Genomic DNA, 241696 nt, shown 5'->3' on the forward strand with positions numbered 1-241696 from the left:
CTGGGCATGGGTGAGAGAACACAGGTCAGGGTATTTTTAGCTTTCTTAAGGGGTACAGGGGTTTAATAGGATATGATGGATAAACAGAAATAGGGTACTAGGATGGGGAGGATAAAGTGTAGGTTAGGGTATGTGTATGTGTGCGATTGGGTGAAGGGATTTAGAATGTGAGTCCATCGCACACTCCAGAGCAGAAGGTGATGGTAATGCACCATTAAGCTGGCTGCCAACCGCTGTAAAACAAGACGGAGAGAGAGACCCTTCCTCAGTCTCCAGGATGTCGTGTGTTGGTCACTTGCTGCTTGTGCTGTGCTTTCTTTCAGCCAATAAAAGCCTACCTTAACCCACGTCTCAGAGTTATTGATGGTACATCAGTGACCATTGTTGAAAATTAATGAAACATCTGTCTGAAGTTGTGCTTTTCTCTCACACAAACACTGCCTGGCCTGTTAAGTGTTTCTAGCAATTTATTATTTCATAATAATTAATGGGCTGCTCCTTGTTTTTTTTCCTATCCAAAGTGTGGTAAACTATGTGTATACCTGTCTGGACATGCCCCTCTGCTGACTGCTCCTGTGGCTCCTCCCACAGACCCCTGTATAAAGGCGATTGGAGGCACTGCTCCTCCCTCAGTCTCCAAGATGTTGTGGTCACGTTTACAGCTAATAAAAGCCTATTGTTTGCCTCTTGTCTCTGAGAGTTTTTGATGGTGCATCACAAAGTATACTCAAAACACACAAAATAGTATTAGCATTGCTTTTTTTATTGTAATAAATATAGGACTTTATCCTCTGATGCCTTGTCCATTGAAGTATTTGTTTAAATATCTCTTAATATTGATTATATCTTACTCCACCACCTGATCTGGCATCAAGATCTTGATATCATCTAGTCTCTGCACATAAGAAGTATAACCTTTAGTTCCCCTCTAAAAATCCTTCTTTACACCTGGACCCTACACCTCCTGTTTTTGATAGCCCTATCCTGGGAAAATTATTCTGACTACCTATCCTATCAATGTTTAACAATTTTATATATTTCTATCAATGTTCAAGGTACATTTATTATCAAAGTATGTATACATTATACAATTTTGAGATTTGTTTCCTTACAGGCAGCCACAAAACAAAGAGACCCCAAAAGAACCCATTGAAAAGAATTGTCAAACACCTAATGCACAGAGAGAGAAAAAAAAGATAGTGCATTCAACAAAAGTAAGTAAATAGCATTTAGAACTGATGTTTTATGAAAGGCACAAAGCCATCATTACTATCAGGTCACTCTTCAGCCTCCTTCCTCCAGAGATACCCCAGCTTATCTAATTTCTCTGCACAACTGAAGTCCTCCAATCCAGGCACTATCTTCAATCTCTTCTACACTCTCTCCAGTGCAAATACAACCTTACTATAATACAGCAACCAGAACTACACACAATACTCCAAGCGAATAGCCGGTTTTGTAAAGTTGCAATGTAATTTGCCAACTATTGTATTCTATGTCCTGGCTTGTGAAAGCATTTCTTCACCATTACATATACCCTTGTTTCCACTTTTGGGGATCTATAGACTTGAAACCCAAGATCTCTTTGTTCGCCAACATTTCTTAGAGCCCTACAATTTACTGTGTATTCTACCCATATTTGACTTGCCAAAATGCATCATGCCAGGATTAAAGTCAATCTAAGATATTTAAACAGGTGCATTTTACAGTATAAAGAGGTTAAAGGGGAGCCAAAGTGATAGAAAGATAGAGGAGGGAGATGGGGGAAATGGGTGAAGATGAGAAAACAGCCCAGGTGTGGGCTGCCTGAAGTAGAAAACTTCAGTGTTCATACCAATGGGTTTTATCCTGCCCAGCCAAAAGTGTTCATTCATCTTCACCCACCTACCCCTTCCCATCTCCTGGCACTCTCTCCTGAAACCCTAGAAGATGCAATGCTTCCTGTACTTCCTCGCTACCTTCTACAGACCCAAACAGACAAAATGTTGCATGTACCTCCTCCAACCTCACCTTCTGAACTAGGTGTTCTCAATTGGCCTCCTCTGCATCAGCAAGGCCAAGCATGCACTGGGCTACCATTTTACACTCTATCAACATGACTGTCCTAAACTTTCCTGCTGCATGCCATTTCAGTTCCCCTTCTCAGTCCTGACCAACCTGTTCTTCCTTGCCCTTCTCACCTGGCAAGATGAGGTCAAATGTAAACTGGAAAAATAGATTCTGCCAGGGTAACCTATAATCTAATGAAATGAACATTGAAATTGTCCAACTTCAGGAAACCCAGACTCCTTGTGCTCCTTTCTCACTCCTCTGCCTCTTCTGCAGCTTCCTTTCCCCATACTTGGCTCCATCTGCACCTGATTTTTCTCTTTCTTGACCTTTCTCTACCTTTCACCACCAGCCCCCGTTTCCTGATGTGATGGTTCCTCTGCCACCAGCTCCACCTGCCCATCATCTTCCTCCACGTAATTCCAACTTCTGCCTGTCAGCCTCTTCCTCACTCTGTCCCCCCTCCACCCTCCATTATGTCATGATGCAGGGTTTCAGGGTTTCCACAATTCCTTCCCTCCCCTCCCCACAGTTATTGCTCATTCCCTGAGTTCCCCCAGCAGTTTGTTTTTCTTGTTCCAGATTCCAGCATCTGCAGTTTCTTGTATCTCCATGCAAAAGCACTCACAACACAGAAATAAGTCATTCAACCAATAGTTTCTGCAGTTTCTCCTTGACAGAGTGCTCCAGTTAGTTTGTGACAAAGGTTTTGCCTCATTGCCTTGTAATTTTTGTTTCATTGTGTGTATTTCTATTTTGCAAGTTATTTTTGAATCTACTTTCAGCATCATTCTTGTGCATTGTAAGTCAAACAATTCACTAGATAAAAATGTTTTCCTTCCCTTCCTTTAGTTCTTTTGCAAATAAATTATTGGAGAAAGTCCTTAGGGTTAGGATCTGCTTGCATCTGGAAAAACATAGACTCATGTGGGATAATCAGCATTACTTTGTGTGGATAAGGTCATGTCTTCAAAGATCAATGTAAATTTATTATCGAAGTATCAATGTGTCATCATATAGAACCAGGAGATTCAGTTTCTTGCAGGCTTCACAGTAGAACTAAGAGATACAGAAGAATCAATGAAAAACCACTCATAAACAAAGGCTGATAAACAATCAATAAACAAATAAATAATATTGAGACCATGAGTTGTAGAGTCTTTGAAAGTGAGTCCATAGGTTGTGGGATCAGTTCAGTTTTGAGGTGAGTGAGGTTATCCTTGCCAATCCAGGAGCCTGATGGTTGAAGGGTAATAACTGTACCTGAACCTGGTGGTGTGGGACCCAAGGCTTCAGTAACTTATTTCCAATGATAGCAACAAGAAGAGAGCATAGCCTGGATGGTCGGGGTCTTTAATGATGCATACTGTTTCTTGTGGCACTGCTCATTGTCGATGTACTCAGTTGTTGGGACAGATTTTCCTGTGATGAACTAGGCTGTATCCAACATTTTTTGTGGACTGTTAAATTTTCCACACCAGATGCTCCATACAGAGTGATCCAATTAGCCTTGTCTTGTTGCCCTGTTTTTTTTTGTTTATTTAAGTACTGTTTCATTTTTGAATCTCATTTTACCAGCAGCTTGTGCATTCTAGATCCAAGCAATTCATTCCATAAACACATTTTCCTTCCCATCCTCCTATTCCATTGCCAATAAGTTATTGGACGTTTGCAGGGTAGGACCTACTTATATCTGGAAAAACATAGACCTATGAGGATAGTCAGTATGGTTTTGTGTGGGTAAGATCATGTCTTACCATAGACTGAGCTTTTCAAGAAAGTGGGAAAGAGGAATGATGAGGGTAGGGCGGTCGATATTATATACATGGACTTTGGTAAAGCATTTGTCAAGGTAGCTCATGACAAGCCTGATCCAGAAGAATAAGGCACATGAGATCCATGGAGACTTGGCAGGCTGGATTCAAAATTGGCTTGGCTCCAGAAGACAGTAGTAGTGAAAGGGTGTTACTTTGACACTTTGACCAATGGTGTTCTGCAAGAATCAGAATTGTTGTTTCTGATATTGAGGGTGTGTGTGTGTGTGTGTGTGTGTGTGTGTGTGTGTGTGTGTGTGTGTGTGTGTGTGTGTGTGTGTGTGTGTGTGTGTGTGTGTGTGTGTGTGTGTGTGTGTGACTTTAACAAAAATTTTGGTGGGTCAGGAAGGAGATGGAGAGTTTAGTAACATGGGATCTTAGCAACAACCATTCCTTCAATGTCAGCAAAACAAAAGAGCTGGTCCTTGACTTCAGGAAGGGGGGGTGGGGGGGGGGGACATTGCACATGCTCCTGTCTTCATCAATGGCATTGAGGTTGAGAGTTTCCAGTTACCAGAAGTAAACACTATCAGTAACTTCTCCTTGTACAACCACGTAGACACCACACACAGCCAAGAAAGCTCACCAATGCCTCTGCTTCTTCAGGAGGCTGAAGAAATTTGGCGTGTCCCTGTCGACTCCTACCAAGTTTTATCAAAGCAGCTATCTGGATGCATAACAGCTTGGTATGGTAACTGCTCTGTCCGTGACCACAAGGGAGTTGTGGGCATAACTCAGCACATTATGGAGACATTATGGAAGCCTCTTCTCCATGGATTCTAACTACACTTCTTGCTGCCTCGGTAAAGCAGCCAGTGTAAAGACCCCTGGACATTCTCTCTCCCCTCCCTCCCATTTGGCAGAAGGTACAAAAGCCTAGATGTACATACCGCTCAGCCCAAAGACAGTTTCTACTCTGCTGTTGAATTGAATTGAATTGACTTTATTACTTACATCCTTCATATACATGAGGAATAAAAATCTTTATGTTATGTCTCTGTCTAAATGTACAATATACAATTTATAGTAATTTATAATAAATAGTATGTATAACAGAACAGTCAATATAACATAGAAATACAGTTGTGTCAGCATGAATTAATCAGTCTGATGGCCTGGTGGAAGAAGCTGTCCTGGAACCTGTTGGTCCTGGCTTTTACGCTGTGGTACCATTTCCCGGATGGTAGCAGCTGGAACAGTTTGTGGCTGGGGTGACTCGGGTCTCCAATGATCCTTCAGGCCCTTTTTACACACCTGTTTTTGTAAATGTCCTGAATAGTGGGAAGTTCACATCTACAGATGTGCTAGGCTGCAGAGTCCTGCGATGGAGGGAGGTACAGTTCCCATACCAGGCGGTGATGCAGCCAGTCAGCATGGTCTCAATTGTGCCCCTGTAGAAAGTTCTTAGGATTTGGGGACCCATACCAAACTTCCTCAACCGTCTGAGGTGAAACAAGCACTGTTGTGCTTTTTTCACCACACAGCCGATATGTACAGACCACAAGAGATACTCAGGGATGTGTATGCCGAGGAACTTAAAACTGTTCACCCTCTCAACCCCATATCTCACAATCTACTAGGATTTGTTCTTGTACCTTATTGTTTATATCAGAGGTTCCCAACCTGTGGTCCATAGACTCCTTGCTCGTTGGTATTGGTTCATGGCATGAGAAAGGTTGGGAACCCTTGTACTATGTGCATTGTACTTTCTCTGTAGCTGTTACACTTTATTCTGCATTCTGCTATTGCTTTATTTTGTACTACCTTGGTGTACTGTGGAAAGATGTGATCCACATGAAGTGTGCAAGACAAGCTTCTCACTGTACCTCAGTACATGTGACAATAGCTAACCAATCCCAATTCTAATAGTAAGTTAGTAGGTGACACAGAAACTGGAATAGTTGTGAATAGTGAAGCAGTTTGGCAGTTTGATAATTTTTTTCCAGAGTGGAAATGTCAAACACTAGAGGGCATAGTTTGACATTGAGAGGAAATAGGTTATAGTGAATGGTGGGTGCCCAGAACCTAGTGGTACAAGCAGATACCACAGCAGCATTTAAGAGGCACTTGAACAGGTAGTGAAGTAACAAGAAACTTAGACCATGTGGAGATAGTTGAGATTAATACAGATTGGCATTGTAACCGGCACAGACATCCTATGCCACACTATGCTATGTTGCGTGTTCTAATAATCACCAGGTTTTGTCTTCTGATGATTGATGCTCCCAGCAAAATCAAAGAAAAAATTATTATCAAAGTATATATACTATATGTTACCATATACTGCCTTGAAATTTATTTTCTTTGATTTACAGGAAAATGAAGAAAAACTACACATGAACAAAGATTGACAAATAATCAATGAGTAAAAGAAGATAAATTATGCAAATAAAAAATGATAATAATACTGAGCATATAAATTGTAAAGAGTCATTGAAAATGAGTCTGTAGTTTGGTAGAATCAGTTCAGCGATGTGGCGAGTGTGGTTATCCACACCACTTGAAACAGCAACAGAAATTCTGGTGTATTTTGTTAACATCAGTTGAACTAGCAAACAAAAAAATTATTTATCCAAAGGAAAATATTTCCAGCTTTGATTTTCTGCAATTTACTAAATTTTATTTATTTTATAATGTATAATGGCACAGAATGATAGTAAACCACTTTTGCCAGTTATTTTATTTCTGTTAGCACTATATGAATGATCAAAGTGATATTATTCTTCCAGCAGCCTGCAAGTCATGCTGAACAGAACAGCAAAACTACAAGTGTTCAAATTGCGTTAAAACATACAAACTTCTGTCTTAGAGGTAAGGATAATGTTAACACAATTAGCTGATAAGGATACATGACACCTAAAGTATTAATTTGAGTGTGTTATGTTTATTTTAATGAGTAATAGCTTTTCGCAATTGAAGCAATCATTTTTTTCTGGAGTGTAACCACTAAGCTGACATGCACATGCATGCACATGATACAATACTCATCATTCCCGTGTAATACCCGTTACAAAGGATGTAATCATTACGTTACATCAAGTCAATTAGACCATCTGAAATTAGTTGCATCCCTGTTGTTTTCTACTTGTGTTATAAGCCAGACATCTGCTGCAAGTTAAAACTGATGTAAGTTAATTCAAAATTAATTTCAAATCAAATCACAAGAGTTTAAAATGATTCAAAGCTAGCAAGGTGTATGTACTTTAATTTCATATGGGGAGAATATGAGTTATCCTAGTTTTTTCGAGTAGAAATTTGCAGTGGATTTGAATCTCTAAATGTTCAATTGCTATGGTACTTGTCGTCATTATATGCCATGTTGTATGATGTAGGCGATCATGGTCTTTAACTAGATAGATAGATAGTTAGTTAGATAGATAGATACTTTATTCATCCCCAAGGGGAAATTCAACATTTTTCCAGTGTCCCATACACTTATTGTAGCAAAACTAATTACATACAGTATTTAACTCACTATAAATATGATATGCATATAAAATCACCCTCCCAAAAAGCATTAATAAATAGCTTTTAAAAAGTTCTTAGATAGTTTACTAAAGTGCATTGAGTGGTAACTTAAGCTCAGTCCTAACCCCGGCACTTTAACATGTTTTGCCCCTGGTGGTTGAATTGTAGAGCCGAATGGCGTTGGGGAGTAATGATCTCTTCATCCTGTCTGAGGAGCATTGCATTGACAGCAACCTGCCGCTGAAGCTGCTTCTCTGTCTCTGGATGGTGCTGTGCAGAGGATGTTCAGGGTTTTCCATGATTGACCATAGCCTACTCAGCGCCCTCCGCTCTGCCACCGATGTCATACTCTCCAGTTCTGTGCCCACGACAGAGCCCGCCTTCCTTACCAGCTTATTAAGACGTGAGGCATCCTTCTTCTTAATGCTGCCTCCCCAGCACGCCACCACAAAGAAGAGGGCGCTCTCCACAACTGACCGATAGAACATCTTCAGCATCTCACTACAAACATTGAATGACGCCAGCCTTCTGAGGAAATACAGTCGACTCTGTGCTTTCCTTCACAGGGCATCTGTATTGGCAGTCCAGTCTAGCTTCTCGTCTAACTGCACTCCCAGATACTTGTAGGTCTTAACCTGCTCCACACATTCTCCATTAATGATCACTGGCTCCATATGAGGCCTAGATCTCCTAAAGTCCACCACCATCTCCTTGGTCTATGATTGTTCGGCTAATTTTTCACAGAATTGGCTTGCCATTGACTTCTTCTGGGCAGTGTCTTTACAAGACGGTTGACCCCAGCCTACTCTTCAGAGATTGTCTGCCTGGCATCAGTGGTTGCATAACCAGGACTTGTGATTTGCACTGGCTGCTCATACGACCATCCACCACCTGCCCCCATGGCTTCACATGACCCTGACTGAGGGGCAAAGAAGGTGATACACCTTGCCCATGAGTGACCTGCAGGCTAGTGGAGAGAAGGAGCACCTTACACCTCCTTTGGTAGAGATCAATCTCCATTCCTTCACCCAACAACTATAATTACATTTTCTATGTATGTAGTTAGAGAGAATACAAGTTTAACCCCTTGAAAATGATCTCCTTTGTTGAAAATGATTTGTATGTAATGCAAACACTCGAGTTGAGAATGATGTTCTCCTTTATTCCCTTAATGGAGAATGCCAGTGCGTGACTTTGTTTAACGTGGGGAGGATAATGCACGGGCAGCCACCACACAGCCCAGGAGCATAGAATGCAAGACAACTAGGGACCCTTCACTGCTCCAGACTTCCTCTGCCTTCACTCCTGTTATGATGTGTCTTCATCTTTGCCAGCTCCATTTTTGCGGCCTTGGTTGAATCTCTCTTTAACTGGAACCTTCCCGCCATGGGTGACCCAGACGGTCCAGATGGCATTGCACTTGAGATCTCAGGAACTCACAAGCCTCTCCACCACAACAAGCTGACCATCCTCGGAAATGAAGGTACATAGTGAATTTCAGACCAAATAAATTTGTGTACTTAGTTAGCTGCATGTCTGTGCTTTGACCCACAATGTTATGCCAAACTAATTAAAGTAGTAATTAAATGGCTAACTAAACGAACTTCTTTTATCTACGTAACATCCATATCCATCCATTCTCTGCACATTTATGTGCCTACCTAAGAGTCCTTTGAACTTGTCTTTTGTATTTGCCTCCACAACCAGCCTTGGCAGTACATTCTATGCGCCCACCACTCTCTGTGTTAAAAATCTTGCCCACTCAACTCTTTTGAACTTACCCCCCCCTCACCTTCAATGAGATTAGATATTAGATATTAGATATTAGATATATTAGATATTTCACCTGTGGGGATAAGATACTGGCTGTCCATCTATGCTTCTCACAATCTTTTAAATCAACAATCAGATCTCCCTCGGTTTCCTCCACTCCAGAGAAACCAACCTAATTTTTTCCACTCTCTCTAATCCAACATGCCATCTAAACAGGCAGCATCCTGTTAACTCTCTTCTACGCCCTCTCCGAAACATCCACGTCCTTCCTACAATGGGGCAACTACAGCCGAATGCAGTATTAAAAATGCGGCTCTCTCCAGAGTCAAGGAAACCCGAGGGTGCCAGTCAGTGGCCAGGATGATGGGAGTATGCAGGGGTAGTGGGTGAGTTGGGGTGGGGGGTGGTGAACAATTGGGTTGGCTGCTGACTTCACACAACCACCCACTACTTGTCTGCTTGTTCAGGATCACACCTCAGTGTCCGGCCAGCAGCTGGGATATGGCAGGTCCTCGCTTTGCAGCTCCTTGTCACTCTGATGCACCATCAATAACTCTGAGACGTGAGGCGAGATATAGGCTTTTATTGGCTGGAAGAAAGAACAAGCAGCAATTGACCACCACACTACATCCTGGAGACTGAGGCCGGGGCGGAGTCTCCAATTGCCTTTATACCGGGGTCCGGGGGGGGGGGGGGGGCTTGTCCAGACAGTTATATGTAGTTCACCAGAACTGTTGTTCTGTATCCCATGCCATGTACTCACTTGCGTCTCCTGTCACAAAAGGCCATTGTCGTCAGACTGTTCCTCTTCACCCATCCTACAGATCCTCTTTGTGAACCTCGGGTACACGTGTTGTCGTGTGACCCACAGTTAAAATGGTTCAATGGCCCAATTTTATATCAGAGAATGTATACAGTATACAACCTGAAACTCTTTCTCTTCGCAGACATCCACGAAACAAAAGACCCCAAAGAATGAATGGCAGAAACATCAGAACCCTAAAGCCCCACTACCCATCCCACGCAGAAGCAACAGCGAAAGCATCAACCCTCCCCCCACTTGCACCAGCAAAAGCACCAATTCCCCTGCTAATGTCACCCCCCCCCCCACCATACAAGCAATGGCAAAAGCCCCCAAGGAGACCTTGGCCTAGAGTCCATCAAAAGCTATAGTCCATAGCCCAGCACTTTGATATTTCAGATGGGCTCTTTCTCAGCAGTGAGGGGGAGAGGGGTCGCTCCAATAACAACGAGAGCAGAGACCAGCAACTTGCTGTTCCGATGTTACAATCTTCTGCGTCATTTCTCTCAGACCCCGCTCCCTGACTCGAGGGCTGGCAGGTTCTCACTCACCATCAAAGGAGAGAGAATGCAGGGTACAGGGGCCTTCTTCTGACAGCAGCACACACCGCCTGCTGTTTCAACGTTTCAGTCCCCCACGATGCTTCTGTCAGTATCCACTGAGTCACACCACGAAGGAACACATCTTCCAGGCCGCTCCTGGAGATATCGATACGCCAGGCCACAAGGCCAGTGCAAAACACCCACCGCTCACAGATAGCCATAGGTTGAGCTACAGCTATAGATCATGGACTCAATAGGACCCCAGCCACCTTGAAAGGAAAAGAAAGACATGAGAAAGAAGAATAAGCTGTTTCGAGGATGAAGTGGAAAAAGTCACCCAGGTCCACAAAAACCTCTGGTGCCATCTTTTCTAGTGCTGCATTTCTCACCTCAATTATGTCACCTGAGTAGCCATTCTGCAGACTTGGTGAAGAACGAGCAGAACTGAGCAACGACTGGTCTCCAAACTAAGCAAGGTCCTTGGCGCAGGGATTATGCAGTGAGCACACTGTGTAACCAGGGTCACAAGATAGCTACTGTTTTGGTAACATTGAGCGAATTTCCTTTTGTGTTCTTGAAACAATAATTTCGAGGGGTTTCTGCCACTTGTAATAACATGTTTATGCATTAAAGATGGAGCATACACACAGTGGATAAATTTAGCATTCAATTTTAATCAAAGGTTAAGCAAATTAAACTGATATTAATCAGAATTCACAAATTTACCAGAGGATATCTTTTAAAGTGAGTGAAGTAAAGTTTAGGTGTAGGGAAAATGCCAGAGGCGTTTTTTTTTAACTCAGAAAGTGCCTGGAATACACTACTGCAGGTACTGGTGGAGGTTGATACAATAGAGACTTTTCAGAGGCTGTTGGATAGGCAGAAAGACATAAGAACATTGAAGGGTTATGGGCTCTGTAGGAAGGAAGGGTTAGATTGATTGTGGAGTATGTTCGTGGGCTGAAGGACCCATACTGTGCTTTACTGTTCTATGTTTTAAAAACTGAAAAGGGAGGTTCTTATCTACCTACTTGGAACTACTGTATATTTGGATACCAAAACTGCTGTTTTACCCACTTAATTTTGCTACTTGACTTCAGTCTTGGTCTTATCATTCCTGAAAAGTCATTTTTTTAAAAAGCCAATGCCTTTAGTTTATAATGCTTGATTTGTAGATTGTGACTTACAATAGAATATTTAGAAATACACGTCTAATTGTTCAAAATCCACTCAGGAGCAAGACTGTTTTGGATTTTGAACAATGAAAAAGCAGAGTTTGAGAAAATTGTTTTTTTTTTCATTTTTACCATATGTGCTTCCCTTCAATCACTTCCAACATGACGACAACAGCACTGGGAACAAAATCAGTACACCAGCATAAACAAATTGGCAAAGCAAGACCAGAGAAGAGAGGACTGTAGTTATAAGGAGAGACTGCATGGGTTGTATTTATCCTCACTGCTACCCAGGGGCCCAGGGTAGATCTTTAAAGAGACTTATAAATCTATGAGGGATATCAACAGGATATCCCTTATATCAGATTAGAGGGAGATTAGTGTAAATATGAGTTTAATAGTCATATGGACTTGGTCTGAAGAACTTATTTTCACTCTATATTGAATTAACACCCATAAATCCTGAATTTATCAGCATTTGGAAAGACTGATGAACAGATTTCACAAGGCTATAAAGAGATTTGTAGAATGAATTCAGATTTCATGACATCACAATTTCTGCTTTCTGTTAATTTGTTATTCTTAGACCATAAGACAAAAAAGGAATAGAACCAGGCCATTCAGCCCAAAGAGTCTGCTCCACCATTCCATCATGGTTGACTTATTATCTCTCTCAACCCCCTTCTCCAGCTTTCTCCCCATAACTCTTGACACCTTCACTAATTAAGAAGCAATCATCCACCACTTCAAATATACCCAACTACTTGGCCCCCACAGCTGTTGGAAGCAATGAATTCCACAGATTCACCATCCTCTCGCTGAAGAATCCATGTGGTCTTCTAGACACTAGGGTGCAGAGAAGGAAAGAGAGAGTTAAATCCCAATGAACTAGTGTCAGCATTCAAGATTCAAGATTATTTGGCACGTACATATAGAAACATGCAGTGAAATGCATTGTTTGCATTTAAGAATATTCAGTGATTCAACCTTTCGACTCATTCCCTTGAGTCAGGGTGAAGCGCTTCCTGTTTTTGTTTACATGAATAACCCCTTTCCCATTGCGTACTGCTCACAGTTGGTTTTCAAAGGTAATTTAAGAATGCCATGGTGCCTCTCAGCATCCTGGGCTATACCCCTTAGTCATTTTTTGTTTGGAATCCACTAAACTGCCTTTACAATATGATATTCAATGTTGATTTTTTTCTAATTACATGCATCCTTGCTGAAGTTCTGGCTACATTAGCTTAGTAAAGAATATATTGTCAATACTGCAGTTTTTAGGATATTTAAACTAAGGTCCTGTTTAATTCATAGAAGTTGATTTAAACTAGGTGTTCCCAATGTTGTTTATGTCATGGACCCCTGCCATTAACTGAGACCCCAGGTTGGGAACCCCTGCTTTAAAAGATCCCTTGACATTCCTTTAAAGACATAAAAAAATTGACGCTGGTGTTTTGGCTATTATTTGTTTTTACACAACATCACTGAAAAAAGTGAGACTGCAGATGCTGGAAACCTGAAGCAACACACAAGATGCTAGATGTACTCAACAGATCAGGCAGCATCTATGGAGCTGATATTTTCTTTTTATTTACTTACTTAGAGACACAGCGTGTGGAACAGGCCCTTCCAGCCCAACAAACCGCACCACCCAGCAACCCACCCATTTAACATTAGCCTAATCACTGGAAAATTTACAATGTCAATTAACCTACCAACTAGTATGTCTTTGGACTGTGGGAGGAAACTGAAGCACACGCAGGAACCCCACGTGCACACAGGAAGAATGTGCAAACGTTCTTGTAGAGATTGGAATTGAACTCTGAACTCTGATGCTCCGAGCTATAACAACATTATCCTAACCGCTACACTACCATGGAGCCAAAGACCCTTTAACAGGACTGGGAAGAAAGAGGAGAACTAGCTAGCATAAAAAGAGGATGGGGCAAGAGCTGGCAGCTGATAGGTGGAACCTTTCACAAACAAGAGAAAATCTGCAGGTGCTGACTTGAAGCAACACACACAAAATACCGGAGGAACTTAGCAGGCCAGGCAGCATCCATGGAAAAGAGTCAACAGTCATTATTTCGGGCCGAGACCCTACATCATGACCAGAGTAAAAAAAAAGATGAGGAGTCAGAGTAAAAAGATGAGGGGGAGGGGAGGAAGAAATACAAGTTTTGCTGAAGTAGCATAACTGCACCTTAAGTTTAGTTTTTAGACAGTACATCCAATTACATATTAACATGCAACCCTTACATCAGCCTTCCTAGTAATCTCTAAAGTGGTACTGAGATTGCATATCTGTTGATATGCAAAGGGTACTATTGAGGTTATCTTTCTGGTCTATGAATGTAAAAGCTTGATCTTATTAGGAATACAGGGAGAAGGCAGGAGATTGGGGCAAAGATGAAAAATGGACAAACTTCTAGTGTTGGTATGCAGGGCACATCTTTATGAAAAATCGATCAACCATGATGAAATGCTGGAGCAGACTCAATGGACCAAATGGCCTAATTCTGCACCTATATCTTATGTTTTATGGTTAAAGAGTGGGGAAGTTGATTGGTGAGAGAAATGAAGGGCTGGAGAAGGGGGAATCTGATAGGAGAGGACAGAAGACCATGGAAGAAAGAAAAGGGGGAAGGAGCATCAGAGGGAGGTGATGGGCAGCTAAGGAAATAAGGTGGGAGAGGGAAAGGGGAATACGGAATGGTGAAGGAGTGGGAGGGGGGTTCATTACTGGAAGTTTGATAAATTGATATTCATGCCATCAGGTTGAAGACTACCCTTCCCCTTTTTTCTTTCCAGCCCCGATGAAGGGTCTCGACCCGAAATGTTGACTGTCTGTTTCCCTCCATAAAAGCAGCATAGCCCACAGAGTGCTTCTTCAGTTCCTTTGTATGTTGTTGCAGGGCGTTCAGAATCAGGTTTAATACCACCCCCATATGTCGTGAAACTTTCTGTTTTACAGCAGCTCTGCATTGCAATGTGTGATAAAAACAACAGAAAATATGTAAAAACTAAGTAGTGGAAAAAGAGAAAACGAAAGAGTGAGGTAGTGGTCACAGGTTCATTGTCCATTCTGATGATGGAGGGGAAGCAGCTGTTCCTGAAACATCGGGTGTGTGCCTTCAGGCTCCTGTACCTCCTTCTTGATGGTAGCAATGAGAAGAGGACAAGTCTTGGATGATGGGGATGCTTAACGGTGGATGATGTCTTTTTGAAGCATTGCTCCTCAAAGCTGTCCTTCAAAAGATGGTTCCTTCATCACTTCTGCTTAACTATAAGAGCAAAGACTGAGACCCCAAAGAAGCAACCAGCTACACAGAGGCTACAAGATGTAATTTCCACAGTTTACGAAGAGTGGCTAATGGGTTGATCAGAAATTCTGTTGGGGTTACTTTCATTTCAGGGTGGGTGCTCAGCATTTGTTGTGTCACAACAGAGTAGAAGTGGGGATATTGTAATCAAACTCTCTGAGGGCAAGAATTGCTGGAACCTTCTGAAGTTCCAAATGGTGATCTTATTGAAAACTCTTGTGGAAATGGAATCTGTTACAGTCTGTCCATGTGTGTTCTGGCTTGAGAGTCTCTGCAGAAGCAGCAGTTCTAAATAAAACACAAGAACTTCTGCAGATGCTGGAAATCCGGGATAGCACACACACACATAATGCTGGAGGAACTCTGTAGCTCAGGCAGCATCAATGGAAAGGAATATTTTAGGTCAAAATTTTAGGTTGAGAACCTTCATCAGGACTAAATAAAACCAAGGAGGACAATGCTATAAGGATCAAGAATCAACTTTATATGCCATATGCACATTTACTGTATATGTATTAGGGATTTGCTGTGGTGTGTAGGTCAGGGTGTGACATGCAACAAAAGATAACAACATTCAACAATTATAAAGAAGGGAGAATTAGATATAAAAATAAAGTTAGAGGTTAAAGTACAGGTATGGAATAAAATGTGCATAAATACATAAATACCAGCATGTATTTACAATGTAATCAGCATTATAAAAGTGGCTTAAAGTGTCTGCCATGCAGTGGTAGGTTAATAGATGGAGTGGATAGGTGGAGGACTAACTAGAATGGTTAATCAGATTAAATGCCGGGAAGTGAAGGGAAAACTTTTAAGATTGTGTGAAGTTTTTATTTTAATAGCCCTCTATTTTTTCCTAAAGGTTGCTTTTGGAAGAGGCATTCTGCTGGAGGGGTAGTGTCTGCAATGATTTTCCTTGTCCGCTTCTTTGTCCTGCAGTGATGTAGACTGCAGCCAGTGACCTTTTCTGCCATCCTGAGGATGCTCACAATGTACAATGATTACAGTTTACAAGCAGTAAAATTGAAAACTGGTTTGCATGGAGTACAGTCAAAAGAATTCCAAAGGTACATTCTAACTCTCCATGCTGAATCATTTTGACAAGCCGCATACTTGTCAGGAATATCTGAATATACTCCAAGTAACCCAGATTGACTTGAAAATGGACAAACTTCCAGTGTTGTTTATATCCAGGGCACATCTTTATGAAAATGGAGCCTATTGCCTCTATTCATTGACCTTAAAAAAAGAGAGGAGAATATCCTGCCTATAACCTCCTCCTGCTGTCCATTTTCCTTCCCTTTCTCCCATTGTCCACTCTCCTCTCCTATCAGATTCCTTCTTCTTCAGACCACCTATCACCTCCCAGCTTCATCCTCCCCCACCCCACCCGGCTTCACCTATCACATTCCAGCTTTTAGTCCTTCCCCTCCTCCCACTTTCTTATTCTGGCTTCTTCTACCTTCCTTTCCAATCCAATCCTGAAGATGGGACTAAGCCAGAAACGTCGGCTGTTTAGGTGTATGTACAAGCTGCCTGACCTGCTGAGTTCCTTCATTACTTTGTGTGTGTTACTCTGGATTTGCAGCATCTGCTGCATCTCTTATGTGTAGGAGTGTATCCAAATTTGTCTTCCAATATTTCTGATATATGCTCAGAGGCCTCTTTATTAGGTAAGTCCTACTAAGGTGGCCACTCACTGACTGTATATTCTTAGTCTTCTGCTGCTTAGCCCATCAACTTCAAGGTTCGACATACTGTGCAAACAGAGATGGTTTTCAACATACCACTGTTGTAATGCGTGGTTATTTGAGTTACTGTCAACTTGAACCACTCTATTTTCCTCTGACGTCCCTCATTCACAAAGCATTTTTGTTCACAGAACTTTTGTTTTTGACACCATTCTCTGTAAGATCTAGCAACTGTGAACATTATTCTTTGTGAAACCCCCAGGAGATCAGCAGTTTTTGAGTTATTCTAATCACCCGCCAGGCACCAACAATCATTGCACAGTTAAAGTCACTTAAATCACATTTCTTCCCTACCCTAATGTTGGATCTGAACGACTTGACCATGTCTGCACACATTACTCCCACATAATTGGCTGATTACCGGTAGATATTTGCGTTAACCAGCAGGTGTACCTAATAAAGTGGCTACCGAATGTATGCTGTTCATATTTAATCACTGTTGGCTCTGCCTTGCTAGTATGTCCTGTGAACACGATCAAGGTCAGCATGCTCCCAAAGAATTACAAACAAGACTGTGAGCCATTGATTACAAAGTAAATAATCACCAAACGGACATTCACATGTGATAGAAGATCATCAAAAATATGCACAGTCATTGTACAGTAGCAGATTTGACGAGGACTGGTTTTTGCACATTCTTATGCCTGCTTCTTTCCCCTTCCTTTCCAGTCTTGACAAAGGGTCTCGGCCCAAATCGTCGAATGTTTATTCCTCTTCATAAATGCTGTCTGACTTGCCAAGTCCCTCTGGCATTTTGTGTGCGTTTCTCAAGATTTTCAGTATTTGCAGAATCTCTTGTGTCAGTAATAAATATAGGCAGGTACATCTCCTAAAACCAGATGATGGAAATTATGATTGCATTTGAAGTAAAAAAGTGAAAAAGCAACATCGATTGTTTCATTGAATCTAAATGCTCAAGATTCAGATTCTGATTTATTTATCATATCAACATCAAAATGAATCATAGATTCACAAAGCACTATAGCAGAGAAACAGGTCCTTTGGCCCATCTAGTTTACGGCGAACTATTATTCTGCCTAGTCCCTGGATCATAGCCCTCTATACCCCTCCTAAACTTAACCAATCTTCTCTTAAATGCTGAAATCATTTTGCATTGTTTACATTAACAACCAACACACCCAAGGATGTACTGGGGGCAGTTTGAAGGTGCCCATTCCAAGCACTCACCACTCTCTGCGTAAAATCTTACATTCTGGCACCAATATAGCATGTTCAACACAACAACACAGCACAACGCACAACACAGAACAACAAAAGCAGCAACAACAAAAACAACAGAATGAAGCAAGCCCTTTTCCCACCTTCCCACCCCACTGTCCTGGCCTCCAACCGCAGGACAGACCACCATTGGGCATCTAGTCCTTGGCCCCAGACTTCAAACTCACAGACATCTGGACATGATGGTGCTCTTGCCTAATCTTAATTTTAAATGCTAAAGATTCCTAACAACTTAATGTCCTTGAATTAGTTTTCAATGTAAAAAGAAAACAAATTGGCCTTTAATGAGCAACACAGAGTAAATACTGGAGGAACTCAGCAGGTCAAGCAGCATCTATGGAGAGTGTTACGTACCCCATAACTGGGTAACTTACCAGCGAAGATAGAGAGGTCCGTTGAAGTCTGATGGTACTATTTTAACAGTATTTATTGGTAAAAATACACAAAAATAATATCAATGCAAACATACAGATACTGTACGTCATCAATACTAGATCAAAAGGTGCGGGTATAATAATAATCAATAAGCAATAGCTCTATCGTTGTCTAGGGGATAATGTATTGTCCGATGGAAATATAAAAGTCACTCAAGTTCATTCAGGCTGCAGCTTTTGGTTGGAGAGAGAGAGATGGATTTTTAGAACTTGCCAGTTTTCACTTTTTATGATGTCGATCCTTTGAAATGTCGTTGGTGGTGGTTTCTCCTTTTAGCTAAAGCCGTTCTTCCACGGTAAGGCCCACCAATTCCGAGGCAAATGGAAAAGGATGCACGCGGGTCCCCCACCAGCTGATGCTATTAAACGCCGTCACGGGATTTCTAGCGTTTCTCCTGGTGCGTCTACAGGGGTTGCTCCCCAGAACCTCTTTTATCCTTACTCACGGGGTCTCAGATGTCAATCAGGTTGGGATGATGTAATTCCTCAACCAGCCCACTCTGGTCATCTCCTGAGGGCTTCAATGAATAGTACAGTACTCAATACACAATTCCGTCTCCAAGAGACAATGGCCGTTATCCGTGGCTTTGTCTTTCAGAGGCCCAGGACACTTTCCAAACATTGAGGATTCTGCATGTCTCGCTCTCATTTCCTGGGTCCCAGACCCGAATTAATAGTGATCTTGCGATTCTCAAAAAGGAGGGGGCTACTTTGTACCCTTCGGCCCCTCAGAGTTGTGGCACATTCGTAACACCCTCTTTCTTCAAAGCATTTTTACCATCGGTAAAATTGAAGTAATACAGAGTCTTACAGGATTTTTGAATCTAACACAATACAAAAGTTTTTTTTTCTACAGAGTAATACAGTTATACATTCAATTCAGCATCTAAACAGTTAACGATTACATTGTCACTTCCTTTAATATCTTAACATCTTGTACCTTACTGAAGTTTTGTAGCATCAGACTCCAATTTAGTAACCACCTATTTTTTTTTATTTCTTTCCTTCAGCAAACAAAAACTAAAGAGTTGTGATCTTAGCTTACGTGTATACTACAGAAGTTCATGCAAATACTAATCTTTATGTTACTTTCAAACTTAACAGTCAGTCTTCCATTGGGGTTGTCTTTATTATTCACATGCTTTGTCGAAGTCCCTTAAAACCGGCTTCTGCTATTTAAAAATGGCGTCCCATTAACCCTCGCCTCTTTTCCAGTTAACTCCCGCGTGGTGAGCTTGTGCACCATGGCGAAATAGGCTTTCGCCTGCTCCTTTCATAGGAGTTATTTTATCAACAATGTGTTCCAAACTTAGACCATTTTCTGAATTTCCACACAATTCTTTAATTTTAAACAAGTTGCTAGTTTTCTCTTCAGGACCCTTCAGGCTATTAGTTCTCAATGCCAGCGATCCCTCTTTGTTCAAACAGCATTTTGCATTCTGCTTTTTCACACCACACTCTTGAGTAACAATAGCGTGTGGGGTATCTTTACATTCCAACTCAACCTGTAATTGATTCACAGGCACCAAGCCATTATCTCTGTAGCCTGGTTGCTGCTTCTGACATCAGTCCAGACTTTAAATTTTCTTCATTCAATTTGGGAACTACACTTTTCCCTTTTCCTTCAAAAATAATATTCACCTCACCACCTTTTATCTCCTCACTAACTTTTAACGCACCTTCGAGCACAAACAACTGGGAATTCTCACTTCCCACTATTACCAAGGTTAACCCTTTCTTCACTGAACCAAGTCCATCTGACCCACAAGGACTGCATTCCTTTTCAACTGAATCAAATACCTCAGACTTTTTCTGAGCTCCATTACTAGGTTCAGTACCACATGCACCCACATCTTGGACACACTCAAATGGGACATTGGCCTCTTCCAGGCTTTCAATACCCATACCCTTTTCAAATTATAAATTCCCCTGATCCTCCCAGCTACTCTCTGGGCAACTCCCTTCCGGAGTAAACTCAACCCCGCGGGCTGAAACAACCTCATCTGCCAACCCAGCAGACTTCTTCAAGGTAATGGCATCCTTTTCATCTAGTACTGCCCTCATTTCATTATCGGGAACACCTTTAGAATTTTCAACTTCTTCAAACAGTTCTGCCAAACCAGACAGATCATCCATGTCAAACTCTGGACCTTTTAACAGCTTTATCTGTTTCTCATCTTTATTTCGTGCCTCTATAACTTTTCTCCTCGCTAAGGGCAGGTTTACTTCCCCTCCCTTACTCTCTTCCACTTTACTACTCTTCGTTTTACCACCCTCTAAACCCTTGTGGTACAGGGTCGGTAAAAACGTCTCGGCCAAATTGATACTGGCTGGATTTAAACTGCTCCCTTTCTCAGCTGCCTTTCTTGACATGCTGCGAGTGATGCTCATGCGGGATAGATCTTGGAATCTAGGGGCGGGACCGCAATACTCACCGGCTGTCTCGTCAGCTTCATTGCTGACCAAACCTTACCACCGGCTAAATCATTGCCCAGAAGGACGTCCGCGTCAGTTCTCGGGAATTCTGATCGCACCCCTATTTCAACTGGTCCAGATACCAGCTCACAATTCATAATGATCCTATGCAAGGGCACCGTTTCTGTCCCTTTTCCTATTCCTTTCAAAGCTACCATTCCCGTCTTGCGACTGAAATCCAGTACCTTACTGCTGATCAATGATAGTTCTGCTCCCGTGTCTCTCCAGATCCGCACGGGAACTGGTGTGTCTCCCGCCCTCACAGACACGGTTCCGTTTGACATACAAGTCTCAGATCCTTCTCGTACTCTGTCTACCCGGGGCTCTCTTGTCGATTTACTGATCACCACGGCACATCCTTTAGGGACTGCGGCTTTCCATTTTCCTGTCTCCTTCCTCGGAGCAAAGCACCTAGATGCAATATGTCCCCCCCTTTCCACAATTAAAACAGGTCAAGCCCGGAAATCTCTGGCCGTCTTGCCTCTCCTCCTCAATCTTACCAGTAGCTCCCGGCAGGACCTCTGCCTCAGCCGGCGGGCTTTCTCTATCGTTCCCACAGTCTCTCTGGTAACTTTTATTCGAGGAAAACTTTGTCTTGTGGGTTAGGGCATATTCATCTGCGAACCTAGCAAATTCTGAGATGGACTTATTCCGCTTCTCATTCAAATACATCCAGATATCCTCCGAAACACCACCTTTAAATTCCTCAATCAGAATTAACTCCCTGAGATGCCAAAAATCCTCTTCTACTATTTCTGCTGCACACCAATGATCCAAGAGCACACCCTTCTCATAGGCGAACTCGGTATACGTCTGATTCCACCCTTTCTTTAAATTTCTGAACTTTTGTCTATACTCTTCAGGTACCAATTTGTAGGTCTGGAGAATGGCCTCCTTTACTTTGTCATAATTCTCCGCCTCTTCCTCCTCCATGGACAACGCTGCATATACCCGTTGTGCCTTCCCTTTTAACACACTTTGTAATAACACCACCCACTGATCTCTGGGCCACTTCTGACTCACTGCCACCTTTTCAAAAAGCAAGAAATAACTATCAACATCCATCTCCTCGAATGGAGGTACTAACCTCAACTCCCGACTAACATTAAACTGCTCCTCTCGGTCTGACCCTCGAGCTCTTCGCTCTTGCCTTAACTTCTCCATACCCAAGTCATGTTGCCTCTGTTTCTCTGCCTCCTCATACTCTCCCTCCTTCTCGGTTCTCTCCCTTTCTTTTTCAGCTGCTTCCAGCTGTTTTAACTGAATTTCATGTTCTCTTTGTTTCTCATCTCTTTCCTGCTCCCTTTTCACTTCTAACTCCTTTAGCTGGAGCTCATGCTCCCATTGCTTCTCGGCCCTTTCTTTTTCCTTCTCAGCTGCTTCAATTTAATTGCATGTTCCAACTTTAATTTCTCCAACTCTAACTGAGTCGTCCCACTAGCTGGTACCTTTTCAGGGATATTTTCCAATACCTCAGCTGAAAACACATTCTTCACATATAATACTGAGTTATGGCCCTCCACACCTCCCGCTTTTTCATCGACAACTTCACCTCTGCGAGGCTTAGTCCTTTCGCAATATTTATTAATTCCGACTTGGTGGCCACCTCTAGCGCCTCCAGAGTCGGGTTTTCTATAAATTCATCCACGTCCATCTTTGCTGGTTTCCCATCTGGCTACCCGCGTAACTAGATCCAAGTTTGGACTTACAAACCCGATTCACTGGCCCCCCAATTTGGTATCAAATCCCGAGATGAGAACCCAAAGTTGTTACGTACCCCATAACTGGGTAACTTACCAGCAAAGATAGAGAGGTCCATTGAAGTCTGATGGTACTATTTTAATAGTATTTATTGGTAAAAATACACAAAAATAATATCAATGCAAACATACAGATACTATACGTCGTCAATACTAGATCAAAAGGTGCGGGTATAATAATAATCAATAAGAAATAGCTCTATAGTTGTCTAGGGACTAATGTATTGTCCGATGGAAATATAAAAGTCACTCAAGTTCATTCAGGCTGCAGCTTTTGGTTGGAGAGAGAGAGATGGATTTTTAGAACTTGCCAGTTTTCACTTTTTATGATGTCGATCCTTCGAAATGTCGTTGGTGGTGGTTTCTCCTTTTAGCTAAAGCCATTCTTCCACGGTAAGGCCCACCAATTCTGAGGCAAATGGAAAAGGATGCACGCGGGTCCCCCACCGGCTGTTGCTATTAAACGCCGTCACGGGATTTCTAGCGTTTCTCCTGGTGCGTCTACAGGGGTTGCACCCCAGACCCTCTTTTATCCTTACTCACGGGGTCTCAGATGTCAATCAGGTTGGGATGATGCAATCCCTCAACCAGATCACTCTGGTCATCCCCTGAGGGCTTCAATGAATAGTACAGTACTCAATACACAATTCCGTCTCCAAGAGACAATGGCCGTTATCCGTGGCTTTGTCTTTCGGAGGCCCAGGACACATTCCAAACCTTGAAGATTCTGCGTGTCTCTCTCTCATTTCCTGTGTCCCAGACCCGAATTAATAGCGATCTTGCGATTCTCAAAAAGGCGGGGGCTACTTTGTACCCTTCGACCCCTCAGAGTTGTGGCACATTTGTAACAAGAGAAACAAACAGCCAACAGTTTGTCCAAGACATTCCATCAGGACTTCCTGTTTATCAATACATTGTGCTTATGATTAGTCTTTAATGGGCCTAGATTTACAATTTCCAATACATTAAATAAATCTCAATTCTGAATCACAGTTTATTTTCATTCAGGTTGATGGTTAAATATGTGTTATCAGTATAATTAAGTGCCAAAATAATTTTAACATTAAATTAGAATTTTTCTCTGTATAGATATCAGAATAGTGTTATAACTCCACTGAAAGGGGAATCAGTTATGTCATAATTCTAAACAAAGTTGTTGAGGATCTATCCTGGGCCCAACATATCGATGCAGTTACAAAGAAGGCACGACAGCAGCTATATTTCATTAGAGGTTTGAGGAGGTTTGATTTGTCATCAAAGACACTCAGAAATTTCTACAGATGTACCATGGAGAGCATTCTAACTGGGTGAATCACCATTGAATCACCATTTCGTATGGTGGGAGGGGATGGGGGAGTGAGGCACTGCAGGGGATTGAAAGAAGCTGTAGTCAGCACCATCATGGACACCAGCCTTGCCAAAATCCAGGACATCTTCAAGGAGTGATGCCTCAAAAACATAGATACACAGAAAACCTACAGCACAATACAGACCCTTCAGCCCACAAAGCTGTGCCGAACATGTCCTTAACTTAGAAATTACCTAGGCTTACCCATAGCAATCTATTTTTCTGAGGTCCATTTATCTGTCCAGAAGTCTCTTAAAAGATCCTATTGTATCCACCTCCACCACTGTCGCCGGCAGCCCATTCCATGCACTCACCACTCTCTGTGTAAAAAATTTACCCCTGACATCTCCTCTGTCCCTACTTCCAAGCACCTTAAAACTATGTCCTCTTGTGCTAGCCATTTCAGTCCTGGGAAAAAGTCTCTGACTACCCACATGATCAATGCCTCTCATCATCTTATACACCTCTATCAGGTCACCTCTTATCCTCCATCACTCCAAGGTGAAAAGGCCAAGTTCACTCAACCTATTCTCATAAGGCATGCTCCCCAATCCAGGCAACATCCTTGTAAATCTCCTCTGCACCCTTTGTATGGTTTCCACAACTTTCCTGTAGTGAGGCAACCAGAACTGAGCACAGTACTCCAAGTGGGGTCTGACCAGGGTCCTATATAGCTGCAACATTACCTCTCAGCTCCTAAACTCAATCCCATGATTGATGAAGGCCAATGCACTGTATGCTTTCTTAACTACAAAGTCAACCTGCGCAGCAGCTTTGAGTGTCCTATGGACTTGGACCCCAAGATCCCTCTGATCCTCCACACTGCCAAGAGTCTTACCATTAATACTATATTCTGCAATCATATTTAATCTACCAAAGTGAACCACCTCACAGTTATCTGAGTTGAACTCCATCTGCCAAAAAGGTGGCATCCATTATTAAGGACCCTATCAACTAGGACATGCCCTCTTCTCATTCTCATTGCTACCATCAGGAAGGAGGGACAGGAGTGTGAAGGCATACACTCAACAATTCAGGAACAGCTTCTTCCATTCTGCCATCAAATTTCTGAATGGATGTTGAACTCATGAATACTTCCTCACTACTTCTTTTTTCTCTTTTTGGACTACAGTACTAATTTAATTTAATTTATAAAAGATACATATACTTACAATAATTTACAGTTTTTATTTGAATGTATTGCTGTCGCAAAAACAACAAACTTCATGACATATGCCAGTGATATTAAACCTGATTCTGATTCTAAGAGCCTTCATCCTGGGTCTGAGCCTGAAGTTTTTAGATAATTTAGTTATAAATATCCTTCAAGTTAAAGCTTGTAAAGGGGGTGGTTCATAGGAAATTATTATCAGCCACCTAGGGAAGCAATCAATAAGCAAGGCAAATACTCTGATGGCCTTTATTGCACAGATTTGAGAACAAGATTAAAGATGTCTGAGTGAAATTATATAGGACCCTGATGAATATTCTTATTTGATATTGTGTACTTGAGCATAAAGAAGCAAGCTACCAGGGTCAAGCAGCATCTTTGGGGGAGAAGGAATCATAGGTATTTTTGGTCGAGATTGCATTGGGTTTGAGATTGGAGAGAGAGGATAGCCACTACAATGAGAAGAGGGAGCGGATGAGATAAAGGCCAGTAAGGTCTTGACCCAAAATGTCTGTGATTCCTTCTCCCCTGAGTTCCTCCGGTAGCTTGTTTTCTTTTCAGTCTAAGTACGTAATATCAAATGTGAATTCTTAACAGGATCCTATATGTGAATGAGGTGAAGGATGAAGGGCAGGTGGAGTCAGCTGTGGATTGGGGAGGGATGGAGTTGGGAGACAGAGGCAGTTGGTGAGAGGTTGGAAGCAAACAGGGAAGGAAAAGCAGGTGAAGCCAGAGGGGGAAGGCAAGAGTGAAGGTGGAGACACTTGCTGGAGGGTGATACCAGAGTACACAAAGATTATTACTCCTCATTACTCTGAGTAAGGAGTTACATATGGGCTAATTTACGCAGCAGCTGACTTCCTTTCCAAACACTCATCAGCAGCAAACGCAAGTTAAAAAAAATGCAGATGCTGTAAATCTGAGGGAAAGGAATAGAAAACGTTTGGAAAGCCTCAGTTGGTCAGGCAGCATCTGTGGAAAGAAAAACAGTCAGCATTTGTGAATGCACCCCTTCATGAGGGAGGGATTTGCAGTTCTGATGATCGAAATGTTGACATTCCTCTTTCCACAGATGCTGCCTGTGCTGAGTTCTTCCAGCATTTTTTGTTTCATTTTCAGTTTACCAGATGTATTTTTAAACACTCCAATAACTTTACAGTCATCTTTAATTTTATCCGGCTTTGTAAAATTCTAAACTATTTATAAATTAATTTAAAATCAGTTGTTGCCCTGATGGCATTTGAATGCCTGTCTCGATTATAAGGCAGGATTTAAGAATTATTTTTAGAGTCTGGCTGCTTTACCACTATGCTACCATTTACCAAATAAAGCCTATCGAAGATAGCTAATGTGGAAATGTGAATTCTAGTTTATTCCTAATTACAGTGCAAAATTTTCAGAAGGATTTAGTTTAGCAGATATTCCATTTCCTAATTAGCTCCAATTGCTGGTTTCAGTTTTTGATTCCTCTTAGTGCAATGTCATGAAGAATTTCCTTTTAAAGTTAATATCTTGAAAAGGAGAACCTACAGTGCTGTGCAAAAGTCTTAGGCACATACATATAGCTTGGGGGCCCCAGACCTTTGCACAGCTCTGTACTAGTCAATATGGAGTGGAGAGCGAGGTTATAAATCTAGCAGAAGCAAGTGATGTTGCGAGGGTGGAACATCTCAGGAGGGTTGCGAGATAAGTAGCAGAGAAGGAGTGCTGGGGCAGGGGTGGGGAGTGGTCGGGTGCAGATACACTCAACCCTGAGACACCAAACAAGACTATTTGGTTCCAAACAATTGATTTATTGATCATTACAGAATGTCTCTCTGGTGCTTCCCATTCCCTCCCCATCTCCCTTCCCCTTTTCTCAACCATGAGACCTACAGAATCAAGTTTATCATCACCCACGTATGTCACATGAAATTTGTTTTTTGCTGCAGTAGTACAGTACAATACATAAAATTACTACAGTACTGTGCAAAAGTCTTAGCCACCCTAGATATATATAATATATTTGCACAGAACTGTATTTTCTAATTTAAACCACAATAAATAAGTTTCAAACAAATTATTTTTAACTGGTGGTGGGCTATTCAATAACAGCTAATTGTGTGACATTTAAAGGGTAATGTAATTAGCAGTGTTGCCATCTTGCATATGAAATAGCAGTCTGCAGCCAATTCAGATTTTTTCAAACCCCCTAATGAACAATAACTAATTTACAGGGTGCTTGATCACATTCACCTGCTGAGAGCCAACTTTTGTTTTACCTACAACGAGGGAAAGACAAAGGTTCTGCTGGGAATGTTACTTTGAACATTCTGCTGAACTGCAGTCATTAATGAGGTTAATTTTATTCAGTGTCAGAATGAGGTGGCCCTATTTTGTGTGACAAATCTACTTTGCCTAATGAGGCTGCAACTCTGTTGAAGGTCCCCTCATCACCTCCTGTATTTTTCAGTTCCCTGGTCATTTTTTTTCTGAACGCTGGAGTTAACTTGCTAAACTGCCTTTCTTCCTCTTCTTTAGGAACGTCCTTAAAACGTTAGCAAGCTGCTGGCTCTCGAGCCTTCTCATATACTCAGAGGCCACTTTATTAGGTACTTCCTGTTTCTGTGACTCTGTGACCCTAATTTTGGTTAAGCTCAAGTTTACAGAAGTCGGAATGTGGGAGGCCACCAGGAGAACATGGGAATAGTTGAGCCTGGAGCTAACAAAGGTCAGTACATGCTGAGAGTTACTGATTGGTATACCAGTGATACATCAATATGAGTAATAGGTCACCTTAAGCCCAGTTTTGTAATGAGGCTCTTTATCATTCCATTATCACATGACCTTGTCTTTATGCTGGCTTTAGCATGTTAGATATTGTTTTCAAAGGGTATTTGAATGTTCAATCTCACGAACAAGTTTTAAACACCAATCAGAAACAACATGTTTTGAACAATTTACGAAAAAAATAGTAGTATTGCTTCTTTTTATTTTTTACAAAGGTGATGTGGAATATTTGATGTTTAATGAAAACTTGTTATTGCTCTGTAGAGGGGTATCATTCTGTAACTCATTAAGAGAAATGCAAATATTATTATGCATAAATCAAATATCAGATAGCTGATGGTACATCTGCTGCATTAAAGCAGGTAAGCCAACTGTAATTTGTATAGCCCAATAGCAGTCTGAATGTAGTAAATTATATTAAATCATATTGTTAATGGGTCTCTCTGGTGCACACCTTTGCAGAGGGTCCAAATTAAACACTTACAGTACAGTATGTAGTATATGCTCAATGGCTGCTTTATTAGATACACCCGTACACCTGCTCGTTAATGCAAATATCTAATCAGCCAATCATGTGGCAGCAACTCGATGAATAAAAGCATGCAGACGTGGTCAAGAGGTTCAGTTCTTGTTCAGACCAAACATCAGAATGGGGAAAAATGTGATCTAAGTGAATTTGACTGTGGAATGATTGTTGGTGCCTGATGGGATGGTTTGAGTACCTCAGATACCACTGATCTCCTGGGATTTTCATACATAATAGTCTCTAGAGTTTATAGAGAACAGTGTGAAAAAACAAAATATATCCTGTGAGCAGCAGTTCTGTGGGTGAAAATGCCTTGTTAATGAGAGAGGTCAGAGGAAACAACAGTAACTCAAATAATCACGTGTTACAACAGTGGTGTGCAGAAGAGCATCTCTGAATGTACAAAATGTTGAAACTTGGAGTTTACGGGCTACAAACATACACTCAATGGCCACTTTATCAGGTACAGGAGGTACCCCACGAAGTGGCCACTGAGTGTATTTACATGGTACCTCTTCATATCATTTGGAAATATCTCAAAGAACTTCCCATATTAAGAACTGTTTTGAAATCAGGTAACTATTTTGAAGCAATTGTCACCACATGATTATTTTCAGTTGAATGTTTGTAATTTCCCAGGAGGAGCTCCCTTCTCATTATATTAATGCTGTCAGATTATTTAAGAACGGAGAAAAAATGAAATTAGAGGAAGAATGATTAGTTTATCAAAAAAGTAATTACATGGTTTCCCTTATCTGTATTTATTTAAAACACATTAATAAATTTATTTTAAATCCATTAATGGCTCTATTGAAATAGAGAAAATTTCACAGGAATTTCATTAATTAAAATCACATGACTTTACATTAATAGAAAATACTGACAAACAAAGTTTAAAATCAATTTTTTGCTTGCCTGCAGTCATTCATTTTATGCTATCACACACAAATTAGTATCAGCCAATCACAGAAACAGCCAGGCAAAGAAAGACAAACACCTCCATCAATCACACTAATGATAAGAGTGCTGTAGTTATTCACTAGGTCTATTAAATCTGCTTTTGTTTGTTCTGAAACATGATACTGCCAATCATCAGCCCCTTCAAATGTCCACCTGTCACCTGATGATTTCTTAAATGATTCCCATTCTTCCCATCCCTTACCTGCCTATCACCTCCTTCACCTGGACCTACCTATTATCTTCCACCACTTCACCCCTTCCCCCCAACCTTTTTATACTGACCATCTCCCCTCTTTCTCCCCAGTCCTGATGAAGAATCTCAGCCGAAAATGTTAGCTGTCCATTTCCCATCATAGCTGCTGCCTAACCTGCAGAATTCCTCCAATTTTTGTGTGGTGCTCCAGATTTATAGCATCTGCAACCTTCTGTTTCCTTGGATATCAGTTGCCTGAACTGCAGATGTATTTTACTGAAGCAAAGTTATTCGATTACATTGAGTCCATGCCTATTTAATCCCTTCAATCCATTTCCCTGCTAATTTTCCCTCTAGTATTTTCACACCACATTCTCATTGATTCCTCCAATTGCACTTGAATCCAAGGGGGACCAATATCCTGGCAGGGAGGTTTGCTAAGGCTTTTGAGGAGAGCTTAAACTATAATTGCCGGGTGTCAGGAGCAGAACTGATGCAGGAAGAGGCGGTTGACTCACAAATAGAGAAAGCCTGGAGACAGTGTGAGAGGGAGGACAGGCAGGTGAAAGAGAAGGGATACGCTCAGACTGATGGATTGAGATGTGTCTATTTTAATGCCAGAAGCATCATGAACAAAGTGGAAGAGCTTAGAGCCTGGATCAATACTTGGAGATATGATGTTGTGGCCATTACAGACACTTGGATGGCTCAGGGGCAGGAATGGTTACTTAGAGTGCCAGGCTTTAGATGTTACAGAGAGGTTGGCGCGTGCCCTAGTGGGCAAGGCATCAGACTAGTAACCTGAAGGTCACTGGTTCGAGCTTCAGCTGAGGCAGTGTGTTTGTGTCCTTGAGCAAGGCACTTAACAACACATTGCTCTGCGACGACACCGGTGCCAAGCTGCATGGGTCCTAGTGTCCTTCCCTTGGACAACATCGGTGGCGTGGAGAGGGGAAGGCCTGCAGCTTGGGCAACTGCCGGCCTCCCATACAACCCTGCCCAGGCCTGCGCACTGGAAAAACCTTCCAAGGCGCAAATCCATGGTCTCATGAGACTGACGGATGCCTATATATTTCAAAAATATGGACAAATGGTGAAATTTAAACATTTAAAATTTAGAGAGGACAGGGAGGGAGGCAAAAGAGGTGGGGGCATGGCACTGTTGATCAGAGTTAGTGTCAAGGCTGTAGAAAAGGAGGAAGACATGGAGGGATTGTCTACAGAGACTCTGTGGGTGGAAGATAGAAACAGGAAGGGATCAATAAATCTACTGGGTGTTTTTTTAATAGATCACCCAATAGTAACAGGGACATTGAGCAGCAGAAAGGGAGACAGATTCTGGAAAGGTGTCATAACAAGGTTGTCGTGGTGGGAGATTTTAATTTCCCAAATATATATCGGTATCTTCTGAGAGCGAGGAGTTTAGATGGGGTGGAGCTTGTTAGGTGTGTTCAGGAAGGTTTCCTGACACAGTATGTAGATAAGCCTACAAGAGGAGAGGCTGTACTTGATCTGGTATTGGGAAATGGACCTGGTCAGGTGTCAGATCTCTCAGTGGGAGAGCATTTTGGAGATAGTGATCACAATTCTATCTCCTTTACCATAGCATTGGAGAGGGATAGGAACAGACAAGTTAGGAAAGCGTTTAATTGGAGTAAGGGGAACTACGAAGCTATCAGGCAGGAACTTGGAAGGATAGATTGGAAATGCACGGCAGAAATGTGCCAAATATTCAGGGGATATTTGTGTGGTGTTCTGCATAGGTACTTTCCAATGAGACAGGGAAAGGATGGTAGGGTATAGGAACTATGGTGTGCAAAGGCTGTTGAAAATCTAGTCAAGAAGAAAAGAAGAGCTTACGAAAGGTTCAAAAAACTAGGTGATGATAGATCACCAACTAAGGTCTAAAGATTATAAGGCTAGCAAGAAGGAGTTTAAGAACTGAAATTAGGAGAGCCAGAAGGGGCCATGAGAAGAGCTTGGCAGACAGGATTAAGGAAAACCCCAAGGCCTTCTACAAGTATCTGAAGAGCAAGAGGATAAGATGTGAGAGAATTCAACCTATCAAGTGTGTCAGCGGAAAAGTGTGTATGGAACTAGAAGAGATAGAAGAGGTACTTAATGAATACTTTGCCTCAATATTGACTACAGAAAAGGATCTTGGCGATTGTAGGGATGACTTACAGCAGATTGAAAAGCTTGAGCATGTGGATATTAAGAAAGAGGATGTGCTGGAGCTTTTGGAAAGCATCAAGTTGGATAAGTCTCCGGGACTAGACGGGATGTACCCCAGGCTACTGTGGGAGGTGAAGGAGGAGATTGCCGAGCCTCTGGCAATGATCTTTGCATCATCAATTGGGACGGGAGAGGTTCCAGAGGATTGGAGGTTTGCAGATGTTGTTTCCTTATTCAAGAAAGGGAGTAGAGATAGCCCAGGAAATTATAGACCAGTGAGTCTTTCTTCAGTGGTTGGTAAGTTGATGGAAAAGATTATGAGAGGCAGGATTTATGAACATTTGGAGAGGCATAATATGATTAGAAATAGTCAGCATGGCTTTGTCAAAGGCAAGTTGTGCCTTACAAGCCTGATGGAATTTTTTGATGATGCGACTAAACACGTTGATGAAGGTAGAGTAGTAGATGTAGTGTATATAGATTTCAGAAAGGCATTTGATAAGGTACCCCATGCAAGGTTTATTGAGAAAGTAAGGAGGCATGGGATCCAAGGGGACACTGCTTTGTGGATCCAGAACTGGCTTTCCTACAGAAGGCAAAGAGTGGTTGTAGAGACGTCATATTCTGCATGGAGGTCAGTCACCAGTGGTGTGCCTCAGGGATCTGTTCAGGGACCCCTACTCTTTGTGATCTTTATAAATGACCTGGATGAGGAAGTGGAGGGATGGGTTAGTAAATTTGCTGATGACAATATTGGGGGTGCTGTGGATAGTGTAGAGGGCTGTCAGAGGTTACAGTGGGACATTGATAGGTTGCAAAACTGGGTTGAGAAGTGGCAGATGGAGTTCAACCCAGACAAGCGTGAGGTGGTTCATTTTGGTAGATCAAATATGAGGGCAAAATATAGTATTAATGGTAAGACTCTTGGCAGTGTGGAGGATCAGAGGGATCTTGGGGTCTGAGTCCGTAGGACACTCAAAGCTGCTGCGCAGGTTGACTGTGGTTAAGAAGGCATACAGTGCATTGGCCTTCATCAACCGTGGATTGAGTTTAAGAGCTGAGAATTAATGTTACAGCTATATAGGAGCTTGGTCAGACCCCACTTGGCGTACTGTGCTCAGTTCTGGTCACCACACTACAGGAAGGATGTGGAAACTATAGATAGGGTGCAGAGGAGATTTACAAGGATATTGCCTGGATTGGGGGGATGTTTTAAGAGAATAGGTTGAGTGAACTCGGCCTTTTCTCCTTGACGTTGCGGAGGATGAGAGATGACCTGATAGAGGTGTATATGATAATGAGGGGCATTGATTGTGTAGATAGTCAGAGGCTTTTTCCCAGGGCTGAAATGGTTAACACAAGAAGGCACAGTTTTAAGGTGCTTGGAAGCAGGTACAGAGGAAATGTCAGGGCAAAGTTTTTTACACAGAGAGTGTTGAGTGCATGGAATGGGCTGCCGTCAATGACGGTGGAGGTGGATACGATAGGGTCGATTTTAAGGTCTCCGGTATAGGTACATGGAGTTTAGAAAAAGAGAGCTATGGGTAACTCCAGGTAATTTCTAAAGTAAGTACATGTTCGGCACAGCATTGTGGGCCGAAGGGCCTGTATTGTGCCATAGGTTTTCTATGTTTCTAAATTTCTACCACACATCTACCCACTAGGAGGAATTTACAGGACCCTATAAACAGTATCAACTGGAAATTCTTTGAAATGTGGGAGGAAACCAAACCACCGAGAGGAAACGGAGATTATACAGACATCACATAGAAAGCACCAAAGGTCAAGTTTGAACCCAGGTCACTGGACCTCTCAGGCAATTCCCATGCCACTGTTGTGACAAAAGTTCATTAGCCAGAAATATTAGTTCTGAATTTCTTAACCAAAAATTTTCAGGATAAGGGATTGAATTAGAAATAATTCAGTTGCTCCAATTAGTCCATTCTGGTATTTATGCACCAATCAAGCCTCATCTTTCTCAATGTAAATCTATCAGCACAATCCTCTATTCCATTTCCCTCACGTACTCCCTGTGAGTTCCACATTCTCACCATTGTTTGGTAAATCCATTTTTCTGAATTCCTGTTAATTGTGTTATACTGATGACATCCTGCTCTTTCCCATAGTGATAACCCATTCTCTGTCTCTACTCTACCAAGCCCTTCATAATCTTAAAGACTGCCATTACATTCAGTCTGTTGGGGAAACATTGCTTAGGTTGCAATATACAGATTATATTAAAAACAAATATGATTGCAATGCAACCATAGAACCATAGAACATTACAGCACAGGCCCTTCGGCCCTTCTTGGCTGTGCCAAACCATTTTTCTGCCTAGTTCCACTGACCTGCACCTGGACCATATCCCTCCATACACCTCTCATCCATGTACCTATCCAAGTTTTTCTTAATTGTTAAAAGTAAGCCCGCATTTACCACTTCATCTGACAGCTCATTCCACACTCCCACCATTCTCTGTGTGAAGAAGCCCCACCCTAAAGTTCCCTTTAAACTTTTCCCTCTTCACCCTTAACCCATGTCCTCTGGTTTTTTTTCTCCCCTAGGCTCAGTGGAAAAAGCCTGCTTGCATTCACTCTATCTATACCCATCATAATTTTATACACCTCTATCAGATCTCCCCTCATTCTTCTACGCTCCAGGGAATAAAGTCCTAACCTATTCAACCTTTCTCTGTAACTCAGTTTCTCAGGTCCCAGCAACATCCTTGTAAACCTTCTCTGCACTCTTTCAACCTTATTAATATCCTTCCTGTAATTTGGTGACCAAAACTGCACACAATACTCCAAATTCGGCCTCACCAATGCCTTATACAACCTCACTGTAACATTTCAACTCTTATAGTCAATACTTTGATTTATGAAGGGCAATGCTTTATAAAGGTCAAAGGCCAAAAGCTCTCTTTACAACCCTATCTGCCTGTGACTCCACTTCTAGTGAATTTTGTATCTGTATTCCCAGATCCTGTCAGGTCCTGGGGATTTATCTACTCTGATTTGCCTCAAGATAGCAAGCACCTCCTCCTTTTCAATCTGTATTGATTCCATGACCTCACTATTTGTTTGCCTTATTTCCATTGACTCCATGCCAGTTTCCTTAGTAAATACAGATGCAAAAAAACCCATTTAAGATCTCCCCCTTTTCTTTTGGTTCCATACATGGTCAACCACTTCAAGATCTTCAAGAGGACCAATTTTATCCCTTACTATCCTTTTGCTCTTAATATATCTGTAGAAGTTCTTTGAATTATCCTTAACCTTGACTGCCAAAGCAACCTCATGTTTTCTTTTAGTCCTCCTGATTTCTTTCTTGTATTTTTTTGCACTTTTTATACTCCTCAAGCACCTTATTTGCTCCCTGTTTCCTATACATGTCATACATCTCTCTCTTCTTCTTTATCAGAGTTCCAATATCCCTTAAAAACCAAGTTTCCTTATTCTTATTTACTTTGCCTTTAATCTTGACAGGAACGTACAAACTTTGCACTCTCAAAGTTTTTTCTTTGAAGGCCTCCCACTTATCAACCACATCCTTGTCAGAGAACAACCTGTCCCAATCCACACTTTTTAGATCCTTTCTCATTTCTTCAAATTTGGCCTTTTTCCAATTTAGAACTCAATCCAGTGACCAGATCTATCTTTATCTATGATCAAGTTGAAACTAATGGTGCTATGATCACTGGAACCGAAGTGTTCCCCTACACACACTTCCGTCACCTGTCCTAACTCTTTGCCAAAGAGGAGATCTAATATTGCATCCTCTCTAGTTGGTACTTCTGTATATTGATTTAGAAAACTTTCCTGCAGCACATTTTACAAACTCTAACCCATCTAGACCTTTAACAGTATGGGAGTCCCAATCAATATGTGGAAAATTAAAATCCCCTACTATCACAACTTTGTTTCCTGCAGTTGTGTGTTATCACTCTGCAGATTTGCTGCTCCAATTCTCACTGACTATTGGGTGGTCTATAATACAACCCCATTAATGTGGACATACCTTTCCTGTTTCTCAGCTCCACCCACATGGTCTCGGTAGACAAGCCCTCTAATCTGTCCTGCCTGAGCACTGCTGTAACATTTTCCTTGACTAGCAATGCCACACCCCACCCTTCATCCCTCTGCCTCTATCACATCTGAAACATTGGAACCCTGGAACATTGAGCTGCCAGTCCTGCCCCTCCTGTAGCCAAGTTTCACTAATGGCTATAATGTCGTAATTCCACGCCCTCAGCTCGTCTGCCTTCCCCACAATATTCCTCGCATTGAAATAGACACACCTCAGAAGATTATTACCACCACACACAACCCTTCTATTTGTGACTTCGCATGAACTTTTAACATCATTTATTTTCACCTCTGCTCCACTATCTACTCTGGCACTCTGGTTCCCATCCCCCTAAAAATCTAGTTTAAACCCTCCACAAGTTTAAACCCTACTGCTGCACATTCATCTTTAATGTGACTGGAGTTGAATATTCTGCATCTGTGACAAACAAACCAGTTCTAGTTTCAACTCTGACTTTGGTACCTAGTGAATCTATAACACAGCCAGTGTACTCAGGCCGGCTGAACCCGGCCAGTGATTCTGTTCCTTGACAGTCCTTTTAAATCCTCCCCTATTACTCACTTCTCGCTCTCCCTGTGGGATGGGTTCCAGTCACCACTCTGTGGGTGAAGAGGTTTCCCTTGAATTTTCTGCAGACTGAAGAAGTCGCACTGACTACAGTTCTGTGTGAGATGTTCTTCACCCCTCCAATCTTTGGGCTGAGGAAGAATGACATTGGGAGTTAATGTCCAAATTCAGGGCTTATTTCCACATTATGGGTCATTTTCCCTGCTTCTAAAGGGTTGTTAGAAAACACCACTGTCCTCTAAAGACGGAAAGCAGAATGGGAAACCATTAGTTGGATGTTCAATGGAGCAGGGTCAGAAACCAGAGGCAGGTCTGCACAGGGCACAGTTTGGGGCTCTGGACGATGGTTGGGGTAAGAATGTATGATGAGGAGAAGGGAATCAGCAGTGGGGTGTGGCAACGAATGACAGAGTAGCAACATTTGGAAGCTAATTGGCAGAGAAAATAATTTTGTTGTCTGACTGATGACACAAGCAATGCCTGTGGTGGGGTGCCCCATTGGTCGAGGCACATGTGTGTATTAGATATGGTTATATCTATTGAGGGAGTTGTTCCTTCTTGTTTATTGTGTTTTATTATATCCAGGTGGTTATTTTTGATTATCCTATCTGTAATAATGTAATGATTGTCATATAAAATGTGAGATTCTGTTCCTAACTGGATCAGGCTTGAATCTATGGTGCCTTAATGAAGTTATGGTGATCATTTATGTATTATAAATCAAGATATTGGTGAATTAGATTTGCCACTTGATTGTACCTTTTTAAGTACTCAGATTGAGTTAAGCTGCTGCAGGATCCTGGAATATGTTTGATGTGTAGGGTTTCAGACACAACCAGCAGAAGAATTCTTCCTCCATGTTGTCAGAAACTACATTCAAGAGTGTGAAACAACTAAAGATAAATGGAAAGACAGCAGGTCATCACAAGGAAGAATCATTGAGTTATGACTCCTATTGTCGTAATCCTCTGTATTTTCACTGAAAGGTTATAAGACCATAAGGTATGAATGAAGAAGGTAAGGATGAGGAAGTAGAAAGGTGGGTTAGTAAGTTTGCTGATGACACAAAGGTTGGGGGTGTTGTGGATAGTCTGGAGGGTTGTCAAAGGTTACAGCGGGACATTGATAGGATGCAAATCTGGGTTAAGAAGTAGCAGATGGACTTCAACCCAGATAAGAGTGAAGTGATTCATTTTGGTAGGTCAAATTTGAAGACAGAATATAATATTAATGGTAAGACTCTTGACAGTGTGCAGGACCTGCGAGATCTTGGGGTCTGTGTGCATAGGACACTCAAAGCTGCTGCGCAGGTTGACAGTGTTGTTAAGAAGGGGTATGGTGCGTTGCCATTCATCAACTGTGGGATTGAGTTCAAGAGCCGTGGAGTAATGTTACAACTATATAAGACCTTGGTCAGACCTCACTTGGAGTACTGTGCTCAGTTCTGGTCACCTCACTACAGGAAGGATGTGGATACTATAGAGAGAGTGCAGAGGAGATTTACAAGGCTCTCGCCTGGATTGGAGGGCCTACCTTATGAGAGTAGGTTGAGTGAACTCGGCCTTTTCTCCTTGGGTACAGAAGATGAGAGGTGACCTGATAGAGGTGTATAAGATGATGACAGTCATTGATTGTGTGGATAGGCAGAGGCTTTTTCCTAGGGCTGATATGGCTAACATGAGGGGGCACAGTTTTAAGGTGCTTGGAAGTAGGTACAGAGGGGATGTCAGGGGTAAGTTTTTCACACAGAGTGGTGGGTGCATGGAATGGACTGCTGGCGGCAGTGGGAGTGGATACAATAGGGTCTTTTAAGAGCCTTTTAGAATCAGAATCAGAATCAGGTTTATTATCACTGGCATGTGATGTGAAATCTGTTAACTTAGCAGCAACAGTTCAATGCAATACATGATCTAGCAGAGAGAGGAAAAAAAATAAAATAAAACAATAATAAATAAACAAGTAAATCAATTACGTATATTGAATAGATTTTTAAAAATGTGCAAAAACAGAAATACTGCATATGACAAAAAGTGAGGTAGTGTTCAAAGCTTCAATGTCCATTTAGGAATTGGATGGCAGAGGGGAAGAAGCTGTTCCTGAATCGCTGAGTGTGTGCCTTCAGGCTTCCGTACCTCCTTCCGGATGGTAACAGTGAAAAAATGGCATGTCCTGGGTGCTGGAGGTCCTTAATAATGGATGCTGTGTTTCTGAGGCATCACTCCCTAAAGATGTCCTGGGTACTTTGTAAGCTAGTGCCCAAGGTGGAGCCGACTAGATTTACAACCTTCTGCAGCTCCTTTCAGTCCTGTGTAGTAGCCCCCCACCCCAGACCAGACAGTGATGCAGTCTGTCAGAATGCTCTCCATGGTACAACTATAGAGGTTTTTGAGTGTATTTGTTGACATGCCAAATCTCTTCAAGCTCCTAATAAAGTATAGCCACTGTCTTGCCTTCTTTATGACTACATCAATATGTTGGGACCAGGTTAAATCCTCAGAGATCTTGACACCCAGGAACTTGAAGCTGCTCACTCTCTCCACTTCTGATCTCTCTGTGAGCATTGGTATGTGTTCCTTCATCTTACCCTTCCTGAAGTCCACAGTCTTTCATCTTACTGATGTTGAGTGCCAGTTTGTTGCTGCAGCACCACTCCACTAGTTGGCATATCTCACTCCTGTACAGCCTCTCGTCACCAACTGAGATTCTACCAACAATGGTTGTATCGTCAGCAAATTTGTAAATGGTACCTGAGCTATGCCTAGCCACACAGTCATGTGTCTACAGAGAGTAGAGCAGTGGGCTAAGCACACACCCCTGAGGTGCATCAGTGCTGATCGTCAGTGAAGAGGATATGTTATCACCAATCCGCACAGATTGTGGTCTTCTGGTTAGGAAGTCAAGGATCCAATTACAGAGGGAGGTACAGAGGCCCAGGTTCTGTAACTTCTTAATCAGGATTGTGGGAATGATGGTATTAAATGCTGAGCTATAGTCAACAAACAGCATCTTGACATAGGTGTTTGTGTTGTCCAGGTGGTCTAATGCCGTGTGGAGAGCCATTGAGATTGTGTCTGCCGTTGACCTATTGTGGTGATAGGTAAATTGCAATGGGTCCAGGTCCTTGCTGAGGCAGAGTTCAGTCTAGTTATGACCAACCTCCCAAAGCATTTCATCACTGTCGATGTGAGTATTACTGGGCCATAGTCATTAAAACAGCCCACATTATTCTTCTTAGGCACTGGTATACAGTAATTGTTGCCTATTTGAAGCATGTAAGAACTTCAGCCACTAGCAGTGAAAGGTTGAAAATGTCCTTGAAAACTCCGGCTGGTTGGTTTGCACAGGTTTTCAGAGCCTTACCAGGTACTCCATCAGGATCTGCTGCCTTGCGAGGATTCACTCACTTTAAAGACAGCCTAACATCAGCCTCTGAGACAGAGATCACAGGGTCATCAGGGATCTTCACAGCTGTTGTTGTGTTCTCCCTTTCAAATCGTGCATAGAAGGCGTTGAGTTCATCTGGTAGTGAAGCATTGTTGCCATTCATGCTATTGGGTTTCGCTTTGTAGGAAGTAATGTCTTGCAGTCTATGCCAGGGTTGCCATGCATGGTACATGGAGCTTAGAAAAATAGAGGGCTATGTGCTAGTGAAATTCTAGACAGTCTCTCAAGTAGGTTGCATGGTTGGCACAACATTGTGGGCTGAAGGACCTGTAATGTGCTGTAGATTTCTATGTTCAATGCATAGGAATACAATTAGGCCATTTGGCTCATCAAGTCTGCTCCACCATTTCATCATGGCTGATCCATTTTTCCTCTCAGCCCCAAGCTCCTGCCTTCCACCCCGTATCCCTTCAAGCCCTGACCAGTCAAGAATCTATCAGCCTCTGCCTTAAATATACATAAAGACTTGGCTTCCTTACAGCAACCTGTAGCAATGAATTCCACAGATTCACCACTCTCCTCATCTCTGTTCTAAAAGGACACCCCTCTATTCTGAGGCTGTGTATTCTCCTCTTAGACTCTCCCACCATAGGAAACATCCTCTCCACGTCCACTCTATCAATCCCTTTCACAATTCAATAGGTTTCAATGAGGTCACCCCTCATTCTTCTGAATTCCAGTGAATACAGGCCTCAACCCATCAAACAATCTTCATATTACAAGCCATTCAATACCGGAAGCATTTTCATGAACCTCCCTTGAATCTTCTCCAGTTTCAGCACATCCTTTCTGAGACAAGGCTGCTCACAAAACTCCAAGTAAGGTCTCACCTTTGAAGTCTCAACATTACATCCTTGCTTTTATGTTCTAGTCCTCTTGAAATGAATGCTAACATTGCATTTGCCTTCCTCACCACTGACTCAATCTGCAAATTAACCTTCAGGGAATCCTGCACAAGGACTTTCAAGTCCTTTGACACCTCAGATTTTTGTATTTTCTCTTCATTTAGAAAATAGTCAACGCTTTCATTTCTTAACCCAAAGTCCATGATACACTTCCATCTACTATATTCCATCATACTATATTCCATCATACTATATTCCATCTACCACTTCTTTTCCCAGTCTCCTAATCTGTCTAAGTCCATCTGTAGCCTCCCTACTTCTTCAAAATTACCTGCCCCTCCATCACTTTTCATATTGTCTGCAAACTTTGCAACAAAGCCATCAATTCCTTCATCCAAGTTATTATCATATAACGTAAATAGAATCAATCCCAACACAGACCCTTGTGGAACACCACTAGTCACTAGCAATCAAGCAGGGAAGTCTTCCTTTTTCCCACACTTTGTATCCTGCCAATCAGTCACTACTTCATCCATGCTAGAATCTTCCCTGTAATACCATTGGCTTGTAGCTTTGTTAAGCACGACCAGACTTTGTAACAGTTTCTTCCCCCAAGCCATCAGACTCCTCAATACCCAAAGTCTGGACTGATATCAACTTACTGCCCTCTACTGTGCCTATTGTCTTGTTTATTATTTATTGTAATGCCTGCACTGTTCTGTGCACTTTATACAGTCCTGGGTAGGTCTGTAGTCTAGTGTTGTTTTTTGTGTTGTTTTACGTAGTTCAGTGTAGTTTTTGTATTGTTTCATGTAGCACCATGGTCCTGAAAAACGATATCTCATTTTTACTGTGTACTGTACCAGCAGTTATGGTCAAAATGTCAATAAAAAGCGACGACTTGACTTGATGGCACCTTGTCAAAGACCTTTTGAAAATCCAAGTGCACAACATCAACTGATACTCCTTTGTCTATCCTGCTTGTTATTTCTTCAAAGAATTGCAACAGAGTAGTTTAGTAAGATTTTCCCATGAGGAAACCATGCTGACTGTGGCCTATTTTATCATGTGCCTGCAGGTCCCCCAAAACCACATCCTTAATAATTAACTCCAATATCTTCCCAACCAATGAGGTCAGATTAACTGGCCTATAATTTCCTCTTTGCTGCCTCTCTCCCTTCTTGGAGTGGCATTTGCAATTTTTCAGGCTTCCGGAACCATTCTAGAATCTAGTGATTCCTAAAAGATCATTACTAATGCCTCCACAATCTCTTCAGTCACCTCTTTTTGAACCCTGGGGTGTACACCATCTGACCCAGGTGACTTATCTAACTTAAGACGTTTCATTTTCCCAAGAGCTGTGTCCCTAGTCTTGATAACTTCACGTACTTCATGACTCTTGACACCTGGAGCTTCCAGCATAGTGCTGATGACTTCCACAATGAAAGTTTATGCAAAATACTTGTCTACCATTTTCTTGTCCCCCATTACTACATCCCCAGCATTATTGACCAGCGATCCGATGTCCACTCTCCCTTCTCTTTATATCTACTGTTTCTGAAAAACCTTTTGGTATCCTCTTTAATATTATTGGCTAGCCTACTTTCATTTATTATCTTTACCTTCTTAATGACTTTTTAGTTGCTTTCTGTTTGCATTTAAAAGCTTCCCAATCCTCTAATTTCCTACCACTTTTTGCTCTATTTATGCACTCTGTTTGGCTTTTATGTTGGGTTTGACTTCTCTTGTCAGCCACAGTTGTGTTATCTTGCCTTTAGAATACTTCTTCCTCTTTGGGATGTATATATCCTGTGACTATGAATTGCTTCCAGACATTCCAGCCATTGCTACTCTGCTTTCATTACTGCCTGTGTTGTTTTCCAATCAATTTTGGCCACGTCCTCTTTCATGCCTCTGTAATTCCCTTTACTCCACTCTAATAGTGATACATCTGGCTTTATCTTCTCCTTCTCAAATTTCAGGGTGAAATTTATCATATTATAATTACACTCCCCTCTGGGTTCTTTTACCTTAAGCTCTCTAATCAATTCCTGTTCACTGCATAACACTCGATCCAGAATAGCTGATCCCCTATTGGTCTCAACCACAAGCTGCTCTAAAAAGCCATCCTTTAGGCATTCTAGAAATTCACCCTCCTGTAATCCAACATCAAACTGATTTTCCCAGCCATCTGCATATTGATATCCCCATGATTATTGTAACATTGCCCTTTTGGCATGTATTTTCCATCTCCTGTTATAACTTGTAGACCACATCCTTACTACTGTTTGGGGGTCTGTATATAACTCCCATTAGGGTCTTTTTTCCCTTGCAGTTCCTTAGCTCTATCCACAATGATTCAACACCTTCCCACCCTATGTCACCTCTTTCTAATGATTTTATTTTATTTTTTACCAACAGAGCAATACCACCCCCTCTGCCTTCCTGCTTGTCCTTTTGCATTCTTGGGCATTAAGCTCCCAGCTATAACTCCTTTTAACTATGGTTCAGTGATGCCTACAACATCATACATTCCACTCTGTAAATGTGTTACAAGTTCATCAACCTTAATCCATATACAAGTGCATATTTATCACCTTCAGTCCCATATTTACCCTTTTCAGTTTTGTCCTCCCCTTATGTTGCAATTCATCCTGTTGACTACAATTTTGCCCTATCATCAGCCTCTCCTTGGAAATCTACACATTGCCTCTGTTTGTAAACCAACTACCTCATCATCAGCACTATCACTCCGGTTCCCATCCCTCTATCAAAACCCACCCGAACAACTCTAGTCAACCTGCCTACAAGGCTATTGGACCCCCTCAGGTTCTCGAGCAACCCATCCCTTTTGTACAGGTTATACCTTCCCCAGAAGTGATCCCAATGATCCATAAATCTTAACCCCTGGCCCCTGCACCAGTTCCTCAGCCACACATTCATCTGCCAAATCATTTTATTTTTACCCTCACTGGCATGTGGCACAGGCAGTAATCCAGAGATTACTACTCTGGAGGTCCTGCTTATCAGCTTTCTACCTACAGTACCCGTAAAAAGTACTCACCCCCCCAGGATGTTTTCATATTTTATTGTTTTACAACATTTAATCACAGCGGATTTAATTTGTTTTTTTTCACTGATCGACAAAAATAGACTCTTTCATGTCAAAGTGAAAGCAGATCTCTACAAAGTGATCTAAGTTAATTACAAATATAAAACACAAAATAATTGATTGCATGAGCATTCACCCCCTTTTATGACACACCAAATCATCACTGGTGCAGCCAATTGATTTTAGAAGTCACAAAATCAGTTAAACGGAGATCTGTTCTTGGAGCCCTATGTGTAGTCAAGGTGTTTCAATTGATTGTAGTAAAAGTACACTTGTATTTGGAAGATCCAACTGCTGGTGAGTCAGTATCCTGGTAAAAACTACATCATGAAGACAAAAGATCACTCCAAGCAACTCCACAAATGGGTTATTGAAAAGCACAAGTCAGGAGATGGATACAAGAAAATTTCCAAGTCACTGAATACCACTTGGAGTACAGTTAAGTCAATCATCAAGAATTGGAAAGAATATGGCACAGCTGTAAATCTGCAGGACATCCTCGAAAACTGAGTGACCATGCAAGAAGGGGACGAGTAAGGGAGGCCACCTAGAGACGTATGACAACTCTAGAGGAGTTACAAGCTTCAGTGGCTGAGATAGGAGAGACTGCACATACAACTGTTGCCCGGGTGCTTCATCAGTCACAGCTTTATGAAAGAGTGGCAAAGAGAAAGCTGCTGTTGAAAAAACTCACATAAAATCACAGCTGGAGTTTGCCAGAATGCATGTGGGAGAATCTGAAGCCAGCTGGAAGGTTCTATGGTCTGATGAAACCAGAATTGAGCTTTTTGGCCATCAAACTAAGTGCTGTGTTTGGGGTAAACCAAACACCACACATCATCAAAATCACACCATCCCCACGTGAAGCATGGTGGTGACCACATCATTCTGTGGGGATGCTTCACTGAAGCAGGCCCTGGAAGGCTTGTGAAGGTAGAGGGTAAAATGAATGCAACAAAATACAGGGAAATCCTAGAGGAAAACCTGATGCAGTCTGCAAGAGACCTGCGACTTGGGAGAAGATTTGCTTTCTAGCTAGATAATGACCCCAAGCATAAAGCTAAAGCTACACAGAAATGGCTTAAAAACAACAAAGTTAATGTCCTGCAGTTGCCAAGTCAGACTCCAGGCATTAGTCCAATTGAGAATTTGTGGCTAGACTTGAAAAGAGCTGTTCACTTATGATCCCCATGCAATCTTACAGAGCTTGAGCAGTTTTGTAAAGAAGAATGGGGAAAAATTGCAGTCCAGATGTGCAAAGCTGATAGAGACCTATCCACACAGACTCAAGACTGTAATTGCAGCCATAGGTGCATCTACTAAATACTGACTTGAAGGGGGTGAGTAATTATGTAATCAGTTATTTTGTGTTTCATATTTGTAATTAATTTAGATCTCTTTGTAGTGATCTGTTTTCACTTTGACATGAAGGAGTCTTTTTCTGTTGATCAGTGTCAAAAAAGCCAAATTAAATCCACTTTGATTCAATGTTGTAAAACAATAAAACATGAAAACTTCCGGGGGGGGGGAGGGGGGTGAATACTTTGATAGGCACAGTAGCTCCCAAAAATCTCTCTTCAGGATCTCTTCACCTTGTCTACCTACATCATAGGTGCCGATATTTACCAAGACTTCAGGCTGCTCACCCTTATCCTTGAGAATCCCATGGATGTGATCTGAGATATCCCTGATCCTGGCATCAGGGAGGCAACAAACCATCTGTGTGTCTCTATTACACACACAGAACCTTGTCTTTGTTCCTTGTACTAAGGAAGTTCCTATCAACACTGCAGTCCTCTTCACCTCTCTGTTCTTCTGAGCCACAGCAGCAGACTCAGTGCCAGATACTGGTAGGCTGTCCCCCTCAATTGTATCTAAAGTTGTATACTTATTATTGAGGGGAATGACACAGGCTGTTATTATATGTTCTGCATGAGCATCAAAACAAAACTAGTTAGTTACTGCAATGACACCTCAGGACTTGCTAGTCTGCTGCTCTTAAGTTTCCTAGTCTTGGCAAGGATTTATTAGGATTTTTGGAAACCTTTTCTTTGGTCCCTGGAGGGTTCCATAAAAGACTGCAAAGATTCAGGTTCAAAGAATAGGGAGGGTCAGCAAATTCCCTGTACTAAACCATTCCTGGTTGCATTCCTAACTTCTCTCACCACTACCCTGGTCAGATTCTATGTGCTCCTCTGACTCCACTTATCCTTAAAAAGTCTTAACCAAAATTTCTTGTGCAATCTCCCATCTCCTTAGTCACCCAATTTGCATTTCTGTCTGATTTTCAGAGCTCATTTGTTATCCATTTGCTCTCTTCTTCAGCAACACACAGAATACTGGAGGAACTCAGCAGGCCGGGCAGCGTCTATGGAGATAAATAAATGCTGCTTGACCTGCTGACTTCCTCCTGCATTTTGTGTGGCTTACTCTGGATTTCCAGCGTCTGTAGAATCACTTGTGTTAATAAACCTCTTGTCGTTTTTTTTTTGTTAGAAATAGGATCGGGAATCTGAGCAAATATAGTGGAAAGAACTATCAGTTTCAGATTCTTATTTTGTTTATGTTAACGTGGTGACACAGTAGCAAAGTGGTCAACGCAATGCTTTACAACGCCAGCTGTAAGATAGGGGTTTGATTCCTGCTGCTGACCCCAGGACATCTCAGTGTCTGTTGGTCTTGTTGCAAATGGCACATTTCACTGTATATTTTGATGTACATGTGACATAGAAAACTTATCTGTAATCTCTATAAATTTTTCTTACGGCCATGAGAAGATAGAACTACCTCAGTTCTCCATTCATGCAATAGAGCTGTTGTTGAACATAGGAGTGAGAACATATTCAGATTCAGCAGTATTTTTGAAAGAAGACAGTGATTTGCAGATGGCTTTGCCATCTCTTGTCAGTCAAATCTAATAGATGCTCGGGTCACTGGGAAGTCAGGAATTGAATTTTCCATGACCTGGATGATTAATTACAACTTCTGACAATCTGTCTAGACCAGTGGGAAGCAGAAGAATAAATGATTGAAGATAGTCACCTACTATACCTGACAGCCTGCATCAAATCATCAGTCCATTTAATAAAGAGATTTTTTTGGTGAAATACCAGCTTTCTGTCTGTCTTTCATCAATTTCCAATTAGTGAATGAAAAGTAAAAGTGGATTTGATTAAAAACATTGATTTCAGGAGAAAAGTGGATTTCACCATCAGTCGAGGTGCAATTTGAGGTTCAGTTCCATTGCTGTTAATGAGTTCGCTCTGCTGGGAAGCTATTGAAGGAGGGTAGGACAAAGGTAAATGACTATGGAGTCACTGTAATGCAGCAGTTAGTGGAATCACTTTAGATTGCCAGCTTTCACTGATGGGGATTCAATTATACCAATAATAATAGTACTGAGAATATGAGTTGCAGAGAATCCTTGAAAGCAAGTCTGCATATCGTAAAATCAGTTCAGGGTATTGGTGAATGAAGTTATCCACGCCAGTTCAGGAGCCTGATGCTTGTACGACAATAACGGTTCCTGAATCTGGTGATATTGGACCTGGTAGCACCTGTACCTCCTGCCCAATGGCAGTAGCAAGACGAGAGAATGGCCCGGATAGTGGGGGTCTTTGATAACAGATGCAGCTTTCTTCTGGCAGTGCTCCCACCAATTGCCTGTGATGGACTGAAAAACCAGTGCCTTTTTCCCAGGGTGGCAGTCACAAAGATGAGAAAACATACCTTTAAGGTGAATGCGAGGTCATCCACTTTGGAAGGAAAACTGCAAGAGAGATTAGTATTTAAATGGTAAAAATTCGCAGCATGCTGCTGTGCAAAGACCTGGAGGTGCTTCTGCACGAATCACAAGAGGTTGGTTTGCAGGTGCAGCAGGGTATCGAGACGGCAAATGGAATGTTGGCCTTCATTGCCGGAGGGATGAAATTTGAGAGCAGGAAAGTTATGCAGCAACTGTACAGGGTACTGGTGAGGCCGCACCTGGAGTATGCATGTGTTTCTGCTCTCCTTACTTGAGGAAGGATATACTGGCTTTGGAGGCAGTGCAGAGGAGGTTCACCAGGTTGAATCCAGGGATGAGGGGGGTTAGACTGTGAGGAGAGATTGAGTCTCTTGGGACTGTACTCACTGGAATTCAGAAGAATGAGAGGAGATCTTATAGAAACATATAAAATTATGAAAGGGGTAGATAAGATAGAGGCAGGTGAGCCTAGAACTAGGGGATATAGCCTCAAGATTCCCTAAGGGGAAGTAGATTTAGGACTGAGACGAGGAGGAACTACTTTTCCCAGCGGTAGTGAATCTGTAGAATTCTCTGCCCAATGAAGCAGTGGAGGCTACCTCAGTAAATATGTTTAAGACAAGGTTAGATAGATTTTTGCATAGTAGGTGTATTAAGGGTTATAGGGAAAAGGCAGGTAGTTGGAAGTGAGTCCATGGCCAGATCAGCCATGATCTTATTGAATGGCGGAGCAGGCTCGACGGGCCAGATGGCCTACTCTTGCTACTATTTTTCATGTTCTTATGAATGGAGGGAAGTATAGGGGAGACATCAAAGATAGGTAGAATGTTAAGTGCATGGAACACGCTGCCAGGGGTGGTGGTGGAGACAGATATGTTAGTGACACTTAAGAAACTCTTAGACAAGCAAATGGATGAGGAAAAAAACAGAGGGCTATGTGGGAGGGAAGGGGTAGATTGATCTTGAGTAGGTTAAAAGGTCAGCACAACATGAGCCGAAGGATCTGTACAGTGCTATACTGTTCTATGTCCCATGTTCTAACCACACTTTCCTATACTATTCCAATGAAACTTCTCATAAATTCCAGGAACAGCAATTTCCAACAACTGGATCTTCAGGACTCAACAATGATTTCAACATAGAAGGTTGTGGAGGCCAAGTCATTGGAGATATTTAAAGCAGAAGTTGATAGCTTTTTGATTAGTAAAGGTGACAGAAGTTATGAGGAGAAAGCAGGAGAATTGGGTTGAGAGGAATAATAAATCAGCCATGATGGAATGGTGAAGCAAACTTGATGGGCCAAATGGCCTAATTCCACTCCTATGACTTTTGGTCTTATGGACCTGGTGATACTGTGTTTGGAAAATGGTGACAATAGAGATTCTGCAGATGCTGGAAATCCGGAGCAACGCACACAAAGTGCTGGAGGAACTCGAGTCCCGATGAAGCGTCTCAGGTCGACTAATAATTTCCCCCGTTAGGTGCTGAATCCCTCCGGCATTTTATGTGTGTTGACATGGAAAATTGTGTCCCTTACATAAGTAAGAATAGGTAAATCCGCAGAGAGGAGAAGTACAACGGATGTTCGCTGGATCAATTTCCAGAAAGCAGAAGTATTGATATTGGTATACCGGTACTGGAGGTGGTCTGTCTGAGTGTGTGAGTGGGTGGGAGAGGGCCATGCTTAATGCTGTGTGTTTGCTTTGGTGGTGATGCTGCTTGCTTATGTTGTTCTGTTGAACATTCTAGGCATGCAATGTTGGTGTCGAATGTGTGGCCACACTTGAGGGCTGCCCCCAGTATCTCCTTAGACTGTAACACACACAAAATGCTGGTGGAACACAGCAGGCCAGGCAGCATCTATAGGACTATCACTTCCCAGCTCTCTACTACATCCCTCCCCCCACTTCTTATCCCCCCTCGACCGTCCCATGTTACTTCACGCCTGATGAAGGGTTTCGGCCCGAAACGTCGACAGTGCTTCTCCTATAGATGCTGCCTGTGTTCCACCAGCATTTTGTGTGTTGTTGTTTGAATTTCCAGCATCTGCAGATTTCCTCGTGTTTTCTCCTCAGACTGTGTTGGGTTTTTAACACAAAACGACACATCTCAATGTATGTTTCGGTACACGTGTGATAAATAAATTAGTCTGCACAGTGAAAAGCCTGCTTGCATACTATTCATACAGATTTCATTGCACGGTACATTAAGATAATGTAAAGTGCGATAATAGAATGCAGAATAAAGTTCAACGCTGACAGAGAGAGAAGCAGTGCTAGTCCTCCGGGAGAGGGGGCGCTGTCCGCGGACGCGGGCCGTATCTCGGAGCCAGACACGTTCCCGTGGCGGACGCGCGCCCGCGCATAGCTGACAGGAGCCCAGTGCTAAGATGGCGGAGGAGGCGGTGGAGAGCTTAGTGGGGTCCGGAGTGTTGCAGGAGATCTTCACCAGCCCCCTCAACATCAGCCTGCTGTTCCTCTGCCTCTTCCTCCTCTACAAGATCGTGCGGGGTGACCGGCCCTCGGCGGTCGAGCAGGACGAAAGCGAGAAGCTGCCCCGGCTCCGGAGGGACTTCACCCCGGCCGAGATGCGGCAGTTCGACGGCAAGCAGAACCCGCGGATCCTCATCGCCGTCAGGGGCAAGGTCTTCGATGTGACCAACGGCAAGAAGTTCTACGGAGAAGGTACGGACACAGGGCTCTTGGCTCCCGTTAAACTAACTCTCCCCCCCCCCCCCATACACACCCTGATCCTCTTCTACATGCCCCCGATCCCCGTCTCCTTCTCCCCGGTCCCCTCCTGTCCCACCGAACCCTTCTCCCGATCCCCTCCTGTCCCACCGATCCCCTCCTTCCCTCGATCCCTTCCTGTTCCCCCGATCCCCACTTTTTCTTCCTCCCCATTCCCTCCTTCCGACCGATTACCTCCTGTCCCCTCATCCCCTCCTTTCCTTCCTCCCTGATCCCCACCTTTCTTCCCCCGATCTCCTCCTTTCCTTTCACTTGATCTCCTCCTTCTCCCCCAGTCCCCTGTCTCTCGATCCCTTCCCGTCTCCCCGAACCCCTCCTGTATCCCTGATCTTCTCCTGTCCACCAAGCCCATCCTTCCTCCAATATTCTCTTTCCCCTGATCCCCTCCTTCCCCAAATCCGTCATTTCTCCTGATCTCCTTCCGTCCCCCATCCCCTCCTGTCCCCTGAGACCCTCCTTTCCGCTGATCCTCTCCCTTTTTCCCTCCAAACCACTGCTTCCCCTCCATTCCCTCCTTTCTACCGATTTCCTCCTGTCCCGACCCCCTCCTTCCTCCCTGATCCACTCCTTCCCCCACAGATACCCTCCTTTCCCTAATTCCCTCTTGTCCCCTCAGTCCCCCCTTCCTCAGTTCCCTCCCTGATCCCCTCCTGTCCCCGATCCCCCTCCTTCCCCCAATCCCCTCCTGTCCCTCTGATCCCCTCCTTTGTTTCCCCGATCCTCTCCTTTCTTCCTCCCTGATTCCCTCCTTCCCCCATCCCCACCTTTCCTTCCCATCTGATTCCCTCTTTTCTTTGCGATCCAATCCCCTCTTTTCCCTGACGTCCGATTCCATTCCTTTCTTTCCTGTCTGATTCTCATCCTGTACTCCCAGTTCCACAGCTTTGCTCATTATCTACCCTCTAACTTTGCTGCCACTAATACCACCTTTCCTTCCCTCCCACTTTGCTCCCCCATAAACCCTCTCCTTTGTTCCACTGACTCTATTCGACTTCTGCTGTCTCACTTTTAAGTGTAGTGTGGGTTGACTGTATTTAAAATACAAGTGGTAGTGCTCCAAAGTAATTCTGCTGCGTTTCAGTTTCTTTTGTCTTATTACAACCCCCCCTGTGGCCTTGGAAGTTTTTATAGTTTTATCTTTTTTTGACCAGTTCCAAATATTGCTTTCATGACCTTCTGTTTGTTAGATAACTACAGAGAGATAAAAATGAATTCTGCCTTGAACATTGCATTGAAAAAAAAATTGGTTGTAGCATAGAGTCTTCTGCTGTGGAATTGTTTGGTATTTTATGGTAATGAAATATTTTGGACTAATTATCTGAAATAACTTCATACTGGAATCTTCCTGCTCTAAGTATGGTTGACTGATAAGCCAAAACTTGTCCAATCTACTGAGATCAGTAATCTGTTTGTCTTCAAGCTAGGCGAACAATAATGTGAGACATCCATTGTACTAACTTCAGATTCAGATTCAGTTTATTGTCATTTAAAAACCACAAATGCAATGCAGTTAAAAAATGAGACAACGTTTCTCCAGAATGATATCACAAAAACACACGACAAAACAGACTACACCAGAAAATCCACATAACGTTTGGCAATCCCCAATCCAGAGTCCGGAGAGGCTGCTGCTTATTAATATCGCGCTACCATCTTAGCGCGTACCCTGGAAAGGAGCTCCAAATCCCACCAGACAAAACAAGACCAAAAACTAAAGCTACAAGACCTGCACAAAACCACATATTTACAACATATAGTTACAACAGTGCAAACAATAGCATAATTGATTAAAAAAAACAGACCATGGGCACAGTAAAAATAGTCCAAAGATGTTAAAACACTATAAGTTCGAAAGAAACCACCACACAGTTTACACAAGTACTCAGGGTCCCGATTGACTCATCATCCCACACCGGTGGCAGAAGGGAATACCCCCGCTATGGACTTCCACGGCGCCGCCTGATTCAGCCTCGCAGACGCAGCACACACTGAAAGCGACCTGACTGCAGCGGACTCAGAGTCTGTTGAACCTCCGAGCCTCCGGCACAGCTTCTCCGAGCATATTAAGACGGCCCCGCCAACAGCCATCAGCAACGCGACCCCGAGGACTGGGGGCCTGTTCTTCCCAGCAGAGACCCGGACCTCACAGCAACAGCAGCAATGAAGAAGGTCTTCCTGGAGATTTTCAGATATTCCTCCATGCTCCCATGTCCGTTTTCATCCAATTATGATTGCGCATGGTACCCTGCTTCACAAATAACAGATAATCAGCTCTGGAGTGTCCACTGCAAGCTGCGTCGCGTCGCCATCTTGGATGTTGGATGATAAGGTCTCAGAATAGAACAATTATAACATTCATAGTGGAATAATGAAAACTTCTCTTTATGATCACACATGTCATATGACACAGCGTATAATGAAAATGAATCTTCCTCGGACAGCAAAAGATGGGTTAATACATTGAGGTATATGAACCTATCCATGTTAATCCTGATACTGAACCCGAAAGCAAAAATACATTTAGTAAATAAAACTTATTGCAGAAAAATAATGTGAAGTTCAGAACTTACTAAGTAAAAATCAATCATCAATTTTACATAGCTACATCTAAAAGATTAATTGTAAGTTTTCTTTTTCTGCAATGATATTTGTGTTGAGTATAATTTGTACATTTTGTTTGTATGAAAAGCACAAAAAGTCTCATCACTTTGGACAGGGTTTTCCCAACTGGCTCTCATTCCTTTGATATCTTCAAACATGAACCGACACATGCTGATAAATGGAACCGCTATCACTTTAGGTCTAATAGTCTCATTCTCAAAGCAAAACAAAACTGAATAGACAGAAATGCCTGGAGTATTCAGCAAATTGTTTTTGGAAAGGGAAACAGCTAGTGTTTTAGGTCAATGGCCTTTCATGAGGTGATTTATCTCAAGTAGAGACCTTGAATATAAAAGACAATTTTTATTGCAAATGTAATGATAGGAATAAACTGCTCAAATCTGTTAACCTGCTCTATCGTTATGTTTTCAACCAGAGCAGTTTGTTGAGTCAGGATTGGTAAATATTGGAGTGGGGGTTGGAATTTTCTGAAGAGGAAGGATTAAACATATTGGCCCTGCGTGTTTAGAAGAATGAGAATGCAAAATTCTTACCCCTTGTATAATAAGATGGTCTCTTGGCCTCGCAATCTACCCCGTTATGACTGTGTACTTTAATATTTACCTGCACTGTACTTTCTCTTGCTGTTGCACTTTATTCTGCATTCTATTACTGTTTTACTTTGTTCTACCTCAATGCACTGTGCAATGATTTGATCTGTATGAGCAGTATACTGCCAAGTTTTTCACTGTGCCTCTACGTGTGATAATACTAAACCAATTCCACTTCCAATTATTCTTACGGATTTTGGATTTGAACGGAATCAAATGTTGCAGAGTTACTGTAAGTAAGTGGCATTGAGAGTCATGGTCTTAGGTGAATGAATGTCTTCTCCAGTTTCTGTTTTTTTATGCTCTTAAAACATCACTTTCTTCATCTACCTTTCCTCCTCATCCTCTTTATAACAACTCCAGATCTCAAAAAGCAAATAAAATACATTATGATGCAGCATCTGCAGATAAATTATTTCTTACTCTGCAGATCCAGAAATACTGAAGAATAATGATCCTTGGAAGTGGCAGATATATCCTACTTGGTTCTCAGTTCTACATCTTAGCTGATTTCACAAAACAATCCTCTTAAACTAGCAAAAGAACTTGACCCTCCTTCCCTTTCTCCCATGGTCCACTCTCCTTTCCTATGAGATTCCTTCTTCTCTAGCCCTTTGCCTTTTCCATCCACCTGGCTTCACTCATCAGCTTCTCTCCCTCTCCATCCCTCCCCTCTTTTTATTCTGGCATCTACTCCTTTCCTTTCCAATTCTGAAGAAGGGTCTCAGCCTGAAACATTGACAGTTTATTCATTTCAGTAGATGCTGTCTGACCTGCCGAGTTCCTCTGGCATTTTGTGTGTGTTTTAAAAGAACTTGTTGTTTCCATTTAGCGTATTGCACTCATTTATTGCTATTACATTGTTATTTTATTTGCTGCTTTAGTTTTATAGAATGTTGAAGGGAAGGATTGCACTAATGAGTAACAATTGTTTTGTTTAGGTGGTCCTTACGGTGTGTTTGCTGGAAGAGATGCATCAAGGGGCCTGGCTACATTTTGTTTGGATAAAGAGGCACTGAGCGAAGAATATGATGACTTGTCTGATCTCGATGCTATGCAGTTGGAAAGTCTTCAGGAGTGGGAAACGCAGTTCAGTCGTAAGTCATGTGGATTGATGGGATTCGGACTTCCCAGTGTTGAATCATCCACTTTCTCTGGCAGTTTGTTCCACACTCTCACCACTCTCAGAGTGAAGATGTTCCCCAAGGAGAGCTTGAAGATCAGAAAAATAAAACTCATCATACTAATCATGCTCCGTTTTGTGATTTACCAATCACATCCTGTTTTTTCTTTGGGACCTCTTGTTGGTTTACCAACAATATGTTGATGCGTGTACGTAGTAATTTAGCAGATAATTCATAGACAGGGAGATTCTCCCCCTCTTTCAATGGTTCCATGTAATATGTGAATGTACACAGTATACAACCTGAAATTCTTATACTTCGCAGACATCCATGAAACAGAAGAAAACCCCAAAGAATAAATGAGAGAAAGAAGTTAGAACCCCAAAGTCCCCCTCACCCCACCCACAACTAGCAGCAGCACAGCATCAACCCTCCCCCCACTTGTTCCAGAGGGAAGCATCAGTGCCCACCGTGAGTTCGAGCCCCAGCCGAGGCAGCATATTGTGCCTTGGGCAAGGCACTTAACAGTGCTCCAGTCACCCAGCTGAAAATGGGTACCAGCAAACTGCTGGGGGTTAACCTCGTGATAGACTGGTGTCCTGTCCGGGGGGAGGGGGGGGTAGTCTTGTACTCTCAGTCGCTTCACGCCACAGAAACCGACGGCTTGGGACAGACTTTGACTATATTTAGATTGCATCTCATTTGGCACTAGCAATGGGATTGTTAGTTAATTCCACCAAAGGCTTCTTCGCAGTCATATATTTATTAAAGTTGTTTTCTTTTCAGAGCGGTACAACTATGTTGGAAAACTCCTGAAGCCAGGAGAAGAGCCCACGGAATACACAGATGAAGAAGATACTAAAGAAGCTAAAGAATTGAAGAAGGAGTGAAGTTCTGCAGTTTGGAGAGATCTATTTTTGTAGGATCGATCACACAACAAGAACATTGAATTTTTGGAGTAAATTTCTTTGGGCCAGGGAGGCACAATTTTCACAACACTTAAGAATTTATTATAGCAACAGACATGTATTGTTAGGAGCATCAAGTGACAACTTGAAAGCAAATGTTAGTTTGTATGTAGGTGGTTTGTCTTTCAAAATAACATTGAACTAGAAATATTGTAAAACTATTAAAACACTATTCATCCCAGTCAAAATAGGGTAGTCAGGTTTGATAATCAAACACTCAGTTCATTCAGGTTTATCTGAATTGTCTATGAAATATTTGCCTCATTTCTTTAACATTACAGGATTCAAAGCTTTTGCTACATTTTGGTAATTAACTTCATAGAAGTTACTACATGGAAATGGACCACTGAGTCAATCCATTTGATAACAGCGATTACCTTTCACAAGAGCTTTTTGTATTAATCACATTCCTGCAGAGCTAATTTTTATCTGTGTGAAGTTGAGCCTCTGCCTGTTTTGCCAGTGAAGTGAGCAACATAAAGCCAATTTACATTGTGTAGAGTTACTGTAAAATTGGCTGTTAATTTTGTTCCGAGGTGTAATTTTTCTTTTCATGTAACATGGCCCTTCTAGTTAGGGTGTAATGCCTCGGTGGCAGTTTGTAACACAAGACGGCAAATAATTTTTAAGAGTTGATTTTGCAAGAGCAGTCACATTGAGTCCATTGGTTTAAACCATATTCCTTTTAAAATATCAAGCTTATGAACCAAATCATTTTAATATGCATGTTTAGATACAGTATCTTTTATCTTTTTTTGTAACTGATGGAATAACATGAGTTTTTAATTTGTATTTTTATCTCAACTCATACATTATAGTCATGATCTGTTAAATGTGATTTCTTTACTATTTTTTTAAAAGGTCAATCTTTTAAAAACCCATGTATCTACTAACAACATACCATTGAATCTGTTTAAAAGGATACAGGTACTGGAAGCCTGTTTTTTTTTTGTTGAAATAAATGATGTCAGTATTTGGAATTCAATAGTAATCAGATTTAATTATGTAAAAATTTACAGTTTTCTACATAAAGGCTGATCTTTATGGATTCTCCCTTGGCACAGTTAGTAAAGTTAATAATGTAGAAGCTACACTACCTAACCAGGAACCCAGTGGTAGAGAGTTCATATTCCACTAAGGCAACTGAAGAAATTCAATTCTGTGTATCAGCAATAACTTATGACAATATATAATTAATATCTCACAGAGAAGGACCCCTTCTCACCCACTCACGTCTCCCCATCTACATGACCTTGCAAGCAACGGTTAAGGATGTTCAAATGGACCTTATTATTGATCGCAAATCTTTGTCTTAATGTGTTTTAGTTATTTTTACTGAAAATAATGGTGTGCTTAAATCAGTAAATTTTATTTTGGAAAATTTATTTTTAACGTTGCCTATCCTTAACACACTGTTGGAAAATTCTAACAATGCAGTTGCAAGATATTGCCAGACCATTAGTTGTTATATACATTAACAGTCTTGAATGGATATGTGTTGACTACCAATCTAAACTGGTGCATTTCATTTTGCAATATTTTTAACATCACTCAGAATTGCTGACTTCATTTCATTTTGGAATATACAGTTAAAATTACATTAGGATTGTTGAATCAACATATTCATTTTGTTAACAGCTTTAATTATTGAGAATTTTCATGGTAAATACATGATGAAACTGAAACCTCTTCACAATTTTATTCATCACTAATAAGCCCTAAGTACCCTTATGTTGTTTATGTGGACACTGATCTGTTGTGATGTTTAATTACTTAACCATTACCCCTGCTGGTTTATAATCCACCAACGGCAGCTTGTCAGAGTCCTTTTTCCTGAGCCCGTCTTTCAAGTTATCCCCAGGTGTAACTCATCTTCAAAGATCCTTTCTCTCCCAGCAATGAGGTCTTTGGAGCTTCCATTGGCTTTGGGTTTTTACTGGATGGGGTTGCTAGGCCCATGCCCAACTCTCCTCCTTTGAATGGCTTGGAACCATCCATGGTGGAGTTACGGTGATGTTTGGATGCCCCGTAATCAGTATTCTGTTAAGTGTGCAAACTCAATGGAGCATTGACTCTGAATACCACTCCATTTTTCTGTTGTCAACACAGGTCAGATATGAAAAGCTTACAACAGCCCTTAATCTCAAAGTTGTAGTTAAAGAGCATAGCCTGAATAACTCAATTACAGATGGTGGTCTGCAATGTTATTATGCAGATTAGTGTGTTAGCAAAGAACACACTTTGGATCCACTTAGCCCACGGAGAACATTGCTTGAAGATCAGAACTAGGTAAAAATTATTTATCTCCAATTTTAACCTCATTATTTTGACAGTCCACTAATTTATTTGGAAATTAAAGCCACAATGATGGATTCTAGTGCTCTGTGATGACTTAGTAAGTCACTGAGTATTTGGAGAGCTGGTGCATTTTGCCTTTAGCTTTCAGGCAGCCTTGAAGGACAAGTGCAGGGTAGTGGCAAGTTTCTGAAATTCTGTACACTTTGGAGTGTGAAAGTTGAGCAAGGAGAATTTCGGTGTCAAAATATTTGAGAGTTTTGAGTTAATGGCTTTCACAATGGGTATTGAAATTTTAAAATCCAAAGATTTTACATGAGATGGGGTAGAAGTACAGGAGTGGAGGTAGAAAGTGTGCTAGAAGCACTATGTGGGATTTGATGTCAAAGAATCTACATTAAAACAAGAACATACATTACAAAATCTGGTTCAACCCTGAAAAAAAAATTTATATTGGGATTTCCCAAGCAGAGATATTCAGTCAAGGCGTGATGTTCATTAAACAATTTGAAAATACAATTATGCCTAATGAGATAAAGCTGTTCAGTGGTACAAGTGTAAAAGCTGACTTGATCCTCACGGTAAAGAAAAGGATTGGTATTAGAGGGAAATTTTAAGCTTGAAAAATGTGAGGAGAAGCTAAATCTAAAGATGTTACATTTTGTTAACATCAACTCTTCACCTTTCTGAGCCCCACACTTTCCAAATAAAACTATGATTTATCATATTTTCAGTTTATTGTACCAGTCTGCTCCTAGAACAATGGAGTGAGCAAATGCAGATTGAGTGACTATCTTATACCTATTCACTCTTAGTTTTTTGTCCCAAAATCACTCTGAATTCTTAATCTTCCGCCTTCTATTCCGATGAACATGAACTTGAAAAATTACACCTAATTTTGCCAACTCAGTGCTGAGTTCAACAATTTTCAGTGGTTCACTGCTCCCGTTTACTCCTCTTATCCCCTCTTTTATTTCTTGTCCCTATTACCACTGCTTTTTTTTGTGTAACTTCTGCATTACATCTACTTCTTTTCTATCCCTTCCCTGTATTTTAAAACTGGATTACCTTTATTGTCCCAATAATGTAAACTTTTCTCTGTTCATTAATAACTGCCTGATTGAATCTTTACATTTCTATTTTAATTTGAATAAATAATACTGAAACCATCTCATTGAACTAGACAGCTACAATCAATTATGTTGGAGAACTTATGAGTTCACATTAATAAACAAAATTAATCATATGGCCACTACCCACCCAGCAAACTGCCTTTTCCAAAAGCTCTCTTCTGGAAAGCACTGTAGGGCTATTAAAAGTTTCTTCCCACAGGCCATTAATCTGTTTAACCATCTGGTTAGCCCCTCCCCTCTCTATTAATCCAGTCACTGTACTGCACTTCAAACCACCTTTAATAATAATGCTGTTTACATTGTAAATAGTTGATGGTACATATGTATTTATGCACATTTTATTTCATATCTGTACTTTAACCTCAATTTTATTTTTATATAATTCTTTATTATAATTGTTGAATGTTACTTTTTGTTGCATGTTACACCAACACACCACAGCAATTTTCTCATACATGTAAATGTATATAGCAAATAAAGTGGATCTTTGATCCTTGAAATAACAGCAGATGCTGGAAACATTAACAGCATCAATGAAGAGAGAAATAGATAATGTTTCAGGTGAAGGACTGCTCATCAGAACACTAAATAGTGTTAATAGTTTTGTACACAGTGATCAATGTTTCTGATTTGTGCTTCAATGCTCAACGAACTCCCAAACTTGGCTGAATAGTGTGAAGTTGGATGAGTGAATCTACTGCTCTCGGAGATGCAGAACAAGGGAAGTATTTACCAACAGCATTGCTTTTTTAAAAAAAAATGATGGAAAATTACATTACAAATTGCAGTATACAACCCTGGGGAGTCTGCAAAATGCATACATACTTCAATAATAAATGTACTTTGATTTGTACTTTGAAGAAATAGAAACCCTTCCCAAATTCAATTTGAAATAGCAGGTACATTTTTGAAGTTAAAAATAAATCAATAAACCACTTTGAAGGAAACAGTTCTTTAAAAAATATCCTGAGTAACACACAAAATGCTGGATGAACTCAGCAGGTCAGGCAGTATCTATAGAAGGGAATAAAGAACCGAAGTTTCAAGCTGAGATCCTGATGAAAGGTCTTGGCCTGAAAAGTGGACTCTTTATTCCTCTTCATAGACGCTGCCTGACCTACTGAGATCCTCCAGCTTTGGAGTGTGTTACTCTGGGTTTCGAGCATCTGCAGAAGCTCTTGTACTTGAACAAATCCCGATGCCCTGAGCTGTAATAGTGTCGCGCTAACTGTTATGTCAAGGGCTTATTGGCCAATTACCATTCAAACCATAATTATCCAATGTGCATATTGTCAAAATATCCAATGCAATTTAAGGACAGAAAACACTCCTGAATGACTCTCAGTGTTTCTGTTTAAGATATTTACGTCAGGGGTGCTTATAAACATGAGGCACACTCAATTAACTAGGATCAAAGATCAGGGATCAATTTTTGCATTGAACCCGTGACATGCCAGTGCCGAATTACTGCAGCTACTGATTATAAAAGACTATACCAAGATTGGAGAACTGTGACACAGAAAATTCAAAAATACAGCTCTCCATGGGCAGGTTTTATTTCAGATATCAACAAAACTGGAACCAAAGGTGATGAGCATACATTGAGCTTCACTGGGAAAGCTGAAGCCAGGGAGCTCAGCGTGGAAGAGGGAAGGCCGGTGAAAGTGACAGACAACAGAAAGCTCAGAGTCACCCTTGCAGATTGAACAAGATGCCCAATCAGTGTTTGATTTCTCCAGTGTAGAGAGGTTATTTTTGAGCAATAAATACTCTCCACTAGACCGGAGGAAGTACAGATCACCCAATCTGTTCCTCCAGATGAAGTAGTAATTAAAAACCATGTTCAAGTGGCCCTGCATTTCCACAGGGCCTTTCAGCCATCTTCCGAATGCCTCATAGGACTCTGAAACCATAAAGACTATTAGATCATAAGATAGGGTCCAACCCTCAGTTAATGGCAGGAGTCCATGGCATAAAAATGGTTGGAACCCCTACAATAAAACATTGGAGTAGAACAAGGCCATTCACCCCATCAAATCTGCCCTGCTGTTCCATCACAGCTGATCATTTTTCTTCTCAACCTGTTAAGTACTTCTGAAAAGTAATCTAAGAATATTCATAACAAGCTTCCGAAAGCAATAATGGAAGGGCTAGAAATTCTATTTAGGGAGGTTGATCCAGTGGAAGGAATTCCACAAGAGAATGGCCAGTCTTAAATAATAATTTAACAATAAGCTGTCTTTAATTAGAATTCGGTAGGAACTACTCTCACGTAATCAATCCTTGGAGTTTTGTCACCAAGGTCATTATCAGCAGTACAATGTTACATACAGAATGAATGGATAAAAGATTTTACAGGAAATAAGCACAATACCCCTTTCTTTTTACACTCATGGAACAAAACAGGAGATATTGCAAATCATTTGCAATATACCTATGAGTCTGGCAAAGATAGCTTAGCTGAAATGTAATGGTCAAAATCAGATAAATTTCAAGGTACTTTCATCTTACATTATTTGTGGTACAACATTTTCTTAAGTTCCCAAATATTATGTTTTAACATTTTATTAGAAAACATTACCAACCAGCAACTAGGCCTTCAAGTATTAAGTAGAATTCCACCTGAACTTTGCAGGCCTGCATCATGTTTGGCCTTTCCTGATACCAACACAATTTAAGTATTTATCTGTATATAATCACAGTGAAAGAAATCCACTTTGGGAAAATATTCTGAATTTGAATTTTAACCTCCCAAATGAATCAGAGTCTGAAAATGAAATGCAATACTCCAAAACAGATTTCTTCTTTGGATTGTAGTATACGATCTATATAATTATTAACATTACTATAAATCCTCGTTATACCACAGCAACTGGATTGAATTTAGTGCTACTTTCAATTGCTTGGTGATGTGGGGGAGGGACGTCAATATTCAGTGTAAAACCTATGTGCACACTTGATCTGATGTTCATTGGCAGATTTAAAAAGAAGAACCTTCAGCATGACCAGCGACAGTCTACCACCATCCAGGACATAAGGTATGTAGAGAAGGTGCAAGAAAAAGGCCAGCAATATCAAGAAGGGTCCCACACACCCATCAGAGACATTTATCCAGAGCACTGAATACGCAGGGCCCTTAGCATTGTCAATGATCCCTCTCATCCACACAACAAGCTCTTTGACTGCCTACCATCAGGCAGGAGGTACTGTAGAACTAGGACAAGAACTGTAATAACAGAAAACAGCTTCTTTCCCCAAGCTGTGAGATTACAGAACTCCCTGCCACCATCACATACAAAGCACCAGCAGCACTTCATTGTGTCGTAAATGCACCTTATTATTTATATGTATTGTGTTGTGCACTTTGGTCCGGAGGAACATCGTTTCATCTGGCAGCATACACGTGTAGGGTGGCAATATGCTAAATTTGAACTAACTACAGGAAAAACATTGGTGAGATTGAAGGCCTACCAGAAATTTACAGGATGTTTGGGAACTTGGGAGCATAAGTTATAGAGAAAGGTTGAAAAGGTTAGTACTTTATTCCCTGGCGCACAGAACAATAAGGGGAGATTCACAAATCACGAGGGGTAAAGATAGATGAGGATGAACTGCTTTTCCCAGAGAGTGGTGAATCTGTGGAATTCTCTGCCCAATGAAGCAGTGGAGACTACCTCAGTAAATATATTTAAGACAAGGTTGGATAGATTTTTGCATAGTAGGGGCATTAAGGGTTACGGGGAAAAGGCAGGTAAGTGGAGATGAATCCATGGACAGATCAGCCATGAGCTTTTTGAATGGCAGAGCAGGCTCGATGGGCCAGAAGGCCGACTCCTGCTCCTATTTCTTATGTTCTTAATGGTGAAATGTTTAAGGAAGACATGAGGCAGAAATTCTTCATTCAGTGGATGGTGCAAATGTGGAACAAGCAGCCAGCAGAAATGGTAGATGCAGGTTCAATTTCAATACAAGAGAAGTTTGGATAAATACATGGATGGGAAGGTATGGAGCTCTATGATCCAGCTGCAGGTTGATAGGATTAGGCAGAATAATTGTTCGGCATGGACCAGATGGGCTGAAAGGTCTGTCTTTATGCTGCAGTTCCCTATGACCCTTACAAACTAGATTGTCAAGATAAATTAACAGGATATATATATTTATTTATTTAGAGATACAGCTCAGTAACAGGCCCTTATGGCCCAACGAGCCAGCACCCCTCAACTACACCCATGTGACCAACTAATCTACTAAATGGTATGTCTTTAGCATATGGGAGGAGACCAGAGCACCCAGAGGAAACCCACGTAAACACAGGGAGAACATACAAGCTTCTTACAGGCAGCGGCGGGAATTGAACCTGGGTCGCCGGTGCTGTAAGGCGTTACGCTAACAGCTGTGCTATCATGCCGCCCCATTATATTAACTGAGTGGAAAAATTTACCTGCAAAGTAAAATACAAGACTGGGAAAGTGTGTTGCCCGGAGTCAGAATTAAGAAATCCTCAGAGATTACGTGGGAGACAAGAACATAATTGTAATTTTTGTTCTCAGTTCCGTTACAGCTTGCAGCATCTTTGACTTGGCTGCAGAAGGAATGGAACCAAGTGTCTGTAGCTCTTTCCATGTCCTCGTACTGCTTGACACAATGAATTACCTTGTCACTAATGTCATTCACACAAGCACCGCACAGTCCCTCAACCTGAAGTGAGATGGTGAGGCAAGCCTAGTTTCCTCCAGTCACACAGACTGGGGGATGTGGCAGCAGAAGGCAGTTTACCATTTAATTTGTGGAAACACACACTCAGTGGCCACTTTATTAGGTACACCTGCTCATTAATGCAAGTATCTAATCAGCCAATCATGTGGAAGCAAGTCAATGCATAAAAGCAAGCAGACGTGGTCAAGAGGTTCAGCTGTTGTTCAGACCAAACATCAGAATGGGGAAGAAATGTGATCTAAGTGACTTTGACTGTGGAATGGTTGTTGGTGCCAGACAGGGTGGTTTGAGTATCTCTAGCAACTGCTGATCTCCTGGGATTTTCATGCATAACAGTGTCTAGAGTTTGCAGAGAATGGTGCGATAGGCAAATAAAAACATCCAGTGAGCGGCTGTTCTCTGCCTTGTCAGAGGAGAATGGCCAGACTGCTTCAAGGTGACAATCACTCAAATAATCATGCATTACAACAACGGTGTGCAAAAGTGCATCTCTGAACCTTGACAGATGGGCTACAGCAGAAGAAAACCACAAGCACACACTCCATAGGCACTTTTACTTGACACAGGAAGTATCTAATAAAGTGGCCACTGAGTGGACATAAAGTATTTCCTTTTTCTTCAGTTGCAAAATATCTAGGAAGAACTTCTCACTCGTGTGTTGATTCTAAATTATAGATTAGGCCATTTAAGTCAGTTCAGCAAGAAAGGGGCATTGTTAATCTACTGGACAGGTGAGACTTTAGAATTTACTCAGCTAATATTCATACCTAAGGTACATTTAATTTTCAAATCAAAAATATTTGGCTTAGAAAGACACCATAGTATTTAACTGCATTTTCTTACAAGATCAGATGGAAATGTTTACAAAGTATTTAGATAAAGGAGGCTGATTGTGTTATTACACTAAGGAGGATATAAATGCTGAGTGATGTTTGTTGCTCTCAGAGACACCAAATTATTTTGATTTGCACTCATCCCCCTTTGGCCACCTGCAGTGATCAAATTTGCTCATATCAGCTTCATACTTTTTCATCTTTTGCTCGTGTACGTTAACATCGAAAAGCCTGTGGTCATTAGCAAAATGTGTGTGAAAGTACGTCTGGGTTCCATTGACTCCCAAATCAAGCCCACAGTCTGTCTCACAAGATGAGCGATCTCCAGGCAAAGCAGGGTGATTAGCAAAGCATCTCTCAGAACTGCAGTCTTCATCTAAACGTTCACTTTTCACGTGTTTCCAGTGAGTTTTCAAATCCCTGTTAGAATCCAGAGGATTCTGTATATCTTTATTGTTCCTGGCTTCAGAAATAACCTTGGTCTTTGAGTCTGTTCTTGGCTTTTTATGCTTCATTTCCTCACTGAAGACCTTACAAAGTTGATTAGTCAAGACCAACTCTTTTCCAGGAATCTCTCCTGCAATCTTCCCTTTCCATAAGTCGTTCCTCTGGTGCCCAAAGCAAAGTTTGCCGGAATTATTAGGTTCTTCTATTAACTTGCTTTTACCTTCTTTCCAAGAGTACTTGAGGTCACTCCTGTGCCTGGCTTGAACATTGTTGTTTTCTTCAGACGCTTTATTAAACTCCTGGTTTGAGGAATTGTGATGAAAACCTGACTTGCAATTTAACCAATCAACGTCAGCACCAAACTCACAAATATTTTCTTCATGTAAGCGCTCCATTTTTCTTTTTGCCCTACTCTGTTCATTCGTGCTTTCTTTCTTGGTACAGCATGGTTCAGCTTGGTACTGGGAGTTCAAAAGGCTGTTGTGCTGGTTAATTACATCCTTGTATTGATCACCCTCCTTTCGTCTTTGTTGAACCAGGTTATTCTGAGAGTTTGTAATTGAAACTTTCCAGTTGTTAAGGGGGTTCCTCCATGGTTCCTTGGAAGGTCTCCTTGAGTTCTTTACTTCTACTCTTGGATGTTCAGGATGGCTGATTGACCTCCCCTCTTTGCAACCCAAGACAACACTATCTTTTAAAAGAACCTGGTAGGCACTAGCAAGATCTTCCTCAAAATCTATTTGATTCCTGGCATCCTTCCAGTGTACCTGGAACTGCATCTTGCATTCCTTCTGCTGAGGGCTGGTGCTACCACTGAAGGCTCTCCGTTGCACCCCAGCCTCATTCACCGAGATTGTCCATCTGTAGTTCCAGTCACAATCATTATCTGGCCACCTGTTCTGCCTTTTGCTGCTGGTGTCAATACAAGGAGGACTCGACGTATTCCTCAGATGCACTTGAAAGCTTTCCCCGTTCTCAGAGACCGTCCTACACCAGCCTGGGTGGTCCCCAGCCTTGCCAGCACCATAGCAGATACTCGCACAGTTGGGATCTGACGGCCTAACATGCTGATGGTAATTCTGCAAGCAGCTGAGAAAATCCCCGTGCTCATAAAGACGACGGTGGTCGACAGTAGTAACCTTCCGTGAATATCCGTTGCACAAGCAGTTTTCATGGCCAGGTGCGTGCAAGCTCTGTGGGTGTGCGTTGCAGTCTTGTGTCACCGTAATTTGCAGTGACGCGGATTCATATGGCATTGATATTTCTTCCCCAGCTGCGATCTGACTGGAAAAACCACACTCTTCCAGCGGTGGGGAGCTGGCTGCAAAGTTGGGGCCTTGGGGAAACAAAGGCTCTTCTTTTCCACTCAGCGATATCTGCACCTTTCCATCAAAATCTTCAACATGCGCCTTAACCCCCCTCCATGCTTCTGACTTCACCCTTTGTGAGCCCATATTCCCTGTTGTATCTCCTTCAGGTGTCTTCAGTACACTGCCTCCTGCACGCTCACACCCCTCGCTCTTCTGGTCACACTTCACAGTCTGTCTCTCAGGAAGCTGGCTCTTCTGGATAATCATTTCCTTTTGCAAAGAAACAGAAACAGTGAGATCATGGTGAGTTGTCCACCCACTGTGTCAACATCCCTGAAGATCTATCCTGGGCCCATTACAATTACAAAGGTACAATAACAGCTATATTTCATTAGGGGTTTGTGTCACTAAAGGCTCTTGCAGATTTCCACAAATGTACTGGGGCCACTGCTCAGCATCAGAAATAGCTGCAGCAAGTTGCAAACTCAGTCATCTTCATCAAGGGCGATAGCCTCCCCAGTATCAAGGACACCTTCAAAAGGGGATGCCTCTAAAAGGCGGCATCTGACATTAAGGACCCCCATCATCCAGGACATGCCTCTTCATACTGCTACCATCAAGGATGTCCAGGAGCCTGAAGACACACATTTTAGGAACAGCTTCTTCCCATCCATCATCAGATTTCTGAACGGACAACGAACCCATGAATACCACATCACTATTTTTTTTCTTTTTCACTCTCTTTTTGCCTACCGACAGTATTTAATTAATTTTTAAATGTATATATTTCTTATGGTAATTTATAGTCTGGCTTTCACGACCAGACTATGTAACAGTTTCTTCCCACAAGCTAACAGACTCCTCAATGCCCAGAGTCTGGACTGACACCTTACTGCCCTCTGGTCCTGTTTATTATTTATTGTAATGCCTGCACTGTTTTGTGCACTTTATGCAGTACTGGGTAGATCTGTAGTCTAGTGTAGTTGTTTTTTTCTCTGTGTTGTTTTTTAAGTAGTTCAGTCTAGTTTTTGTACTGTGTCATGTAATACCATGCTCCTGAAAAACATTGTCTCATTCTTACTGTGTACTGTACCAGCAGTTAGGGTCGAAATGACAATAAAAGTGATTTGACTTGACTTTACTTGAGTTTATTTATGATGTATTGCAATGCACTGCTGCCATAAAACAATACATTTCGTAACATATGCCAGTGATATTAAACCTGATTCTGTCAAATTCCCAACCTCAGAACGTCAGCAACCCTGGCAAAGTCAACTGAAGAGCTCCTGGTTTTTCTTAAGGAGTGCCCCCCAAACCCACTGCAGAATCAGAATCAGGTTTATTATCTCCAAATATGTCATGGAGGTTGTTAACTTAGCAGCAGCAGTACAATGCAATACACGATAAATATAGAAAAAATATAAATAAGTGAATTAGTTAGTATATATGTGCATATTAAATAGTTAAATTAGAAAGAGTAGCGCAAATAAAAACAGAAATACTAAAAAAGTGAGTTAGTGTTCATGGGTTCAAAGTCCATTTTGAAATCAGATGGCAGAGAGGAAGAAGCTGTTCCTGAATCGCTGAGTGTGTGCCTTCAGACTTCTGTGTACGTGATGAAAGTACTTCCAACAATAGAAAGGATTTTGGCTGTGACAAAAAAGGAAACCCATCATACGGAACTGTGCAAAAGTCTTAGGCACGTATACAGTATATAGCCAGAGAGCCTAAGACTTTTGCACAGTATTACATTTGTCAACAAGGTGCAAGGAGTGAGTTTGTAGATCTGCTGGGAGCAAAGGATGTTGGGAATGTGAAAGGTGGAGCACCGAGGGAAGGGTGGGTGCAATGGGTGCAAACACACCCAGCTCTGAGACATCAAGCCAGCTCATTTGATTCCAAACAGTTGGTTTACTGATCATTATAGAATGCCTGTCTGAGGCTTCCTGCTCTCTCCCCTCTCCTTGCCCCCTTCCCATTCTCAGTCCACAATAGAGACCCATATCAGAATCAGGTTTATCATCACTCATGTATGTCATGAAATTTGTTTTTTTGTTGTGACAGCATTTCAGTGCAAAACATAAAATTGCAACAGTACTGTGCAAAGGTCTTAGGCACCCTAGCTTCTGTATATACTGTATGTGTGCCTAAGACTGTGGGACCTCATGTGTCTATCGAAGATCCTCTATCACAATTACTGTCGGTGCGTTCCAGGCACCCACGGATCTCAGTGTAAAAACTTGCCCCACACATCCCCTTTCAACTTTGGGGTTAACATAGCAGTTAGCGCAGTCACTTTGCAGTGATTACTAATCGCCGTTCGACTCCCATTGCTCTCTGTAAGGAGTTTGTACTTCTCGTCACGGTGCAGGTTTCCTAACAGTGCTCTGATTTCCACTCACATTCCATCATGTACGGAGAGGGTTAGTGAGTTTTGGACCTGCTATGGTGTTGTCCAAGACAGGACTGCATGTCAAAATCAGAATGGCTTGTAGATACAAGAGGCTGAAGATGCTGGGATCCAGACCAACACACAAACTGCTGGAGGAACTCAATGGGTCAGGCAGCATCTACGAAGGGAAATGGATAGTTGACATTTCGAGACGAGGCCCTCCATCAGGACTGAAAGATAGAGGGAGGTGGCTAGTATAAAACGTGGAGGGAAGGGGGAAGGCAGACCACAAGACACAGAACCAGAACTAGCCAACACGAGGAAATCTGCAGATGCTGGAAATTCAAACCACACACACAAAATGATGGTGGAACACAGCAGGCCAGGCAGCATCTATAAGGAGAAGCGCTGTCGACGTTTCAGGCCGAGACCCTTCATCAGGATGAAGTTACCAGAACTAGCCATTCAGCCCATCAAGTGTTCCGCCATTCCATCACGGCTAATTCTGGATCCCACTCAACCCCATACACCTGCCTTCTCGCCGTATCCTTTGATGCCCTGGCTGCTCGGGAAACGATCAAATTCCACCTTTAATAAACCTACAGACTTGGCATTCCACAGACTTACTACTCTCTGGCTAAAAAAAATTATTCCTTACCTCCGTTCTATGTTGCCTCTCAGTTTCTAGTCTGTGCCCTCTAGTTCTGGATACCCCCACCATAGGAAACATCCTCTCCACATCCACCCTATCTAGTCCTTTCAACATTCGGTAGGTTTCAATGAGATCTCCTGCATTCTCCTAAATTCCAGTGAGTACAGGCCCAAAGCTGCCAAACATGCCTCATATGTTAACCCCTTCATTCACAGAATCAACCTCATGAACCTCCTCTGGAATTTCTCCAATGGCAACACAGAGTTTTTGGTCTTGTTTTCATCTGGAGGATTTGGAGCTCCTTTCTGGGGAACGCGCTAAGACGGTAGCGCGATATTAATACACAGCAGCCTCTCCGGACTCTGGATTGGGGATTGCCAAATGTTATGTGGATTTTCTGGTGTTGTCTGTTTTGTCATATGCTTTTGTGCTATCATTCTGGAGGAACGTTGTCTCATTTTTTAACTGCATTGCATTTGTGGTTTCTAAATGACAATAAACTGAATCTGAATCTGAGGGGGGAAATAGTGTCAGAAACTGGGGGGCGATAGGTAGAAGCAACAATGGGCTGAAGATGGTGGAATCTGATAGGACAGGAAGGTGGAGTGTGGAACCAAGTGAGGTCCATCCCTTGAAATGGGTTCCCATGTCAGTCAGACTAATGCTTATGGATTACAGTACCACCTCCAATACTATTACCAAGAAAACTCATCTCCAAACTCCAGAGCCTCCCTCTGCAACAAGACCCTTGATTTTGTTTTTTCTAATTTAGTGATACCGCGCAGTCCTTCGAGCCACGCTGCCCAGCAACCACACACCAATTTAACCCTAATCTAATCGCAGCACAATTCACGATGACCGATGAACCCAGCCAGTGCGTTACCCCGTGGGGGGGAAACCAGAGCACCCAGAGAGAGCCCACGCGTTCCGCGGGGAGGATGTATAGAGTCTCCCTACAGAACGGCATCGGAATTGAACTCCGGAATGTCCCAAGCTGTAAGAGCATTCCGCTAGCCGTGATGCTACTGTGGCGCCCATGACTTTCTGACTATCAGACTGCAATCAGTAAAAATCAGTAACTCCAGCGTGATTGTTCTAAACACTGGCACTCCACGAGGTTGCTTCCTCAGCCCCCTACTCTACTCCCTGTACACTCATGACTGCACGGTCTGATTCTACTCGAATTCCATGTTCAAGTTTGCAGATGATAACACTGTAGTAGGCTGCATCTCACAGAACGATGGGTCAGAGAGCTCAGTGACATGGTGTCATTGCAGCAACCTTTCACTCAATGTCAACAAACGAGCTGGCCATTGACCTCTGAAAAGTGGGGGGGGGGGGGGGCGGTGCACATTCTCCTGTCTACAGCAACAGTGTGGAGGTTGAGAATTTACAAGTCCCCTGGTGTCAATATCACCAATAGCCTGTCCCGGTCCAAACACAGTAGCATAGTGACACTATTATAGCTTGGAGTGTTAGAGGTCGTAGTTCAATCCCAGCATCCTCTGTAAGGAATCTGTACGTCCTCCCCATGGAGCGTGTGGGTTTTTCCCGGGCACTCCGGTTTCCTCCCACAGTCCAAAGACGTAGGTAAACTGGTAATTGTAAATTGACCTGTGATTAGGTTAGGGTTAAATCAGGGTTGTCAGGGGTTGCTGGGGGCAGTGCCGTTCAAAGGGCCAGAAGGGTCTATTCCACACTGTAGAGCTAAATAAACAAACAAACAGATAAATGGATAAAAGATAAATAGATAATGAATGAATCCAGGAAAGCTCACCAATGCCTCAACTTCCTTAGGAGGCTAAGGAAATCTGGGGTGTCTCTGTCAACTCCTACCCATTTTTACTGATGCACCACAGTAAGGATTCTGTCTGAATCCATCACAGCTTGGCTTGGCAACTGCTCTACACATGAACACAAGAAACTGCAGAGAGTTGCGGACACAGCTCAGCACATCGCAGGAGCCAGCCTCCCCTCTGCAGACTGTCTATACCTCTCGCTGCCAGTGTAACCAAGGACCCCATCCTCCTCGGCCATTCTCTCTTCTCCCTACAGCAGGGGATACAAAAGCCTGAAAAGAGGTATTGAATTGACTTTATTTCTTACATCCTTTACATACATGAGTTAAAATATTTACATCTCCATCTAAATGTGCAATGTGCAATCTTAGTAGCTAATAATAATTGGTAATAAATAGAACAGTCAACGTAACATAGAAATACACTCTAATCAGCGTGAGTTAATCAGTCTGATGGCCTGGTGGAAGAAGTTGTCCTGACTGCGGTACCACTTCCCGGATGGTAGCAGCTGGAATAGATTATGGTTGGGGTGACTTGGGTCTTCAATGATCCTTTGGGCCCTTTTCACACTCCTGTCCTTGTAAATGTCCTGAATCATAGGAAGTTCACATCTAAAGATGTGCTGGGCTGTCCGCGCCACTCTCTACAGAGCCCTGCAATTAAGGGAGGTACAGTTCCCATACCAGGCAGTGATGCAACCAGTCAAGATTATCTCAATGGTGCCCCTGTAGGAAGTTCTTAGGATTTGGGGGCCCATACCAAACTTCTTCAACTGTCTGAGGTGAAAGGAGCACTATTGTGCCTTTATCACACACAGCTGGTGTGTACAGACCACGTGAGGTCCTCGATGATGTGGACGCCGAGGAACTTGAAGCTGTTCAGGTATACAGGACTGCTTCTATCCTGTTGTTATCGGACTCTTGAATGGACCTCTTTTATGAGGAGATGGGCGCTTGGTTTCATAATCTACCTCGTTATGATCTTATTGTTTAACTGCTCTATAACCTTCACACCTTATTCCAGTTCAATGCACTGTGTGGTGCTTTGATCTGCATGAACAGTGAGCAAGACAAGCTTCTCACTGTATTTGGTACAAGTGACAATACTAACCCAACACTACACAACAGCCATTCTGATGGGGTGGGGTGGGGGTTGTTCAAGAAGCCTCGGTGAGTCGTTTCAGGGAACTCCAGAGACAAAGAATTGGAGGTGAAGAACCAAATGATCAGATTCCCAGAATGAAGATATCAAATGGGCTTCTTTTCAATAAATATTTCAGCCTAATTATCTCCATGTTTTATCTCAGTGTCCCCTCTTGCTCCACAGCTTGCAGGTTACACCACTTGTAGACTTTCCTCCCTCCTCCTCTCTATTTTCATTCCCCAGTTGGCCTCTCCTCTCACCCCTTCTCTTCTCCTTCCCTAATGATCACCTCCTCCTTCCTTTTCCCCATGGTTCACTCTCCTCTCCAATCAGATTCCTTCTTCTTCAGCCCTTTGCCTCTTGCACCTATCACCTCTCAGCTTTTTACTTCATCCCCTCTCATCCGGTTTCAATTACCTTCTACTCCTGCCAGTTTGCACTTGTTCCCCCTCCCCACCTTTTTATTGGAGCCTCTTCCCCCTTCCCCCTCCCTTTCCAGTCCTGATGAAGGGTCTCAGCCCGAAACGTCAACCATCTATTCCTCTCCACAGATGCTGCCTGACCTGCTGCGTCCCTCCGGCACTTTCTGTCAGAATAAGTCCTTGAGGCATAAACGTGGAACCATAAAATGGGGACAGCTGTGGAAAATGGTTCCCGCAGAAGCTACATCTGACACGCTGACACATTTCGACTGCAGGTTATGGGGAAATAATCTTTTCAGGGACGGAGAGTCAGCTTACAGGAGCATCATGTTTTACAGAAACAATGAGAATGAAATGATTTTAGATCAGTTCTGCCAGAGAAAAGTACATAATTAAGGTACAAATACATCTTATTAACAGCTAAGAGCCAAGCAAAAACCTAAGCTGAGAGACATCCTTGCAAGCTGGGATCTAGCCTTACTTTTTATTTAAAGATACAGCATGGTAACAAGCCTTTCTGACCCAATGAACCTCTGTGAGCCAATTACATCATGTGATAAAGAGGCATGAACATTGACTTCTTGAAGTTCCAGTAACTGCCCCACTCTTCTTCACCATTACCCATTTCCCTCTCTCACCTGCCCATCATCTCCCTCTGGTCTCCTCCTCCTTCCCATTCTTCCATGTCCCTCTGTCCCCTCCTACCAGATTCCTCATTCTGCAACCCTGTATCTCTTCCACCAATTCCCAGCTCTTTGCTGCACCTCACTCCGCCTCTCCCGGTTTCACTCATCACCTGCCACCTTGTACTTATTCCTCCCCTCCTGCCCACCTTCTCATTCCTGCCCTGTCCTGATGAAGGGTCTCGGGCCCGAAACATCGACTATTTACTCTTCCATTGATGCTGCCTGGCCTGCTGAGTTCCTCCAGCATTTTGTGTGTGTGTGTTGCTTAAGATGAAGATTACTTTATTTGTCACACGTGCATCAAAACATACAGTCAAATTCATTGTCGGTGTCAAATCAAATTAACAAAGTTTGTGCTGGGCACAAATGTTGTGTTTCCGGCAGCAACATCGCACGCCCGCAACTTACTAACCCGAACCCTTACTTCACTGGAACCAGAGCACCTGGAGGAATGCCACGCAGCCACGGGGGGAACGAACAAACTCCTTACGGACAGCGGTAGAATGAAACCCGAGTCACTGGCGCTGTAACAGTGCCACTAGACTGAAAAACAAATTGAGCCAGACACATGGGAAATCTCAATTCTGATAAATACTGTCACCAGATAAAATGTCACACAAATTGCTGGAGGAACTCAGCAAGCCAGGCAGCGTCTATGGAAAAGAGTACAGTCGACATTTCTGGCCGAGACCCTTCAGTAGGACTCTTGTTTATTATCAGATAAAGTGTGTTGGATTAGGGTCCAGATTGTTGTTTTTATTGCGTTTTTTCCTTGTAGTTTCAGCTTTCTTTATGCTTACTTATGTTTCTAGTCACCCGTTTTTAAATTTTTTGTAATTTGTACTGTATGTGGTTCTATACTTCTGCAGTTTCTTTGTAAAGCTGAAGTGTGAACCAGGAGTTTTGTATGCTGAACAGGTCCCTTATCGAAGACTGTCCCAATTCATTTGCAACATAAAAGCACATGGTCACATTATAAACACAGGAGATTCTGCAGATGTGGGAAATCCATACCAACACACTCAAAATGCTGGAGGAACTCAGCAGATCAGGCGGCATCTCCGGAGAGGAGTAAACAGTCAATGTTCTTAGCCGTGACCTTTCATTAGGAAAGGTTCCTTGGTTACACTCCGCTCTAATTACTGTTCTTTCTCTGCCTTGCATGCTGGCACAGGCTGCTCCTGTCTGATCTGTACTATGATCAATATCTAATTAAATGTGCGTAAACAGTAGATTTGGGCTTCATTTTTAACATCCAAGATACCTTCTAGAGAACATCAACTCCAGATCAACACTTTCCAAATACTGGAGGAACTCAGGAGGATGAGCAACATCTATAGAAATGAATACACAGTTGACATTTTGACATCTCCAGAGTTTAAGATACCGCTCAGTGATCATATCTGTGCCGTTAGCAATGATGTGGACAAATAAACTTAATTACTCTGCCATTGAATGTCACATGAAGTTCAAATCTAACAATATCCAACAGCTTTTTAAATACAGTGAGGGTTTCTGCCTTAAATACTCGTTTAGTGCCTCAATCCCAGATCCTTTTTTCTGGATCGACAAATTTCTACAAAACCCCTTCACTGTTCTACAAAATATGTTCAAAGTAAAGTTTATCAAAGTACATATATGTCACCTTACACAGTCCTGAGATTCACTTTCCTGTGGGAATACTCACCAAATGTATAGAACAGTAACTATAACGGGATCAAAGAAAAATCAACTAAAGTACAGAAGGCAACAACCCGTGCAAATGTAAATATAAATAAATAATGAGATAGCAAGATAAAAGGTCCTTACGAGTGAGAGTGTTGGTTGTGGGAACATCTCAATGGATGGGAACGTGAGAGTCGTTATCCCCTTTTGGTCATGAGCCTGTTGCTCATAGTTACTAACTGTCCTTGAACCGGGTAGTGAGAGTCCTGAGGCTCTTGTAGCTTCTGATGGCAGCAGTGAGGGAAGAGCACGGCCTGGGTGCTGGGGAACTCTGACGATGGATGCTGCTTTCCTACAACAGCACTTCATGGAGATGTGCTCCATGGTTAGGAGGGCTTTACCGGTGCTGGACTGGGCCAAATCCACTACTTTTGTAGGATCTTCTGCTCAAAGGTATTGGTGTTTCCATACCAGTCCGTTAATAGACTCTCCACTTCACATCTATAGAAGTTTGTCAAAGTTTAACTGTCATGCCAAATTTTCACAAACTCCTAAGAAAGTTGAGATGCAGCCGGGCTTTCTTCGCAATTGCACTTACGTGCTGGGTCTAGCAAAGATCCTCTGAAATACTAGCACCGAGGAATTTAAAGTTGCCAATCCTCTCCACTTCTGATCCTCCGATGAGAACCGGCTCTTGGACCTCTGGTTTCTTTCACTAATCAGTTCCTTGGTCTTGCTGACATTGTGTAAGATACTGTTGCTGTGACACCACCCAACCAGGTTTTCAATCTCCCTCCTGCATGCTGATCAATCACCACCTCTGATTTGGTCCACAACATTGGTGTCATCAGCAAATTTATGTACGGTGTTGGAGCTGTGCTTAGCCACACAGTCATAAGAACATAAGAAACAGGAGCAGGAGTCGGCCATCTGCCCCGTCGAGCCTGCTCCGCCATTCAATAAGATCGTGGCTGATCTGGCCATGGACTCATCTCCACCTACCCGCCTTTTCCCCATAACCCCTAATTCCCCTATTATGCAAAAATCTATCCAACCTTGTCTTAAATATATTTACACTACTCCACTGCTTCATTGGGCAGAGAAGTAAAGCGACTAGAGCAGGGGATAAGCACACAAGTGGTACCCCTGTGCTGATGGAGATCATGAAGGAGATGTTGCCAATCTGAACTGACTGGGGTCTGCAAGTGATCGATCAGTTCCATCACGATACTGACTCCTGGCTAAGGGAAACCAATCTTATGTGTTTACTTTGAACCCATTATAAATCTGTACATCTCAATTAAAGCTTCAATGTTCAAATGAAGACCCAACCACCCCTTTTGTTTTCCCCCACTCTCATGGTCACCTCACACCTTTTCTTTTCCTTAGCCCTCATGACCTGACCATGGTTCCCCTGCTCCTTCCCTTCCTCCCATGGTCCACTGTCCCATCAAATCCCTATCAAGTTCCTTCTTCAGCACTTTACCTCTTCCAACAATGACCTTATTCTGGCCTGTCCCCTTCTGTTTCAGTCCTGACGAAGGGTCTTGGCCTGAAATGTCATCTGTTTATTCCTCTCCACAGATGCTGCCTGACCTGCTGGGTTCCTCCAGTATTTGCATGTGTTGCTCAAGATTTCCAGCATCTGCAGAATTTCATGTCAACCTCCTAGCTCTGGTAACTTCCATATGAAATGGCTCTGCACCCTCTCTGGTGACATCACATCCATCCAGGACTGAAGTAACCAAAACTGGATACAATACTCTAACTAGAGTTTGTGCTTAACCCCCCCACCCCCATATTTGCCCCATGTCAGCATTTTCAGAGTTGGACCCAACACGGCAAATGTCACAATCCACTCACATTCTAGGACTTAGAACATCACAAATTAACTGCAGCTTGTTCAAAATGCAGTAGAGCAAGAACCTCAACCAAAAAATAAATAAGCACATTTCACCAGTTTTAGTATCTTTACACTGGCTGCCTCTATCCTTTAGGATCAATTTCAAAAGACTAAATTGTATTTGAGGCTCTGAATAATCTAGCTCCTCTGAATGTTTTGGAGAGTCTATCCCCTTACATCCCTAACTGTAATCTTAGATCTACGAATACTGGTTTGCTTAGTGTTCCTAGAGCCAAGCATGATGCTGCCTTTCTGCTCTGACGCATGTAAAATCTGGAATATTCTACCAACCGAGATACACCAGGCTCATACTGCGGAATGTTTCAAAAACTTCTAAAAACCTACTTTTCTAATTTGGCCGAATTATAGGATTACTTTATTCCTGCTACATTTACATTTATATAATTCAGTACGTTCAACTATTTCTTCAGCCAATGACCTATTTCTTCACCGGTTTGATTGGGGCAAGCTCGTGGACATCAGCCAGTGAGAACAACGAGAAGAGTTTAAAAGGAGACAGCTTTAAAGAGCGGGATCAGAAGAGCGGGCGACACAGTAGAGGGAGACAGAGCAGCAAGGCTTTTGCTCAACAGGGCTCAGGCGATAATGGGTCGAGGTGAGGTAGGTTGTCTGTGTAGAACACAGACAGGAAGTATGTGTGAGAGGTCAGTGTTCTGTGCTTGGAGACAGATGTGGGAAGTCTAGGAGACTCCCAGCCTTCCCCCCACCCCCCCGCACCCCCCAATGGCCACATCTGCACCCGGTGCGTCGAGCTGCAGCTCCTGAGGGACCGTGTTAGGGAACTGGAGGTGCAGCTCGATGACCTTCCACTGGTCAGGGAGAGTGAGGAGGTGATAGAGAGGAGCTATGGACAGGTAGTCACACCGAGGCCTCAGGAGACTGATGTGGGTAACAGTCAGGAGAGGTAAGGGAAAGAGTGAGAGGCTAGAGAGTACCTCTTGACAATAAGTACCCCCGTTTGAGTACGGTTGGAGGGGACAGCCTACCTGGGGGAAGTAACAGTGGCCGTGCCTCTGGTACAGAGTCTGGCCCTGTGGCTCAGAAGGGTAGGGAAAGGAAGACGAAGGCAGTAGTGATAGGGGGCTCTATAGTCAGGGGGTCAGATAGGCGATTCTGTGGATGCAGGAAAGAAACACAGATGGTAGTTTGCCTCCCAGCTGCCAGGGTCCGGGATGTTTCAGATCACGTCCATGATATCCTGTGGTGGGAGGGAGAACAGCCAGAGGTCGTGGTACATATTGGTACCAATTACATAGGTAGGAAAATGGAGGAGGTCCTGAAAGCAGACTACGGGGAGTTAGGAAGAAGGACCTCAAAGGTAGTCACCTTGGGATTACTGCCTGTGTCACATGACAGTGAGTATAGGAATAGAGTGAGGTGGAGGATAAATATGTGGCTGAGAGTTTGGAGCAGGGGGCAGGGATTCAGATTTTTGGATCATTGGGACCTCTCTTAGGGCAGGAGTGACCTGTACGAAAAGGACGGGTTGCACTTGAATCCCAGGGGGACCAGTATCCTGGCAGGGAGGTTTGCTAAGGCTATTGAGGGGAGTTTAAACTAGGATTGCTGGGGGGAGGGAACCAAAGTGAAGAGACTGGGGAAGAGGAGGTTGGCTCACAAATAGAGAAAGCTTGGAGAGAGTGCGAGAGGGAGGATAGGCAGGTGATAGAGAAGGGACACGCTCAGACTGATGGTTTGAGATGTGTCTATTTTAATGCAAGGAGTATTATGAACAAAGTGGATGAGCTTAGAGCATCGATCAGTACTTAGAGCTATGATGTAGTGGCCATTACAGAGACTTGGATGGCTCTGGGACAGGAATGGTTCCTTTAAGTACCAGGTTTTAGATGTTTCAGAAAGGACAGGGAGGGAGGCAAAAGAGGTGGGGGCGTGGCACCTTTGATCAGAGACAGACTGCAGAAAAGGAGACACGGAGGGGTTGTCTATGGAGTCTCTGTGGGTGGAGGTTAGAAACAGGAAGGGGTCAATAACTCTACTGGGTGTTTTTTATAGACCACCCAATAGTAACAGGGACATCGAGGAGCAGATAGGGAGACAGACTCTGGAAAGGTGTAATAATAACAGGATTGTCATGGTGGGAGATTTTAATTTCCCAAATATTGATTTGCATGTCCCTACAGCGAGGTGTTTAGATGGGGTGGAGTTTGTTAGGTGTGCTCGAGAAGGTTTCTTGACACAATATGTAGATAAGCCCACAAGAGGAGAGGCTGTACTTGATCTGGTATTGGGAAATGAACCTGGTCAGGTGTCAGATCTCTCAGTGGGAGAGCATTTTGGAGATAGTGATCATAATTCTATATCCTTTACCATAGCATTAGAGAGGGATAGGAACAGATAAGTTAGGAAAGCATTTAATTGGAGTAAGGGGAAATATGAGGCTGTAACATAAATTGGGAACAGATGTTCTCAGGGAAATGTACGGAAGGCAAAGGTTCAGGGGATATTTGCGTGGTGTTCTGCATAGGTACATTCCAATGAGACAAGGAAAGGATGGTAGGGTACAGGAACTGTGGTGTACAAAGGCTGTAGTAAATCTAGCCAAGAAGAAGAGCTTAACAAAAGGTTCAAAAAACTAGGTAATGACAGAGATCTAGAAGAGTGTAAGGCTAGGAGGAAGGAGCTTAAGAAAGAAATTAGGAGAGCCAGAAGGGGCCATGAGAAGGCCTTGGTGGACAGGATTAAGGAAAACCCCAAGGCATTCTACAAGTATGTGAAGAGCAAGAGGGTAAGATGTGAGAGAATAGAACCAATCAAGTGTGACAGTGGGGAAGTGTGTATGGAACCGGAGGAGACAGCAGAGGTACTTAATGAATACTTTGCTTCAGTATTCACTATGGAAAAGGATCTTGGTGATTGTAGGGATAACTTACAGCAGACTGAAAAGTTTGAGCATGTAGATATTTAGAAAGAGGATATGCTGGAGCTTTTGGAAAGCATCAAGTTGGATAAGTCACTGGGACCAGATGAGATGTACCCCAGGCTACTGTGAGAGGCAAGGGAGAAGATTGCTGAGCCTCTGGCGATGATCTTTGCATCATCAGTGGGAACGGGTGAGGTTCCAGAGGATTGGAGGGTTGTGGATGTTGTTTGTTTATTCAAGAAAGGGAGTAGAGATAGCCCACAAAATTATAAACCAGTGAGTCTTACTTCAGTGGTTGGTAAGTTGATAAGGAAGATCCTGAGGCAGGATTTAAGAACATTTGGAGAGGTATGATATGATTAGGAATAGTCAGCATGGCTTTGTCAAGGGCAGGTCGTGCCTTATGAGCCTGATTGAATTTTTTGAGGATGTGACTAAACACATTGATGAAGGAAGAGCAGTAGATGTGGTGTATATGGATTTCAGGAAGGCATTTGATAAGGTATCCCGTGCAAGGCTTATTGAGAAAGTAAGGAAGCATGAAATCCAAGGGGACATTGCTTTGTGGATCCGGAACTGGCTTGGTCACAGAAGGCAAAGAGTGGTTGTAGGTGGGTCATATTCTGCATGGGGGTCAGTCACCAGTGGGGTGCCTCAGGGATCTGTTCTGGGACCCCTACTCTTTGTGATTTTTATAAATGACCTGGATGAGGAAGTGGAAGGATGGGTTAGTAAATTTGCTGATGACACAAAGGTTGGAGGTGTTGTGGATAGTGTGGAGGGCTGTTAGAGGTTACTGTGGGACACCGATAGGATGCAAAACTGGGCTGAGAAGTGGCAGATGGAGTTCAACCCAGATAAGTGTGAGGTGGTTCATTTTAGTAGGTCAAATATTATGACAGAATATAGTAGTAATGGTAAGACTCTTGGCAGTGTGGATCTAGGGGTCCAAGTCAATAGGACGCTCAAAGCAGCTGCTCAGGTTGTCTTTGTGGTTAAGAAGGCATACAGAGCATTGGCCTTCATCAATCATGAGACTGAGTTTAGGAGCCGAGAGGTAATGTTGCAGCTGTATAGGACCCTGGTCAGACCCCACGGAGTACTGTGCTCAGTTCTGGTCGCCTCACTACAGGAAGGATGTGGAAACCATAGAAAGGGTGCAGAGGAGACTTACAAGGAAGTTGCCTGGATTGGGGAGCATGCCTCATGAGAATAGGTTGAGTGAACTCAGCCTTTTCTCCTTGGCATGGCGAAAGATGTGATAGAGGTGTATAAGATGATGAGGCATTGATCGTGTGGATAGTCAGAGGCTTTTCGCCAAGGCTGAAATGGCTAGCATGAGAGGGTGTTTTAAGGTGCTTGGAAGTAGGTACAGAGGAGATGTCAGGAGTAAGTTTTTTTTTTGTTTTTTTTTGTTTACGCAGAGAGTGGCGAGTGTGTGGAATGGGCTGCCGGCAATGGTGGTGGAGGCAGATACAATAGGGTCTTTTAAGAGACTCCTGGACAGGTACATGGAGCTCAGAAAAACAGAGGGCTATGGGTAACCCTAGGTAACTTCTAAGATAAGGACATGTTTAGCACAGCTTAGTGGGTAGAAGGGCCTGTATTGTGCTGTAGGTTTTCTATGTTTCTATATTTTATTCCATGCTTGTCTTTACATATGATTTTTAATTTTGTCTTGGTTTTTCATGATTATATTGATTTATCTTTACAGTCCACATAAAGCACTTTGAGCCTGCATTTTGGTGAATGTAGGTACCGTGTCAATGAAGTCATTGTTGTTGTTATTATTATTATTATTATTATTATTATTAAATAAACTACCTTGACAATGAACATTTTTGCCCTGACCTGCTTCAGCAGTCATGCCACTACATGCTTGGGCTTGTCCAGTCATTTCTAGAAAGTTGATAGCTGGGTGACTTGGCAGCGGTGATACATGATACTGCCTGAACACAACACATACAAAATACTGGTGGAACTCAGCCAGTCAGGTAGCATCTCTGGAGAGGAGTAAACCATCAGCATTTCAGGATGAGACCTACTCCCAATGTAGGAACTCAACCCAAAACGTTTATTCTTCTCCATTATCACTGCCTGACTTGCTGAGTACTTCCAGCATTTTGTGAATGTTGCTCAGGACTTTCCAATATCTGCAGAATCTCTAGTGTTTATGCTGCGCAAGATAAACTATTTCACGTTATTTTGGGGGATCTGGATTTTGGAAGGCCAGTATTTATTGAATCCATTAACCCTCCCCACTACCACTACTTAAAATTGAGTCCTAATGAAGGGTCTCAGCCTGAAGCCTCAGATCTTTAATCCCTTCCATTGATTTGTGGGAGCTGCGGAGTTCCTCCAGCACTTTGTGTGTGTCATTTTATTATTTACAGTCAGTCTCCTTATGTACTGACACTCCCGTACCTAGAGTCACTTTATGTACATACAATCAGAAGCTAATCTTATGCATTTATATTTATTGTGCGGTTTTTTTAACTGTGTTCTTCATGCTTGTTATATTTTTTGTGCTTTATTGGATCCAGGATAAGAATCATTCTGTTCTCCTTCACTGATGAATGACAACAAATAATCTTCAGCCTTGATGGCCAAACTCCTGAGTATGTTTAGGGATACAGCAGGCCCGAAAGGTATCAAATGGAATAGGAACAGAGACAGGGGATTCACCACGAACATACCGAAAGGCAGGGCAACCTTGAGGGGTGAAATAGCTTAACCACGCAGTAAAAACACAAAATGCTGGAGGAACTCAGTAGACCAGGCAACATCTAGGGAAGGGACTAAACAGTTGATGTTTTGAGCGGAGACCCTTCATCAGAGCTGGAAAGGAAGGGGGAAGAAGCCAGAATAAGGTGAGGGAGAGGGGAAGGAGTACAAGCCAGCAGGTGATTGATGAAACCCGGTGAGGGGGAAGGTGGCAAAGACAAAGGCTGAAGGAGGAATCTGATAGGAGAGTGGCTCATGAGAGAAAGGAAGAGAGGAGGCACATCAGAGTGAGGTGAGATGGAAGCCAGAATGAAGAACTGAAGAAGAGAGCGGGGGGGGGGGGGGGGGCGGGTGGAGCTACCAGAAATATTGTGTTTATAACTCCTGTTTTTGACTTACTCCTACTTTCTATACATCTTCCTATCAAAATGCTAGAAATACTTTGTATGTCAGGTGGCCTTTAGAACCAGAGGCCACCAGTATGAACAATTCTCTTCACAGAGACGCAGCATATGCCAAGTTCCTCCAGCACTTTCTACTTCCACTTCAGAACTTCCAGAATCTGTGGTACTTTGCTTTTAGATTTAAGTAGCTTTGTTTTTTTTTGTTCAAGTTGCTATGGTGACATCCTAGGACATTATTAGTGCAGAAATCAGTAATGCCACAGAACATCAAGGTAGGGTGGGTGGGGACGGGGAGATAAAGTGAGAAACTGGGAGGTGATAGGTGGAAGGAGTAAAGAGTTGAAGGAAGAGGAATCTGATAGGACAGTGGACCATGTTAGGGTGGATGGGGTAAGAAGATGGGAGGTGATAGGTGGAAGGAGTAAAGAGTCGAAGAAGGAGGAATCTGATAGAAGAGGAGAGAGGATCATTTTATTTCAATTTTTTTTAAATTTAGAGATACAGCACGAAACAGTCCCTACCGGCCCTACTCCGCCCAGCAACCCACCTCTTTAAGCCTAGGCTAATCATAGGACAATGTAAAATGACTGAATAACCTACCAGAGTGCCTTTGGACTGTGGGAGGAAACCGGAGCACCCGGAGGAAACCCTCGCGTTCACAGAAAGGATGTACTTCATTTTTAAACAGAGTACACTGAACATGAACACTGACACCTCGAGATGTGAAGGCGTTCCCCTAATGCCACGCGAGTGCGGCACCCCTATGGCGACCATGGGAGAAAGGGAAGGAGTACAAGGTGACAGGTGATAGGTCTCTTATCTGCACCCTTTACAGAGGAGCTGCAAACAGAACTGAATATTGTCCAGAGATTTTGTTTAAGAACAATTATTTTTAAAAAAGCAATGTACTTTAGCAGGTTAGGCTGGCAGAATGAGGAGCCAGAATATTCTCAGTGACTTTGTCTGAAACAGAATGTGATACAGGAGGGAAAGCTCTAGATTGGAAGCTAGTTGTTCAAAGCTTTCAAAACTTGGCTACAATTCAACATTCCCTATGGATGAATCATATGTTATGTACTCTCATGGTAACACACACTTCCCTCTCTCAAAGTGGATCTGCACAAGAACTGAATAAAGGAAAGGGAGACTCTAGTAATAATTGATAAACACAAGAGATTCTGCAGATTAACACGCTCACACACAACACCCTAAATGCTGGAGGAACAGCAGGTCTGGCAGCATCTATGAAAATGAGTAAATGGTCCACGTTTGGGCCAAGACCCGTCATCAGGAATAAGAAAGGAAGAGCGAAGAAGCCCGAATAAGATGGGGGGGGGGGGGGGGGAAGGAGGACAAAGCTGGAAGGTGAGGTGGAGTGCAGCAGAGATCACAGAGGGGAAGCAGCAAGAGAGAGGTTCTCACTGAACTTCCACCAAAGAGATTTGAACTTCTTCATGGCGGACAGACCGTACCTCAAAGACATTTCGTGGGGGAACAGCAAATCAGAAACACAAGGGATTCTGCAGACGCTGGAAATCCAGAGCAACACACACAAAATGCTGGAGGAACTCAGCCAGTCAGGAAGGGAATGAACAGTCAATGCTTTGAGCTGAGACCCTCTATCAGGACTGGAGAGAGAGGGGGAAGACGCCAGAATGAGAATGTATGGGGAAGGGAAGATGTACGGGTGAAGCCAGGCGGGTGAACTGGAGAACAGGGGATGAAGTGGGAAGCTGGGAGGTGATGGGTGAAAAGACTGAAAAAGGAGGAACCTAATAGGAGAGGAGAGTGGACCATGGGTGAAACAGAAGGAGGAGGGGCAACAGAAGGCGATGACAGACATGTGATGAGAAGCTGGTAAGAGAGGAACCACAGTTCTCTTTGAACTTTGAATAAAGCAAAAAAAAACTCATCACAGATTGTTCCAGATACTCGATGGCTATCTAACTTGTTTTATTCCATTTATGCTTACTTAACAAGCTTCACCGAGAATTTTAACAAACTTCAAGCAATCAGCTACCGTATTTGCAAGGCCAATCAGACACACAAGAGACTGCAGATGCTGCAACAACAAACTGCTGGAGAAACTCCGAGAGTCAGGCAGCATCTGCGGAAGAAAACGAAGCAGTCAGTGTTTCAGAGCAACACGCACATTTCCAGCATCGGCAGTATCTCGTGTGTTTACACACAATGTTTCAGATCGAGACCCTGAACCTGGCCCATAGTCTTGATCTGAGGCATTGACCATCCCCCTGCCTTCACACATGCTGCTTGACTCTCTGAGTTCCTCCGGCAGTCTGCTGTTTGCCATTTCTGGCGATCACACGAGCCCTGTATAATGGTCATGTCAAACTGGGCAAACAGACAAATCATGGTTAAATATTACCTCTGACTCAAAGTTAAAATATTGCAAGGTTTTTTCATGAATGTGACAAACAGGAAGAATCTTTGATGCTAATTCCAGAGCCCAAGGACAATGCAAGAACGAGATACGCTGCCCTGCCAACTTCAAATTAATTCCCGAGCAGAGAAAGCTGGCTCAGGGAGAGGTGTGAAAGGGCGCATTCCTGATCATACACTCCTCCCCACAGTTGCACAACACTACTGTGTTCCAGTGAGGGAGACTGCTGAAACTGGCTGTGGGAGGAGACAGACAAGCAGACATACTTCATTGATCCCGAGGGAAATTGGGTTTCATTACAGCCGCAATGGTTGTGCAATGTTTATGGGCCAAGTTGCAGAGTGCTGATGTTCCATTACACAGCACCTTCGGGTGCCTTCTACTCACACGACACTCGCTCTCTACCCGAGGCTTCCCTGTTTTAGCAGAAGCATTTCACCTTTACTGGGGGGAAAACAACCAGAAGGTTTTCCTCTCCTGCAGTTGTACTATAGCTCTGACTATCTCTCTTTAGAACATAGAACAATAGAGGCCCTTCAGCCCACGGTGTTGTGCCCATCTTTTAACCTACTCCAGGATTCGTTCCAAGGTTGCCAAGCCAAGGAGTGGTAGTGGGGATAAGCTCCCACTGCTTAAAAACTGCTCCTCACGGCATGCGCCTCAAATAGCCTCTGGCAACCAAGTCCAACTCCTGGCCTTCTCGTGTGGCTTCGCCTCCAAGCCCGGCTGAACTGTTTCTACTGACAGGAGAAGGGGAGAGGGCGGGTCTTGGCGCCTGAAAACCAATGCTTCGGGTAGACCGAGCTCGTCAGCCTGGGAAGGCAGTCCATCTAAGAGAGGGAAAACTCTGATTTCAAACCTCCGCTGCTTTGCGGCCAGACCCACTCATGGGAAAGGCTTCGGGAGTAAACCCTGAGGATAAACCCGGAGCCGGAGTCCCTCAGGCAGTCCGATGTTCCCTTCAACCTCGTTCTGGCAACTCCTGCGACGACGCCGGTGTCAAGCTGCATCGGCCCCTGCCCCTCCCTTGGACAGCATCGGTGGCGTGGAGAGGGGAGACGTGCTGCACGGGCAACTGCCGATCTCTCATAAAACTTGCTCAGAGGACACTCCAGCGTCGCCTCATCGCGACGGCAAAACACGGAAAGCAGCAGTCTACCGGATATAAGCCTGCGCTCGATTGGCGTAGAGCAAGGCGCCAGGGGTTGCTTTCGATGGAGGGAGAGGCCATCGTGCCTCACTGGACAGCTACCGCTCGCCTCAAGCTGGGCAGCCCCCAGCCAATAAGGTGCTGTCCCGCCACAGTCCGCCCGTTTCACTGGGTGCGTGGGGCTCAGGGATACAAGTATCCTGAATCGCGGTCTGTAAACACTGCACCAAGCAAAACAACAAGGAAACAAGGCAAGAAGCCAGCATTCAGACTCGGACGTTGGAACGTACGGACTATGACAACCGGTCTATCAGACGACCTTCGCGAGATCACTGACACCCGCAAAACAGCAGTGATTAACAACCAACTGCTTCGTCTTCAAGTGGACACTGCAGCGCTCCAAGAGACACGGCTTCCAGACTCGGGGACCCTTCGTGAGAGAGAGTACACCTTCGTCTGGCAGGGGAAAGGCAAGGATGAGACCAGAGAGCATGGTGTCAGCTTTGCTGTGAAAAACCCACTGCTGAAGATGGTGGATGGATCGGAGCGGATCTACTTACTGCGCCTGCACACCCACGATGGGCCTGTCAGCCTTATTAGCGCTTACGCCCCAACCCTATATTCCACACAAGATGCGAAAGACGAGTTCTATCATCAACTTTCAAGGCAGATGCAGGCGATCCCGAAACAGGAACAGTTGCTGCTATTTGGCGACTTCAACGCAAGAGTGGGTGCCGACCACGACTCCTGGCCAAGCTATCTGGGACAAGCAGGTATGGGATCGGTAACTTGAATGACAATGGACAACGACTGCTTGAGCTTTGCGTGCTCCACGGACTATGTGTCACCAACACCTACTTCCAGGCCAAAGCTCAACACAAAGTTTCCTGGCGACATCCCTGCTCCAAACACTGGCATCAGCTAGACCTGATCCTCACAAGACGCAACCACCTGAAAAACGTGCTGATGACTCGGTCCTTTCAAAGTGCTGACTGTGACACGGATCACTCCCTGGTTTGCTGCCAACTCAGACTCCACTGCGCCAAGCCTCTAGGCAAACAGCGTATCAATGCTACTACGATCCAAAACTTAACCAAAGCGGAGGTATTCGTCAAGTCACTGGAGGATGCCCTCCTTGCAGACCCACCAGGAGGAGCTATTCAGCAGAGATGGGATTCTCTCAGGGACACCATCCACAGTACTGCATTGAAGACCTTCGGGAGGAAGCGGAGCAAGACACAGGACTGGTTCGAGGCAAGCGCGAATGTGCTCAATGCGACCATCGAGGAGAAGCGTGTTGCACTGTTGAAGCACAAACACCAACCCGCTCAGGCAGCGTTGCAAGCGTTGAGGACAGCTAGGAACAACGCACAGAAGACAGCCAGACGCTGTGCAAATGGCTACTGGCTACAACTATGTGAAAACATCCAGTTATCAGTCAACACAGGCAACATTCGCGGAATGTATGAGGGGATCAAGAAAGCCATCGGTCCAACCCAGAGCAAGACAGCTCCACTAAAATCCAGGACAGGCAAGGTCATCAAAGATGAAAGAAAGCAGATGGAGAGATGGGTGGAGCACTACTCCGAACTCTACTCCAGGGAAAATGATATCACGGACAACGCGTTAGCCACCGTGGAATGCCTACCGGTTGTGGAGGAGCTGGACGTACTGCCGACTGCTGAAGAGCTGAGCAGAGCCATCGACAGATTACCCGCTGGAAAGGCACCAGGGTTGGATGGCATCCCACCAGAGGTCATCAAGTGTGCAAAGGGAGTTCTGCTCAACCACCAGCCGGAACTACTCTGTCAGTGCTGGGAGGAGGGAACGGTGCCGCAAGACATGAGAGACCGCAACATTGTCACCCTCTATAAGAACAGGGGGGACAGAAGCGATTGTAACAACTACAGAGGAATCTCGCTGCTGAACATCATCGGGAAGGTCTTTGCCCGCGTGGTTCTGGGCAGACTACAGAAAATCGCCAAAAGGGTATACCCCGAATCTCAGTGCGGTTTCAGGTCAGAACGTTCCACAATCGACATGATCTTCTCTCTTCGACAGCTGTGAGAGAAATGCCGAGAGCAAAGACAAGCCACTCTACGTCGCTTTCATCGACCTCACAAAGGCATTCGACCTTGTCAGCAGAGACGGCTTGTTTAAAATCGCCAGGATTGGTTGTCCTCCGAGGCTCCTCAAGCTAGTCCAATCTTTTCATGCGGATATGAAAGGCGTCGTTCAATTTGTCGGCTCTTCTTCAGAGGCTTTCAACACCTGCAGCGGTGCGAAGCAGGGTGTGTGCTTGCTCCCACCCTATTTGGCATCTTCTTCGCAGTCATGCTGAAACATGCGTTTGGAACTTCAACCGATGGAGTTTACCTTCACACCAGATCGGACGGAAGGCTGTTCAGTCTGTCCCGGCTGAGGGCAAAATCCAAGGTCGGTGAAGTACTCATCAGAGACATGCTGTCTGCAGACGACGCAGTGTTGACGACACACTCTGAAGAGCAACTGCAGCAACTTACGGACAACCTCTCACGAGCCTGCCAGGAATTCAGCCTAACCATCAGTCTGAAGAAGACCAACGTGATGGGCCAAGGCGTTGAACAAACCCCCCGTTATCAACATCAACAATTACGAGCTGGAGGTAGTCCACGAATTCACATACCTCGGCTCCACCATCACTGACAGCCTCTCCCTGGACTCCGAGATCAACAGGCGGATCGGACGAGCAGCCACCACATTCGCCAGGCTGACCAAGAGAGTCTGGGAGAACAGAAAGCTAATTACGAACACCAAAATTGCAGTCTACAGGGCATGTGTCCTCAGCACAGTGCTCTACGGCAGCGAGACCCGGAGCCTCTACTCCAGGCAGGAGCGACGTCTCAACGCCTTCCACCTTCACAGCCTGAGACGCGTTCTGGGCATCAAATGGACCGACCGAGTCAGCAACACCGAAGTCCTTACCCGCGCCCAGTTACCCAGCCTCTTCACCCTCCTCCAACAATGCCGCCTCCGCTGGCTGGGACATGTACTTCGCGTGCCGGATGGGAGGATTCCGAAAGACCTACTGTACAGGGAACCGACCACCGCAAGAGAGCACGAGGACGTCCTCATCTTCGTTTCAAAGACGTCTGCAAAAGGGACATGAAGTCAATGGACCTGGATGTCGCGAACGATCGCTCACGCTGGAGACGAGAACTACACAGAGGGCTGGAGCGAGGAGAAGAGAAACTGAGGCTTGCCGCCGAGGAAAAGCGCGCTCGCCGAAAAGACAACACGGCAACATTGGAGGGGAGCGTCTTCAGATGCAATCGCTGCAACTCCCGTGTGGGCCCGTACAGCCACAACAGACGCGGCACCACCATCAGCAGCTGAATCAAAACTCTCCAGGCGCAGATCCATGGTCTCTCGAGACCAACAGATGCCACACACTCCAGGATCAATCTAACCCTCCCCTCCCTTCCCTACCAGCCCTCCACTTTTCTTTCACCAACACGCCTATCTAAAAGTCTCTTAAACGTCCGTTATGAACCTGCATTTACCACCACCCCTGGCAGCGCATTCCACACATCCACCACACTTAGTATAAACCTCTCTCATCACCCACTTATACTTTCTTCCAATCACCTACAAAAGCAAGCTCCCTCCTGAATGTCCGACTGTCCATTCCATCACCTCTCCTCTCGCCACTCCAAAGAGAAAACCCTACGTTGGTCAACCTATCTTCATAAAATATGCCCTCTTGTCCAGGCAGCATCCTAGGAAATCTCCTCTGCACTACCTCTAACGCTTCCACATTCGATAATGAGGTGACCAGAACTGAAGGCAATTTTCAGGGTTTTATAGAGCTGCAACATTTATGACTTTTCAATGCAATCCCTGACTAATGAAGGCCAGACACCATGCACCTTCTTTACCATCATACCAACTTGCACGGCAACTTTCAAGAATCCATGGATGTGGACCCACATTCTCTACACCCTCTGAGTGAAGAAGTCCCCCTCAGATTCCACTTAAATATTTCACCTTTCACCCTAAATCTGTGACCTCTAGTTCCAGCCTCACCCAACCAGAGTGGAAAATTCACTCTACCTATACCCCTCATAATTTTATATGCCTCTATAAGATCCCCCCTCATTCTTCTGCGCTCCAGGAAATAAAGTTCTAACATATAGCAACCCCTCCCTATAACTCAGATCTTTAAGCCCTGGAAACATCCTTGTAAATTTTCTCTGCATTCATTCAAGCTTATTGATACCTTTCCTGTAGATTGGTGACCAGAACTGCAGACAGCACTCCAAAGTTGGCCTTAACAGCACCTTACACAACTTCAGCAACACCACGTTCGCAACACGTGGCTCACCTGCACTTAGCTGGGTATCTGCTGAAGCCAGTGTCAAGGAACTCTTGCAACAACTGGGACGGCCGACCACTGGCATAGGGGCACACTTCCCCTCTCGAGTCCCATCAGCACTGCCGTCCGACAGCCCGCGTCACCAAGCTCCTCACACAGGGAAGCTGGTGGCACTGACCTTGTCCCGGCTAGATGAGTGTTTGTCTGACACTGGTTTAACTATGGTCTGAGGGAGACACACACCCAGTGAAGGGTGGATGTTTCTCTTAGAGTTCCCCGCCGGCGAGCAAACACGGACTCTGAGGGCCGAAGGGCCTACTTTCATATGCTCTCATTTATTAGTTTGATTACTCATGGTGCTTGCACTATTGTTCTGTAAATTGCCGGTTGCTGTTGCGTTGCCTGTTATGGTATTATCCTGTGCTACGCTTGGCACTGAATTACAATCAACTCTAGCACACTTCAATATGGCAATGAAGTGATTCTGAAGCAAATGGGCAGGAACTCGGAATATATCGTGGGCAAGTGTGAAGTATTTAGTAAGTCAAAACTGTCCAAATCATCAATGGCACCAGCCCACCCACCATCACGGACATACCTACAGAAAGGTGCCAGAAAAACAGCAGTGATACCCTCCCACCTGCTCACGGACTGTCTGTCCCACTCCCCTCAGGGAGGAGGCGACACAGCTTCCACACCAGGACCACCAGACTCAAAAACTCACTTTTTCCAAGCAGCAAGGCTGACCAACACCTCCACCCACTAGCACACCCCTCCGCCACTGCTTTATCATCTCCTGTCAGCCACTTTATGCACAGACACTCCTGTACCTAGTGCCAATGTATGTACCAATAATCAACCTCATCTATGTATTTATATTTATTGCTTTTTAATTCTATGTTCTTTACCTTTGTGCTACATCAGACCCGGAATAACAATTATTTTGTTCTCCTTTATGCTTGTGTACTGGAAATGACATTAAGCAACCTTGATCTAACTTGGGAAATCGTGGAGACTGCAAAATGCTACAGAGCGTCTGGGTGTCTTTATATATGAAACTCCTTTAAATATACCCAGTGACTTGACCTCCACAGCCGTCTGTGGCAATGAATTCCACAGATTCACCAGCCTCTGGCTAAAGGAATTCTTCTTCACCTCTGTTCTAAAGGGATATCCTTGTATTCTGAGGCTGTGCCCTGTGGTCCTAGACTCAGCCACCCCCTCCCCCATAGGAAGCATACTCTCCACATCCACTCCATCTAGCCTTTCAGAAGTTAGTAGGGATGCAATTAAATTCTACTCCTCCCCCCCACCACACTCTTCTAAACTCCAGTGCGTATAGCCCGAGCCATCAAATTCTCCTCATACATTAACCCTTTCATTCCCGGGATCACTCTCGTGAACTCCGCTGGGTCCTCTCCAATGCCAGCACATCCACTGTTAGATATGAAGCCCAAAACTGCTCACAGTACGCATTCAGCTGGATCTTACGGAACAGCAAGCAGGCTGCAAGGGTGAATTACCTACTCTGTTCCGGCTTCCTTTAGTGCGAGATCCTGCTCCCAACAGATCGATTCAGTTATAAGGAAGGCAAGACAGCAACTATACTTCATTAGGAACTTGAAGAGATTTGGTATGTCAACAAATACACTCAAAAGCTTCTCTAGATGTACCGTGGAGAGCATTCTGACAGGCTGCATCTCTGTCTGGTATGAAGGGCTTCTGCACAGGACCGAAAGAAGCTGCAGAAGGTTGTAAATCTAGTCAGCTCCATCTTGGGTACTAACCTACAAAGTACCCAGGACATCTTCGCGGAGTGGTGTCTCAGAAAGGCAGCGTCCGTAATTAAGGACCTCCAGCACCCAGGGCATGCCCTTTTCTCACTGTTACCATCAGGTAGGGGATACAGAAGCCCGAAGGCACACACTCAGCGATTCAGGTACAGCTTCTTCCCCTATGCCATCCGATTCCTAAATGGGCATAGAACCCTTGAACACTACCTCACTTTTTTAATATATATTATTTGTCTTTTACACAATTTTTAATCTATTCAATATATGTATACAGTAACTGGTTTACTAATTTATTTATTATTATTATCTTACTTTATTTTTTTTCTTCTAGATTATGTACTGCATTGAACTGCTGCTGCTAAGTTAACAAACTTCATGACACATGCTGGTGATAATAAACCTGACTTTGACTCTGAACTCCAAAGGTTAGCAACTGCAGCTGAACTGCTCCTCCATCTGGCCTAGCAGAGAACTGCAGCAAAAAGTTTTCAAGTTTAGAGGGGGTGAAGGGCAGACTTACATTTATATAGCACCTTTCACTTGCAATTCAGAACTAAACAGGCCACTTTGCAGTCAAAAAGACATTATTTCAGAAGGCATTGCAATGTAGGAAACACATCACCTGATTTGAACATAGGAAGCTGTTGCAAACAGCAAAATGGGATAGTGACCAGTTAATGTCATTAATGATAATTACAGGGGAAATAATGGCAGGGATAATAGTCAAGACTTCACTGTTACCTTTTGTTACAGCTCTGACCAAGGGTGTTTGATGTTTCATTTTTAAAATATTACAACACACTGTCAATAGAAGAATGGCGGGGGGGGGGGGGGGGGAACTCACTGACACCTACTGAACATTGAAAGGCCTAGATAGAATCGACATGGAGAGGAGGTTTCCTGTAGTGGGGGAGTTCCAGACCAGAGGACACAGCCTTAGAATGCAAGGACGTTCCTTTAGAACAGAGAAGTCAAGTGGAATCTCTTTATCTAGAGGGTGGTGAATATGTGGAATTCATTGCCACAGACGGCTGAGAAGACCAAGTCATTGCGTATATTTAAAGCGGAGTTTCTTGACTAGTAAGGGTGTCAAAAGTTATTGGGAGGAGGCAGGAGAACAGAGTTGAGAGGGGAAATAATCAGATAGTAGAGTAGACTCAATGGGGTGAATGGCCTCGTTCTACCCCAATGGTCCTAATATCTCACTTATTCGGTTTCAGATTAATTTATTTATCACATGTACGTCGATGCGGAATGCATTGCCGACGTCAACAACCAACACAAACCAGGGATACACCCAGGTTAGCCCGGAAGTGGAACCGCACACTCTGGCGCAACATACCTTGTCCACAATGCTCCACCAAACAACACCTTCCCTCTCTCCCCCACAACCCAGGACGGGAATCCGGGCCTGCAGCTTGGATTTTTGTGTCCCAGGACCCTGAAGCAGGTGGCCACGGTTGAACTGGCAGCACCTGGGGAATTTCGGATTGAGAAGACGTTTGAGCGTAGGAAAACCAAGTACCAGGAGCTGGGCAGAGCAGTGCCAGAGACGGGGGAGGGAGGGTAAGATGCGAGTCGGTAGAGGTGGAGTGTCGGCTGTGCAGAACCTACTCTCTCCTTGGTATGGTGGGTGGGGGTGGGGGGGGAACGCAAAGAAAAGAGCCCCCAGACGAATGTGGAACTAGTGGTGTGACCAGTGCACCAAAGCTGCCAGGGCCTGATCAATCCTGGCTGGGTCGCCCATGTGAGAGTGTCTGACGTCGAGAGACCTGAAACACCAGATCAGTCCAGGCTACATCACTGACCACGTGTCCCAGCGCACCCTAGGATGCACCCACCACACCGACTGAAAACCGAGAGTGAGACTGACTGCCCCACCAGGGGCAAGGCCGCAGAATACTTGGTTCTGCTACTGTGCGCCTCTCCCGCTCACTCCACTGGAGCAGCGACAGGCGCATTCCCTCCGGAAGGTTAATAGTACCATCGTGGATACCTGCCCCCAGGCCATTCCCTCTCCTTCCTTCTGGGAGGAGGTGCACAGACTCAGAAACCCAGACGTTCAGACTCATGGGAAGCTCCTTCCTCCGGTGCGATCAGACTTCACACCGCGCCCACGATCTCAGACTCCGCCTCTCGCAGTTGTTCGGCTCATCGCTCTAGCGTTCCCTTTGGCTCTCCTTTACTGCACCGGGTCAGGTCGACTGTGAGAATGCAGTGATTCGCAGGCGGCGCATCTACTCGCCACTGAACAGCCGCGTGTGCGCCCCCACCCCCGGCACTCCCTTTCGGGCACCGGCTGCCGAGTGCATGCGTTGTTCGCCTCGGTGGGCTCGGTCCCTGGCTCCCACACTGAGAGCTGCTCAACACACGCCTTACTAACATGACTCAGTGAAAACGTTTAATCACGTTACTCCACTGCCGTCCTCGCCCGCACACACGCAACACCAGAGATTCTGCAGCCGCTGGAAATCCAGAGGAACTCGCACAAAATGCTGGAAGAACTCAACAGGTCAGGCGGCATCTACGGACGGACATAGACAGGCAACAATTTGGGCCCAGATCTTTCATCAAGAGTGGAACGGAAAGGGGAAGAAGCCAGAAGCAGGTTGGGGGAGGAGGAGTACAAGCTGGAAGGTGATAGGTAGGTGGAGGAGCAGGGATGAAGTAAGAAGCTGGGAGGTGATAGGTGGGGAAGGTCAAGGGCTGAAGAAGTAGTAATCTGATTGGAGAGGGCAGTGTAACACGGGAGACAGGGGAGGAGGAGGAGAAGCATAATGAGGAGGTGATGGGCAGATGAGGAGAAAAGTTAAGAGGGGAGCCAGAATGGAGAATAGAAGAGGAGGCAAGGGGGCGGGGGGAAGTTGGAGAAATTAATGGTTATGCCGTGAGGTTCAATTTATATTGCACTACAATCTTTGCATCATTCTCCTGTTTTTATGCTCACTGATCTATTATTATGGTGTATGTTGTTCACTGTGAGCCTCGTTTGACTGTTACACCCTGGTATACATGACAATTGAAAATCTGCTCTCTGTTACTTCACACCGAGAGCTCCGTTGGACAGGTTGCATTCATTACGTGCCCCACACAGAGCTCCTGAAACTCGCACTGTATTCTGAACGCACACACAGAACGCTGGAGGGCCCCAGCTGATCGGGCAGCATCTATGGAGGGGACCGGAAAGAGGGCAGAAGCCAGAATGTAAAGGGCAGGGGGAGGGGGTGAAAGGTGAATTCAAGTGGGAGGGGGAAGGTGGGAGTGATGTGAGAATCTGGGAGGCGATAGGTGGGAAGAGGATTTTACCACAAGAGCTCTCATGGGAGGAGATAGCCAGGTGGTCAGAGGAAAATGGACGAATCCGATTCCAAATCGGAGCTTCCCAGCAGTCAGCTGGGAACATCCGGCTCACGACCACTGGAAGTTGGGAAGAAACAAATTGGGGTGATATTGGGGACCACACGTCCTTGTATCAGGAGCACACGGAAGCTGTTAGGAAGCAGTTACGGGTGTAGAACACCTCACGAGCACTCCAAAAACCTGTCCCGTTACCACAAATGTGTCTCTCATTCCCACGCTCCCAGCCCACAGAACCAGAACGGAAGAGAGTCACCCTGGACACCAGAACGCCCGAGGAGAAGTCGTGATTCTGAGCTGTACGTTCTGGGATGTTCACCAAACCAGTCATGGGACAGGACGCATCCTCGGCACCTCAGTGCGGGGGGTGGTGGGAGAAGGGAGCAACAGACCACCTTGGGCCTGTACCTACAGGAGAACGAAAGGGAAGGAAAATGAATGCAGGAGGGTGGTGCGATTCACTTAAAGGAATACTTACTCTTACACCATTTAAAAGGACGGTGAGGAGCCTGTAGGAATCCAGCTTCCTCTGGGCCAGCACCAGTTTCCTCTCCTCCCAGGCACTGGCCTCGCTCTCCACCTCTATCTTCCACAGCTTACGCTGACGACGTCTCTCTCCACTCTCTTTCTGCCTATGCTCCCTCCTCCTCAGCTTCTCTTTCCGCCTCCTCTCCCTGACCCGCTCTTCTTCCCTGTGTTTTCTAAAGACAACAGTTCGGGGAAATGGACATGAAATTGCAATGTTTCTGGCCATTTCGATTTTATCTAAAACACATTCAATTACCAAGCTACAATTCATACGGCTCCCTCTCATTGAAAGCGGAATCACAATTACACACAGCTCTTTTAGTTTGCTGCCAAACACATATGAGATAACACAGCAATTACATTTGTGATTTAATTAGCAGTGCTGACTCTAAAAACATGGCAAGCTCAAGTTTGCTAGAGTACTCAGTAAATTTAGAGAAAAGTTCAATGTACTATCAAGGTAAAGTACATAACAACTACCCCAGGAAAAACACACAAAATGCTAGAGGAACTCAGCAGATCAGGCAGCATCTGTGGAAATGAATAAACAGTCGATGTTTCAGGCCGAGACCCATCTTCAGGACTTGGACAACCCTCAGATCCATTTTCTTTCAGGCATTCACAGAAGATACAAAGAAATAGAATACAGTCAATTGAAAACTACAAGGACAAAGAAACAATCAAGGTACAAAAGACAAACTGCACAATTAAAAAATGGTTAATGAATAAATAATATTATCATGATTTAGAGTCCTTGAAAGTGAGTTTAGAAGGTCAATAAACACTTGAGCTACTGTCTCTTTCCAATGAAAAAGCCTCTTCCTCGTACACTAGAGAAGTAATTTCAGATTCAGGACAAGTCACACTGCCCTTTCTTGCCCACGATCCTCCTTATAACACATCGCTTTGAACTAGTTATCAGTAACCTCTCTCTGTACCTCCTAACTCAGGCACCATTTTGTCTGATTTTGTGAAATCTCAAATGCATGACGTTTGTGCCAACAAATTGGTCAATGTGCACGATGGTGTCCAGAAACTTTCCCCAGAGGAAAGGGAAGCTAAAAGTAGAGGGCACAGGTTTCAGGCAAGAGGAGAAAGATTTAAAAAAGGGGCCTGAGGAACAACTTCAGATAGTCATTTGTTCATGGAACATCTGCCAGAGGAACTGAGTCATAGACAGTACAGCTCAGAAATGGGCCTTTCAGTCTGTGCTGAACTATTAATAACCCTACTCCCATTGACCTGCACCCAGACCATAGCCCCCATACCCCTCCCATCCATGTAGCTCTCCAAATTTCTCTTAAATGTTGAACTTGAACCCACATCCACCACTTCTGCTGGCAGCTTGTTCCACACTCACCACCTTCACTGAAGAGGCTCCCCCTAGTGGTTGAGGCAGGTACATCACCATCATCATTATGTGCCCTGTCGTATAACGTGGGTGATCGTGGGTCCGTGACTATGATTGTTCTAGGCAAATCTGTCTACAGAAGTGGTTTGCCATTACCTTCTTCTGGCAGTGTCTTTACAAGAGGGGTCACCCCAGCAACAGGTACATTAGTGGCATTTAAAGGACAGTCAGATAGGTTTATCCATAGGAAAGGTTAGAGGGATATGGGGCAAACAGGATTAACGTTTGGGTGAATGAATTGGGCCGCAGAGACTGTTTCATGTTGATACGCATAACTCACAATTAAGCTCCTGGTCAAAGTTTACTGAACAAAGGGAAGGAATTTAAAACTAGCACATCAGTTGGGAAAATGATGGAGTTAGCAATAATTCTACTTCTGTCTGTGTCATTTTAACTGGGAAAAATATTGGGCGAGTCAGCATAACTGGCTAAATCAGATTTAAGTTATCCACCCCTCTCCACCCCAGGCATCTCAGCGATACTGGAACACAATATACCATGGAAATGAAACTTCCCATTATAAGAGTTGCTGAGGCGGTTCTATTTATTACTTTTGGACAGGGTTATAAAAGCAATGAGTTATCCTGAACACTTGCAACGTGAAACTCATTCTACGTATTGCTGCACTCCTCCACCGGGCACAGTAGGAACCGTTTCTGTACAGAGAATTTCTGCGGCATTCTTCACATCTCATTGTGAAGAGAGCATCTCATTATGTCAGGGGACACAAAATCCACAAGGATTCCACAGACAGCAGATGAGGTGGTGAATGAATACTATGACCCCCAGTCAAGCACTCAAATGATATCCCGTTTTCAGTTAACAGATAATCTTCTGTTAAAACTTGGCAGAAAATGTTTCACATGGAATTCCCTTTTTAATCATTACTGAGGTACTAATCTCGATTCAGAATGTTAAATGGCTGTTGTTGTGTGAATGAAGTCACTGGAGAAAAGTACTGGTAGAAATGAAGTAGCCTCTTTATTTGACAAAACGAGATACAGCAGGCACAGTATTGAGGCCCTTTCAGTGGAGAAGTCTGCCTGCTCCCAGCGCTATGCACATTTTATGTGCTAAAGATCAAAGAAAATTCAGGACTTTTCAAATCTATATTTACAATGCTTCCTTCGAATTACATGCAACAGTTTCAAAGACCTGTATCTTCCCACCAGCAGACCCAAAGTAAGTGTTAACTCCTGTCGTATCCATGCAATGTGACGTTGACTGGATTCATACATATTTATATGATCAGTAAAGTGCCCGTTTCCTGGTCTGTCAGGTCTGCATTTTAAATTTAATCTGCAATGCATATTTGAAACTGATGGCTAGTGGCTGAATTCAGATAAGTTACCTTTAGCTACCTGTGCTAACCCCAAAAGTCGCTCTAACAATGGCTCAGAATTTCCTGCTGGAAACGACCGCCTGTTCTACCTAGCAAGGGAAAACTTGCACAAGGACACATGGAAATGTTCACCTTACAGCTCTCTAATCAGAAACAGACCTTCCTGTTTAATACAGAGTCACAGAGCACCACAGTCCAGAAACAGGCCCTTCGGCCCATCTAGTCCATGCCAAACTGTTATTCTGCCTCATCCTGGACCACAGTCCCCCATATATCCTTCCACCCATGTACTTATCCAAACTTCTCATTGAAGTTTGCAATTGAACCTGCACCCACCACTTCCACCGGCAGCTCAATCCACACTCTCACCACCCTGAGTGAAGATTGCCCCCTCATGTTCCACTTAAATATTTCACCAATTTCATTCAATGAGATCATAATCCCACATCCTTTGGTTCCCTTACAGGTAAAACTTTTTCCCTGAACATGCCTGAGTCTCCTTCAAGGGAATGAATTTCAAAATCTCCACACCCTTCTGAGTGTAGAAATCTCTTATCCTTTCTGTCCTGAATATTGAACCCAGCGAGAAGACATCAACCCACATCCACTTCACTGAGATCATGTCTCATTAGACGAGTTCAGCTAGTCTACTTATATATGTCTCACATGGAATCAATCTGATAAACTTTCACTGCATTCCCTCTGCTGTGTGTACAGTACATCCTTCATTAGGTAGGGAAGTGAGATCGGTACACAATGTTCCAGATGAAAATTCCCCAGGACTCGACATAATTACAGCAACAATGATCTAATCACGTACATCAATCCCTCTGCAATAAAAGACAACAAACTGTTTATCTTCCTGATTGCTGAACTTGCATATTCGAGGACGGAGGGAGCTGAATCATTTTCAGACCGTGTGCCAAGCTGGCAATAAAATTCTCTCACGTGCCATGATAATTTTGGGCGGAGATTATCACCAAATAATGAATTAGTAACGATAATATGGACTTAAAGAAAAAAGGATAATTCATGCTACTTACCTATAGCTATTCATCGTTTAATAAAAATTTAATAGAAATAAATGAATCACTTTAGAAAACTTGTTCAAAGATCTCACCCTGTAGTAAATCAAGAGAACTGGACTTGCTGTGTTGTGTAGAAGACGTTTCACCCCTCAGCCGAAAGGCTTCGTCAATTTTAATCCACGGTGGGGAGTTTCCATTTTCGGTATCACCTACTTACAATGCGGACCTAACATCCCTACCACAGCGCCCCCACAACATTTCACACCTCCACACGTGCAAAGATAAGATTAATTACCCTCTCATTGCCTCTACAATTCTAAACGATCCTCATGTGATTGCTACACCTTTAAACAACTCGAGAGTTTATGAACTTGAAAACCACCCACCATGGATTAGAACTGAAGGAGCCTCTCAGATGAGTAGCAAAATGACTTCCAGACAACACAGCAAGTCCAGTTGCCTTGATTTACAACTACCTGAGATAATGACCTGGATGACTGAGAACGTTCATAGACCACTTGTTCAAAAATCAATCTTTTACAAAGGCAACTGAAAAGTGACATTACTTCTATACAGTTTTGTGATTGTAACTGTAACCATTTATAATCCAAATACTGATGTGTAGCCAGGTCTATGAGGATTTCAAGAGGAATCTGCTCTAATCTTCAAAAAAAAATTGTTGTTTCACTTGGCAGTAAGGATAATCATTATATTTTATATATACACTATGGATGGGGTTTACTGAATTGAGGGGTGGCACTACGTGCTGTGTGCCAAAAAATTTCTTTGCCTGTGCCATCTTGGGCACCCGTGCCATAGGTTCACCACCCTTTGCTGACCCAGCTTTGTTAACCCGCATTCTCAAGACAGCAAAGTCCCCAGTGGCAAGGCTCTGATCCCACTAACATGGAGAGATGAGCCCATCAAGACCTGCACTGTGACAGCCAACTCATGTCCACTGCAAAAAACATTCCATGTTTCTGGATAGACTCGATAACCTGCAAAAACTACTGTACTTGTCAATGAGGAGCGGGGAGCAAGTTTGTAAGTCTGACAGAAGCAAAGGATGTCGGGAATGGCGAGGGTGGAACGCCATGGGGGTGGCACAAATGTAGACACACCCAGCCCTAAGACACCGGGCATTGTCATTTGATTCCAAACAACTGGTTTATTGATTATTACAAAATGTCTCTCTGGTGCTTCCAGCTCCCTCCCTTCTCCTTTCCCCTTTTCCCAGCCATGATTCCCCCCTCCCTGCCCCCTTCCCACTCTCAGTCCACAACAGAGACCCAGATCAGAATCCGGTTTATCACTCACATATGTCATGAAATTTTTCTGAGGCAATACAGTGCAGTACATAAATTACTACCCAGAAGTCAGAAGTCAAAGGCACCCTAGCTGTGTACATGTGCCTGAGATTTCCACACAGTACAGTACGTTAAAATAAATCTTCAAAAGTTTTTAAAACACTTCAGAATACTTTTAAACAATTAAAAATATTTAGCAGCCTAGTTAATTTAATTCGTCCCCGTGGCCTCTCCTCTCCTTACGTGGCTCCTCTACATTCAAGTAAGCAGAGAAGCTTTTGGGTCCTGGGTCTACACAAGTGACCGGTACGCTTCAGACAGACTCCTCACTCCAACCACTCGTGTGGGAAAGCACTCTAGAATCCTGGAACAAGCCTGATGATCAAACAATGAACTGGTGACGAACACGCACACCCTCAACGATAACAAACACTACAACAAGTGCCAAGCACCACCCTCGCCCTGCAGTTTTCAGCAGCTGTGTTGCCTCAGCACCCCCGAGACCCCCAATGTTACAGGAGCCAATCTTCAACCAAATGAGTTCACTCCAAGTGATATACCCCAACCAATCTGCTCCTGTCCTCCTAAAAGCAAGCGAGTGCATTGAACCTCCTCCAAGTATCCTAATTGGATGCCTCTTGGCATAGAAAGACCAACTCAGGACTAGAGAGAGTGGTGGGTATGGCCCAGTCCATCACAGGCAAAGTCCTCCCAACTACTGAGCACGTATACATGGAGTGCTACCTCAAAAAGCATCATCAACGATCAGTACTCAGGCCATGCTCTCTCTTCACTACCACAAGTAGTACAGCAATCTCAGTTCCCACACCACCAGGTTCAGCAACAGTTACTCACAAACACGAGAAGATCAGCAGTGGCTGGAAATGCAAACCAACACGCACAAAACGCTGGAGGAACTCAGCGGGTCAGGAAGCATCTGTGGAAATGAGTAAACAGTCAACGTTTCGAGGCCAGATCCTTCCTCGGACATTCACTCTTTTTCACAGACCTGCTGAGTTCCTCCATCATTTTGTGCCTGTTGCTCAGGAACAGTTATTTCCCTGCGACCGTCAGACTCCCGATAAGGTGCGAGTAACTTCATTCACCACAGCTCTGAACTGGTTCTCTGACCAACAGACTCACTTTCAAGGACGCTCCAAAAAACTCAGCTTCTCAGTATTTTAATTTGCACAGTTTGTCTCCTTTTGCACATTGGTGGTTTGTCAGTGTTCATAGTTTTTCATAAATTCTATTGTATTTCCCTTGACTCCCCCCTAATAATGCCTTCAAGAAAATGAATATCAAGGAATGGTAACATACGTAGTTTGATAATAGATACACTTTGAACTGTAATTAGAAAGCTACGTATCAGCCCACCAGAGAGAGACAACACTAGGGATCAGTCTGACGTTGTACAGCTACCTCATATTTCCCTGAAGTTCAAATGCTACAGGATTTAAACTCTAAGCATTATACTGCAGCAAGCAAGATCACTCTGCACTAGAACCTATCACTGTTGAGTTAGATTCCTGAAGCTGAGGAAATAAATGTTTGTCTTAATCTTCTACTTTGAATCACGCACAAGCTAAGGTTCTCTGTCATTTACTTTACGTGTTTTTTTAAAAATTCTTTTTTAAGCTCTAACATACGAAATTAAGAGGGATTCATTGTGAATCTCTATTGGCTGCCTGAACTCCACCAGCAAATTGGGTGTATTTAAAGTGGAGGTTGTTAGAAGGTGGCAAAAGTAGCGAGGAGAAGGCAGGACACTGGGGTTGAAAGGAAAATAAAGCAGCCATGATTGAGTGGCAGAGCAGACTTGATGGGCTGAATAGCCTGTTCTGCTCCTTTGTCTAATTGTTTTACAGGCTTGGAGAAATCTCAGCAGCCCTTCATTACTGGGTCTACAAATCATAAACAAGGGATTCTGCCGATGCTGGAAATCCAGAGCAACACACACAAAATGCTGGAGGAACTCAGCAGATCAGGCAGCATCTATGGAAATGAATAAACAATTGATGTTTCGGGCTGAGACCCTTCATCGAGACTGGAAAGGAAGGGGTGGGGGAGATGAGGCCTAAATAAGGAGGCGAGGGAGGGAAAGAAGTACAAGCTGGAAGGTGAGAGGTTAAAACAGGTAAGAGAGGTGGGTGGGTGGGATGAAGTGAGAAGCTGGGATGTGATAGGTGGAAAAGGTAAGGGGCTGAAGAAGAAGAAAGAATCTGATAGGACAGGGAGTGAACCATGGGAGAAAGGGAAGGAGGAGGGGTACTTTTCACCCGCCATCTTGTACAGCATCCCTTCCCCTCACCTTTTTTATTCTGACTTCTGCCCCCTTCCTTTCCAGTCCCAATTAAGGGTCTCAGTTCATTCCTCTCAGGTGCTGCCTGACCTGCAGAGTTCCTCGAACATTTTGAGTGGATCACTAGGTTTAACTGGTATCCCCAGCAGCACCGTGGGGGGTACCTTCACCAGAATGGACGATGGCCGGAATCACCGCCAGGCTCAGTATTACCGTTCGGCCTCCTTCAACTGCTCCTCCTCTTTGTCCCTCCGCTTCTGCTCTTCTCGCTGCCTCTCCAGCTCCTGCAGCTTCAGCCGTTCCAGCTGCCGCTTTTCGATGGCCGAGTCACTCAGGTGCTTGGTTGTGTCAAAGGTCACCTGGAAGTCAAGGACAGACAGGAAGACGACATGCAAGAGCTGCAGCAGAGGCTCAGCGGGAACACCGCAGTACAGTCCGCTTTGTTTACAGCTTCACCGGAGAACACTCCGAAATCTCCGCTGTCTCCCCAAATGACTCTCCACTCAGCTGCATTTCCTTTCCTTCGTTAGCTAGCACGAAAATGCTCTTGCTAGTAAGGTTGGCTCTCCTGCCTGTACCCCAGATTGGCACCATGAGTAATATTGTTACAGTGCCAGTGACCTGGGTTCAATTCCACTGTCTGTAAGGAGTTTGTCCCATTTCCCCGTGACCACATAATGTTCCTCCAGATCGCTCCCACATTCCAAAGACCAGCAGGATAACCGATAATGGGTGTTACTGGGTGACACAGGCTTACAGTGCTGGAAGGGTCTGTTATATTGTTGTATCTCAAAAACAAATTTCAAAAAATATATCTGTCAACTAACATGGACTCAAACTTGATAGTGTCCCTTCATATCCAGAGCACAGAGAGAAACAGGTCCACGTACACTACCGTGCAAACACATTTATCAATGTGGAGCAGAGAGTGAGTTTGTAAATCCAATGGGAGCAAAGGATGCTGGGAATAGTGAGGGTGGAGTGCCAAGGGAGGGGTGTGGGACAGGTGGCAAAGGAGTGCTGGGGTGGGAGATAGCATGGGTGCAGAGACCCGGCCCCGAGACACCAGGCAAGGTCGTTTGATTCAAAACAATTGGCTTATTGATCATTACAGGATGTCTGTTTGGCACTTCCAGCTCCCTCCCACTTTTCCCAACCATGATTCCCCTCTCCCTGCCCCCTTCCCTCTCCATCTACAATAGAGACCCATATCAGAATCAGGTCTATCATCACTCACACGTGTTATGAAATCTTTGGGGTTTTTTTTAGCAGCAGTACCATGTAATACATAAATAATTGTGCAAATTATGGTACTGTGCAAAAGTCTTAGGCACATATATACGACTAGAGCGCCTAAGACTTTTGCACCGTACTGTGAGTAAAGGAAATCTGTAGCCTTTTGTAGGGAATGTGAAGCTTTCGATTCTTTCCTTTAGCTAAATATTAATCAGCTTCCACCCTGCCAATGAGAGAATGTTAGGAAATAAAAACACAAGTTGCTGGAAGAACTCAGCAGGTCAAGCAGCATCTAACTTGAGGTGGATATCTCTCCAGGGCCTGTGGGGGGCAAGTGCAGAAACTGCCGGGGCCCTAGCAGAGAGATTTAACTCGTCCTTAACGACAATTGAGGTACCAAAGGATCAGAGGATAGCTAACATTGTTCCACTGTTTAAGAGAGGCTCTAAAAATAAACCGGGAAATTACAGGCCAGTGAGCATAACATCAGTGGTGGGACAGTTAACGGAAGGTATTCTAAGGGGCCAGATATAGGAGTACTTGGACAGACATGGACTGATTAGGTACAGACAGCATGGCTTTGTGCGTGATAGGTCGTATCTAAGCAATCTGATAATGTTTTTCCGAGGATGTTATCAGGACAGTTGTTGAAGCCAAGGCAATGGATGTTGTCTACATGGACTTTAGCAAAGCAACTGACAAAGTCCCACGTGGGATGTTGGGCAAGAAGGTTCAGTTGCTGGACATTCAAGATGAGGTAGTAAATTGGATTGGACATTGGCTTTGTGGGAGAAGCCAGGGAGTGGGAGTAGATGGCTGCCTCTCTGACGGGAGGCCGTGACTAGTGGAGTGCCACAGGGATCGGTACTGGGTCCGTTGCTGTCATCTGTATCAATAACCTGGATGACAATGTGGTTAACTGGATCATATTTGCAGATGAAATCAAGATTGAGGGTGTACTGGACAGCGAGGAAGACTATCAGAGCTTGCAGCAGGATCTGGACCAGCAGGAAAAATGGGCTGAAAAACAGCAGGTAGAATTTAATGCAGACGAGTGCGAGGTTTTTTGTAGGACCAACCAGGGTAGGTCCTGCAAGGTGTTCCGTAGGGCACTGAGGAGTGTGGTAGATCAAAGGAATCCGGGAATACACGTCCATCATTCACTGAAAGTAGTTTCAGGTATATAGGGTCATAAAGAAAGCTTTTGGCACATTAGCCTTCATAAATGAAAATACTGAGTACACGAGAAGGGATATTATGTTGAAGCTGTATTCGACATTGGTAAGGCCTTGTACAGACATTGTGTGCAGTTTTGGTCACCTAGCTGCAAAAAAATGTAAATAAGGTTGAAAGTGTACAGAGAAAATTTGCAAGGTGTTGCTGGGTCCAGAGGACCCAAGTTTCAAGGAAAAATTGAATATGTTAGGATTGTATTCTTTAGAATGTAGAAGATTGATGGGAGATTTGACAGAGGTATACAAAATTCTGAGGGGAATAAATAGGGTAAATCAAGTAAGCTTATTCCACTGAGATTGGGTGGGACTACAACTACCACCACAAATGGCGCATGCGAGCTCGATTTCAACGTTTAAGAGAAGTTTGGCTAGGTACACGGATGGGAGGGGTACGGAGGTCTATGGTCCAGGGCAGGTCGATGGGAGTAGGCAGGTTAAATGGTTCAGCATGGACTAGATGGGCAGAAGGGCCTGTTTCTGTGCTGCACTTTTCTATATCTATCAGTGGAGGGAAGGACAGAGAGGGAGGGCCAGTGTGCTGTGGGAGGAGGGGAGGCCTAGCTCATCATGGATGGGAGGGAGGTGGGGAGGGCTGGTGGCACACTGCGCTGTCCAACCTGCTGAGTTCCTTCATCATTTTGTCTTTTTTTAAAACTCTGTTCCCACATCTGTAGTCTCATGTTTGGGAGGGCTGTTACGTACTGATGCTGGCTATTTACTCAAGAGCAAGTTAGTGAAACAGGAGGACACACACTGACGATCTGCAACAGTTTACAATCTACTTGCCTCGCTGCAGAGCCTCTCGCTTCCCTTCCTGCATACCGCCTGTTACAGACCCGGCTCTACACGTGACCGCAAGAAACTGCAGAGCTGGAGACGCGGTTCAGCACATCACGTCCTGTCCACCGACTCTGTCTATACTTCTCACTGCCTCTGTGAAGCAGCCAGCATCGTCCAGCAGCCCACCCACCCCAGACAGTCTCTCTTCTCCCCTCTCCCATCGAGCAGAAGATGCAACAGCCTGACAGCACGTCCCAGCAGGCTCAAGGACAGCTTCTACCCCATTGTTTTAAGACAATTGAATAGTTCCCTAGTACGAGAAGACAGACTCGTGACCACAGTCTACCGTCATTGTAACCTTGTACTTTACTGTAAACACAAGATTCTGCACATGTTGGAAATCCAGAATACTTTACTTTTACATCACTGCCTAACTGCACTGCACTTTCTCCTGCTCTCTATTGTTTCATCTTGTATCACTCAATGTACCATTGTAATGACTGATCTGTATTGCTGATGTGCACAAGTTTTGGTACTGTACCTCGGTACAGGTGCCAATAATACTCTGATTTACCCCAAAGTACTCTGCAGTCAGTGAGACACAGTGAACCTCCAATAATCTGACACCCCTGCTGGTGCTGGACTGGTAGATTCTCTGTCGTTAATACCACAACATGCTTTTCCCAGGGTTGTTACATAGATTCTCCAGTAAACCAGGCAAGTTTAAAAAGGGAGCTCAGGAAACAGAACGCAGGGAGTTTAAAAGGCCCCTGGAGAAAAAAAAACATGAGCTTTATTTATCATGTGTACATGGAAACACACAGTGAAATGCTTCATTTGTGTCAAATCAAGTCAGAAAGTATTGTGCTGGGCAGCCTGCAAGAGTTGTCAAAGGCTTTGATGCCAATCTAGCTTGTGCACAAATCACTAACCCTCACAAACACCTTTGGAGCAGCACACCTGGAGGAAACCCAGATGTTCATGGCGACACCGTACAAACCCCTCACTGGACTGAACCCCAATCTTACAGCGGAAGGAAAGAATCGAGGGTTTTTTCCTCTGCATGGGAGACAGAGGTCTGGTGAGGGTTTAAAGAGAGTGAAACAGGACTTTGGTGAACCTAAATGAGATGCAGGATACGAGGCCTCTGTGAGTCCAAAGCAATCTGCTCCGAGTGTGAGGGGAGTTTGGATTGAGACCCCCAGAACTTTAAAAGGGGTGCAGGCTAGAGTCACAGAGTATTACAGCACAGAAACAGGCCCTTCAGCCCATCTACTGTGATCCATGCCAAACTATTATTCTGCCTAGTCCCATTGACCCAGAGTCACACAGCACTACAGCAAAGAAACAGCCAGAGGTCAAGGCTCCTCACAGAAATGAGGCCATGACAGACTTTACAGGAATGAGGGACGGGAGGCTCCCAGGGAATTTATAGGAGTTCAGGAAACAGAGCTCCCTTGAGTTTTAAAGGAAGTGGGGGTGGGGGGGGGGTGGAAGAGAAACTGGCGACCCAGATCTCAAGGCTTCGGGGTTTCAAACATACAGGCTGTTAAGATTGTTGAATTTACTGAAGCATTTCAAAGTTTGGTCAGTGTGCAACATAGGGAAATGGCAACCAATTTACACAGAGTGAGCGCCACAAGCATTAATATTAATAAGCAAATCTATGTGAATAGGTTGTGTGAGCTGGGGCTTTTCTCTTTGGAGCGAAGGAGGTTGAGAGGTGACTTGATAGAGGTGTACAAGATGATAAGAGGCAGACAGTGGTGTTAGAAAGTTTGTGAACCCTGTAGAATTTTCTCTATTTCTGCTAAGTACCCTGTCCGACCCACACCTGCAATCTCATCTCATTGACTGGAACACTGGACTCCCCAGAGGTTCACACACTTCTTTCCAACAAATACATGTAATATTGGATCATTTTTCTCAATAAATAAATGCAGAAGTACAATGGCTTTTGTGTTATTTATTGAATTAGGTTCTCTAACTAGTTTTAGGATTTACATGAAGATCTGATCACATTTAAGGTCATATTTATGCAGAAATGGAGAAAACCCTACAGGGTTCACAAATTTCCTAACACCACTGTCTGCCTCTTATCATCTTGTACACCTCTATCAAGTCACTCTCAACCTCCTTCGCTCCAAAGAGAAAAGCCCCAGCTCACACAACCTATTCACATAGATTTGCTTACTAATATTAATGCTTGTGGCGCTCACTCTGTGTAAATTGGTTGCCGTTTCCCTATGTTGCACACTGACCAAACTTTGAAATGCTTCAGTAAATTCAACAATAGGATTTAGGATTTACGTGAAGATCTGATCACATTTAAGGTCATATTTATGCAGAAATGGAGAAAACCCTACAGGGTTCACAAATTTCCTAATACCACCGTAGATAGAGTGGATAACCACAGACCTTCTCCCAGGGCAGAAATGGCTTATCTCAGGGGTCATATTCTTAAAGTGACTGGAGGAAGTTATTGGGGTTATCAAAGGTAGAGTTTTTTTTAAATATAAACAGAGTGCATGGAATGCCCTGCCAGGGGTGGTGGTAGAGGCAGATACATTAGGAACATTTGAGAAACTCTTAGATAGGCACACAGATGGTAGAAAACTGGAGGGCTACACAGCAGTGATTGTTCTTAGAGTAGGTAAAAGGCTAGCACAACATTGTGGGCCGAAGAGCCCGTTCGGTGTTGTACTGTTGCGTGTTCTATGTTCAAATAATCTATTTGCAAACCGTCGGGTGAGAGGCCAGGAGACTGATATTCTTCTTCAAAGCAGTGTAATGGGGCGCTTCACGTCCTGACGAGACCGTCAGTACTACACACAGAGCGCTGGAGGAACTTAGCAACTCAGGCAGCATCCGTGGAAAGGAATGAGGCCAGTTGACACTTTAGGGGCAAGACTCTGTATCTGGGCTGGAAAGAAAGGTGGAAGATGTCAGAATAAGGAGGAGTACAAGCTAGAAGGTGATAAGTGAAGCTGGGTGGGGGGGGTATGTGGATGGGGGAGGAGGGGCTGGAGTGAGCTGGGTGGTGATAGGAGAAGGGGAACCAGAGGGAGTTGATAGGCAGGTGAGCAGAACAGGGGCAAGAGGGGACTCAGAGTAGGAAATATAAAAGCAGAGGATTCCTGAGATTTGTTTTTATCTAGAGTGAGAGTTGAATTTGAGGATCTCTGGCTCGGAAACACAGCTGCTGCCCACAGCCGAGGGTGCAAGCAGCCATATCCCTACACAGCAGACGCCAGTGTGTTAACATACCTTTATGTTACACGCCAGAGCTTTTCCGTCTTCACCTTTGTACACCAGCTTCATTCCCCGCAGCGATGCCATCGCCCGCTCAAAGCCGGCACACTCCTGGTACTGGACGTAAGCCTCAAAGGTAGGGAGGCCACCAGTGCTAAAGGTATTGAACTTCTTCCCCGTCATCTCCTCCCTATACGGATCCAACATGGGAATGTCTATGTTTCGAATCTCTCCGAATCTTCTGAACACCCTCTGCAGGATCTCCTCCACTGGCTTTTCCTTGTTCAGCTGCTTTGAAGACAGCCACTTGCAAGGCAGCCCTTCCATATGAATGGTGTCTGGCCTCTCCCCGGGCAGAGCCTCGTTCATGGTCTCAGCCGTCTTGAAAAAGGACTCCCAGTCCGACGGGCTCGGAAAGTTGACTTGGCTCACGACCGCCACAACCCTCGCCATCTCATCGATTCCATTCACCCTGATGCTTTTGTTGTTAATCTTCTCCCACACGGTCTGCAGCAGCTTCTTGTTCTCAAGCTCCGCCTCAAAGCGGATGAATTCCATTGTGCTGCGTGAGACTCTGAACGACGTGAGCTGCTCCGGGTACACCATCTTCTTCAGGGTCTCCATGAGCTCCCAGTTCGAAATGAGCTTTGGGGAGACCTTGGACTTGGGGAACATCACACTGATGGTCAGCCTCGCGATCGGCTTCAGGTAGAGACTCTGCGGAGCAAAGAGCTCCACTGCATCAGATGTGTCAAAGAGCCTTGTGACAGCCATGGCAGCCTGGATGGGAAGAAAAGTGTGAGAAATAACATTTTAAATCCCAGAGACAACTTTCTATCGTATTTCTTAGCTTCTTTTGCATTTGTTTATTCTGCAGTGAATGTCTGCAACAATGTGAGTGTCTGGGTAGTATATGGTGACACATACAGGACTGAGTAAAAGTCCTGGGCACCCATAGTTTTAAGGTGCTTGGAAGCAGGTACAGAGATGTTGGGGTAAGTAGCTGTTGTTGTTTTTTATGCAGAGAGTGGTGAATGTATGGAATGAGCTGCCGGCAGGTACAGCAGGGCCTTTCAAGATCTTATCGTCTTTCAATAGAGTCTTTCCTGTCCATGTTCCTGTACCTGGACAGGTACATGGAGCTCAGAAAAATAGAGGGCTACAGGTAACCCTAGGTAATTTCTAAGCTAAGGACATGTTCGGCACAGCTTTGCGGGCCGAAGGCCTGTATTGTGCTGTAGGTTTTCTATGTTTCTACCTACGTATATATAACCAGGGTGCCTTAGACTTTAGCACAGTACTGTATTTGTTGACGTGGAGCTGAGAATGAGTTTGTAAATTAGGTGAGAGCAGTGAATGTTGGGAATAGCAATGGTGGAGCGCCACAGGAGGGGTTTAGGACAGGTGGCAGAGAAGGAGTGACAGAGGCAGGGGGGGGGGGGGGGGGGAAGATGGTGTGGCACGGCTGCAGATACACCCAGCCCTGGGACACCAGGCCAGGTCACTTGATTCCAAACAATTGGTTGACTGGTGTTTCCCGCTCCTTCCCCTTTCCCCAACCGTGATTCCCCTCTCCCTGCCCCCTCCTACTCTCAGTCCACAATAGAGACCTGTATCAGAAACAGGTTTATCGTCACTCACTCGTGGTATGAAACTTGTGTCTTTTTGCTGCAGCATTTCAGTGCAATACATAAAATTACTATGGTACTGTGCGAAAGTCTTAGGCGCCCTAGCTACTGTATGCATGCCTAAGACTTTTGCACAGTACTGTATGCACTTTGATAGTAAATTTAGTTTGAACCTTAAAAGTGGACATTTGCCCAGAACGGTGCTTTTCCCCATGTTCAAAGCAATGAAAGAATGAAAAGTCAGCACAGCGGTTAGAGGAACTCTACTACACTGACAGCGATACAGGTTCCATTCTCACACTGTCTGTACATTCTCCCCATGGGCTTCCTCCACAGACTCCAGTTTCCTCCCACGTACAAAGACATATGAGTTAGGGTCAGTAAGCTGCGGGTATGCTACGTTGGTGCTGGAAGCGTGGTGCCTCTCCCATCTGGCGAGATGTCGGATTTCAGTAAAGAGAGGGCATAGGATATAACAAGGTAGAGGACTGGGAAGCTTTTATGAAAAGCCCGGGTTAATATTTCTACTGCTATGCTGTGAGGTATTTTATTTTAGCAGTCTTCTGTAAAGTAGGGTGTCCCCCGGCTAAGAGTGTTTTGGCCTCGGCTGAAGATGAGGAGCCACATCGTCCAACTTGGGAATGTTGTGTCAGCCAATCAGGAGTGGGATGGCATGGAACATCCTCAAGAGCTGGGCGGGAAGAGTTTTCTGAAGGGCAGTAGTCTGGTTTGGCGGTTGGAGAGGAGTGAAGAGCACCAGGGAAGATGCCTAGAGGATCGCAGGAAGGGAAGTTCTACCTGTGGTTGGTGGGGGAAATTAAATTAAGTAAAGCTACTCCCAGCTGCTACAGAAATTAGCTCCTGTTATCTTCCTTTTACTTTCTCTTAACTGTTTGATACAGTTGAAAATTGGTAAACAGACCTTATCATTTTATGCTGTTGTACCATCTGTCATTTCCGGGCTACTGATAACTGTATTTACACAGCATTCGCTCAAATTGAGGTTTCTTTTAATTGAAACGTCGCAATATTTCTGTTTGGTTGAACTCCAAATCATACTGACCCTAGACGAATATTGTTTATGAAAAGTGGCCTTCTCACCGATGAGTCACGTGGCTGTTGGCAGAGACAGCTAACGAGCTAAGTTGGTGTATCAGCCCTGGTGACAGGGCTGCTTTTAAAAGCCAACAGAAGGCAACTAAAAAAAACCATAAAGGACAGAAAAGATTAAATATAAAGGTAAGTTAGCCAAAAATATCAAATAGGATACCAGAAGTTTTCTCAGATATATAAGGAATAAAAGAGAGATCAGATTGGATATTGGACCACTGGAAAATGACACTGGAGAGGGAGTACTGGGGAAAAAAGAAATGGCAAACTTAAGTATTTTGCATCAGTCTTCACTGTGGAAGAGACTAGCAATTTGTCAGAAATTTGAGAGTCAGGAAGCAGAAGTGAGTGTAGCTGCTATTGCGAAGGAGAAGGTACAATACTTGGGAAGCTGAAAAGCCTGAAGGTAGACAAGTCACCTGGACTGGATGGACTACGTCCCAGAGTTCTGAAGCAGGTAGCTGAAGAGATCATGGAGGCATTACTAACAATCTATCAAGAATCACTAGGTCCAGGAATGGTTCCAGAGAACTGGAAAATTGCATGTCACTTCACTCTTTAAGGGAGAGAAGCAGAAGAAAGAAAATTATAGGCCATTTAGCCTAACCTTAGTGATTGGGAAGATGCTGGTGTCCATTATCAAGGATGAGGTTTTGGGGTACTTGGAGGCACGGGATAAAGTAAGCCAAAGTCAGCATGGTTTCCTGAAGAGGAAATCTTGCCTGACAAATCTGTTGGAATTCTTTGAGGATATAACAAACAGGATAGACGAAGGAGAGTGAGTGGATGTTGTTTGCTGGATTCCCAAAAGCCCTTTGACAGGGTGCTGCACATGAGGCTGCTGAGCAAGGTAAAAACCCATATTACAGGAAAGATAACAGTATGGTTAGATGATTGGCAGGAGGCAAATAGAGTAAACGGGGCTTATTCTGGGTGACTGCTGGTGACCAGTGGTGATCTGCAGGGGTTGATATTGGGACTGCTTCGTTTTACCTTGTACGTCAATAATTTGGAGCATGGAATTATGTTCCACCTGGGCAGCCTCCAACCTGACGGCATGAATATCAATTACTCCTTCCGGTAATTTTCCCCTCTTCTTTCTATTTCTCACTCTGGCATCTTAACTCTTCTCCTCATCTGTCCTGGTTCCCTCCTCCTTCCCTTTCTCCCCGGTCCACTCTTCTCTCCTATCAGATTCCTTCTTCTCCAGCCCTTAATCTTTCCCACCCACCTGGCTTCACCTATCACCTTCCAGCTGTCCTCCTTCCCCTCCCTCGACCTTTTAATTCCGGCTTCTTCCCGCTTCCTTTCCAATCCTGAGGAAAGGGTCTGGGCCCAAAACGTCGTCTATTTATTCATTTCCATGGATGCTGCCTGACCTGTTTGAATTCCTCCAGCGTTTTGTGTGCGTTCCTCTGGATTTTCAGCATCCGCAGAATCTCTTGCTGTTGTGGACAAAAACACAGCTTGCATTTACCCTATCTATACCCCTCATAATTTTGTACATTTCTTTAAAAGCTCCTCTCATTTTCTTACGGTCCAGGGAATAAATTCCAAGCCAATTCAACTTTTCCCTATCACTCAGGTCCTCAATTCCCAGTGATATCCATTAAAATTTCTCTGCATTTTTTCTAGTTTTTTGATAACTTTCCAGGAGATAGGTGACCAGAACTGCACACAGTACTCCAAATTAGGTCTCTCCAACATCAACATAACACCCCAACCTCTCTACTCAATACTTTGATTTTTGAAGGCCAATATCCTAAAAGCTCTCTTTACAACCCCATCTACCTGTGATGCCATTTTTCAATGAATTATGGACATGTACTCCCAGATCCCTCTGTTCTAGTGCACAGCTCAGTGCCCTACCACACACCCTGCAAATCCTACCCTGGTCTGTTGTGCCAAAGTGCAACAGCTCAAACTTGGGCATGTTCATAGCTCCCTTAGCCCACAAGACCATAAGATACAAGTACAGAATTTGGCCATTTGGCCCTTGAAACCTGCTCCGTATTTCATCACAGCAGATTCATTTTCCCTCTCAGCCCCAATCTCCCACCTTCTCCTCATATCCCTTCATTCCCTGACTAATCAAGAATCTATCGATCTTTGTCTTATATATATCCAAAGACTGGGCTTCCACAGCTGCCTGTGGCAATGAATTACACAGATTCACAACTCTCTGGAAAAAGAAATTCCTCATCTCCATTCTAAAAGGATGTCCCTCTAATCTGAGGTTTCGTCCTCTGGTTTTAGACTCCTCCACCATAGGAATCATCCTCTCCACATCCACTCTGTCTAGGCCTTTCAACATTCTTAAGGTTTCAATGAGATTCCCCCTCACTCTTCTAAATTCCAGTGAGTATGGAAACGTTCATCAGACGTTCCTCGTATGGTAACCCTTCCATTCCTGCAATCACCCTTGTGAACCTCCGCTGAACACTCCCCAATGCCAGCACATCTTTCCTTACGTTGAGCCCAAACTGTTCACAATTCTCAAGGTGAGGCCTCACCAGTGCCTCATAAAGCCTCAGCATCACATCCCTGCTCTTGTATTCAAGACCTCTTGAAATGAATGCTAACATTGCATTTGCCTTCCTCACCACCGACTCAACCTGCAAGTTAATCTTTAGGAAGTTCTGCACAAGAACTCCCAAGTCCCTTTGCATCTCAGATTCCTGGATTTTCTCCCTGTATAGAAAATAGTCTGCACATTTATTTCTTCTATCAAACAACATGACCATGCATTTTTCAACATTGTATTTCATTTGCCACTTTCTTGCTCATTCTCCTAATCATTCCAAGTCCTTCTGCATCCTACCTGTTTCCTCAACACTCCACCTATCTTTGTAATATCTGCAAACCTAGAAATAAAGCCATCTATTCCATCATCTTAATCATTGATATGCAGCATAAAAATAAGCGGTCCCAACACCGACTCCTGCAGAACACTGCTAGTCACTGACAGCCAACAAGAAAAGAATCCTTTTATTCCCACTTGTTGCCTCCTACCAATCAGCCACTGCTATAACCATGCCAGTAGCTTTCCTGTAATACCAAGCTCTTAACTTGGTAAGCAGCCTCATGTGTGGCACCTTGTCAAAGACCTTCCAAAAGTCCAAATATACAACATCCACTGCATCCCTCTCATCTATCCTACTTGTAATCTCCTCATAGAATTCCAACAGGTTCTTCAGGCAAGTTTTCCCTTAAGGAAACCATGCTGACTTTGTCCTATCTTGTTCTGTGTCACCAAGTACTCCATAACCTCATCCTTAACAATTGACTCCAACATTTTCCCAACCATTGAGGTCAGGCTAACTGGTCTACAATTTCCTTTCTGCTGCCTTCCTCCTTTCTTAAAAAGAGTGGAGTAACGTTTGCAATGTTCCAGTCCTCTAGCACCATGCCAGTTCCAATGATTTTTGAAAAATCATTTCTAATGCCTCCACAATCTCTAATGCTACCTCTTTCAGAATCCTAAGGTGCAGTTCCTCTGGCCCAGGTGACTTATGTACCCTTAGGTCTTTGAGCATCTTCTCCCTTGTAATAGTAACTGCACCAGCTTCTCCTCCCTCACATCCTTCAATATCTGGCACACTGCTGGTGTCTGCCACTGTGAAGACTGATGCAAAATACTCATTTAGTTCATCTGTCATCTCCTTGTCCCCATTATTTCTCTTGCCTCATTTTCTAGCGGTCCTATATCCACTCACAACTTTGATTTTTTTTACATACTTGAAAAAGTTTTTACTATCTACTTTGATATTGTTTGCTAGCTTGCTTTCATATTTCATCTTTTCCCTCCTAATGATTCTTTTAGTTGCTCTCAGTAGGTTTTTAAAAGGTCCTCAATCCTCTCTCTTTTCCACTAATTTTTGTTTTGTTGTATGCTCTCCCTTTTGCTTTCGCATTAGCTGGACTTCCCTTGTCAGCCATAGTTGTACCTTTTTACCATTGGAGTATTTTTGTGTTTTTTTGGGAATGCATCTATCCTGCACCTTCCTCATTTTTCCCAGAAACTCACACCGTTGCCTCTCTGGTGTCATTCCCTGCCAACATCTCCTCCCAGTTTACTTTGGCAAACTCCTCTCATACCACTAATTTCCTTCAGTCCACTGAAATACTGCTATGTCAGACTTTACTTTCTCCCCCATCAAATTTCAGGTTGAACTCAATCATACTGTGATCAAAATGGGTTCTTTTACCTTAAGCTCTCTAATGGTCTCACACTTATTACACAACACCCAATTCAGTATAGCTGATCCCCTAGTAGGCTCAAAGACAAATTGCTCTAAAAGGCCATCGTGTAGGCATTCAACAAACCCACTCTCTTTGGATCTATTACCAACCTGATTTTCCCAATCAAACTGCATGTTGAAATCTCTTATGACTATTATAACATTGCCCTTTTGACACAACTTTTCTATTTCCCATTGTAATCTGTGGTCCACATCTCAGCTACTGTTAGGAGCCTGTATATAACCGCCATCAGGGTCAATAGACAATCGGTGCAGGAGCTCATTCGAGCCAACACCGCCATTCAATGTGATCATGGCTGACCATCCACAATCAGTACCCGTTCCTGCCTTCTCCCCATATCCCTTGATTCCACTATCTTTAAGAGCTCTATCTAACTCATCCAGAGAAACGGCCTCCACTGCCTTCTGAGGCAGAGCATTCCATAGATCCACAACTCTCTGACTGAAAAAGTTTTTCCTGAACTCTGTTCTAAATGGCCTACCCCTTATTCTTAAACTGTGGCCTCTGGTTCTGGACTCTCCCAAAATCGGGAACATGTTTCCTGCCTCCAGTATGTCCAATCCCTTAATAATCTTGTATGTTTCAATCAGATCCCCTCTCATCCTTCTAAATTCCAGTGTATACAAGCCCAGTCGCTCCAATCTTTCAACACTTGACAGTCAAGCCATTCCGGGAATTAATCTTGTGAACCTACGCTGCACTCCCTCAATAGCAAGAATGTCCTTCCTCAAATTTGGAGACCAAAACTGAACACAATACTCCAGGTGTGGTCTCACCAGGTCCCTGTACAGCTGCAGAAGGACCTCTTTGCTCCTATACTCAACTCAAGGGTAAAAGGACCCTTTTACCCTTGCAGTTTCTTAATTCAACCCACAAGAATTCAAGATCTTCCAATCCTATGTCACACCTTTCTAATGATTCGATGACAATCTTTACCAGAGCTATGCCAACCCCTCTGCCTACCTTCATTTTCCTCCGATGGCACATGTAACCTTGGACATTCAGCTCCCAACTACAACCATCCTTCAGCCACGATTCAGTGATGGCCACAACATCATACCTGTCAATCTGTAATCGTGCAACAAGATTATCCACCTTATTTCTTATACTCTGTGCATTGAGATATAACACTATGAGTACTGTATTTGCTACCCTTTTTGATTCTACATCCCTAATGCATTGATAATCACCCTGCTGGCTGCAGTTTTGTCATATCATCTGCCTGCCCTTCCTGACAGTCTGACTGCATGCTTTCTTTGCTTTTTTACCATCTGTCCTATCCTGAGTCCCTTCACTCCATTTTCCACCCCCCCTGCCTAATTAGTTTAAACCCTCCCCAACATCTGTAACACACCTGCCCACGAGAATATTGGTCCCCCTCAGGTTCAGGTGCAACCCGTCACTTTTGAACAGGTCATACCTCATCCAGAAGAGATCCCAATGATCCAAGAATCTGAAGCCCTGCCCCCTTCTGCAGCTTAACAATGTTTTCCCTTTAACAGGGTGGCCAAACTGTACACAATCACGTTGTCTTGCCTTCTTCACACTGTTCCTTTCCGTGATCCATCTCAAATGCTTACCTTGAATAAAATTTTACCATGTGTTGAACATTTTACATTTAATTTCAAGTGTGGTACTATGCAAATTCAGGTGGAGTTCTGGGCACACATATGGTGCCCAAGACCCATGCACCATGCTGTAGTAATTTAACGTTTTGCACCATACTGCTACCACAAAAAAAAACAAATTTCATGAAATGTGAGTGATGATAAACCCAGTTCTGATATGGTTCTCTATTATGGACCGAGAGTGGAATAGGAGGGGGGATCATGGGTTCGGAAAAAGGGAAGGGAGCCGTAAACACCAGAGAGACATTCTGTAATGGTCAATAAACCAACTGATTGGAATCAAGTGACCTCGCCTAGTGTCTCAGGGCTGGGCGTGTCTGCATCCACACCACTCCCAACCCAACACTCCAGTCCCACAGCATTCCAACCTCGCCATTCCCGGCACTGCTCCCACCAGATTTACAAACTTGCTCTTCACTCCACGTTGACAAACACAGTCGTATGCAAAAGTCACAGGCAGCCAAGCTAAATGTATATGGCCAAGACTTTTACACAGTCCTGTACATCTCAATGCAAAATACATCTCCTTTTCTGAGTCCAGGTTCTCCGTCTGAGGAAAACTATTCAGCAGGAAAACTTCAGCTAATTTTCTGAAGTCCAAGGCCAATCAGCAGATAGTCAATTCAGTGAATTCAACAGATGCGTTATACTCAAGTTTATTTGTGACTTGTACTTCAAAACAAACAGCAAAATATATCTGGAGGGTGTGCTGGGGCAGCTCACAAGTGGCATCGTTCATTCCATTGCCAACATAGCATGCCTAAAATGTTCGGTAGGACAACACAGAACCCAAGCAACAAAAACAACAACAAAACAAGCCCCTTTCTCCCTCCCACCCAAACACTACGTGGTCCTTTAACCCAAGAACAGGCTAAGCCTACAGCAGACTCCGAGCTTCTTCCTCCGCGGGGGACTCGCGGAGATTTGCGGACTCGGCTCCAACCAACAGGCCTCGGCTTCCAGACTTCCAGTTTGACCCTCGACATCGGTGTGTCCTGTAATCAATCACCAAACACTAGGCCTCCACCATATTGTGAACCCAGGAGGCCATTGGGACTTGCTCCTCCTGCCCGCACACATCACCGACTCTGGCACCCACCTACATCTCACTGACCTGGGAGGGGGCGGCCTTGCCTGTCTGACATCTGGCCACAGGTGCCTCACGTCCACACAGCTCGTCTCTGAATGTGGAACAGAGGCTTAGTCTGACCTCTAGATCCCCCACAACCCTACCCCTAGATTATCCCACAATCTGTACATTGTAACTAACCTTTCACTCCAGATTAGAAATGGCTAATACCAGGGGCATAATGTTAAGGTTAATGGAGGCAAGTACAGGAGGTAATTTCTCTCTACCACGCAGAATGAATTTGGTGCAGGGAATGACCTGCCAGGGCTGATGGTAGAGGCAAATACATTAGGGGCATCTAAAAGCCTTGTAGATGGGCACATGGATTGAAGGAAAATGAAGCAATGTGGGAAGGAAAGGTTCAAGTCAATTCACTTTTATTGTCATTTCGACCATGACTGCTGGTACAATACATAGTAAAAATGAGACAACGTTTTTCGGGACCATGGTGTTGCATGACACAGTACAAAAACTAGACTGAACTACGTAAAAAAAACAACACAGAGAAAGCTACACTAGACTACAGACCTAATATTGATCTTAGAGTAGGTTAAAGGTTAGCACAACATTGTGGGCCGAAGGGCTTGTCCTGTGTTGCAACTGCGAACTCAGAATTACAATGTAGGCAAATCACAGGGGAATCGGGTCTCTGGGGAACAGATAGCACAAGGAATGCTCTTCTGAACAATACAAAAACAAAATGCACAAGGTAACAATATTTTAAAGGGATATTCTGGGTTAAGATTCAGATCAAAATAGGATCAACTCAGAAGTCTGGAACTCCCAGTAATGACAAAACAATAAATTACAAAGATTTTATCTTCTGCAAGGAAGCAAGTTATCAAAAATCACAGAATGTACTGGAGGAAGTGTTAAGAGGATGTTAGTCTCATTTGTTGCACTTTTGAAAATGCTAAGCATTTCAAAACTCCGTACAACATACAGGGAATTAAACATGTGGGAATAACGAGGGCTAAAGCAGATCTCCTATTTCATAAGCCTTGCAACTCGACTGGCCTTGACAAGTTTCCCTAGGCTGGAAAGTAAATGTACCGATATCTTCAATGGATCAGCTGGACTACACGGTACGCCACCGGCCTTTATAAAAATCATTTGCTTTCATTCTAATTTCGGTAAGTTGAGCAGTGAATCAATAGCCAATTTAAGATTTGATTAAGATTCAAGATTACTTAATGTCATTTTCAGTACACCAGTGTAAAAGAGAATAAAATAATTATTACTCTGGATCTGATGCAACACAAACAAATACAATATATATTATTACATACGGTTTTATACATAGGTTTATTGTATGTCCATAAAGTGACACCAAGTACAGTTGTGTATTAGGGGTCTCTGACAGGAAATTATAAAGTAGTGGTGGTTGGGGGTGTGGAGGGGTGGGTTAGTGGGTGGAGGTGTTGATCAGCCTTACTGTTTGGGGAAAGTTAACCAAATAGCATTTAGCAATTCGTACCCTGTTACAAAAGATTCATTATGATGCCTTTCAATAAGTAAATATTTTGCGCATATTTCAACTTTAAAGATCTATTTTCCCAGGCAATGCCAATGGCTTTTGACAAAACTACTTCATCTGTTATTCCTGGAAACAGGAGCCTGAAAACCAACACTCAGATCAAGAAACAAGTTTTATCCCCCATGCTACATCCTAACCCAGGGGTGGACAAACTTTTTGACTTGTGGGCCACAAAGGGTTCTAAAATTTGACAGGGGGGCCGGACCAGGAGCAGATGAACGGAGTGTTTTGGTAATACACCTCATAAGAGAAAATAAAAATCATGGGATATGTAGAAAACATGTGCTTTAATTTCAATTGAAAATGAACAAATGCATTACAACAAAATATCTGACTTTGAAGTCCCATGGTATTTAGCTATTTATTGAAATGACTTTTAAAACACTGAAAATTAAATGAATAAAATACAGCTTTTTAATAGTAACAGTTATTATTTTAAAGCACTGAAAATACTGTTATCCTTCAAGATATTATCATCATCACTCTCCTCCTGACTGTCTTTATTTCAAAAACGTAGGAGATGCAGGTCTACTTGTCCTGCTCCTTCTTATTCAATTGTCCCCTGTGCCAAAACTCAACAACGACCAGCACAAAGACAGAACAGTGACAGTGCACCAGTATGCGGAGCGCGTTATTTGATCTGGAGCGCATTTTTTATTTTGAGAACGTACGTGCACCTGCGCACTACTCATGTCCATCACTTAACAGAAATGACATGTAACATGAAAGGCTTATTGAAAAAAATATTTTCAAATGCATTTTTTACATAACACAACGAAGAAACTTATTTTTAATTTCAGTGGGAACAGTGTTGTTGGTCTCCCTTTTTAGCCAGCGCATCAAAGTCTGGATTTAGTTTTGTTGTGGCGATTCTCAGGATGGATCTGAGGTGTTGGTCAGTTAACTTGGATCTGCGGCTGGCTTTGTTGATGTTCATGACGCTGAACGCCTGTTCACACAAATAGGTCGAGCCGAATAAAGAGTAAAGCACAAATGTGGAGTAATACGCTGCACCTCAACAAAGGTCAATGTATATAGAGTGCGTCATCTATTGGGAAAACGCCAGAATTGTGGGGAAAAAACGTTAACAAGGTTTATTAACATAATTTCATCAAGTTCTGCGGGCCGGATTAAAAAGCTTAACTGGCCGCATATGGCCCGCGGGCCGTAGTTTGCCCATGCCTGGTCTAACCTCTGCCATCAAGTTCGCAAATGACTCATGAACACCATCTGTGTTCCTTTTTTTGTTGCACTGTTATCGTAATTTTTTAGTAATTTTATGAGTTTTTTACAATAATGCTTCTGCAAAATTATATATTTCATGTCATATAAGTCAACAATAATAAATCTGATACTGAAACATGGAGGCATTTGCCCACTCTGTTGCAGAGCCCCACATTCTTGACAAAAACTGCTCTCGCACCTATTGCAGTGTCAGCGCCTAACCTGAATACTTTACCCACTCCTTCAGGTCATCAATGGGAAGAGACAACAACATGGAATGCCAAACATAATGCTTTCACAGCTGTGAAGTAACATTTTTCCTCCATTATGTCGATCTACCACGCTCGAGTCAGCAGCTAACAGATGTCACTCTGCCACTCAATAGGGTGACCATGCACAGCGATGAAAGCGTCCTGCTACACAACACCTGGGGAGAACTGTGTTGCCAAGTAGGGCTCAGTCACTCACTAAACCGGCTCGGTTTCCCTAGGCAGCTCTGGGAGCATCTCGGCCCAAAACCTCGACTGCTTGTTTATTCTTTTCCCCAGACGCTGCCCGGCCTTCCGAGTTCCTCCAGCATTTCGTGATTTCCAGAATCAGCAGAATTCCTTGTGCTATCTGTTCCCCAGAGACCCAATTCCCCGGTGATTTGCCTACATTGTAATTCTGAGTTCGCAGTTGCAAGCAAGAAATTCAGAGTCATCTTTTCTTTAGCCGTCTACCCATGCCCACTTACCAAGTATAGGTCCTGCCCGGGTCAGCAATAGGGAGCAGGAACCCAGCTCATCTATACAGGACCCTGGTCAGACCCCACTTAGAGTACTGTGCTCAGTTCTTGTCGCCTCACTACAGGAAGGATGTGGAAACCATAGAAAGGGTGCGGAGGAGATTTACAAGGATGTTGTCTGGATTGGGGAGCGTGCCTTATGAGAATAGGTTGAGTGAACTCGGCCTTTTCTCCTTGGAGTGACGGAGGATGAGAGATGACCTGACGGAGGTGTATAAGATGATGAGAGGCATTGATCGTGTGGATAGTCAGAGGCTTTTAACCAGGGCTGAAGTGGCTAACATGAGAGGGCACAGTTTTAAGGTGCTTGGAAGCAGGTACAGAGATGTCAGGGGTAGAGAGTGGTGAGAGCGTGGAATGGGCTGCCAGCAACGGTGGAGGAGGCGGATACAATAGGGTCTTTTAAGAGACTCTTGGACAGGTACATAGAGCTTAGAAAAATAGAGGGCTATGGGTAACCCTAGGTAATTTCTAAAGTAAGTACATGTTCGGCACAGTATTGTGGGCTGAAGGGCCTGTATTGGGCTGTCGGTTTTCTATGTTTCTATCTGTACCGCTTGCCCTCCATGGCGAGTGACTCCACAATAGAACAGCACAAGACACAACCAGGCTTTTCAGAACGGTTCCACCATCCAATGCACCAGCCCCCGACACACTCAACGGGATCAGTGCACCCACACACGGAGTCACGGCACGTACGCGCGGAAAACTTGCCTGAACCCCGCGGGCGTGGCGACGACACCCAGGAGAACTACTGCCCCCGTCTACTTTTGCTCCGAAGCCTCGGGGCCACTCGACATGTCCCCGCTCGCTGCCGGGGCTTGTGTATAAAAGGGGGTGGAACACTGAGTCGGTTAAAGGGCAGGCGGCTCCCACTTGCTGCGCCTCGCCCGGCCTCTCGGTTGCTTGCTCCGTCCCCTCCCCTGCGAGTGACTTGGCGGTGCCCTCTGGCACAGTGACACCCTCGCAGCGGCGAGCAGGAAGCGACCGGCCGCTGCTCCCGGACTGAGCAGGCGCGGGGCGGCTCCTCTTCCTGCTCCACCGCGGCCGGGACGGGCATCTACACGCCCACCCCTGCCCGAGCCGGACCCAGCGCTCCTGCAATTACTACAGGACCGAAAAAAAAACCCCAACTATTTTAATTTGCGAAGCTCTGTAATAAATAAGAAACGCAAACGTGTGTACAGATGAAGTCAATTACATCTGGACTCTCAACGTTCTCAAATGTCATAGATTTGATCCACACTTATAATAAGAATCAGGTTTAATATCACGATACATGTCGTGAAATTTAAAACGAGAAAATCTGCCGATGCTGGATATCCAGAGCAACACACAGAATGCTGGAGGAACTCAGCAGGCCAGGCAGCATCAATGGAACAGAGTACAGTCGAGGTTTCGGGCCGAGACCCTTGCGTGAAATTTGTTACTTTTTGTGGCAGCACTACTGCGCAAGGAATAAAAAATTAAATAAGTTACAAATAAATTTTGCTATTGTGGAGCAGCGGCTCATAGACGCAGATGCTGATAATACAGAAAATGCTTGAGGAATTCAGCAGATCAGGCCGAATCTATGGAAAGGAATAGAGGCGAGACCCTGCATTAGGACTGGAGGGGAGGAGGCAGGAATAGCGAGGTGGTGTGCATGTGCTAATTCTAACCAGCGTTCTCTTTGGACGTAGAAAGCAGGTGGGAGCCTTTCGATTTGCAGAATTAATTAATCTAATGACACCTAATCCTGGCTGTTCTGCAAGTAATCCTGCATTCTCTGCGTACTGAAACCCACCAAAAACGGATAGACCAGGAAAGGGTGGGTAGGGAGGATGTCTCTGCTGGTAGGAGAGTTTAAGATGCAAGGGCACTGCCTCAGAATAAAGGAACACCCTTTAGAACAGTGAAAAGGAAGAATTCCTGCACCAGGGTGGTGAATCTGTGGAATTCATTGCCACAGGCAGCTGTGAAGGCCGGGTCATTGGGTATATTTAAAGCAGAGGCTCTTGATTGGTGGGGGGTGTGGCTGAGGGTTATGTGGAGAAGGCGGGCAAATGGGGTCAGCGATGATTGAACGGCAGAGCAGACCCAAAGGGCAAAATGAGCTAATTCTGCTCCTTTAGTTTACGGTCTTGCATTGATGGACCTGAGGGCCTCTTATACACCTCTGTGATTTGTGCCTCCACCAGCACCACAGGCTGCACACCCACCTCTCCGTGTAAAAGAGTTTTATGTACAACTTACAGAAGATTGTTGGACAGGTATATGTTCAAGAACATTCTGGAGAGATACGGGCTATTCACAGACTGGCTTAGATGGGAATGTTGATCAGCATGAACCGGATGGGCTGAAGGGTGGGTTCAATGCTGTATGACTCTGCCACTCTATGACACACATCAGTAGAGCACACAAACAGGCCCTTCAGCCCACAATGTCTGTGCTGAGCACGATGCCAAAGTAAACTAAATCTCCTCTGCCTGCACGTGATCCCCATCTGTCCGTTCCCTGCGTGTTCGCGAGTCTGCCCAGCAGCCTCGTCAACATCGTACGTACTTCCATCACTGCCCCGGCAGCAAGCACCTCCCAGTGTTTGTGTGGAAAATCGGCTGCACACATCTGTAAACCCTCCCCTCTCACCTTAAATACAGCACATGCCCCTTTAGTACTGGGCATGCCTACCCAGGGAGAAACTATTCTGGCTCACCATACCCACATTTCTCGTCATTTTTAAATCACCTATCAGTTCTCCCCTCAGTTTCCCTTCAAACTGCTTTCAAGTTCATTGTTGTTGTTGTTCAGTCGTTAAGTCCAGTCTGACTTGTCGTGATCTCACGGACCATAGGGTCCATAGGGTTTTCATTGCCAGGTCTTTCTTCCGCACAGACACTGCTGCCACTCCGACTGGGAACCTGGCTGGGTTTGAACTCACCACCATCTGCCTTGGAAGTCCAGTGCTGATGCCACTACACGACCAGCCATTTATTGTCACATGTGCACAGTGATATGAAACAACGTTCCTCCGAGACTAAGGTGCGAAACGCGGTACATATATCACATACAGTGCAGAAAATAATATTAAGAGATTATTTAAAAATTTTGTACATGTAGAACCATAGAACATTACAGCGCAGCAACAGGCCCTTCGGCCCTTCTTGGCTGTACTGAACCATTTTTCTGCCTAGTCCCACTGACCTGCACCTGGACCATATCCCTCCAAACACCTCTCATCCATATACCTGTCCAAGTTTTTCTTAAATGTTAAAAGTGAGCCCGCATTCACCACTTCATCTGGCAGCTCATTCCACACTCATAAATTGCATGTATGACATATACTTAACTATACAACTGTATAATGTGGCTGGCACTGTCATAAATAATGTGTACTGAGTAGTAACAGGGTGTTCAGAAGTCTCACGGCCTGAGGCAAGAAGTTGCCACCCAGCCCTACATTCCTTGTTACTGTTCTTTATACAGCACCTGGTTCCTTCTTGCTTCCAGTCCTGTGAGATCTTAAGATGGTCAATGAGGCCAATGTGGGTCTCAGAAAGTCTATCACAGGGGAAATTGGAGAAAGAGACACCCAGGACTGTAGAGGCTGGAACCGAAACCAACAAATGATCTGCTGGAAAAACTCCGCAGATCAGCATTCTGCCTTCGTCTCCCTTCCTTTGCAGTCCTGTTGCAGTCGACTATTTATTCCTCCCCATAGAAGCTGCCCGACCTGTTGAGTTGCTCTAGCATTTTTGACCATAAGAGTTAGGAGCAGAATTAAGCCATTCAGCCCATCAAGTCTGCTCTACCATTCCATCATGGCTGATCCCAGATCCCACTCAACCCCCATACACCTGCCTTTTTGCCATATCCTTTGATGACCTGACTGATTACGAAACTATCAAGTTTGGCCTTAAGTATGCCCACAGACTTGGCTTCCACCACAGTCTGTGGCAGAGCATTCCACAGATTCATGACTCTCTATCTATAAAAATTCCTCCTTACCTCTGTTCTAAAAGGTCTCCCCTCAATATTGAGGCTGTGCCCTCTGGTTCTAGATACCATAGGAAATATCATTTCACATCCACCTTATCTAGTTCTTTCAACATTCAGTAGGTTTCAGTGAGATCCCTTGCATTCTTCTAAATTCCAGTGAGTACAGACCCAAAGCTGCCAAACACTTCTCATATGTTAACCCCTTCATTCCTGGAATCATCCTCGTGAACCTCCTCATGTCTCTTTCTGAAATATCTGTGGACAATACTCCAAGTGCAGCCTGATTAGTGCCTTATAAAGCCTCAGTATTATCTCCTTGCTTTTATATTCTATTCCCCTTAAAATAAATGCCAACATTGCATTTGCCTTCTTTACCACAGACTCAACCTGTAAGTTAACCTTCTGAGATCTTGCACAAGGACTCATAAGTCCCTCTGCACCTCTGATGTTTGAATCTTCTCTCCATTTAGATAATAGTCTGCACTATTGTTCCTTTTACCAAATACATTACCATACATTTCCCAACACTGTGTTCTATTGGCCACTTTTTTGCCCATTCTTCCAGTTTGTCTAAGTCCTGCTGCAATTGCATTGCTTCCTCAGCACCACCTACCCCTCCACCTATCTTCATATCATCCGCAAACTTTGCCACAAAGCCATCAATTCCATTATCTAAGTCATTGACAAACAATATGAAAAGTAGCGGTCCCAATACTGACCCCCAAGGAACACCACCAGTCACGGGCAGCCAAACAGAAAAGGCCCCTTTTATTCCCACTCACTGCCTCCTGCCTGTCAACCATTCTGCTATCTATGCCAGTACCTTTCCTGTAATGCCGTAGGATTTTATCTTGTTAAGCAGCCTCATGTGTGGCACCTTAACAAATGCCTTGTAAATAATATCCACTGCCTCTCCTTTGTCCACTCTGCTTGTTACTTCCTCAAAGAACTCCAACAGATTTGTCAGGCAAGATTTCCCTTGACAGAAACCATGCTGGCTTTGACTTATTTTATCATTAGTCTCCAAGTACCCCAAAACCTCATCCTTAATAATGGACTCCAACACTTTCCCAAACACTAAAATTAGGCTAATTTCCTTTCTTTTGCCTTCCTCCCTTCTTAAAGACTGGAATGACATTTGGAATCTTCCAGTCCTCTGGGTCTATGCCATAATCAAGTGATTCTTGAAAGATCGTAAACAATGCATCTGTTATCTCTTCAGCAACCTCTCAGGACTCTGGGACGTAGTCCATCTGGTTCAGGTGACTTATCCACCTTAAGACCTTTCAGCTTGCTAGTGCTTTTTCCTTTGTAATAGCAATGGCTCTCTCTCCTGCTCCCTGACACTCACAGACCTCTGGCACACTGCTAGTGGCTTCCACCGTGAAGACTGATGCAAAGTTCCCGTTAAGTTCATCTGCCAATCCTCTGTCCCCCATTACTACCTCACCAGCATCATTTTCCAGTAGTCCAATATCAACTCTCTTTCACTCTTTATTTAAATGAAAAAAACTTTTAGTATCCTGCTTTTTATTATCAGCTAGTTTTCCCTCATTTTTCATCTTTTCCTTTCTTATGGCTTTTTAGTTGCCTTTTGCATTTTAAAATCTTCCCAATTATTCAACTTCCCACTCACTTTTGCTACCTTATTTGCCCTTTTCTTGGCTTTTATGCAGTCCTTAATTTCCCTTGTCAGCCACAGTTGCCCACCACTGCCATTTGAGAACATCTTCCTCTGTGGGACGTATCGCTCCTACGCTTTGTGAACTATTCCCTGAAACTTCAACCATCTCTGCTCTGCCATCTCCCCACCAGTATCCTCCTCCAATACCAGCTGGGCAAGCTCCTCTCTCACACCTCTATAAGTCCCCTTTAATCCACTACGATACTGATACATGTGACTTGTGTTTCTCCCTCTCAAATTGCAGTATGAATTCAATCATATTATGATCATTGCCTCCTAAGGGTTCCTTTACATTAAGCTCCCTAATAAGATCCGGGTTATTACACAACACCCAATCTAAGGTGGCCTTTCCCTGAGTAGGCTCAAGCACAAGCTGCCCTAAAAAGCCATTTTGTAGGCATTCAACGAATTCCCCCTCTTGCAATCCAGCACCAACCTGATTTTCCCAATCCCCTTGCTTATTCGTTCTCCATTACAATTGTGTCATAACCCTTATTACATGTATTTTCCAGCTCCCTTTGCAATCTCAACCCCACATCTTTACTATTATTTGGAGGCCTATCTATGATATCCATAATTTTTTTTACTCTTGCAGTTTTTTTAAGAGTCAACATTCTCTGACCCTAAGTCACCTCTTTCTAAAGATCTAATTCCATCTCTTACCGACAGAACCACACCACTGCCTGTGCCTTTCTGCCTGTCTGTCCTTCTGAGACAAAGTAAATCCCTTGATGTTAAGTTCCCAACTATGACCTTCTTTCAGCCACGACTCAATGATGCCCACAACGTCACACCAACGAATCTCTAATTGTGCCATGAGTTCATCCATCTAATTCTGAATGCTACGCACATTTAAATACAACACCTTCGGTCCTGCATTCTTCGCCCTTTTGAATTCTGCCTCTGGGGTACAATTTAACTCCTTGCTCTGTCTACATTTGTATCCAATCATTCCCTTGTCCTTCCTTACATTCATATCACACCCATTATCTACTTGTAAACTTGCTGACTCATCTTTAGCCTACCATACTGGTTCCCATCCTCCTCCCATATTAGTTTAAACCATGCACAATGGCTCTAGTAAACCTGCCCACAAGAAAATTGGTCCCCCTTGGATTCAAGTGCAACTTGTCACATTTATACTGGTCCCACCTGCCCTGGAAGAGGTCCCAATTATCCAGAAATCTGAATCCCACCTTTACTACCCTTAAGGTCCTGCTTCTCAGCTTCCATCCTAACTCCCTGTATTCTTTTTTCGGGACCTGCTTCCTTTTTCTACTTATGTCGTTGATACCAATCTGTAATACAACTTCTGGCTGCTCACTCTCCCTTTTCAGGATATTGTGGATGCGTTCAGAAATATCACAGACCCTGGCACCTGGGAGGCAAACTATCATCTGTGTTTCCATTTTGTGTCTATCGCCTATCTGTCCCCCTAACTATAGAGTCCTCTATGACTGCTGCCATCCTCTTCAGTTTCCAGCTAGAGGGCCAGACTCAATGCCAGAGGCACAGCCGCTGTTGCTTCCCCCTGGTAGGTAACCCCCCCCCCCCCCAACAATCAAAATGGAGTAATTATTGTTGAGAGGGTTGGCCACAGGGGTGTTCTCCACTAGCTGATGTTCTCTCTTCCTTCCCTGACAGTCCCATTTATCTGTCTCCTGTAGCCTTGAAGTGACTATCTCCCTGTAGCTCCTGTCTATCACTGCTTCACTTTCCCTAACAATCTGAAGGTCATCAAGCTGTAGCTCCAGTTCTTTAACACGGTCTCGAAGAAGCTGCATCTCGATGCACCTGGTGCAGATGTGGCCATCGGGGAGGCTGGGAGTCTCCTGGAAATCTGACACCCAGACCAGAACACTGTCTCTGTAGACACACCCCTGATTCTCTCCAGAGTTAATTCAGAATAAGAAATCAGGAATGAACTTACCTACTTACCTGGCCTCCACCTGTTCTCACCGAAGCCCTGTTGAGCCAAAGCCTTACTACTCTGCCTCACACTACTCTGATGACAACTGCTCCATGATGACCACTCCACTAGGCACCTCTCTTTTATAGAGACTGGGTTCTTAAAGTTCTTTGCTGGACCTGTGCGGGAACGTGTGTGTGTTGTGCCGACCTTGATGCCAGCTTATACTAAATGTCCTCTTCTTGTGTATCATCTATATCCCTCCATTATCTTCATAATCATATGTCTATTTAAAAGTCCATTAAACTTCACCAAACTTCCTGTTATATTAGTAAGCCTATGAACTCCATTAGTTCAGATTGGGAACAACATCTCCTCCACAATCTCCATTAGCACAGATGCACCACAAGGCTGTGTGCTTAGCCATCTGTTCTAATTGCTTTACACTTATGACTGTGAGGCTAAGCACAGCTCCAATGCCATATTCAAGTTTGCTGACAACACCACTATCATAGAGGAATAACGATGATGAAGCGTCTCACCTGGCTGAGTGGAGCCATAACAAAACCCTCTTACCCAATGTCAGCAAGACCAAGAGATTGATTATTGACTTCAGGAGAAGGAAATCAGAGGTCCACAGCCAGTCCTCATCAGAGGTGGAGACGGTGAGCAACGTTCAGTTCCTTGGTGTTATTATTTTGGGTGACCTGTCCTGGGCCCAGCACATTAGTGCAAAAATGAAGAAAGCTCAGCAGCACCTCTACTTACGTGAAAGTTTGTGGAGATTTGGCATGACATCTAAAACTTTGACAAACTTCTATAGATACTTGGTGGAGAGTATATTGACTGGCTGCATCACAGACTGGTATGGAAACGCCATTGCCCTTGAATGGAAAATCCTACGAAAGGAAGTGATTACAGCTCAGTCCGTCATGGGTAAAGCCCTCACCAGCACTGAGCACATCTACATGAAGTGTTATCGCAGGAAAGCAGCACCCATCATCAGGGACCCTCACCCATCCTCAGCAGGCCGTGCTCTCCTCTCACTGTTATCATTAGGACAAAGGTACAGGAGGCTCAGGACCACACCACCAGGTTCAGGAACAGTTATTACCCCTCAGCCATCAGCCCGTTGAACCAAAGGGGATAACTTCACTCAACTTCACATGCCCATCATTGAAATGTTCCCACAACCCATGGACTCACTTTCAATGACTCTTCATCTCAGGTTCTCAATATTCATTGCTTATTTATTTATTGTTTCTTTAATTTTATATTTGCACAGTTTGTTGTTTTTCCACACTGGTTGAACACCTAAGTTGATGCGGTCTTTCGTTAATTCTATAATGGATTTATTGAGTATGACTGCAAGGAAACAAATCTCAGGGTAGTACTTGGTGACATTTATGTACTTTGATCATACATTTACTTTGAACTAACTTAAGTAACCCATTACAGACAACTCCCTTTCTGAGTTAAATATAAATTTCTCCCCTCTAACTTATAAACACAAGAGATTCTGCAGATGTCAGAATCAGGTTTTATTATCACTGGCATTTGTTATGAAACTTGTCAACTTAGCTGCAGCAGTTCAATGCAATACATAATACAGAAGAAAAGAATAACAATAAATAAATCTTGTCAGTATACTTTATACAGTATACCTATATTGAATAGATTAAAAATTGCAATTTATAATCCCCCCCACATTAAACGCATGCCCCCTGGTCTTAGATACTTCAACCCTGGGGAGAAAAGTACTGGCTGCCTGGATTATCCTGGATATCTACGTCAGGGGCATTGTATAGGAATTGGTCAGGTGCAAAAAAAACAGAAATGGTATATATTTTAAAAAACTGAGGTAGTGTCCAAGGGTTCAATGTCCATTTAGGAATCGGATTGCAGAGGGGAAGAAGCTGTTCCTGAATCGCTGAGTGTGTGCCTTCAGGCTTCTGTACCTCCTACCTGACGGTAACCGTGAGAAAAGGGCATGCCCTGGGTGTTGGAGGTCCTTAATAATGGACGCTGCCTTTCTGAGACACTGCTTCCTTAAGATGGCCTGGGTACTTTGTAGGCTGGTACCCAAGATGGAGCTGACTAAATTTACAACCCTCTGCAGCTTCTTTCGGTCCTGTACAGTAGCCACCACCAACCCCCCCACCCCCCCATTCCCATACCAGAGAGTGATGCAGCCTGTCGGAATGCTCTGCATGGTACATCTATAGAAGTTTTTGAGTGTATTTGCAGACATACTAAATCTCTTCAAACTCCTAATGAAGTATAGCCACTGACTTGCCTTCTTTATAACTGCATCGATACGTTGGGACCAGGTTAGATCTTCAGAGATCCTGACACCCAGGAAATTGAAACTGCTCGCTCTCTCCACTTCTGATCCCTCTACGAGGATTGGCATGTGTTCCTTCGTCTTACCTTTCCTGAAGTCCACAATCAGCTCTTTCGTCTTACTGACATAGAGTGCCAGGTTGTTACTGCAACACCACTCCACTAGTTGGCATATCTCACTCCTGTACGCCCTCTCGTCACCACCTGAGATTCTACCAACGATGGTTGTATCGTCAGCAAATTTACAGATGGTATTTGAGTGATGCCTAGCCACACAGTCATGTGTATAGAGAGAGTAGAGCAGTGGGCTAAGCACACACCCCTGAGGTGCGACAGTGTTGATTTTCAGCGAGGAGGAGACGTTATCACCAATCCACACAGACTGTGGTCTTCTGATTAGGAAGTCAATGATCTAATTACAGAGAGAGGTACAGAGGCCCAGGTTCTGCAACTTATTGATCAGTATTGTGGGAGTGATGGTGTTAAATGCTGAGCTCTAGCCGATACGGGAGGAACTCAACATATATGGAGAGAAACAAACAACGTTTCAGGTGAGACCCTTCGTCATTGTTATTCCTCTCTACTGAGAGGACCTTCAGCCTGACCTGCTGACGTTTCTCCAGCACTTTGTGTGTGTTTTCCTCTAACTTAAAAGCATGTCCTCATTCTTCTGGGTGTGGAGCCATACCCCCGTCCTCTCAGAACTTGGATCAGAATCAGGATCACTGGAACATGTCATGAAATGTGTGGTTTTGTGGCAGCAGTACATTGCAATACATAATAATACAACTATAAATTACAATAATAAATGTTTTTATTAAATTAAACATAATTTTAAATTTACCTGATCTAATTAAACATATTCACTAAGTAAGTGAGAGCAAAAGTATTGAGATGGGAACGCGATCACCCGACAACCAGCCCATGTAATCACAGGTCAATTGATTGTCTCTGCACATTGTTGTGCAGTTTGTTTAAAATAGTTATTTGCTTGTTTATCTCTACAACGGTAACTCCGCTTCAGCAAACTTCATTGGCTGCGAAGCACTTTCAAAAGTCACGACAAGCACGCGGAAGTCACACGGAGCCTGATACTAAGTAAAGGCCTGTTGGTAACTGATCAGGACTGGCCGATGAGCTGATCCGGTTGTACAGCCAGCATTCGGTCCACGAACCAGCCTTGAATCGCCGTCTGCATTGGGCTCGGTCTAAAGGTACCGCTGTGGTGTGATGACACACACAAGCAACATTCAGCCTCGGAGTTTCAAAGCTGTTCCGGGCTCCTAGTCCAACCCCCCTCCAGCCCGCGGCATCTCGTCACCGGTCGTTGGAAGTCGCCGTCAGCTTTGCCCGCAGTCCAGCCGGGCAGCTGCCGGGAGAAGTGGAGGATGGCGGTGGGCAAGCGAGACCCCCGGATCACCTACTGCCAAAGTCTCGGCTGCGGGGCAGTGGCCGGCGTCCTCAGCCGTTCGCTCACGTGTCCGCTGGATGTGGTGAAGGTGCTCAGCCAAGTGGGGACCTTCCACAGCAAGAAAGGCTTCCTCAGAACTTTCCAGCTGCTTTGCGAGGCCGAGGGACTGCGGGCTCTGTGGAAGGGGAATTTCATCGCCTGCCTGCGCCTTTTCCCCTACAACGCCATTCAACTGTCGTCTTACAACAAGTAAGAGAATCATTGGGAGCTTATTTTACCGGGTGATATCCTGTACATAGCTACAGCCGAAACTGAGAGAGATCCCCGCGGATATGAAGGACCTATCAGTATCAGATTAACACAGATACATTTGTGCCAGTGTTTTTTTTTTGCAACAATGTATTTCTTTAACGGAATATTTTCAGTACGTGATGGGTTGGGTTTTAGGAGAAGATTGTCCGGCCGTTCCCGGACTAGGGGTCGGGTGAGTGGCGGTCATGTTACCGAGCCTTCCCCGTGTAGCCAATCCCGGACCGGCCGCCGGTCAGCACACCCCGACGCGCTGTAATCGGAGAGTTTCCGGGTCCTGGGTCGGGTTATTGCTGTGTCAATGTGCGCTGGACTGGATTGGGAGGGTGTTCCGTTTTCTAACGCCAGAACATTAACCCAATCAAAGGAAGATGCGCGTCTAACTTTGAGTTGTACTTTCGGCGAGGCGTGTCCGTATGACGTAGCAATCACAAATTTATACACACAATCCATAATGACTTATTTAAACGAGCAAGAATGCTGAATATATATTGTATAACGTTTTTGTTTTGTATATCTCGCTTTAACCTTCCACAACGTTTCTATCTGCTCTTTCAAGCCCTGGTATTTATCCAGCTTCTCGTTCTTTTTTCCCGATGTTACTGTCATTCGGGATTGTCACAACTATGACTCTCGCTCTCTTCTGTTCCTTGTCCATTTGGTTGACCAGTAACCAGATAACCATTACAGCAAAGAAACAGGCCATCTCGGCCCTTCTAGTCTGTGTCGAACACTTACTGTCACCTAGTCCCACCTACCTGCACTCAGCCCATAACCCTCCATTCCTTTCCTGCCCATATACCTATACAATTTTACTTTAAATGACAATACCGAACCTGCCTCTACCACTTCTACTGGAAGCTCGTTCCACACAGCTACCACTCTCTGAGTAAAGAAGTTCCTAAACTTTTGCCCCCAACTCTCAACTCATGTCCTCTTGTTTGAATCTCCCCTACTCTCAATGGAAAAAGTATATCCACATCAACTCTATCAATCCCCCTCATAATTTTTAATACCTCTATCAAGTCCCCCTCAACCTTCTATGCTCTAATGAATAAAGACCTAACTTGTTCAATCTTTCTCTGTAAATTGGGTACTGAAACCCAGGTACCATTCTTGTAAATCTCCTCTGTACTCTCTCTATTTTGTTGACATCTTTCCTATAATTCGGTGACCAGAACTGTACACAATACTCCAAATTTGGCCTCACCAATGTCTTGTAGAATTTTAACATTACATCCCAACTCCTATACTCAATGCTCTGATTTATAAAGGCCAGCATACCAAAAGCTTTCTTCACCACCCTATCCACATGAGATTCCACCTTCAGGGAACTATGCACCATTATTCCTAGATCACTCTGTCCTACTGCATTCTTCAATGCCCTACCATTTACCATGTATGTCCTATTTTGATTATTCCTACCAAAATGTAGCACCTCACACTTATCAGCATTAAACTCCATCTGCCATCTTTCAGCCCACTCTTCTAACTGGCCTAAATCTCTCTGCAAGCTTTGAAAAACTACTTCATTATCCACAACATCACCTATCTTAGTATCATCTGCATACTTACCACCCAATTTACCACCCCATCATCCAGATCATTAATGTATATGACAAACAACATTGGACCCAATACAGATCCCTGAGGCACACCACTAGTCACCGAACTCCAACCTGATAAACAGTTATCCACCATTACTCTCTGGCATCTCCCATCCAGTCACTGTTGAATCCATTTTACTACTTCAATATTAATACCTAACGATTGAACCTTCCTAACTAACCTTCTGTGTGGAACCTTGTCAAAGGCCTTACTGAAGTCCATATAGACAACATCCACTGCTTTACCCTCATCAATTTTCCTAGTAACCTTTTCAAAAAATTCAGTAAGATTTGTCAAACATGACCTTCCATGCACAAATCCATGTTGACTGTTCCTAATCAAACCCTGTCTATCCAGATAATTATATATACCATCTCTAAGAATACTTTCCATTAATCTACCCACTACTGACGTCAAACTTACAGGCCAATAATTGCTAGGTTTACTCTTAGAACCCTTTTTAAACAATGGAACCACATGAGCAATACGCCAATCCTCTGGCACCATCCCCGTTTCTAATGACATTTGTACCTGCTTATCAGTCTGTATTTGGAAGTCCCACAGGACCTTAGCTGTTTCCCATTTGGACTGGGGAGTGTCCAATCCATACTCAGCACAGATGTTCCTGGACACTATTCCTGCAACTTGGTTGTGCCATTCAGTGTACGCTGTCCCTGCCTGCATCTCGCACCCTGTTCCTGTGTGCTGGATGGTTTCAGTGGATTCCCTGCATAGTCTGCATCTTGGATCTTGTCTGGTGTGAGAGATTCCTGCTTCTATTGCTCCTGTGCTCAGCGACTGTTCTCGTGCAGCCATGAGCAGTGCCTCCATGCTGTCCCTCAGCCCTGCCATTTCCAGCCACTAATAGGGCTTTCTTATGTCAGCCACCTCTGATATCTGGTGATGGTATATCTCCTGCAGTGACTTGTCCTGCCATGGCCTCTGGTCCTCTGGCTCTGCTTCACTCACTTCCATTTCCATGTCCCCTGCCTGAGGTATTCTCCTAACAGATTGTCCTCATGGGCCATCTTCCTGATGTACTCATGGAAGTTTTGCATTTCCTCCAGAACTATGGTCTTGTCACTTCCAAGTCCCCATCCTCCTTTTTTCTGGTGGGTTTACAGTTGCTCGATGTTGGACTTTGGATGGAATCCTCCATGTATTGTTAGTAGTTTCTGGTTCTTGATGTCAGTGGCTTCCAGTTAATCTTAGCCAGCACACTGTTGCGGCTGGGTATCTGATGACTAGTAGGGCGAACGTGTTGATGGCTTTGAGCTTGTTCTTCCCATTCCACCGGCTTTTTAAGACCCGCCTCACTCTTTGGAAGGAATTGGATGTTGCGGCCTTCCAACCAAGTTGCAGGATGAGTGTCCTCATCGTGGCTTCCATGCACCTGCAGGATCCCCAGTTTTTGTAGCTGTCCTGTACATCTGGTATGTGGCCTTCAGGTAACTCCTTCAGCTTTGTTGAGTTTGCCTCTTTCATGACCAACCGGCTGCAATTTTCCCGTCCAAATGACATCCCGATGTCTCTGCTGTACACCCTTGTCAGGTCGGATTAGTGAGTCAATGTCTCTTTCATTTCTGGCATGTCGCTTGATGTCATCCATGTACAGGAGGTGACTGATGGTCTCTCCACTCCTGAGCCTCTACCCACATCCACTCTCTGAGATGATCTGGCTGAAGGGGTTCAAGCCTATGTGGAACAGCTTTGGGGATAGTGCATCACTCTGGTATATTCCACATATGATGATCACTTGTGCTATTGGCTTTGAGTTAACTTTTTGCATTGTTCTCCAACAGCCCATTGAATTCTTGATGAAGGTCCTTAATGTCTTGATGTGTGGGGCATTGATTCATATGCTTTCTGGTAATCAACCCAGGCTGTGCTTAGGTTGGTTTGTCTGATCTTGGAGTCTCGCCTGACTGTTTTATCCACCGGTAGTTGGTGCTTAGAACCTCTGATTCCATTACCAATCCCCCTCTGAGCAGAGTTCAGGAATTCACACTCGTTCCTTCAGCTTGGTGGCTACGATGCCTGACTGGAGCCTCCGTGTTGTTGACAGGCAGGTTATAGGCCAGTAGTTTGATGGTGTTGCTCCTGTGTGAGGATCCTTCATTATGAGTACTATCCTTCCTTGAGTTAGCCAGTCAGTGTGAGAGCCTGCTTCAAGCAGCTGATTCATTTGAGCTGCCAGCCGTGTATGTAATGCTGTTAGTTTCTTCAGCCGGGTCATGTCTGGCCCTGGTGATGTCCAGGGCTTCATATTTGCTACCTGTTGCTGGACATCTGCTGCTGTGACGGTGACTGGTTCTTCCTCTGGGAGATTGCAGAGGCTTGCTTGAGGGTCTCTCAGCCACTGGACACTGGTGTTATGTGATGCTTCTCTCTCCCACACACTCTTCCAGTGCTCCTCAGTTGCAGTCTTTGTTGGTTCAGGTACTGGTATGCTGTTGCTCTGGAAATGTGCGAATACTTTTCCTAATGCATTTATTCGCTTGGCCTCTTGTGTCCTTAGTGTACCTCTGTAGTCTGGCAGCCAGAGCTGTTAACCATTGCTTGGCCGTTTCCAGAGCTTCAGCTGTGGACATGCCTCTTACTTGCTTAGTGGCCGAGATGAGTCTTTGGTCTCCCCCCCCCCCCCCCCTTTTTGTGGCTCGGCTAGTCAGCTGACGTCCGCCCTTGTGGTTTTCAATCTTCATCGCTGGGGGGAGGGGAGGGGGGTTATGACAGTACTCTCCACTCTCCACTGTGTTTCATTTCGTAGCCCAGCACCTGTAGGGCTCTTGCTGCCGATGCATGTATCAGGTTGTTGGTCCCAGTTGTGATGGAGATTGCAATTATCGGTAGAGTTTCATTGGCAGCTTCCAGCACGCTGTCTGATGGAGTTTTATCTCCAAGTCTGCGGAGTTCATTGATTGACCTGTTTAGCAATGATCTCCTCTCTCTGATTGCAGCAGCCAGCGCTGATATGCCCCGAGGTGAGGTTCGAACTTGTGCAACGTGATACTACCACCTTTGCACCGCCTGTGAGTTGTGGAGGTGGGATTTGAACTCTTATTTCCTGATTGGCTGGGTTCTGCAGTGATGTTGCTGGGGTGTGTCGTGATTGTATGTCTTCCAATGCAAGGTGTGACGGCAATCCTCTGTTGGCAGCGTTTGATCGCTGGGGAACCATCTGCTTTTCCGTGAATGTGACCGACGGTCTTCGAGTCTCCGCATGCGCTTGATGTATCGTCTTTCGTGTGGGTTACTGTTGAAGTGGCATCCCATTAATTCCACGTTGTCCAGTCTCGTCCATTTATGGTTTGTTCCAGTGGCCAATTTCTCACCAGGTGGTCCCAGTTCCCCAACCATTGGCACAGACCTTGTTAATCTGGGTGACGTTCGAGCTTGTTCCTGTCGCTCTCATCTGGAGGTTTTTGTGGGCAGATGTAGAGTAAGCGCGAGGGGTCCAGCCCAAGACCCCGTCTGGACCGCCACCACCGGGACCTGAACCCCAGACCCCACGCCGTGCAGCCCAGGCTGTTCCTGGTGTTGGCCTCAAGTTCTCGGTACATTCCATTTATTTAAATATTACTGAAATATTAAATATACAACAGAAGGAATGAGTTAAAGCAAGAAGAAATGACTGAAAAATGGGAAAAAAAATTGCAGATGTTGGGAATTAATCTAAAAACAGAAAATGCTGGAAACAGTATTTATGAAAAGGGAAGCAGTTAATGTAAACACAAGGCTCTGCAGATGGTTGAAAATCTTGAACAACATACACAAAATACTGGAGGAACTCAGCAGGTTAGGCAGAATCTATGGAAATGAATGAACAGTTGACGGCCGAGACTTCTTCTGGACCGGAAAGGAAGGGGGAAGAACAGCAGAATAAAAAGGTGGAGGGAGGGTAGGAGGGCAGCCAGAAGGTGGAGGGAGGGTAGGAGGGCAGCCAGAAGGTGAAGAGTGGAGCCAGTTTGGTAGGAAAGGTAAAGGACTGTAGGGGAAAAATCTGATAGGAGAGGGGAGTGGAGCCGAAGAAGGGGGAGGTGTTCCAGAGGAAGGTGATAGGCAGGTGAGAAGAAGTTGGAGTGAGGAACAGGAGAAGAGGGGAGGGGTCGGAAAAATATTCTTGTGGAAGGAGAAATTGATATCCAAACCATCAGATTTGAGGCTACCCAGATGGAATATAAGTTGTTGCTCCTCCACTCTGAGGGTAGCCTCAGAGGACATATGGGGATGGGAATTGGATTTGAAATATTTGGTCACTGGGAAGATGGGGTGAGCGCAGATGGCCGGGTAATAGAGGAGTTGCAGGTGAGGGCAGCTTCAATCAACCTCATCCTGGGAACAGATGTGGCAGAGATGAAAGAAATAAGGAAAAGGGAGTTTCAGTTTTACAGAAGGCAGGGTGGGAAGAGGTAGAGTCAAGATAACCATGGGAATCGGTAGGTTTATAAAAGAGGTCGGGATGACAGTTTGTCTCTTTGGAGACAGAGTTTGGGAGGGGGGGAGAGGTGACAGAACTGAACCAAGAAGAAATGACTGAAAAACAAAAAAAATGTCTGTGGCAGGATGGAAGTTGGAAGCAAAGTTAATGAACTCAGCACGGGTGCATGAAACAGCCCCAATGCCGCGGAGGAAGAGTTGGGGTGTAATACGAGGAAGGATTGGAACCTGGACTTTTCTACCTACCCAATGAAAAAGCAAACGTAGCTGGGGCCCATGCAGGTGCCCATGGATGCCCCTCGAGTCTGGAGAAAATAGTGTTACAATGAGAGAGGAAGTGCAGTATAGGTAGACTAAAGGGCAAAGGTCTTGATGAGGTAGACTAAGAGAACAAGAGTACATATTTATCGTATGGCAGGTCCATTCGAGTGTCCTGCAATAATAGAAGCTGACCTTGAACCTGGCGGTTCGTTTTCTCGGGCTTTTTAATCTTCTGCCGATATATGGGGGGGGGGGGGGCTGGGATGTGGGTGTTGCTGAGTGCGGATCAGGCTGGCATGACCTCCACCCAAGGTGAGACGAAGAGAGAACACAAACAAGCTGAGCCGGGGTCACAGATGGATAATCTTCGGAAACGGAGAAATTAAGTAATCAAGTTCAAGTTCAATTGTCGTCGAACGTGTGTGTAGCTAAACAAAGCGGTGTTCCTCTGTAGTCGAGGTAGAAAGCAGAATACACAGGGCCACACAGAACACATCTCGTTAGGATGGCACATACAGTCACAAGATATAATATTAACACGTCCTTGAGTGGCATGGCCTGAAGATTGACAGTGCGTGAGATATTGTCCTGGAGCCACGTTTCTGCATGAACGAGTACGCAGCAGTTCCTCATATCACACTGGTTGAGGAAATGAAGGCTCATCAGATTGTCTTGTTCTGGATCAGCCACAAACAAATCAGCTTGTCTTCCTGAGAGCAAACACAAGACTTAACTAAAGTTGTAGCATTTGATGTTGAGTCCAAAAGACTGCAACATGCTCAAACAGATGATGAGGTAGTGTGGGGTGTCATTGTAACAGAGCAAGATGCCCCAGACTGATAGGTGAGGCTGGGAGTGGATCGGAGACTTAGAGTGGCAGGTTACAAGAAGCTCAAGGTAGTCCCGGCACACCGAACAGCCATGGGACCAAACTGTGCCTGTCTTTTGCAACCGACAATCTGGTGGAACTCAGCAGGCCGATCAGCATCTATGGGAGGAAAGGATTCATCAACATTTTGGGTCAGAAACCTGCATCACAAATGAGAGAGGAGAGGTGAGAGGGCCGGTACAAAGAGGAGAAGGCTGTTCAGGAGAAAGAGGAGGGGAAGGGAAATTGCTGGTGAGTCAGTTAGTTGCCTCAAGTATATTGCAGTTAAAAACAGGGACAGTAAGGGTGGGGAGAGCCAGCCTTGGATAACTAAGGAAATAAAAGACAGCATCAAACTAAAAGCTCGTGCATACAAGTCGCCAAGCGTAGTGGGAAACTGGAAGACTGGGAAATCTTTAAAGAGCAACAAAGAACCAATAAGTGAGCAATAAAGAAAGGGAAGATGGACTAGGAAAATAAACTAGCACAAAATATAAAGACAGATAGTAAAAGTTTTAATAATTATATAAAGCAGAAAAGGATGGCTAAAGGGAACATTGAAGGATGAGAAGGGGGAATTGATATTGGGTAATGAGGAAACGACAGAGACTTAGAAAGAATATTTTGCGTCGGTCTTCATGGTGGCGGACACATCTAACATGCCAAAGAGAGATGTTATGGATGTGATGGGAGGTGAGGACCTCGATACAATAGCTATCACTAAAGAGGTATTACTGAGCAAACTTGTGGGCTTAAAGATAGATAAGTCCCCAGGTCCTGATGGAATGCATCCCAGGGTACAGAAAGAAATGGCAGAAGTTATAGTAGAAGCTTTGTTGATAATTTACCAAAACTCTCTGGACTTTGGCCAGAGCTTGTGCATGCTGCTGTGCAGAGGGACTTGGGAGAGCTTGTGCATGAATCACAGAAGGTTGGCTTCCAGGTGCAGCAGGGTATCGAGAAGGCAAATGCAACGTTGGCCTTCATTGCTAGAGGGATTGAATTTAAGTGCGAGGAGATTATGCTGCAACTGTACAGGGTACTGGTGAGTACTGCGTGCAGTTCTGGTCTCCTTGAGGAAGGATCTACTGGCTTTGGAGGTGATGCGGAGGAGATTCACCAGGTTGATTCCAGAGATAATGGGGGTTAGACAATGAGGGGAGTTTGACCCACCTGGGACTGTAATCACTGGAATTCAGAAGACTGAAAGGAGATCATGCAGAAACATATAAAATTGTGAAAGGGACAAATAAGATAGCGGTAGGTAAATTGTTTCCGCTGGTAGGTGAAACCAGAATTAGGGGACATAGCCTTGAGATTCGGGGGAGTGGATTTAGGACGGAGATGAGGAACTGCTTTTCCTAGAGAGTGGTGAATCTGTGGAATTCTCTGTCCAATGAAGAAGTGGAGGTTACCTCAGTGGATGTATTTAAGACAAGGTCAGATAGATTTTTGCATAGTAGGAGAATTAAGGGTTATGGGGAAAATGCAGGTAGGTGGAGATGAGCCCATGGCCGGATCAGCCACAATCTTACTGAATGGCGGAGCAGGCTCGACAGGCCAAATGGCCGATTCCTGCTCCTGTTTTTTATGTTCTTAAAATGCCATACAAATAAAGAAAATAAGAACTAGGAAAAATTAGTGGAAAAACAAGTGTGAAGGGGCAGAGTAAGATTGAAGGGGAGCGAGGAATTGTCCTGCAGACCTGTCCTTTCAGATTTTGTTTTCAGCCCTTTACCTTTGCCCCTATCACCTTCCAGCTTCTGACTCCATCCCCCTCACCTACTCTCTCCTATCTTGTACTCCTTCCCTCCCCATCACCCCCTTATTCTGGCTTCTCCCCCCTCCCTTTCCATTCCCAATAAAGGGTCTCGGCAAAACATCGACTGTCCATAGCTGCTGCCTGAAGTGCTGAGTTGCTCCTGCATCTGGTGTGTGTTACTCCGACCAGGCTCTCTGCTCTTCCCACTTTTCCCCACATTTTAAAGCCTAGTGCTCTGACTTTTCCGACTTCTGATGAACTTTGTGTTAGATTTATCCACATGTCCGTTTACCGGCCTACAAAACAACACGTTGATTCCAGGACCAATGAGACATTGTCTGTTTATTTCCCAGATTTATAAACCTGTTCATGGACGAATTAGGCCACGTCTCGCATCGTGGTGTCATTGTAGCAGGGAGCCTGGCAGGAATCGTGGCTGCGGTCCTGACTTACCCCGCGGAACTGATCGAGACGCGTCTGATTGTTCAGAACAGCAGGGCCCCCACCTACAGAGGAGTCACCCACACTCTGCTGACTGTCTACACCAGGGAGGGATTCTCAGCACTATACCGAGGAGCTACACTGTCAATCCTGGGTAGGTATGCACGGCCGGCCGTGGGGGGAGTGTAAAGCCCCGTATCTATCGCTGAATATGTTCGTCATCTGACAACTCCTAAATGTTTGTGTAGACAAGGATAGCGCTGTCCACTCTGAGTTAGAGATGGTTGCAGCATTTAATGTTCTCTGTCAGGGCCTATTGTCAGAGAGCGTAGAGTTTGGTCGCAGAGGGATGGTCTTTAAAAGGTTCTACTGAACTAACTGTGCTCTTTCTAAAATCATTCTTTATGAAGTACTCACCCACTTTTTATGTTATTCGTCTTTATCCCTTGTAAATAAAAAAAATTTCCTTGATCTTGTCGAATTCAATTTTAAGTTTATTGTCATCCATGTACAGTGCTGTGCAAAAGTATAGGAACATATGTATAACAGAGTGCCTAAAACTGTTTGCATAGTGCTGTGTTTGTCAATGTGGAGGTGAGAGCGGGTTTGTAAGTCTGGCGGGAGCAAAGGGTGTTGGGAATGGCGAGAGTGGAGTGCTGCGGGGCAGGTGGCAGAGGAGGGGTGGAGTGGAGAGTGGCTGGCTTCCATCATCAAGGACCCTCACTACCCAGGGTAGGCCGTCTTCTCATTGTTACCATCAGGGAAGAGGTACAGAAGCCTGAAGGCACAAACTCTGCAAATCAAGGACAGCTTCTTCCTCTCTGCCATCTGATTTCAAAATAGGCATTGAACCCATGAATACTACTTTTCTAAAGATTTACATTTTTTGCACTATTTATCTTAATTTAGCTATTTAATATACTTGTATTTACTCACTGTAATTCTTTTTTAAAATTTATTATCTATTGCATTGTACTGCTGCCACAAAGTTAACAAATTTCACAATGTATGCTGGTGATTTTAAGCTTGATTCTGATTCCAATGATACTGACGTCCCTCTGGTGCTTAACCTCGCCCTCCCCCCTTCCTTCCCCTTTTCCACCATGATTCCCCCCCCCACCGCCCCCTTCCCACTCAATCCAAGATGGAGAATCGGGTTGATCAAAGATTCAAAGTACATTTATTATCAAAGCATGTATAAATTTTACAACCTTGAGATTTGTTTGCTTACAGGCAGTAAAAAACAGGGAACCCGAAAGAACCCAAATTTTAAAAAAAGTGACCAACCCCCAATGTGCCAGAGAAAGAGGGGAAAAAAACAGGGAAAATCATGCAAACAATGGTATTGAGCAACAACAACAACAGCATTCTGAACCAGGTTGGATCCTTCGATCCAAATCCCCGGAGCAGCTCGGAGTAGAGACAAAGTCTCGCTGTCCTGTTCATCAGGTCACTGCAAAATTCGCAGACGCAAAGCACAGCAGCCGGGGTGAATCTCACACCCTTAGTGTCTCAGAGGGGGCCAGTGTTTAAATTGTCCGAACAGCGGTTATACCTTGCATTAGATTTCGCTGCCGGAGAAGTCCGTTCTCAACTTCTCCAAAGCCGGCTCAGTGCCCAGAGTGATCCACCTTCACCCGACTCTCAGCGTCCTGCCTTTCCTGTCTATCTGGACTGGCGTTTAAATTCTCCAAACAGTGGATTGTACCTCACATTAGGGCCCGGGCTCCGCCTCGCGAATCACTCCAGGCCTAGAATGCTAGTTAGTAACTCTTTTTCCACAGTGGAATAATTTTTCTGGTGTACATTAAATTTCTTGGAGAAATAAGCCACTGGGTGTTCAATGTCATCCGCACCCTTTTGCAACAACACTGCCCCAGCAGCCTCGTCACTAGCATCTGTTGCTATAGAGAATGGTTTTGAAAAAATCAGGTGCTTTGAGCACAGGATGATAATACAGGATGGTTTTGAGTTATTCAAACGCCTCCTGGCAAAGGTCAGTCCATACAAATCTCTCATTCTTCCCCAGGAGTTTTGTAAGGGGGAGAGCGATATCTGCAAAGTTTTTACAGAACTTTTGGTAATACCCCACCATTCCTAAAAACCTTCTCAAAGCTTTCTTGTCGGTCAGAATGGGAACCTCAGCAATAGCCCGTACCTTGGCTTGTACAGGAGCCAGTTGCCCCGACCTACTACATACCCCAGATACGTGACAGTGCGAGAATTCACACTGTCCAACAATTCACTTTGGAGCTGCATTTTGCTGCCAAAGAGTCCATTCTCAACCTCTCCAAATCGGCTCAGCACTCATCACTCACGTACGTAATCAAATCTGTTCTTTTTTTTTTGCGGCAGCAGTACAGCGCAATACATAAAATTACTATGTTCGGTGCAGGAGTCTTGGGCACCTTAGATGTATAACGTGCTGAAGACTTTACACAGTGCTCTATACCACCTAACGGGACAATGTTCCTCTGGACCAAGGTGCACAACACAATACATATAACTCGCGCACATAATGTAATATTACCACAAGTAAATTAACAAATAATAAGTTACACTTACTTTAAAAACTAAACAGTAAACTCAGCTGGCACTTCGCACCTGGGAAGACCCGGGTGGTGGCAGGGAGTTCAGTGGACTTACGGCTTGGGGGAAGGTGTTTTCCATCCTGTCAGTCTTTGTCCTCATGCTCAGGTACCTCCTGTCTGACAGCAGGCATGAACGTCACTTGTCCCATCACTGAACTGTTCCCACAACCTGTGGACTCACTTTTAGGACTTTTCAACTCATGTTCTCGATATTTATTGCTCTTTTTAAATTATTTTTTTCTGTTTTATATTTGCACCGTTGGTTGTGTTTTGCTTGTCCGTCTGGTTGGGTTCAGCTTCCGCTGATTCTGTTGTGTTTCTTGGATTTATTGTGAATGCCTGCAAGAAAATGGATCTCGGGGTTGTATATGGTGTCATATATGTACTTTGATAATAAAGTTACTTTGAACTTTGAAACACAAGGGATTCTGCAGATGCTAGAAATCCAGAACAACTCACACGGAGGTCAGGCAGCAATTATGAACGGGAATTTACATTTGATGGTTCAGGCCGAGACTCCTCATCAGGACTGGGAAGACAGGGGGAAGAGGCCAGGCTAGGAAGGGAGAGAAGGGGAAGGAAGAGAAGTTTGCAGATGAATTATGCGGCTGGGTGAGAGTCAGAGAGCAGCAGAAGTCACAAAGGGGGATCAGTGGGAGGGTCTCACCGAGTTCCCATTGAAGAGAAGTTTCAAGCTTCTGAATGGTAGACACATCTCGTAAAGAAATTACATTAGAGCAGCAAATCATACACACAAGTGATTCTCCACAGTCTGGGGAAAAGGACTGTGCACGTTGACCCTGCCTATGCCCCTTGTGTTTTATACACCTCTATAAGATTATCAGTCCGTCTCCAGCACCCGAGTGATAAAGCTCCAACACGTCTCCATACCTGGTACATTCTGAATCTCCTCTTGTCTGGAAAGTAAACGTGCCAGCTCACCCCTTGCATGATTACATTGACCTGCTGTGTTACCTGTGATGTTAATGCCCCGAAACAGGAAGCTGCTGAGTATCTCCACTGCACACGAGAAGCAGACACTTCATACAGAATACCTCATCAACTCCAGAACCTTCATCTCACGGCAACTATTGCATCTAGCCCACGCCAGACTGTTATTCTGCCAAGTCGCGTCAACCGGCACCTGGACCATCGCCCTCCACACCCCTCCCATCCACGAACTTATCCAAACTTCTCTTAACTGTTGAAAACCAACCCACATGCACCAATTCTGCTGGCAGCTCGTTCCGACCTCTGAGTGAAGAGGTCCCTCCTCAGGATCCCTTTCTTCTTTCACCCTTAACCTATGACCTCTAGTTCTAGTCTCACCCCAACTTCTGGAAGAGCGAGTTAAGTGTGTGCAATTTACACCAGCAACATCTTTTCCCAAAACATTCTGGCTTCCTCAGTGTTTCCTAGTGCAGGAAGTGTGTCAAACGTTATGGAGAAAAGGCAGGAGAATGGGATTGAGAGGATTAATAAATCAGCCAACCAGACCAGCAGGGGATCAGCGTGGACCAATTGGACTGAACTCTGCTCCTCTGTCCTGTGATCTTTCCTGATCCCTTTATTTCACCATTGTGAGCTGCGTCATTGGCTGCCTGAACCCTAACTTCACTCCCTAAAGCTCTATGCCCATCTCTCCAGAATGCCTTCCCTTCTCACTCAGTATTAGCCAACCTAGCTGAATATCTCCTCCATTGGCTCAGTGTTGCTGCATCTGATTCCGTGGGCCACTGTGCCACATAATCCACATTTCTGTTTTGCCTGTCGCACCAGACGGTCAGTCATTCTTGTCTGGTGCGTGGTGTCAGGACTGCTTTCGGACTAAACGGGTCACGGTATGAACATTCCTGACTCGGCCCTTTTTTTTTTAAACGAGGCCGAGTGGCTAGCTTGACGCTCGACCCGGCACGGATGGGAAGCGTGCTCGGGGGGTGGCCCGACTTGGATTCGAACTCGGGAACCCTTCGCTCCGGAGTCTGGCGCTGTGCCACCAGCTGGCCATAATCCACATGCAAGTTGTGCAGAGTTCCCTAAGAACTAGAGCAGCTTTGGCCCCAGTTACCAAGTGAGGTGGCAAATATTGTGCGGGGCAGTCTGTAATGTGGAGGGGAAAAAAACCTTAATCTTAAAGAGTTTAAAAAAGTAATGCAGGCCAGTGGCGTTTACCTGTGTTCGCCACTAGGTGGTGCCACAACACAAGTTTTGCTTTCTCTATCCTTTCACAATCCAGTCAGGTATTGAAAGTCTCTGCCAGAGATGTCAACTGTTTGTTTCCCTCCATACATCGAACAGACCCTTCAGTCCACAATGTTGTGCCAAATTAATTACATCTGTAAACAAGTTCCCAACTAAACTAATCCCTTCTGCCTACACAATGTCCAATGCTTCCATTTACTGCACATTCAGACACCTGTCTTGAACACCTCTTATCATACAGATGAGGCCTTTCTAGAGTTTTATAAAGCTGAAACATAACTTTCTGAATATTAAACTCAGCTCCTTGACTAACAAAGGAAAGCATTCCATATGCCGCCTTTACCAGCCTATAAATCTATGAAGCCATGTACGTAACTGGGACTCTGCCTGACCTGCTGAGTTCCTCCAGCATTTCCTTTTCCTGGGTGTTGTTACAAATGCCTGGAAACTGATTTCTTGCATTCTGCCAAGCTGCTTTAAAGTTCAACGTACATTTATTATCTATATACAACCTTGAGGTTTGTCTCCTTACAGACAGCCACAAAACAAAGAAACCCAATAGAACCCATTGAAAAAGAAGGCCGTCAAGTACCCAAAGAGCAGATAAAAAAAACAAATGGGGCAAGCAATAAAAGTAAGCAGCTAGCAGTCAGAACTGAAGTTGATGAAAGTGAGTTGACAGTCACAGGTGATCCGGGAGCCTGTCACGGCCTCAGTTCGGCACAGAGACGAGTAAACCTCACCGACCACCGTCCCTCTCCTCTGGCCCCGACACCCTGAGGTTTTCACCTGGCCGGGCGCTGAAATTGGCCAAACCGTGGGCCATTTCTTTCTCTCAGACCTGGAACCCGTGCCTCAGCTCGGCCTGAACCTGACCCAGGGAACGTAGGGGATCCGTCGCAAGTGGCAGGTCGAAGCCCTGTTCTGGAGGTAGGTGTCTGAGGGAAAGCTGAAGGTGAGAAATCCTGCAGATGCTGCAAACCCAAAGCAAACACACAAAACGCTGGCGGAGCTCAGCGGGTCTGGCAGCTTCCCGGCTGGGTTGTTTGTTCATTCAGGAGATTGGGAGGCTTTAGCGAAAACGTTTTGACCATTGAATGATTCTTTTAAAATTCAAAGGTTCAATTTAATGTCAGGGAAATGTATGCAATGTACACCCCGAAATGCTTTTTCTTCGCAAAACATCCATGAAAACAGAGAAGTGCCCTAAAGAATGAACGACAGTTAAACATGAGAACCCCAAAGCCCCCCCCACAGTTACTCCCTCACACGTGTAAGCGGTGGTAAGCAACAATCCCCCCTCCCCTCACCGCAAAGCAAAAAGCGCACCCGTTACTGAGCACAAGCGCGAGCTAGGCCGTAGCAAAGACACAGACCTTGCAGTCAGCCCAAAGGCTATCGCGTTTCATCCAGCCTTCAGCAACCCACAGGTTCTCTCTCTCCCTAATGAGGAAGAAGGGGGGGTGTCCCCCACATTTTCACAGCGAGCGGGAGACGTGACAACAGCCCGCTGGTTTATGATGTTAAAAAATCTGTTTCGTCACTTTTTATGAGCTCTGTGCCTACTTAAGCAGCATTGTCAAAATAAATTGGTAGTCATTTTCACAATGATGTTCATGCGGGCATACAGTACGCAGGCTGCTGTCTTCCCAGGATTTGAACAGTTTACTCTAAATAACTTCAGTTATTCAAATCCAAGTAATCTCCTTTCTTCAGAAAGTTGCATGAAACTTGTCATGCAAAACCCCACAACTATATTCTAATTTGTCCTACTTATTACTTCCCCAGCCAGCGTTGGGTATATGTTCACTTGTGTCAATAACTGACTGACTCCTTCCATTAAAAATTCCGGAATAAAGTGATTGGAACAGGTGGGCTCATCCGATAAGACATCCCTCAAGACTGTTTCAAGGAAGAACAAGGGAATTATCTCAGTCTCCTGTCTGTTATTTATCTCTTACCCAGCCGTTTACAAATAGATTATTTGAACATAGAACACTGCAGCACGGTTCAGGCCCTTTGGCCCACAATGTTGTGCCAACCTTTTAATTTACTCTTAAGATCAATCTAACCCTTCCCTCCCCAATAACTCTCCATTTATCTATCATCCATTAGTCTAACGAAGAGTCTTTTCAGTGCCTGTAATGCATTTGCCCCCACCACCACCCCTGGCAGTGAGTCCCATGCACTCACCTCTCTCCGTGTGTGAAAAGAAACAAACACTACCTCCGAGATTCACATCTCTGCCATACTCCCCTCCAGTCACCTTAAAATTATGGCCTCTCGTATTAGCCATTTCTGCCTGGTGGGGGAAATCTGTGGTTGTCAATTTTATCTATGCGTCTGATCATCTTGCACACTCTGTAAAGTTACCTTCAGTGATACTTCAGCCGATATAAATGAGGCACACTCAGGGGTCCTGAGCTTGGAGTTCAATTCCGACGTCGTCTGTAAGGAGTTTGTACGCTCTCCCAGTGACTGCGTGGGTTTCCTCCGGGTGTTCCAGTTTCCAAAGGCGTACTAGTTGGGAGGTGAACTGGTCATTGTGAATTGTCCTGTGACAATCCACAGTTACTAGGGTTCGAGTTGCTGGACAGTGAAGCTTGTTGGGCTGGATGGGCCTTTTCTGCATTGTATCTATAAATGAAAATAAAATGAATCCCATTTCAATTTAAATAGAAGGTTTAAGGATCTTCACTGGGAGTTAATTCCTGCCTTTTCTTTCTCAGGAGCAGTACCTTTCTCGGCAGGCTCGTTTCTGGTCTACAGTAACCTGGATACGCTGTGGAATAGGCCCAGTGTGAAATTCACACCGCTCCAGAACTTTGTCAACGGTTGCCTGGCAGCCTCTGTGGCCCAGACTCTTTCCTTCCCTTTTGAGACTGTGAAAAGGAAGATGCAGGTGAGAAACCATAAGACATAAGATGTTGCAGCGGAATTGGGCCATTTGGCCCATCGAGTTTTCTCCACCATTCCACCATGGCTGACTTATTATCCCTCTCAACCCCACTCTCCTGCTTTCTCCCTGTAACATTTGACCACCTTACTAATCAAGAACCTGTCAACCTCTGCAATAACTTGGCCCTCACAGCTGTCTGCGATAGTGAATTCCATAGATGCACTACTCTCCGGCTAAACAAACCCCCTTTTCATCTCGGTTGTAAATGGATATTCTGCTGTTCTGAAGCTGTGCTCTCTGGTCCTGTACTCCCCCACTATAGGAACCATCTTCTCCACATCCATTCTGTGTCCTCTGGTCCTGTACTCCCCCACTATAGGAACCATCCTTTCCACATCCACTCTATGTAGGCTTTTCAATATTTGGTAGTTTTCAATGAGTTTCTCCCCTTATTTTTCTAAACTCCAGCAACCACACACTTCATACGTTAACCCTTTCATTCCCGGGATCATTTTCGTGAATCTCCTGTGGAGGCTGTGTCCAATGCCAGCGCATCCAGTCTAAGGTAAGGGGCCCAGAACTGAAGTGCGATCTGACCAGTGCCTCATAAAGCCTCAACGTTACATGCTTGCTTTTATATTCTAGTTCTCTCGATGAACACTAACGTTACTTTTCCTTTCCTTACCATAATCTCAACCCTTTAGGAAATCATTCACGAGAACTCCCTTTGCACCTCAGAATTCTGAAATCACTTCAAATTTAGAAAATAGTCTCCATCTTTATTCCTTCTACCAAAGTGCATGAGCCATGAGCCATGCGCCATGCGATTTCTTTGCCCATTCTCCTAATCAGTCCGAGTCCTTCTACAGACTCCCCGGTTACTCAACACGATCTGTCCCTCCACCTATTGTTACTCTGAGCCCTGCGAATATCTCACCTCACCAGGGTCCGCACTTACTCTGCCCTGTACCTGCAGCCATCTCTCCAGACTCCATGGCAAGTTCTGTGTGGACGAGGTTACCAAGAAAGTTCTGGACATCCTCTTTACACGAATCCTTCACCCGTTTACAGCGTTAATTATTAACTTCTCTAGAATCTCACTGGTTGTGTTTTTCCCCCAGCTGGTTGCTTACTGATTTACCAGAAACACTCAGCTGTTTTGTATTCTGTTTTTTTTAAATTTGGAGATATGTTGTCGAACAGGCTCTTTGAGCCTCCCTGCCCAGCAACCCACGGGCTTATTCCTGGCCTAATCACAGGACGGTTTTCAATGACCAATTAGCCAGCTAAATGGTACATCTTTGGACAGTGGGAGGAAACCCACAGATTGATGGGAAGTATGTTCAAACTCCTTACAGAGGGCACTGAGGCTGAACTCCAAACTCCAAAGCCCAACCTATAATAACTTTGTGCAAACTGCTACTTGACCACGTTATCACAGCCCAGTAACACTTCAGGAATTAATCACTTCCTAAGTTTGAGAAAATGAGAGTTCCACGTGCTTAAGCATTTTACGACTGGCTTCTAACCGAGAGAATCTGATTGCAAGCTGGAGGCACATCCTACAGTCAGCTGGCCTAATGACAGGGTGTGCTGAAGGTCAAATTGTACCCGTCACACAGCAGCCCGACTGCGCCTCCAGAGCCTGTTTTAGTAGATTGTGTCTCACCTCATTGGTGACTGTAATGCTGTCACTGAGTTAACTATATTCTAAGTACATACTGAACACAGACATTACTGCACAGAGTAACACACACACAAAATGCGGGAGGAACTCAGCAAGTCAGGCAGCATCTATGGAGAGGAATAAAGAGTCAACGTTTCAGGCCGAGTCCTGTCTTTAGGACTGGAATGGGAGGGGGTGGGGTGGGGGAAGGTTGAAAGCTAGAGAGTGATAGGTGAAGGAGGGACACCAGGGGAAGGAGATAGGCAGGTGAGGAAAAGAGGCAGGAGCCCAAAGAGGAGAATAGAAGAAGGGGAGGGAAAAGAATCACCGGAAGGAGAAATCGATGTTCATGCCATCAGGTTAGAGGCTACCCAGATGGAATATAAGGTGTTGCTCCTCCAACCTGAGAGTGTCCTCATCGTGGCTCAAAGAGGAGGTCACGGACATGTCAGAATCAGGTTTATTATCGCCGGCATGTGACATGAAATTTGTCAACTTAGCAGCAGCAGTTCAATGCAATACCTAATATAGAAGAAAAACATCAATAAATAAATAAATCTTATTCTGTATACTTTATACAGAATACGTATATCGAATAGATTAAAAATCTTGCAAAAAACTGAAATGCTATATATTAAAAAAGTGAGGTAGTGTCCAAAGATTCAATGTCCATTTAGGAATCGAATGGAAGAGGGGAAGAAGCTGTTCCTGAATCACTGAGTGTGTACCTTCAGGCTTCTGTACCTCCTACCTGATGGTAACAGTGAGAAAAGGGCATGCCCTGGGTGCTGGAAGTCCTTAATAATGGACGCTGCCTTTCCCTGAAGATGTCCTGGGTACTCAGCAGGCTAGTACCCAAGATGGAGCTGACTAAATTTACAACCCTCTGCAGCTTCTTTCGGTCCTGTGCAGTAGCCCCCCAATACCAGACACTGATGCAGTCTGTCAGAATGCTCTTCACGGTACATCTATAGAAGTTTTTGAGTGTATTTGTTGACGTGCCAAAACTCTTCAAACTCTTAGTAAAGTATAGCCACTGTCTTGCCTTCTTTATAACTACATCGATATGCTGGGACCAGGTTAGATCCTCAGAGATCTTGACACCTAGGAACTTGAAGCTGCTCACTCTCTCACTTCTGATCTCTCTGTGAGCATTGGTATGTGTTCCTTCATCTTACCCTTCCTGAAGTCCACAATCAGCTCTTTCGTCTTACTGACGTTGAATGCCAGTTTGTTGCTGCAGCACCATTCCACTAGTTGGCATATCTCACTCCTGTACACCCTCTCGTCACCACCTGAAGTTCTACCAACAATGGTTGTATCGTCAGCAAATTTATAAACGGTATTTGAGCTACGCCTAGCCACACAGTCATGGGTATACAGAGAGTAGAGCAGTGGGCTAAGCACACACCCCTGAGGTGCACCAGTGTTGATCGTCAGCGAGGAGGATATGTTATCACCAATCCGCACAGATTGTGGTCTTCTGGTTAGGAAGTCGAGGATCGAATTGCAGAGGGAGGTACAGAGGCCCAGGTTCTGCAACTTCTCCATCAGGATTGTGGGAATGATGGTATTAAATGCTACACTATAGTCGATGAACAGCATCCTGACGTAGGTGTTTGTGTTGTCCAAGTGGTCTAAAGCTGTGTGGAGAGCCATTGAGATTGTGTCTGCTGTTGACCTATTGTGGCGAAAGGCAAATTGCAATGGGTCCAGGTCCTTGCTGAGGCAGGAGTTCAGTCTAGTCATGACCAACCTCCCAAAGCATTTCATCACTGTCTTTTTCAATCTTCTTATTAATATCAATATGATAAGATTGATACATAATTATTGAGATTACAAAATTAAAATGAGCATAAAAGGATAAGTAAGCAATAAGTACGATATAGTTAAGTCTTCCCAAACCATAGGTGATACAAATATAATATAGGCAAGACAAAAAAACTAGGTATATCAATATATTAAAAAAACAGAAGAGAAAAAGAAAGAAAAAAAATTATTACCCCAAAAAACAAGAACTAATCTAACAAACTAACCACTAACTAATAGAGAAAAAAAAAATGGGCTGTTTATAGTGTCTTAAGAAAAGACAAAAAAAATCATCAGTGTCACCAACTCCGATCCTCTCTGCATATATATATATATAATCAGAACCAGAAAAAAGTAGGATTGGAACAGGATCGAATTACATCATGTGAAAATATTGAATGAATGGCCTCCAAGTCTTTTCAAATTTAGTAGAAGGGTCATATACGACACTTCTAATTTTTTCCAAACTTAAACATAACATAGTTTGAGAAAACCAATGAAATGTGGCAGGGGGATTAATTTCTTTTCAATTCAACAAAATAGATCTTTTAGCCATTAATGTAAGGAATGCAATCATCCGACAAGCAAAGGGAGTTAAACGAATTGACTCCATCATTGGTAGACCAAAGATTGTAGTAATAGGATGAGGTTGTAAATCAATATTCAATATTGTAGAGATAATATCAAAAATGTCTTTCCAATATTTTTCCAAGGATGGACATGACCAAAGCATATGAGTTAGAGAAGCTATCTCAGAATGACATCTGTCACACATAGGATTTATGTGGGAATAAAAACGAGCCAATTTATCCTTGGACATGTGAGCCCTGTGCACAACGTTAAACTGTATCAATGAATGTTTAGAACATATAGAGGATGAATTAACTAGTTGAAGAATTTTATCCCAATTCTCAATAAGGATAGTAAAGTTAAGTTCTCTTTCCCAATCATTTTTAATCTTATAAAAGGCCTCTGAACATATTTTCATAATTATATTGTAAACATTTGATATTACACCTTTCTGAAAACAATTTTAGTTCTAACAATTTCTCCAGAATACCCATAGAATCTAAATTTGGAAAGGTAGGAAGTACAGTGTTTAAAAAGTTCCTAATCTGTAAATATCTAAAAAAAAAGAGATCTGGGCAAATTATATTTATTAGATAATTGTTCAAAAGACATGAAACAATTATCCAAAAATAAATCAGAAAATTGTAGTATACCTTTAGTCTTCCAAGCTAAATAAGCTTGGTCCATAATAGAGGGATGATAAAAGAAATTGGATACAACAGGAATTGCTAAAACAAATTGATTCAACTCAAAAAATTTACGAAATTGAAAACATATACGTAAAGTGTGTTTAACTATTGGATTGTCAATTCGTTTATGTAATTTAGAAAGAGCAAAAGGAAGAGAATTCCCTAAGATAGAACCCAATGAAAATCCTTGTACAGATTTAGTTTCCAGATTTACCCAGTGAGGGCTAGGAGATAAATCCAATTCCCTTAACCAACATTTCAAATAGCGAATATTAATTGCCCAGTAGTAAAATCTAAAATTAGGCAATGCCAATCCACCTTCCTTCCTTGCCTTCTGTAAATATTTTTTACCTAATCTAGGATTTTTATTCTGCCATATATATGAGGAAATTTTGGAATCAGCATTGTCAAAAAAGGATTTCGGAATAAAAATTGGTACCGCTTGAAATATATATAAAAACTTAGTCAACTTAATAGCATTAATCTGACCTATCAATGATAAAGACAATGGTGACCATTTAGTAAACAAACATTTAATCTGATCAATTAAGGGGAAAAAATTAATTGTCTCTTTCATTGTCTGTTGTAGGCACAAAGTCCGCTGCTCCCACACTGCGGTGGCGTTGATGTTCATTTTACCAGTATCATCGACTGTTTCAAGCAAATTGTGAAGATAAAGGGTTTTCTGAGTCTGTGGAACGGCCTGCCTGCCAATCTACTAAAGGTAATCCGAGCCCCTATAAAGCCAGTAGTTGTCAGGTGGACACAGCACTGAAGAGATGTGTTGATTCTGCTGTGCATTCAAACACTGGAGATGATTCAAGAATCAGCTTTATTCACCATATACATTTATACATTTGCATGGATTAGGAATTTGCTGTGGTGTGTTGGTCAGGGCACGACATGCAGCAAAACCAACATCATTCAACAATTATAGCGAATAAAGAATTATATAAAATTAAAGTTAGATGTACATATTTGAAATAAAATGTGCTTAAATACATAAATATCATAACAGATTCCACCCTCCCTGCTCATGGACTGTTTGCCCCACCCCCATTAGGGAGGAGGCTACATAGCATCCGTTTCAGGACCACCAGACTCAAAAACAGTTACTTTCCCCAAGCAGTAATGCTGATCGACACCTCCACCCACTAACACAGCTCACCACCACTACCTTATCCCTTCCTGTCGGGGTCACCATATGTACAGACACTTCTGTGCCTGGTGCCACTTCATGGACATACAATCAATCTAGGTATATAAGCTTTCTTACATATTTTTATTTACTGTGTTTTTATTATTGTGCTCTTTTATTATTGCGACACACACAAAATGCTGGTGGGACACAGCAGGCCAGGCAGCATCTATAGGGAGAAGCGCTGTCGACGTTTCGGGCTGAGACCCTTCGTCAGGACTAACTGAAAGGAAAGATAGTAAGATTTGAAAGTAGTGTGGGAGGGGGAAATGAGAAATGATGGGAGAAGACCGGAGGGGGTGGGATGAAGCTGAGAGCTGGAAAGGTGATTGGCGAAAGTGATACAGAGCTGGAGAAGGGAAAGGATCATGGGACGGGAGGCCTCGGGAGAAAGAAAGGAAGTGGGGGGAAGCACCAGAGGGAGATGGAGATCAGGCAAACAACTAAATATGTCAGGGATGGGGTAAGAAGGGGAGGAGGGGCATTAACGGAAGTTAGAGAAGTCAATGTTCACGCCATCAGGTTGGAGGCTACCCAGCCGGTATATAAGGTGTTGTTCCTCCAACCTGAGTTTGGATTCATTCTGACAGTAGAGGAGGCCATGGATAGACATATCAGAATGGGAATGGGACGTGGAATTAAAATGTGTGGCCCCTGGGAGATCCTGCTTTCTCTGGCGCACTGAGCGTAGGTGTTCAGCGAAACGGTCTCCCAGTCTGCGTCGGGTCTCACCAATATATAAAAGGCCACACCGGGAGCACTGGACGCAGTATACCACACCAGCCGACTCACAGGTGAAGTGTCGCCTCACCTGGAAGGACTCTCTGGGGCCCTGAATGGTGGTGAGGGAGGAAGTGTAAGGGCAGGTGTAGCACTTGTTCCGCTTGCAAGGATAAGTGCCAGGAGGGAGATCGGTGGGAAGGGATGGGGGGGATGAATGGACAAGTGGAGTTGCGTAGGGAGCGATCCCAGTGAAAAGCAGAAGGGGGGGAGGGAAAGATGTGCTTGGTAGTGGGATCCCGTTGGAGGTGGCAGAAGTTACGGAGAATTATATGTTGGACCTGGAGGCTGGTGGGGTGGTAGGTAAGGACAAGGGGAACCCTACCCCAAGTGGGGTGGCAGGTGGATGGGGTGAGGGCAGATGTGCGGGAAATGGGAGAGATGCGTTTGAGAGCAGAGTTGAGCCAGCTCTGTATCACTTTCGCCAATCACCTTTCCAGCTCTTAGCTTCACCCCACCTCCTCCGGTCTTCTCCTGTCATTTTGCATTTCCCCCTCCCCACACGACTTTCAAATCTCTTACTATCTTTCCTTTCGGTAGTCCTGACGAAGGGTCTCAGCCCGAAATGTCGACAGCGCTTCTCCCTATCGATGCTGCCTGGCCTGCTGTGTTCCACCAGCATTTTGTGTGTGTTGTTTGAATTTCCAGCATCTGCAGCTTTCCTCGTGTTTGCTTTTATTAACGGGGTTGTTTTGTGCTACATCAGATCTGGAGTAACAATGATTTCGTTCCCCTTTACATTTGTGTAATCTTGAATCACCAGCATGAATTTACAAGCATTATGGAAAGTGGTTTGAAGTGTTTACAGAGCAGTGAATGAGCTAATAGATAGAAGGGGTGGGATGGGGCTATCTTGAATGGTTGATCAGATTAATTGCCGGGGGGGGGGGGTGTCCAGGGGAGAAGCTTTTGAAGGAACAACTGATCAATAGACAGAAAAGCGATTTGATATTGTTCAGTTTGTCAGGAAACTATAGGATGGTAGTCAAGCTAATCCTGTCCACATCACCTACAAACATAAGTACAAGTCCAACCACTATCAGACAGGAAAGATTAGTTCTGTTAATCAACTAGACCTACTAATTAGCTATCTAATTAAAGGTTAATTAATTGTGAAGGTTATAGATAGGGTCAATACTAGCAGTTTTTTTCCTCTAAGGTTGGATGAGACTAGAGATCATAGGTTAAGGGTGAAAGGTGAAATATTTAAGGAGAACTTCTTCACTACTGGTGGTATGAGTGTGGGTGAGCTGCCAGAGGAAGTAATGGATGCGGCTTCTGTTGTAACAGTTAAGAGGAGTTTGGAAAAGTATATGGGTGGGAGGTGTGTGGAGGGCTATGGTCCAGGTGCAGATCGATGGGGGTAGGCAGGATAACAGTTTGGCATGGACTAGATGGGCTGAAGGGCCTGCTGTGCTGTAGAGATCCATGACTCTGATCCAGAATAAAAACACTCATGTGGGTAACGGAGATGATGGAAGCTTCAGATTGTTGTAAAATACCAACGAATATCTGACAGGGAAAAATGTCTGAAAGCCTTGTCCAATTTGGCCTCTGACTCCAGATCTACACAATGTGGTTGGTTTGAACTGCTCTGTGAAGCAGCCCAGTAAACCACAAAGCCACTCTGTTGAATCACAGTTACACAGACAGTACATAGACTGCATTAGCTCAAGAAGATGGTTCTTCTTCACAAAGAGGCTGTAAGTGCTGTACAGTAGTGCCATTGTCAGCAGAGATAAGATTGGGCTGTTAGCTACTACCTCCTGGCGTCACACAGATTGGCTCTTGCCTTTAAATCTTCGCAATTCATCCACCTCTTTCTTCCTTAACAACTGTTTAAAACCTACCACACGCCTGAGTTTTTCATCGCCTGCCTTAACATCTCACTGTTGTGTTTCATAACACCCCTCTCAGCGCCTTCTGATGTTCTCCAACACATGTAGCAGTTAGAGTAAGGGTATTACAGCAGAGAGACTGAAGTTCTGTCTGTTGGGAGTTTGTACGTTCTCCCCGTGACCGCGTGGGTTTCCTCTGGGTGCTCCGGGTTCCTCCCACAGTCCGATGTACGGGTTGGTAGGTTAATTGGCCACGTGGGTGTAATTGGCCAGTGTGGGTGTAATTGGCCAGTGTGGGTGTAATTGGCCAGTGTGGGTGTAACTGGCCAGTGTGGGTGTGACTGGCCATGTGGGTGAAAGTTGGTATTTATTGTGCTTTTTCATTCTTGTGTTCTTTATCTTGTGCTATATTGGATCTGGAGCAACAATTATTTCATTCTTGTGTACTGGAAATGGCATTAAGCAATCTCGAATCGCCTATCAAGTTCCCGATGACTGTGCCCAACCCCATTTCCCCCTTTACTCCTTCCATTAAGGTGCACAGCCTCATCGAGGGGCAAGGGGGCTGTGAGCTGCACAAACAACTTCATAGCAAAAGCCCCAGAATAGGATAATTCGATTTATCATCCTGATGTCCTAACCATTATTATCTTTTATCAAAGTTCTAATCTTAGCTGGAGGTTCTGTCTGTTTCTGGCAACCAGAAGAATTGGGCCATTCAACCCATTATGTCTGCTCTGCCATTCAATCATGGCTAATTTATTTTCCCTTTCAACCCCATTCTCCTGTTTCTTCCTGTAATCTTTGACGCCCTGACTAATTAAGTACCTATCCAGCTCCACTTTAAATATACCCAATGACTTGTTCTCCACAGTCGTCCGTGACAATGAATTCCGCAGATTCACCACCCTCTGGCTGAAGAAATCCCTCCTCATCTTTGTAGATGTCCTACTATTCTGAGTCTGTGGCCCCTCTGGTCGTAGACTCTCCTGTTATTGGAAATATCCTCCCCAATTCCACTCTATACAAGTCTTTCAATATCCATTGGGTTTTAATGAGCTTCCCTTCCCCCCATTCTTGTGAATGTCAGTGAGTACAGGTCCAGAGACATCAAATGCTCCTCATACGTTAATCTTTACATTCCAGGATCGTTCCTGTAAACTTCCTCTGGACCCTCTCCAATGCCAGGACATTTTTACATAGATAAGGGTCCCAAAGTGGCTCACAATGCTCCAAATGTGGTCTAACCAATGCCTCTTCTGTTGTTGTTACTCGAGATTTCCAGCATCTGCAGGATCTCTGGAGTCTGTGTTGTGCTCTACCATGGTTAGTTCAGCCTGAGCAGCACCTAGGGTAACCCACAGGGCCGTGCCCAGGAATCAGCTGAAAGTTGTGCTGGCTGTTTTGATGATAATATTCACAAAATCACACCGGGGCAACAGCAGTTGGGATCAAAGACTTTGTTTGTATTATCTCTGCGTGATACCTCTCTATCATCCCAATGTTGTTCTGAGAACAGCAACTCCCCTCTCTCATCTCTCAGTGCAGGTTGACTTTTCTTTATTTTTTAGTTCGAGAGACGTGCACTGCTCAGTTGCACCCGTGTGACCAATTAACCAACTAGTCCGTACGTCTTTGGAATGTGGGGGTAGACAGACCAGCTGAAGGAAACCCACGCGGTCACGGGGAGAACTGACAGTCGCGGAACTCAACCTAGGTCACTAGCGCTGTAATACTGTTGCATTAACTGCTAAGCTACCATGCCACTCCCATTTCTTTATATTCTTCCTGGACAGAGTGTATATAATATTTGAGTCTCAAATACACTTGTTGGAAGAAGCTCTCATGTTCATCTTTAATGATTTGCCTTTTTGTCTGCCTGATGTAACCACTGCTCTGACTTAACTTTCAGATTGTCCCATACTATGGCTTGATGTTTAGCACGTTTGAATTCTGTAAGCGGGCTTGCCTGTACAAGAATGGCTACATCGTGTCACCTCTAAGCTATCGGCTCAGCCCTGGAGTGGACCAGAGCTTGAGGGCTGATGAGCTCCAGGAACTGAAGAGGTTGATCAGGGGGAAGAGCTTCGAGACTGACCGATCCAGACTCGGCAACAAGTGGTGGGGATGAGACACCAGAACGAAGGGATCCATATTACAGGAGCCTTGTAATCCTCAAGCACAGACTGCGACTGGCTGGTCAGAAAGAACCTTCCTCTCCAGACAGCTGGTCCTGCTCATGCTGCACTGAACATTGATGAATTCAAAGCAGAGGTGAAAGTGATAATGCTGACTGAGGTGAATTGCCTATTGAGGTGAACTCTCCCTGTAGTTACATTAGGGCATAGAACATTGCAGCACAGTACAGGCCCTTCGGCCCACAATGTTGTGCTGACCACTTAACCTACTCTAAGATCAATCTAACCCTTCCCCTCCTACATAGCCTCCATCCTTCTATCACACATGTGCCTTTCTAAAATTTCTAAAATGCCCCTAAACACCAACCCAAGATCCCTCTGTTCCTCCACACTGCCAAAAATGCCCCCATTACTCCTGTATTCTAACTTCAAATTCGACTTTCCAAAATGATTTGCTCCACACTTGTCTGGGCTGAACTCCATCTGCCACTTCTCAGCCGAACTCTGCATTTTGTTAATGTCCCATTGCACCCCACAACAACCCTCCACACTATACAGAGCTCCTTCATGTTATCTGAAAACTTACTAACCCATTCTTTCACTTCCTCATCCAAGACGCTCATTTAGGTTCCATTTAATATCGGAGAATGTTTACAGTGTAAAACCTGAAATTTGTACTTTACACAGACATCCACGAAACAAGAGGCCCCATAGAATGAATGATAGAACATTGAAGCCCCAAAACACCCTCTCCCCCACCCTTTGCAGTAGCAGCACCAAAAGTATCAACCCTCCCCACCCCTACTCACACCTACTCACTGATCTCCCCAACCCCCACCATGCAAGCAATGGCAAAGCCCCCAAAAGAGATCTTAATCCAGAGTCCGTCGAAACTACCCAGCACTGGGGCATCTCAGACGAGCTCCCTCTCACCATCGAGGGAAAGAGAGAGGTGGCTCCTGCAACAATGAGAGCGGGAGAACAGCAACTGGCTGTTCCTATGTTACAATCTTCCACGTCGTAAAAAAATCTGAAAGAGCAGGGGCATAAAACATCCTAAAGTCTGAAACTTTGAAAGCTCTTCCTACAATGAACTGGATTCCCAACGCACAAGTGATATGCTGCTCGTTTTCATGATGAGTTCAGTGACATCAGCCTCCCCTGTTAATATGTCCGGGCAATGTGGAGCAATGGCATTGTGGCAGTGGCATCTGGGGCAAGATAACAGGGAAATTATTTTTAAAGCTTTGATTAAAAACTTACATTTTATATTGAGCCTTTTTCTTAACAAAAAGAACCAAAGATCTAAGGGGAAGATGAATGCCTTCACCAAAGAGAGTGATGAGGAATGGGCATGATGAATCTCAACATATAGTGTAGAACGTTATCGACTGTGTTCTGAATTCTGTGAGAAAAACAAGAAGTTAGAATTATAGTTAGAATTAGCAAAGCTGTATGGTGACACAATGACGTCAACATCTGAGGTGATTATATTTTAGTAGTTAATTGCATATCAGAATCCACCTTATGACTCTACATAAAAATAAACCTGATTTCTAACACGTTTATTAAAATCACAGCCACATACTTATTAGCAGCCTTTTTCTCTTGGTAGCAAAACTGCCCAGGATACTTCATGGGAATGTTATCAGAATAAATCTCAACGTAAGGCTCTTCGGGTAATATTTAGGCAGCTAGTCAAAGAGAGCGTTTTAACAGTGGCAGATGGAGAAAAGGTTCTTGGGTGGGGGTGCAGGGTTTGGAGGAAACTGCTGCTCGTGCAGCACTAAATATCAGCAAGGACTTAGTCACTGAAGGGATGAGAGGGTTGGTGTCTTTAGAGCTGAAAGCTATCGACATATTTAACGTATGGAAGCTGCTGTGTTTTGAGATGCTGTTGGTGAAGGGTAATGAGTAAAGTGCAAAAAAAAACATAATGAACGGGAGCAAATCCTGGTGTGGATACTTATCAAGTTACAGATCATTTACTTCTTTGCATGAATTAGAAAGGTTAACTTTGGCCTTTCTTCCTTGTCTTGTTTTACTATTCAAACAAAACTCCCAGCACAGGAAGGAAGGACTAGTAAAACCGAAGTTACAAATGATTTGCTGGTATACACTGATTTCCTTTCAGTAGTTCACCTTTTCCAAGACGTAGTACTGTAACAGACGCTGAAATGGGTAACAAATTTATTCAGTTTTACACTTGAACTCTATACAATCTTTATGCCCGATGTGGCTAAAGATAGAAATTCTTCTGATCATCTCATGTTTTTATGATTGTTTAAATTATTATGTATAATAAACTTTTAAAGATGACTAAAATACTTGTTGCTATATCTAATAAGTGCTTCAACAACACATCTATAAATTGACCAGACTGTGACATCCCAGAACAGTTACTGATATATTTGTGATCTTTCTCCACCACCCCTACTTGTGTGATTGCCTAAGCATCAGGGTTACAAGTGTCAGTCCGAGTGTGAACGTAAGCTGGCATTCCGAATGTGACTCTGACGGGATTGTTGGATTTCTTCCACTGGTGATCACATGGTGGGTGAATCCAGCCAACAAAATGCCGTTGTGTGAAACTTTAGTTTTCCTTCTATGGTCCTTGCAGTTTACTTCAGACTGACCTGCCCGAGTGCCAGCATTTTTCCTCCTGCTTTGGTTATTGGGGAATGGCAGCTTTCTGCGGAGTGCAAAAGCTGTCTTGGGAGTTTACCTATTTGCCAAAGGGTCAAGGATATTTTATTTTTAATTTGTAAAAATTGTTGTAATAGCAGACACTCACTCATTTACTGCCAATGATGCCGCTGGCATTGAGGGCAGCAATGATGGTCTTCGACCTCTGGCGGTGCTCAGGGCTTCCTTCATTGTTATGTATTTATTGTGATACCCTGCGGAACGGGCCTTCCAGTCCTTCGAGCCTCACAGCCCAGCAATCCCCCAATTTAACCCTGGTCCAATCACAGGACAATTTACAAGGACCGATTAACCTACCAAACAGCATGTCTTTGGACTGTGGGAGGAAACCGGAGCACCAGGGGAAATCCACATGGTATGTGGAGAGCATACCAACTCCTTTCAGGCAGCGCTGGGAGTGTCAGTAGCTTCCTCACGGTTTTCACTGCTGTCGGTCATGCAAATCCTGGGTGGAGAAACAGGAATATTGTCACACTCAGTTGTAGGAGGATTCTTCATTGCTGTTTTTGTAACACTTATGTTGGCCCTGAGCTGAACCCCTAAACCCAGAGGGCCGGTGGACCACTCTTAGTCTGGCTTCTACCCTGTGACATGTTTGGTATAGGTGACCCTACCAAGAGCCAAAACATAAAGCCAACATAGCTCTCCGGGTCACTGAGACACACAAGCCTCTAAACCACGACAAGGAACATACACTTGGTGGCCTCTTTATTTAATACATCTCTATACCTGCTTGTTAATGCAAATATCTAACCAGCCAATCATGGTGTCTGCAACTCGATGCAGAAAAGCATGCAAACCTGGTCAAGAGGTTCAGACCAAACATCAGAATGGGGAAGAAATGTGATCCAAGTGACTTTGATTGTGGAATGATTGTTGGTGCCAGACGGGGTGGTTTGAGTATCTCAGAAACTGCTGATCCCCTGGGATTTTCACACACAGCACGCTCTAGAGTTTACAGAGAATGGTGCGGAAAACATCCAGTGAGTGGCAGATCTGTGGGCAAAGATGCCTTGTTCACAAGAAAGGTCAGACTGGTTCAAGCTGACGGGAAGGTGACAGTAACTCAAATAACCACGCATTACAACAGTGTTGTGCAGAAGAGCATCTCTGAATGTACAACAGGCCAGACTTTGAAGTGGATGGGCCACTGCAACAGAAGACCATTCAGTGAGTATATATCCAAGAAGTTTATTTTGATTTTTCATATTAAAGCAATGACTGAAGTGGTTAACAATATTACTTTCTGTAAAACATCTTTGCGACCATTTCCCGCTGTTTCTCCTTCAGCGCCAACTCTTGCTTGCTATTCAAAATGGCCATTTAATACTGTTGCTTCTTATCTTGGTCCTTCTTTTCAAACTTGCTATTTAAATCGAATTAAAAAGTGAAGTGAAGCCAAAACAAGCATTAAAAATTTGAAATTTGAACTTCTCTACGAGTCACTAGAAAAGTTTTTTTTTCTTCAACTTCAGTCCAAAATCTAATTCTGTTTACTCCTTCAGAAGCTATAATCTGACTTTCTATGTTTATGCAAAATTGACAATTGACAGTTAAAGTATTTGTACATATAAGGGATAATAATTCAGCCATAATGGAAAGACAGAGCAGACTCGATGAGCCGAATGGCTGAATAACAACCAATTAGCATCGTGAAGAGTTATCCAGAAAGCTACTTAAAATTAGCTGCAGGAAACTAACAGCGAAGGGTTAATCTGAAAATGAGAGGACCCCTCGGAATCTGAGACGCACGATATAAGCATCAGAATCTGAATTAGAATCTGTCCTGACGAAGGGTCTCGGCCCAAAACGTCGACAGTGCTTCTCCTATAGATGCTGCCTGTGTTCCACCAGCATTTTGTGTGTGTTGTTGTTTGAATTTCCAGCAGCTGCAGATTTCCTTGTGTTAGAATCTGAATTAGATCAGGTTTATTACTACTGACGTATGTGGTGAAATCTGTTCTTTTGTGGCAGCAGTACAGTGCAATGTATAAAATATATTACAATCAACATATACATATATAATATTTCAAAATTAATTAAAAGTGTTTTTAAAAAAAAAAGCAAAAATAGTTCACGGACCATTCAGAAATATCTGATGTCAGAGAGGGAGAAGTTCTGGAAACGCTCAGTGTGTGTCTTCCATCTCCCGTACCTCCTCTCTGATGGTAGTAATGAGAAGAGGACGTGGTTTGGACGGTGAGGTTTCTAAACGGCAGATGCCACCTTCTTGAGGCACTGCCTTTTGAAGATGTCCTGATGGTGCTGAGATTAGTGTCATGATGGAGTGGCTAAGTTTACAACCTACTACAGCTTTTTCCATTCCTGTGCACTTACCATTTCAATAGTTTGGCTGCCATTGCATGCAGTGTTTCTCCTTCTCCTTGCGCTTTTTTACCTTCGTCTGTAGTCCACACTTTGGAATGTGTGGGCGGGAGGGTGGACCCAGAGCAGCCGGAGAAAGCTTACACAGTCATGGGGAGAATGTACTAACTCCTTTCAGACAGCAGCGGCAATCGAACCCTAACCTTATAGCTGGCCCTGTAATAACATTATGTTAGCCAATATGCTACTGTGTCGCCCCCACTTTTAACACTTCACTTCACTTTTGCAGCTTTCTTTTACTTCACAGGGCTTTTCTTTCTTCTCATCAAAACTCGAACAGTTTGTGGTAAGGGATTATGTACATTTCCATAAGGTATAGGAGTAGAATTGGGCCATTTGGCCCATCAAGTCTGCTCCAGAATTCCATCAGGGCTGATTTATTATCCCTCTCAACCTCTGCTTTAAATATACCAAATCATTTGGCCTCCACAACCATATATGAATTCCACAGTGTCACCACCTCCAGCTAAAGAAATTCCTCCTCATCTCTGTTCTAAAGGGATGCCCCTCTACTCTGAGGCTGTGCCCTCTTGTCCAAGACTCCCCCACTGCAGGAAACATCTTCTTCATAATCCACTCTATCTCGGCCTTTCAATATTCGACAGGTTTCAATCAGATCTGCCCTCTTTCTTCTAAACTCCTGTGATTATATAAGGAGCTGAGGGACCTTTCTTAGTCACTAACAGAATGCAGGCCTCGCAGACAAGAACATAGAACATAGACCACTACAGCACAGGACAGGACCTTTGGCCCATGATGTTGTGCCAACCTTTTAACCTACTCTAATATCAATCTAACCCCTCCCTCCTGCATAGATTGCCATTTTTTTTATCATCAAGCACAGTATTTAATGCCCACCTTGAATGGAAGAGGACAAGTCACCTTGAACAGCTGCAGTATTTCTGGTGAAGAAAATCTGACAGCACTATTAGGAATGGAGTTACCAGCTGGTGGTGTGGTGAAATCAGCGCTGGACTTCGGGGCAGAATCCAGCCGGCTCCCATGCACGCTTCCCATCCGTGCTGGGTTGAGCGTTGAGCTAGCAACTCGACCTCGTAAAAAAAAGAAATTGCCACCTACAGAAACATCAACAACAAATAGTTGACGGCCTATGCTCTCTCGCGAGTTGAAAGTCAATTTCTCTCTCTCACTCACTCTCTTAGGGTTTCACCTCAGCAGCAATACAAACTAGAACAACACGGCACAGGAACAACCCCTTTGGCCTAGGATGTTGTCCCAAACCAGTTAAGCTAATGGAGCCAAATTAAACTAAAGCCTTCTGCCTGCCCATGATCCAATTTGTCCATTCTCTGCACATTCATGTCCTTGTCCACCAGCCTCAACCACCACATTCCTTTTTGTTGTCATTTATTTTTTTTATTAAAGTTTATCATCAAACAAACATTTCCATAAGATGTATTTCAGATGTAACCCCCTTGGTTGCCTCAGGCTCGCTCAGCTCATTTCGTCTAGGGGGAGCAGCCTTCGGCCCCGCCAAACTGGGTAATCAGCTGGTGTGGATGCTGTGTGATGTCCCCGCCTCGCCCAAAAACAGACAGTACACCATATGCGATTAAATGAGTACAATTTATAAAGGTTACTATAACTAAGTGATCAATAACAATACAGTATATATGAAGAGAAAATTAAAGAAAAGGCGCCAAACTTATCAAAGTCCAAACCACTTCGTGCACAACCGTTGGAGCTCAATTTCTGAAGTCTTCTGGCCACCATTCGATCCCCTCCGAACTCCTCGACTCGCAGCTCAGGACCCTCCGAACTCCTCGGACTCTCCAAACAGCTCAGGACCCTCCGAGTGGTCAACCGAGCACATCTAGCTTCATCCCCCCCCCCTCGGAGAATCTCCCGGCCTCAGACCCCCCTTTGGGGTCCGATCCTCGCCCAGCTTAGAGCATTGCGTCCTCTCTCTCGACCCCCTCGCGCCGATCTGCCCAAAAGCCCGTCAACAAAAGCTTACAGACTCAGAAGAAAGAACATTAATCCCCATTTGGTTTACAAAGGAATACCATTCTCGTTATCAGTAAATTAGCATTCCTGCTAGTTAACAAAAAAGAAGAAACCCTCTTTACACAGACATTGTACATATATATCATATATATCACAAATCTCCACAAAGTATTTATCTGAGGTATACACTTATAGAAAAGAGTGGAAAGAAAAAAAAGAAAAGTAAAAAAATATGTACCCACTACTCTCTGTATGTGGGGAAAAAACTACCCTTCCCATTCCCTTTAAACCTTTCCCTCTCTCCTTAAATAAATGCCCTCTACAATGAAAGAGTGGCGAGGTGGAAATGAGTCCCACCCGAAGAAGGAGTCTAGGTGAGTATATCGACAGGTTGCATCACAGCCGGATATGAAAACACCATTGACCTTGAATGAAAAATCCTACAAAATGTAGTAGAAAGGGTCTCAGTCCAAAATGTCAAATGTACTTTTCTCTTCCACAGATGCTGCCTGGCCTGCTGAGTTCCTCCAGCATTTTGTGTGTGTTGCTTGGATTTCCAGCATCTGCAGATTTTCTCTTGTTTGGATACAGCCCAGTCCATCACGGGTAAATTCCTCCCCATCACTGAGCACATCTACACAATACGCTGTTACAGGTAAGCAGTATCCATCGGCAGGGACCTTTACCACCCAGGACATGCTCCCTCCTCGCTGCTGCCTCCAGACTTACACCACCAAGTTCAGGAACAGTAACTACCTCTCAACCATCAGGCTCTTGAACCAAAGGAGATAACTTCATTCACCCCAACACTGAACAGTTCCCACAAACTAGAGACTTACTTTCAAGGACTCTTCATCTCATGTTCTCAATATTTATTGCTTATGTATTTATAATTATTATTTCTTTCTTTTTGTATTTACACAGTATATAGTGTATATATATAGTGTATATATATATATAGTATATATATATAGTGTATATGGATTTCAGCAAGGCATTTGATAAGGTACTCCATACAAGGCTTATTAAGAAAGTAAGGAGGCATGGGATCCAAGGGGACCTTGCTTTGTGGATCCAGAACTGGCTTGCCCACAGAAGGCAAAGAGTGATTGTAGACGGGTCATATTCTGCATGGAGGCCAGTGAGTAGTAATGCGCTTCAGGGAACTGTTCTGGGACCCTTCTCATCGTGATTTTTATAAATGACCTGGATGAGGAAGTGGAGAGATGGTTTAGTAAATTTACTGATGACACAAAGGTTGGGCGTGTTGTGGGTAGTGTGGAGGGCTGTCAGAGGTTACAGCGGGACATTGATAGGATGCAAAACTGGGCTGAGAAGTGGCAGATGGAGTTCAACCTAGATAAGCGTGAGGTGGTTCATTTTGGTAGGTTAAATATAATGGCAGAATATAGCATTAATGGTAAGACTCTTGGCGGTGTGGAGGATCAGAGGGATCTTGGGGTCCAAGTCCGTAGGACGCCCAAAGCTGCTACGCAGGTTGACTGTGGTTAAGAAGGCATACGGTGCATTGGCCTTCATCAATTGTGGATTGAGTTTAAGAGCCGAGAGGTAATGCTGCAGCTATATAGGACCCTGATCAGACCTCACTTGGAGTACTGTGCTCAGTTCTGGTCGCTTCACTATAGGAAGGACATGGAAAACATAGAAAGGGTGCAGAAGAGGTTTACAAGGATGTTGCCTGGATTGGGGAGCATGCCTTATGAGAATAGGTTGAGGAACTTGGCCTTTTCTTCTTGGAGCGATGGAGGATGAGAGGTGACCTGATAGAGGTGTACAAGGTAATGCGAAGCATTGATCATGTGGATAGTCAGAGGCTTTTTTCCAGGGCTGAAATGGCTAGCACGAGAGAGCACAGTTTTAAGGTGCTTGGAAGTAGGTACAGAGGAGACGTCAGGGGTAAGTTTTTACACAGAGAGTAGAGAGTGCGTGGAATGGGCGCTGGTGACAGTGGTGGAGGCAGATATGATAGGGTTTTTTAAGAGGCTCCTGGATAGGTTACATGGAGCTTAGTAAAATAGAAGGCTATGGGTAAGCCTAGGTAGTTCTAAGGTAAGTACATGTTCGGCACAACATTCTGGGCTGAAGGACCTGTATTGTGCTGTAGGTTTTCTATTTTTCTATTGTCTTTTGCACATTGGTTGGACGCCCAAGTTGGGTGCTCTTTCATTGATTCTGTTATGGTCATTATTCTACAGATTTATTGAGTATGCCTGCAAGAAAATGAATCTCAGGGTTGTATATGGTGACATATTAAAACTTAAAGTACATTTATGTCACGATATATGTCACCTGAGATTTATTTTCTTGTGGGCATTCACAGTAAGTACAAAGAAAATGATAGGATCAGTGAAAACCCGCATACAAAGACAGACAGACAACTAATGTGCCGAAAGCCGACAAATTGTGCAAATATCAAAAAGGAAAAAGAACAAAATAATTAATTAATATACATATATATCAAGGACATGAGTTGTAGAGTCCTTGAAAGTGAGTCCATAGGTAGCGGAATCGATTCAGTGTTGAGGTGAGTGAAGTTATCCAGGCTGGCTCAGGAGCCTGATGGTTGAGGGGTAATGAGTGTTTCTGAGCCTGGTGGTGTGGGTCTTGATTAGTAAGGACATTCAAAGTTACACAGAGGGCAGGAGAATGGGACAGAGATGAACAATAAACCAGCCATGAAGGAATGGTGGAGCCGAATCAACAGTCTGCTCCTACGCCTTGTGGTCGTATAATTGGACTGATGGATTATGGGATGTTGCAGATCTATCATGGTTTAATTAAACTGGGGCCCAGACGTGAAGAACTGGAACTGAGCATAGGATAGAGATGCTGACTCATATAACTGGATCAATGCCTCCATCTCTTTGCCTCAAGTCATGAGTTTCTTCCAGCATGGAAGTGGATTCTAGGGATATTATCAGCAGTCAGTTTCTCTGCACTTGAGTTCAATCCTCATTTCCACCAAAATGGAACGTATTTTGGGCATCAGAAATGAAAGGAAATGGTACTGAACTCAAGATGTTCCCAAGTAGAATGGTTTATAGTGGCCATTCTGTCTGGCTACTAAGCAAACTAATCAAGGAATGCAATTTGCTTTAATGTGGTAGAGCAAAGTATTAAGATCAACTATGTGAATTTGATGATGATGATGATGATGGTTCTGATCCATGAGGATTGAAGTCCACAACATTTTATCTAGTATTTCATGTCCATGGTCATGCTGCTACTGAAACCAAAGGTGAATCTATTAGAATCTATCACACAATTTTACAGCCAGGCCATTCAGCCCACCAGGAATATGTTGGAGTTGATGCTGAACAAAGATCCCCTCTCTGATTGATTCATTTCACCTTCTCAATGTATCCTGTCATTCATTTCTTACTTTACCTATCCGGCAGCTCCTTAAAAAGGGTCTCTTTGAAATGTAACAAATATTGAAAGTAGAGGTGATGTTTCCATAATGTTTGGGGGTTCTAACTTTAACTGTCATTCTTTCTTTTGGGCACTCCTCTGTTTTCATGGATGTTTGTGAAGAAAAAGAATTCAGGACGTATACTGTATATATTCCTCTGACGATGAATGTACCTATCAACCTATTGAATTGGGAGAGTCTAGGAATAGAGAACATGGCCTCAGAATAAAAGGACGTCTATTTAGAACAGAGAAGAGGACAAATTTTTTTAGCCAGAAGTTGGTGAATTGATGGAATTCATTGCCAGATATTGGCTGTGGAAGCCAAGTCATTGGGTATACTTAAAGCCAAGGTTGATTAATTAGTAAGGGCATCAAAGGTTAAGTGGAGAAGGCAGGAGAGTGGCCTTGAGAGGGAAGGTAAATCAGCCATGAACAAATGGTGGAGCAGACTCGATGGTTCAAATGACCCATTCTGTCCTGTGTCTTATGGGCTTATGATATAAGTGCATTGTGGCTGATTGCCTCAGCCCTGGGTGCCCCATGTTTGGACCATTCTGACTGAATCCTCCTTTGGATTTTATAGTTACTAAATGTTACGACCACTAATTTTCTTCCTGGATGTTGAAACATCTTCTTATCCTATCATAAAGACTTCCATCAAGCCATCTCTTGGTCCATCCTTTTCTAGAGAAAAAGGCTACCAACTTGTTTCATATTTCTTTATAGTCAGATTGTTACATCATTAATCATTATGTGCCAGGGCTGTATGATGTAGGTGATCATTTGCCTCATGACCATGGTTGTTCCTGACAAATTTTTCTACAGAAGTGGTTTGCCACTGCCTTCTTCTGGACCGTGTCTATACAAGACCGATCACCCCAGCCGTTATCAATACTCTTTAGAGATTGTCTGCTTGGAATCAGTGGTGGCATAACCAGGGCCTGAGATATGCACCGACTGCTCATACGACCATCCACCACCTGCTCCCACGGTTTCATGTGACCCTGACCGGGTGGCTAAGCAGATGTTATACCATGCCCAAGGGTGAACTCCAGGCTAGTGCAGGGAAGGAGTACCCTACCCCTGCTTTGGTAAGAGACATTTCTCCACTGCACCACCCAAGATTAGTTACAAATCTTGAATTAAATATGGCTAGAAGACCCAGTCAAATATGACACCCCCTGAATACAGAATAGCAAGGCCCTTCAGCCCACAATATCTGTACCAGGCAGAATACCAAATTATATTAAATCTTTCTGAATTTATATGATCCATATCCCTCCCTTTTCTGCATATTCATAGGCCTATCTAAAAGCTTCTTAAAAGCACAATCTAATCTGCTTCTACCTCTATCGCTGACTCAGCAGCCTACCACTCTCTGTATGAAAGACGTCACGATGGTGCCGGAGAACCATGGAAATGTTTAGAGAATACTTCTAAATATACTTTTAAGTATATCTCTATTGAATTGCTCTCACTACAATCTGCAGCATTAAATTGCCCTCTAAGAAATGTACTTTTAAACCGCAACTTTCAATTCCTTGCTGAACCAAAGGGGATAACTTTACTCAATTTCACCTGCCCCATCATTGAAATATTCCTACAATCTGTGGACTCACTCTTAAAGACCCTTCATTTCATGCTCTCGATATTTATTGCTTATTTATTTATTATTATATTTCTTTCTTTCTGTATTTTCACAGTTTGTTGTGTTCTGCACTCTGGTTAAACACCGAAGTTTCATTGCTTCTGTTATGCTTATTAGCCTATCGATTTATTGAGTGTACCCACAGGAAAATGAATCTCTGTGTTGTACACGGTGACATATATGTACTTTGATAATAAATTTACTTTGAACTTTGAATGGAACTTACCCCCCTATCTCCTTCAAATTTTCTGCCACTCACCTTAAATGCATGTTCTCTAGCATTTGACATTTTTATCCTGGGGAAAAAATATTCTTACTGTCTACCCTGTCTACACCTCTCATAATTGTATAAACTTCTATGAGGTCTCTTCCCAGTCTCTGAAACCCTAGAAGAAATTATCCAATTTTGTCCAACCTCCCTAATCACTCATACCCTCTAATCCTTTCAGCATCCTGAAATGTAACAATTTCAGGACCTTTCCCCTGTTAGTTTAGTGTAGAACATAGAACAGTATGGCACAGTACAGATTATTCATCCCACGATGTTGAGCCGAACTCTTAACTCACTCTAAGATCAATCTAACCCTTCCCTCCCACAGAGCCCTGCATTCTTCTGTTATCATGTTCCTACCTAAGAGTTTCTTAAATGCCCTTAATAAGGTACCACCCCTGGCAGGGAGTTTTACACATCCACCACTCTCTGTGTAAATACTTCACCTCTGATATCCCCCCCCCACCATACTTTCCTCCAAGCATCTTAAAGTTATGCTCCTTTTATTGGCCATTTCTGCCCTAGAATAAAGTCTCTAGCTGTCCACTCTATCTATGCTTATAAAGCCTCTTTCAAGTCACCTTTGCTCCAAAGAGAAGAGCCCTACCTTGCTCAACCTATCCTTGTACAACATGCTGTCCTATCTGGAATATTAGAGTAATGGACCACCAGTTTAAAAATGAAATTAATAGGAATTTTCTTGCTGAGTATTACAGATCTGTGTAATTATCTGCCCTGATAATCTGTACGTGCTGAGTTACTGAGACTATTGGAATTGAAGGTTGCTGCAATCGGATGGGCAGGTTGTGAGCAAAGATTCAGATATGGATCACTTCTCCTACTACTTGCATTCAGCAGAGATTCCCAACCTTCCTTATGCAATGGACCCCTAACGTTAACCAAGGGGTCAGCAGCTTTCATTGATGATATCCCCGACATCCAGATATTGGAAGTTGATGATACTACAGAAAATTCAGATTGCTTCCAAACCCCTGGAAGTGATCTGAGTTGAAAATGAAAGTATGTAAGAAATATATTACCTTAAGTCACCTGACTAACACTGTCCTTGATTCTTACAACTGTCATTACACCCCAGCTACTGGAAGGTGAAATTTCAAAGTTCTGGTCTCTTAAGTGTTTTATTGGTGTTGTCCTTTGTACCTTAAGCTATTTGATAAGAAAAAAATGTTCAAGGACATTGTGAATAGACAGAACAGTGGATTGCCCAATTAGGCTAAAAGACACATAAACTTGATTAGGCAGGTCAAATGTTTCTGTCCTACAAAACTGCACAATTATGTTTAATATTCCTATGAACATATTCTGCTTGGACTCAAACAGAATACACTCGGTGGCCGGTTTATTAAGTGGAACGCAGTGAGGTTTTCTGCCGCTATAGCCTATCCATTTCATGACATTTTGTGCATTCAGAGATGCTCTTTTTCACACCACTGTTTTTAACGCAGGGTTATTTGAGTTGCAGTCAGCTTGAACCAGTTCTCCTCTGACCTCTCTCATTAACAAGGCATTTTCACCCACAGACCTGTCACTCACTGGATTTTTTTTGTTTTTCACACCATTTCCTGTAAACTCTAGAGACTGGTGTCTGTGAACACTATCGATCATTCCACGGTCAAAGTCACTTGGATCACATTTCTTCCCGATTCTGACGTTTGAGCTGAAACTTGATCATGTCTGCATGTTTTTATGCATCAGGTTGCTGCCATGCGATTGGCTGATGAGATATTTGCATTGACGAGCAGGTGTAGCTAATAAAGTGGCCACTGAGTGTCTGTTCACTCAGTCAGGATGAAGAGTTTGGCCAAAATGCTGTTCCAAGCTCCTGACAATTTCATTCGTTCCTGTTGTATATAATTCTGACCTGGCTTAAGCATCATGAGATTTTGCAAAACGTTACAAAAACATTGCAGTAGAGTTAAGAAGGGTATAGGTGCTCCCCAGAGACGTCACTTTAACCCCTTCCTTGGTAGCCACTGACCAAATACTCACATCACCTGCACCGAAATGTAGCTTCAGATATTGTACTGTAACTGTCCACCAGGAGGCATATGACATTAACTTGTCAATCATTCCAAATCTGGAATTATTAAGATATTGGAGGATCTTCCATTCAACTATTCCAGCACATTTTCCTATACTTTTTTGCTCCATTCTATCCATCGGTAATCTGTCATGCCCCTGAGGTAAACCTTTCCTCGAGTTACCTTTTGCATTGGGCTTGGCCAATGCTGAACCAATTTCTCAGTCACATGCGGACAGGATCAGAGTCGGGTTTACTATCACCGATAGAGTCGTGAAATTTGTTGTTTTGAAGTAGCAGTATAGTGCAAGACATAAAAACTACTATAAGTTACAGAAGTAAATATACAGTGCAAAAGAGGAATAATGAGGCCATAGTAGAGTCATAGAACATTATAGCACAGGAACAGGCCCTTTGGCTCTTCTAGTCCACACTGAACTAGTCCCATCAACTTGAACTCCATACCCCTCCCATCCATGTACCTAACCAGATTTCTCTTAAATGTTGAAATTGAATCTGCATCTGTCACTTGTGCTGCCAGCTATCCACACTCCCACCGTCCTCTGAATGAAGAAGTTCCCCCTAAACATTTTACCTATCACCCTTAACCCTTGACCTCTAAATCCTGTCTCACCCACACTTAGTGGGAAACGCCTGCTGACATTTACCCAATTTGTACTCTTCATTAATTTTGTATACCACTATCAAATCTCCCCTCATTTGCCTCCACTCTGGAGAACAAATTTCTGACCTATTTAAACTTTCCCTGTAATTCAGGTCCTCCCAGCAACATCCTCGTGACTGTTCTCTGCAATAGGCAGTGTTCATGGTTTCATGGACCATTTAGGAATATGATAGCAGAGGGGAAGAAATCGTTATTAAAATGTTGAGTGTGGGTCTTCAGGTTCCTGTATCTCTTCTCCAAATGTAGCAACCCAAAGAGGGCATGTCCCAGATGCTGCCTTCTCTTTAGGCACTTCTTCCTGTAGGTGTCCTCAAAGCTGGGAAGAGCTGCGGCAAAAGATCCAGAGGTGACTGACACAAGAACCTGATAATAAAATAGTTGCCATTTGCAGCCCACTTCCTGAAAGGCCACAAGGAGCCAATTTAATAACACCTTTCAAAACAGGTAAATGAAATAAGTTGCAGTGCTGTGGAGAAAGAGCTTAAATATTTCTTACAGGAAGGTCATCAACCTGAAACGTTCTCAGTTTAGGCAGCATCTGCGTGGAAATGGCTGACTGTTTGCAGCCTCCTCTTTACCTTCCTGCCTTCTCTGCATCCCTTAGACACCAGCGTAGACCAGGTGACCGGTTTGTGAAGCATCCGAACTGCCAACAGTGGTCAGCATGAGCTTCCAGCTGGTGGCCATTTCAAAGCCGATTCCCATTCCCACACCAACCTGTCCATCCTTGGCCTTTTCCACTGACAAACACATACATTCCAGCTGCCCAGTCTACAACCCAAGTATAGGATTTCAGGTAATCCATGCCTGTGGGATCTGTCTGAGTCCGTGACCCTCCGCAGTCTCTTGCAGTCGTAGTGTGCCTTGGAGGTTCCATGCCAGGCTGTGTTGCAACCAGTGAGAATGATCTCTGCTGTACTCCTGTAGAACTCTGCAGGAGTCAATACGATGCCTGATGGGGTGTTGGCTTTATTAGTTGGAGGACTGAGATCAGGAACCACATAGTAATGTTAGACTACACCTGGAGTATTGTGTTCAGATCAGGGATGATGTCAGAGGTAGTTTCTTTACACAGAGAGTGGGAAGTGTCTGATACGCTCCGCCAGGGAAATAGTAGATGTTGATACATTAGGCTTCTGTACCAATCTGATGTGGTAATACGAAGTGGGCACATCCCAGATGATGAGGGTGATGCTGCCTTTTTAGACATCACATTTTGAAGCTGCATGGTGGTGAGGGTTTGGCCTGTGATAGAGCTGGCAGAACCTATAGCCTCCTGCAGCCTCTATACCAGCCTGTGATGCACCCAGTCAGCACATCTATAGAGACTGGCAAGAGGTCGAGGCCCTACCTCAGCAGTCAAGTCCCTTGAAGTCTCCTCACAACTCATGACCCCACCCAGTTTCATGTCATTGACAGTGTTAGGAATGTCATACGTAGCTCCCATAGAAGGCAGCTCAGCACAGGAAGAGACAGTCCGGTTCACGATGTTGGTGCCAACCATGATGCTAAATGGATGGTGAGGATTGCTGAGAGAATCATCAGGATCTCTCTCCCCTCCTCCCACACCCACTATCTAGGACATATAGCAGAAGTACTGATTTTGCAGAGCCCCTCTGCATTGTCAAAGACCGCCCCCCCCCCACTTTCTGTCCCACGATTCCCTTCTACCATCAGTCTGAAGGTACCACAGTATAAGACTGTTAGGCTGGGAAACAGTTTCTTCTCCCAGGCCAGGGGTTCTAAACCTCTAGTCCACAGACCCCTTGCTTAATGGTATTGGTCTGTGGCATAAAAAAGGTTGGGAACCCCATCCCCAGGCTGTGGGACTTCTGAACACACTGCTGCCACCCAGTACACGTTACTCATGACAGCGCCAGTAGTTGAAATACCGTTGTATATTTAACTACATGTCATATATGAACTTTGTGTCAACTTGTATACAGAATACTTTTAAATTTTCTCTTAATATTATTACGTTAATATTATTTTATGTGCTGTATTTGATATATGTACTGTGCTTTGCACTTTGGTCCCAGAGGAATGTTTAAATTAACTGTATACATGTGTGGAGCTGAATGACAATGAACTTGAACTTGAAATGAAACCAATCCCACAAACATGGATGACAAGCACTGGGTTTTTTGGTTCCTCACTAGTCAGTGCCTCCTAACCAGAAAAGATCCATTTATTCCTATTTTCCCTTTCTTGTCTGTAAATGTCAATGTTTAATGCATTCCAGCTTGCCACGTTATTTTTCACATTAACCTCTTTCCTACGATTTTATCAAAGCCTTCTGAAAATCCATATACACGTAAGAGAGGCTGCTTGGCGGTGGAGGGGGGGTCACGAGGACTGTTGTTTCTTCTCTCTGAGTCTGGAGAGAAATTCTAGTGCCTGATTAACCTTTGAGAACAAGGAACTCTCTTAGAACACAGAACATGGAACAGAACAGCACAGTACAGGCCCTTTGGTGCAGATGTTGTGCCAATCTTTTAACCTATTCCGAGAACAAGCCAATGCTTCACTCCCACATAGCCCACCATTTTAATTTCATCCTAACTCTCCCTAAGGTGTCTGCCACTACCACCACCCCTGGCCGCACGTTCCATGCACACATCTCTCTGTGTAAAAAGCTGTCTCTGACATTGCCAGGGGACTTGGGAGCCCTTGTACAGGATTCCCTGAAGGTTAATTTGCAGGTTGAGTCTGTGGTGAGGAAGGCAAATGCAATGTTAGCATTCATTTCAAGAGGACTAGAAATATAAGCAATGATGGAATTTGAAACTTTATAAGGCACTGGTGAGGCCCCACTTGGAGTATTGTGAGCAGTTTTGGGCCCCTTAGCTTAGAAAGGATGGGTTGAAACTGGAGAGAGTTTAAAGGAGGTTCATGAAAATGATTCTAGGATTGAATGACTTGTCATATGAAGAATGTCTGATGGCCCTGGGACTGTATTCACTGGAATTCAGCAGAATGAAGGGTGACCTCATTGAAACCTGTCGAATGGTGGAAGGCCTTGATAGAATGGATGTGGAGAGGATGTTTCCTATGGTGGGAGAGTCTAGGACCAGAGGACACAGCCTCACAATAGAGGGGCATTCTTTTGGAATGGAGATGAGGAGGAATTTCTTTAACCAGAGAGTGGTGAATCTGTGAAATTCTTTGCCACAGGCAGCTGTGGAGGCCAAATCTTTATGTATATTTAAGGCAGAAGGTGATAGATACTTGATTAGTCAGGGCATGAAGGGATACGAGAGGAAGACAGGAGATCGGGACCAAGAGGAAAAATGGATCAGCCATGATGAAATGGCGGAGCAAATTCAATGGCCCAAAAGGCCTAATTCTGCTCCTATATCTTTATGGTCTGTGGTCTTCCAGGAGTGTAATTGGACCTGCTACAGACTGGAATCTTTCCATGCAGGAAACAATCTGCTAATGCAGGGTTTGGTCCCAAAACATCAGGAATTCCCTTCCACCTACAGATGCTGCTGTTCTTCCAGTGGATTATTTATTTATTGAGTACAACACAGAATAGGCCCTTCTGGCATTTTAACGCCACACCGTCCAGCAAACCCCCGATTTAGGATTTAGCCCGAAACGGGAACACCCGGTGTAAGTTTTTGCGGGGTGATTGTACAACACCTTGCAGACAGTGGTGGGAATCGAACCCGGGTTGCTGGTACTGTAAACCGTTGTGCTAATCACTACGCTATCAGATTGTCAGTTGCTCCAGATTCTAGTATCACAGTTTCCAAATTGCTTTTCCTGAAATGGGGTAAAAATCAGTTTTTCTTTCAGAATGAGATACATATTTGGTGAGGGGGGGGGAATAGAAAACAAAATTCTGACTTCTCCCCTTCCTTCCTTCCTTTCCAGTCCTGACGAAGGGTCTCGGCCTGAAACGTCAACTGTTTACTCTTTCCCATCGATGCTGCCTGGCCTGCTGAGTCCCTCGGATTTTGCAAAGTGTGTTGCTTTGCATTTCCAGCATATGCAGATTTCCTCACGTTTAAACAAAAATATCCACTGATGCTGGAAATCAGAACACTCTAGCCAAAGATCATCAAACCAAACCATTAGCTGTTCGTCCCTCCATACACGCTGCCTGACCTACAGAACACTTGCAGCATTTTCTGTTTCAGGAACACTTCTACTGACTGGCCTCTCCGTCCGAGTCGAAGCTCAATCCACAACAGAGTGAATCTCAGTGCACACATATCAGACAAGGAGTCTGTTCTCAGTTTCCTCGTTACGGTGCTGCCCCCTCACCTCCGACTGGACTGGAGGTAATAGGGCCAGCTGCTTGGTGTCCTCTCCGGAATCTAGATGACTCAACTTCAGTTAGATCTCCTTGTTGATTTGTTTCGTTTTGTCTTATTTGGGAAGCAACGCCTTAATTTAACATCACAGCTAAAGCACAAGAGATTCTACAGATGCTGGAAATGCAGAGCGACTGAGCCGGTCGGGCAGGATCCTTCACCAGCAGCTCTTCCCCTTCCTTTCCAGTCCGGAGGAAGGACTCTCCAGAGGCTGCCTGAACTACCGAGTTCCTTCCGTATTTTGCGTGTGTTGATCTGAAAGTCTGCATTTGACTCTTTAGAAATCCTAGAGTACAGCATTGACTCTCTTACGTTATGCGATCGAAACGCCCAGCGTTCAGTTTAAACTCACTTCAATCTTCTTACTCACAACTAATACCCAGGATTTTTTAAAGGGGAATGAGTCTTCAGAACAGGATAAAACGGCATCTTCTGCGTGCCAATATATTTTAAGTCTGTTTAAAATCTTATTTTGGATCTAAATCGTACAAATTTGCCGCTGAAAAGCAAGATTATGTTCAACTGAGTCGTAAAAGATGGAAAATCAGATAAGACTCGCATATTTCTCAGAAATAAAACGCCGTGATTGTCCGGAAGCAAGAAAGGGCAGCAAGGAACGGTAAAGAATAATGGACTGAAAAGGGTGATACAGTCTTGGTCACTAACTCGAATTGACCCTTAACAGAGTAAATCCGCAGTAAAACTTTAAAAATGCATCAGTTGTATGTTGCAAGGACTCAAAGCTGTTCTCACTCTAACTCACATAACCCGTGAGTCGGTTACTATCAGTAAATCAGCAATGAGTTGACTTTAAATTTGAAATCAGCGGTTCCACGGAACCGGTATCATGTGAAAGAGTCTGAGAAAAATGCAACCAAGCGACAATGTGACCTTCAAGGAGTTGGATGTGTTACTGGCTCCGTCTCCACCCAAACGAGGTGGTAATTGATGTGGGTGAGGAGGCTGGAGCAGTAACAATGGTTTGTTACAGTTACAAAGTGCGGACCCCGGGTTACGCTCGGCCGCGCAGCAGCACCCCCCCCCCCCCCCCCCCACCCGTGTCCGCCCGGGACAATGGGCCGGCGCGCGAGCCTCCCGGGGGCTTCGTCAGCCCGGCCAATCACACAGCGAGGAGTGCCGCGGCCGACCAATCAGACGCGCGGCTGCCGCGCCCCGGAGCCGCTCGCGCGCTCTCGCGGTAGCTTTGCCGCCTTAAAGCTTCACTTCCGCTGCAAAGTCGGCCATTTCATCGGCGCCGGCAAGAGTGCGGGGTGCTGTGTGGTCAGTCAGTGCGTGTGTATATATATTTTAAAAAAAGACACTTGTATTCAATATTTAACACAAAGGTCGCGAAGGTAAATTGAAGAAGCTCGAAATGGCAACAGACAAGATCATAAGTTTCAGTAAGGATTTCCTGGCTGGTGGCGTAGCTGCTGCCATCTCCAAGACGGCTGTAGCCCCAATCGAGAGAGTGAAGCTTCTACTGCAGGTAATCGAGGCCTTTTAATGCAATTTCGGCGTCTCCAACAGTTGATTATCTTTTCTTTCCTCTGTACTAAAGCAGACTGCTGGCGGGCGAAATGACGGCATTGCATCCAGTCTTGGTGGTTATCCGTAGGAAAAATTGGCTGTAATGAAACTATTTTTCCTCCACTCCAGTAGAAGTAGAATGTAAAATGGAGCTTCCTCCTTCGATCACCCAGTACCTTACTGAAAATGTGTGTCTTCCCCTATTCGGCTAATAAGCATCTACTTAGCATTTACGTTAAAGCGTTTTGCATTCATGTGGCCGCCATCCGTAGTGTCTTTATTTTTTTTAAAAATGTCAATTTTTAAACGTGACTTACAAGACAATCAAGGTCGTAGCAAGGAGAAGGAGCGCGGCCTATTGGACAAGGCCAGTTAACATTGATGGAGGAGGCGCCAAGAGAGGGAGGTCTAGTCTGCAGTCATCTCGGCCTCGCTTCCTACTGTGGATCCGGAGGCGAACCGGGTGGGGGAATTAACCCGATGGGAGAGGTTTTTAAACATTTTTTAGTAAAAGTTGTTCAGTGATGGTTAGAGGAACAAGAGCTTCTCGTGAGGAAGCAACGCCGGGCCTGGCTCCGACCTGCTCATTGTTCCCAAGGCACGTGTATTGTAAGGGGGGAGGGGGAATCTGTCGGTAAAATCACCAGGATCTCTCTTGTTCAGTCTAGTGAGGTTGTCGTCGTGACAAGAATTTGGATAGTTTCAGCTGTTCTGCCCCTCCCAGAAGGTGTTTCCCCGCTTGCTGCGATGACTAATCTGTCGCGGAATCCCGCAGTCGCTGTGCAGAGGGAAGGGATGCGCCAGTGACTGCGGAATTCGCATGCCGGTGGGTCGGAGCTGCAATACAGCGCACCCGCCATCGCTCTAGGGGCTTTTGCAGTCTGCCCGGTGCAGCAGGCGCCCAATGTCGTGGCATCTAGTGCTACCGGAAACGCAAGCCGGTAGCTAAGGAAACGGTGTGCAGGCAATGCAGTTGGAAGGTCAAACCTGCCCTTGCCACTTAGAAGTCGAGACAGGGTCACCTTAGTGCTTGGGGGCGGGATTAGTTTCCCAGCGTGGCTGCTTTGTACAGATCAGCTTCACCAGTGCGGAGTCCAAAGGATGTTTAGATACCGTTCCTGGCCATTTTGATACCCCCAACTAATTTGAGTGTATCTATTACAGGTGCAACATGCGAGCAAGCAGATAGCAGCAGAAAAGCAATACAAAGGGATAATTGACTGTGTTGTACGCATCCCAAGAGAGCAAGGTTTCATCTCCTTCTGGCGTGGGAATTTGGCCAATGTGATCAGATACTTCCCCACCCAGGCACTCAACTTTGCTTTCAAAGATGTGTACAAGCAGATCTTCCTCGGTGGTGTTGACAAGAAACAGTTCTGGCGCTACTTTGCTGGTAACCTGGCGTCTGGCGGTGCTGCCGGGGCCACGTCTCTCTGCTTTGTCTACCCACTCGACTTTGCCCGGACGCGCCTGGCCGCGGATGTTGGGAAGTCTGCCTCAGAGAGGGAGTTCTCTGGTCTGGGCAACTGCCTTGCCAAGATCTTCAAATCAGACGGCCTGAAGGGACTTTACCAGGGCTTCAACGTGTCTGTACAGGGCATCATCATCTACAGAGCTGCATACTTCGGGATCTATGACACTGCCAAAGGTGAGCCTGCGACGCCTCGTCCATGCGCTCATGTTCGCAAAGTTGCTTCCTGCAGGTGCTAAGCGCTACTGTTCTCTTTTCTCCTCCAGGAATGCTCCCAGACCCCAAGAACACCCACATCGTGGTCAGCTGGATGATTGCTCAGACTGTGACAGCTGTTGCTGGTGTGACTTCCTATCCATTTGATACTGTGCGTCGTCGTATGATGATGCAGTCTGGGCGGAAAGGAGGTAGGTTCTGGGCACAGGAGCCAGTCGGTATCTTGTAGCTGTTGAGTTCGTATCTTTATTGCATGCTTAAGACAGAACTGGGCTTGTTCCCTGACCTGCAGCACCTACACAGTAAATAATTACCATCACAGTAAGAAATATTTTAAAAAGTACTGCAGAAGGAGCTTACTGGAGTTCCTGTGGCTGTAATTGTCCTGAGCCGGAATATTTACTGATTCCTTTTGGAGCTGGACATAGTCCTCACTCCCTGCCAGCATTGTTTATGGGAGGGGTGAGAGAAGCTGACAACTACCTACTATTCGTGGTTGCTTGACACTCCAGTGGAGAGTCGTGCTGGGTAGATGCATTGTGTGGGATCTCACAAGCCTCACTATTCCGGGTAGAGCAGAGTGACCTTTCATTTCACCAATCACTTGCCCCCTTGTATTCCTTCCCCTCTACACTTCTGCCTCCTTTCTTTCCAGTCCTGGTGAAGGGTTTCGGCCCAAAACGTCAACTGTTTATTCCACTCTGACTGACCAGCCGAGTGACATTTTGTGTTACTTTTGATGATTGGTTGAGGTTTTCTTTGATAGAGGTTGAGCTAACTTTTCTTTTTAATTCTTTCTATTTCCAGCTGACATCATGTACAAAGGAACAATTGACTGCTGGAAGAAAATCTTGCAGGATGAGGGTGGCAAAGCTTTCTTCAAAGGTGCTTGGTCCAATGTCCTGCGAGGCATGGGTGGTGCTTTTGTGCTGGTCTTGTATGATGAATTCAAGAAATTTGTTTAAATGGTCACAGACGTCAATGTTGCGTGAACCAGTGTTGTACTGTAACATATCTTGTACATTCATGGACTTTCTCAAAAATTACACCTATTTATAGGGGCCCATCTGGTAAAAAGCTGGTTTGGGTTATGAAGCGACCATGTTAAATGACCACAATCATTCTCTGTACACTTAGTATCATTCCGTAATGATGGGACTAAATCATTTCATCCAGCCGGTCTGCTCTTTTTAAATTACTGTAACTAAAAATAAAATTGACAGTGTAAATGTCTGTAGCCTTTATTAATGTTTCATTTATATCCACACTTCTCAGCCAGTCTGTATACATTTTTCATAGGATTTATCCCTTTGTGCATATTTTGTTGTCCCTGGGGCTAATTGTGGATACAGTTGTTATTCTGTTTCCTGATCTGGGGGATGAGTCTACTGTTTACCTGAAGGAGTTCACTGATTTTTTTTTAATGCAGCAGACCATCCAGCTTCCTGTTCAAATGGCTTTTTTTTTGTCAGCCTTGACATTAAAAACTAAAGAATTATGATTTCATTGGCAGCTACTCTTCTGCAGCTAGTTGCCTGAATTGCAAGTTGTAGTTTGTACTGTAGGAGCTTTTTTTGCCTTAATATACAGGCCATTTAAACAGGAAAATGTGAATTCTGTTGCCTATAAAGTCAACTTGGGCCTGGGATATGTATAAAGTATTTTTTCTTTATGATTATTGTCTACAGCTGGTCTCCTCATACAACTTAAAAGACTTGCCCTGGACTGGCTTTTGTAGACGCTTGTATAGCAAATTAGATTGGAACACAATTTGATGCTTGGTTGTAAGTCATAATTTTGCAGCGGAATGGGTATAGCTGCCAAGGTGGCGTGTTGACAGCTGTGTTTTGGATTAGCTTGTAGTGGGCTGGAATGGTGTGAAATTCTGGGTGTGCAGCTACACTTGTCACTATGCCATGTCTTACAAAGTAGCAGTTTGATCTTCCTAGACAAATGGTTGCATCTGATACATTAATCCCTAATCAAAACCCTAATTCGTCTGGATGCTTTCAGTCCCTTCTCATTGGCTGATACTGCACCAGTAAAACTGCCCTTGGTTGTTGATCCATATTTACATTCTGTAAAGTCTATGAATGGTTACAAAGTGATTGAATATTAGGATTTTGCTTGTAACTATGTTTAACAGGTATAGGCTTATCAGATCTGACATTAAAACATTTTTATTGGGTTCAATTGAAATCATGGGTCTTGAGTAATGAAATGGCTGCTCATTTTATTTCTAGCAGCTTGCTTGAACTTCATGCCTGGGTTACAAGTGAGGATGGGTAAGGTTCCTGCCTGCTGGATAAATCCATTCATTTTGCTCTGACCCCCCAACCCCATTTTGTTCATTGTCTCCTTCCAGTCCATGTGAAGGATCTTGACCTGAAACATTTCCCTCCACGGATGTTTCCTGACTTTCTGTGTTCCTCCAGCAAGACTGACGCTAGTCTCAGCAGGATTAATATTGATGAAGCTGTCATTAGCTTTGGTGTTACTGGTCTGGGGGTTGGTAAAGTAAATGGCAAGGCATGAAAGCATCAGTGGGGTTGAAACGTGCAGCATGGGCTTGGTACCAATGACTTCACAGAACCTACATACACAATATTAGTTGTCAATAAAAACAGCTGCATTATTAAGTTTTATTTTCCAAGATTCATGGCCTTAATGTTGAAAGAAAACATTGTTACTGAAATTCTTGGAAAGTCACTGACCTGAAAAGCTGGCTCTGGTTATGCAAAGGTTCCCTGACCTTTCTAACAAATTATTTTACCGGGGGATTAGAGTCACAGAGTGGTAGAGTGCAGAAACACTCCTTTAGCCCATCTAGTCTACTGAACTATGATGCTGCCGCGTCCCATTGACCAACACTGGGACTGTACCCTGCCCGCCCATGTACTTACCACTGTTATTGTTGGATTAGTTGCCTCTTGTCAACAAATACTGCTGACTGGCATTTGATCGCATTAAATTCAAAAGCTTCAGAGTGTTATTAGCTGTGAAAGAAACCCAATTATATTATTGACTCAACCTGGAATATGTTTGAATTTGGGGTACACATTTTGTCCTCCTGTTTTTCAGATGTATCTATTTGCTTAGTGAATGCTATTTTAATAAAACTAATGCATCTGGAAATTTGTACAGCAGTTTTCACCCTCTTGCTTTCAAAGGGAAGGATGAAGATAATCTCTGATAAGAATTTCTCCTTTCAGAATATTGTCACTTATGAAGGTTCTTAGTGAGAATAAAGGAATGCAAAATAATTATCAATAGGTGCCTTCATGTTTGAGGGAAAAGATGTAGGTTCTCAAATAGTACCTTTTTGAAACTTATCTTGCTGTGCAAAGTGCTTCCGTCTGAAGAACCTACTGTTCTCCTTGAAGCCAAGTTAGAGCCATCAGGACTGTCCCCGAGGCTGCTGGTGGAGCAGACTCGATGGACCAAATGGCCCAATTCTGCTCCTATATCTTACAGTCTTATGAATGTGCATCCTCGTTGCTATGGATCAAGAGGTGTTGAAATTCATGGATCATTGACACTGGGGCTGGATTGACCCTGGCTGTGTCATCTGGGAGACTATCTGATGTTGAAATGCCCCAAGATGTCCCAGTGCATTCTAGGAAGTATCTCGGTGTCATTGTTAATTGAGAGCTATAACAAAGTATCAAATCCCTTTTCTAGTGGAGAGCTGATGGTTTGTGCTGTTACGGAATTTGTTTTCATATTGCAAGTCTATTGTGTATCTGTTTTAATAAGAAATTTCAAATTTGACCAAGTTCTGTGTGGTAGAGCTAAATATGATTTTTCAACAGTGAAATACAGGGAATTACTTGGATCAGGCAGTATCTGTAGTACAGATTCATGGTGTTGGTTCATTTCCTGGAATCTTTTTGCACAGTCTTAGATGCAGTCCCAAATCTGAACAACTCGAGATTTTAAGCCACTCTTTGTTCAAGCAATTTAAATCTCTGCCTTAAGATTCCTCATTCATTGCATCAGTAGGAACAGCAATTCTGCTTCCTCATGCTGGATAACTGGAGAGTGTCTGCTCATGGCATTGTTTAACGTGATGCACGGGCAGCCACCCTCCACCTGGTCCTTGATAGATTGGGGTCAGGGTCAGTTCAGATTGACTGGGGAACCCGAGATGCTGCAGCCTCCTTCCACCTTCACTGCTGTTGTGTCATCCTCTACCAACCAGCTCCACTGTTCAGGTCTTGGTTGGATCACTCACTCTAGAATTACACCCTTGACCTTGCCACCATGGGTGACCTTACCAGAAGCTTACCAGTGCAAAATGGCTGAACTCCAGGTGGCATTGCTCTCAGAAATCTCTGGCCTCTCCACCACAAGGTGGCAATGCTTGGAGAAGATGTTGAGTAGCTAATTTTGACTAGTTTAATACTTATGTTTAATTCTAAAATCCGTATCAGAATACAAGTGCTGAATCTATTCGCAAAATATTTTTTTGCAGTTCCACTGAAGGATTGAGGACCCAAATTCTGCTAGTTTCTTTTCCCACAAAAAGCCTGACCAGTGTTTTCAAATAACTTTTTAAAAGAAAATACTTGCAATTGTTTTGGTTCACAACATTAGAAGCTATTGATAATTAAAATTACATTCTTACTCAAGTCACAAAATTTACTTGATATTAATACATTGTTTCAAAAAACTAAAGATTGCTGACCTGAAAAGTTTAAGTTGAAATTGTCTGAAACAGAAAGAATTTTACTCCCTTGCATTGTGAAATTTAAATAAATTCTAAACTTCAACCAAATCCATTGAAACTGATGATTGCTGTGTGAAGTCATGGTAAATTGAAAGCTATTTCAATGTTTACTTTTTGGCCCACTCATTGTTTTGTGCTTCAAGCTAGGTCCAATGACAACAGGAGAGTTGAATTCTCATGTGATACTAATGATCAAGATAACAATTACTGAATGGAAATCTGACACTGATTTTGGATTTTGTTCAATTTAGCTAGGTTAATGCGTCTGGTGATCAGTTACAAGGGTTCTTTTACGGTTAAAATGCACAGCTGACAGTTTTTTTCAAAGCACCAAGAGCTCCTGACATGCTTAAGCTCATCCTTTCTGCATCTACACATTGGAGTGCAGAGTTATGGAATGTTATGACTCTTGCTGCTATTATGAATGACTTAACTGAGATGAGTAGTTTAGTGTGACTAATACAGGGCTGGGACCACATCTTCGAAAATACACATCCCTCTAGTAACCAAACCTTCACCATAGTGAAATGGATAGTGTAAAAAGCACCCTAAAGGCACAACAATTTCTAAATGTGAAGAGGGAGTTGGTTCTGCCATTCAAAGGAGTGAATGGACATCTTGCCTTTGATAATATGGGACCATGTTTTTTATGTATAGTAACCCAGGGATAGCCTGTAAGGAGATAGCTATTTCCAGAAAAAGATTTAAGATTGTTTATTGTCATTCAGTGCAAAGGAGAACAAAATCATTATTCTGGATCCAATGCAGCATAAAAAACACAATAAATATAGAAGCTATTCTATAAAGTACTATGTGCTAGTAACTATTACATACAGACTGTTCTTATAAATCAGCCAAACCATAAGTATGCAAAACTTAATGGAAGAGTAATGACACCAATTCTACAGAACAACACACAAAATGCTGAAGGCAGCATCTGTAGAAATAAATGAGTCAAGTTTTGGGCTGAGACCCTTCAGGACTGGGAAGGAAGGTGCCAGAAGGTGGTAGGTAAATCAAAAAGGCTGGAGAAGAAGGAATCTGATACAAGAGGAGAGTGGACCATAGGAGGAAGAGATAGGTGAGGAGAAGAGGCTAGAGCGGGGAATAGAAGAGGGGAAGAATTGCCAAAGAGGGAAATTGATGTTCATGCCATCAGGTTGGAGGCTACCCAGACAGATCTGGCAGCAGATGGAATGTCAGAGAGGTCCATGGCAGATGGAGGAGAGAGAGACTGAGACAAGGCCCATAGGCTTCTCCACATAGTGGAGAGGGTGGTGCCCTGTACTGTTCTACAGAAGGCAAGAGTCTAAGCATTGCCATGACAAAAGGGTGGAATGCAAATGCTCTGCGATAAATAGAAATGCTCTGAAACAGACCCAATGGCAACAGAGTGGAGACCAAACGTATATTTCAATGTAATTTTCTGTTGCATCATTAATTTGTCCATAAACTTAATTATGTTCAATATTTGTACAAAAAGCTGGTTACAAGCTGAAAATTTGCAATGAAATGTGTCTGGATGTCAAGCAAAACAGTTTTTTTACTGTATCTTTGTACATTTGACAGTAATTTAAAAATTACTGATTCATCAATGAAGTGTAGCTGGAGGGAGGAAATGACCCTAGACTGCAGGTCCATACTTGAGAGGCAGCGAGTGTTAAAAAGGCATTGAATTATTGATGGTCCTATTAACAAAAGGGCATGCTAGGACCCTGTAACATTCATTGGGCCACAGAAACTGCACAGATCAGGTTGGCATGTCTACATCCACACTATGGGGAGATGATGAGGATCTTTGCCTCCACAGCCATCTGTGGCAATGAACACCACAGATTCACCCCTCCGCCTAAAAGAAAATTCTCCTCAGCTTTGTTCTGAAGGAATGTCCTTGTATTCTGAGGTTATGGCCTCTGGTCCTACACTCCCCCACTATAGGAAATGTGTACTGTATCTAGGTCTTTCAATATTCAGTAGGTTGCAATGAGATCCCCCTTTATTCTCAACTCCAGCAAGTACAGATCCAGAGTCATCAAACGCTCCTCATTGGTTAACCCTTTAATTCCTGGTGTCATGAACCCCAGGACTGCTCACAATATTCCAGATATGGCCGGACCAATGCCTTAAATCCTCAGCATTATATCCTTGCTTTTATATTCTAGTCCTCTTGAAATGAATGCTAACATTGCATTTGCCTTCCTTACTGACTCAACCTGCAAGTTAACCTTTAGGGAATCCTGCACCATGGCTCCCAAGTCCCTAAATGCACCTCTGCTTTCTGGATTTGTACCCTGTTTAGAAACTATAATACACCTTTATTCCTTCTACTAAAGTGCATGACCATACACTTCCCCACACTGCATTCCACCTGCCGCTCTTGCTCCCACCATCTGCCTATTACCTCTCTTCACCTGGATCCAACCACAACCTGCCAGTTTTTCCACCTGTTTATACTGCCTATCTTCTCAGGTGAAGGTTCACGACTTGAAATGTTCCCTCCACAGATGCACCCTGACCCGTTGAGACCTTCCAGCACTTTGTATGTGTCCCCTCTACACTTCCAGTCCAAGTGGAGGGATTTGGTCTGAAAGGTCGGCTGTCCAATTCCCTCCGCAGATTCTGTCTGACTTGCAAAGATCCTCCAGCACTTTGCTTGATCAGTGTTTCCTGCAATTTCTTTTTTTACTTTAGTTTGAATTGAGCTGGACTGCTTTTACTAAGGAAGACCATGATCACAGAACACTACAGCTCATCTACTTTGTGCCAAGCTGCTATTCTGCCTGGTCCCATGGACCTTCATGTGGACGTACCATAGCCTTCCATACCCCTCCCATTCACGTACCTATCCAAATTTCTCTCAAATATTGAAATTGAACCTGCATCCACCCTCTCGTTCCACACTCTCACTGCCCTCTGAGTGAAGAAGTTCCCCCCATGTTCCCCCCATGTTCCCCTTAAGCATTTCAACTTTTACCCTTAACCCATGACCTCTAGTACCAGTCTCCCCAGCCTCAGCGGAGAAAGCCTGCCTGAGTTTACCCTGTCTGTACCCCTCAGATCTTTTCTGCAATTTAAAATATCCCTGAAGGAATTGTGAAAAGGGAGGATTCCTTTTCACTTAAATCATCAGGAAGAAAGGTAAAGATTAGTCATCATTTCCCGGGTTTGCTTCCTGCGTCCAGCTTGTCACATTACCGTGTCTGAGTGACACTGAGAGCGTGGATTGGGGGAGTTGTGCGCAAAGTCTCATGGCGTGCGAAGGGAGGTAACCACGCCGCCCCGTGAATGACTCACTCTGCAGTGACATTTCCCAATTTTCTTTCGCAATTTGCGCAGCGGCTTCCTGCCGGGCATGCTCAGTGTGCTCTTGCGGATGTGGAAAGAAAATGCAGCACCAGGAGCAAAGTTTGGAAGTGGGGGGGGGGGGAAACAGGTCACCTTTGATGGTAACTATTTTACCACGGAAACGGCCTTCCCTCCAGAGAAGCACACAAGGCGGGAAAGGCAGCCCGATTCACACACCCAGTCTGTCATTCAGAGCATGAAAAATAACACCGCCGGCAGGAAGTTAAAATAAATCCTGGGAAGATGACAGGCTCACCGCCGGTCAGAAGGACTTCTCCTTGGACACAAGCCATTGCGGTCTCTCTACTCCCGTCCAGATTTAGTCCAGTGTGAAACTGAACTAACAAAGTGCCTTTCAACAACGTTTTAATCCCATTAGGCGACTGACTGGATTACACCTCAGGGTTAGGAGCGCCGGTGTGGGTTCTGAGGAGGCTGGTGAGACCAACGCGGCAACTGCAGACTCGTCAACAGTGGGGTCGGGAATTGCCCCACAGGGCACGTGGGTGGCTAGTTTGTGAGGTGATGTACCCGTACCAAAGGTCTCAGTGCTCCCCGCTGCTTGGCATCAGTACCAGCCTGGTTCCCCGCTTCTCCACTTCAAGCTGGAGGTTCCCCAGAGACAGTGAAGATCGTGTATTGTTCATGGATTTGAGACTAGCCTGTAAGTCTGTCCACTGTTCCAGTATCTGACATGGAATGTGTTTTGGGAATTTGTTGATGGGATCCCATTGAGGACATCTTCAAAAGGCAGTGCCTCAGGAATGAGGCATCCATCAATAAGGACCCTCACTATCCAGAACTTGCCCTCTTCTCATTATGACCATCAGGGAGTAGATATAGGAGCCTGAAGACACACACTAGACGTTTTAGGAACATCTTCCCCACCACCATATGATCTCTGAATGGTTCATGAACACTACCTCACTATTTTGCTTTCTTTTTACGCTACTTAACCAATAATGATCTTTTATATCTTGCCTTGTAATTCCTCCACAAACAACAAAATTCATGACATACGTCAGTGATTCTGATTCTGGCAAATATTTTGGTGATGGGCACATGAACCCCACTGTCGCTCGCGGAGAGAAGGACGAGTTGGCCTGGAAGAGGATACCAAGGTCAGTTCGCTTGTTCTTCCAATGAGTTTGTGGAGACTATATATAGGGACTTACTTTGCAGTGCTCTGTGATGCCCACTATGACATAGGAGTAGAATCAGGCCATTCAGCCCATCGAGTCCTCTCCATCATTTCATCATGGCTGATCCCAGATCCCATTCAACCCCATAGACCTGCCCTCGCACCAGATCCCTTGATGCCCCGACCAATCAACTTCCGCCTTAAGTATACCCACGGACTTGGCCTCCACCACAGTCTCTGACAGAGCATTCCACCGATTCACCACTCTCTGGTAAAAAAAAAATCCTCATTACCTCTATTCTAAAAGGTCACCCCTCAATTTTGAGGCTGTACCCTCTAGTTCTGCATACCCTCTCCAGAGGGAAGATCCTCTCGACATTCACCCTATCTAGTCCTTTTCAACATTCGGTAAGTTTCAATGAGAATCCCCTGCTATTCTTCTAAATTCCAGTGAGTACAGGCCCAAACGCTCCTCATATGTAAGTCCCTTCATTCCCGGAATCATCCTTGTGAACCTTTCCTGGACTCTCCAATGACAACACATCCTTTCTGAGATATGGGGCCCAAAACTGTTGACAATGCTCCCAAGTGCGGCCTGACCAGTGTCTTATAAAGCTTCAGCTTTTATATTCTATTCCCCTTGAAATTAATGCCAGTTTGCATTTGCCTTCTTTACCACAGACTCAACCTGTGAATTAACGTTCTTGGAGTCTTGCCCTTTGTACCTCTGATGTTTGAACCTTATCCCCGTTTAAATAATAGTCTGCACTATTGTTCCTTTTACCAAAATGCATTATCATACATTTCCCTACACTGTATTCTATCTGCCACCTTTTGCCCATTCTTCCAATTTGTCTAAGTCCTGCTGAAATCGCATTGCTTTCTCAGCACTACCTACCCCTCCACCTATCTTCATATCATCCATAAACTTTGCCACAGAGCCATCAATTCCATTATCTGTCATTGTCAAACAATATGAAAAGTAGCAGTCCCAATACTGATCCCTGAGGAATATCACTAGTCACTGGCAGTCAACCAAAAAAGGCCCCCTTTTATTCTTACTCTCTGCCTCCTGCCTATCAGCCATTCCTCTATCCATGTCGGTATACTTCCTGTACCACTGTAGGATTTTATCTTATTAAGTAGCCTCATGTGAGGCAGCTTATCAAATGCCTTCTGAAAATCCAAGTAAATGACATCCACTGCCTCTCCTTTGTCCACCCAGCTTATTACTTGCTCGAATTCTAACAGATTTGTCAGGCAAAATTTCCCTTTACAAAAGCCATGCTAACTTTTACTTATTTTATCATTAGTTTACAAGTACCCCAAAATCTCATCCTTAATAATGGACTCCCAACCCTTTCCCAAACACTGAGGTTAGGCTAACTGGCCTATAATTTCCTCTCTTTTGTCTTCCTCCCTTCTTAATAAATGGAGTGATATTTGCAATTTTCCAGTCCTCTGGGACCATGCCAGAATCAAGTGACACTTGGAAGATCATGACCCATGCATCTGTTATCTCTTCAGCAATCTTGAGCTTTGTGGTGGAATTAAGGTCTTGATTTTAAAATACCTTTCCTTAGTTGGCCAAAGTCTGTGCTGGGGTTTGAATATCATCATCATTGTAAAAGGGAGGTTGGAGGTCCAGAGATAGGCTGTCCTGGAGTTTGAGGCTTGTCTCTGTGCATAGGGGTACAGGATGGGTGGGAAAGGGTTTGCTTTGCTGACGCTGCTTGTTGTATATTGTCTGCATCTTTTTTTGTTGGGTGGCATGGCTCAAATGGCTGGAAAGGCCTATTCCACTTGGTATCGCAATAAATAAACTTTGGGGGGCATGCTATGTTGGTGGTGGAATGTGTGTGGTGACATTTGCATGCTGCCCCCAGTACATCCTCAGACTGTCCTGACAAAGGGTCTTGACCCAAAACGTTGACTGCTTCTTTCAACGGATGCTGCCCGACCTGCTGAGTTAATCCAGCTTTTTTGTACGTCTTGATTTGACCACATCATCTGCAGTGTACTTTGTGTTGGTTGTTAATGCAAAGGACGCTTATAACCTTATAACAAATACAGCACAGAAACAGGCCATCTCAGCCCTTCTAGTCCGTGCCGAATAAATGGACTGACTTCTCATTGTATGTTTCAATATACTTGGGATTAGTAAATAAATCTTATCTAAAGTGCTCCGCATTCTAGGATCTCTGCTGAATATGCTCAGTGTACTCTCACAGTAAATCTTTGTCTAATGCAGGGAGCACAGTCTAATCTGTACACAGTATTGTAAATTCAAGATAAAAGACCAAGATGCGGCTATGTTCAAGGTTTAAGTTGCAACAGAATTGAGTGACATTGGTTGAGAGAAAATGTATTTGCTGCGCAGATTGGAGAGACCGCATGCCAAAAATACTTGCCAAGCACTCAGCTTGTCAAATGAGCTTTCAGTCAGCTGACAAAAATTCAATAAAGATTCCATCTGCAATCTGGGTAACATTAGTCTCTCTCATTTCCCCCACACCCATCACTTACCTGCCCCTACTACAGCAGAATACCAACTGTGTAGTGTATATACATGGGAACCAAGATAACAACTAATTTTGGCCATTTCTGGAGATACAGCAAGAACCAGATTAATAATTTTTAATTTGCATTGGGATAGATCATGTCAAGCACACAGATATGAGTGCTTTACCTTGCCAAATATTTGTTTAATACCTTTATCCTCTACTCCCAATGATTTTACAGGGATCCACTATAACAAAGTGCCTCAGAGCAGTCGGATTAAAGAGCCCTGGTTCAGATGCCAAGAATCTCAAACATTTCTGGCTTATAGGATGCCTGCCAAATATTATAACTCAGTCTGAGGGTTGGGTGACAACAACTACCAATTAGTCAGCAGCTATTCTCTTACCAGGTCTTCAGTGGACACAATCTCACTGGCTCTCCAATCAGCTTTGGGGCACCTAGACAACAGTAAATCAAACTCTCAGTGCCCAGTACACCTGCTCGCTAATACAAACATCTAATCAGCCAGTCATGTGGCAGCACTCAATGCTCAGGAGCATGCAGACAATGCTTTTTCACAAAACTGCTGCTCACTGGGTGTATGTTTATTCTGCAACATTCCCTGTAAACTCTAGAGACTGTTGTACCTGAAAGTCCCAGGAGATCAGCAGTTCCTGAGATACTCCAACCACCCTGTCTGACACCAACAATCATTCATGGCAATAGTCACTAAGATCACAATTCATCCCCATTCTGATATTTGGTCTGAAACAATAACTGAACCTCTTGACCATGTCTACAGGCTTTTATCCATTGAGTTGCTGCCATATGACTGGCTGATTAGATATTTGCATTAACAAGTAAGTGTACAGGTGTACCTAGTAAAGTAGCCATTGTGTGTGTGTTTTAATGAGATCTTCCACTTGTTCTCTTAAACTTTAGCAAGGTGCAGTGCCACCTACACAGGAACTGGTCTAGTAAACCTCCTCTGTACCAACACACCCAAAATGCTGGAGGAACTCAGCAGGTCTGGCAGCATCCATAGAGGGAAATAAGCAGTAGACATTTGGGCCAAGACCCTTCGTCAAGACTGTTCTTAAGAAACATTTTTATCAGCCCAATGGGGTGGGGGAGACAAAAGAGAATGGCTGGGGTGATAGGTGACCTTGAGGATGCTGGCTGTTCTCCTGGGGCAATGGCAAGTGTAAATGGAGTCAACAGATACAAAAATGCTGGAGGAACTCAGCAAGTCAGGCTGCATCTATGGAGGGGAGTAAACAGTTGACGTTTCAGGCTGAGACCCTTCAGGATTTTGTGTGGAAAATATTGTTCTCTTCGCCACACCCTGGAACAATATTATTGTCAGGCAAGGTGTGGAAAACTTTTTAACTGATTTGAAGCATGTCTAAGAATGCTGCTAGGTAGTAACTTAAATTTCTTTGACTAAGTTGACTGAGGCTTTGCAGTTGCCTGACCAGATTAATGTTGCCTAACTCATTATTGTTATTGAAATAAATACAGTCATACGTCTATTATTCTGACTTCAGGGACAGAGCAATTATCTCAAAGTATTGTTCGTTGATTGTCAGCTACAATCTGTTGTCCAGTTCTAAAGAAACTACACCCTAACATTTTGGATATTATATGCACCAAACTCCATTTTTGAACTTCATTTTCGACAGCACAATGAACTTTACTTTGTATTTTTATTATTCATGTGGAGTGGGTTGTGAATCTTTATTGCCCTGTGATGCATATTATCACCCCGACAGTAACTAAAAAGTCTCCAGAAACAAGCAAGCCCGAAAGCCTAGTGGATTCATTCTGATAAACACATCCCATGTGGGTTGAGTGTTGACTTTGCAACTGCCGGCATGCACTACCTAAACATGTTCATCACATGTGTTTTGTGATGAACCAGCTCCTCAGATACACTTCACCTGAGAGAGGAAATAAATATTTTCAGAATCAGAATTGTTGTGAAGTTTGTAACTTTCTGGCAGCAATACATAAAAATGACTGTAAGTCACAATGAGAATTTATTTAAATAGATAAATATTGTGAAAAGCGTGAGATAGTGTTCTTGGACCATTCAGAAATCTGATGGCGGAGAGAAGAAGCTGTTCCTAAAATGTTGAATGTGTGTCTTCAGGCTCCTGTACTTCCTCTCTGATGGTAGTAATGATGTATAAACTGCACAGAATTTGCAAAAAAAGAACCAGATTACTATTCAGCGCAAGAGATTATATTTATTTTTGCATGATTGTAATCTCATGATAATTTTTCTCTGGCTGTGCAGCTTACATTAAAATTGTAAGTCACCTGAAACCTAGGATGCTCCTTATCAAATAGTTTGGGAACATCATTTTGCCTATGATGCATATTAACATCCAGACAGTAACTTAAAATTCAAGCTTAGTGACGAGGTCCAGCACCTGTCCCCGTGGTGTGCCGACAACAACCTGGCCCTTAACACCCAGAAGACCAAGGAAATCATTGTGGACTTCAGGGATGCTAGGAGCCACACTCATGTCCCCATCTACTTTAATAGAGCTGTAGTGGAGCGTGTATCAAGCTTCAAATTCCTGGGTGTCTGTATTTCCGAGGAACTCACCTGGTCCCTGAACTCCTCCATTCTGATCAAAAAGGTGCAACACCGCCTTTATTTTCTGCGGAGCATCAAGAAAGCTCACCTCTGTCCCAGGATACTGACGGACTTTACCGCTGTACCATTGAGAGCATACTCACCAACTGCATCTCAGTGTGGTATGGCAATCGTCCCGTATCGGACCGCAAAATGTGTGGTGAAAACTGCCCAGTGGGTTATCGGCACCCAATTGCCCACCATTGAGAACATCTACCATGAATGCTGCCTGGATGGGGTGAAAAGCATTATCAAGGATGCATCTCACCCTAACCATGGACTTTTTACTCTCCTCCCATCCGGTAGGCCCTACAGGAGCCTCCGCTCCCACACCAGCAGGCACAGGAAGAGCTTCTTCCCTGAGGCTGTGACCCTGTTGAACCTCCCATCACAGCGCTAAGTAGTATTGTATCCATATTGTACTGTCTCAGTACTTTTATATTTGTGTGCTGTAGCACTTTTTGTTCGCAGTTATTTTGTAAATAACACTGTTCTTTGCATTTCTGGTTAGATGCTAACTGCATTTCATTGGCTTTGTGTCTGTACGCGGCGCAATGACAATAAAACTGAATCTAATCTAATCTAATTCCGGTCAATTTTGGTAAGGAGTTTGCTTGTGGAATGTGTGGGTTTTCTCCGGGTTCTCCAGTTTCCTCGCCATGGTTCAGTGACATACTGGGTAGGTGAAATGGCCATTGACAATTTACAATGGGTTAGGTTAGGTTCGATTGGGTTAGGGTTAGTCAGGATTGTTGAGGGTTCACTAGGGCGGCGTGACTCCAAGGGCAGGAAGGTATTACTCTGCACTGTATCACTTAATAAATAAATGCTAAACTGTACACGGATTGAGCTAAACAAAACATCATTCCTCTGAGGCCAAGGTGCAAAACACAGTACATAGAGTCACTTACAGTGCATACAATTAAATACCCTGTGTACAGTTAAACATTCTGTGTAATAGAGACGTCCTTTCCAGTGAATGAATCTTTCATTAATAAACTTGACAGTATATTTACTATACAGCAGTAACCATAGAGATTTTCTTTGATTAACTGAATTGTATTACAGTTTACTTAGTTGTGGTTGGGTTAATAGGGCGTGATAAAGGTATTCTGAATTACTGTACATGTTTGTCAGATGCCTTCATTGCCAGGCTGAGGGTGTGAGATTCTTACCACAACTAGTTTCAACATGAATCACTTTGAATTACATAATGTTGGGGTCCTGACATTGTTTGTATCAAAACCCAAAACCCATATTAATTTATTGATCTTTGTTTAGTTAGGGATATAGCACGGGAAGGCCTTTCTGGCACAATGAGCCGATGCCACCCAATTATACCCTGTGACCAGTTAATCTACTAACCCATACATTCGTTTTCAGAATGTAGGAGGAAACCCATGAGGTCACAGGGAAAACGTACAGACTCCCCACAGGAGGCAGTGGAATTGAAGCTGGGCTGATGACGTTGTGACAATGTGTTGTTAGCCGTTATGCTACTGTGCCTCCACAACCTGAGGCCACAAGACACAGGAGCAGGATTGGGCCATTCGGCTCATTGACTTTGCACCTCATCTCATCATGGCTGACCCGTTTCCCCCTCAACCCCATTCTCCTGCCTGCTCCCTGTAACCTTTCACACCCTAACTGATCAAGAATGTATCAATTTTCACCTTAAATATACCCAATGACCAGGCTCGCACAGCCGCCTGTGGCAATGAATTCCATAGACTTACCACTCTCATACTAAAGAAATTCCTCCTCATCTCTGTTCTAAATGGACGCCCCTCTATTCTGGTCCTAGACTTCCCCACTATTGGAAATATCCTGTTCACGTTTGATCTATCTAGACCTTTCAATATGATGGCATGAACATTGATTTCTCAAACTTCCAGTGATGCCTCCACCCCCCCTTCACCATTTCCCATCCCCTTCTCCCTCTTTCATGTTATCCCCTTGTCCACCCATAATCACCTCCCCCTGGTGCTCTCCCCCACCCCACCTTTTTGTCTTCCATGGCTTTCTGTCTCTTTCACCAATCAACTTCCCAGCTCTTTGCTTCATCCCTCCCCTCCAAGTTCCACCTTTCACCAGGCACTTCTCTCTCCCCTCCCCCCCCCCCCCCACCTTTCAACTCTCCTCCTCAGCGTTTTTTTCTCCAGTCCTGCCAAAGGGTTTCAGCTCGAAATGAGGACCATAATTTTTTCTATAGATGCTGCCTGGCCTGCGGAGTTCCTGCAGCGTTTTGTGTGTGTGTTGCTTGGATTTCCAGCATCTGCAGATTTCCTCGTGTTTGCCGTTCAGTGAGATTGCTGTCGTTTTTCTAAATACCAGAGAGTACAGGCCCAGAGCCATCAAACGTTCTGTACACACGAGACTTCAAGTGCAGGGCTTAACCACAGGCCCCCATCTACTCTGTCAGTTAGATTCTATGGCACAACTTAAAAGCAGAGCAGAAAAAAAATTCTGATGTCCTGTTCATATGTATCCACCATAATCAGTATCACATTGTTTTCCAAAGGAGAATAAAGTGCAATTATTGGCTGCTATAATATCAGCATTGCTTTGAGAATTGCTTTGCAATGTCCTGAAGCCATGAAAGATGCTACTCAAAGTAGAAGACTATTCTATTGTCCCCTACAATTACCCGAGTTTTCCTGCTCTGCATTTCACAACTCTCCTGTTGTTTAGTCTATAAACACAAGACGTTCTGCAGTTGCTAGAAGTCCAAAGCAACACACAACAAAATGCTGGAGGAACTCAGCAGGTCAGGCAGCTTCTATGGAAGTGAATAAACAGTTGACATTTCGGGCTGGAACCCTTTTTTGGGACTGAAAAGGAAGGGGGAAGACGCCAGAATAAAATAAGGTGGGAGGAGGGGAATGAGGATAGCTAGAAGGTGATAGGTGAAACCAGGTGGATAGGAAAGGCAAAAGGATGGAGAGGAAGGAATCTGATAGGAGAGAAGATTGGACCATGGGAGAAAGGGAAGGAACCAGGTGATAGGCAGGGAAGAAGAGATAAGAGCCCAGTGCGGGGAACAGAAGAAGAAGAAAGGAGGAACGGAACATTTTTTTTTTCCGGAAGGTGAAATCGATGTTCATGCTATCAGGTTGGAGGCTACCCAGACAGAATGTGAGGTGTTGCTCCTCCACCCTGAGAGTGGGCTCATTGTTCCACAAGAGGAGACCGTGGACTGACTTGCCAGAATGGGAATGGGAATAGGAATTAAAATGATTGGCCATGGGAAATTCCAGTTTTGGCAGCTGGAGTGGAGGTGCTCAACAAAGAAGACCCCCAGTTTACGTCGGGTCTCACCAATGTAGAGGAGGCCACATTGGGAGCACTGGATACAATACACGACCCCAACAGATTTGCAGATGAAGTCTTGCCTCACCTTGAAGGACTATTTGGGGCCCTGAATGGAGGTAAAGGGCAGGTGTCGCACTTCAGCCACTTGCAGGGATAAGTGCCAGGAGGGAGATTAGTAGGGAGGGACAAATAGACAAAGGAATTGCAGAGGGAGCAATCCCTGCTGAAGGCGGGGGGTGGGGGGGGGTGGGGGTGGGGAGTGAGGTAAAGATATGTTATGTTCGGTGGTAGCATCCCTTTGGAGATGGCTGAGGTTGCAGAGAATAATGTGATGGATGCTGAGGCTCACCACCACCCAGGACACACTCTCCCCTCACTGCTGCCATCAGGAAGAAGATACAAAAGCATCAGCATTCAGAACACCAATTTCAAGAGCAGTTATAGCCACTCAACCATCAGGCTCTTGAACGGAAGGGAATATCTTCACCTGCCCCAACATTGACATGTCCTCACAACCTATGGACTCACGATCAAGGACTTGTCATCTCATGTCCTCAATGTTTATTGCTTATTTATTTATTATTTATTTATTCTTATATTTACACAGTTCGTTTTCTTTTACATCCTGGTTGAATACCCAAGTTGATATGGTCTTTCATTGATTATGTTATGGTTAGTATTCTATTATGGACGCATTGAGTATGCCCGCACTAGTTAGTCTCAGGGTTGTATATTTTTATTGTAGTTACACAAGGTTTAGCAGGTAAATAATTCCAATCAAATGTGTTGCAAAACCAAAAGAAGTCTATTGCTGGGTTTTAAATCAGTCTGTGGGGGGAAGCTTTAGATCGGCGGATGATAGTGGCTCTAGTCAATGGGAGAAATGTAGTAACAGAAATTCAGTCAAGGTAAGTGTGAGGTAGTGGGGAGAGAAGGCAAAGGTTAGTTTTTTTTTCCCCCAAAGTTGACACAGAAACAATGGGATAAAAGTCCTCCGTTTGGGCCATAAAAGTTTCCTGCCTTTTAAACACTATTTAGCAAACTTTGCGCCGGTGATTGGATTCTCCTCAAAGTTCAAGGTAAATTTATTGTCAAAGTGCACTTGTATCACCATATACCGCCTTGAAACTTGTTTCCTGCAGGCATTTTGTAGGAAAATAAAGAACTACAATAGAATGTATGAAAAACTATAAATAACAAAAGTTGACGTGCAATGAGCAAAATCTGCAAATGGAGCAAATAATAACAAAATAACACTGCATTGTAGATTCTTTGGAAGTTTAGTCATAGGTTATGGAGTCAGTGACAAATCATCAAAGTAGAGGTTTCTTTAAGCGCTGAAGTTCAAGTTACTGTTATTAACCTTCAACCGTATGCATGTGTACTGCCAAACCCTAAAGTTCCTCTGATACGGTACATGTAACCATCACATAACACAAAGTAATATTAACACAAATAAATGAACAAATATTAAGGAGCATTTACGACTCAAATTAAAAAGCGAACGGCGTTACACTCCCGGCACCTCATACGGGTGGCTGCAGGGAGTTCAGCGGTCCCACAGCCTGGGGGAAGAAGCTGTTCCCCATCCTAACAGTCCTTGCCCTAATGCTGTGGTATCTCCTGCCTGATGGTGAGGGTCAAATAGATCGTTGGGCGGATGGGAGGGATCATTGACCCCTGGATACACAGCACTCTGATCGATGGAAAGGAGACCCCGATGATTCCCTCAGCAGTCCTCTCAATCGCAGTCAGATGCTTTGCAGTATCCTGATTGTGGTACTGGGGTACTGATTGTGGATGATCAGCCATGATCACAATGAATGGTGGTGCTGGCTAGAAGGGCCGAAGGGCCTACTCCGGCACCTATTGTCTATCCGTACGAGACGAGAATGCTGCTGGTCAGGATACTGTCGATATTGCTAAACATTTGGAAATCATGACAATTCATCAGCAAAGATTGCTTTCGTCATCTTTCCCCCTTAGTTACAGTAGACAAGGGACTTTATCACATTGAACGAAATGAATCGAACGACGTTGTGGCTGAAAGTGTAAGTATATCCACCGTCACATGCCGTTTGAAGCGCCCCATTTTGACTTCATTAACAGAGGGCGAACAAGGTTATTCAAACCTAATCAATACGGATGATGTGTCAATGAAACGGCGCCCTTGACAAATGCACAAGCTGCTTTGCAGCAAATCAATTTGAAAAAAGCATCTCGGCCCCATCCCTGGCACTGCGGGTTATTTGCAGAGACTCTTCCGAGGCGGGCGGTAAACATCTGCGGCTGTGCAAGTCAGCTGAACCCGCAGCGAGAGCGGCCCAGCGCAAACAGCCGACCCTGACATCTCGCATACTTCCGACAGCTGATCAGCCCATCCCACAGATCCCGGGTCATGTGAGTATTGTCACGGGGCTGAACAATCGCGTCAGAACGCTGAGACAGATCGACCGCAGACTACTACCCGGGAGTAAATAATAACCCAGGGAAAAATACGTACTGTGGTACAGATAATAGGCGTTTTGCTCTCTACAGCTAAGCTAAGGCAGAACTTGCGCTGCAGGTGGAAGATGTAAAGTGGGGGAGGTGAGTGTTGGAGAACAGCTGAAGGACACGTTACCACGTGACGATTCACCTGCACTGCGATAAAGGACAGATTGTAACAGAGCCGCGCAGATTTCCTCTGCCTTACAAGGAGAGATGTGGCGTTATACGTCAACCAGGAACTTCGATTGAAGTTAAATATTGAACCGAGGCAGGGGGCATGTTAGTGTTCTTCACAGAGGCTGGAACCCGGAGATACGCGTCCAGTCAAAGGCTCGGTTTCTTGAATGAAACAAAAATAAACCTAAGGGTAACTACCCGGAAGGTCCACAATTTATTAAAATCTGGAGACTCAAGCACTGGGCACATTTCTAATTACTCCTGCTTAACAAACAATATATTAGCGGCTGGACATTATACCCTGCTTCCAAATTCGGCGTAATTTAATCAGAACCTCCGCCAGTATCATTAACAAAAAGATAACTCCTTATTATAATTCGTGCACGAAGGAGGGCTGAATGAAGGGTCTCGGCCCGAAACGTCGACTGTTTATTGCTTTTCGTAGATGCTGCCTGACCTGCTGAGTTCCTCCGCATTGTGTGTGTGTTTCTTTGGATTTCCAGCGACTGCAGATTTTCCCGTGTGTAACTAGACCTATTCTCCCCGGCCAGACCGAGGAAAGAAAAACTGAGGCTTGCGAATCAACTTTTACAACTGCCCCGCGTTCCAAGGAGCTTAACAGCTACTGTATACGAAGTATTTTTGAATAGTTGCCAATGCTAGAGCTCCTTCATGCACAATTATAATAACTAGTTACCTTCTTATTGGTGATGGTAGTGGAAGTTCTAATTAAGTGAAACTGAATTTGGAGGTACGGTGTAATGCCCAACCACTAATATATTGTTAAGCAGAAGTAATTAAAATTAATTTCTACCCTAATCTTGTTTTAATCGCTTCATAGTATGAGGCAGTGTGCAATTTAATCGATTCATCCTATACGTAGCATGTAATATATATGGAACATAAATGGTGGTGAAAATGGTGAGCAGTTTCAAGTTCCAGGACATCAACATCTCAGAGGACCTATCCTGGGCCCAACATACTGAAGAAATCTTGAAGAAGGCATGCCAGCGTCTATACTTACTTAAGGAGTTTGAGGAGATTTGCTGTTACCCAAGACTCCAGCACATTTCTATAGATAAATCATGGGAACTATTCTGGCTGGTTGCATCACCGCCTGGTTTGGAAGTCTGCAGATTCGCCAGAGCCTTCAAAGGGTTGTAGGCTCAGCCAGCGCCATCAAAGGGCATAAACCTCCTCACTACCAAGGACATCTTCAAACGTCCCCGTGAAGATGGGCTCCATGAGCATCATCATCTGGAATATGCCCTCTTCTGGTTACCACCATCAGGGAGGAGGTACAGGAGCCTGAAACCCATATTCAGCTTTTCAGGGACAATTTCTTCCCCTCTACCATCAGATTTTCGAAGAGTCCGGGAACACTATCTCACTGTTCAGAATCGGAATCAGGCTTAATATCAGCAGAGTATGTCATGAAATTAGTTACAGTAAGAATATAAATATGTATATTAATTTTAAATTAAGAATATTTAGTGCAAAAACAGAAATAATATGAAGTGAGTTAGGGTGCTCGCAGGTTCAATGACCATTTAGAAATTGGATGAGAGAGGGGAAAAAGTTGTTCCTATTTTGCACAATTTATTTTACTTTTTATTATAACTTACAGTAATTATTTTATGTCTTACAATGTACTGCTGCCACAAAACAACAAATTACTCCCCTGGTCATTGATTCCGATTCTGGCACTGCTTGCTTTATACCAAGTAGTACTGAAGGGTGTGCCCTATTGTTAGAGCTGCTCACTTCCAGGTGGAATGTTTAACCAAAGTCACAGAAACAGGTAAATCCAGTCCATGCTGACTCATTTTTCTGCCTAGTTCCATCTGCCCACACCCAGAACGTAGCCCTCCATACCCCTCCCGTCCATGTATCTATCCAAACTTCTCTTAAATATTGCGATTGAACCAGGATCCGCCGCTTCCAATGGCAGCTCGTTCCACACCAGCAGCACCCTCCGACGGAAGAAGTTCCCCCTCCTGAAATATTTCACTTTCGACCTTAAACCTATGACCTCTAGCTTTAGTCTCACCCAACCCCAAGGGAAAATCTACTTGTATTTACTCTGTCAGTTTGTGTACATTTTTCTGCTCTCCCCTCATTCTCCTACACTCCAGAAGAACACTGTTCTAACCCATTTTAACCCTATAACTCAGGTCCTCAAGTCCCAGCAACATCCTCGTAAATTTTCTCTGCACCCTTTCAACTTATTGATATCTTCCCTGTAGGTCGATGACCAGAAATGCACACAATAAAAATGATCAAGAGAGAGCTGAGAGAACAAAGGGAAGACAAAGGGAAAAGCAGACATGGTCGTCTCAGATGACAGATAACAAAAATTCCAGTGATAACAATTAACCTATAAAATAGCCAGATTCAGGTGGCGTGACAACTGCTACCGAAAATTAAGAAGTTTCTAGAAAACTGAAGCAACTGTACTGTAATTACCTGAAAATTTATATGCATATAGATGATTATATAAAAATACAAGCAAGCATAGGAAAGTTAAACCACAAGAAAATTAAAAATTCTATGCCCCAATCCTATAATCCCAACTCCTGTACTTAATGCTCTTATTATGAAGGCCCATGTGTCATAAGCTCTCTTTGCAACCCTATCTACTTGTGACACCGCATTCAAGGAACGATGGATCTATGTTCCTATATCCCTTTGTTCTACCACACTCTTCAGTGCCCTACTATTCACTGTGTAAGCCAAACATTTATCAGAGCAAGAATATGCTAGCATTGGAAAGTATCCAAAGGAGTTTTACTAGAATGATCCTGGGAATGAAAGTGTTAATATATGAGTGTTTAATGGCTCTGGGCCTGTACTCACTGGAGTTGAGAAGAATGAGGAGTGATCTCAATGAAACCTATCAAATGGTGAAAGGCCTTGATGGAGTGGATGTAGAGAGGATGTTTCCTGTGGTGGGAGAGTCTAAGACCAGAGGACACAGCTCAGAATAGAGGGCCGTCCTTTTACAATGGAGATGAGAAGGAATTTCTTTAGCCAGAGAGTGGTGAATCTGTGGAATTCTTTGCCGCAGGCAGCTGTCTTTATGTATAATTAAGGCAGAGGTTGACAGATTCTTGATTGGACAGGGCATGAAGGGATACGGGGAGAAGGCAGGAGGGAAAATGGGTCTGCTATGATGAAATGGTGGAGCAGACTCAATAGGTCAAATACCCTAATTCTGCTCCTATATCTTACGGTCTTATGGAAATGTACAGATTATTGAATGGCCTGGAAAGAGTGGACATGGAGAGGCTGTTTCCTGTAGTGGGGTGGGGGTGGGGAGTGGTCTCAGACCCAAGGAAAATACCTCAGGATAAAAAGACGTCCCTTTAGAACAGAGAGGAGGAGGAATTAGCCAGATGGTGAATCTCTGGAATTCATTACTGCCCACAATTACAGAGGCCAAGCCATTGGCATATTTAAATCAGTTGATTGGTTCTGCAGTAGTAGGGGCAGCAAGGATGTAATTTTGAGGTTTTATAAAGCACTGGTGAGGCCTGACTTGGAGTATTGAGAGCAGTTTTGGGCCCTTTACCTAAGAAAGGTGGTGCTGACATTGGAGAGGTTTCACCAACATGATTCTAGGATTGAATGGCTTGTCATATGAAAAGTATTTGATGGCTCTGGGCCTGTATTCCCTAGATTTCAAAAAAATGAGAGGTGACCTCATTGAGACCTAACAAATACTGAAAGGTCTCATTAGAGTGGATGTGGAGAGGATGTTTGCTACGGCGGGAGAGTCTAGGACCAGAGGACACGGACACGAGGAAATCTGCAGATGCTGGAAATTCAAGCAACCCACATGGAATGCTGGTGGAATGCAACAGGCCAGGCAGCACCTATAGGAAGAAGTACAGTCGACGTTTCAGGCCGAGACCCTTCATCAGGACTAACTGAAAGAAGAGCTAGAAAGAGAAAGTGGGAGGGGGATATCAGAAATGAAAGGAGTAGACAGGAGGGAGTGGGGTGAAGCTAAGAGCTGGAAAGGTGATTGGCAAAAGGGATACAGAGCTGGAGAAGGAAGAGGATCATGGGACGGGAAGCCTAGGGAGAAAGAAAGGGGGAGGGGAGCACCAGAGGGAGATGGAGAGCAGGTGAAGAGTGATTGTGAGAGGGGCAGAGAGAGAGAAAAAAGAGAGAAAAGAAAAAACCAGAGGGAAATAAATAAATAAATAGATAGATAGATAAATAAATAGAAAGGGGATGGGGTAAGAAGTGGAGGGGCCATTAATGGAAGTTAGAGAAATCAATTTTCATGCCATCAGGTTGGAGGCTATCTAGATGGAATATAAGGTGTTGTTCCTCCAACCTCAGTGTGGCTTCATGTTGACAGTAGAGGAGGCCATGGATAGACATATCAGAATGGGAATGGGACGTGGAAATAAAATGTGTGGCCACTGGGAGATCCTGCTTTCTCTGGTGGACTGAGCGTAGGTGTTCAGCGAAATGGTCTCTCAGTCTGCGTCGGGTCTCACCAATATATAAAAGGCCACACTGGGAGCACCGGACACAGTATACCACACCAGCTGACTCACAGGTGAAGTGTCGCCTCACCTGGAAGGACTGACTGAGGCTCTGAATGGTGGTGAGGGAGGAAGTGTAAAGGCAGCTGTAGCACTTGTTCCGCTTACAAGGTTAAGTGCTGGGAGGGAGATCAGTGGGAAGGGATGGGGGGGGGGTGCGGATGAATGGACAAGGGAGTCATGTAGGGAGCGATCCCTGCGGAAAGCAGAAAGGGGTGGGGGAGGGAAAGATGTGCTTGGTGGTCGGATCCCGTTGGAGGTGGTGGAAGTTAAGGAAAATTATGTGTTGGACCCAGAGGCTGGTGGGGTGGTAGGTGAGGACAAGGGGAACCCTATCCCTAGTGGGGTGGTGGGAGGATGGGGTGAGAGCAGATGTGCCTCAGAATAGAGAAGTGTCCATTTAGAATGATGAGAAGGTGTTTCTTTAACCAGAGGTTGGTGAATCTGTGGAATTTGTTGCCACAGGCAGCTGTGGAGGCCAAGTCATTGGGCATGTTTAAGGCAGAGGTTGAAAGATTCTTGATTAGTCAGGACATGAAGGGATATGGGGAGAAGGCAGGAGATTGGGGCTGAGAGGGACATGGATCAGCCATGATGAAATGGTGGAACAGACTTGATGGGCCAAATGGCCTAATTCTGCTCTATACCTAATGGTCTTATGGCAAAGATTATGAAGAGTAGGCAGGAGAATGGAGTTGATAGGGAAGCTAAATAAGCATGATTGAAGGGTGCAGTAAACCCGATGGGCCAAATAGCTTTATATCTGCCCCTATATCTCTTGGTCTTATGGTGATTCTGCACTTGAGAGTATTGTGTGCAGTTTTCATCATCCTGTTATTAAAGTGGAAACTGATAGTTTTTGATTAGTAAAGCCGTCAAACATTACAATATTCAAGATAGAGAGAGAAAGGAGAACGGGGTTGAGAGGGTTTGTAAATCAGCATGACTTAATGGCTAAGCAGACTCAATGGGCCGAATGGCCCAAATCTGCTCCTCTGTCCTATGACCTTGTAGCTGGGAAAGCGCTGAGTATTTAGACCAGATTTTCAGCCACTGCTGCTATTTTAGTCTCAATCAGATTTTGCATGGCACTGTCATTTAACTGTAGTTCTTTGGCCTCCTGTTGACCTTAGGCCGATAAGTGATGGTTATGGTTTTGTCAGTTGTTACAACATGCAGCCTCGTGATTCCTCCTTTTACCATGTCATTTTCAAGGGAAAAAAAAAGGAAAACTTGTACACATGATTACAAATCAAACACCAGGAGGGACCCACCGAGTCATATTGTCTGATGATTTTACAGACTTTGACGTAAATCATGTTTGTGAAACGCAGTGGCAGAGGGCAGGTGGGTCTAAGATCCTAGTGCAAAAGAAGATATAAGATTTGAATAGTACTTAATCAGAATCCGATTAATTATCAGTGACTTTAGATGGTTCCTTAATGTTGTTATAGCCAGGGTGGTAATGGGGACGAGCTCCCACTACCTATTAAATGCTCCCAGTGGCGTGTGCCTCAAATAGCCTCTGACAACCAAGTCCAGCCCCTGGCCTTCACCTGTGGCTTGGTTACTAAGCCCGGTGGAACTGTTCCTACTGACAGGAAAAGGGACAAAGGTGGGTTACCGGCACCTTAAAACCAGTTGCTTCAGGCAGATGGGGCTCGTCAGCTGTGGTTGGCAGCTCCCCTAGGAGAAGGGAAACTCTGATCTCAAACCTCCGCTGCTTTGCATCCATACTCACTCATGGGGAAGGCTTCGGGAGTAAACCCCGGGGGAAAGATCCAGAGCTAGAGTCCCTAAGGCAGTCCTATGCTGAGTTCAATACTGACTGGCAACTCCTGCGATGCTGCTGGTGCCAAACTGTATCAGTATCTATCGTTCCTTTGGGTTCATCAGATGCGTGAAGTGCTACATTTGCAACAACTTGCTCCTCATATCATACTGCCCAGGCATGTGTATAAGACCGTAAGACATGGGAGCAGAATCAGGCCATTCAGCCCATTGAGTCTGCTCTACCATTACATTATGGCTGATCGCGGATTTGTAGAGTTGCAACATGACCTCTCTACTCTTGAACTCAATCCCCCTGTTAATGAAGCCTAGCATCCCATGGGCCTTCTTAACTACTAGGCAAGTTACAGCAGTGGTTTACCATTGCCTCCTGCCATGTGAATTTTTAAAAAAAGATCACCAGCTCTTAATGGGAGCTGGCTGGATTTGAACTTGGGACTTCTCACCCCAACGTCCAGCACTGATGCCATTACGCCACCAGCCAGCTTGCCCTTATATTACATCTTTTCCCTTCTTATGGATCTTGTAGTTGCCTTTTGTCGGATTTTAAAAACCCCAAGCATCCAACTTCCCACTCACTTTTGCTACCTTATTTGCCCTTCCTTGGCTTTTATGCAGTCCTTAACCTCCCTTGTCAGCCACGCTTGCCTACCCTTGCCACTTGAGAACTTCTTTGAGAATATTTAGACAGCTAGGACGAAACATCCATGGTTGACCCTTACTGACGGAGACCTCATTAGGTGATATGAAATTTGTTACAATACAGTGCAAAGACGTAAGATTTTGATAAATCAGAAAAATAAGTAAACTACCAAAAAAAGGAAAACAAGGTAGTGCTTGGACCATTCAGAAATCAGATAGTTATAGAGTCATAGAGCACTGCAGCCAGAAGCAGGCCCTTTGGCCCATCTAGTTTATGCTGAGCAGTTAATCTGCTTGTCCCATTGACCTGTACCTGGACCATAGCCCTCCATATCGCTCACATCCATGTACTTATCTACACACAAAGTACACTGCAGATGCTGTGGTCAAAACAACATACAACACGCTGGAGGAACTCAGCAGGTTGGGCAGTGTCCGTGGAAACAAACAGTCAACGTTTCGGGCCGAGACCCTTCGTCTCTGAAGAGGAGGCCCAAAACAGTCTTTCCAGGTGAGGCAACACTGCACTTGTGAGTCTGTTGGGGTCATCCATTGCACCTGGTGCTCCCGGTGCGGCTTCCTCTACATCAGCGAGACCCAACGCAGATTGGGGGACCGCTTCATCGAGCACCTCCGCTCTGTCCACCACAACAGACAGGATCTCCAGGTTGCCACCCACTTCAACTCTGCTTCACATTCCCATTTGGATATATCCATACATGGCCTCCTCTGCTGCCATGGTGAAGCCAAACCCAGATTGGAGAAGCAACACCTCATATACCATCTGGGTAGTCTCCAGCCCCTTGGTATGAACATTGAATTCTCCAACTTCCAGTAATTCCCTCCCTCTCCCTTCCCCCATCCCAGTTTCTCTCTGCCTCCTCCTCCAGCTGCCTATCACCTCTCTCATGATTCTGCCTTCTTCTACTACCCATAGTGCTTTCCCCTTACATTCCTTCTTCACCTCTCCTGCCTATCCCCTCCCTGCTTCCCCTCCCCCACCCCTTGATCTTTCCTCTGATTGGTTTTCCACCCTCTCCCCACCTTCCTTATAGGGCCCCTGCCCCCTCTCCCTTCAGACCTGACAAAGGGTCTCGGCCTGAAACGTTAACTGTTTGTTTCCATGGTTGCTGCCCGACCTGCTGAATTCCTCCGGCGTGTTGTACACGTACTTATCTAAACTTCTCTAAAATGTTGAAATCAAACCTGCATCCACAACATTTTCTGACCACACTTGTACTGAAGTTCTGAAGCAGTTCTGAAGCAGTTCTCCTTACACGTTTCAGCTTTCAACCTTAACTTACGGTATGAGCTCTAGTCTAGTTTCACCCAACCTCAGGGGAAAAGCTTGTATGCATTTACACTACCTAGATCTCTCATGATTTTGAATTGATTTTCCTCTCCGCGCCTCGTGGCACTTTGAGCAGCAACCTTGCAATTTCTTTGGAATTTTTTTCTGCTTTTTATGAGGATGAGTTGCGAGCTTGATGTTCATCCCAGCGTGGATGAAAACCGTGCGGGGAGCCGTCCAGATTGAAACCTACAACCCCTCACCTCAAAGTCTGGTGCTGATGCCACTGCGCCACTGGCCAGCTATAATATTGAACATTTCAGTAATATCTCCACTCATAGTCCTATACTCCAAGGAATAATGTCCTAATCTTTAGATCTTTCCCTATCTCAGGTTCTCAAGACCTGCCAACATCCTTGTAAATGTTCTTTGTACTCTCTCAAACTTATCGATGTCTTTCCTGTCGTTAGGTGACCAGAAATGCACTCAATATTCCAAAATTGGCCTCACCAAAGTCTTATACAACTTCCATTTCACATCCCAACCTCTGTACTCAGCGTTTTGATTTATGAAGGCCGATGTGCCGAAAGCTCTCGTCACAACCCTATCTCCTTGCGATGCCATTAGAAACCAGAAAAATAAATAAACAGTGAAAAAAGGAAGGAATAACAAAGTAATGTTCAGAGGGGAAGAAACTGTCCCTAAAACATTGATTGTGGGTCTTCAGTCTCCTGTACTTCCTCCATGATGGTCGTATTGAGAAGAGCCAGTGAAGGTAAACACAGATGTAATGTTGGAAATGTAACAACCAGCTTGTACATACATATAATTGTGTTAAAGGATGAAATAAATCTGCATTAATTTGAAAGGCAAATAGCACCTTCGTTTAGCCCACACTTTGGTGCTCCTTTGATAGTAAACTGGGGTGCAAAGCCAGGCTGTATTGTGGAAAAGGACCTGTAACCACAGCTGTTTACTTAGAGGCAAGAGTGTTGTTCGTTAAGGCACAATTAATAATCATCCTAGTGTAAGAACCAGGAGCATCTGGCCCTTTGAACTTGCCCTGCTGTTAATCAATATCACAGTTAACCTTCTTTCCCAGTTCTATCTCTAGAATGGGAGTCAGGTTTATTATCACAGACATACACTCAGTGGCCACTTCATTAAGTATCTCCTGTTGCTAATAAAGTGGCTACTGAGTGTACGTTCATGATCTCCTGCTGCTATAGCCCATCCACTTCACCATTTGATGTGCTGTGTGTTCAGAGATGCTCTTCTGCACACCACTGTTGCTGTGGGTGGTTATTTGAGCTATTGTCACCGTCCGGTTGGTTTGAACGAAATCTGGCCATTCTCCTCTGATCTTTCACCCACAGAACTGCTATTCACTGGATGATTTTTGGGTTTTTTTTGCACCATTTTCTGTAAACTCTAAGCACAGTTGCATGTGAAAATCCCAGGAGATCAGCAGTTCCTGAGATACTCAAACCACCCCATCTGGCACCAACAGTCATCCCATGGTCAAAGTCGCTGAAATCGCATTTCCTCCCCATTCTGATGTTTGGTCTGAACCTCTTGACCGTGTCTGCATGCTTTGATGCAAGTGGTTGGCTGGTTAGATATTTGCCTTAACAAGCAAGTGTACAGATGTACCTAATAAAGAGGCCTCAGAGGTAATGTCATAAAATTTTGTTGTCTTCTGGCAGCAGTAGAGTGCAAGCCATAAAAAAAACTTGCTATTAATTAACTTACAATAAGAAATAAAAAAACTAAATAGTGCAAAATAAAAGGAACAGTGAGGTTGTGATCATGAATTCATTCAGAAATCTGATGGCGGAGGGAAAGGCCCACATTGTGACAGGGAGAAGAACAAACCCCTTACAGAGAGCAGTGGGAGTCGAACGGCGATTAGTAATCACTGCAAAGTGACTGCGCTAACTGCTATGTTAACCCCAAAGTTGAAAGGGGATGTGTGGGGCAAGTTTTTACACTGAGATCCATGGGTGCCTGGAACGCACCGACAGTAATTGTGATAGAGGCTCTTCGATAGACACAGGACTGTCCCGCAGTCTTCGGCTCACATTTATATAGTTAGGATGCCTAAGAATTTTGCAAGTACTGTAGTAATTTCATATTTTGAACTGTACTGCTGCCACAAAGTAAAAACAAATTTCATGACATATGTGAGTGATGATAAACCTGATTCTGATATGGGTCTCTATTGTGGACTGAGAGTGGAAAGGGGGCAGGGAGAGGGGAATCACGGTTGGGAAAAGGGGAAGGGAGAGGGGAGGGAGTGGGAAGCGCCAGAAAGACCAACTGTAATGATCAATTGACTTGGAATGAAAAGACTTTGCCTAGTGTCTCAGTGCTGCGTGTGTCTGCACCTGCACCACTTCCCCCACCCCCCCACCACCGCCCCTAGGACTCCTCCTCTGCCACTTGTCCCACACCCCTCCCTCACCTTTCCCAACCTCCTTTGATCCCGCCAGATTTGCTGATTTGCTCTCCGTGCTGTGTTGTCGAAACCAGTACCATGCAGAAGTCTTAGGCACTCGAGGTATATTTATGTGTGCCTGAGAGTTTTGCACAGTACTGTACACGAATATGCAGAGAATGGAAGGAAATTGGCCATGGGCAGCCAAAAAGGATTTGTTTAATTAGATGTTGTTAACTTAATTAGGTTGTCAGCATCATGGATCCTTCCTGTGCTATACTGCTCCATATTCTGCGATTTTATTCTATGTAGTGACCTAAGCCTTATTCTGAAACTGTGCTGCTGACTCTAGAAGTCTCAGGTGGGCCTATTGTAATACTCCCCCCACCCCGCATTCCTCATCCTCCTCCTGTCCCATGAGGGTCAAAGGGGCCACAGGCCGAAGACCCCCATGCTGGGTATGAGATCACGTGGCCTGCTCTGTCTTGGCTGTGTAGGGGGAAGGGCAATCATCTCAAGGGAGAATCATAGGACTCTGCCCTGCTCTCTCTTCCCCACCCTTACCATCCAGTCAGATATTCCCATCCCTCATCCACGTGTTGGGATCATCTCCCATCTGTATCAAGGTTCGAACTTTAATGGGATCTGGTTGCTACCCTAGTTGCTGTACCTTCACTAGCCGGCAGGCAATCTCCGTATCCTTGTCATTGGCACAGGTGTGTGCCAGCCGGGTAGCTTCCCCCTGGCGGTACAGCGCTGGTGCAGCACCTCTATCTCGTTCTTGATACTTACCGTCTCCTGCTCTTTCTGCGAGATTGTCTTCTGCTGGTGCTGTACGCTGGCTGCTGACAGCCAGAAAGTGTCCCTCCAGCTCGCCTTAGGGAACCCTACCTTATCGTGTACGGACACGATATGGCGTCTGGTTTTCATCCCATGAGACTCCAACTTGTCCAACCAGTCCACAGGCAACCTGTAGTTTGCCAGTAGGTCGGTGGGTCCCACATCCCTCACTGTGGTCGGTCCACCCCAGGACTTGGCTGACCTCACACGAAGAGGGTTCCCTCCCTTATTTTTCCTTCTAAAGGTACTTAGGGACTGACTCTATATTGATCCGTGGACCCAGGGAACTTTAATGGTGGGTATAGGCATGACAATGGCACTAAAAGAGCTGTAAGGCTCCGTAAAATCCTTAAATTACCACTCAGCCGCCTCCCCCTCAAGTTTTACTCCTGTGGGAAAACAGTACATGTAATTGAATTTGGAGTACAGAAGTGAGGATGGAGAGGGAGGAAATGTATTTCGTTCTGGGTGAGTAGGAAGTGCTTGTCCTCTGAGAGGAAGGTGTGAGCAGGCAGCATTAAAATAATACACAACTTTACAATACACCTACCTCACTCTGACCCAGCACTGCACTTTCTCAGCAGCTTTCACACTTTATCCTGCATTTATTCCTGTTTTACCCTATTCTTGATCTTTATGAACATTTAATCTGTATAAAAAGAAACACTTTTTCACATGATTTTGAATGGCTTGGAGGTTTACCTTTAGTGTTGACTGCTAAATGTAACCCCATACACCTCGAGGACTGTACAACTACCAAGAAGGGACTGGATTGCAGAAATGGGTATCTGATAGATAGTGCTGTCTATTCCCCTTTCTGTCTCTTACTTATTTAATTTCTTACCATGTGCAGTCACACAAGACAATTTGACCCACTCAGCCTGTCACTGGAATCCTCTATTATACAAAGGACCTGTAACAAATCCATGCTCACAACAAACTTTGCCAACAATATATCCTTTAAAATGCAGTGATTGTAAACCTGTCTGGCCCTCACACGATTTTATCTTTCCCCGTCATGTCATCTCTCAAGTCATCAAGTTGGTATCAACAAAGTGAGGGGGGAATCTCATTGAAACCAATCAAATATCGAAAGACCTAAATAGAGTGGATGTGGAAAGGGTGTTTCCTATGCTGGGGGTATCTAGGACCAGCCTCAGAGTAAAAGGATGTCCCTTCAGACCAGAGGCGAGGAGGAATTTCTGTAGCCAGAGGGTGGTAAATCTGTTGAATTCATTGCCATGGGTGGCAGTGGAGGCTAGGACATTGAATATATTGAATATAAGTGGAGGTTGATAGGTTCTTGATTATTAAGGGCATCAAAGATTATGGAGGAGAAGACAAGAGAATGGGGTTAGGCATTGTAGGTCAAAGGACCAGTTTCTAAGTTTCTAAATCAGACATGATAGAATTGTAAAACAGACTTGATGGGCTGAATGGCCTAATTCTGCTCCTGTGTCTTATGGTCTTATGGCAAAGTGGTCATGGTCTGGAAAGCATCTCTCCCTACCTCCCTTGCTTTAAGGTCACCTTGGGAATCTGGGTGGGCAGATCACACATCATTCCCTTATATGGAAAGCATGACGGCCTCTTCATGACGCACAGTCTTCTCCCGTGGAACTTTAAGCCGGAGTGCAGTATTTGTCACTGTTGGCATAGCAACTGAAGGCAGGCAGCTGACTGCTCTTGTGCTCTGGCAGGAGAATTTGTTAAACATGTTTTTCTGTTTCCTCATCCACGGAAAATCAATCTCAGATTGAGGGGAACTACAGCCATCTCTGATAACCCATGCTGAATTCATCATTTTCACATTATCTGCTTTAAAATTGAAAGGCAGGGACAGCCATAGAAGGTTTTTGAAGCCAGATTCTGCATATGCTGGAAATCCAGAGCAAGACACACAGAATGCTGGAGGAACTCAGCAGGTCAGGCAGTCCTGGTGACAGGTCTTGGCCCTGAAACATCAACTACTCAATCCTCTCCGTAGATGCTGCCTGACCTGCTGAGTTCCTCCAGCATTTTGCGCATTGCCAGATTCTGGATTATCGCTTCCATCTCCGTGGAACAGCTGAAGTGTGGAGAAAGGTGCAAATAGTTTTGGAGGGAGGCACAGTGGTATAGTAGTTAATGCAACACTATTAGGGCCAGTGACTCAGGTTCAATTCGGCCACTGTCTGTAAGGAGTTCGTGCAATCTCCCCATGATCGCTCAGGTTTCCTCCTGCATTCCAAAGATGTAGGCTAATTAGTCACGTGGGTATAATTGGGGGCATGGGTTCGTTAGGCCAACTATCTCTAAATAAAAATAAACACAGATGATGCCATAATTGGATAATCAAGAAAGAATGAACAGGCTGGAGGTCTATGGCTTAAGAAGAGAGTGCCTCTGTTGATTTACAAGATAGATAGAGGATGTTTCTATTAAAACGGGCAGACTTGATGGGGCCAATGGCCTAATTCTCCTCCTGTGTCTCATGTCTTATGGTCTTAAGAGGGAACCCAAAACTAATTATAAACATTAATTTGGTAAGGAATTCGCAAAAATTTTATGAGTGAACTCATTACTGTTTGGAGAGCAGACGGTGAACATAGATGGATTTAGGGAACATGGCAGAGAGGCAGATCAAACAAATCTGCTATTGGAAAATGACTGAGAAGTGTAGACACCAGAGATTAGTGTTATTTGTCACATGTACACTGTAACATACAGTGAAATGCGTTATTCTGCATCAATGACCATCACAGTCTGAGGTTGTGCTGGGGCAACCCGCAGGTGTCCGCCATGATTCTGGCACCCACATTGCATGCCCACAGCTCATTCATCCTAACCCGTACATCTTTGGAGTGTGTGAGGAAACCCATGTGGTCATAGGAAAGAATATGCAAAGTCCTTACAGACAGCGGCAGGAATTGAACATTGATCTCACAGTTGGTGTTATGGATTGTTATGCTAGCCGCTGTGCATGCGCAGATTGGCCTTTACTATACGTTCCATGTATGTCACTGAGACTGGAACAGTTCTGTGTTGCTAGGATACCCTGAGAATTAAGTGCCAGGGTAGGGATAATCATGTTGCAAGAAGATCTACAGCCAAGCACATCGACTTTATCCAAGGCCTCAGAATCCTAAGTTTCTGCCGGCAGTCAGTCACACTTGTCACCACTTCCCCTGTTCCTATACCTGTCTCTGCTTTCCAGTGATAAAGGAGGACAGGCCATTTCTCGTCCTCAGTCTTAACTCATTCCTGGGACCCTCCCTCCTGCCCATTCACTGCTTTGGGCTATATCTGACCTGATAACACATTTGGAGTCCCACTTGACCCAAGGTTTTGAGGAGTTGATGGAGTCACAGCTGGTGAAACGTTTCCTACTCCCTATCCCTTGCACAGCCCCATCGAGGGCTGAAATCCTCGTCCATGTTGTGCTAGAAAACAGGGACCTGGGATTGCTGTTCAAGTTCATTGTCATTCAACCATGCTCATGTGTACAGTTAAACAAAACATCGTTTCTCTGGGGCCAAGTTACAATACACAGTACATATAGTCACACACCAGCACATATAGTTACAATCTATCACATACAGTCACAAAATAAAAATAGCACAATTTTACATAAAACAGAGGCAATAAAATATGACAAATCCATAAAGATGAAGAATCCATAATGCCTTGAAAGTGGTGTCACAGGTACATATTGGTACATTGACCTTCATAATTCAGACCTCTGAATACAACAGTTGGGATATTGAATTAGTTTAAGACTTTGGGAAGGCCTCGGTCGGAGTATTGTGAGCATATCTGGTTGCCTACCAACAGGAAAGATATCAGTAAGATTAAAAAAGTAGAGAGAAAATTTACAAAGATTTACAAGGACTTCAGGATCTGAGTTATAGGGAAAGGCTGAATAGGTTAGAACTTTATTCCCTGGATCATTAGAGAATGAGAAGAGATTTGATAGAGGGAAACAAAACTATGAGGGGTGTAGATTGGATAAATGCAAACTGGCTTTTTCCACTGAGGTTGGGTGAGAATAGAACTCGAGGTCATGGATTAAGGGCGAAAGGTAAAATATTTAAGGGAAACATGAGGGGGGAACTTCTTCACTCAGAGAGTCGTGCTGTTGAAGTAACTGTCATTGCCGACACTAAATTAACTGAGCCCAGAACACACACAATCTTATGACTCAACCATTCATTTTATTTTACTGTGCACAAGGTTTTCCCCCCATAACTTTTGACGCCCTTAACTACTCAGGATCTAAATACACCCAAATTCTTGGCCTCCGCAGCCATTTCTGGTGATGAATCCCACAGATACACCAGTCTCTGGCTAAAGAAATTCCTCCTCATCTTTGTTTTAAAGGTTTGTCTTTGTATCCCGAGACTGTGCCCTTGGTCCTAGACTCCCCCAACACTGGAAACATCCTCTCCACATCCACTCTATCTAGGCTTCTCAATATTTGGTAACCTTCAATAAGAATCCCTCAATGTTTTTCTAAACTCCAGTGAGTACAGACTCAGAACCATCAAACACTCCTCAGTATATCTATACTTTCATACCCTGCATTGTTCTTGTGAACCTGCTCTGCACGCTCTCCAATGCCAGCACTGCATCTTTCTCAGATATTGGGCTCCAAACTGCTCACAATACTTGCCGAAGGTACAGGTTGGAAACTTGTCCTGACACAGGAATTTGTTTTGAAACATGGACAATTCCTTTCCTCGTTCAGATGCTGCTTCACCCCCTGAGTTCTTCCAGCAGATTGTTTGTTGGTCCGGATTCCAACTTCTGTAGTCCCCTGTGTATTCTCTGATTCTAGATTTGAACCTTCCTTGGCCCTCTTCATGAGTCTTCAGGAAGTCCCTGGATAAAATCTTTTCATCTTTTTGTAGTAGAAAAATCATTTCCGGTGTTATTGAAGTTTTACAGTGAGCTCTGCGATCAGACAATAGATTAGTCAATAAAATAGTTTTTAAAGACCCTCAAAGAAGGAGAGACAGGGAGCAGATGGAAAGATTTAAGGAGGGAACACCAGCACTCCTGGCTCTGACAGATGAAGGCATGATGACCGCACAGAATTGGAGGAGCTGAGATATTGGAAAACAAGAGATACTGCAGGTGCTGGAAATCAAGAGGAACATACAGAAAACGCTGAAGGAACTCAGCAAGTCCTTTATGGGGGAATAAACAGTCAACGTTTCTGATTAAAGGTCTCAGCCTGAAACATCAATATTTTATTCCAGTCCATAGAAGCTGTCTGAGCTATTGAGTTACTCCAGCATTTTGTGTGTGGCAACTATTACGTCTGGTGCTCTCAATGCGGCCTTCTCTACATTGGTGAGACCCATTGTAGATTGGGAGACCACTTCATTGAGTACCTTCGCTCCATCCGCCAAAAGTGGGGTTTCCCAGTGGCCAAACATTTTAATTCCCACTCCCATTCCTGTTCTGATATGCTGGTCCATGGCTTCCTCTTGTGCCACGATGGGGCCACACTCAGGGTGGAGCGGCAACATGTTATGTTCTGTTTGGGTAGCCTCCAACCTGATGGCGTAAATATCAATTTCTCCTTCCAGTAAAAAGAAATTCCCTCTTCTTCAATTCCTCACTCTGGCCTCTTACTTCCCCTCACCTGCCTATCACCTCCCCCTGGGTCCCCTCTTCCTTCCCTTTCTCTATGATCCACCCTCCTCTCCTGTCAGATTCCTTCCTCTCCAGCCATTCACCTTTCTCACCCACCGGGCTTCACCCATTACCTTCTGGCTATCCTCCTCCCCCTCCTCCCACCTTTTCATTCTGGCATCTTCCCCCTTCCTTTCCAGTCCCGATGAAGGATCTCAGCCCAAAACAGCATCTATTCATTCATTTCCATAGGTGCTACCTGTCCTGCTGAGTTCCATCCTGCATTTTGTGTGTGTTATCAGAGAACTGTATGGCGGGAAGAGGTTACAAGGAATGGAATGATTAGATTAAGAATCCTATAACTGAGGTATTGCCAGACCAGGAATCAATAGCATTTGGCAGACTCTTTGCTCCTCTCAAGGTCCCACCTCCTGCTTACCTCTCTCTAAAACATTCAGTGACCTTCTCCTGAAATTTCTTTCAGCAGGAAAGGAATTCAGGTTGCAAAATATGCTGATCTTTCTGTGAGCCTACAGAAACCACTGTTTAATTTTTGGCTACATAACTACTGGTGACTTGAAGCATCTTAAATTTTTGACTCATTTTAACATCCCTAGCAGGCAGATGTTAAAATTACTCTAGCGGTGCCTGGAGCTTCTTCAGTCAGAGAGTGGCGAGCATGTGGAATGTGCTGCCAGCAGAAGTGGTTCAATTTTAATATTTATGAGTGCTTTGGATGGGAGGGGTGTGAGGGCAATGGTCCATGGGATTAAGAAGAATAACAGTTCAGCATTGACTGGATGGGCTGAAGGGCCTGTTTCTGTGCCTGAAGTTCTCTGTGACTCTATGTGTTCATTGCCAACTCACACACTGAAGCTGACAGGAAAAAGAAGCAACACACACAAAATGCTGGTGGAACACAGCAGGCCAGGCAGCATCTATAGGGAGAAGCACTGTCGACGTTTCGGGACGAGACCCTTCGTCAGGACTCAGGAAAAAGAAGTCTCCATTGAACAATGGCAAAAACAAAGGTACTCTTTATTTTTGTTTGAAATTTCAAGAATTAAACTTTATTCATAAAAACAGGATATACAAGCTTGGGCATCTTCAATAGGTGATGCCTCTAGAAAGCAGCATTCATCATGAGGACCCCCATCACCCGGGACATGTCCTCTTCCATCAGCGAGGATACAGAAGCCTGAAGACTCAGAATGAACATTACCTCACTTTCTGTTCTTTTGCAATAATGAATGCATTTATTTTTATGTATACTTCTTATTGTATTTTTTATGTCTTGTATTGTACTGCTGACACAAAATAATACGTTTTATGACAAATATCAGTGATAATAAACCTGATTTTGATTCTGAGAAGATAAACATGCAAGGTTCCCTATAGATTCATCGGGAAGTCACTGGAGCAACACACAGATGGAAGTCACAACAAGCTGGCATCATTCTGGAGACACTCTCAGTAGAGGCTCACAAACCAAAAGGTATTTCAGATTTTTATACCTTAAGATCAAGGGTAATAGCAGGTGATTCAAACAAGAGAAAATCTGCCAGAGATTCAGTACAATTTCAATCATTACAATGACGTTGTTCATTCTAATAGTTTGAGTTGACAAATTGCGCCTTTAGATGCATAGTGGAAAGATATTGTAATTGATAAGAAGCCTCTGAAGGTCCAAGTGCTTTTGGGAGAAAATAATCTGTACAGATACTCTAAAATCCTGACACCAGAGAGCCAGACTCCCAAACTCCCAGAGAGCCAGACTCCCAAACAGAGAGCCAGACTCCCAAACTCCCAAACAGAGAGCCAGACTCCCAAACTCCCAAACAGTGAGCCCGACTCCCAAACTCCCAAACAGAGAGCCAGACTCCCAAACTCCCAGAGAGCCAGACTCCCAAACTCCCAGAGAGCCAGACTCCCAAACAGAGAGCCAGACTCCCAAACTCCCAAACAGAGAGCCAGACTCCCAAACTCCCAAACAGTGAGCCCGACTCCCAAACTCCCAAACAGAGAGCCAGACTCCCAAACTCCCAGAGAGCCAGACTCCCAAACTCCCAGAGAGCCAGACTCCCAAACAGAGAGCCAGACTCCCAAACTCCCAAACAGAGAGCCAGACTCCCAAACTCCCAAATAGTGAGCCCGACTCCCAAACTCCCAAACAGAGAGCCAGACTCCCAAACTCCCAGAGAGCCAGACTCCCAAATTCCCAAACAGAGCCAGACTCCCAAATTCCCAAACAGAGAGCCAGACTCCCAAACTCCCAGAGAGCCCGACTCCCAAACTCTCAGACAGCCAGACTCCCAAACTCCCAGAGAGCCAGACTCCCAAACTCCCAAACAGAGAGCCAGACTCCCAAACTCCCAAACAGTGAGCCCGACTCCCAAACTCCCAAACAGAGAGCCAGACTCCCAAATTCCCAAACAGAGCCAGACTCCCAAATTCCCAAACAGAGAGCCAGACTCCCAAACTCCCAGAGAGCCCGACTCCCAAACTCCCAAACAGAGAGCCCGACTCCCAAACTCCCAAACTCCCAAACAGAGAGCCAGACTCCCAAACTCCCAGAGAGCCCGACTCCCAAACTCCCAAACAGAGAGCCAGACTCCCAAACTCTCAGAGAGCCAGACTCCCAAACTCTCAGACAGCCAGACTCCCAAACTCCCAGAGAGCCAGACTCCCAAACTCCCAAACAGAGAGCCAGACTCCCAAACTCCCAAACAGTGAGCCCGACTCCCAAACTCCCAAACAGAGAGCCAGACTCCCAAATTCCCAAACAGAGCCAGACTCCCAAATTCCCAAACAGAGAGCCAGACTCCCAAACTCCCAGAGAGCCCGACTCCCAAACTCCCAAACAGAGAGCCCGACTCCCAAACTCCCAAACTCCCAAACAGAGAGCCAGACTCCCAAACTCCCAGAGAGCCCGACTCCCAAACTCCCAAACAGAGAGCCAGACTCCCAAACTCTCAAACAGAGAGCCAGACTCCCAAACTTAACAACAACACACACAAAATGCTGGTGGAACACAGCAGGCCAGGCAGCATCTATAGTGAGAAGCACTGTCGATGTTTCGGGCTGAAGGGAAGGGTCTCGGCCCGAAACATCGACAGTGCTTCTCCTTATAGATGCTGCCTGGTCTGCTGTGTTCCACCAGCATTTTGTGTGTGTTGTTTGAATTTCCAGCATCTGCAGAATTCCTTGTGTTTGCTCCCAAACTTAATGTTGTCAGGGCTCTCTGCATACACAATTGCAGTAAATACACAAAAAAACAATTGATTATCTATACCTGTGACCACTTTGATGTGCTAAGTGACAACATTCGTCTGATCTGTCGGCTTGAACTCGGTCACAATGGTGCAAGTAGTTTAGCCACGTTGCTTGGTTTGACGCAACCCAATAAATACAAACCTGTTGTCTTATTGATTGGCTCTTGCATATTCAATCTCTTAGTCTGTGCTTTAACTTCAATTCACTGCTTGCAATTTACAAAAATGCTGAAGGGTAATTGCAAACTTCCTGAATTTATTTACATTTATAACTGATAAAAGCTGAAACCTGAGTCCTGTTTAAATTAATATCTGTGTATTCGCATACTGGAAACTCCAGAGTACTCCCCATCAGCAGTGTTCGTACATTCTATGAATAATGTCCACTGACAATCTGCCCCTGCTGTCCACCGCCAATATCATTACTAAAGGTCCACATTGAGATCCTGGACTGCATCTCATCTCTCATATTCCCCGAGTGCCAATGTAGCAGAGCGGTTAGTGTAACAATTCATAGTGCCAGTGATCAGACGATTGAGTTCAATTCCAGGCACTGTCTGTAAGGAGTTGGTATGTTCTACCCATGATGGTGTGGGTTTCCACTGGGAGCTCTGGTTTCCTGCTACATTCCAAAAAAACGTGTGTATCAGGGTTAGTAAGTTGTGGCCATGCTATGTTGACACCGGGGCATGGCGACTCTTGTCAGCTGCTCACAACAAATCTTCAGGCTGTGTTGGTCATTGATACAAATGACAAATTTCACTGTGTTTTCACGTAGAAGAAGAGAAGAAGAATAGCCCTTAACTCGGCAGTAGAGTTATCGGGGCACCGTCATGATGGCGTTTCCGTAGCAAGCTGTTCTTGTTTTTACGAGGCCGAGTTGCTAGCTTGACACTCAACCCGACTTGGATTCAAACTCGGGAACCTTTGCTCCGGAGTCCGGCGCTGATATTATTGCGCCACCAAGCGGGACGTGTTTTCTTTTATTAAGTTTTTTTATAAGTTTCTACAATGCAACAACAAAAAAAACAGTAAAAAAGAGGTTTATACAGTACAAAACAAACAAATGAAATGTACAATTCATAACAGTTAAGGAAAAGCACCCATAGAGGAATCGTATAAAGTTAGTTACCACCCCACCCTCCCACTACCAACTCCAAGCCAACCTTACGATATACAGTATAGAAAAGTTAATCAGAACGTTTATCACCACAGAGCTGTATTCATAAAAAGAAGGTATATTGCCTACTACCTGAGCTATAATATGATTACACACAAAAAAACTTAAATCTTAACAGAAAGAAGCTGGAAGTAAGGGATTTAAATGCAAAAGAAAAAAGGAGGGATGAACCCTTAATCTAAACGGGAAATATGAAAATATTCAAGAAAAGGTCCCCACACCTTTTGAAACATTATGTCTGAATTAAGAAGTGAATAATGAATCTTTTCAAGGTCTAAGCAGGACATAATGTCTCTGAGCCATTGAGCATGGGTGGGTGGGGCAGCTTCTCTCCACCTAAGGAGGGCTGCACGTCCGGCCAAAAGACAGGTGAAAGACAATGTACGAAGCTTAGTTGGACTCAGGTGCATGTTTTGATGTACATGTGACAAATAAAGCTAATATTCAACATTATCTTCAAGGATCAAGGATCAACTTTATTCACCATATATACATGGGTTCCAGTTAATTTGGACACATCAGGACCAGTACATTTTGACTCAATTAAGCGGCTGCCCAATTAGCCAAAGTTTCATGGAAATTGTTAAAAAAATGTATTAAAAGGACAAACTACTATTTAACTGAGTAACAAATGATGTATTTAAATGAAATACAGAACACATTAGAAAGCTCCAATGCTATAAAACTGTGTATTACCAATGCCAAAGAAGAATAATGTGGGCTGCCTTAATGACTATCACCCGGTAGCACTCACATCAACAATGATGAAATGCTTTGAGAGGTTGGTTATGACTAGACTGAACTCTTGCCTCAGCAAGGACCTGGACCCATTGCAATTTGCCTACTGTCACAATAGGTTAATGGCAGATGCAATCTCAATGGCTCTCCACACGGCTTTAGACCACATAGACAACACAAGCACCTATGTCAGGATGATTTCATCGACTGTAGCTCAGCATTTAATACCATCATTCCCACTATCCTGATTGAGAAGTTGCAGAACCTGGGCCTCTGTAATTGGATCCTTGACTTCCTAACCAGAAGACCACAATCTGTGCGGATTGGTGATAACATATCCTCCTCGCTGACGATCAACACTGGTGCACCTCAGGGGTATGTGCTTAGCCCACTGCTCTACTCTCTCTATACACATGACTGTGTGGCTAGGCAGAGCTCAAATACCATCTATAAATTTGCTGATGATACAACCATTGTTGGTAGAATCTCAGGTGGTGAGGAGAGGGTGTACAGGAGTGAGATATGCCAACTAGTGGAATGGTGCCACAGCAACAACCTGGCATTCAACATCAGTAAGACGACAGAGCTGATTGTGGGCTTCAGGAAGGGTAAGACGAAGGAACACATACCAATCCTCGTAGAGGGATCAGAAGTGGAGAGAGTGAGCAAATTCAAGTTCCTGGGTGTCAAGATCTCTGAGGATCTCACCTGGTCACAACATATCGATGCAGTTACAAAGAAGGGAAGACAGCACCTATCTTTCATTAGGAATTTGAGCATATTTGGTTTGATACCTAAAACACTCAAAAACTTCCAGGTATGTACAATCATGAGAGTCATTTTCTTGCAGGCATACTCAATAAACCCATAGAATAATGACCATAACTGAACCAGTGAAAGACCACCCAACTTGGATGTTCAACCGGAGTGCGGAAGGTAGCAAACTGCAAATACAAAAACAAAGGAATAGTAACAATAAGCAATAAATTTTGAGAACATGAGATGAAGAGTCCTTGAAAGTGAGTCCATTGGTTGTAGGAACATATCAAAGACGGAGCAAGTGAAGTTGAGTGAAGTTATCCCCTTTGGTTCAAGAGCCTGGTGGTTGAGGGCTATGAGACATCTGTGAGAATTCTCCTCCCTGCTGGGCACCCAAACCACTGGAGACGTACCTGACATGTTGTTACCTCAACATCCACCAGGATGATAAGCAAACCAGTGCCCAAGTCCTCTCCCAGGCCTCTAAAGTTCAAAGATTAAAAGTGAATTTATTCTCAAAGTACATGCACTGTATGTCACCATATACTACCTTGGGATTTATTTTCTTGCAGGCACTTACAGGGAAATAAAGAAAGACAATAGAATTTATGAAAAACTATGACCAGCAAAGACTGACAAACAAGCAATGTGCAAAGGTAGACGAATTGTGCAAAGAACATAAGAAAATAAATAAATAATACTGGCTTGTAGATATCTTGAAAGTGAGTCTATAGGTTGTGGCTTTGCAGTGAGTGAAGTTATCCATACTGGTTTAGGAGCCTGATGGTTGTAGGGTAAAATCTGTTCCTGAAGCTGGCAGCGCGGGACGTACCTCCTGCCTGTTGGCAGCAGTGAGAAGAGAGATGGTTTGGTTGATGGGGGTTCTCGTTGATGGATGTTGCTTTCTTGTGGCAGTGTTCCTTGTAAATAGCACCAGCAGTAACGTGCTTGGTCAAGCACCTCCACTCCATCTGCCAAAAGCGGAACACCCCCAGTGGCCAAACATTTTAATTCCCATTCCCATTCCCGTTCCAATGTGTCGGTCCATGGCCTCCTCTTGTGCCATGATGAGACCACCCTCAGAGTGGAAGAGCGACCCTGGGCAGCCTCCAGCCTGATGACAAGAACATGGATTTCATCTTATGGTAAAAAAATTCCCTCCCCCACCACCCTTCTTCTATTCCCCAATCTGGCCTCTTACCTCATCTCACCTGCCCATCACCTCCCCCTGTCCCCTCCTCTTTCCCTTTCTCCTCTCCTATCAGATTCCATCCTCTCCAGCCTTTTATCTTTCCTACCCACCTGGCTTCACCTATCACCTTCCAGCTACCCTCCCTCCACCCACCTATTATTCTAGCATTTCTCTCCTTCCCTTTCAGTCCTGAAGAGGGGTCTCGGCCCAAAACATCGACTCTTTATTCCTCTCCATAGATGTTGCCTGACCTGCTGAGTTCCTCCAGCATTGTGTTGCTTTGGATTTCCAGCAATTCAAGTCAAGTCAAGTTTATTATCATTTAACTACATACATGTATATAATGTATATAGAAATGAGAACGTTTCTCCGATCCAGGGTGTAAAGCACATAACACACAAAAACTTATGAAGGTAAGAATAAAATCTACAGATGAATCACAGATAAACAACAAACTAAAGCCATTACTATTAAATATTGTAAGGTATGGAACAGGTTAACCGGTGAGACTTTGAATACAATGTGGCAGGGAGTTCAGAAGCCTAATGGTCTGGGGGAAGAAACTGTTTCTCATCCTGATCTTTCTTATTTTTATGCATCGTAGTCTCCTGCCTGATGGTAGAAAGTCAAAGCGAATACTGAATGGATGGGTGGGATCCTTAATAATAGCACTCCTGATAAATGTCCCTAGTGGATGGTAAGGAGACCCCTATGATCCTCTCAGCTGTTCTCACAGTCCTTTGTAGGGACTTCTGGTCTAGTGCTTGACTGCTCCCATACCAGATGGAGATGAGACTTGTCGGGGCACTCTCAATGGTGCTCCTGTTAAGGTGAGGGTGGGGAAGTCTTGTTTGCCTCAATCTTAGGAACTGAAGGCACTGCTGTGCCTTCTTGTTCTGGGAGGTGATACGAAGGGAGCAGGCGAGGTCATCCATGATGTGAGCTCCCAGGACTTTTGAGCATTTAACTCTCTCTATGGAGGAGACATGTATTCACAGAATATTTTGTACCTATAACCCAAATTACATTCAGTCTGCTCCAGTGAGGGCACCAAGCCACCGGAATGCCCAGCAGGAGGCTCCCAAAAGAGCTAATCTGCTCTCAGCTCCATTGCCAAGACAGTGCAAATGCTGGGAGAGCTTTACAGTAACAAGTTCTCTACAGGACAAGCATCTGCACTGTCTCTCCATAATTGCAGGAGACTTTAACCAGGCTATTTATTGAGTTATATTTTTGTTCTTTTTTAATGTGATCTCAATACGTTGTGTTTTTTTACATGCTGGATCTGGAGTGACAATTGTCTTGTTCTCTGTTACTCTCATGTATTGAAGTATGGCAATAAATAATCTTGGACTTGAATCTTATGAAAACTGGTTAAAACTAATTAGTATAAAACAGGGAGGCAGAGGAGACTCAGGACCCACACTACCAGGTTCAGGAACAGTTATTACCCCTCATCCAGTGGGGGTAACCACACAACTTCACTTTCCCCATCACTAAACTGTTTCCACAACCTATGGACTCACTTTCTGGGACTCTTCATCTCATATTCTCACTATTTATTGTTTATTTATTATTATTATTTCTTTTTTTTTGTATTTGCACAGTTTGTTGTCTTCTGCAATTTGAACACCCAAGTTGATGTGGTCTACCTTGATTCTATTATGGTTATTATTCCGTTAGGTTCCTTGCACACTTTCCATGTGTACTGGGTTCAAAGTTCAACATTCAAAGTAAAAGGTATTATTATCAGAGTACATAAATATCACCACTAACAACTCTGAGGTGGCATACTTCCTGCGAGCATCGAGCTCACAACTTGGTCTTGTAAAAACAGACAAAATGCTAAAGAAAGGACAGGGTTGATGCCCAAAGTACCACAAGGTGCAGGGACGAATGAAATAACAATCTATTATGGATTTCTTGAGTACGAAAATTAATCTCAGTGTTGTATATAGTGATGTATATGTGAAATAATAATAAACTGACTTTGAACTCCGTTTTTTTCTTTGTTATTTTCTTTCCATTGAATTTTGTGTGAAAAACAATTAAATTCGCAGGTATAGTGAATTTTCAGTGATATACTAATAAAAAATGAACTGTAAATTCTTACTCACTAAGCAACTCAATTTAACTTTGAATATTTTATTTATTTAGAGATACAGAGCAGAGTCGGTACTTCAGCCCTTTGAGCCATGCTGCCCCCTCAATCCCCGATTTAACCCTCGCCTAATTGCAGGACAATTAACCTACCCAGTAGGTCTTTGGACTGTGGGAGGAAACCAGAGCACCCGGAGGAAACCCATGCATTCCATGAGGAGGAAGTACAGAGACTCCTTAAAGAGGACACTGAGACTGAACTCCAAATTCTGACACCCTGAGCTGTAATAACGTGCTAACCACTTATGATACCATGGCGTCTATGGAGTGTTTATATGAATAAGTATAGTTTATAGGAATGTAAATACAGGAAATAAGAAATATTGAAGGTAGAATGCCATGACATGTTTCTGTTGCTGGGGACTGTGTGCTTTACACCAGTTATTCAGTGGAAAAGTGCCTGTAACCTTTGAGATGATACTGGCATTGCAGTTAGTCACTGTGCTGAAGGCTTCTTCCTTGTATCATTGCTGCCCACTGGTGGCCAGCTTCCTGTACTGCAGCTCCCTCTTCCTTTCCTACCAGATTTTATCAGCAGAAACATGGGCACCTGGAAATGCACCTGGCTTCTCTCCAGTGGGGCCTGGCAGTATTTCCTGGATTCACATCAGGGCAGATGTCTATTCTGTCAAGATGTCCTGCTATTAGAGTCACAGAGCATTACAGGGAGAAGCAGACCCCTTTGTCAATCTAGTCCTGCCAGACAGTTATTCTGCCTAGCCCCATTGACCTGCACCTGGACCATAGCCTTCCATATCTATCCACTCCAACGTACCTATCCAAACTTCTCTCTAAAGTTGCAGTTGAACCCTTCAGCTGCCAGCTCGTTCCACACTCCCACCACCCTCTGAGTGAAGAATCTCCCCGTCAGACCCCCCTTAAAATTTTTTGCTTTCACCCTTAACCTATGATCTCTATTTCCAGTCTCACCCAACCTCAGTGGAAAAAGGATGCTTGCTTTTAACCTCTCTGTTATCATCATAATTTTGTATCCAGTACCTCTATCCAATCTCCCTATCCTCCTGCACTTCTCATCTACTCAACTTTTCCCTGTAACTCAGGTCACTGAGCCCCGGCAACATCCTTGTAAATTTTCTCAGTCCTCTTTCGATCTTATTTAATTTTTTTCCTGTAGGTAGGTGACCAAAACTGCACAAATATGCACAATTTTGCTTCACTGGCATCTTATGTAACTTCAACATAACATCCCTCAGGGTGCAGGAGCAATACCTTATATCCCACCTGGGTGGCATGGATATCGATTTCTCCTTCTGGTAAACAAATTCCCCCACTTCCTTTATTCCCCACCCTGACCTTCTGAGTTGAATTGAATTGTCTTTATTTCTTACATCCTTCACATACACGAGTAAAAATCTTTATGTTACGTCTCGGTCTAAATGTGCAATGTACAATCATAGTAATTTATAATAAATAGAACAGTCAATGTAACATAGAGGTACACTCAGATCATCACGAGTTAATCAGTCTGATGGCCTGGTGGAAGAAGCTGTCCTGAAGACTGGTAGTCCTGGCCTTTATGCTGCGGTACCGTTTCCCGGATGATAGCAGCTGGAATAGATTGTGGTTGGGGTGACTTGGGTCCCCAATGATCCTTCGGGCCCTTTTCTCATACCTGACTTTGTAAATGTCCTGAATCATGGGTAGTTCACAACTACAGATGCACTGGGCTGTCCGCACCACTCTCTGCAGAGTCCTGCGATTGAGGGAGGTACAGTTCCCATACCGGGCAGTGATGCAGCCAGTCAGGATGCTCTCAGTTTGGGGGCCTATACCAAACTTCCTCAACCATCTGAGGTGAAAGAGGCGCTGTTGTGCCTTTTTCACCACACAGCTGGTGTGTGCAGACCACGTGAGGTCCTCAGTGATGTGGATGCCAAGGAACTTAAAGCTGTTTACCCTCTCAACCCCAGACATATTGATGTCAATAGGGGTTAGTTCGTCTACATTCCTCCTGTAGTCCACACCACAACCAGCTCCTTTGTTTTTGTGACATTGAGGGAGAGGTTGTTTTCTTGACCCCACTGTGTCAGAAAGATTATTTCTTCCCTGAAGGCCACCTCATTATTGTTTGAGATTAGGCCAATCAACATAGAGTCATCAGCAAATTTAGAGCTGTGGGTGGCGACACAGTCATGAGTATGCAGGGAGTAAAGGAGGGGACTCAGTACACAGCCCTGAGGGACTCCTGCATTGAGAGTCAGAGGGGTGGAGGTGAGGGAGCCCACTCTTACCACCTGCTGGTGATCTGACAGGAAGTCCAGGATCCAGCTGCACAAGACAGGGTCAAGGCTGAGGTCTCTGAGCTTCCTGTCGAGCCTGGATGGAATTATGGTATTGAGTGCTGAATTGTAGTCCAAGAATAGCATTCTCACATTATTTCTTCTCATCTGCCAGGGTTTTAGTCTTCTGAACTCCTGCAACATTGTATTCAAAGTGTTACTGGTTAATCTGTTCCATACTTACAATATTTAATATCAATGCTCTTCAGTTTGTTATTTATGTCTGATTCATTTGTAGGTTTTATCCTTATCTTCATTTTACACCCTGGTTTGGAGACATGTTGTCTCATTTCTATATACATTATATGGTTATATACATTTGTTACGAACCCCGTAACTGGGTCACTTACCAGCAAAGATGGAGGCGTCCGCTGAAGACTGATGATACTATTTTTGACAGCATTTATTAGTAAAAATATACAAAAATAATATCAATGCAAATATACAGATAATATACGTCATCAATACTAAATCTAAAAGTGCGGGTATAATAATAATCAATAAGAAATAAGCTCTCGTTGTCTAGGGGATAATGTATTGTCTGATAGAAATATAAAGTTCACTCAGTTCATGCAGGCTGCAGCCTTTGGGGACCGCTGGGTTACAATGGTTGGAGAGAGAGAGAGATTTGGGAGAAAAACTTGCCGATTCCTTTTATGATTTTGATCCGTCAGGAGTCTCGTTGTCATGGCCGTTCACTTGTGGCCTCTCCTTTAGCTAAACCATCCTTCCGTGGTGAGCCCGCCAACCCAGGCAAGGGAGGATGCACACGAGCCCCACCGGCTTTTGCTATAAAACGCTGTCACTGGATTTCCAGCGTTTCTCCTGGCGCTTCCAAAGGGGTTGTTCCCCAGACCCTCTTTTATCCTTACTCACGGGGTCTCAGATGTCAATCAGGTTGGGATGATGCAATCCCTCAACCAGCCCACTCTGGTTGTCCCCTGAGGGTTTTCAATGAATAGTACAGTACTCAATACACAATTCCATCTCCAAGAGACAATGACCGTTATCAGTGGTTCCGTTTCGCTGAGGCCAGGACACATTCCAAACCTTGTGGATTCTCTCTCATTTCCTGGGTCCCAGACCCGAATTAATAGCGATCTTGCGATTCTCAAAAAGGAGGGGGCGACTTTGTACCCTTCGGCCCCTCAGAGTCACGTCACATTCGTAACACATTATATACATGTATATAGTTAAATGACAATAAACCTGACTTGATTACTTCCCCTGGGTCCCCTGCTCATTCCCTTTCTCCTACAGTCCACTCTCCTCTCCTATCAGATTCCTTCTTCCCCAGCCTTTGACCTTTCCCACCCACCTGGCTTCACCTGTCACCTTCTATCTATCCTACTTCCCCCCCCCCCACCTTTTTACTCTGGCATCTTCCCCTTCCTTCTCAGTCCTGAAGAAGGGTCTCGGCCTGAAACGCTGACTGTTTATTCATTTCCATGGATGCTGCCTGACCTGCTGAGTTCCTCCATCTGCAGACTTTCTCATGTTTGTGCTGTACTCAATACTTTATTGTAGGAAGACCAATGTGCCAAATACTCTCTTTCAACCCTATCTTTTTCCTTTGAATATTCTACTTTCATTCCACATCCCAAAGGAAAGGAGGTTCAATGGCTGCTATAAATTGTTTCAAGTGTAAGCGAAAGGAGTGAATTGGTGAGAGACACTGTTGTTGTTGTTGATGATGATGATAATGAGGATGATGAGGATGATGATGATGATAATGAGGAGGAGGATGATGATGATGATGATGAGGAGGAGAAGGATGATGATGATGAGGAGGAGGAGGATGAGGATGAGGCCTCCATCGGTCAGAGTTGACCACGGACATTGCATCCTAGCTATCTAGATATGCAAGCCAGGGCAGCATGATATGGAGAACAAGCTGTTGTCCGTGTAGCAAGCTCCCCCTCTTCACACATCTGATGAACCCAAAGGAACGGCAGAGACTGATCAACACAGGATTTTGGCTCAAAACACCAACAATACTCATTTCCATAGATGCTGCCTGGCCTGCAGAGTTCCTCCAGCATTTTGTGTGCATTGCTTGGACTTCCAGCATCTGCAGATTTTCTCTTGTTGGTGGGGACTGATACAGTTTGGTTGCAGAGGTGCTGCAGGAGTTGCCAGTCAGCATTGAACTCAATGTAGGACTGTCTTAGGAACTCCAGCTCCAGATTTTTCCCTTGGGGTTTACTCCCAAAGCCTTCTCCATGAGAGGGTATAGCCACAAGGCAGCGGAGGTTTGAGATCAGAGTTTTCCTTCTCCCAGATGAGCTGTCAACCATGAGCCCCATCTGCCTGAAGTGACTGGTTTAAAGGCACCAGTAGAAACAGTTCTGCCGGTCTTAGTAGCTAAGCCACATGTGAAGGCCAGGAGCTGGACTTGGTTGTCAGAGGCCACTTGAGGTGCATTAACATTGGGAACATTTAATAGGCAGTGGGAGCTTGTCCCAGCTGCCTCCCCTGGCTATAACAACCTTAAGGAACCGGGAGAGACACTAGATTACAAGAAAATCAGCCGGGATATGCAATTAAAGACTTGCACACAATTGAGGGGCAAACAGTTTCAGTCCATATTATAGTAAGAGAAATGTTGCACAACACACAGCTGAGATGGGAGCAGTCGCAGTTCAGTCAGTGTACTAGGAATCTGGACATCTGGTCTAGTGTCTTGAATACAAATCCCACCAGCGCAGCTAAAGAATTTAACTTTAGTTAATAATTTGGAATTGTAAACAATTTCAAGTTCAAGTTTAATTGTCATTCAACCATACATGAATACCCATGAATCCAGTCAAACGAGACAGTGTTATTCCAGGGCCAAGGTGCAACATGCAGTACAGTCACACATAGAACAGGGCACATATAGCACTCGTAAGATAGCAAGCACATATAAAAAACAAACACGAAGAAATCTGCAGATGCTGGAAATTCAAACAACAACACACACACAAAATGCTGGTAGAACACAGCAGGCCAGGCAGTATCTATAGGGAGAAACACTGTCGACGTCTCGGCCTGAAATGTCCCTATAGATGCTGCCTGACCTGCTGTGTTCTACCAGCATTTTGTGTGTGTTGAAGCACATATAAAATATCAGTTAAATACAGTCACACAAGAAGTATGTACAGTAGTCTAAGACTCTGAGACCGTGAATATTGCAGAAATCTGCAGCCCACCACTTGTCTTCTGCCGAGTGAACACTGGGGGCAGCACTGACTCCAGCTTGGATACTGTGTGACAGTCCCTCAAGTGGGGCTCACCGACTCTGACACCTCTCCTGTAAACAGGCAACATCATGGCGTGAGCCCCTGCTGTCCACCAATAAATCAGTGAATCAGACTTACAGCATTCCACATTAACAATGTCCAAGAGGGCCTTGTGATCACAAGAAAAGCAACTAAGATGATCACTCGCTGTTAGACTGCACACCGCCTCCAACACCCCTCTGGTGCAGGCAGTGGTATGACCCGCACCAAGTCCAGCTCCATCAGTTTCTCCGCCAACGGGCAATTGAAAAATAAATGTTTCAAAAGGACAATAACACCTTTGGTTGACCCCGTAAAAGCCACCGGAAGAACTTGGTCCTATGTGACTGCAAAAATATCTGAATTTTGCTCTAAAACCCCATCTGGTTAACTATCGCAAACCTGTCGTTCTCAAGGATTCTCAAGCAGCCTCCAAAACCCCGCCACCACCCATCAAGTCACAGTTGACTTTCCAGTTCAGTTGCTGTTTAAAGTCAAGACCCTTCGCCTGGATGGGCAGGATGAGAGTCTCAATCTGAAATGTCAACTGTCCGTTTCCCTTCTCCCAGATCCATTGAGGTACCAATGTAGATCGAGGGACCACCTCGTCAAGCTCTGTCTACCACAAAAGATGGCATTTCCCCAAGGCCACCCACTTCAAGTCAAATTCCCATTACATTCTGACATGTTGGTCTACTGCCATGATGAGGTTATACTCAGGTTGGAGAAGCAACAGCTCATTTTCCGTTTGGGTAGCCTCCAACCTGATCGCAATTGAACATCAATTTCTCAAACGTCCTGTAATTTTTTCCTCCCTCCCCTTCTCTCTTTTTCCATTCCCCATTCTGCTTATCCTCTCAGTCCCTCTCTGCTCCTCACCTCTCCATTGCCTCCCTCCCGTGCCCTTCCTCCTTCCCTTTCTCCAATGATCCACTCTTTCCTCCTATCAGATTCCTTCTTCTTCAGCCTTTCCCCATTTCCACCTATCGCCTTTCAGCTTCTCATTTCACCCACCCTACCCCACCAACCCACCTTCCCCTGGCTTTACCTACCACCTACCAGCCCGTACTCTTTCCACTCCCCCCACCTCATTTTCTCTGGATTCTTCCCCCTTCCTCTCCAATCCCGTTGAAGGGTCTTGGCCCAAAACGTTGACTGTTTATTCCTTTCCAGAGATGCTGCCTGACCTGCTGAGTTCTCCCAGCAGTTTGTTTTTGTTCCAGATTCCAGCACCTGTGCTTTCTTGTGCCCCCTTCCTACCTTGGTGTTGTTGTCCTTTACCTTCACCTTCCATGTTTACCCCAGAATTCAGAAATCTGTGGATCACTGTTTAGAATGAACTCAGAGAGTGAACTACCACTGCCCTCCAGACTCACTACTCTCCATTTGAGGAACCTTCTCCTTATCTCAGTACAAAGTGGCCTCCACCTCATCCTGTGATTCTGGTTCTAGTCCTCCCAACCAGGCAAACATTCTCTCTGCATGCACACAGTTAGTTTTGCTTTGAAAGAATCTTCAAAGTATTTTAAACTCCAGAGAATTCATCTGCAGCCATTTCAATCTTACCTCAAACAGTGAACCCACCAACCCCGGGAATGAATCTAGTGATTTTTTTTTTTGTAGCCCTCCTTCAAAGGAAAATAGATCCTTTTTTAGAATAGGCAGCCATAACTATAGACAACATCCCAGTCTCACCTAAGCCCTATAAAAGGCACCTTTACTCCTGAGTTAAAATCTTACCATAATAAAGACCAACATACCATATGCTTTCTGAAATAGCCTGGTAACTGCACACATTAGCCTGCAGTAACCCATGTACAAGACACCTCAATCCCTTTTTAGCACTAATATTTCCCAATTTCTCACCATTTAAGAATAAATCTGCTTTCTATGTTTCCTTGTGACAGTCAGCCCACAGCATGTTTTCATTTGGAAAGGGTGAGAAATGTTTGAGTTAAAAAAGTCAGAAGATGGATGAAATTAACAAGCAATGAGGTCATCACCTATTACATCACCCGTACTAACCCGTACGTCTTTGGAATTTGGAGGAAACCAGAGCATCAGGAGGAAACACACTAATTCACGGGATCCATTAACAGTTAATAATAATAAATGACTAAAAAGCAGAAATGTCTGGCTACATCAGAAAGATAGTGTCACGGTCTGGATTGGGTTCCCTTTAAATTTACCTTGTTTGTGTTATGATCCGGACCGTTGACTCCTTGTTTCCCTTTAAATCCCTGTTTTCCCGTATCCCTCGGGCTTGGTGATTAAAGGCAATTTACTCTCAACCGAACCAGCAGTTTATAAGTCTTCAGCTTCAGTCGTTCGGGGCAAGAGCGTTATGGAACGTTAAAGAAGTCACCGAAGCTAATGCCAGCCAAAGTCATCTAGCCGGAGCCAACTAAGTTTCTTGCCGGTACAAGTCCAGTCTCCTCCCCAAAGCAAGTGCCAGCAAGCAGCCTTCCCTTGCCAGAGCGGGTCCAGCAAGGTTAACTCTCCAAGGTGGGTCAGGAGCTCACCGCTACTTGGAGCTAACGTGTCCAGTTATAGTACCGTCTATCATTGTCTGGTCTCCGTATCCATGTCCTGTGTTTAAAAGGGGTCCCAGCCCTGTACCCTAGAAGGGTCTTGACCCTGTGTCAAGAAGAGTCCCGACTCCGTCCTGTGTCTAAGGAGGGGTCCCGGCTCAGTGTTCTGTGTCCTTTGTTTGAGTATCAAGTCCTGGCTTCGAGGTTCATGTATCAAGTCCAGGCTCTGGTGTTCAAGTATTGTCCAAGCTCCGAGGTCCATGTTCCGAGTCCAGGCTCCGAACCTCAAGCTCCAAATCCTGGCTACTATACCTGAGCTCCAAGTCCTAGCCCAGACCCTGAGTTCTGGCCTAGTCCAAGGCCTGAGTCCTTGTCTATTATGCCTATTCCCGTTTCCACTTTGCTCTCCTTGATTTCTCTCTGTTCTATCCTTGTGTCACAGTTCTCCTTGTAACTAGTAATAAACTCTGTTTAGTTAACCCCACAAAGCAGTGTTTTGTGTCCTGCATTTGGGTCCTTCCTCTGCACCTATGCCCCCACATTGTGACAGATAGACACCTTCAAATGCACAGAAGCTAACTGGATGATGTAATACTAAACAAGCTGAGCAGTATTTTGAAGCAACTGAAATTAGCGACAAATAATGAGTGGCAATGGGTGGAAAAATATACAGCTTGCTTAGAAGTTTAACTTCTCCATACAAACCAGCTGAAAGGATCTTTGCTGATACAGTGAACGCAATGCAGGAACAATTAGAACCGAAACCATTGTTGACTGCAGAAAGTTTTAGGTTTCATAAGTGGATTCAAAAGGAAGGGGAGTCCATTTTGGCATATGTGGCTGAATTGAAGAAATTGTATTGACCATTATCAGTACAGTGCTGGGCTTAATGATGGACTGAGAGG

At 44.1% G+C, this 241696-nt stretch overlaps 4 protein-coding genes and 1 long non-coding RNA gene across 8 annotated transcripts; 3 read left to right on the forward strand and 2 right to left on the reverse strand.

Annotated features, from left to right (window-relative positions):
• Positions 1–49896: 49896 nt before the first annotated feature.
• On the forward strand, positions 49897–56583 carry LOC132397936 (membrane-associated progesterone receptor component 1-like). Its single transcript, XM_059976760.1, has 3 exons — positions 49897–50233; positions 54453–54608; positions 55422–56583. The coding sequence occupies exons 1-3, from the start codon at positions 49939–49941 to the stop codon at positions 55523–55525; spliced, it is 555 nt and encodes a 184-aa protein (XP_059832743.1). The 5' UTR covers positions 49897–49938; the 3' UTR covers positions 55526–56583.
• LOC132397937 (uncharacterized) lies at positions 51758–54443 on the reverse strand. Its single transcript, XR_009513490.1, has 2 exons — positions 53455–54443; positions 51758–52544 (listed from the first exon to the last, which is right to left on the reverse strand). It is a non-coding gene; the product is annotated as an uncharacterized LOC132397937 (long non-coding RNA).
• Positions 56584–61248: 4665 nt separating the features above from the next.
• On the reverse strand, positions 61249–152048 carry LOC132397934 (A-kinase anchor protein 17B-like). Of its 4 annotated transcripts, XM_059976754.1 has the most exons (6): positions 118470–118508; positions 114623–114688; positions 110521–111285; positions 104216–104361; positions 96563–96785; positions 61249–66607 (listed from the first exon to the last, which is right to left on the reverse strand). In XM_059976754.1, exons 1-6 carry the CDS (start codon positions 118491–118493, stop codon positions 64703–64705), a joined length of 3129 nt encoding a protein of 1042 aa, XP_059832737.1. In that variant the 5' UTR covers positions 118494–118508; the 3' UTR covers positions 61249–64702. The 4 variants fall into 4 exon arrangements, with proteins under 4 accessions (XP_059832737.1, XP_059832740.1, XP_059832738.1 ...); XM_059976757.1 differs by lacking the exons at positions 114623–114688; positions 118470–118508 and adding an exon at positions 151989–152048; XM_059976755.1 differs by lacking the exons at positions 114623–114688; positions 118470–118508 and adding an exon at positions 124526–124837.
• slc25a43 (solute carrier family 25 member 43) lies at positions 134536–164004 on the forward strand. Its single transcript, XM_059976759.1, has 5 exons — positions 134536–135385; positions 144735–144976; positions 152345–152517; positions 157838–157972; positions 162977–164004. The coding sequence occupies exons 1-5, from the start codon at positions 135114–135116 to the stop codon at positions 163193–163195; spliced, it is 1041 nt and encodes a 346-aa protein (XP_059832742.1). The 5' UTR covers positions 134536–135113; the 3' UTR covers positions 163196–164004.
• A 19894-nt stretch (positions 164005–183898) lies between these two features.
• On the forward strand, positions 183899–187113 carry slc25a5 (solute carrier family 25 member 5). Its single transcript, XM_059976761.1, has 4 exons — positions 183899–184152; positions 185358–185841; positions 185931–186071; positions 186688–187113. Exons 1-4 carry the CDS (start codon positions 184039–184041, stop codon positions 186843–186845), a joined length of 897 nt encoding a protein of 298 aa, XP_059832744.1. The 5' UTR covers positions 183899–184038; the 3' UTR covers positions 186846–187113.
• The last annotated feature ends 54583 nt before the right edge of the window (positions 187114–241696 follow it).

This window comes from Hypanus sabinus, chromosome 8 (assembly GCF_030144855.1).
Source record: "Hypanus sabinus isolate sHypSab1 chromosome 8, sHypSab1.hap1, whole genome shotgun sequence".
Lineage (NCBI taxonomy): Eukaryota > Metazoa > Chordata > Chondrichthyes > Myliobatiformes > Dasyatidae > Hypanus > Hypanus sabinus.

Excerpts from the sequence above, each read along its gene's own strand:
- slc25a5 (XM_059976761.1), top strand. The coding sequence starts at position 184,039 with ATGGCAACAGACAAGATCATAAGTTTCAGTAAGGATTTCCTGGCTGGT. Across the intron at positions 185,842-185,930 it reads GATCTATGACACTGCCAAAG|GAATGCTCCCAGACCCCAAG; the intron begins GTGAGCCTGCGA and ends TTTCTCCTCCAG. Across the intron at positions 186,072-186,687 it reads GCAGTCTGGGCGGAAAGGAG|CTGACATCATGTACAAAGGA; the intron begins GTAGGTTCTGGG and ends TTCTATTTCCAG.
- LOC132397934 (XM_059976754.1), bottom strand. The coding sequence starts at position 118,493 with ATGTGCCATCGGAGGAAAATGAAG. Across the intron at positions 114,689-118,469 it reads GCCATCGGAGGAAAATGAAG|CAAGAGATTCTGCGGATGCT; the intron begins GTAGGCAGAGGG and ends TGTCCACAACAG. Across the intron at positions 96,786-104,215 it reads CAGTTGAAGGAGGCCGAACG|AAAACACAGGGAAGAAGAGC; the intron begins GTAATACTGAGC and ends TGTTGTCTTTAG.
- slc25a43 (XM_059976759.1), top strand. The coding sequence starts at position 135,114 with ATGGCGGTGGGCAAGCGAGACCCCCGGATCACCTACTGCCAAAGTCTC. Across the intron at positions 135,386-144,734 it reads CAACTGTCGTCTTACAACAA|ATTTATAAACCTGTTCATGG; the intron begins GTAAGAGAATCA and ends TTTATTTCCCAG. Across the intron at positions 157,973-162,976 it reads TGCCTGCCAATCTACTAAAG|ATTGTCCCATACTATGGCTT; the intron begins GTAATCCGAGCC and ends CTTAACTTTCAG.
- LOC132397936 (XM_059976760.1), top strand. The coding sequence starts at position 49,939 with ATGGCGGAGGAGGCGGTGGAGAGCTTAGTGGGGTCCGGAGTGTTGCAG. Across the intron at positions 50,234-54,452 it reads CAAGAAGTTCTACGGAGAAG|GTGGTCCTTACGGTGTGTTT; the intron begins GTACGGACACAG and ends TGTTTTGTTTAG. Across the intron at positions 54,609-55,421 it reads GTGGGAAACGCAGTTCAGTC|AGCGGTACAACTATGTTGGA; the intron begins GTAAGTCATGTG and ends TTTTCTTTTCAG.